We start from the raw sequence: 265689 nt of genomic DNA, 5'->3' as shown, positions 1-265689 counted from the left end.
ATATTAACATATGTTGTATTTTGGACAGTGTTGCAAAATGACAAGAAATACGATATAAATAGGCGGTTTGGTTCGATTTCATATAGACATGGACTTTGGACAATGCAAGGAGTCTACACGAGAAAAATAAGCAGCAGCAGGGCCTAAAAGAAGGTGGGCCAATTGGGCCTTAGCCCATTTTGCTATCCAAATGCGTCCACATTCTCTCGAGTCTTCTTTCCTCTTCACACGATACCACAGAGGCGACCCTAGAGTGGAAATCCGATCCGCCGCCGATTTGACCAGCACCTCGCTTTTGATGCCCTCGCCGGCGTCGGAGGTGGAGGGACTCTAGTCAATCGGCGGCTGGTCGCGTAGATATATTACATAGTTTAGGCAGGTTCTGTAGTTTAGGGTTTTCTAGTGGAGATGAGCTACCCACCAGTTCTTTTGTCCCTCTGAGGTTCTTTTGGTGAAGATGTCGGAGCCATAGTCAAGGACGGCCACCGCGCAATCTCCACCAGTGATTACCTTGTGAGGTATGTCCTATGCAGTCGGGTTGGTGGTTATGGATCCCCTTTCTAGGTAAGCTGTTTGTCGATTGGGGTTGGCCAGTGAAGTGACAGGCGCCAGATCCTAGTTTCTACGACGGAGTGATGGCTTTCAGCCATCTGCTGGAGCGTTTAGCGTCTCAAGCGCATGTCAAGTTTGGCGTGCAACTGATTGGCGTTTCAAACTGTAAGTGCTCTTCGTCGACACGGGTATCGGCCTCGAGCTTCATCCTTGGTATGATTCTTCACTGCAGGCGGTGGAAGAGAACCGGGCTGCGGCGGCAACGGTCGACGGCGGCGGAGACCACTGGGAGTACTTCTTTTGAGCTTCAATGTATTTTTCTTTTACTTTCAGGGGTGCTTGTTTAAGGGGCTCGATGTAATTTTCTTTGTATCTTTTCAATAAAACTTCAACCCGGTACACTTAAAAAGAAAAATGCGTCCACATTCGATGAAACGTTCATTCCAAAAGACTTAGGTGAATCATTTGATGGTTTATCAAGCTAATCTCGTGCTCAAGCCAAAGGAAGCTCAAATTTGGAAGATCAAAGTCTCGCAAGAGCAGCAGATATTGTGTAGGCCATATCTCCCACGTCCCAACTCCAATCAGAGAAACTTTGGTGTCTAAACTGATCATTTCGAAAAGATCTCATACATGGATCAAGTGAGCTAGGAAAATCACGTTCTAGTCCCAACCTAAAGGACTACACTTAAGGAAATACACCTTTTCGACTTGAAACACAGTGCTTGTCATGCATGACAGGTGATTGGAAACACTCAAAGACTTTCAATATAGCCTACTATAACTATAATTAGTGTAGTATATTCAAGGTCTCAATCTCAGATTGCGTGACACCCTATTTTATTCCAAAATCTTTAACATACGATAAAATGTGTTTGACTCTTGAAGTCTTGATACTGATCAGGTATGGCGTCACCCTAGAGTTTCCCTGCCTGCAATTGCATATATCATCATATATCACTAATTTGTTCATACGGCCATCTCTATATTTTTCATAAAGCCTTATACAGTGTTCCCTGTTATGATCTCCTTTTCATCGTCACAACAAAATTATTCTCAAACCAATATGATACAAGATGGGAAAACTGCTTACTTGAAAGACATTGACAAATTACAACGTCGAAGAAGTGCTACTACAATGGCCATACAAGATTGTAAACTCTAGGTGGTGAATGGAAGACTCTGCTCTACTAGACTAACCTAATTTTTCCAAGCCAAGCCATAGAGGTAACAAGTATCCCAATTTCTCTCATCTTAGCCATAGAGATGATTCATGGGGTCATGCTTTTTCCAAGCCAACCTCGCAATTGTAGAATCATGTCCATTTCTCAGTTCTCAAAGTCCCTAAGCAGAATATCAGTAACTCGGTAAGACAGCTTAACATGGAAACAGGTAATACCTATGAACTCTTTCATATTAAAAAAAGTCTTACTATGTCCATTTTTCTCAATAATGAGGAAGTTGCTTCCATGCCAACTAGGGCACACTCACAATCCTGTCCTCCCTGAATGCTGCTAGCTTCAATCTGATGCCGCCTTCCATATTCGGTTATAGACTTCTAGTACTCCGTATCAAACAAATGCAGAAATATCTGGAGTCATGTTACCTTCTCTCTCAATGCATCTGATATGAGCAAAGATAAAATGCGTCATCCAGGAAAATATGCATTGTTCACCTAGTGAATGGAGAAATGGAAACATAAAAGAGAGTAGCAAAAAACATATAGAAAAAGCACTACTGGTGAACTGATCAACAAAAGTCACTTTAATTCATCATACATGTATGTTGCACTCACCAAAAGTCCAAAAGAGATTTTTTTTTCACTATCATGTAAAAATAAAACGGAATCAAAAGGTATGAAAAACAGCTGGGAAAGGTAAAACAACTACACTTAAAAACCAGTGGTTCGAGTTAGACATGAAGGAGCATATCAGACAATTGAAGATTCAAAGGAAGAAAAGGGAGCCAAACATTCAATCAAGTGCAATGGTACTCTTTGTAAATCACATAGCTCCTTTTTATATCTCACTCTAGTTTATCAAAAGAGTCATTTGCTAATTAAATGTATAACTCTTTTTTCCCTCTAATACATGGATTAATTGAAGTAGCGGCATGTTGCAGCTTATTTCCTCCCAATATTCATCAGTATAACATAGCATACTATAATAATAAGTTGATTCAAAACATTTTTATAAAAAATATAACACTTCGCAGAAAACATGAATTAAGAATACGGAAACTATTGAAACATGAAAATACAAAGGCCTAAGAAGAAGAACAGTAATTTAACAATGGCAACTTTGCAGGCATGAACCCTGCTAGGTCAACAAAATACAATGATTATATTTTGCAGCAGCTTAGTTTGAGAAATTTCAAAACATGAGATGAACTGGATTCATATCTTGCCTCCAAAGTCCAAGCTGGACATTCCAGATTTAACAAGGTCAATACTGAATATAAATAATATTTAAAGATATTATTACATTAAAGAACAATAACACGTTTTTTATGTAAATAATAATAAGATTAGAAAGTGCCATACTTATTTTTTCTTGCATGAGAGTAACATAGTCCATACTGTTGTCTCTCCAGATATATGGAAGTACACTTTGATACATATATAGTGTTGGACGGACACCAGCATCTTCCATCCACTGCAACACCTACATAGGCCAAACAAAGGCAAACTATCATCCATCTTTTCCCCCTGTTTCACATATTTCCAATCAAATATTAATCACCCCAATTTTAAAATGCTTATGTTACAGTTGTTGGAGGCAGAATGTTGAATTTGCCACAATTCTAATTTTTACAACAGGACATAATGGATCCAGGTTTCACAACAAAAGACCAAGACAAAAGATGTCAAACAGAAAAAAAATGTATGGAGTTCTTGTCCAAAAGAAAAATGGCAGATCTTTAATACACAATCATCTTATCACAATTTAGCAATTGTAGATGGAATCTAGAGAATGTCGTTCTTTTATCTTTTAAGGGAATCTTTTTTTTGAAGGACCCATCAGCTATTATTCAAATGTAACAATATAGCTGCCTAATGATATGACCTGTATACCTCAATATACTTTCTCCATTTCCCAACAACTAAAAGGTTTCTCAGCAGAACCGTATAAGTAGAAAGGCCCACAGTAGAGCATGAAGTCACCATCTTATAGAACAGCTGCAGGATAGAAAATCATAACAATAAGCTTAGTCTCATCCTTGAAAGAGTTCATGGGGAAGCAGCAACAGGAAATGCACACCCCACAGACAAAGCACCACTACTGAAACTGTTTTCTCTCACAAGTGTACAAAACAAGTCTGTGTGTTCCTCAAGCATCAAATATATTCACAAAAGAAGTGGAGATGAGTTAAAACCAGTATAGATGTTAGTAGTATTCTTAACCCTAGAATCATTTTATTTGGTAGAGACCAGCAATATATATGTGATGCATGGATCTACATGTTGCTGTCGCACATTGGTGGCATTAAAACCACTTCAGTAAAGATTAAGATCATACAAAAGTAGTGATTCCTCTGAAATTAGGAATCTCTCTTTCTGAATTGCTCATGTCAATATTGAACAATACTGTTTTTTTTTAGGATAACATTCGCTTGCACCAGTGCAATTACTGACAGGTATGGACTGCGTACTGAAAATAAATGATACCAAGGTACTTAATTCCATCATATGTCGAAGTTGAAAATTATACAAAGAGGTTATACAACGACACCTATGTTAAAGGGGCCAATTATACCTTCATCATGCTCTCTGTCTTGCCACATTTTCCAAGAAAATTCAAAAGATGGTTTAGTGTGCCAACAGAAATGGATGAGAGGGAGGAATCCAATTGTTCAATTATTTCACTGGCTGTTTTCCATTCCCGTAGCCTGTTGCAGAGCATCAAAGGTCTCCCTAGTTAAACTAGCAGCACTAGTAACCTCTCAAAAGAAATAGAACAAATGAAAAATAGAACATTAAAGATGCATGGAAACAAGACAAAAGCAAGACATGATCCAAATGATAATAGCTAAAGTGCAGACTGCAGGGCTCACTTTCTAAAACTGCAAATGCTCAACTAGTAAAAAAAAAAGAAGATGTCACTGAATTACTGAACTATCATTTGAACAGAGTAAGCAAACAAACAGACCCGGTAGCCTCAAACATCAGTTTGTGAACTAAAAAATTTTGATCTAACAGAAATAAGAGAGATCTCACCCACCCCAAGGTTTTATCCTGCTATCTCAAATGGTATCATAATAAATACAAATCGTAATACAAAAGTTCGTCTGCATAATACTATTTAACATGGCAGAAACCAGAAAGTTACCCACACCTAAATATGTCGTGCAAACTACCAACATTGTGTCACTACATCAACGTATATATGCATTTAACAAGTTAAATAATAATGGACAGTGAATACTATTTCAACAATAATAAAGTAGTTACAGTGCACATGCAACTTAAGACGGTGGATAAACATACATGCTGCATGAAGCTATTATCTCAAAATAAGCCTTTTGGTTCAATGGTATCTGTTTTTGCTTCATAAATTTCATCAACTGAAGGACCCTTTCAGTTTGGCTTCCATTATTCAATGCTTCCATGAGGGATGAACATACAATGGCATCTGGTTGCACATCATTACTTTCCATCTCTTTGAATAGGTCCCACGCTCTCCTCCAGCTCCCTTATGATCCATATGGACACAGGATTAGTTGAAAACTTAAAATTATTGAAACATTTTCTCATCATAAGAGAATCTTACCATCATCGCTATAGGCTTTAATCATTGCAGTATATGTCAAAACATCAGGGAAGCAACCAGATTCTTTCATAGAACTAAAAGTGGATTCTGCTTCGCTTAGTTTTCCCTGAATTAAACGATTGTTAGCATACCAATTCTTTACAGGGAACCAGATAGTTAATGTCAGCAATACTTACTTGTTTGACATATGAACAAATGACGGACGAGTAGACTTCCTTGGTCAAATGAATTTTCAGGTCCATCATGTCTTCAAAAAATTTCAGAGATTCTGCATACCTTCCCAATTTACATGATCCACTAATGAGTACATTGTAAGTTACAGCATCTGGCTTCACATTGCGTGTCCTCATTAATGCGTACAACTCCAAAGCTTTCTCATAATCACCCAAACTTAAATAGCTTCCGATGCCTGAGTTGTAAGCAACTGTATTTAGTTCGATCCCTCGAGACTTAGCTGCTGCAAGAATTGTGTCAATTTTAGTTAGTTGTCTGCAGCGGCCACATGCTGTTAACAGTGTACTTATTGAAACAACATCCAGTTGAATGCCATCTCTCTCCATTTCTTGCAGCAAACTAATAGCTTCCTTCAACATTCCAGTAGATCCATAAGCATCAATAAGTGCATTGTAACTGACTTTGTTTGGCTTGCATGCATTCTTCCTCATCTCATTAAAGACCTCCCTAGCCTTCTCAGGTTGTGCAGATCTACCATAAGCATTAAGTAAGGAGGTATAGGAAACTATATCAGGTCTCAATCCATTTTGCTTCAGTAATTTAAAAGTTTCCAAGGCCTCTTTGTGCATACCATGTGAGGCATAAGCACCCAAAAGTGCATTGTAGGATACAATATTAGGCCTGACACCTTCAGCAACCATCATATCAAAGACTGCCTTGCAATTTTCAGCTTGCCCACAAACAGAATAAGAATACATTATGCTAGTATATGTAACAACATCTGGAGGACATATTGTTCTTTTTTCCCTCATTGGGTTAAACAACTCAATAGCTTCTCCATACTGCCCAACCTTTACAAGGCAATGGATCACAATATTCCAAGTGAATGTATCAGGGGCAACATTAGATGATTTCATAATTTCAAAGTAAGCTATGGCTTTCAAATACTGAGCTCCATTCTTGAAAGCGGACAAAACAATGTTGTGTGTGATCAAATCCGGTCCTACACCATTTTCAGTCATCTTCTTACAAAGCTCTAAAGCTTTCTTCCAGTTACCAGCAGCTCCACATGCATTTATTACATTATTATATGTAGTTCGACTAGGAGGTATCTGCAACAAAAAGGTATCTCTTACAGGAGCAAACTAAACCAACCATGACGTATAATGACTCGGATTATCTATATGATGATGTTTATTATTCAGTAATATTACAGGAGCCTCAAGATGCTAGTTATGTAGAATATCTTTACAAGCATGTAAAGTTCAATTGTTTATTTTTTAAAGCAGTTATCCAGAAAGTCATGCCTTCATAGTAATGTACTTACAGCAGCACGTTGCATATCTTCCATGATGTTGATGGCCCAACGCCACTGGCCAGCTCGAGCATGAGCATGGATCAAAGAGTTGTATGTATCAGCATCAGGTTTGCACCTATGGATATACCATTTAAGTAAAACAAAAAGGCCAAGAGTGATCAGATAATTGTAAGGCTATCATTTAACCAAACTAATGATAAAACAATACAAGAACAAAAGATGCATGTAAATTATATTTTAAGAAGATGTCTTATTGGTGTGACATAATAACAGTACAACACCACAAATTTTCTGAATGGCAGTCTAATATGCTGAAGCAGTAGACCTCCTACAACAAACTTGTTTTTCTTAGTTTAAACAAAAAGCCATTCTAGGAGTGATATGGCTCTATGACTTCTAGTAAGGGTGAAAGAAAATAATAGGTCGATATTGATTAAGGTGTTGAAAGTATGACATATAGCACTCATACCGCCATTCTTGCATCTCAAAAAACAGGCCACGTGCCTGATCAACCTGATTGTGTCTAGCATGTAACCTTATCATCATGCCATAAATGTCATTACGAGCACAATAATTCTCCTGATTTTTCATCCAGCGGAACACATGTACAGCATGTTTCAAGGATCCAGAAATGATACAAACTGTGTGAGTTCATTATCACTGGAACAGGCTAGCTTGTATTTAGTGAATTTATGGAGATTTTTGGTTAGTTATAAATAAGAACAACAACTTGCAAATGAAGTAGCTACTAGGGGATTCTACCATACACTCTAATAAATCAATATTGGGAGCACAAAAATGATGGTGGCAACTGAATCTTGAGAGAATAACTAGATTTTCTGGACTGAATGAGAAAACCATAGGTTTTGAGACATACTGAAAATCGTGAACAAAGTAAATGGAACTAGCGTACACAATTAAGGACTCCGTGGACAACTAAAATATATCAGCAGAGTTGCCTATGCCACCTGCAAATAGATGCAGGACTATTGTAGTTGAGTCCTTAGATAAAGCGCCAAAAGATAGTTGACATAGAATACTTAAAAGTTAAAACTACTATGATAACTTAACTATCATGTTATCAACAAACCAAGAATCCTTGCATATCGAAATTGAACATATGCCCAACCATGAATGACTCGGACGTCAATAACAACTGGAACTCAAGATGAACTAAACAAAATAAATGCTGTACTATAAGTTCAAGCAACATAGTTCAGTGACGTCCTGCTCCCCTCGCACCAATTTAGTGGCACAAAACTAAATGTGGGCGTGGGTGGGTCCATCTGAGTCACTGAATGTGGGCCAGGGTGGCAAATTACATGCCAATCGTACCAATTTAGCGGTAAAAAGAACTATTTTTTTCCGCTCCCCTCGACCCATTTGAATGGCACACCGCACACTACTAGCCAATAGTGGCATCCGCACCAACAGTCATCTCATCGAACACGTAGCAAGCAGGTGGCAAGCAAAGAGAGAACGGGGGGCATACGCGGATGAGGAGCGGGAAATTGCGGCGGGCGAAGCGGCCGGCCCAGCTGTTGAGCACGGCGTCGACGGCGTGCGCGTCGGCGGGGGGCAGCGCGAGCACGCGCGCGGCGGCCTCGGACACCTTCCAGTCCCGCTGCCACCGGGTGCCCTCCACGCGCAGGCGGTGCCGCGCGGGGAGCGACGCGGCGCGGACGCCTTCCACCTCGGCGCGGGCCGCCCGGCGGCCGCGGTCGAGGTCGACGGACACCGCGGGGCGGCGCTCCGCCCAGGGCGGAGGACCGGGCGCGCGGGGTGGGGGACGCCGCGGCGGCGCGCGGACGACGCGCGGGGCCCGTGCGTCGGGGCACGGCGACGGCGACGGCGACGGCGGGGGCGCGGGAGCGGAAGCCATCGGCGGCGCGGCTTTACCGTTGCGGATGCGCGGGGGTTTGGATAGCGCGGGCGTTGGTGAGCTGGCGCGGCCTCCCCGTCTCAGCCATGAGCTTTGCTTCATGTGATTTGATAATGTTATATAAATCTCGGGCCGGGTTGGGCCAGGCTTTTGGGATGGGCTGAGATGGATCGACCTGAAAACCCCAAACCGCCAGTCCAAGCATGAAAACAAAGTAAGTAATTTATTTCTCAATAAGAGCAGCCACAACGTGAGTAGAAGGCGATGCTCCAGTAGAAGAGAGAAATTTCAAACCTCGATTTTGCCATTGCAACTGCCGTTGCTGAGTTGAAAAATGCCAGCACCAATGATAGTACAAGCCCCGATGCTCAATCAGCAGAAAACTATTGTATAGCAAGCCTGTCACGTAGGTGTGCAGAGGAAAGCCGATGAAAAAGAAGAAATGATTGTTTACAATACTATTTCTATCATACTATTTGATTGTGAGATGGATCAGATTTTGGGCATCGATGTCGCACACTGTAATAAAACAAGAGCTAGAGTATCACTTATGTATGTCATGGTGATGAAACCTTCAAGCCTCGTCTACACTGTGGCTGCTTTAAGCGTTACATATTGACCATTAGCCACCCGACCATTATTTTTTCATGAAGATGTTTGGTAGCCTATATAATCTTCTAGTCAGATGCACACAGTGCAATCTATTATATGTTGGTAGTCTGATCGGCTCTACGAATTAGATATATAATGTAACATGAGCACGATATACTATGTATTGCTTTGGTTCCCATGCTCAGCTTGAACATTTCAGGGTCTAAGTAGGGAGAGCATGGAACAATGCAAAAGATGAAAAGAAGCAGCGAGAGGTAAATTTTGGAGTGAGGATGGACGTTAATCTGTTGCCAAAATGTTAACCTTCTTCGAACCCTCGAACGGGCCGGCATCCTGCTCATCAGACCAACGGGCCGGGTCTGGGCCTGCTCTCGCTCACGTCTCTCCCACGGTCCCACCGAACTCGTCTGGCAGGGATCCAGCTGTACCCAACCAACCGAGCCCTCTTCCCCTCCTCTCTCCCCACGGCGGCGGCGACGCGGCGGCGAGGAAAGAACGCGTGCGCCTCTTCCTTCACGACCCACCCCCGCCTCCCCGGCCCGCTCGCGCCCCCCATCGAGCGCGCTCCGCCGGCCAAGGGCGCCTCCGCGCCTCCTTCCGCCGGAGCGGAGCTCGCCGCCTGCCCGGCCCCCCCACCGCGAAGGGGTTCCGTCTCTCGCGCCCGCCGCCGTCTTCGTCGTCCCCCTCCTCCTCGGCGCTAGAGGACCGGCGCGGGGAGGGGATCCATCCGGGCCTGGACAGGCCTCTGCTTCACCTGGTAAGGAACCCTAACCTTGCTTGGCTGCTCGGCCGGATCGCGCCGCGTCCTGTTCGGCGGGATCTTTCATGTGCTGCGACCCGTGAGCCGTGAGCAACCAAATTCAGATTTTTCCTGCTCTACTAGTACGCATTGCTTGTTGCGTGGAGACGTACTGGTAGAAGCTGGCGAAGTTTGCGAAGAAATTGAATTTTGGGGGGTTCCACTCGATCCCCCCGGCTACACGTTGTGCCAGACCATATTTGGAGGAGGTTGGGCAAAGAAGGCTGCTTGTTCTGTGTTTCCTCGTGGTTACGTATCGTTCTTGCGCCGCAGCATTATCTGGTATCTGATAGACTCGCTCTATGGGCGCAGATGTATGTTTGGTACTTATAAAAAATTCCGAAAGAGTCAAGCACTCAAGCCATAGTTCACCGTAAAATATGGCCCAAAGATCTATAATCTTTTCTCTGAAGGTCCTGTGTACGTTCAGTGGGATGTGCATGGTTTTTCCATTCCTGCTGACCTGTTTCGTGGCAAATTTCTTATTTAATTGAACAAATTGTAGTGTTTCTGTTCAACTTATGCAACTTCTTGTGTCATGTGTGACCTTTATGACACTAGTAATTGCTTTGTGTTTAACCTAGGTTTATCCTTAAGAGTGGTTTCTTAAGAAATACTCAATTAAATTTGGTTACTTTTGCCATTCATGACTCCTCATCGGGTCCAGTTTTAGTCTTTTAAAGACATCTTTAGGCTGTTAATGTTATAGTAATTTTTTTGTCGGGATGGATAGCATTTATATGAACCAATTCATGAATTCCATTATTGCAATTGCTCATTATAGAATGTTTTTAGGATATCTATTTTTTAGTGTCTATGTTATGTTTGGATCATTTGTAAAGTAGTACATAGCTTACACCAAGCAACATCCTGCACTGTTCCTTTGCAACCACTGTTACCTTGCGTGCTCCAGATCCATGCATCAACTTTACCACATCACTCTGGTGCATTTCAGCTTTCCTGGGTTGACCTGACAAATTATTAGTTTCAATGAGACTGCTTGAATCTTACAACTTAATTTGATCAAACACTATAGTAATAAGTTCTTTTATTGCCAAAGGCACATTCCCATACGCCCAAGCAAAATAGTGCAGATCAATTATATGATGGAAATTCGGAAAGCCAAGGTTCCTTTTGTTTTTTTGCTCTAAAGAACTTTCATGCTTCATCATAAGTATATCCCTGTAGCAATATGCCAATAATTTATATGTTTATTCTATTAGTAAAGATTTCATTTCTGGACAGCCAGTTGTTGAACTCAGAGTTAGACAATGGATCTGGAGACAGAGAATCGTCTGGCCTCTTTACTACTTGAAGAGGCACGGAGGCACGGAGATTACAGATAGAGGCTGACAGGGAAGGTGTTCATGCATATCTACGAAAGCCTAATGTAAGGCATCGTCCAAACTCACGGTTCCTCACAGCGACTGTTCGTGGAGTTCAGCAAGGTTAGCATTGTGGCATTCCCTTGGTGTTAGTTGCTTGAATGATGCATCTGCATCTTCAATTTATTGAATCATTGCCACTCTTTTTTCTGTATTGTCTATGTTTGCGAAGGAAATCCTGTAGAAACTTACCAAACTAGGGGGAAAAACAGTTGGATTCATGTAATCTTGTAGAAATTCTAACTTGGTTATTTAAAAGTATATTGACCTCACATTCTTAAGGGTCAAAAGTATTATTGGCCCTGTGTCACAATTTTTTTATTGACATCAAATAGATCTTTAGTAAGTCTGAATTGAAATATGTTGTTGTACTGCAGCAAACCGTGTTGTGGAGATCAATGAAATGTGGCGTGCTAGGGAAAAGGAGCTGGAGTTGGAGTCAAAGATGAAAGGCAGAAGTAAAGATTGTGATGATTCTAGAGGCGAGAAGCGCAAAAGTGAAATGAGAAACCATAGCTCCAGCTCAAGGGTTGAACAAGAAGGGACCACTTATAGTACTTCTTACTCAGACCAGGAGGATGGTCTCAAGGAAGACGAAATTGAAAGATTTCTTCATTCAAGGTCAGTTAGAATATCCATTATTTTCTTTAATGCAAGAAATATCCATTATTTTCTTGATGTAACACCTGCATATAACTGATATTATTTTACTCATAATCGTCTATGAAAACCCATGCAATCTATATACATCTTCGATAGTACTCCCTTTGTCCATCAATCAATGATAGGTGTAATTTGTTTTTGTAAAAGTTAAGCTTTTGTAGATTTTGACCAACAATGAGTTAAATTATATGCATGTTCGATATACCAAATTCGTATCAATATATTTCTATATGGAATACCTTTAGGATGATGCTCATTTTTTTAGCAATTGAAAATATAGTTAGTTAGATTATTTTGTATAGCAATATAAGTACCACATTATTCTGTCTATGAATGCTATTATGCTATTATATTATGTATTTAAATTTGTTAATGATGTAAACCTTTCCATGCGTTACCTATTTCCTTGTGTTGCTTAACAAGTGTATTGTTGCTATTTTGTTAGGGTGAAACGAGGACGTGGGGCCATTGGTTCTAGGATGGACGAGCCTGGTCCATACCTTGATTCTTCATCCCGTTGTCATGAAAACGGACCTAGTCCTGATATACGTTTGGAAGAAAAATGGGAACGTCGAGTACAAGGCCCAGAAAAGCCTTTGTTTTTGAGGTCCAAGTCTCCTGATGATCATTGGTGTAAGGAAACGTTGGACGGAAGGGGATCGAGCTCTGAACCACAGAGCAAGAAGGAAAAGAAAAGGAAGTCTGAGAAAAAAAGAGAAGAGGGATAAAAGGAAGGAAAAGGACACAAAGAAATCCAAGCATCGCCATCACCACCATCACAAAAGCCGAAGAAGGGAGTGAATGAGTGGTCTTGCCTGTTAGCAAGATAGAAATGTACACAATGGTTCTGCCCTGAAAGTGGCAGTGACCTGATTGTTGCTGTAACTTGAAACTGTATTGTATAGAGAACTTGGCATTGTGTAGATTGTGGAATGGACTATGCTTCTTATAATACCACGTTGTTGCAATTTCACATTGTCGTTGAGATTTTATCACTTTGCATTAACAGTATTAACACTATGAATTGCTTGACACAACACAGATGACCTAACACTTCTATTATTTCTTCTGGTCTAGGTGCATGAGAAGGTGAGGCAAACGAAGAAGGTGGTTTGTGCAGAGCCAGTTTCTGATAGACATCCTCCATCTCTGGCCTAAACTGAGGAGAAGTTTGCAGGCAAGCAAATGCCAGTTCCACAAGAAGAGCAATTTCTTTCTCTTCTACAATTGTTGGAGATGATTGGCGCTTGTCCAACATATCCTCCATTACAAGCTCCCGATGCTGTTCCCTGGAAGCAAGGTACTGTATCTCTGTGGTGTACATCCCCATCACAATTTCCAGCGCAACGACACCGAAGCTGTAGACATCGCATTTCGTTGTCACCACTGATGTGTAAGAAAAGCTCTGCATCAAAAATCAAATTAAAGAACAAATCAATAATCAAACATGAAACCAAACTGCAGTATATTTGATATTCGCAAATGGTAACAAGAATATATTTGCAATGTAGAAGAAAGTAACTGACTACATACCGGGGGCTACATAACCATATGTTCCTGCTAGTTCGCTCCAATTGGATGAATCGGGTTTTAGCATCCTTGCTATTCCAAAATCTGAAACACAAGCCAGCCTTGAAATCTGCATCTAGCAAGATGTTGTTACTTGTTATCCATGGTGCAAGTAGTAGATAGCTTGAGCCCCGTCTTTTGCAATGGCAACTCGCTTCTGCCAGTCTAGTTCCTTTGCAAGCTCCTCATTTTGCAAGGTAGCATGAAGATTTCCTCTCTCGATGTAATCATATACTAGAAACTTGTACCTTGTATGAGAGCAAAATCCATACAGCTTGCCGATGCTTCTATGCCGTATCTTCGTCAGCACTTCACTTCAATTTCACTAAGGAATCTCTTTTCATCTGTTTGATGAGGAGCCAATCTCCCTCCTTGAAGATGAGCTTTGTAGACAGTGCCATAGCCCCCTGAGCCTACTATACATCTTTCACTGAAGTTTTCTGTAGCTGCGTTAATATCTTCAAATGCTAGTTTTCCATCAAAATTCCACACTGAAAGCACATCTATTCTATCTGTGTACATAGTGTTTTGCTGCATGCTCCTTTTGTGAATAGTCGTAGCAACAGCAAAAAGTGCAAGACTAGTAGCTACACACAGGGGGATATAAATTGCAAGCACCATTGTTTGAATCCCTCCTCTGATATTCCATTTCTGAAGTTGAAGAGCATGTTGGCAGGCCTGAGATATTGCCACACAAGCCTTTGTTGTGCAGGAACCATCCTATTGTGGCATTGTGGAATAGTCGTCCTATTGGAAGAGGCCCTCCCAAGCTGTTGTATGACACATCAAGTGTTGACGGACTTAACCATGCCAGCAATGGATTTCGGAATGCTTCCACTGAACTGATTATGGGAGAGGTTCAAGAGCTCCAACATCGCCAAGTTCCCAAGCTGTGCAGGTAGCTCACCTGTGAGTTTGTTGCCGCTGGCATCCAACACAATGTGCAGGTTCCTCAGGTTACCAATGGACGCTGGCAAATCTCCACTCAACCTGTTATGGTTAACCATCAAGGATTCTAGCTTAGTGCAACTCCCAATCTCTTCCGGCATCGACCCGTTCAACTTATTCACAGATACTGCAGTTCACTCATACGACCGAATTCAGGCGGTATATTTCCCGACAATTGGTGCTAAATTCCGCTGGTATTTCGACGTTCAACTTAGCTGGTATATCTCACTCTTAGCTGGTTTGAGTACAAATCCAGTACGTTCAACTTGGCCAGCAACCCAGTCTCTTGGGGAAGGAAACCTGGCGAGATAAAGTGCATTCAGGTCAGCAAGATTTGGCAGGATACTCAACCTGTTCTGACCGAGGTCAAGTTTCCTAAGGTTGCCTAGTGAAGATGGTACGGGCCCTGATAGGTGGTTTCCGCTGAGGTGGATGTATCTTACTTTGGTCAGGTTGCCAAGGCTTCAGGTCCGTACATGGCCCAGTGCAAGTGGGCCGACGGCATCAGATCCCCAAATTTTTGGGCCGCTACAAGGTACAGGCCCAAATGGCCAGTAACCTAACCTGCCTGTTGATTTCCATCGACCTGTTACGTCCATCTGGCCTGCGTGCCCTTGTGTTTCTCTGCGAAGTCGAACCGACGCTACCGCCTTGGTAGCCGATTCGTCATCGATTCATCGTCAAAACCTTACGCCGCCTCGGAGCACGCCGACTTACCGAGGCGCCGCGCCGCCGCCGTCGCCGGCCGCCGCAATATCGCAGCCTCGCAGAGTCGCAGGGAGCAGGCCTGGGGCTGGCAGGGAAAAGAATCAGTCGGCCTATAGGAGCGCTGCGTGCGTGACCTGCAGGCTGCGGTCCTTCACGGCCTGCATCATGCTCAAACAGCGGGCTCCTCCGCTGGGAGTGGACGTCGTCACTGGAATCGAATGCCGCCGCCGTCTGGAGCGGGCGTCGTCCCCGGGATCGAGCGCCGTAGCCACCTCAGGCGGGCGCTGCATGGAGAGGGTTCCACTCGCGGTCCGCTGGCGCCAGGAGTTGATGCTGCAGGGAAGGTAGAAGAGGTGCCGCCGTCCGCCAAGCGAGGCGCCGGCCGGGCACTGCTCGTCGTGATCTTATTTTTTCCGGTTGCAAAGGAGCCGGCTCGACCTTAGTATCTTTTAGTCCATTCCAATAGCTTTTTATTAAAATTGAATATAATATTCGGTATAGTGTCCCATAGTAAATTACCACAATCTTATAGTATCTTTTGGCAAAGATATCTTTTTTTAGTGTCTTATGGCAAAAAACCACACTTCAAGAGTATACCCCGGCTAATTTTGCCTAGAAAATATGAATGCGGTAATGAAAAGCGCAAGAGGAAAAGAATTGAACAGTTTGCTCAGACTCAAATTTTGAAAGATAACTTATCATGATTGACTCTCAAGCCATTGGCAGCTACTCGTTTGGAGAGTCGTGTTGACAGTGTAAAGGCTATAAGGTTCCAAATGCAGGATAGAAGCTTTACTCGAAGTATCAGATACTGATAATAATACAACAATATTCAATAAAGCTAAATTCTTGGCGAACAATGAGCTTGGTGACTTTGAATTTACGGTGGCAATAATTATCTGGTATGAAATATTATCTGTTGTTAATTTGATCAGCAAACATGTACAAGCAAAGGATATGCTTATTGATGTTGCAATTAAGAGTGGTGATAATTCTGATATTGATGGCAAAGTGTTACATGTGGCGTTGAAGTTTCTCCAAGAATTCATTCCTAAAAGAAGATATGGGGCCTCTTGATATTCTAAAGTTTGTGAAACGGATGGGCTGTTTTCCTAATGCCCAAATTGCATATAGAATTTTATTAACTATTCCGGTGACAGTTGCACCCGCAGAGCGAAGCTTTTCCAAAGTGATGTTGCTAAAGATCTACATGCGTAGTACTATGAAGCAAGAAAGTCTCAATGGATTGGCGACAATTGCACTAGAAAGTGATATTTTGAAGAATATTAAATATGTAGATATAGTTGAAGATTTTTATTTGAAGAATACTAGACGAATGTTGCTTTTTCATAGAAGTTAAAAAGATATCGGTAAGGAACACTTGTTTTTTACTCCTTTTACATGATACTATTACATAAAATCATCTAAATATATTCTAATTATTTATAATTTTCTACATATAAAATTTTCATTTTATATTTCGCTCCGGAGCCTCCCAAACTGAGGTACTGGCCTGCAAGGCTTTCAGGTATTTGGCCGTCCAACAAGTTGCCGCCCAAGTGCAAATCATCTGGACTGGCCAGCTTCCCGAGCTCCTCCGGTATCGCCCCAGCGAGCATGTTGTGTGCGATGATCAGAGTGGCTAGCGTCGTGAGGTTCCCAAAGGATTCAGGGATGCGGCCCGTGAGGTTGTTGAAAGCGAGATTCAGGTCGCTAAGAAGCCCCATATGCTGCCTATCTCACGGGGAAGATGTGTCCATGGAGGAAGTAGCCGACCAGATCGAGGTAGGACAGCCGGCTTGGAGAGGCAATGGCCGGTGGGATCTCGCCGTGAAGGCTGTTCAAGCTGAGGTCCATGTGTGTGAGGAAGGGGAGCGCCGAGAAGTTGAGCTCACCGAGGCGGCCATGGATGCCGGCGTTCGGTAGGGAAATCTCGGTTTTTTCTTTCCGATGGACTGGTGCGACGACCATCACGCGTCTTGGACTGTGCAACAAGGATAGAGGTGCTTTGGCCTCTCAACAAGGGAATGAGGCTCGCCTGCAAGGAGGACGCACGTCTGTGGCGTTGGCGCGTTGCCGTCTGCCACATGCCCTCCAAGGAATCACAGAGGCCTGGTGTCAAGCGTTTTGTTTAAATATGTAGTTCTTCGCTTTCTCCCTGAAAAAGCTTTGTAATCATGGTGGGACCCCCCCCCCCCTCCATCGAAAAAACAAGGGAATGAGGCCATCGAAAGAAAAACAAGGGATTGTGAATTTGTGACGTAGTTTTTCTGTTTGATGGAGTCTTTGTGAAACTGAAATTTGGATGGTTCGGAAATTCATAAATCACAATCAAAATCCTGCAAGTTGCTTCTTGCCCGATTGAATGGGAAACTTTGACATCAACAGTTCAACTTGTTAGGACTTTGCAACTAAGCGTAGTTTACGTCGATTGGGCTCACATTATCAGGTATGTTTGGTTGGACCGTGGCTATGAAAAAAGCTGTTGTGGGCTGTGAGCTATCAAAAAAGTTGTTATAATCCATGAGCTGTGAGAAAACTAAAAACCATTTGGCTAGAACAGCTGCGAAACTGTAGGTTTGCTGTGAAATGTCTGTAACGCCCCTGAAGTGCTGAGGGACCGTTGATATTCAAAGTGATTGTGAATCCCTCATGCAAATTACCGGTTTGGGAAGGAATCTTAAATACAATGATAACAAGTCTACAAAATGACATATGGTTCATATAACAATGTCCTGCCTTAACATAACTATCTCCCTCTCGCACTAACCAAAGCATCAGTTATCCTGTTGCGGATGATATTCATGGTTTTCTCATTCTCTCCATCATCATTGTCATCTCCTTGTGTTTATGCCGTGTCAAATGATTGTCGTAGCAGGTACTCCTCATCAGCATCACATTTATCAAACTCCCTATCTTGCGAGTGGCTATCACGGATAAAATTATACAATATCATACAAGCTAAAATTATATGCTTCTGAGTGCGAGTAGAAAAACTTAGAATGCCCTTAAAAATACACCACTTCTGCTTCAAGACTTTGAAAGACCGCTCAATGATATTTCGAAAAGATGAATGCAAGAAATTGAACACCTCGTACTTTCCTTACAATGCACGCACATTACAAAGTCGAAACTCTAGCATATGATACGTGCTTCCTTTAAAAGGGGCAAGATATCCTAGTTGGTTTGAATAACCAAAATCCACGAGGTAATATTTACCTATAAGACCAAATCAGCAAAGGCAAATAACAATACAAGTATTGGTAGTAGTAATAAAATGTGTATACCTTTCGGAGGCACGGAAAATGAAGAAAAATTTGCTAAAACATGATTTAGGATCCGTGTGTCATGTGCAGAACCTAGCCAACCAGCAACCACAAATATAAATCTCGTATCAAAATCACAAACAACTAGGACATTTTGAGATGTAAACCCATATTGTCATATATGGTTGATCACTTCCTCTGCTGGCACTGTTACTGGAACATGTGAACCATCAATAGCTCCAATTGCGCCTTTGAATAAGGCCAGAAACGGTCCTCTTTGACCTTTTCATGCTCAATAGAGAAATTAGGATCTCTTGGCTTGATATTGTCCTTTGCTAACTTGCGCAAATAATTCAATACTTCATGAAACTTGTTGCGAACTGTCCAAAGTGACAGTGTAAAACAGTCTTAAGCTTGTGAGAAGACTGTGGTCCTCCAACGATCTACAAGAACATCACAAATGACTCATTAATAATACATTGTTAGTTGATGTCAAACCGTAGTTCGAGATAAGCAAGTCATAAAACGCCATGAAAATATCAGAGCTCGTTCGAAACATCTTGTACAAGTGCCTAGAACGACTCATGCATCTCATGACCCATTGAAGTTCAGTTCCTTGTGTTTCCCTGTATTCTCCTTTGTGCAAATACCGATCAGTGTACTGGTACCCCAATTGTCTAATAACATGCTGGGATAGCTCAGCTAGAAGAAGTAGTCCTTGTCTCTTTTTAGCAAAATCCACCATGCTGTCATCCATCTGCATAAGATGTTATTAATATATCAATATATGTGCAGCCAATAAACAACCAAATTATGCCTAACAATAACAACCAAATTATGGACAACAATGACGACCAAATTATAATGGTGCTCAGATAACACAAACAAGTAATCATTTAGATACAAATAACATTATTTCAAAATAGTTGTCACATAGCAGGAACAAATAAATGGTTCTCAGAGAGCAGGAATAAATACTTGGTACTCCCAAATGACACAAGAAATAAATGACTACAAAGTTCTACGACTACCTCATCAACTCCTTTTCATGCTCTCTCTCAAGCAGATCAAACCTTCCTTCATTGATTTCAAGCGAGCTAAAGATCTCCCTAAATTCAGACTTCACGATCAACAAGGTGGTTGTGTGCATTAGACCAGTTTTTTTATTGCACCCCACAGGCTTTCACCATCTGCATTGCCTCTTTGATGCTAGGGACTTGGTTGGTTGGAGGAGCTTACGATGCTTCAACACTTATGGAGATCTTCTCTGTTGCTGTTTCTATCTTCAAACTTTTGTTCTTGTACAGTCGAAAGAATGGGCTCTTCTCATCCTTCTTTTCAGTAGTTGCAGTTGAGCTGTCCTTGCGTTTCCTTTTTCCTGATTTTATTTTCTTCAAAACGGCCAACTTGACATCATCATTATCTGGATTTTTCTGTACCTCAGCCACATCCTCGTCACTAGACTCAGATGAGGAAATATATTCAGGACATGATACACTAGCCCCGCTAACATATGTTTTATCAAACAATATATGCAGATCATTAAGATGCTTCGATCCTTGTTTTCTGAACCTCACATGGTTGCATTTAATACCTTTACCAGGATTATTGCATCTCTAAAAATTAAGTGATACAAGTTAGCAAGTCAACCAATACAAGCATGAACAATGAATAATGAACAATTACACTATAGCTAGGTGTTCATCCCACCATTCCTTAGAGCATTCAACGGTTTGCTTTGTCTCATTCCATCCAAGCCAGTGGCAAAATTCTTGAGCTCCATAAACCAAGTATATTCCTTTTCCATATTGTCCCATTTGTTCTTCAATTATTTCTTGTTTGCTTTAGCCCTATTTTTTCTTCATACTTAGTCCTCAGATTTTTTCCATCCGTCCCTAGTGAACATTCCCGACGGTCTATTCCCAGCTTATATATCAATGAAATGCCTCACATTGGCATCACACCAATCCGCCTTATCGCCCATTCTTGAATCATGCAAAACAATTTACTTCATTCAATACCAGTATCATGATGTACAGTGTATACAAGCTGACAACTTGTCAAAATTAGTATGAAAAATGCAATCAAGGAAGCACAAACAGCAGCAGCAAGAGATCTACTCATTAACCGATGGCAGGCGGGTAAATTTACGAAACGGTGCCCCCCACAGCCGCTGAAAGCACCCTCACACGTGCTGTGAAATCTCTACTGCCAGAAAGCAGCTTTCAAAGAAAGAAGGGAACATGCTATTTGGTTTACTTTTTAGCTTTTCTTGGAAGCCAAACCACTTAGGTGCTGTTCGGATCCATATAGCAAATGGGCAAAAGGGCAAAATTTTTGCCATTTGCTAAAAGTGGCAAAAATTTTGCCGTTCGAGGTGTTCGGATCCTCCCGAAAAAAATTTGCCCTTTTGATGTCTCGGCCTCCGCCCCCGCCGTCCGCCGCCCGGCCTCCGCCCCCCGCCCGCGCCTCGGCCTCCGCCCCCGCCGCCCGCCGCCCGGCCTCCGCCCGCCCCCGCCGCCCGCCGCCCGACCCCGCGCCTCGGCCTCCGGCGCCCGCCGCCCGACCCCGCGCGAGATTGGGGGATTCGGGGGCGGAGGCCGGGGCGCGTTCGGGGGCGGAGGCCGAGGCGCGGCGGGGGCGGAGGCCGAGGCGCGGCGGGGGGCGGAGGCCGGGCGGCGGACGGCGGGGGCGGAGGCCGGGCGGGGAGCGGGGCGGGGGCGGCGGACGGCGGGGGCGGCGGACGGCGGGGGCGGAGGCCGGGCGGCGGACGGCGGAGGCCGAGGCGCGGCGGACGGCGGAGGGGGCGGGGGCGGAGGCCGGGCGGGGGGCGGGGGCCGGGCGGAGGTGGCGGAGGCCGGGCGGGGGGCGGAGGCCGGGCGGGGGGCGGAGGCCGGGCGGCGGACGGCGGAGGCCGAGGCGCGGCGGACGGCGGAGGGGGCGGGGGCGGAGGCCGGGCGGTGGACGGCGGAGGCCGAGGCGCGGCGGACAGCGGAGGGGGCGGGGGCGGAGGGGGCGGAGGCCGAGGCGCGGCGGACGGCGGAGGCCGGGCGGGGGGCGGGCGGAGGCCGGGCGGCGGGGGCGGGGGCCGGGCGGCGGGGGCGGAGGGCGGGCGGCGGGGGCGGACGGCGGGGGCGGAGGCCGGGCGGCGGACGGCGGAGGCCGAGGCGCGGCGGACAGCGGAGGGGGCGGAGGCCGGGCGGCGGGCGGAGGCCGGGCGGCGGGCGGCGAGGGGCGGGCGGCGGCGTCGGAATCTGCTATTTTGCTATCTCCTCTCGCTCTTTCCCTTTCAACGGGTGGTGTTCGGGTGTAAACGCAAAAAAAACAGCAACTATTTTCCCTTTTGCTGTTTTGCGGTTGGATCCGAACAGGGCCTTAGAAAGCCAAACCAAAGGGACACTCACTCTATCGATAGCGCCTTGCCTCACGACTGAAAGAAAAAAAAAAACTTGGCCGCAAATGGCCAGAAGCAGCCCACATCAAGCCCACAAAACTATAAGACACGGTCCAAAACAACAGAACTGGGAAGCACATCACCAGAGCCGTGACGACACCAGGCCCAACCTATCCCACAAAGCCCAAACAACCGCTGGGTCAGCCCGGACAAACATGCAACGATCCTCTAGAAAGCTGCAGCACATGCCTCAATGCCCATGAAATTACAGACATAAAACGCCTTAACGCCCAAGCATAAATCCGGTTGCCAGCAATACATATAGAAGGATCAATTGTTATGCAATTCCGAGTACAAAATACTAAAACTGTCAGCATAAGCTGTAACAAACGGCAAACCACCTCCCAGGTGTTCAAGTCACTGAAACAATAGAGCTTCAAAAAGTTTACAGCTGTCTCTACTGTAACTAATCCTTGGCACCTCAAAACTGTGGATTCCACTAACCTCACCGAGCCGCCTGCTGTGCTGCTTGAGTTGGCTCCACAATGTTCTTTGCTAGCATGTAGGTCCGCATGTTAAGGCCTTTCAGGCTCTCGATAATCTGCTCATGCCTGCAAAAAGATGTATTCCAGTGTAAGCAGAGAAGATAACTATTCTGGCTATAACAAAAGATTATTCAAACTACATCACATTAGTCAAGAGCAAAACGTGTGAAGAAAATATGTTATGAATCTACAATCAACATGGTGTATACATGGACAAAGCAACTTACACATTGACGTGATTGGTCATCATAACAAGGGTTCCGGACACTGAATCGATCCGGGCATCCAGTTTTGAGCTCCTAACCAAGTTCATTATCCACAACTCTGCCTCATCGTAGCTCATGTTCAGCTTCTGTGCAAGCATGCTGTCCATTCCAATAACATAACAGGAACATGTTAGAATGTTAACAGCCAAGTTCCTATATGGTCCATAGAATAGAATGCAAACCAACAGGTTCTAGTCAACAAAACAAATGCTGCCTCCCAAACTGCACAGAACACATTGTTATTTACTATCCCTTAGGACAATACATTTGTGGTTAACAACAGGATCTGATTTCAGCTACCAATATACTACAGAATAATCCAATCAAAAAGTAGGTACAGAACCGGTGGAGTGACAAACAATTCCTAACAGAAAGCATGCCCAGACTTTATGATTGTGTTCCCACTAAATAATTATTGCAAGAGATATTTTCCATGCCATTGTAATGAACTGTCAGAAAAAAGAACATACCCGATATCAATGCACCGATGAATACGGCAGTAAGTCTCAAAAATAAACAGACGAGCACTTTCAAGGAACTCATCTCTCAAAGGGACAGTGACGAAATTTCCTTCTTCAATGCGCTTTCCCAGGAAAGGATCATTCAAAATAATCTAGAAAAGTACACATTTAAACATAAAGAAGGTACATTAGGTTGTTTGACAGCATATCATAAAATGATCATTGCGTATTGTTGGGACAGCAATGCAGACAAGCATATTATAAGCCCTCAGAATCCTAGCTCATTTAAATTATTCAAATAGGATATATTACTATACAGCTTCAGCATGCTGAGATTCCTGGAATGTATGATACATCTAAGATACTAAACTTGGAATGGACAAAACATTTTACCTGGGCGACATACAAAGAATGATGTTTTGCAAAGAAAATGATTCATTGTCTTTAAAGATTTTCTATATCCCGAGAAGCACACATTTAAGTTCAAAAATTTCTGGCGATAAAAATTGAGAAAACCATCCTTGAAGTTACCTGCTCGCACTCCATGAGTTTCTGTTGAGCACCATCAAAATCATAGTTGACATATAAGCATTCCAGAAATTCCGTTATGGGGTCCTTGTAGCTATGCTGCTCCTGCTGAATGACTTTAATCAGCTCTTTAAGCATATTCCTTCTCCTTTTGTTCACAACAACTGCAGTAGCTAGGTATCTCAGGAGATGGTGTGCATTTGTCTGAATAGCATTCAAGTACCTGGGCAAGAAACAAGTGAGTAGGCAAATTGACTCCTGAGAATTTAACCTTAACGCCATATCAAAGAAGAAAATAGTACCAACATCGAACAGGATTGCTGTACCAGTAAAAGTACACAGTAAGAGAATAATTTTGAATCAAGATTAGATTTCCCAAAAACAAGCTATTCAAAGCCTATAAACAACTTAGTTCTATATTTCCGTGCATTGATACATTCAAGAGGTTACTCTCTCAACAGAAAACGATGCCTTCACTGACTATTGAATCAAAAGATTTATGAGCATCTAGACTGCAATGCAGATATTTGGAAGAATTTTCCAATGTTTGTCTCACTGTTGCTACTTTCTAAACTACTATGCCAGAATGCTACCATCTGTAAGTTTGTTGCAACATAAGACAATGGAACTATGTCATTTTAGATTTTAACATACAAACCTGTCCTGGAAGAACAGATCAATGATCCCATTTCTACCATTTTCATGGTTGAAGAAGATGAAGAGAGCCCAATGCATCAGCCATATCCTGTTCTGGAGCTGATTCAGAGGTGATGAGAAGTTCTGCCAAAAAAAAACAGGAACAAAACAAGTTAGTAATATAATGTAGATAAACAACAAAGAACAAAGTATAAAGCGTTAAGAGGAAAACCTTTGAATCAATTATCTCCTTCAAGCGGTTAAGTTCTTCCAAAGCTACATCCCAGTTCTGCATCAGGATTTCTGCTGCCAGCTTTCCCCAAAGGGCACTCACACTCCTCTCACTGTTTGTGCACAAAGCACGATACTGGTACAAGTAGTCAGCAGCCCCTGAGTAATTACCACACTCAAACTGAAATTTGGCATACTGATACAGAGCTTCAATCTGGTCTGGACCAATCTGCATTGTTAACAAGGATTGAATCAGTTGATTAGTATACAACATGCTAGAACAATACAGTTGCACAGCATCGACGTTCCATCTGAGTTCTGATCTTAGTTACTATGCATTTAGCTGCAACAGTTCTTCAGAAAAATTTTGACTCCGGAATTATATGCCAATTTGCAAGCACTAACCAAAAAATACATGGGAACCTCAAATGAAACTAATAAGCACTACATATTCCCAGATTTTAGGACATCTACACTAGAACATATTGAACTATGCAAGCTACCGAATTAAACACATCTCACAATCTAGTGATGTGATCTGTAAAGAAGGAGCATCAGTCTGCATCCAACTAATCAAGATTCCCTCACAACAAAGTACAGAGCTAGGGCCAAATTCCATGCTAATTATATGAATCCACATGTAGAAACAGTACATAAGCTATCCCCAAAGATTTTCTCACTGTAAGAGCAAATCATTTTCAGTTTTCCTAATGACACGGAATCCTACCAGCCCAAAACTATCTCGAAAACGGAGCATCAGTAGAGGTGGGAGGAAAAAAAACCCGAACCTGGTATCGGTCCTGGAGCATGTGGATGTTGTACTGCTTGTCGGGCCTGAGCTCCTGGACGAGCTGCGGATTCTGGAGGAAGGTGACGAGCGGGGCGGCGGCCTCCTCGAGCGACCTGAGCCTGGAGACGACCTCGGCGCGGCGGCGGACCATGTCCTCGGGAACGTCGTCAGTGCCGTGGAGCGACTTGTGGATGTCCATGGCGTAGTCGACCATGTTGGTGCCGCTGAGGAGGCGGATCTTGGCCTCGAGGATCTCCGGCTCCGAGTAGAGCTGCCGCTCCTGCAGGAACTCCAGCAGCGGGAACACAAGGTGGCGATCCATCTGCGCCGCCAGCAGCGCGGTGAGGTCGTGCTCCGCCATGGCCGGTGCCACGAGCTCTCCTCCCCGCCTCCCGGGGAGCGGCTAGGGTTAGGGTTTCGAGGGGGTGGCGGCTCGGGGAGGGAGGAGACGAGGGAGAGGGGAGACGAGATGGGCCGGTGTTGGGTTTTTATGGTTTTATAGATCGGCTGCCGATCGTTAACGCCCCATGTATAAACGGACGGCCAGATGAGGCCGTGCTTCGGATCAGTCGTTTCTATGAAAAAATCCCGATGCGCCTCGTAAAACTGAGGATGTAAGCAGGATCTTGGAAAAAAGCATAGTTTCGGACCATCCACTCATTTTAAGTAACGGCAGGAGAACTTAAAATTAGTTTAAAATATAATAAAATTACAATATTTTGATAAAATAATATATTCACGGTATCTTTATTTGTTTTCGCATCTACACGTCATGAATACATCCATCAAATTTTAGCTGAAAAATATTTAGGGACTCACTCAATCTCTTCAAACTCGCTCCGCGTCATTTGCTCTAAGCTGCGTCTGTGCATATGAAAATAAAATAAATAAAAAACTCCATTGGATAGGTGATTGTAGCCCGTTATTTTTCTTTATTCATTGGTATCCGACTCTCAGTTGGTATTAAACCCTTCTCTCTTCTTGGCAAGGGCAGATATAAGAAAGACGTACGAAGGATACTGTAAGGTCCTTTGCCCCACTTAATTTATATTATTCAGTTTACTTGAATCTATTCTTTTTGAGACTATGAAGGTATAATCGAATTTTGATTTGGATATACGGTTATGGAACTATTGATTTTTTTCTTAGAATTGAGATTGATCATGCAAGGCAACCGTGGGACGAAGTCACGTTCTTTTTTGACACACATGCAGATGTGTGCGGGAGGGGAAGCTGAGTTGTTTCCATTTCAATCTGACGCATGACGCAGTTGGATAAAAATAGAAAGTGTTAGGGTGTGTTTGGTTGGGGAGCGAATTGGAACGGAGCCGCTCCGCTCCTCTTTTTCTGCGTGTTTGGTTGTAACTGAGAAAGAGTGGAGTGGCTCTGCAAGCCAAAAGATGGGAATATTCTCCTAATATCCGGAACGAAACGGCTCCTCCGAAACCACCGCACGCGAGCGCTCCCATTCTTGCTCCCGCACCCAAGGGCTACAGGTACCGCTCACCCCCGACGCCCACCTCCTCCCGCGCCGCCGGTGGATCCCGGCCCCCCCCCCTCCGGCGGCGGTGCCTGCTCTGCCCGAGCCCCTGCCCGCTCCGCCTCGAGCGGCCGGTGGCGCTCGCCGCCGCCGCCCCGGCAGGGCGGGCCGCGGTGCCCGCTCCGCCCCGAGCCCCTGCCCGCTCCGCCTCGAGCGCCCGGCGGCGCCTGCCCCCCTCCCGCAGCGGTGCCCGCTCTGCCCCGAAGCGGCCGGCGGCACCCGCTCCGCCCCGAGCCCCTGCCCGCTCCGCCTCGAGCGCCCGGCGGCGCCTGCCCCCCTCCCGGGCAACGGTGCCCGCTCCGCCCGCCGGTGGTGCCCGCCCCCCCCCCCCCCCCAAGCTGACCGCATCCCAGCTGGCTTGATTTTTGATTTTTTGTTTTAGGTTCCTGCACTGCGATTTTGATTCAGCCACTAATTCTTTGTTTCTCATTGGCAATTGGGATTAATTAAGCCGCTTGTGTCCTTGAACAATATGCACTTTGGATTAATTCTATATATTATGTCATGTTGAAACTCAGTTAATTCTATTGCATAAGTATATGAGCATTTTAACTGAAATATGGTGAAATATGGTGGTAAGTTCACCCCAAGAAGGAGGAGGTAACTGCACTTGCATGCTCTCCAACCAAACACAGAATGGAATGGTTCTGCTCTAGCTCACTCTCCAACCAAACAAAAAATGGAGTGACTCCGTTCTGCTTACCAAACATAAAACGGAGCGGCTCCATTCTTAGAAATTGGAATGAAGTTGTTCCATTCTAATTGCCTCCCCAACCAAACACACCCTTAGGGGCTCTCCAGCTAGGAGAGACCTCTCGTGTAGTTGCCTCAACTCCCTGTTATGGCTCACCTTCTCCGGTGGTGAAGATTTTCTTCAAATATGCCATGTAGGTCCGTGCATTGATCAGAGAAGGCCTTATGCACCTCCTGTCTCCTTAGCCTATATAGAAAAAAAAATATATGTGTAGATAAAGAGTCATATAAAATATGCCTTGTCTAAAGGATGAGCAAATAACTCGGTGACAGCCCACCTTTTCTGTAACAAAATATCAAATAACAAATTAAAGTTTCAGAATTTTAACTAAAGAGCACAACTAAACTCGGTACACAATCGCAAAAGGACAACACATAATCAGATTGTACACAGGATGGTTAGCATCAAAATTTCATTTCTGATTGTAAGAATCAAACTAAGTGCTAGGAACTAGCTGTACCAAGTCATCCATATAGTCTGACGACAACATCTATATTAATTGCTACAGTTGATCTATTCGATGCCAGAATCGATAAAAAATACCATTGTTATCTTAGGCTCTAGACATGACCCGATGTAAAAAGTGACATTATTACTGTAGTTGGAACTGACACCGATAATGAATTGATCTCATTTCTAGCCATGAACCCATCACAATTATGTTTGTAACTTGCTACACAAATTTCTAATGCACTATAAGATATGAGATTTTCCCAACAATTTTATTAAGTGGCCAAAAATTTTAGCGCTTTTAAATTTTTTTTTCCCGAGTGACCGATAGTTTTTCTATTATAATTTGTATTTTTTATACAATTTTATGAAATTTCCAATAACATAATTCTCGACAAACTCATTTCCAGCAGTTATAATAATAGTTGGTTAGCCAAATGCACCTAAACCGCTGATCACTTGCAAAAAGGAACTGTTGAGATAAGTTACTAGTCTTGTAGTGATGATGAGATATGTAATTTAGTAATTGATATTTATTTTAATCTAACTCATCAAGGTACATAAATATGGTTTAAAATCTAATAATTTTTATCATGGCTGAACTGTGACAACCGCATCGGCTAGTCAATAGACACATGCAGAATATAAAAAATATAAAATTTGTAGGTGTCACATTGTAAGGAAGTAAGATGCATGTATTTGAAACCACGGTTTCCAAGTAGTTTTTCTGAAATTTTCCCTTATATATTTAATTTGCTTGGCCTCCATATTTTTAGGAATAATACTTTCTCTATTTTTATTTACATGTCGTATTAGGTTTGTCCTAAGTCAAACTTGGCTAACTTTGATCAAATTTATAGAAAAGAAATAATAATATTTACAATATCAAATTTGTTTCATTGAATCCATCATGAAGTATACGTCGATAGTGCATATGTTGGATAGTATAGTTGTTGCTATATTTTTCTATAGACTTGGTCAAAGTTAGCTAACTTTGACTTAATAAAAACGGAGAGAGTATACAAAGTTTTTTTATGTGCTTTGTAGGGTGCCCGTAAAATGTTCATACACGCAACTTCTTATCTTATTCTTGTAAAGAGTAACATAAATCATGCAATTATCATATCAACATGGATGGATGGACGCCAAACTAGTTTGCTGTTTAGATAAAATGTAGTTTGAAATTTAGATGAAATGTACTTTAAAATTTGCATAAAAAGTAGTTTTGAATTTAGTTGAGATAAAATGCTAAACTCAGCTCCTTCGGATGTACCTTATTTGAGTAGTTTCGGGCGATTTTGGATGTCATAGCTCACCTTTGAAATCTTCCGAAAGTAATACTGCAAAAAAAAGTTATTTTCTTATGTGGATGGATGTCGTTAATAAGGTTAGGATCGGGGGGGTGCAGAGGGCTCAAGCCCCCCTACCACCTTGGTTTCCATGGAAGCCTTCCAAAATCTTCCTACAAATTTTGAGGAGAAAGAAGGAAGAAGAAGGAAGGAGAGGAGGGAGGAGGAAGAAGGAAAGAAAAGTCCCCTAAGCTCTCAATTTTGGCTCCGCCACTAGTTAGGATTGTACCAATGTAGATATAACTTGACTCATCACTACTGCAGAAACCTTTATCAGTATCGGCCCATCTGTGCTGCTATGAATGGACTTGGTGTCGAAAACATATTGTTGCCGCCTCTACATTACACTTAGCCGGGCGTGGGGTATCAACGTATATCCATACCGGTATTCCTACAGCACCGGCACATATGAAGGTGTTGTTGTAGCGACGGCTGTATTTCTATCCTCTGTTTTGGTCTCTAACATTGTTGTCGTTGTAAGTAGAAAAGTGCTACTTCATCGTGCCCATGAAAACTATATAAGGTGTTGTAGTAGTGACGGCACCTGCTTGTGCTTGATCATCCAAATCCAACCTCCGTTGTCCAGGATATAGAACTATACAAGTCATTGGCTCAAATTTTACAAAGGCTGGGAAAGAGGGAAGTGCATGATATGCTGGACTATAAGAATGTAGCAATCATTTATCCAACAAATTAATGATTAAGTCAGGTATTATCTTGATGCAACAAGTCACAACCTACTAAGAGAGGACATCCAAAAATCCATCCAAATATCTTTGGTTATGCTTCTTGCCTGTCACTTCTATCAGTCAATGTATAGTTACGGGCTCCTGCCCTTCATTATAGTTTTTACAAATCAAAGTGATACGTCTCGGGTGATATAGGCGCCATGCATGCATGTCACTATTGGCTATTGCCATTCTTGGCCCATCACTATTGGTCGTTTTTTCAAGTGGTGCTTGCAAGCGACAAGAGAGCCGCAATTGCAACAGTGACTTGTCGTCTTGTGCTACATCCCTTCTTCGTGTACTAGCAACTTGTTCCTTGTTAGTACCACGATGTCGAGTGTGCCCAACTTATCTTTTTTCAAAAAAAAATTGTTCTCACCTAGGATCTATTTAAATCTACCCAACTAAAATTTAGCTAGCTAAAATTTTAAAACTAAATTTTAGCCAGCTAAAAGTTCTCCTAGCTAAATTTTAGCTTGCGATGTTTGGATCCCCCAGCTAATAGACCTAGCTAAAATTTAGCTGGCTTTAGCTGCATTGAAACAACTAAACCATATTTTAAGAGTACATAGATTTAGATGGCACCCCAAGTCTAGGGGCATATCTGCATTTGGGACTACAAGAATCTAAGCGACACGACCAAATAAGTTGAAGGACGAACCATACACTTTAATTTTTACTAAACCTGGAGAAGCATTGGCCGCTGCAATAGATCCTTGCAACGTCACCTATTGCAACGTATAATACATTTTAAAGGGGTGTTTCTGTTGTAGTGTTATAATAACCCTAAAAATGTGTGGATCCATGTTGTGCACGTCTGTACGTAGATGCGCACGAGAGCTGCCATTGCAACAACGACTTGACATTGTCGATCGGTGCGCCATGCAACTTTGTTGATAGGCTGATAGCACGTGCATGCCACCATGTCGAGCGCGCGAGTGCCTCCAATTTCAGCAAGCATGCCATTCATCCCGCCATACTCCGCACGTCAACTTCCACATGAGATAGGTCGTTGGCCCCCCGCGGCAACGCGTCGGGGCGCCAATTTTGGCACTGTAGCAGCACTTCACCGGCTGCCTCTCCTCTTGGCTTCTCTCTGTGCATTGTGGCCAAGGGGAGAGGGGATGGGCAGGGGCGGAGCCAGGGCCCGTGCTGGGCGTGCTGCAGCACGACCCGGATTTAGTTATTTCCATGTAAATCACTCTGGCATTTAGAAACAAAGCAGTAGACTTAGATATAATTTTAGGTAATTTTTACTTGCCCATTGATTTAACCCGGACTGGAGGAAGTTTGTAGCTCCCCCGGGGATGGGGGATGGGGGATGATCGCTTTGAGTTGCAGATCCTGCATACCACTGGAGAAGGATGGGTCGATTTTTGGGTGAATTGATTATACGTGGCTGATTTTCTCTCTCTCTCTCTCTCTCATATACATGGACTCGCTGCTTAATTGGATGGCGACCTGAAGACTAACACTGCCTGAAGAAAATTCTGAAGGAAGGAAATGACAATTGAAAGGGCATTTCAAACCTTTGAATGTGCGTGTTAACTAAAATAAACATGTTACGTTGTATGGCCTGCCTTACTGCATATCATCATGCAACATGATTTTAGTTAACAAATTCGTCAACATGAATCGGCCGGGTTCTCCTACAGTTTCAATGCTCCATATTTTTAAAGCTATACCAGATATACTGCGCTTTTTCAAGCTATCTCTGTCTGTTGCTATTTCCAACTGAACTACTGTGAACAGCTGACATGTAATCTAATCAAAGTTCTGAACTGAGATGAAAAAATGGCGTGCCGAAGGCTCTAGTACAAGCAAAACACGCATGCATCAATTCAAATTGCTAGAGACCTTACATGCTCTCAAGAAGTCGTGAATGAGCGATGCCCATTAAGCGGCGCTTGGCTCAACCCAGCTTCACTATGGATTATTGACCATTCCATATCAGATTCCCATCCGTCCACAAGTGCAAGGTATTTATAGTTTGTCTTAAATCAATCTATCTTATATCTTACTATTATAAACACTATAAAAAACGATTCGTAGGAACGCCCCGTTTTTTAAGGGCGGATTAAAAGGTAACCCGCTCGTACAAATAGAATGCAGTTAGTGTAGCATCCGACCTGCTCTTTGAAAAGTATTTTTAGGGGCGGGTGATGGTGTCGGTGTTTTACCGATTGCCCACCAAGGGGTATGCCCAAGGTGGTAGAATTTAGGTGGGGCAGCACCAAGATCAGGAACTCGAAGGTGCAAGCAACACAAGATTTAGACAGGTTCGGGCCGCAATAAGCGTAATACTCTACGTCCTGTTGGGTTGTATTGCCTTGGATTGTATTGATTCTTATGTTGGTTCTCCGTGGTCTGCCTATCTAGGTATCCCTGCCCTCCTTTATATATCCCAGGGGGCGGGGTTCCTAGTAGAATTACAAGGTAGAGTCCTAGTAGGATTACAAGGTATGATTTCTAGTAGGATTACAATGGAATCCTAGTAGGAATCGGACTCCTTTTTCCTCCAAACTACGCCATGTGAGCAGTCCCGTAGCCCCGGGTCTGACAGATGGCGTCTCCCGCCCTTAAAAATGGCCACCATTTCCAGGACCGGGCACGTTACCCGCCCCTACAAATAGTTATTTTTAGCTGGGGAAGTAGGGACGGGTACCGCACCCGTACCTACAAACTGTCGTAAGATAGTCAGTAATCACATAAGTACATAATAACCTGTCATCAAGGCATCACAGCGTTCAAGTTATCTAGCATAAATTGTTATAAGCTAAACATATATACGTAAAAAAAGTAAAAAGATAAGAGCTTTGCTAATATTCAATCATCGGAAACAAAAATTTATCTTAGAGACCCAAAACCTCTAAAACAACAATTGCCTATGTGGCACTGTGCCTATGTGTATATGATATATGATAGACTGTGTCCGCGTTTCAAAAAAGTAAATTATATTGATCTATAGATTCAAAAAATGTCTTGCAAAAAAAAGCCACAAAAGGTGAATAAAAACTAAAACGAAATAAAAATTTCAGTCATGCATGAAAATTTGGACACTTCCCATTACGCATAAATCCGTACCTTAAATAACACAGCATCAGCCGGAGGGATGAACTCCCTCATGTCGCCTGCAACGAATTCAACCGTGCCATCAGCCGGCATGGTGTCCACCACGCGGGGCAGATCCAGCACCCAGCACTTCACGTGCGGGAAGGCCCTGGCAATGGCCCTCGCCGTCGTCCCGTTGTGGCCTCTGACCGTTCGACGTCCACCAGGGACGCCACCCCGGCCAGCACCTCGCCGTACTCGCCGCTGTCCGAGCCCATCGCCTCGTCGAAGCACACGGCGAACGCCGCGTCGCGGCTGACGACGTCGTAGAAACCCGCGCCGTGCGCCATCGTGAACGGCGTCCGCGCCGCCGCCGCCGCCCTCTTGGAGCCACTCGGCCAAGTTCTGGGACGCCGTGAAGTAGAACGGTGAGCTGCACAGGGTGAAGAGCTGGGAGACGCAATTGCGACCTCCCTTAGCGTCGTCGTTAACCAGGAGGCGGGATGCCGTGGTGAGGTGGTAGCGCGGCTCGGCCGCCGCCGCGCCATCGCCTGGGACGGTCTCCTCTCTAAAGAGACCAGACGCGGCCAAGAGCGCCATGATACGTGACAGGCATGGCCGTTTGCTCGCGGCGACGGGGACGGCGCGCGGCGTGCAGCTCCGACAGGGAGGCCGCGCTGCCGTGGCGGTGGATGGCGTTGGGGACCCCAAGTTTTATTGCGCACCGCACCGCAGTGCCACGGATTTGAGATAGCCGAAATTGTGGCACCAAAGCTCTGCCTCGGCCTGGATGAGCTCAGCACTGGTGGTGGCCATGGCTAGCACCGGCATAGATGGGCTTTGTGCCATGCTCTTTGGTTGCTCCTAGCCTCCTACAAACCTTAGTGGCTCTGATGGTTTGAGAGATCACATCTTCGCCCGGGTATTTATAGACCTGATGGCAGTATTGCTTTAGCCTATTCGTCTCAAGTATTGTGTTTTGAAAAAAAAAGGCTCTTGAATCTTTTGAGTGCAATAATCTTAGTTCACAATTAATGTATTAAAAATATTTTATTCTATCGAAGGACTTCATAAGCAAATATAAATGTAATTCAAAATGAACAATACCGTTAGGTAAAGACTCCTCTATGGATAGCCGTGCGGAAGCACTATAGTACGGCCATCACATGGTTTGCTAATGTCCACATGCTTAGGCACCATGTGCGGAGTATGTATTTTCTCTTATTTTTCTTCCACACTAACATACTAGATAAGTATAACTGTGTTAAAATTCGATTAGAGCACTATGTTCCTCTTAACGATCACTACTACAAAAAATATTCTTAGAGGGCGAGTAAAAACATATTTTTAGGTACGGGTGCGGTACCCGTCCCTACTTCCCCAGCTAAAAATAACTATTTGTAGGGGCGGGTAACGTGCCCGCTCCTGGAAATGGTGGCCATTTTTAAGGGCGGGAGACGCCATCTGTCAGACCCGGGGCTACGGGACTGCTCACATGGCGTAGTTTGGAGGAAAAAGGAGTCCGATTCCTACTAGGATTCCATTGTAATCCTACTAGGAATCATACCTTGTAATCCTACTAGAACTCTACCTTGTAATCCTACTAGGAACCCCGCCCTCTGGGATATATAAAGGAGGGCAGGGTGTCAGACCCGGGGCAACGGGGCTGCTCACGAGGAGTAGTCTAATTAGGATAAGGGATAGGGCATGGCCTATATCTCTATCTCTGTTTGTAAGATGGACTAGCCGATACAGAAGGAAACTACCCGAGTTGTATCCGGGTACGGTTCCTAAGCTAGAATCAGGTTAGGACTCTTAAACCCTGTTCTCCCGGATATATAAGGGAGGGCAGGGATCCCTCCAAAAACAATCTAATCATCATCGATACAAGCCAACAGGACGTAGGGTATTACGCTTATTGCGGCCCGAACCTGTCTAAATCTTGTGTTGCTTGCACCTTCGAGTTCCTGATCTTGGTGCTGCCCCACCTAAATCTTACTACCTTAGGCATACCCCTCGGTGGGCAATCGGTAAAACATCGACAGCTGGCGCGCCAGGTAGGGGAACGCATCGAAGATCCGTCGGAGAACTCGATGGCAGTGTTCAAGTTCGCCTGCGCCGTGCACCCGGAGGGCACGACCTTCATCTTTGGTTCGTGGTCCTGTGTTGCTGATGGCGCGGGCGGTTTTCGCCGATTCTCCACCAACATCGCAACGGTCGCGGAATCCGTCGTCACCACGCATCAGGGTGATCTCATGGCGGGAATCCACGAACAGTCAATTCGGGACTCTTCCAGGGACACGGAGGAGACCGACTTCGCCACGACCTCGGATCGCTTTATCATAACCGATCCTGACCTCTCTTCGGTAACATCTAACTGTTCGATTCCTCTGTCGCAGCGGGCATTGCCTGGAACCACCGTTAGTCGGGAGGTTTCAGGTCTCTTCGATGGAGCCAATCCGGTTATTACATCTATACCGGAGAAGCGTCTTGCGCAATGGGAAGGCTTTGACCTATCAGAGCTACTCGACTACGAGGATCGGCTTGTAGCGCACTTGGGGGCTTTGCCTTATCAGGAGGGCAAGCCCCTCGCTACTATCGAGGAAGAGCCGACCGAGGTAGTCGACGCGAGCTCTGACGAGCTCATGGCCCGTTAGGTTATGATGGCAGAAGGAGATGACGATGCGTGCCTCGATCTCGAGGTGGTCATATCTGAAGATGAAGATACGGCTAATGCCGAGGATGAAGACGATGCTGCCCGTGAGGCTCGGAGGGCCAGGAACAGGGCGCGCAACGCTAGACGTCGGAGGGTTAATGAACGTGGGCGAGCTGCGCGCCGTGATTTAGACCCTGATTTTGCAGCTGCTAGCGAGCGTGGCTTCCGGACTCCCGTGGCTAACATAGCCAGGGTTACCGCCATACTCGAGCGCAGCAATGACCCAGCTCTTCGGCAAGCTCTTCTCTATGCGCAGCGTGCCTGGATTCAGCTTGATCAGCAACACCCGTCATCGGCTGCGGGTGAAGAGCGAGTCGGGGAAAGTCGTAGTCAAGCTCCTAGCCGCACTACGGGAGGGCGCCCTCGCCCTCCGCAGAATAACAATGCTCAGGGGCGTGGGAGCCACGCCACTGGCGGACGGCAGCAGCCACCGCCAGGGGGCAATCCGCACCACCATGCGGAAGACTTACGCCAGAAGATCAACAAAGGACGTGATGCTCGATCAGTGATTATTTCGCGGCGTAAGGACCGGTGCGGCGCCGATCAGGACGGCTTCGACTACAGCGATCGTTTTCCCGCGTTCACAGCACGGTTTAACAACTACAGGTATCCTGAGGGTTTTAAACCTATCGGGATCACTAAATACGACGGTAAGCAGGCCCCTCAACAATGGCTGCGCTGTTACTCTACTGCTATTGAAGTCGCAGTGGGTACAAACACTACCAAGGTCGTCTACTTTCCGATGGCTTTAAGTCCTGCTCCGCTGACGTGGTTGGAGAGCCTCAGCAACGGCTCTATTGACTCCTGGGAGGCGCTTAAGAAGGTTTTTATCTACAATTTCCAGGGCGCCATAACCCGTGCAGGTACTCGACACGACCTAGCTCAATGCAAGCAGCAGCGCAACGAGCTTTTACGATCTTATACACGTCGTTTCTTCGACGTTCGTGCTACCATCGCCAACATATCCGAGGAAGACATCATCGACTGCTTCTACAATGGCATTACGGATCCTGGTATTTACAGAGACTTCGGGCGTAATCGCCCCAAGACCGTGGCAGGCCTCCGTGATATGATGCATGATTGGTCTGAGCAAGAGGAAAAAATGCGGGAGCGGTTCCCCCGGCGTATGGATAACAACTCAAACCGTGCTAATGATAACCGCGTCGACAAGAGCCAGCGGGACTACTCGGGCCCATCCCGAAAGAGAAAGCCAGACGATACTGTCGCGGCTCTCAACCGTCCCCAGCGTGGCAAGAAGTCGACAACTCAGGAGCAGTTCGAGAGGCTCCTCCAGAAGAAGTGCCCTTGGCACCCGGAGGGCGCCCATGCCGCCATTGATTGCTACCACCTCCGTAAAACATTTAGCAATCAGGTGGAGGACAAAAAGAACAAGTCGAAAGGCAAGGAGCCTGAGAACGAGGATCAAGGGGACAAGTCGCAAGGTGCCAAATACCAGGACGCTTCCAAAACCATTAACGTGATCTTTGGGGGCGCGGACGAGATTGGTTCCAAGCGAGACCACAAGTTGCTTCTCCGGGAAATAATGTCTGTCGAGCTGGCGGTACCACGACCATTGCGATGGTCGGAGGTCCCCATATCGTTTTCAAGGGAAGATCAATGGACTAGTTTTTCCGAGCCAGGCAAGTTTCCCTTGGTTCTTGACCCGGTGGTGGCAGAGGTTAGGCTCACCAAAGTCCTTATCGACGGCGGGAGTGGCCTCAACCTTATTTTTGCTAGCACTTTGAAGAAGATGGGCCTTGACCTTATGGATATGCTCACCCCTAGCAAGGCACCTTTCTACGGCATTGTCCCGGGCAATGCAGCTCATCCATTAGGTACAGTCGTACTCCCAGTTACCTTCGGCACACGGGAGAACTACCGTACCGAGTTCATCAAGTTCGAGGTGGCGGACTTCGAGTCTTCGTACCATGCCATCTTGGGTCGTCCGGCGCTCGCCAAGTTTATGGCCGTGCCACATTATGTTTATCTACTTCTCAAGATGCCAGGACGCGGTGGAGTCCTCACCCTCCGCGGCGACTTCAAAAAGTCGTACGACTGCAACCAGGCGGCTATTCAGTACGCCTCGACTTCACGCCGGCCAGAAGCTTCAGCCGAAGTACTCGCGGCCGCGCAGTGCCTTCCCCCAGATGAGTTGGAAATCCCTTCAAGGAAGTCGAGCCAATCAAGCATCAATGCAGCTAACGAAGTAGCTCTGAAGACGATCCAGCTCCAAGAAGGCGATGCATCCAAGACAACCATCATTGGCGCCGGCTTGGGTGACAAATAGGAACTCGCGCTTGTCAGTTTCCTTAGGGCTAACCAAGACATATTTGCATGGAAACCTGCCGATATGCCAGGGGTGCCCAGGGAACTGATCGAGCATAGCCTTAATGTAGATGTGCGTGCCGTTCCAAAACGGCAACGCCTTCGTAGATTCTCTCAGGATAAGAGAGAAGCTATTAAGAAGGAGATCGCTAAACTCCTCGCGGCTGGATTCATTAAAGAAGTGATGCACCCCGAGTGGGTAGCTAATCCTGTACTTGTTTTGAAAAAGAATAAAGAGTGGAGAATGTGTGTCGACTACACCGATCTCAACAAGCATTGTCCCAAGGATCACTTTGGGCTACCTCGTATTGACCAAGTAGTCGATTCAACCGCAGGTTGCGTGCTTTTGTGTTTTCTTGACTGTTATTCAGGGTACCACCAGATTGCTCTCAAGGAAGAGGATCAGATCAAGACTGCGTTCATCACCCCGTTCGGGACGTATGCTTACAAGACCATGTCGTTCGGGTTGAAGAATGCAGGGGCCACTTATCAACGAGCAATCCAGATGTGTTTTGCAAGACAACTCCACCGGAACGTTGAGGCTTACGTGGACGACGTGGTCGTTAAGACCAGAAGTCCTGATGGCCTAATCTCAGATTTAGAGGAAACGTTCAACAGTCTTCGTCAGTTCCAGTGGAAGCTCAACCCCACCAAGTGCATTTTCGGCGTACCTTCAGGAAAGTTACTCGGGTTCATTGTGAGTAACCGCGGTATCGAAGCTAGCCCGGAGAAGATCACAGCCATCACCGACATGCGGGCCCCTGCTACAATCAAAGACGTACAAAAGCTTACAGGGTGCATGGCCGCGCTAAACAGGTTTATCTCCCATCTGGGGGAGAGGGGACTACCTTTCTTCAAGCTTCTAAAGCGCCAAGATAAATTTCGGTGGACGGAAGAAGCCGAGCAAGCTTTGCAGGAACTGAAACAACACCTACAGTCGCCTCCCATCCTCACGGCACCTTTACCAGGCGAGATCCTCCTGTTGTATATTGCGGCAACAACCCATGTTGTCAGCAGCGCCATTGTTGTCGAGCGCAGCGAAGAGGGCCATGCTTTCGGTGTGCAGCGGCCCGTTTACTTCGTCAGCGAAGTTCTCTCTGAGTCAAAGGTACGGTACCCGGCTGTTCAAAAGCTTCTTTACGCTATATTGATTACATCCAGGAAGCTACGCCATTATTTCGACGAGTACAATATTACTGTTGTTACGGATTTCCCGCTGGCGGACATCTTGCATAATCCTGATGCCACGGGCCGTATATCCAAGTGGGCAGTGGAACTGGGGGCTTTGTCACTCGACTTCAAGCTACGCACTGCAGTCAAATCCCAAGCTTTGGTCGACTTCTTGGCAGAGTCGAGAGAAAATCAAATTTCAACTCCAGTCACAAAGCCAGAACACTGGACCATGTATTTTGATGGGTCCCTCAATCTTGAGGGCGGCGGCGCTCGGGTTCTGTTCATCTCACCAAGGGGTGAACAACTGAAATATGTGCTTCAGATCCTTTGGGAGGTACCAAACAATGAAGCCGAGTATGAGGCCTTGCTTCATGGGCTCCGTTTGGCGATTGTAACGCCCCGAAAATTTCAAATCTAAACTACGCGTTCCGACTACAAACTTAACCGTCGAAACCTGACCCTCTCCGCCACACGCGCGCTGTCACGTTTCCGCCCTGTGCACCCGGCCGCGTCACGACAACCGCGCGACCGCTTTCCGCGATCAGCGCCGACGCAACCTTTTTTTCCTCCTCGCGCTGCGCGCCTCCCCGCGCGTGGCCGACCGGCCGCGGTCGCCGCCGCGACCGGCGCCGGCATTTTCCCCTCCCTCTTTTTTCTCCCTCTTCTCTCTATTTTTTTTTCCCTTTCCCTTTTTCTTTTTTTTCCTCCCCTTCCCTTTTCCTTTTTCTTTCTTTCCCTCCCTTTCCTTCCTCCTTTTCTTTCCTGTTCCTCCTCCTCTCCCTGTTTTCCCCTCCTTCCCCTGCTCCCGAGTGCCGCGCGGCCGTGCGCCGGCCCTGGGCGCCGCACGCGCCCTGCCCAGCCTTGCCGCGCGCACACCCTGCCCAGCCTCGCGACGCACACGCCCACCCGTGCCCACGCGCGCGCCCGCGCGTGCCCCGCGTGCCGCACCGACCGCCGCGCCGCTCGCCGTCAGGACGGCCGCGACGTCGCGCCGTCCGCCGCGTCGCCTGCCGCCCGCCACTGCCGCCCCGACGCGCCGCCCGCCGCTAGCATCCCGCGTCCACCGCCGTGCCGCGTCGCGACGGCCGCAAGCGGCCGAGCGCCATTAATGGCGCCCGCACCGCCCGCCGGCCGCCCGCGCCTCGCTCCCCACCGGCCCCGCCTCCTTGCTGCTCCAATCCGCCTATAAGAAGGCCCTCGCGCAGCCCCTCGTTCCCCCACACCTCTCACCGCCGCCTCCTGCCTCTCCCCGCGCCTCCATTGCCGCCCGCCCGTGCCGCACTGCCGCCGCCCGCCGGCCTCCGTCGCCGCGCCTCCTCGCCCCACCTCAGCCCGAGGTGAGGCCGGGGATTAGTCCCCCTTGCTCCCCTGCCCCTTTTCCCCTACCCCGGGCCACCCTTGGGCCCTGGCCGGCCGGCGCCGCCCGCCGCCGCCGCCCCTGCCCCTCCCCTGTTTCCTGTCAACGGGTGAGGAGGAAGAGAGGGGCATTATGCCCATAACCCCCTCCCTTTTTCCTGTAATCCCCAAAAGAAGCCCCCCCCTCTCATTTAATTACTTCTTTTGCTAATGAGACCTCACTATTTTTATTATTTCAAAACAAACCCTCCAATACTTGAACCTAGATACATTTGGCACTCTTTAGCATGCCCCGAGAAATTTTAGGATTTACAAAAAGGTCCCTGCTATTTCCGGATACTTACGAATAAACCCCTAGGGCCCTGTGTGACCACCGAAACCACCTTTAGCGCGTCATTTTATGTGCGAAACGACCTCCGATCGATCCGAAACTTTACCACGCCTTTTATAGTATAGTTTTAGCCATGCCAACAAGAAACCGCCCAGAGATACCACCCCTAACTCCGTAACTAAATTATTTCCGATTCAAGCCCAACGATAAAAGCTTTTAGTTCTTTCGCTTGATTGTGTGTCTGTTTGTTTACGTCGTAGGACACGGAGTGAACGACGAGGTTCCCGACCGCGGCCAAGCAACTGAGGACCAGTTCTGCGACCCCGAACCCGAAGGACAGTGCTTCGACCAGGACTTCCCGCAAGGGTTTGACAATGGCAAGTTCAATTCCGCCCTTTGATGCATATTTTCGTCCTAGTTTTTATAAACGCAACCCAGTGGCCTGTTTTATGAAATTGCATGGTTTTGCGTGCCGTAAACATGGTAGGATAGCCACCCTGGTTGTGATAACCATACCTTGAACACCTGATTTTATAAAGGAAATGTGTGTGTGTGTGGGAAGGGATAAAATGTGGTTTTGAAAAGTAAGTTAGACGGGATGGATGGCATTTCTGTGTGGATTGCCGCTGGTGTGCTCGTACCTGTGTGGTAGGGCAAGGGAGGGAGATGTCCGTCCTGTCACCCCTAAGGACCGAGTTGTTGTGACATCTCACCTAGCTTTCTGTCGTGCAAACCACTTGACCGTTGTATGGGCAACGGCTTGGCCTAACCCCACTAGTTAGTCTGATAGCCATCAGGAGAGCTGGGAGCAACGGGTGATCAAGGAGACGGGATAAGCTCTGTGTGACTTATGCCCCGGTTAAACCTCGGTGTTAGGTCGAATGACCCCTTGATTGATCCCGGGGTGGCTAGTCAGGTCTAGCTACGGTGGGTAAGGGCTTCGATGGGATCTGCACCGGCACCAAGGTGTTCGTGCTGTGGTACCCCACCTGTGGGTAAAGTTGCACACCTCTGCAGAGTTAAAATCTATTCGAGTAGCCGTGCCCACGGTATTGGGCAAGTTACGGTGTGGTCACATAACTAGTGTTTCTCTTTGGGAAAATGGTTGGACTGGTGTGAGTTGTTTGAAAAGTATCCGCCAATGGTGCTGTGTGCTACGACGGACGGGAAGTCCGGTAGCTTCTTGAAACTTGGATCCGTGAGGATCGACATCGTGTGTTCTTAGACACTTGAAAACTTGTTTTGAAAAATGCTTTCAAAACGAACCCTTGCATATAATTGTGTTTCCGCAAAAGAACCGTAACTTTATCCTTAAATTATCCTGTGCATCTAATTCTGTTATAACCCCCCCCGTGGGTGTGATTGGACTTGCTGAGTACGTTTGTACTCACCCCATTCTTACTTTTACAGTGGAAGACCCAGACTACGTCCCCGAAGACAACGAGTAGGGTTTCGTCCTGCACCCAGTCTTGCCTGTGGTTGAGGCCACCGTTGGATTCCGCATGACGCAAGACTCTGATGATCCTTTGTTCGTAGCTAGTGCAGTTGTGTGGGTTCTGGTTGTAATCCTCGCGATAGTGGCGTTTCACTGCCCATTACCGCGTAGAGTTGTACGGTGATGAACCATCTGATGTAATAAAAGTGTTATCAGCCTCCTGGGACTGATAAAGTGACACTTTTAAGTCTTCCCTGATGGGGGGACGCTTCAGCGATATCACTGGGGATTAAGCGTCTACTTGTTTATGGTGATTCCCTTCTGGTAGTTCAACAAGTCAACAAGGAGTGGGATTGCAACAAGGAAACCATGGATGCGTACGTCCAAGAAGTACGCAAATTGGAGAGCAAGTTCCCTGGCCTGGAGATACATCATGTAACACGGGACAACAATGTGGGCGCCGATATACTATCCAAACTTGGTTCCACCCGTGCACAGGTCCCAGCGGGCGTCTTCGTTCAGGAGCTTCGTCATCCATCTATTTGTCCTTCCCCGCAGATCACCACCGACCCTGACCCTTCCGGGACAGGTCGGGAGGTTCTAATGCTGGGAGAGGACTGGAGGGTGGCTTTTATCGACTTCATTCGGGAACATCGACTACCAGCCGGTGTCCACGCTTCCAGTGCAGAGGCTGCTCGAGTCATGCGCCGAAGCAAGGGCTTTGTCTTGGTTAACAATACACTTTACCGGCGGGGTTCTCGTACGGGTGTATTAATGAAGTGTGTCACGACTGCAGACGGGTCCGACATATTTCGAGAGATACATGAAAGAGTTTGCGGTAATCATGCAGCTTCAAGAACGTTAGTGGGCAAGGCCTACCGAGCCGGTTTTTGGTGGCCCACAGCGGTTTCAGATGCCGAGGATCTAGTTCGACGGTGCCAAAAGTGCCAGTTCTTTGGCAAACAGTCACATGTTCCAGCCCACCAGCTCATTACTATACCGCCATCCTGGCCGTTTGCGTGTTGGAGTCTGGACATGATTGGACCGTTTACAACGGCGCCGGGTGGCTTTACACATGTTCTGGTGGCCATCGACAAGTTTACCAAGTGGATCGAGTTCAAGCCGATCACCAAGTTAACACCAGACAGAGTTGTGGATTTCATCTCCGACATATTACACCGCTTCGGGTTCCCAAACACCATTATCACCGATTTAGGTTCAAACTTCACGGCCAACCAGTTTTGGGAATTTTTTGAAAACTCCTGCATTGAGGTCAAGTATGTCTCTGTTGCCCATCCACGGGCCAACGGCCAAGTCGAGCGGGCCAACGGATTGATAATCGACGGCCTCAAGAAACGTCTCTACGACGAGAACAGTAAGAAGGCTGGACGATGGATCCAGGAGTTGCCACATGTCGTCTGGGGGCTACGGACTCAGCCGTCCAAAGCCACAGGGCAAACTCCGTTTTTCTTAGTTTACGGTTCTGAGGCTATTTTACCAGCTGATATTATGTGGAAGTCTCCAAGAGTCGAGATGTACGATGAAGGCGAGGCGGATGAGGCCAGGCAGCTCGAGTTGGATTCTGTTGAAGAGGCTCGTTGCGCAGCTCTCGTTCAGTCAGCACGATACCTACAAGGAATCCGACGTTACCATGATCGCAATGTTAAGGAACGGTCATTTAATGTAGGCGATCTGGTCCTTCGCCGCGTTCAGGACGAAGCTGGGCTACACAAACTCAATACCAGGTGGGAAGGACCATATATTGTCAAGCAAGTCGCAAGGCCAGGGTCATATCGACTACAACACCCTGACGGTCAAGATATTCCTAACTCATGGAACATTCAGAACCTACGACGTTTCTTCCCCTAATGGTTTAGTCCAGGTGGGCACACTCGATGAGTGTTTGTTTTGACTCTGGGGGCTACGTGCCACAGAAGTCGAAGGTGCTATTTGTAATAAGCGAAGGTTTTGGTCATCATTTATAATCCAAGCTTATATTGTTATCTTGATAATGATATTCGTTTTTTCAAACCGATCGGGCCTCGCTGTCCGTTACAAGTTTGACGAGTTCACATAACGAGCCGCAATCGACTACTTGCCGAGCCTCTATACTCGGGGGTAGTCACGACTGCTTGCGTGCAAAAAGATAGTCACCGTGACGATGTTCACAGTACTTGGCTATCACAGCGACTCGATTTGTTCGGGTTCATCGCTGCCTATATGGTGTCCTTCTCTAGCGCATTGGCCCATCCGGACCCAGTCGCTGCACCAGGGAGGATGTTTCTTATCACTACACGAGGCCACTGGCCAAGAAGCCGACATATTTTACAAATTAATAACACTGTTTGTCACAGGACCTACTCTTGTTCCAAACTTTTTACAATTTGCTCAGCTAAAGGGGCGACCTCACGCCGGTACCCCAGGAACTCTTCCTCGGAGCAGTCGCTCGCTTTCCCCTCGGCAAGCACTCCCAGCTGAGCTTCTGGCCAAAAGGACTTGAACAGTCCTAAGGTATGGCTCACGTACTCGACAGCGTTCTCCGTGATGACGCTAAGGATCTTCTGTGGGGCACCACGAAGTCGCTCTATAAGCGTTGCGCCTGCGGTCGTCGGTTCGTCTTGTGGCTCCACCGCGTCGAGTACTTGCTGGGCCGCCGCCTTGAGTTCTTCGTGTTCTTCGCTCAGCGTCTTGACTTGCCGAAGGCAGTCGACGAGTTGCCTGTCGGAATCGTCGATCATCTTCTGCATCCTCTTGACATCATCTGTGCGGCGATACAGCATATTCTTCACGTCAGTAAGTAACTCTTCTTTAAAAGCTAAGAGTTTCTTGAGCTCTGCGGTTTGAAACAGGTTTCAGATCGAAGCTCGGATACAACACGAATAGCGGCTCAAGGAGAAGTCGACATACCTTGATGCGCTTTCTTCTGCTCCTTGAGACGCTCCTGGAGTTCAGCCTTCTCTTTCGCCAGTTGGTCCACCTGGACTTGAAGTTTGGAGTTCTTGGCGGTTTCTTCCTTCAGGCGGTCCTCCGATTTTTTCTCCATACGGAGACGCTTTCGGGCCTCCTCCAGGGCAGCGGATTTCTTCAAGGAAAGCTGGGCCAGGTCCTGTTTCAAAAGGACAGGTCAAAACATATGAATATCGGTGGATCGACTTCATAATTATAAGTCTGGTGCTGAATTCAGACTTACATGGGTGAAATCCCATAGATCATCGAAGGTTTTCGCCAGCCAATGGGCGGTGTCTGTGGTGAGCAGCGGGTCATCGAGCAGCTCGGTCTCCATTTCCCCTTCTGGGCTGATTAGCTGTTCGCGCCTTTGGGAGGGTCCGGCTGCTCCCTTGAGGAGACCTTGTGCTCCTTCGGGTTGTTTCTCGCCGCTTGCCCTTGGGTTGCTCGGCGTGGTCGCAGGAGTCGGGGCAGCGGCAGGAGCTGAGGCTTCTCCAATGATTGGCGCCGGGTTGTCCGCGCTTGCGGGCTGTTCCGCGCTCGTCCCGGGGGCTGCAGCAGTCTCTGCAGATTTTGTGCTGCCTTCCCCCGCAACCGCAAGGGATTTGCCTAACCCGGCGGCAGAGCGGCTCCTGGCACAGGACATGGTGGCCTAAGCGTCGGCTACATGTACTCGAACAACAACAACAAGCAAGCGTGAGTACTTACTGTGATGAGGTCTTCACGGGAAGTTTTTTCCGCAACACCACGGAAGGCCTATCGCCGGTGCGCCCGGATGGCGGGGTCGGTGTCGTGCTTGTAACGGGTGTCGCGGGTTCTGGTGCGACCCCAGGCACGGCAATGGTGACGGCGTCGATGACCGCCGCCGGTTCTGTGGAACCAGGGGCGTCGGCGCTCATCGCCGAAGCGTCACCCTCGGGCGCAGGGGTCTCCCTCGTTCGCTTCTCAGCGGGGGCGGATGTCGATAACCTGCGCCGATTATGTAAGTATTTCTGTATTGATAACTAATCAGAGTCTTATGCATACATACCCAGGGTGGTCCGCAGTCGCGAGTTTGCGTTTCCGCATCGCTTGCTCGATGCGGGGCACGCGAGGGGGCTCTTGCGTCGGCCCTGAGTTCTCGCCTGAAGTGTCGGTATCACCACTTCCCCCGAACTCTTCTTCGAGTTGTGCCTTCTTGGCAGCCACGGCGGCGCTCGGGAGAAGGTGGTAGGGACGTGCCAATTCTGGCTGGGGCGGATAGCTCCGGTACAAGGCCGTCTGATCCTGCCTTCAGTTCTTTCAAGATCTACGCGAGAATATGAAAGGCATTTTTCCACAATTCAAGTACTCGAAGACTTACCGGATTTGGTGGGTTTTGAGCTGAAAACAGCTTGGGCACGTAGGGCACGGCGTCCACGTCCAGTAGAACCCGCTTGACTCGGCCCAGCGCAGCAGCATCAGAAATTTCTTCTGCGCACAGACGAGACGGATCCTCAGTTCCTTGGTACTCGAAGCCAAGTCTGACGCGGTGCTGAATTGGCTGGATCCGGCGCTTGAAGAATGAGTACAGCACGGAGGCTCCGGTCACGCCTTCGGCCTTGAGCACCACGATCAGTGCCAGGAGTTCCTCGACTTGATCCATGTTGGCAGAGGGAGCATCCATGATCCATTCTGCCCGAAGAACGGGAGGATTACCAGATTTTTTCGGGAGCGGAGGAGATTGGTTGACGATGTAGAACCATTGGCTCTTCCATCCGGGAATGTTTGAAGGGAATTTGTAGGCGAGGTACTTATCACCGGCATTCTGCCTGAGTTGAATGCCGGCGCCCCCAATGACAGAAGGATTGTCAGAGGTGGGTTGGGGTTTTACGCGAAAGAGAAAGCGGAAAAGATCAAAGTGTGGCTCGATTCCAAGAAAGGCCTCACAAAGGTGGATGAAAATGGAAATGTGGCAGACGGAATTAGGGTTAAGATGATGGAGTTCAAGGCCGTAAAAATAGAGGAGGCCGCGGAAAAAAGAAGAAGTCGGAAAGGCCAATCCTCTTTCGGCGAAATGCAAAAAAGAAACGATCTCGTTATCATTCTCTTGAGGATGCTGATCCTCAAGAGGGACGCGCCAGTGAATAAGATTTTGACTTTGAAGAAGGCCATCAGACACAAGGCGCAAAAGAGAGGATTCAGAACACTTACTAGGCGACCAATCGTTCGCAGATGACTGCGCCTCTTTCTCCGCCTTCTTGGAAGATCTTTTTTGCCCCATTGTGAGATTTGGGCGTCACAAACAGCACTTTGGATGCGGGTTTGGGGGCGTTGCAAGAGGCAGGACTGGGGTTTTCGGCTAGGGCGGAGAGAGGCGGCGGCGGAAGTGGAACAGATCTGTTCGAGTTTTTTGCCTGAGCGCACAAACGTTACCCCAACTGCTCTCGTGGTTAAATAACCAGTGGGTGGAAAGTAGTACACTGTGTGGCTTTTCGGCTGTTTAACTTCACAGAATATTCGGAAGTTGAGGGGTTTCCAGCAGGTTTTTTCGGGTTTGTTATTCGATTTACCATTTTTTCAGGGATATAAATTCCGAAAGAAGGGGTTTTTTGAATAACACGGTCAAATGCTACTGGCTATATCATCTCTCCTATGCAAGATTGTTGTCCCTGTATGCCACGAGTATTGGATCCTTATCACCTAAGTTGGAGATTAGGGGACAAGGCTCGGGGGCTGTGGGATACGTGGCATCGACTGCATAATTTTTTGCAGGATTATTTTGAAGATCATGCAAGGAGTATTTTTTGTGTGAACCTTGGCCTTGGTTGATGGATCGACTTGAGGCTCGGGGGCTACGCCACATGAAGGCAGGAGTTCGGGGCTAGAGCACATCATAGCTTCGATGCGGCAAAAGAAGAACTCGATACAAAGCTTCAAAGGGGTGTCTTGAAGGAAGTCAACAGTTGCTTCTGGAGTACTCGAGGAGCCTGCAGATCTCAGCTACGAAGAGCTCGGGGGCTTGTCAGACCCGGGGCAACGGGGCTGCTCACGAGGAGTAGTCTAATTAGGATAAGGGATAGGGCATGGCCTATATCTCTATCTCTGTTTGTAAGATGGACTAGCCGATACAGAAGGAAACTACCCGAGTTGTATCCGGGTACGGTTCCTAAGCTAGAATCAGGTTAGGACTCTTAAACCCTGTTCTCCCGGATATATAAGGGAGGGCAGGGATCCCTCCAAAAACAATCTAATCATCATCGATACAAGCCAACAGGACGTAGGGTATTACGCTTATTGCGGCCCGAACCTGTCTAAATCTTGTGTTGCTTGCACCTTCGAGTTCCTGATCTTGGTGCTGACCCACCTAAATCTTACCACCTTGGGCATACCCCTCGGTGGGCAATCGGTAAAACATCGACACAGGGATACCTAGATAGGCAGACCATGGAGAACCAACATAAGAATCAATACAATCCAAGGCAATACAACCCAACAGGACGTAGGGTATTACGCTTATTGCGGCCCGAACCTGTCTAAATCTTGTGTTGCTTGCACCTTCGAGTTACTGATCTTGGTGCTGCCCCACCTAAATTCTACCACCTTGGGCATACCCCTTGGTGGGCAATCGGTAAAACACCGACAGCTGGCGCGCCAGGTAGGGGACCGCATCGAAGATCTACAGGTGAACTCGATGGCTTTTTTCAGCTTTTCTAGCCCTGTGCTCCCTGAGGGCACAACGATGGTTTTCGGCTCATGGGTCTGCGTGGCCGACGGTGCGGGCGGTTTTCGTCGCCATGTCGCCAGCAACGTCGACAAGCCGAGATCATCCGTAACGGAGCTCGATGACTTCGTCGACAATCTCGATGAATTGCCATCTTGCGCTTTGGCCAAGGAGTCTGCAGCAAACTCTGACCATCCTGAATTTTTCTCCGCATTAGAGAAGGATTTGGACTGTCTGCTCCAAGTCAGGGATCCCAATACCACCGCCACCCGGGAGGCTGAGGATCATCTTGTTGCTTGTGGGATGGTGGTAACCCACACCCCTGAAGGACGCATTGTTCACTGGAAGGGGATAGGATTGTCCGATTTACTCAGGCACGAAGATCGCTTGGTGGCCCACCTTGACCGATTGCCCTTTCAGGAGGGCAGGGCGTTGGCCACCATCACAGAAGGATCGACTGAACTAGTCGAGACTTCCTCTGATGAGCTCGCTACCCGTCAAGTGCTGATGGCAGAAGAGGGGGAGGAGGATGCTCTCATCCCCATTGGAGCGCTTGAAGGGATTTCAGAGGATGAAGACACCGCCGATGCGGTGGTTGAAGACGATGCAGAGTGTAATGCGCGGCGTGCTAGGAACAGGGCCCGCGCGATCCGTCGACGGAGGGCTAATGAGCGCATGCGCTCTGCACAGCGCGAACTCGATGCTGAGTTCGCGGCGGCGGATGAACGAGGTTTCAGAACTCCGGTGGCTAACATTGCGCGAGCCACAGCGCTACTTGAACGGAGCAATGATCCCAGTGTTCGACAAGCACTTCGTTATGCCCAACGGGCTTGGATTCAGTTGGACCAGCAGGCTCCGGCATCCCTTGTCGGTGGGGAGCGCGTGGGCGACAGTCGTAGCCAGGCACCAAGCCGGGCTACTGGTGGCCGTCCGCGGCCCCAACGAAGCAACCAGGACGGCGCGGCGGGGAGCCAGGCCACCGGAGGGAGGCGGCAGCCACCTCAGGTGAGCAACCCGAGGCAACCCAACCGTCTGCATCCACAGCCGGACCTTCGCCAGAAGATTAACGAAGGGCGTGACGTTCGGTCCATCATCGACTCGAGACGACGGGAACGCGATGTAGTCGAGCGGGACGATGCTGACTGCAGCGATCGTTTTCCTGTATTTACTACGCGATTTAACAGCTATAAGTACCCGGCGGGTTTCAAGCCGATTGGAATCACTAAGTATGACGGTTGACAGGCCCCTCAACAATGGCTTCGCTGCTATTCCACCGCCGTGGAGGTGGCCGGTGGGTCCAATACCACTAAAGTCGTCTATTTTCCAATGGCTTTGGAGCCTGCGCCGCTTACTTGGCTTGAAAGCCTTCCACGTGACTCCATCGACTCCTGGGAGGGCCTCAAGAAGGTCTTCATCGACAATTTTCAAGGGGCGATCACGCGTGCTGGTACTCGACATGACCTCGCCCAGTGTAAGCAGGAACGGAACGAGCTTCTCCGGTCTTATACTCGCCGTTTTTTCGACGTGCGAGCCACCATTGTAAATATCTCCGAGGATGATATCATCGACTGCTTCTACAACGGAATCACGGATCCAGGGATATATCGTGATTTTGGGCGGAATAGGCCTAAGACGGTCGCTGGACTTCGCGACATGATGCATGACTGGGCCGAACAAGAGGAAAAGATGCGCGAAAGGTTTCCACGACGACCCGATCTTAGCCAGAAGCGTAACAACGACAACCGGGTCGACAAGGGCCAGCGGGATTTTTCGGGTTCTTCTCGAAAACGCAAGCCAGACAATCTCGTCGCGGCTACTGAACGCCCTTTGCGTGGCAAGAAGTCGACCACGCAGGAACAGTTCGAGAAACTCTTGCAAAAGAAGTGCCCATGGTGTGTCAATTCTAAGCATGCGGCAATTGACTGTTTTCAGCTCAAGCGCACCTTTGGCTCTTCTGGCCCCAGTAAACAGAACAAGTCAATGGGCAAGGAACCCGCAGTCGAGGAACAAGAAAACAAATCTGAGACTGCCAAGTTTCAGGATGCCTCCAAGACCATCAACGTTATTTTTGGTGGTGACGGGGATTTTTGCCCCAAACGGACACAGAAACTACTGCTACGAGAGATTTTATCTGTTGAACCGGCGACACCACAACCTCTTCGGTGGTCGGAGGTTCCCATCTCTTTCTCTCGAGATGATCAATGGACCAGTTTCTCTGAGCCCGGGAAGTTCCCATTGGTTTTGGACCCTGTGGTGGCCGAAGTCAAGCTCACTCGAGTTCTTATTGACGGCGGGAGCGGGCTCAACCTTATCTTTGCCAGCACACTAAAGAAGATGGGCCTGGATTTGACTAACATGCTTACCCCAAGCAAGGCTCCATTTTATGGTATTGTCCCTGGCAACGCTGCATATCCGCTTGGCACGGTGGTGCTCCCTGTCACTTTTGGGACACGGGAAAATTACCGAACCGAGTTCATCAAGTTCGAGGTGGCCAACTTCGAGTCTTCCTATCATGCTATTCTGGGACGGCCAGCGCTGGCCAAATTCATGGCAGTGCCACATTATGTCTACTTGCTTCTCAAGATGCCAGGACGCGGTGGCGTCCTCACCCTCCGTGGTGACTTGAAGAAGTCCTATGACTGCACCCAGGAGGCCATCCAGTTTGCATTGACTTCTCATGCACCAGGAAGTTCTGCAGAAGTGCTCGCAACTGCCCAGCAAGTCGAGTTGGACATCCCGTCGAAGAAGCCGAGCCAGTCCAGCGTCAAGCCGACGGGCGACGTGGCTCTCAAGATGATTCAGCTTCAAGAAGGCGATCCCTCCAAAACAACCGTCATCGGCGCAGGCTTAGGCGATAAATAGGAATTCGCGCTCGTCAACTTCCTGCGGGCTAACCGAGACATATTCGCATGGAAACCATCGGATATGCCAGGGTTGCCCAAGGAGTTGATCGAGCATAGTCTTAATGTGTACCCGCATGCTGTGCCCAAAAAACAGCGCCTTCGCCATTTTGCCCCTGATAAACGGGAGGCTATTAAACGGGAAATAGCTAAACTCCTCGCGGCTGGATTCATTAAAGAAGTAATCCACCCAGAGTGGGTAGCTAACCCTGTTCTTGTGTTAAAAAAGAACAAAGAATGGAGGATGTGTGTTGATTATACTGATCTTAACAAGCATTGTCCAAAGGATCACTTTGGGCTCCCTCGTATTGATCAGGTAGTCGATTCGACCGCAGGCTGTGTTTTGCTCTGTTTCCTCGATTGTTATTCAGGGTATCACCAGATCGCTCTCAAGGAAGAAGATCAAATCAAGACCGCATTTATTACCCCATATGGAACTTACGCCTACAAGACCATGTCTTTCGGGTTGAAAAATGCAGGTGCTACTTATCAGCGTGCAATCCAGATGTGCCTCGCTGATCAACTACACCGGAACGTTGAAGCCTACGTGGATGACGTGGTCATAAAAACCAGAACTCCCGAGGGCCTAATCATGGATCTGGAGGAAACCTTTGCCAGCTTAAGAAAATTTCGCTGGAAGCTTAACCCGACCAAGTGCGTTTTTGGCGTCCCCTCGGGTAAATTGCTCGGGTTCATCGTTAGTAACCGACGCATCGAGGCCAACCCTGAGAAGATCACTGCTATTACTGATATGGGGGCTCTAGCCACAATCAAAGATGTGCAGAAACTTACAGGGTGTATGGCAGCTCTTAGCAGGTTCATCTCCCGATTGGGGGAGAGAGGACTTCCTTTTTTCAAGCTCTTAAAGCGCCAGGACAAGTTTTGCTGGACAGAGGAAGCCGATCGGGCCTTGCAGGATCTCAAACAGCACCTCCAGTCACCTCCAATCCTCACAGTGCCATTGCCGGGCGAGACTCTCTTGCTCTACATCGCTGCAACTACTCACGTTATCAGCAGTGCTATTGTTGTCGAGCGCCCGGAGGCAGGCCATGCCCATGGCGTGCAGAGGCCTGTTTACTTTGTCAGCGAAGTTCTCTCAGAATCTAAGGTGCGCTACCCACCGGTCCAGAAATTGCTCTATGGCATATTGGTCACGTCAAGGAAGTTGCGACATTACTTCGAAGAATATCAGATTATTGTGGTCACGGACTTTCCATTGGCTGACATCCTACACAATCAAGATGCCACGGGACGTATTTCAAAATGGGCAGTCGAGCTGGGGGCTTTGTCGATCGACTTCAAGCCACGCACTGCGATCAAGCCCCAAGCACTAGTCGACTTCTTAGCAGAATGGCGGGAAAATCAAATTCCGACCCCAGTCGACAAGCCCGAGCACTGGACCATGTACTTCGCGGTTCCCTTCGACTTGACGGCGGCGGCGCTGGAGTATTATTTATTTCCCCAAGAGGCGAGCAGCTTAAGTATGTACTGCAAATACTCTGGGAGGTATCCAATAATGAAGCTGAGTATGAAGCCTTGCTTCACGGGCTTCGATTGGCAATCTCACTGAGGATCAAACGTTTACTCGTTTATGGTGATTCCCTTTTGGTCGTCCAGCAAGTCAATAAAGAGTGGGATTGTGACAAGGAGACTATGGAGGCTTATGTACAAGAGGTACGAAAACTGGAAAATAAGTTCTCTGGTTTAGAGGTTCATCTTGTGCTACGAGAACACAATATTGCTGCTGATGCCTTGTCCAAGCTGGGTTCTACCCGAGCTCAGGTCCCAGCTGGGGTATTCGTGGATGAGTTGAGGCACCCATCCATCAGTCCTCCACCACAGGTTCCTACTGCTATTGATTCTGTACAAGAACGGGAGGTCATGCTGGCGGAGGAGGACTGGCGGATACCCTTTATCGACTTCATCCGGGATCTTGTCTTACCGACGGGGGTGGACCCCAGAGGTGCCGACGCCGCTCGCATCATGCGACGAAGCAAGGGTTTTGTCCTCGTCGCTGACAAGCTGTATCGCCGAGGCGCAAGAACGGGCGTGCTTATGAAGTGCGTCACCTCAGCCGAGGGTCAAGACATTCTGAGAGAAATTCATGAGGGCATATGTGGCAACCATGCAGCATCACGTACGATAGTTGGCAAGGCATATCGAGCTGGTTTCTGGTGGCCTACTGCCGTATCCGATGCTGAGGACTCGGTACGACGATGTCAAAATTGTCAGTTCTTTGGAAAGCAGTCACACGTCCCGGCTCACAACCTCATCACCATACCGCCTTCTTGGCCGTTTGCCTGCTGGAGCCTTGATATGATTGGGCCCTTTACAACGGCACCTGGGGGTTTTACTCACGTCCTTGTGGCTATTGACAAGTTTACAAAGTGGATCGAGTACAAGCCAATCTCCAAGCTCACTCCAGACAGGGTGGTCGACTTCATTTCTGACATTTTGCATCATTTCGGTTTCCCTAACACAATCATCACAGACCTAGGCTCCAATTTCACGGCCAAACAGTTCTGGGAATTTTGTGACAACTCATCTATCGAGGTCAAGTACGTTTCTGTGGCACACCCAAGGGCTAATGGACAAGTCGAACGAGCTAATGGTCTGATTATCGACGGACTCAAGAAACGGCTTTATGATGCCAATACCAAAAAGGGCGGCAAATGGATACATGAATTACCACATGTCATCTGGGGGCTCAGGACCCAGCCGTCCAAAGCCACAGGACAGACTCCTTTCTTTTTGGTCTACGGCTTCGAAGCAATTCTCCCAGCAGACATTATGTGGAAATCTCCCAGGGTCGAAATGTACAATGAAGGCGAGGCAGATGAAGCGCGGCAGTTAGAGCTCGACTCAGTCGAGGAGGCTCGCTGTTCGGCTCTCGTTCAGTTAGCCCGATACCTACAGGGGGTCCGGAGATATCATGATCGCAATACCAAAGGACGGTCGTTCAATGTCGGAGACCTAGTCCTTCGTTGCATTCAAGATGAGGCTGGACTTCATAAGCTTAATTCCAGATGGGATGGGCCGTTCGTCGTCAAGAAGGTTACAAGACCAGGCTCCTATCGACTACAACTTCCTGACGGTCAAGATGTTCCCAACTCTTGGAACATACAGCATTTACGCCGTTTCTATCCTTAAGGTGACTTGCATGTCGCCTACGGTCCGCGTAGATGTCTCGATTGTTTTTACTTTTTCTTTCGGGTCATTTTGGGGGCTCCTTGAGCCACAGGACTTGAAATGTAATTCTTCACCCACAATACGGGGGCTATGGCCACGATTGTAATGAATAAATCGACTTCTTGCTAAAACGCATCTATGTCGTCATGATGATAATCACGTTTCCTCCGAACCAAGTGGGCTCGACTTGATCGGGTTCTCTTTCCTACTGGTTCAGTTTGTCCCTTTCATTGGGATACATCGACTACTCCTGACGTCAGGGCACTCAGGGTAGTCTCGGGCCATTTGCCGCAGGCATTCCGGTCCTCGCGCTTTAAATGCGCACTCCGGGCAAGACAGACTGGTCCAGTGGGACTCTTTCCTAGTCTACCCGAAGAGCTCGCAGTAAGAGCTATCTTGACTACTTCCTGAGTCGAGGCACTCAGGAGTAGTATGCCCAATTCCAAGAACGGAAGGGTTCAATCTATGCTACTCAAAACATACATAAACAAATATGAACCTTTATATTACACAAGTCATAGATCTCACAGGTTCATGTTCAGACCATGTTCTCCACAATCTTTTCAGCTACGACCCTATTCTCGGCTAAGTACTCGCGGAACTTTTCATCAGTACAATCTGCGGCTACACCTCCCGCGAGTACTTCAAGCTGCGCCTTAGGCCAGAAGGACTTTACAAGACTGAGAGCATGACCTACATATGTAGCGGCGGCCTTGGTAACGAAGTCCAATATCTTTTGCGGCGCCCCACGTAGTCGATCGAGCAATGGTGGCTCGTCTTCTGCGTTATCTTCACGGGGGTCCACCATCTCGACAAGATCTTGGGCTGCCACCTTCAGCTCTTCATACTCTTTTTGGCGCTGCTCCCTTTCTTCGCCCAGCGACTTGATCTATTGGAGACAGTCGACGAACTGTTTCTCCGTATCGGCAATCATCTTTTGCAGTCGCTCGACTTCGTCTGCGCGGCGATTGAGCATGTTCTTCAAGTCAGTAAGTAGTTCTTCTTTATAATTTATGAGTTTTTTAGTTTCTGCGGCGATGAGCAGGTTTCAGAACACATAACCATCGCCAACAAAACAAGTACTCGAGCGGCAGAACTATCGTACCTTGATGGGCTTTTCGTTGATCTCTGAGTTGCCCTCGGAGCTCGGCGTTGGTGCGCTCAAGACTGGTCCGCTCCTGTGTCAGCTCGTCAATGTGCTTCGCGGACTCTTCCAGCTTGGCGGCTTGCTCTTGGGCTTTCCTTTTGGTCTCCTGCATATTTCCGAGGGATTAATTTGAGTAACCTGGTGGCACTCAGCGTCAGCAGGGTTTCAGGTTGTTACCTGGGCGAACTTGCTAATGGCTTGAATGATGCCATCGATTTCTTCTCCGACGGCAGGCTGCGGGTTCCCCTCCTCCATGGTCACCACCGCATTCATGACAGACGGTGGGGCAGTGTAACATCCTAAAAATTTTACCCAGAAATCACGCGCTAAGATTTTCGTTTTCGAGAACCGTTCCACCAAAACCCTAAATTTCCCGGCACCCGAATCCAATCGCAGTCACGCCATCTTTTCCCCCTCGTGCAGCGCGCGAACGCCGCGCGCGCGTGGCCGACCAGCCGCGGTCACCGCCGTGAAATTCGCCGCGCGGTCGCCGCCGCGAATCCCGCCGGCGCGCGTCACTTCTCCCCTTTTTCCATTATTTCTTTCCCCTTTTTCCTTTTCTCTCTTTTCCCTTTTTCCTTTTTCCCATTTTCCTTTTCCCTTTTTCCTTTTTCTTCCCTCCCTTTTTCCTTTCTCCTTCCTATTTCTTCCTCCCTGCTCCTATGCTCCCGAGCGCCACCCCCGCACACCGCTCCGGCCTCTGGCGCCCCTGCCCTTGCGCGCACGCCACCCCGCCCTCGCGCGCACGCCGCCGTACACGCGCGTGCCACCGACCCTCACGCGCACGCGCTTCACGCGCACGCGCACGCGCCGCCCGCACGGCCGCCGCGCCGCCCGCCGCTGCCGCGTCCCGCCTCGCCGCCCGCGCCCTTCCTGTGCCGCACAGCCCGCCGTGCCATCCCTTCGCCCCGGCCTCGCTGCCCGTGCACCGCACGACGACAAGGCCGAGCGCCATTAATGGCGCTCCGCGCCGCTCGCCGGCCCCCACCTACCCCGGCCTCCCCACCGCGGCACCCCGCCTATAAATAGGCCCCCACCCCGCCTCTCTCTCCCCCACGGCCTCCACCGCCACTGCCGCCGCCTCCCCACGCTCCCAGCGCCGCCGCCGCCCGCAGTTCGACCGCCGCCTGCTGCCCGCCGCCCGCCGTGGGCACGCCTCCTCGCGCCACCCCGGCCCAAGGTGAGGGCGGGGATCGAATTCCCTCCTCCTCCTCTCCCTTTTCCCCCAAACCCTAGCCGCAATCGAGCCCCGGGCCGCCGAATTGGGCCGGCGCCGAGCTCCTCTCCCCCTCCCCTGTTTCCCACGGCTAGAGGAAGAAGAAAGGGCTATTTTGCCCTTAGCCCCCTCCCTTCTTCCCTAACTGTTAAACAGCCCCCCCACTCTATTGGCCTTTTTGCAAGAAAGCCCCTGTTTACTATTTTCTTTCAAACTAAGTCCCCCCCCCACAATGCAAACTTATTTCCAAATAGGCCCCCCACACTTTCTACTACACCCTAGCACTTCTGTAATTTACAAATAAGCCCTTCCCTTTTTAGAGAAACTTGCAAATAAGCCCTGGATTCCCTGTTTGACCCCTAGATCTCCTTTTACCTCGTCATTTTATGTGCGAAACGACCTCCGATCAACCTGAAATTTTACCACGCCCTTTCTAGCATAGTTCTAAGCACGCTATACAGAAATCACCCAAAAATATTGCCCCTACCTCCGTAACTAAATTATTTCCGATTCAAGCCTATCGGTAAAAGCTTTTAGTTCGTTCGCTTGATCGTGTGCCTGTTTGTTCGCGTCTTAGGAGACGGAGTGAACGAGGAAGGTCCCGACTGCGATCAAGTGAACGCGGACCAGTTTTGCAACCCCGAACCCGAAGGACAGTGCTCCGAACAGGACCTCCCGCAAGGATTCGAAGACGGCAAGTTCAATTCCGCCCTTTGATGCATGTTTTGCCCTAGTTTTATGAATGCAACCCGTTGGCCTGTTTTATAAAGTGCATGGTTTTATTTTGGAAAACCTAATAGGGGGACCACCCCTGTTTGGTAAAAACCACCTATTATTTTGAGATAACCGCCCCTTTGACCACCCGTTTTTCTGAACAAAAATGTGTGTGTGTGTGGGAGGGAAATGAAAGTGGTTTTACAGGATGAGTTAGACGGGACGGACGGCATTCTTGTGAGAATTGCCGCTGGAGTGCTCGTACCTGTGTGGTTGAGCAAGGAGGGGAGATGTCCGTCCTGTCACCCCTAAGGACCGAGTTGATGTGTCGTCTCACCTAGCTTCCTGTCGTGCAAACCACTTGACCGTTGTATGGGCAACGGCTTAGCATAAACCCCACTAGTTAGTCTGCTAGCCATCAGGAGAGCTGAGAGCAACGGGAGATCAAGGAAAAGGGAATAAGCTCTGTGTGACTTATGCCCCGGTTAAACCTCAGAGACAGGTTGAATAACCCCTTGATGGATTCCGTGGTGGCTAGTTAGGTCTAGCTAAGGTGGGTAATGGCTTTGTTGGGACCTGCACCGGCACTACGGTGGCCGCGCTGCGGTACCCCACCTGTGGGTAAAGTTGCACACCTCTGCAGAGTTAAAAATCTATTCGAATAGCCGTGCCCACGGTATTGGGTAAGTTATGGTGTGGTCACATAACTAGTGTTTTCCATGGGATTGGTTGGGTTGGCGTGAGTTGTTCGGAGGGTGTACAGCAGTGGTGCCGCATGCTACGACGGACGGGGAGTCCGGTAGCCACACCAAACGTGAAGCCTGTGTGAAGCTTAGCAAGTGCTTCTCGATACTTAAACACACATTTATTTTGAAAATGTTTAAAACAAACACCTGCATGAAAATGAGCTTTTCCGCAAATAAACCATAGCCCTATCCTTGTATTATCCTATGCATTGACTTCTGATTTATCCCCCTCCGTGGGTGTGATTGGACTTGCTGAGTACGTTTGTACTCACCCCTCTTTTACTATTTATAGCAGAGGACCCCGACTATTTCCCCGAGGACGTCGAGTAGGGTATCGTCCTGCACCCAGCTTTGCCTGTGGTAGGGCCACCGTTGGATTCCGCATGGCTCAAGACTCTGATGACACCCTTTTCGTAGCCAGTGTAGTGGTGTGGGTTTGTATCATTTTCCTCGCGATAGTGGCGCTGCACTGCCCATTACCGCGTCGAGCTGTACGGTGATGTATCATCTGATGTAATAAAAGTGTTATCAGCCTCCTAGGACTGATAAAGTACCACTTTTTGTCTCCCCTGACGGGGGGGGGGGACGCTTCAGATGGTATCAGAGCCGTAAGCTGGCCGTAGGACGAGACCCTAGGAGCGAAACCCTCTTTCAGGCCAGAGACTTGTTCTGACTTAGCTCTTTTTCCTGCGTAAATGCTCACCTCTATCTTTGCCCTATTCCAGATGGCTGACAACGGTTGGGTTGACGGGATCTGCCACGCTGAGCCCGGCCTCCCCAAGTTATTAATACTTAGCCTGGAACGCATCGGAGTGATGGAACCACCAGAGTATACCTATCGGGAATACACCTCCAAGGGTACCCTTCGGTGCGACATGATGGTTTTTGTAGGAAGAAGCACCCGCTACCCTGACGTAGACCCCTGGTTCATTTCCACCTCAGGCTTCCGCTTCGCCGACACCTACCGAAAGGCCGCCCATAAAGCCCTTCGACGACTGCGAGTGACTTACAAGCATCACCTTCAGCGGACTCCTATGGGATTTTTCCCACCTACTGAGAGAAGAGGACGCACTTGGATTGACCGGATGAGAGGACTCGGAAGAGAAGAAGAAGACCTAGAGGATACGGTCTCCCACCTATCCATCTACCTTACCGGCCTAGATGAACTCTACCGCGTACAGGCGGCACAACTAAAGCGGCTAATCCATAGGGCAGAAAAAGCAACACAGGAATTGGAGGAACAACGGACAAGAGCCGAACGCGCTGAGTATTCCTTAGCTGCCCTCCAAGCCCAGACACAGGATTTCGGAAGCCGCAGAGGATTGGGCGGATGGATAGAGGAAGAGGAAGACCCTGAGGAAACCCATATTGATAGAGGTACTCAGACCGATGGGGAGGATAAACACCTACCAATTAAAAAGCGCTTTATCTGGACCGAGGAAGAATCCCCGTAGTAGGAATAGCACTCCAAGTCAGAACCCCACCCTAACGATCGTGTATCCATGGAGACTGTACCCCCATGTGCAATAATAATGTTACCTGCCCCTTTTATACCTGTGCAAGATGGTTTATCCTGTCCTTGTTTTCAGATGGCTGAGGAAGGGTGGACCCAGGGCAATTGCCAAGCTGCACCTGGCCTTCCTGGCCTTTTGATCGACGCCCTGGAAAGCCTTGGCGTTACGGAACGCCCAAGGTACTACAGCAGGGAGTATGAGCACCATGGCACTCTCCGCTGCACGGTGGTCTTGGTCATCGCCAGGAGCAACCGCTACCCCGACATCGAGCCTTGGCGAGTGACCACCACGGGGTTTAGGCATCAGGACACCTACCCCTTGGCCGTCAGAAAAGCACTCCGCTACTTATGCCGGATTTTTGAAGGACACCTCGCCCCCACACCAGTAAGGTTCTTTCCGCCAGCCGATAGAACTCCGGTTTGGGAAGCGCGCATGAGGAGTCTGGAGCGACGTCGTCACGAAGAAGACCCCTTGTATCAAGTGGCTACCTATTTAGCCGCCTTGGACCAACTTTTCGATGCGCAAGCCAAACTTCTGAGGGAGCAGGTCCATCGAGCCGAGCAAGCCGAGCTCGCGGTAAGACTGCAGCAGATTCGAGCAGCCCAGGCCGAAGCAAGAGCCGCAGCCGCGGTCAGCAACGAAGCAGTCGCCCAAGAGAGCCTCAGGAGGGCCCGCGACCGGCGTATGCAAGAGTGGGCCCGAAGTGGGACGCCAGTCCCAGCAATTGGGGAAGACCATGTTTTACTCGGGACGCCTGTCATCGGATGGGGGACACTCTTTAGAAGCTCGCCGGCCCCGCCCGAGAACCCTGAAAGTACTGCCACCACCGAAGAAAGGGATGGCGCGGCACAACCCTTGGCAGAAGAAAATCCAGAGAGCGGCGAGCAAGGACTATTACTCACACTCTCCGCCCCAGAAGAAGGCACGCCCCGCGAGTGAAGTAACCGGCGCCACCCTAGTATTGTAGCCCCCTCATTCGCGTAAGTCGTGCCCTTAGGCGTGACCCCGAACTAGTAGTGCGCGGTCTTGTGTCACCCCAAACTGTGCCCCCCTTGCAGTAATAAAGTTATTTGTGCTTGTGGTTTGTGTTGATATAAACGAAATTCTTTTGAGAAGAGCTTGCGTTAAATAATTTAAGCATCGCATAAATTGTGACCTCGATCTACCCAATCAACAGATGGCTCCCCGGAGCGTCACGAGGGCCTCCTGTAGCCGTAACCCCGCAACCGCCGACGCTGGAGCTCAAGCCGCCGGGCAAAACCTTTCTCAGGGAGAACAGGAAGTAAGCCAGAACCGAGGAGAAAACCAAGGAGAAGAGCAACTACCACCACCCCCGCCCCTCGGAAACCTGACACAGATAATCCAGAATCAGACCCTTATACTGGAAGCACTGGCCAACGCCCTGATTAACCGACAACCCTGAGCGCACACCATGAACGACAAGCTGACGGCCTTTCTGAGGACCAAGCCGCCCACCTTTGCAGGATCCAGCAACTCTTTGGACGCAGACGATTAGCTACGAGTGATTCAGCGGAAGCTCGAGCCATTTGAATGCCAGGACCGAGACAAAGTCCTTCTGGCAGCTCATCAACTCACCGGGACAGCACTAGCCTGGTGGGAAAACTATTGTGCCGCCGCCGAGGATGCCTCTACCATCACTTGGGCGGAATTCGTGCGGGAGTTCCGCCGTTATCACATTCCTTCGGCCACCATGAAGCGCAAGGCGGATGAGTGCCGTGCCCTGCAACAAGGAAGCATGACGGTGGAGGAGTACACCCATCGGTTCATAGAGCTGGCCCGATATGCACCAGAAGAAGTCAACGACGACGACAAGAAGCAAGACATGTTCAAGAAGGGACTGAGCCCAGAACTCCGGACCTTGCTTACCCCTCAAATCTATCCTGACTTCAACACCCTGATGAACAAAGCTATCCTCACGTAGAGGGCCAAGGCTGAAGAAAGAAGGGATAACAAGCGTAAATTTATGGAAAACAAGGCCCGTCAGCAGGACCGTTCCCAACGGCCGAGGAACTACAACCACCCTGCACCAAGATCTCAGGCCCCAATGCAGTACAGGACTCAGTCTCAAGCAACGGGATCACAAGCCCCTGACCCACAGCCTGGAAGCCAGAATACCACGAGGGCCCCACGGAGCAACACGAGCGTGGTCACCCCCGACAACAACAATGCTAGGGCCTGTTTCAACTGCGGTGAAACGGGTCACTTCATCGCCAATTGCCCTTACGCCAAGAGCAAGCCGGCTGCATCAGCCTTCTCCAACTCAGTGAACGGACCCAGGACAGCCCTGACCGGCGCCAACAGAGTGCCCCTCCGCAACAACGACAACAGTCAGCAGAAGAAGCAGCCTCAGCAATCGTTTGGACGAGCCTGCGTCAACCACATCGACGCGCAGGAGGCTCAGGAAGCTCAAGGCGTAGTGCTCGATGAGTACCTAGTCAACTCAGCTCTGGCGATGGTATTGTTTGATTCCGGAGCATCGCACTCGTTCATATCCTCAAGTTTTGTGGAGAAACACAAAATACCTACAGTACTACTAAAAACACCCCTATTAACCCGGACACCTGGGGGCGACATCAAATGTCAGCTAGGTTGTCCATGGGTAAGGATCATCTTAAGTGGGGTAGAATTCCTAGCAGAATTGGTAGTACTCAAGTCTGGGGGAATAGACGTGATCCTTGGGATGGATTGGTTAAGCCGACACAAAGGCCTTATAAGTTGTACTGACAAAGTGGTGCACCTAACAAACCCCGAAGGAGTGCAAGTGAGCTGCCATACCCGGGAAAGTAAGCTTGATCCGATGGTGTGTTGCATGGAAGCCAATCCACTAGAAGGAGTTCCAGTAGTAAACGAATACCCGGATGTCTTTCCCGAGGAACTTCCTGGAATGCCCCCGGATAGGGATATAGAGTTCGCCATAGACCTCGTCCCTTGAACCTCCCCTTTAGCCAAGAGACCCTATAGAATGGCGGCCCCCCGAGTTGGCGGAACTAAAGAAGCAGCTAGAAGAACTGCAGCGAATCGGCTTCATCAGACCAAGCTCGTCACCTTGGGGAGCTCCGGTCCTGTTCGTCAAGAAGAAAGATGGAAGCATGAGGCTGTGTGTGGATTACCGGGCACTGAACGAAGTCACCATTAAAAACAAATACCCCCTCCCCAGGATTGATGACCTTTTCGATCAGCTGAAGGGAGCCAAGTACTTTTCCAAGATCGATCTAAGGTCAGGATATTTTCAGCTTAAGATTAGAGAAAGTGACATCCCTAAGACAGCCTTTGTTACCCGTTACGGGCAGTTTGAATTCACCGTAATGTCCTTCGGACTAACCAATGCCCCTGCCTATTTTATGAACCTTATGAATAAAGCATTTATGGACGAGCTGGATAAGTTTGTCGTAGTCTTTATTGATGACATACTTATCTACTCTAAGAGCATGCAGGAACACGAGCAACATCTGCGGGTAGTATTGGAGAAGCTGAGAAAACACAGGTTATATGCCAAGTTTAGTAAGTGTGAGTTCTGGCTGGAAAGAGTAGCTTTTCTTGGTCATATTCTGACAGCGGAAGGCATAGCCGTGGACCCAGAGAAAGTCGAGGCAGTTTCCAACTGGCAGCGACCAACCAATGTTAGTGAAATCAGGAGTTTTCTTGGGTTAGCCGGGTACTATCGGAGGTTTATTGAGGGTTTTTCCAAAATAGCCCGACCCATGACGGAGCTCCTTAAGAAGGAAAAGAAGTTCGCCTGGACAGAAGCCTGTGAGAAAAGTTTTCAAGAATTGAAACAAAGGCTGACAACCGCCCCAGTACTAACGTTACCCAACATCCATCGGGATTTTGTCATTTATTGTGACGCATCCCGGCAAGGATTAGGGTGTGTGTTGATGCAAGGCGGGAAAGTCGTTGCCTATACCTCCCGCCAGCTCAGGACTCATGAGCAGAACTACCCGACCCATGATCTGGAGTTTGCAGCCGTAGTGCATGCCCTTAAGGTTTGGAGACATTACTTGATTGGGAATAAGTGTGAGATTTACACCGACCACAAGAGCCTGAAGTATATCTTTACCCAGCCAGATTTGAACTTAAGGCAGAGAAGATGGTTGGAGTTGGTCAAGGACTATAATCTGGAAATCCATTATCACCCCGGAAAAGCAAACGTAGTAGCCGATGCCTTAAGCCGGAAATCCTACGGACCTAGAGACGACCATCTGCGCGAGGAAATGGCACGATTAAATGTGCACATTGTTCCTCGAGGTTCCAACCATGTACTAAACATCCAGTCAACCCTAGAGGATAGAATTAGAAGAGCTCAAAGCTCGGACCAGGAGTTGGTAAAGATCCGTAGACAGACTGGAGAAAACAAAGCACCAGGCTTCAGAGTGGACGATAAGGGCACATTATGGTACGAGAATAGGATTTGTGTACCCCGGAATGGAGACTTTAGGCAGATAATCATGGACGAAGCCCATAACTCGGCCTGCTCCATCCACCCAGGATCCACCAAAATGTACATGGACATAAGGCAAAGGTATTGGTGGTACGGAATGAAGGCGGACATTGCACGATTTGTGGCTCATTGTGATACCTGTCGAAGGATCAAGGCTGAACACCAAAAGCCAGCAGGGTTATTGCAACCCCTACCCATCCCGGTTTGGAAATGGGATGAAGTAGGGATGGACTTCGTAGTGGGTCTACCTAGAATTCAAAAAGGGCACGATTCCATTTGGGTAGTAGTGGATCGACTCACTAAATCGGCTCATTTCATACCAGTACGAACTAATTACGGCGGAGAGAAGCTGGCAAAACTTTATATAGAAAACATAGTAAGGTTACATGGAGTGCCTAGCAGGATTGTCTCAGATAGGGGGACCTAATTCACCTCTAGGTTTCGGAAAAGCTTGCATCGATCCATGGGTACTAAGCTGGACTTCAGCTCGGCGTATCACCCGCAGACGGATGGTCAAACCGAAAGGGTGAATCAGATTCTGGAAGATATGCTGAGAGCATGTGTTCTAACCTACGGAAAGGATTGGGAACAAAGTCTGCCGTATGCAGAATTCTCGTACAACAACAGTTACCAAGCCAGCCTAGGCATGTCCCCGTTCGAAGCTCTCTATGGAAGAAAGTGCAAAACCCCCCTAATGTGGTCGGAAGTGGGAGAACGTGCCCTGGAAGGGCCCGACTTTATAAAAGAAGCGGAAGAAAAGGTAGCGGAGATCCGCGAGAAATTGAAGGCGGCTCAGTCCCGACAAAAGAACTACGCGGACAAGAAGAGGCGAGAAATGAGTTTCAGCCCAGGCGATTTCGTCTATCTCAAGGTCTCGCCTATTCGAGGGACACGAAGATTTCAAGTGCAAGGAAAATTAGCCCCTCGATACATCGGACCGTACCAAGTCTTAAGGAAAGTCGGAGCCGTAGCATATCGCTTGAAACTGCCAGAAGAGATGTCGGATGTACACCCCGTGTTTCACGTCTCGCAGCTAAGAAGGTGTTTAAGGATACCCGAGGTGGAACACGTGCCGGTAGAAGCAATAGATCTGCAGCCGGATCTGCGATACCAGGAAATACCGGTCAAGATTTTGGACACTGTCACCAGAAGGACAAGGAACTCCGAAGTGCGGATTTGCAGAGTTCAGTGGAGCAGGCATGGAGTGGAGGAAGCGACATGGGAACGCGAAGATGCTCTGAAGAAGGAGTTTCCCCATTTGTTTAGGAGCTAGCCGAATCTCGGGGACGAGATTCATTTTAAGTGGGGTAGGTTTGTAACATCCTGAAAATTTTACCCAGAAATCACGCGCTAAGATTTTCGTTTTCGAGAACCATTCCACTGAAACCCTAAATTTCCCGGCACCCGAATCCAATCGCAGTCACGCCATCTTTTCCCCCTCGTGCAGCGCGCGAACGCCGCGCGCGCGTGACCGACCAGCCGTGGTCACCGCCGTGAAATTCGCCGCGCGGTCGCCGCCGCGAATCCCGCCGGCGCGCGTCACTTCTCCCCTTTTTCCATTATTTCTTTCCCCTTTTTCCTTTTCTCTCTTTTCCCTTTTTCCTTTTTCCCATTTTCCTTTTCCCTTTTTCCTTTTTCTTCCCTCCCTTTTTCCTTTCTCCTTCCTGTTTCTTCCTCCCTGCTCCTCTGCTCCCGAGCGCCACCCCCGCACACCGCTCCGGCCTCTGGCGCCCCTGCCCTTGCGCGCACGCCACCCCGCCCTCGCGCGCACGCCGCCGTACGCGCGCGCGCCGCCGACCCTCGCGCGCACGCGCACGGCCGAGCCGCGACGCGCTCGCGCACGCGCCGCCCGCACGGCCGCCGCGCCGCCCGCCGCTGCCGCGTCCCGCCTCGCCGCCCGCGCCCTTCCTGTGCCGCACAGCCCGCCGCGCCGTCCCTTCGCCCCGGCCTCGCTGCCCGCGCACCGCACGACGACAAGGCCGAGCGCCATTAATGGCGCTCCGCGCCGCTCGCCGGCCCCCACCTACCCCGGCCTCCCCACCGCGGCACCCCGCCTATAAATAGGCCCCCACCCCGCCTCTCTCTCCCCCACGGCCTCCACCGCCACTGCCGCCGCCTCCCCACGCTCCCAGCGCCGCCGCCGCCCGCAATTCGGCCGCCGCCCGCCGTGGGCACGCCCCCTCGCGCCACCCCGGCCCAAGGTGAGGGCGGGGATCGAATCCCCTCCTCCTCCTCTCCCTTTTCCCCCAAACCCTAGCCGCAATCGAGCCCCGGGCCGCCGGATTGGGCCGGCGCCGAGCTCCTCTCCCCCTCCCCTGTTTCCCACGGCTAGAGGAAGAAGAAAGGGCTATTTTGCCCTTAGCCCCCTCCCTTCTTCCCTAACTGTTAAATAGCCCCCCCACTCTATTGGCCTTTTTGCAAGAAAGCCCCTGTTTACTATTTTCTTTCAAACTAAGTCCCCCCCCACAATGCAAACTTATTTCCAAATAGGCCCCCCACACTTTCTACTACACCCTAGCACTTCTGTAATTTACAAATAAGCCCTTCCCTTTTTAGAGAAACTTGCAAATAAGCCCTGGATTCCCTGTTTGACCCCTAGATCTCCCTTTACCTCGTCATTTTATGTGCGAAACGACCTCCGATCGACCTGAAATTTTACCACGCCCTTTCTAGCATAGTTCTAAGCACGCTATACAGAAATCACCCAAAAATATTTCCCCTACCTCCGTAACTAAATTATTTCCGATTCAAGCCTATCGGTAAAAGCTTTTAGTTTGTTCGCTTGATCGTGTGCCTGTTTGTTCGCGTCTTAGGAGACGGAGTGAACGAGGAAGGTCCCGACTGCGATCAAGTGAACGCGGACCAGTTTTGCGACCCCGAACCCGAAGGACAGTGCTCCGAACAGGACCTCCCGCAAGGATTCGAAGACGGCAAGTTCAATTCCGCCCTTTGATGCATATTTTGCCCTAGTTTTATGAATGCAACCCGTTGGCCTGTTTTATAAAGTGCATGGTTTTATTTCGGAAAACCTAATAGGGGGACCACCCCTGTTTGGTAAAAACCACCTATTATTTTGAGATAACCGCCCCTTTGACCACCCGTTTTTCTGAACAAAAATGTGTGTGTGTGTGTGTGGGAGGGAAATGAAAGTGGTTTTAAAGGATGAGTTAGACGGGACGGACGGCATTCTTGTGGGAATTGCCGCTGGAGTGCTCGTACCTGTGTGGTTGAGCAAGGAGGGGAGATGTCCGTCCTGTCACCCCTAAGGACCGAGTTGATGTGTCGTCCCACCTAGCTTCCTGTCGTGCAAACCACTTGACCGTTGTATGGGCAACGGCTTAGCATAAACCCCACTAGTTAGTCTGCTAGCCATCAGGAGAGCTGAGAGCAACGGGAGATCAAGGAAAAGGGAATAAGCTCTGTGTGACTTATGCCCCGGTTAAACCTCGGAGACAGGTTGAATAACCCCTTGATGGATTCCGTGGTGGCTAGTTAGGTCTAGCTAAGGTGGGTAATGGCTTTGTTGGGACCTGCACCGGCACTACGGTGGCCGCGCTGCGGTACCCCACCTGTGGGTAAAGTTGCACACCTCTGCAGAGTTAAAAATCTATTCGAATAGCCGTGCCCACGGTATTGGGTAAGTTATGGTGTGGTCACATAACTAGTGTTTTTCATGGGATTGGTTGGGTTGGCGTGAGTTGTTCGGAGGGTGTACGGCAGTGGTGCCGCATGCTACGACGGACGGGGAGTCCGGTAGCCACACCAAACGTGAAGCCTGTGTGAAGCTTAGCAAGTGCTTCTCGATACTTAAACACACATTTATTTTGAAAATGTTTAAAACAAACACCTGCATGAAAATGAGCTTTTCCGCAAATAAACCATAGCCCTATCCTTGTATTATCCTATGCATTGACTTCTGATTTATCCCCCTCCGTGGGTGTGATTGGACTTGCTGAGTACGTTTGTACTCACCCCTCTTTTACTATTTACAGCAGAGGACCCCGACTATTTCCCCGAGGACGTCGAGTAGGGTATCGTCCTGCACCCAGCTTTGCCTGTGGTAGGGCCACCGTTGGATTCCGCATGGCTCAAGACTCTGATGACACCCTTTTCGTAGCCAGTGTAGTGGTGTGGGTTTGTATCATTTTCCTCGCGATAGTGGCGCTGCACTGCCCATTACCGCGTCGAGCTGTACGGTGATGTATCATCTGATGTAATAAAAGTGTTATCAGCCTCCTGGGACTGATAAAGTACCACTTTTTGTCTCCCCTGACGGGGGGGGGGGGACGCTTCAGGCAGCTGTTACATGTAGACAAATGTTGACGCAAGGGACGAATTTGGCAATGGCTCTGATGTGTGTTACCTGCATCGTCGCCGGGTAAGTCGATGGCAGTCTCGCCATGCTCCGCGCCACCGGCTCCGAGTTCTACATGCTGGGGTTCGGGTGGCGGTGAGCTTGGTAACACTGCATCGGGTACCTCGGCGGGCTCTGGTGCGTGGGTTAACTCAGGCACGGGCTCGGGGGCTGGTGGAGCCAACTCGAGCCCTGGGTCGTCCAGCACCACTGCCGCCGCCGGCCTATTCCAGACAATTCACAACACCGTTAGGTTAAGCTTCATGATCAGTCACAATCAAAGGATGGCGATTTACTTACACTTGGGATCGGATTATCGTTGGTTCCCTTAATGCCAGCCGTGGTCGTTTCCTGATTGGGGTAGTTCCGGCTGGCGGGGAAGGTGTGTCACTTGTGGGCGCCAGTAAGCGAGGCGTGGTGCTCGCGGCGACGATGGCCATCGAGCTCGTCACTGGCGGCGGGGTTATCTCGCCTGTGGGTACGCTGGGCCCAGGAATTGTGCCAGCCACAGCGATGGTGACATCGCCTGCGGGAGCTGGTGACGGGTCTGCCCGGACAACCCTTGACGACTCAGCTGCTGAGGTTTCACCCATAGTCAAGTGTGTCTCGACTACCTTCTGCCGCTGGGGGCTGGGTGGAGCTGATGAAGGACTGCAAGATAGATTTATCATCAGTAATCATCAGAACAACTCGACAACTTTTATAGCTAAACAGATGCTTACCCTGCGGGATCCATGCTGCAGGCCTTGCGCTTCCGCATTTCTCGGCGTCGCCGCGGGATAAGAGGCGTGTCGTCGGAGGGCTCCACGGAAGATCCGAAGGAGTTGTCCCTTGGCGCCCGCTCCCCGGCTAGTCGATTACTCTCTGTTGATTCATCGCCAGCCGTCTTCGCCCTTGCTGCCGACACTGCAGCACTGGGCATCAAATGGTATGGCCGTGGCAAGTCTGGTTGGGGCGGGTAGTTACGGTACAGTGCCGTTCGCTCCTGCAAAGACTTGGTCAGTTAATTCTGGTAAATGAAGGGTACATGAACTCGAGGAATCGACTGCTTACCGGTGGTGGCGGATTTCAGGCTGAGAAGAGGGTTGGCATGTAGGGGACGGACTCCACGTCCAACAAAATGCGCCTGACGCGGATGAGCGCCGCGTCATCTTCGACCTCTTCTGCGCACATACGAGATGGGTCTTCGTTACCCGAATACTCAAATCCAGGTGTATGGCGTTGTTGCAGAGGTTGGATCCGACGCTTGAAAAATGAAAACATCACGGACGCCCCGGTAACCCCTGCCTCCTTGTGCGCTGAAATCAACTCGAGAAGTTCCCGCACTTGATCCATCTCCGCCTCAACAGGCTCTAGGGTCCACTCGGTGCGGGGAACGGGAGTTCGGCTTGAGCGAGCAGGGAGTTGAGGGGCATGGTTCGCAATGTAGAACCATTGCTGTTTCCATCTGGGAACATTGGAAGGGAATTTGTAAGATATATATTTTTCGCTCGCATGTTGCCTAAGTTGGATGTCGGCACCTCCAATCAAGGACGGATTTTTTGAGGTGGGCTGGGGTTTCATGCGGAAGAGATAGCGGAAAACAGCCCAATGGGGTTCGATTCCGAGGAATGCTTCACAGAGATGGATAAAAATGAAAATGTGACATATGGAATTAGGGTTAAGGTGTTGAAGCTGGATTCCATAGTAATAAAGAAGGCCACGGAAGAAGGAACAAGTGGGGAGGGCCAATCCCCGTTCGGCAAAAGAACAAAACATGACAATTTCGTCGACACTTTCCATGGGGAAAGGGTCGCGAAAAGGAAGACGCCAATTCACAAGATCTTTCTCTTGAAGAAGACCACCTACAACTAAATGGGTGAGAGTGTTGCGGGAACACTTACTGATGCCCCACTCGCCGGTTGCCGCCTACGCTTCCTTCAAGTCTTTCTGGCTGGATTTTTTCGGCGCCATTTCTGGATTTCTCAGGCCACGGGTCGCGAGTGATGCGCTCGGGGGCTGGAAATTTCGGGTTTTGCGGTGTTTGTGGGAGAGATTGGCGGAGCGCTCGGAGGCTGGAGGCTTTTGGATTGGGGTTTTCTTTTGACGGCGGCTTGCGGCTTGGAAGCGTGGTTAAACCCTAACCAATGGCGGGGTTAAATAACCAGCCTTTGGATGGGGGTTTACTGTGCAGAAGGGGGAGCGTCGCGCAAAGGGAATATTCGGAATACAAAAAGTTTTCTAAAGATTCTTTATCTGTTATTTTTTTCCGGTAAAAGAGCCACGACCTTTGGGGATCCTTTTTCCCAAATTTTGGTAATTTGGATTCAAGGCTCGGGGGCTGTGAGACACGTGGCATCGACTACTTATTTTTTCGAAGGTACCCGAAGGATAAGAAAAGAAGACTCAAGGCTAATTTAACCCTCGGTCCGATCTTATGATCCGACTTAGGCTTCGGGAATGTGATTGGTTGTTGCACTCTATACAAAAGAAATTTGAGGCATGAGCACCTCGTAGCTTCGATGCAGCCATAGGAGTACTCGATGAAGAATTTCATAACAGAGCTTAAGAAAGAAGTCGAAGACTGTCTTGGAAGTACTCGAAGTGCCTGCAGAACTCAGTTACGAAGAGCTCGGGGGCTTGTCAGACCCGGGTCTACGGGGCTGTGCATGTCGAGGAGTACTAATTGGACTAGGAGATAGGATATCTTTTTAATCTTATTTTGTATATGTCTCTACTCGAAAAAGAACTAGAGATAGCTGGTACGAAAGGAAACTACTCGAGTCGTATTTGGGTACGACTCGGGAGTTAGTATCGGCTTAGGATTCTTGTAACCCTGTCCGCCTGTGTATATAAGGGCGGGCAGGGACCCTCTCAAAAACATCTACATCACGAGGTTCGGTCCCTATACCTGTTGGCTTAGGATAGCGTGTGAACCGGGCACGCATCCTGGCGCTTCTGTGCCGCTGCACATGGGCGAGTACGTAGTTGTGCTGCTGTGCCTGCACGAGGTTCGGTGCCCCAAGAGATGGGAATTTTTCAGAAAAAAGAACGACTGGTATAGGGACTAGGGAGGGATATAAGATACGTTGGAAGAAATGTGTTTAATTCTTCAAATTTACCCGTGATCTGTACGATCTATCGGTAAAATCTAAATATAAACACAAATTTCCTCAAATTTACTTTGTATGATTGGCCATTATATTCCTATTGCTTGATTTGTGTAAAAAGATCTATTTTTGTTCTTTTCATTTTATCGGGCCCGGATCTCTCAAATTTCTCGAGTATGTAGGTCGTAGGGTTTACCAGTGTCCATTGCACTTGCTTGGAGCTCCAACGTAGATAGTAGTTGGTCGACATACATTAACATGCAACGGAGCAGTGGCGGACGCAGGACGAGATATTAGGTGGGGCGAAGAAGACAGTAAGACGTGAGGCTGCGAGGAAATAATCTGACCTCGATCGCGGATTGGGATCGACGGACGGCAAGCTGCTGCTGAATTGGGGAGATTCAGCACTCTCCCGTGAGAACTTTGTTTGTGTGTGTGGGTTTTTTTTTTTGTGTGTGTGTGGGGGGGTGGCGCTTGGGGCCTTTGCAGTGGGGCGGCCTCACCGCCAGCTCGCGGGAGGGGGGGGCTGTGGGCCTGCGGGCGGGCGGCTCGCGCCGGGGGTGGGGGGCCTCCTGCGGGGCGGGCGGCGCTGGGGGGGGGCCTACGGGCGGGCGGCGCTCGACGGTGGGGGAGGGGAGGCTCTGCTGGCGGCGGCGCTCGGCGGGGGGCCTCCTGCGGGGCGGGCGGCGCTGGGGTGGGGGGGGGCTGCGGGCGGGTGGCGCTCGACGGCGGGGGGAGGGGGGGCTCTGCTGGCGGCGGCGCTCGGCGGGGGGCCTCCTGCGGGGGCGGGCAGCGCTGGGGGGCCTGTGGGCGGGCGGAACTCGACGGCGAGGCGAGGGAGGGGAGGGGGCTCTGCTGGCGGCGGCGCTCGGGGTGGAGGGGGGCTGCGGCGGCCGTTGGCCTCGGCTGCGGGCGGCGCTCGACGCCAGGGGGAGGCTCTGCCGCGGGCGGTGCTCGGGGGGGGGGCGGGGGGCCTCTGCGGCGTGCGGGCGCGGGCCCTGCGGGTAGGAGGCGGCGCTCGGGCGCGGGGGGGGGGGGGGGGCGGGGGCGCTCTGCGTCGGCCGGCGCTCGGCGGCGGGGCGAGGGGCGGCGGGGAGCGGCCGGCGGCGGAGCGGGGGGGACCTGGCGCCCTGGCGGCGCGGGGGTGGGGGCGCGGAGGTTGGGGGCGGGGGCCAACCGCACGCGCGGGGGCGGGCTGGCTGGGGGTGAGGAAGCGCGCCGGTGGGCCGGATGGTGGGCCGGAGGGTGGGCGGGATACAAGTGGGCCGGTTGGATGGGTGATCTGCTGGACCATTTAGCACCAGAGCCTGTTTCGCCCCACCTAGTGTTTAATTTTTTCCTAATTTTGCAGTGTACTCTATATGTTTCAAAAATTGAGGTGGGGCGATGGCCCACCTTGCCCCCATTGTGGGTCCGCCCCTGCAACGGAGCACCTTAACGGAGTGATAACACACACTTACCTATACAAATACAATTTACACCGTGGACCAAAGCCTGCAGCAACGTACTAGCTAGGTACATACTGCTCTCCTTTTGTCTCAATGGCGTCGATGTCATGCAAATGCATTTCGTTTCTGAATCCATCTTTTATTAGAAACAGATCACTTATAATACAGATCAGACAGTATTTAGTTTATCCGGACAGGGAAGCGAGCGAAAAGCGTTGACAGTACTTTCCCTGTGTCGTTTTACTGTAAAGCAAGCTCCTGTTTTCCGTTCCAGAGTGATTGTCTGGGACTCTGGAACACATACAGTATATATGCGTCGTACTTTGAAAATCAATGAAAACAAGCTACGTACACACTAACTGCTTTGTAATTATGCAGGATAAAACTTACAGCAAATCAAACTGCCATGTGTTCATTTTCCATAACAACCACTGTTATTATTCCAGAAAAAAAAAACCGAGCGCCCATTTCTCAGGGTTCACATGAGGGCCTCCACCTCTCAGCTCAAGGAGAAAAAGAACAGCCTCAATGCATGGGAAATACCACAAGGATCGGAGAATACAAACACAGGCACACGCACAAGCCACACCAATGCGCAATGGAAAGGTCAGGTCAACACTCACCTCGCGTAGCAACCCGAACACATTGAAAGGACGCCGCCTGCACCGCCGGGATGCACGACCTCTCATTTTTGTACGTAGGCGTCGTTGCCATTGTTATCGTATCTGGCGTGATGTCCTGAACAAAACGGGTGGATTTACAAATAATAAAGATGCTACTATATATCTATACTGCAAGAATCAAAAAACAGAGAAGAAGTTGACCAGTTCTTACCTTGCTTTGGTAATGTGTTCCTCATCATCATAGCAGCTGGGGGCAGTGTCTGCTACTGGTGCTGGGGTTGGAGTTGGAGTTGGACTGCATGCACTGGAGCGATCTCGTCGCTTCCGGCACCACCTTGCTTCCGACGCCGGTCGTCGGAGGAGCTGTTCGCTGTGCTCCGGCGGCGAAGGTCGTCGTCGTCAGGCGCGTCCCTAGGGTGATGATGGTCAATTGCGTCGCCAACGATGAGGGGCAGTATGATGAGGTGGTAGACGACGACCCGCAGGAAGATGATGAGGCAGAACGCCTGCCCATGGTAGCTGCCGATGTGTGTGCGCTTGCGTTGTGTGTGGTAGGGTGGAACCGCAGCCAATGTTGAGCCCACTGGTTTGGTACTTGTGTTCTCCAACAATGACTTCTTTTCATCAACAAGGGCTAACTACACCTTTCCCTCTAAAAAATCTCAACTTAGTCTTGTGTACAATAAAAAACTCTAATAAATAAATTTGGATGAAATCAAAACGAAATGCGACCATTATATATGATATTCCCCTTTTTGCAGCCCCACCATCTGTTAGCTAGAAGGTCAGGGTCCCTTTCGTGATTTTCCTTTTACCCCTTTATTAAGAAAAAAATAAGAATACTGTGGCGGTTAGGGGGAAAACGAAAGCATAAGCATGAACCATGAACTACCACTATTCTTATATACGGATCGGAGTTACTAGTTAGGTGCATCATCTGGTAGTGTTCTAATGTTCCAGGGGCAACAGCCCTGATCTAGATGCATTCGACATAGGATCAAAAATGTATATCTCGATCCTATTTCAAGGTCCTAATTCTTATTTCTTCTTTTCTCGACGAACTTTGCCATCTCTCTCTAACCGCACCGCATAGCAGCTTCAGATTCCACGTCAAGATCATCCACCTATTTCTTTGTGTTTGTCTGAGATGTCTGGTGGGAATAAAATATTCATAGATATTTAATTATCAAATCTGGTCATCTGAAAGGCAGGTCAGGGATGGCGTTCAAAGTTTGATGGGTTATGAAACGGTTAAGATCTGATGCCTGATGGTACGTGATTTAGATTAATTTTTCAGAGGATATATAGAATTATTCCACAATCCATATATAGTAATTTGATTCTTAGTTATGGAACAACATAATATATAGTCGATGGCAGAAATGTCAAAGTTTGCTGTTAAGATTATTATAAAGGCCAGGTTCAGTGATGCTTACATCATGCAAACGGTGTTTCACTTCTGAACACATAATACTAGCAAGGTGTCGCGCAAATTGCGCGGATAGCTAGTTCTTTTTCCAATCTTTAAATTTTTTCAGGTGGTGTTATTGTAATTGTTTTTTCAGACAGTCCCAACTAAGGTGTTATTTATATCTCAGAATCCGATCCATGTTGATTTTTTTCCTCTTCTTTCTTTTTTATCTTAGTTGTTCCATGTAACCTATTGCTACTACATTATACATCTCCACGGTCATTCCAATGAAATTATTTTCTAATGTTGTCACGCTCCCTAAATTGCATAGTAATGGTCTATTTTGTACGATTTGGCTCCTTCTAAAATGACTTTAACCTTGACTTTAATAGTGAAATCAATGTTATTTTTGAGCTGAAGCCGTTTTAAAAAATATTTAGCAAATTAAAATAGCTTTCTTAACAATAATCTAGTAATTTTAAAAATACTTTGGAGCTTAAGAAGGAAGAAGAAGCCGGTGAAGCCACTTTTCCGGCTCCTCCTCTCTATTGTAAGATGTTATGGGGCTTTAGTCAGATTATTGCGTGAAGCCATTTTATTTTTACTTATTTAGTAGAACTTCACCAAAAGTTATTGGAGAATTCATTGAAGAAGACCCAGCAAACATACCCTAACAATCTTAAGGGTCACTTGTGGATTCTTAAATGGCATTGGTGTTTGAGATGTTGATAATGTGATGAAGGGCATGTCAAGGCTCAATGAACGCCATGGTAGCCACTACGGAGCTACGCATCCATGAGGATTGATTTCTAATATTTAATATTTGTTTATTTGTTCATAGCTTAACTTGAAGCAGAAGCATGTATTATCTTTCTACAGTTTTTCAACCTAATATTAATTAGTAAAACTAAAGGTCAGAATGGGGCAATTGCCATGACATAGTTGATGCACTCTACAGTGCCAGACAACTGCTCAAGCAAGTCATACACATACGTAATCAAGACAATGGATATCTAGTTATTATAAAAGCAGCAAAGGAGCGAACTGAGCGCAACTCAGCTGGTAAGGTTCCTTATGATGGAACCTGTCCATCCGGGTTCGAGACCTAGACTCAACACCGATGCTCGTATTTTCCTGGATTATTCCAGGATTTAACCGGCGCTATTCTTTCAGTGGTAGGCGATATGCCCATCGACAGCGAGGCGCCTAGGATTAGTCGGCTCAGTCTCTTGGAGGTGCTTATAGGGATAGGATTGCATATGTGTATTCATGGGGATGAGTGGGCGTACGTATTTGTAAGCTTCCGCAATCTGTGTTTCTAAAAAAAATAGCAAATAAAGGTATACCAGTAGTGTCGGTAGGACGAAAAATTTAGGTACCTTGCTCTTTATTTAAATAGTTTGCTTCTAATTATCATTGGAAACTGAAATACCATTTTTCGTTATTTCCTTATAATTACTTATTTATTTATTTGTTATTTGCATGGATATTTTATTTCACCCCAAATTTATCTAGAGTAGTACAATTTTTTTATTGATTTAATATTAAGTTAAAGTATATATTAATAATGTCATCAAATCTTTTTGATTAACCTAAACCATTAGATTATCATAAAGTCGAATTTTTTATTACTTTACTTTTATATTAAAGTATATATCAATCGTATTCAACAAACTTTGTGCGTGCGCACGTGTGTGCGTGTGTGGCTCACTTATCATCGAGCTCATGGCTGAGCTCACGGTAGATGGCACTTAAGAGGCTGCCTAGTTTTCTACTTATTTGTTTGATTCTAAAATTATGTATTTATTGGATGTATTTAATATGAACTCTTTAGGAAAGTTTAGACCGTTGGATCTTCATAAATCCAACGGTATATTTTTTTATTTTTTGATTATCGTGATAATTTCTAGCTACTCTTGGCGAACGTGGTGATTTTTTAACACTATTATATTAAGATAATAATAGATTAAGATGTATTCAGAGTATTTTGCTGGAACATCTTAATACTCTGAGGCGATGAAAGAAGCTGCTTGCAAGTTGATCATGTATTTATTTTCCATAACAACCACTCCAGAATAAAACCTAATGCAGCTCCATACAAGGACACACTGCAGCTCAGTTGAAGGGGGAAAGAGCATAGCCTCGATGGGAAATTTCAGAAAGAGAACACGCACGCACACAAATCTTGGCACGGGCACAACACGTACAAGCCAATGGAATGGTGACGTGGATCATCAACACCTCACCTAGCAACAGAAACACATAAAAGGACGCCGCCGCCGGGATACACCACCCCTTATGTTTGCCCTACTGCCCTGATCAAAATGGCCGCCATTATCTGCAGGTTGCCGCCGTAAAACTTGGTCGGGATGATGATAGCCTGCAAAACAATTTTGGTAGGAGTTGGGGCATACAATACAAAGTTGAGCTAGTTTTCATCTAACTTCTGAGTAATTTGTTTTAATTTTTGTCTACATCGCGTGAGGAGTGAGGACATGCTAGTCCTATATATATAGGAAATTAAACGGTTGGGACATTTTGCTGTGATTGGCTAAAAGCTCCATCTTGAAACATGCCGTAGAATTGCAAAAAGGAAGAAGAAGTCGCCGCTAGGTTTCATTAGCAGCAGGTCATACCTTGGTTTGGTAATGCGTTGTTCGTCGCTTGTGGCAGTTGGTGATGGGGAGTCGAACGGAAGTGGCCATCAGGCGCCCTTGCCACGATGCTGTCATTTCGCTGCACGGCTTCGCCGGACCAATGAGAGGTTGACGACGATGCTACCGCAGCAGCCTGCTGACCTCTTCTGCCATGATCGTTTGCGACCGTGCCTGAGCACGTTTTTTTTCGGAGAAGCAAAGTGATCACAAGAGAAATAACGATGAACCGAAGTTCACGCGACCAAAAGGAAAAGAAAAAGACCGTAGCAAAAAAAAAAACATGTTCTGCCATGATTGTAACTGGTGGAGAAGGAATGCCGAGATGGGATATAACTTGGACGGATGCTGGAACCACGCGAACTTCCTGTACGGGCAGCTGAAAAACCATGCCGAGCGGTTCTTGTCCCGGAGAGGAGGAAGGATGCTCTGGAAGACATGGAGGACGAAGAGCCAGCGCTGTGAGAACCATTACTGCTCATGGCGGACGGCGAGGTGTGTGCTTGTATGGTAGAGAGGGAGGCTATGAAATCTCAAGGCCAGGGTGTTGCTGATATTAACTCGAGACAAATTGGAGAGAGGAATACGCTTGGATCTGATGAATTCTCAAGGCCAGGGTGTTGCGTGATTTGCCCGGTTATTTATGATTTGGATGATGAATTAGTTCGCTGTTGAATCCGTATACGTGGGTCTCCAAGTGTTTAGTTACTTGCGTGCAGAGTTAGACGATGTATACAAAAACCGTTGACCAAATGGTTGCAGATTGTGGCTTGTGACCTGCCTTAACTGTGTATCCCCTATTTATGGACAGCCCAACTTTTGTCCCAAAAAAACAGAGATTGTGCAGCAAACAAAACAATGTTTTTTTCAGATGGTGTGGATCCTGAAAATGAAGATTTCTATGTGATGCTTGTTTAGAATTTCAGCTACCGAGCCCTGTTTGATAAAACTGATATGCCCAGGGGGCCAAGCGTCTCCGCCGATAGCAGCATCCGCAAAGTTCCTTGCCGGTTTCAGAGTCTGATGTGGGGTTTGATACTCTGCTCGCATGACGGCAACCTTCCATTGGTGGAGCAGAACCTCAGTTTCTTTATCAAGCTCAGGTGTCTTCCCTGAATGTCGGACAGAGTCTAAACGCTGTTGGGAGCAAATGTCAGGGGAGCATTCCCCAGTTCCCCTGCCATTGCTTTTACTTTTGTGCTCAAGGTTGGCAAAATATGCTGGGGAACTTCCACTAATACATATGGGGGGATCACCTTCTCAATTAGTAGAATCCGCCGCATGAATTAGTCATCTAGTTTCATCTAATCAGTGTTGCGCCATTTTATGCTATTTGGTTCTGGATCTGTTCAATTGAACATGATTCTTTACCATGCTTGCTTGTTCAACGCAGAAGCATGAGCTCCTACTGGTCCCTCCAAGCATCATCATCAACTTCTCATGCAACACACATATGTATCATGTGTGCGTATGAATTAATGTACGTACTCCTCCGTATCTGAAAAGGAAGTCATTCTGGAGGAATCGTCGTTCGGAAGTGCGCCTGCCTCGATTGCCGTCCGCACCGCTCCGCTCATTTACACGGCCGCTCCGTGCCTCGTTTCCCATCCGCACCGCTCCGCGCTTCCTCGTTTCTCATCCGCGCCGCGCCATCTTAATCGTCGTCCGCTCGCGTCTCTTCGCCGCTTCCTCGCACTCGCCCCTTCCTCGCCTCGCCGCTTCCTCGCGCGCCCATGGATGCGGCGGCGGACTCTGTGACGTCGGAGGAGTTGGCGCCGGACTCCATGGAGATAGCGACGGTGGACAGCCTCGAGCAGGACTCCAAGATCCTTGCTGCTGGCGCCATGGAGACAACGACGGAGGACGGCCTTGAGCAGCAATCCTTGCTGCCGGAGTCCCAACCTGCGCTCTGTGTTCGCTGCGGCACTACCCATGATGACAACGACGTTGAAGGCTGTCGCCTAGCTCGCCGTCTCACTAGTAGGCACCGGCGGAGCCTCTTTAGGGCCACAGTGAGCTCCCCCCGCCCCTCTACGGACCAACAATTTATGTTTGACATATGCATCTGCAGCAGATCATGCAGGAAGGATGGAAGCCTATATTTATTGCGTGCGCACTACTCGTGCATATGTGCATGGCTGCATGCATGTATATTCTCCTATGCATTTTGACTTTCATCAAATAGTTCATTTGCTAGTTTGGATATTATTACTACCAGCGCTAGTCCATATTAGTATCAGTTAGTTAATCATCAGTTTTATCTGCTTACCTACTGTAATTCAGATTTTGCTTCTTTTATCTTTTTTTCTTGCTTCTAAAGTCTAAACCTCAAGAGCTGCTTCCCTAAAAATCATCCATTTCCTAGTTTTTATAACTTTTATTTAGAGCAGGCGCTAATACTAGGCAATAGGCATGATATACTGTAGCAATCGGCCCCCTATGGATTGACTCCCAGCTCCGCCACTGCTAGCGAGTGTGCCTCAACAGCATTTAGTTGTTTTTGTATGATTTAATCTAGGAGCCTCAACAGCATGTTCTAGTTGTAAAAAAAAAACAAACACACTCGATCCAACGATAGAAGATGTGTGTACTATTCAAAAAAAAACACTAGCGTAATTAAAAAAGCAAGCAAGGTTTATCTTACCAGCGAGGTTTTGTACAAAATCAAAATCAACTGCACTATATTCGTCCAATGGCAAGTCCAAATCAAATCCTATCCAAAAAGAAGCATTGAACTAGTAAGAAATGAACTGGCTATGTGAAACAGGAATCTATGAGACATTACCGTTGCCGGTTTCCAACGGAAGCTCGTTGAGGTCGAACCCACCATTACCGTCTTCGTCTTCCAGTACCGGCACGTTTAGATCAAAGCTACCAAATGAAGTGGCCATGCTGTGTGACTCTAAGCTAGCAAATGAACTCGCTCGTTCCTGTCCAGGCGAGTTGCACGGGCGCAACTTAAATAGCAGCGCGCGCCATGCATCCAAACCGGCGCCGACTCGCTGCCCTAACCAATCAAAGCTGTGTGCGTTTGTTGTCTAGGATACACCTGCAACTGCATTAAATAGGGGTAGACAGGGAAAACTCTACCTTTATTAATCACTTCTTGGTATGCTAAATGCTGTCCTAAACGACTTTCTTTACCAGTATGGAGGGAGTATGTATTTATGTGTGCAACACACATATGCATACATGTGTTTATGCCCGTGCGCCTGGTCTATTCATGTGTGACCCCATGCTATTCATTTATCATCGTATGGTACATATAATTTCGGATGACAGGTTGCAACCTCATGTTGCAAAACTCCATGAGCTTAATAGACATTCCCACAACGTCTGACACAAAAAGAAGAAATATCTGGCTCTTTGGATACACCTAGATTAAATCGTACAAAAACAACTAAATAAGAAGCATATATTTATCACTAGAGCATAGGAATCTGATGTTTTACAACATGCCACAACCAAAACTAGTTTGCCAACCTATCACATTGTCAAAACACAGAGACAACATCAATTGTGCAACCTTTATAGTCGCTACAAAACGGGCAAAAACCATCCTGTGGTCACTGGCTTAAATGTTTCTCTTGTATAAACAAAACTTTATGGAGGGGTGTCCAAAAGCTTCTGGAGGTCACCTATTACATCACAAACATAAAGTGGAGACTACACTTCTTGCCCATAGTGACCTTGATTCCTCCATTTTCCGCTAACAGCCCATCGATTATGCTACAAAGATCCTGCATGCACCATGTTACAAAAAGTAAGTAAATATTCCTTTTCGTCTGAGTGATTCTGTTACAAGAAAAAAATATATATACCTCGCAAAAGATTCAGCAAATCTGCCCTCTTATAGTGTTCATTCCTTGCTGCTAGCATGGTGAAATTTATGAATCTAAATGTACTATAATTACGCAGCAGTCTGCCTCAGATATTCTTTTTCCTGTCACTAATTGTAGTAAAATCATTCACACATATCTGTCTTCTTGCCAAACCTGTCCGATGATTGATCCATTTTCTGACTGACATCATAATCTTCTTTTCTGTTCCAGTCAAATGATGCTGTCCCTTTGGCCACTCCAAGTCTATAGCCAGCAGATTGTTTCCCACACACACAGTTCTTAGACAAGTTTGCAATATCCTGCTGCAGCAAGGAACCAAACACACCAACTCTAGGATGAGGTCGGAAAGGTCTACACAAATCCTGCTGGACATTATGCCGTGATAAGTCTTCCAGTGTCAATGGAACCTCTTCAATTAGATGACTTCCGTATGATGCGCTGAGTGATGTTTGGTACTGGCTATGTGCATACTGGGAACCCATCCAGTTTGTATTAGGTACTTCATAGTTTAGAAACCCTAATGCACTTGATGAATCCATCAGTCTTGGAAGATGCATCGCAGGCATGGTTTCCCCTGGATACAAGCCTGACTGTCGAGCCATTCCTCCATCGCACAAGTCATTAGCTCCCATGGTTGGTTCCGTCGGAAAACTTATCCGGGACACTTCAGCAATGTTCTGAGGATGTGAAAATGTGGATGAGCCACATGCAATTGTCACTTCTTGTTCCATGTGTGAATGTGATTGTTCTTCCTGGAGACACTTCAGAAGGTCAGGAATATGTAATGTCGTCGGGTGCACATCGTCGACAGCACCTGTGACGGATGCAGTCTGAACCTGTAATAATGAGCTCTCCATATGTGATGTGGGAGGAGAGCTCTCAGTGGTCTCATCACCATTCTGGGCACTGGCACTTGGCTGTAATTTTCTCTTTATGAAAATAGTTGATTCACCCTTCGACAAGAACATCTGTTTGGAGTTCTCAGTAACATTGTTGTACTGATCATCATCCTTCATATTTTCCTCCAGGTTACTATTCTGCATGTTTTCGTCAGCATGGTTGGCACTATTAGTCGACAACAGTTTTTTCTGGTTCAAATTCCCAAATGAGGATGCAAAATCTTGATGCACATCTTTATCGGCAGGACACTCTACGTGGTCACTCTCTGTAATCTCTGATAATAGCCTCTTCTTTCCTGACCTTCTCTAATAAACCTTGAGATGTGAAATATCATTTCTTTTTGAAGATGCTTCATGTCGAACCCTGTTGTAGACTTGATTGCCACTGTGAACGTTTATTGGTTTAGGGACACCTGACACATTGCATTCACTATTCACATCATGATTACTAGATGAGGCCTGTAAATCTGGAGATATAATTAACATCAAAATATCAAATGATTAGGTTATTGTACACAAATAAAAGTTATGAACATAGAAAATGTAGAAAACACACAACAACTTATGGCTAAAGCAGCTATGCATCTTCTTCTAATCCAGCAAGTTCACAATACCTTTCATGGCGGGATAAACATTTTCCTCAATAACTCCTTTGTTGCTGGAAGAAGGTGAGATGCATTTTAAATCGCTTTCTTGAGAACACTTCGAAGGAGTTGATCGACCAGCACTACTAGTCATAAATGACCGAATAAATGAAATGGAGCAACCATCCTGATTCACAGAAATAGTTCTGGATTTTGTTCCATGATCTGCATTTTGAACTTTCTTCAAACAATTTGGGCAGTTCCATCGTCGAAACTGCCCCCCTGAAATTGGACACAGATATTTGCATTTTTCTTCATCGTGCTTCTGGCCATAAAATATCTGAGACAACTTTGGATCCTTTTGCTGAAGCAAAGCGATAGAACTTCTGTAAGGAGCAGAAATGATCCATGAGACAAGAAAATAATGTTTGCACCAATAATGAGAAGATATTGAAGGGCTTCAAAATCATGAGTAGCTACGCACGTTATACTCACATGAAAAGACAGCGATTGAAGGCTACAAAATCAAGACTATATCAAACCGTTTTCAAATAAGCACACAATTCTAGGTGTATACTAATTAAGGTGCAATACTAATACATAGAGATATTATTTCAGAGATAAAAGCGCTGAGAACTATGCAGATTCTTCACACACACACACACACACATGCACGCACTCACGTGCGCGAGCGCATACACACACAGAGAGAGAGAGAGAGTTTGCGAACTAAGACCGAAACACTAGTTTTATCGTGAAAATGAAAAGACAGCCTTTTGTGAAGAGCAAAATTATGAGCGAAGCAGTAGGAGAATATTAACTGGGCAAAATGTGACATATTAACAATAACGGATTAGACTAATGAAGGAGTTGTTTTAAGAAACAAAATGTGGCAACTAGTTTGCAAAAAAAATGGAAATAGGTATTATCAGAATGGAAGTATTAAAGAAAAAGAAAATCATATAAACATGGAGAGAAAAAACTGTTCCAGTTAACCACCTTCTTATATGTATAGGAAAATGGTAGCTAAATTTTAGGCAATACTATAGATATGAGAAATGCATAAGGAATATATGTTTCTTCCAATACGTGAACGGATATATGGTGTTTTTTTTTTCAGCAAGGAGACCCCTACTGAATTTTTAGAAATTTTAAGATATATATATGTACAAGTTACAAGGCCCTAGGCGAAAAAGACAAAGGCAAAACAGACTTTAATGAAACTTACAAAACCAAAATTCTAAATCTACTTTCAAAGAGGGCTTTGCCCTTTAAAGGATCAAAGAAAATTCCTCTTTGAACCGGGCCTTCCGACCCCTAAGGGAAAGCAAAGCACACCACCATAACAAACAATCTCATTGTTATGTCTCTAGAAATATAGGAGGAAAATAAGCAGATACACCTAACTGAAATAGATATGCATCCATATATATATATATATATATATATATATATATATATATATATCCCTGAAGATTAGGAGTTCTCTAGATGATAACGAATTAAGAGTAAACAAAATTAAAGAAAAAACACATCAAACAAGAAATGAAAAAAATGTCAATTAAGAGAAACATAAGTTAAACAAAACTCATGACTACAACTTCAAATGGATATATAAATTTTTCATACATCCATCTGCACATATAGAAAAGATGTTACCTTATGGAGAAATGATTACACTGCTGCTCTGCTGGTCTGTCATCAGGTTCACTATTTGTACTTGGACATCTTGATTCCTCCTGTGCTCTTGTTCTTCTAGATGCACCCTTTTCCATTGGGACAAACAAAGCAGCAAACAGAATCTCAGACCTCCCTACACACAAGGAATAGATGTTATAACATAGAGTGGATATTGATCTATGCTTTAATTTGCAAGAGACTATAAAGGTTGATTTCACAATCACAGAACAGAAACTTTGCATGGAATTTGACTCCTAGGGGGGTGGGAGTGTGCTTTAGGGGTGTGAAACCGGGCAACTTGGTGCTACTGAAATGGAGTGTGAAGAAAAAAAATTCAAGCATCAATATTCCCAATAGATGTGTCACTCCTTTCAATGGGAGGTTGGCCCAGCATAGAATGAATGAAACCTGCATTTCTACTAAAACTTTTTATATAAAAAATCTTGAGAACTGAAGGATCCCTTTTATTGGGAGGAGACACTACTACAAAAACTACCTCTACTGTGGATACAGAACTATTTTTATCGTCATTAGTCCCCCACACTATCATAGTCGGTTTGGGAGCTAATGGAAAAACTGATTTTCAAAGTTGTTTGTAGCCATGAACCAACTTTCATGTTATTTTGTTTAAAAAAGATTTTTAGTTCAAGAAAAATACAAAAGTTAACTCTATGCACCAGAAGGCTACTAGGTGGCCACCCATCACCACTCACATAGTTAGACCATTTTATGAGTAAAATGGACTGAAATGGTCAAACTCGCAACCTTATGCTTCGCAATGCCCCCCCAAAAAAAGAAACCACATATGCTTTGTATGCATTTCATATGCAACATGTTAATCATCATTTTAATGAAAATAACCCAATAGGTGTAGAATAGAACATCACAAAATGGATTTACACTAAGAATAAACCTCAGTCAAACCAGCTGAGAAAACCCAACCCCAGGCTCACCCTATAAGTCCCGACCCTTACCTAGGCTGACGACCACTGCCACAATACCCTCTTGTAGGACCACAGTGTTACCAAAGGCTGGCAACCTAGCAATAATTTTTGGGGAGGCCCAGTGAGGGATTCATTTGAATTTTTAAAGTATAGCTACAAATTTGGACCAAATCTATCCTAAACCAACAGTTCTTGGGCTAGAATTGATTGTAAAGATAAGTGATTATCAAAGTCGATAGTACCTCGAACATCTTTTGGTCCTCTAGAGATGACTGAATGGCAGGAACTAGTGGATCTGTTGCCAACAGTGGAGTTACATGAAGAAATGGATACATTGAGCTGGGTTCAGGAAAGATTAGAGAATTTTTCTACCACTTCTTAGTATGATAGTAGAATGCTTGGAGTAAGGAAAGCTAAATTACCATTAAATTTAAAGTATTTTGTGGCAAGTATATAAGGATAGGACTCAATGTGCCAAGCACGTGTTGAAGAAAAATTGGCCTTAAACTTTAGAGTGCAAGAAAACAACTGATCATACAATGTTTAGGTGCACCATTGATGTTTTTGAACTATCTAGTGTGTGAATAGAGATATTTTCAAATGGCATCAGTTCCCTATAAACCTTGGAAGGATGTCAAGAGCAACTGAATCTACAATGCAACAAACAAATAAAGCACAATCTTATTTTCATGCAAGCATGTGAATATTGGATCAGAAGAGTATGCATCTGAGCTTATCTTGTAAAGCTGGTGCCCCAGTGGAATATTTTGCTATCTATAAAAGTTGGACCAAAACCCTTTTATCCAACAATAAATGATTTGATGTTCTGGAAGTCCATGCTGTACAGATCAATGTAAATTGGCATCTAAATAATTATTTCCCCACAAGACAATGCTAAGAATAAAAGTGGTTCCAGAAAATCTAGAATTAAAATATACAAATCAGGATATTTCCTAGACCCTTTTGTTTCAATGGTTGGCTAGCTGGCGGCAGCGGCGAAAAAAAGCCAAAATCATGCCAAATGCCATGCATCAGATGCGTGTTTCCACACCGCGTGGTCAGAAAGAAGTAGCAACCTTTGAATGCCGAATCAACGAGACACAAGATGTGAGAGAATCCCCACTTCACCACACTTGTGAGAAATGCTGCCGCCAGCCGCGGAAATAAGCAAGATCCTAGCTAAGGTTGAATATCCTTCTATAGATTCAATTTTGTTCACCCTAAATATACACACGTCGGCATGTAAATTTTTCCCCACACCACAATTATACAAGCCAAGAGTCCCAAACAAAGATGATTCTCCCTCTGTTGATTCAAACTTTTTATCTAGATCTATATATGAATCCATGAATGACTACATACCAGAAACTTTGCGCTTCGAGATGTCTCTACTGTTGACCGCTAGACCATGACGAGGTTAGGCGCCTCCAAAGAGATGTGGCGGCGCTGTCTAGAATTCTAGGGTGGATGGGGGAGTGGAGATGAGGGAAAAGGGCACGTTTTAGGGTTTTGAAAGGGGGAGGTGGGTGGATTGATAGTGGAGGGAGAAATAGGTAGGTGGGTTGCGATGGAAAAAAGGAAATAATATTGGTGGGTCAAGTGCCAAAGTAGGCCACCTACTACAATAGTACCACCGTGTTAGCACCTTCCCACGTCATAGAGTCAAAAAAAATCCCCACCATATATCTGTGATTATATTGTACAACCATGCAAGATTTACCTATGTAAAATATAATCATGTATTGATAAAGTTTGTGTAGTCAGATGGGCAAGGCGACTTATTTTTGACTGAGTCCTACCCAACCAGATAGAACACTCTAAGGAGGTCAAGATGTACTTCCTTGTCTTGGAGATTTAAACCTGAGAATCGGATAGCATGCCATGCATCCTTAGGGTGGAACCTGGGCTGACCAATTAGGTATGCATGGTATGTAAAAGAATTATACCATTTCAGTTTCCATCATATGTCTAGATAGTACCCGTACATTTGTACAACTAACCTTGTTTGAGACATTTTTGACTGGCACAATGCTAAAGCCTTTAGATCCTCCTAGCAATTGTCACGTTTATTTTGACTATGATATGTGTCATATGGATCTCAAAATAGCTTTCCTAATGGAGACATAAGTGAGGAAGTGTACCCATGGCATAACATGATGGTTTTGTTGGCCTGAAAAATGCTGATAAAATATGCAAACTTCATAAATCTATCTATAGATTGAAGTAAGCATCTCAGAGCTGAAATATCTATTTTCCTAAAGTTTTCTATAAAGAGTTTGGTTTCATCAAGATTGATGAAAAGCCTTGCATTTATAAGAAGGCTAGTGGGAGCATCCTTGCAGTTCTAATCTTATATACGGATGACATATTATTGTCATGAATGATATTGCAATGCAAGAAGTTATTCACTCTTCTTCAAGAGACAATTTATCAATCAAAGATTTAGAGGTAGCTTACATGTTGGGCACAATAAAGATGTATAAAAGATAGATCGAAGAGGCTAATTAGATTAAGCTAAAGCTATAGATTGACAAGTGACCAAAATAGCTCAATATTTAGAATTATAAGAATGGTTTCTCAGCATTGTCAGATGATACTAGTCTTAAAGGGATCAATGTCCCTCAACAATTGAAGAGTAGGACAGGATATGAGTGTTCCTCCACACACTTTGGCTATATGAACCATAATGTATGCATGCTTTGTACATTCCCAGAAATCTCTGCTCTAATTTTTATGAGAAGGTACCAATCAAGCCCTGGTGACCCTCGAAGATTGCTTTATAGAACATCCTCAAGTGCTTTACAAGAACTAATGATATGTTTGTTGTTTGAAAAAAGTAAGAAGAAAGCTCATTAATTTGGTCTATTTGGCGGGTTTCCAAAGCATCTCCCAAGCCGAAGGAACTCTGCTCAAAGATATTTAATAGAGAAGTGATTCTCGGCTTGAAATAAAATGAACTAAAGGGCTGAGAACTGAAAAACTAGCTTCTCCTAGTTCATTTTCTGCACAAAATCACTTCTCTGAGATATTCTCTTCCCACAGAGAGAATCAGGAAGAACTCTAACTAATTGGACCTCAGTGGCTACGCTGACACTAGCTTCCAAAACTAATAGAAATTATTGAAGCTTGGTATTGTATTGCCTCAGTAGACACCCAAAGAAATCTCAATTCCAAGATAGAGGCTAATATACATCATAGCATCTGAAGCTGCAAAGTAGGTCGTTTGAATCAAAAAGTTTGTATTTGAGTTTTGTGTGTGTGATCCCTAGGGCATTGGATCATCTTGTGTTTTGGCTTCGCATGTCTAGTCTCACCCTCTATTGACACTCATTAATGGAACCTTTTCAGTACTATTTTAACGGTATTATCGAACTAATTATAAGTAACCCACCACTTGGCATCTAAAATAACCCGATATTAACATATGTTGTATTTTGGACAGTGTTGCAAAATGACAAGAAATACGATATAAATAGGCGGTTTTGGTTCGATTTCATATAGACATGGACTTTGGACAATGCAAGGAGTCTACACGAGAAAAATAAGCAGCAGCAGGGCCTAAAAGAAGGTGGGCCAATTGGGCCTTAGCCCATTTTGCTATCCAAATGCGTCCACATTCTCTCGAGTCTTCTTTCCTCTTCACACGATACACAGAGGCGACCCTAGAGTGGAAATCCGATCCGCCGCCGATTTGACCAGCACCTCGCTTTTGATGCCCTCGCCGGCGTCGGAGGTGGAGGGACTCTAGTCAATCGGCGGCTGGTCGCGTAGATATATTACATAGTTTAGGCAGGTTCTGTAGTTTAGGGTTTCTAGTGGAGATGAGCTACCCACCAGTTCTTTTGTCCCTCTGAGGTTCTTTTGGTGAAGATGTCGGAGCCATAGTCAAGGACGGCCACCGCGCAATCTCCACCAGTGATTACCTTGTGAGGTATGTCCTATGCAGTCGGGTTGGTGGTTATGGATCCCCTTTCTAGGTAAGCTGTTTGTCGATTGGGGTTGGCCAGTGAAGTGACAGGCGCCAGATCCTAGTTTCTACGACGGAGTGATGGCTTTCAGCCATCTGCTGGAGCGTTTAGCGTCTCAAGCGCATGTCAAGTTTGGCGTGCAACTGATTGGCATTTCAAACTGTAAGTGCTCTTCGTCGACACGGGTATCGGCCTCGAGCTTCATCCTTGGTATGATTCTTCACTGCAGGCGGTGGAAGAGAACCGGGCTGCGGCGGCAACGGTCGACGGCGGCGGAGACCACTGGGAGTACTTCTTTTGAGCTTCAATGTATTTTTCTTTTACTTTCAGGGGTGCTTGTTTAAGGGGCTCGATGTAATTTTCTTTGTATCTTTTCAATAAAACTTCAACCCGGTACACTTAAAAAGAAAAATGCGTCCACATTCGATGAAACGTTCATTCCAAAAGACTTAGGTGAATCATTTGATGGTTTATCAAGCTAATCTCGTGCTCAAGCCAAAGGAAGCTCAAATTTGGAAGATCAAAGTCTCGCAAGAGCAGCAGATATTGTGTAGGCCATATCTCCCACGTCCCAACTCCAATCAGAGAAACTTTGGTGTCTAAACTGATCATTTCGAAAAGATCTCATACATGGATCAAGTGAGCTAGGAAAATCACGTTCTAGTCCCAACCTAAAGGACTACACTTAAGGAAATACACCTTTTCGACTTGAAACACAGTGCTTGTCATGCATGACAGGTGATTGGAAACACTCAAAGACTTTTCAATATAGCCTACTATAACTATAATTAGTGTAGTATATTCAAGGTCTCAATCTCAGATTGCGTGACACCCTATTTTATTCCAAAATCTTTAACATACGATAAAATGTGTTTGACTCTTGAAGTCTTGATACTGATCAGGTATGGCGTCACCCTAGAGTTTCCCTGCCTGCAATTGCATATATCATCATATATCACTAATTTGTTCATACGGCCATCTCTATATTTTTCATAAAGCCTTATACAGTGTTCCCTGTTATGATCTCCTTTTCATCGTCACAACAAAATTATTCTCAAACCAATATGATACAAGATGGGAAAACTGCTTACTTGAAAGACATTGACAAATTACAACGTCGAAGAAGTGCTACTACAATGGCCATACAAGATTGTAAACTCTAGGTGGTGAATGGAAGACTCTGCTCTACTAGACTAACCTAATTTTTCCAAGCCAAGCCATAGAGGTAACAAGTATCCCAATTTCTCTCATCTTAGCCATAGAGATGATTCATGGGGTCATGCTTTTTCCAAGCCAACCTCGCAATTGTAGAATCATGTCCATTTCTCAGTTCTCAAAGTCCCTAAGCAGAATATCAGTAACTCGGTAAGACAGCTTAACATGGAAACAGGTAATACCTATGAACTCTTTCATATTAAAAAAAGTCTTACTATGTCCATTTTTCTCAATAATGAGGAAGTTGCTTCCATGCCAACTAGGGCACACTCACAATCCTGTCCTCCCTGAATGCTGCTAGCTTCAATCTGATGCCGCCTTCCATATTCGGTTATAGACTTCTAGTACTCCGTATCAAACAAATGCAGAAATATCTGGAGTCATGTTACCTTCTCTCTCAATGCATCTGATATGAGCAAAGATAAAATGCGTCATCCAGGAAAATATGCATTGTTCACCTAGTGAATGGAGAAATGGAAACATAAAAGAGAGTAGCAAAAAACATATAGAAAAAGCACTACTGGTGAACTGATCAACAAAAGTCACTTTAATTCATCATACATGTATGTTGCACTCACCAAAAGTCCAAAAGAGATTTTTTTTTCACTATCATGTAAAAATAAAACGGAATCAAAAGGTATGAAAAACAGCTGGGAAAGGTAAAACAACTACACTTAAAAACCAGTGGTTCGAGTTAGACATGAAGGAGCATATCAGACAATTGAAGATTCAAAGGAAGAAAAGGGAGCCAAACATTCAATCAAGTGCAATGGTACTCTTTGTAAATCACATAGCTCCTTTTTATATCTCACTCTAGTTTATCAAAAGAGTCATTTGCTAATTAAATGTATAACTCTTTTTTCCCTCTAATACATGGATTAATTGAAGTAGCGGCATGTTGCAGCTTATTTCCTCCCAATATTCATCAGTATAACATAGCATACTATAATAATAAGTTGATTCAAAACATTTTTATAAAAAATATAACACTTCGCAGAAAACATGAATTAAGAATACGGAAACTATTGAAACATGAAAATACAAAGGCCTAAGAAGAAGAACAGTAATTTAACAATGGCAACTTTGCAGGCATGAACCCTGCTAGGTCAACAAAATACAATGATTATATTTTGCAGCAGCTTAGTTTGAGAAATTTCAAAACATGAGATGAACTGGATTCATATCTTGCCTCCAAAGTCCAAGCTGGACATTCCAGATTTAACAAGGTCAATACTGAATATAAATAATATTTAAAGATATTATTACATTAAAGAACAATAACACGTTTTTTATGTAAATAATAATAAGATTAGAAAGTGCCATACTTATTTTTTCTTGCATGAGAGTAACATAGTCCATACTGTTGTCTCTCCAGATATATGGAAGTACACTTTGATACATATATAGTGTTGGACGGACACCAGCATCTTCCATCCACTGCAACACCTACATAGGCCAAACAAAGGCAAACTATCATCCATCTTTTCCCCCTGTTTCACATATTTCCAATCAAATATTAATCACCCCAATTTTAAAATGCTTATGTTACAGTTGTTGGAGGCAGAATGTTGAATTTGCCACAATTCTAATTTTTACAACAGGACATAATGGATCCAGGTTTCACAACAAAAGACCAAGACAAAAGATGTCAAACAGAAAAAAAATGTATGGAGTTCTTGTCCAAAAGAAAAATGGCAGATCTTTAATACACAATCATCTTATCACAATTTAGCAATTGTAGATGGAATCTAGAGAATGTCGTTCTTTTATCTTTTAAGGGAATCTTTTTTTTGAAGGACCCATCAGCTACTATTCAAATGTAACAATATAGCTGCCTAATGATATGACCTGTATACCTCAATATACTTTCTCCATTTCCCAACAACTAAAAGGTTTCTCAGCAGAACCGTATAAGTAGAAAGGCCCACAGTAGAGCATGAAGTCACCATCTTATAGAACAGCTGCAGGATAGAAAATCATAACAATAAGCTTAGTCTCATCCTTGAAAGAGTTCATGGGGAAGCAGCAACAGGAATTGCACACCCCACAGACAAAGCACCACTACTGAAACTGTTTTCTCTCACAAGTGTACAAAACAAGTCTGTGTGTTCCTCAAGCATCAAATATATTCACAAAAGAAGTGGAGATGAGTTAAAACCAGTATAGATGTCAGTAGTATTCTTAACCCTTGAATCATTTTATTTGGTAGAGACCAGCAATATATATGAGATGCATGGATCTACATGTTGCTGTCGCACATTGGTGGCATTAAAACCACTTCAGTAAAGATTAAGATCATACAAAAGTAGTGATTCCTCTGAAATTAGGAATCTCTCTTTCTGAATTGCTCATGTCAATATTGAACAATACTGTTTTTTTTTAGGATAACATTCACTTGCACCAGTGCAATTACTGACAGGTATGGACTGCGTACTGAAAATAAATGATACCAAGGTACTTAATTCCATCATATGTCGAAGTTGAAAATTATACAAAGAGGTTATAGAACGACACCTATGTTAAAGGGGCCAATTATACCTTCATCATGCTCTCTGTCTTGCCACATTTTCCAAGAAAATTCAAAAGATGGTTTAGTGTGCCAACAGAAATGGATGAGAGGGAGGAATCCAATTGTTCAATTATTTCACTGGCTGTTTTCCATTCCCGTAGCCTGTTGCAGAGCATCAAAGGTCTCCCTAGTTAAACTAGCAGCACTAGTAACCTCTCAAAAGAAATAGAACAAATGAAAAATAGAACATTAAAGATGCATGGAAACAAGACAAAAGCAAGACATGATCCAAATGATAATAGCTAAAGTGCAGACTACAGGGGCTCACTTTCTAAAACTGCAAATGCTCAACTAGTAAAAAAAAAAGACGATGTCACTGAATTACTGAACTATCATTTGAACAGAGTAAGCAAACAAACAGACCCGGTAGCCTCAAACATCAGTTTGTGAACTAAAAAATTTTGATCAAACAGAAATAAGAGAGATCTCACCCACCCCAAGGTTTTATCCTGCTATCTCAAATGGTATCATAATAAATACAAATCGTAATACAAAAGTTCGTCTGCATAATACTATTTAACGTGGCAGAAACCAGAAAGTTACCCACACCTAAATATGTCGTGCAAACTACCAACATTGTGTCACTACATCAACGTATATATGCATTTAACAAGTTAAAATAATAATGGACAGTGAATACTATTTCAACAATAATAAACTAGTTACAGTGCACATGCAACTTAAGACGGTGGATAAACATACATGCTGCATGAAGCTATTATCTCAAAATAAGCCTTTTGGTTCAATGGTATCTGTTTTTGCTTCATGAATTTCATCAACTGAAGGACCCTTTCAGGTTGGCTTCCATTATTCAATGCTTCCATGAGGGATGAACATACAATGGCATCTGGTTGCACATCATTACTTTCCATCTCTTTGAATAGGTCCCACGCTCTCCTCCAGCTCCCTTATGATCCATATGGACACAGGATTAGTTGAAAACTTAAAATTATTGAAACATTTTCTCATCATAAGAGAATCTTACCATCATCGCTATAGGCTTTAATCATTGCAGTATATGTCAAAACATCAGGGAAGCAACCAGATTCTTTCATAGAACTAAAAGTGGATTCTGCTTCGCTTAGTTTTCCCTGAATTAAACGATTGTTAGCATACCAATTCTTTACAGGGAACCAGATAGTTAATGTCAGCAATACTTACTTGTTTGACATATGAACAAATGACGGACGAGTAGACTTCCTTGGTCAAATGAATTTTCAGGTCCATCATGTCTTCAAAAAATTTCAGAGATTCTGCATACCTTCCCAATTTACATGATCCACTAATGAGTACATTGTAAGTTACAGCATCTGGCTTCACATTGCGTGTCCTCATTAATGCGTACAACTCCAAAGCTTTCTCATAATCACCCAAACTTAAATAGCTTCCGATGCCTGAGTTGTAAGCAACTGTATTTAGTTCGATCCCTCGAGACTTAGCTGCTGCAAGAATTGTGTCAATTTTAGTTAGTTGTCTGCAGCGGCCACATGCTGTTAACAGTGTACTTATTGAAACAACATCCGGTTGAATGCCATCTCTCTCCATTTCTTGCAGCAAACTAATAGCTTCCTTCAACATTCCAGTAGATCCATAAGCATCAATAAGTGCATTGTAACTGACTTTGTTTGGTTTGCATGCATTCTTCCTCATCTCATTAAAGACCTCCCTAGCCTTCTCAGGTTGTGCAGATCTACCATAAGCATTAAGTAAGGAGGTATAGGAAACTATATCAGGTCTCAATCCATTTTGCTTCAGTAATTTAAAAGTTTCCAAGGCCTCTTTGTGCATACCATGTGAGGCATAAGCACCCAAAAGTGCATTGTAGGATACAATATTAGGCCTGACACCTTCAGCAACCATCATATCAAAGACTGCCTTGCAATTTTCAGCTTGCCCACAAACAGAATAAGAATACATTATGCTAGTATATGTAACAACATCTGGAGGACATATTGTTCTTTTTTCCCTCATTGAGTTAAACAACTCAATAGCTTCTCCATACTGCCCAACCTTTACAAGGCAATGGATCACAATATTCCAAGTGAATGTATCAGGGGCAACATTAGATGATTTCATAATTTCAAAGTAAGCTATGGCTTTCAAATACTGAGCTCCATTCTTGAAAGCGGACAAAACAATGTTGTGTGTGATCAAATCCGGTCCTACACCATTTTCAGTCATCTTCTTACAAAGCTCTAAAGCTTTCTTCCAGTTACCAGCAGCTCCACATGCATTTATTACATTATTATATGTAGTTCGACTAGGAGGTATCTGCAACAAAAAGGTATCTCTTACAGGAGCAAACTAAACCAACCATGACGTATAATGACTCGGATTATCTATATGATGATGTTTATCATTCAGTAATATTACAGGAGCCTCAAGATGCTAGTTATGTAGAATATCTTTACAAGCATGTAAAGTTCAATTGTTTATTTTTTAAAGCAGTTATCCAGAAAGTCATGCCTTCATAGTAATGTACTTACAGCAGCACGTTGCATATCTTCCATGATGTTGATGGCCCAACGCCACTGGCCAGCTCGAGCATGAGCATGGATCAAAGAGTTGTATGTATCAGCATCAGGTTTGCACCTATGGATATACCATTTAAGTAAAACAAAAAGGCCAAGAGTGATCAGATAATTGTAAGGCTATCATTTAACCAAACTAATGATAAAACAATACAAGAACAAAAGATGCATGTAAATTATATTTTAAGAAGATGTCTTATTGATGTGACATAATAACATTACAACACCACAAATTTTCTGAATGGCAGTCTAATATGCTGAAGCAGTAGACCTCCTACAACAAACTTGTTTTCTTAGTTTAAACAAAAAGCCATTCTAGGAGTGATATGGCTCTATGACTTCTAGTAAGGGTGAAAGAAAATAATAGGTCGATATTGATTAAGGTGTTGAAAGTATGACATATAGCACTCATACCGCCATTCTTGCATCTCAAAAAACAGGCCACGTGCCTGATCAACCTGATTGTGTCTAGCATGTAACCTTATCATCATGCCATAAATGTCATTACGAGCACAGTAATTCTCCTGATTTTTCATCCAGCGGAACACATGTACAGCATGTTTCAAGGATCCAGAAATTGTGATTTCCTACAAGTGATACAAACTGTGTGAGTTCATTATCACTGGAACAGGCTAGCTTGTATTTAGTGAATTTATGGAGATTTTTGGTTAGTTATAAATAAGAACAACAACTTGCAAATGAAGTAGCTACTAGGGGATTCTACCATACACTCTAATAAATCAATATTGGGAGCACAAAAATGATGGTGGCAACTGAATCTTGAGAGAATAACTAGATTTTCTGGACTGAATGAGAAAACCATAGGTTTTGAGACATACTGAAAATCGTGAACAAAGTAAATGGAACTAGCGTACACAATTAAGGACTCCGTGGACAACTAAAATATATCAGCAGAGTTGCCTATGCCACCTGCAAATAGATGCAGGACTATTGTAGTTGAGTCCTTAGATAAAGCGCCAAAAGATAGTTGACATAGAATACTTAAAAGTTAAAACTACTATGATAACTTAACTATCATGTTATCAACAAACCAAGAATCCTTGCATATCGAAATTGAACATATGCCCAACCATGAATGACTCGGACGTCAATAACAACTGGAACTCAAGATGAACTAAACAAAATAAATGCTGTACTATAAGTTCAAGCAACATAGTTCAGTGACGTCCTGCTCCCCTCGCACCAATTTAGTGGCACAAAACTAAATGTGGGCGTGGGTGGGTCCATCTGAGTCACTGAATGTGGGCCAGGGTGGCAAATTACATGCCAATCGTACCAATTTAGCGGTAAAAAGAACTATTTTTTCCGCTCCCCTCGACCCATTTGAATGGCACACCGCACACTACTAGCCAATAGTGGCATCCGCACCAACAGTCATCTCATCGAACACGTAGCAAGCAGGTGGCAAGCAAAGAGAGAACGGGGGGCATACGCGGATGAGGAGCGGGAAATTGCGGCGGGCGAAGCGGCCGGCCCAGCTGTTGAGCACGGCGTCGACGGCGTGCGCGTCGGCGGGGGGCAGCGCGAGCACGCGCGCGGCGGCCTCGGACACCTTCCAGTCCCGCTGCCACCGGGTGCCCTCCACGCGCAGGCGGTGCCGCGCGGGGAGCGACGCGGCGCGGACGCCTTCCACCTCGGCGCGGGCCGCCCGGCGGCCGCGGTCGAGGTCGACGGACACCGCGGGGCGGCGCTCCGCCCAGGGCGGAGGACCGGGCGCGCGGGGCGGGGGACGCCGCGGCGGCGCGCGGACGACGCGCGGGGCCCGTGCGTCGGGGCACGGCGACGGCGACGGCGACGGCGGGGGCGCGGGAGCGGAAGCCATCGGCGGCGCGGCTTTACCGTTGCGGATGCGCGGGGGTTTGGATAGCGCGGGCGTTGGTGAGCTGGCGCGGCCTCCCCGTCTCAGCCATGAGCTTTGCTTCATGTGATTTGATAATGTTATATAAATCTCGGGCCGGGTTGGGCCAGGCTTTTGGGATGGGCTGAGATGGATCGACCTGAAAACCCCAAACCGCCAGTCCAAGCATGAAAACAAAGTAAGTAATTTATTTCTCAATAAGAGCAGCCACAACGTGAGTAGAAGGCGATGCTCCAGTAGAAGAGAGAAATTTCAAACCTCGATTTTGCCATTGCAACTGCCGTTGCTGAGTTGAAAAATGCCAGCACCAATGATAGTACAAGCCCCGATGCTCGATCAGCAGAAAACTATTGTATAGCAAGCCTGTCACGTAGGTGTGCAGAGGAAAGCCGATGAAAAAGAAGAAATGATTGTTTACAATACTATTTCTATCATACTATTTGATTGTGAGATGGATCAGATTTTGGGCATCGATGTCGCACACTGTAATAAAACAAGAGCTAGAGTATCACTTATGTATGTCATGGTGATGAAACCTTCAAGCCTCGTCTACACCGTGGCTGCTTTAAGCGTTACATATTGACCATTAGCCACCCGACCATTATTTTTTCATAAAGATGTTTGGTAGCCTATATAATCTTCTAGTCAGATGCACACAGTGCAATCTATTATATGTTGGTAGTCTGATCGGCTCTACGAATTAGATATATAATGTAACATGAGCACGATATACTATGTATTGCTTTGGTTCCCATGCTCAGCTTGAACATTTCAGGGTCTAAGTAGGGAGAGCATGGAACAATGCAAAAGATGAAAAGAAGCAGCGAGAGGTAAATTTTGGAGTGAGGATGGACGTTAATCTGTTGCCAAAATGTTAACCTTCTTCGAACCCTCGAACGGGCCGGCATCCTGCTCATCAGACCAACGGGCCGGGTCTGGGCTTGCTCTCGCTCACCTCTCTCCCACGGTCCCACCGAACTCGTCTGGCAGGGATCCAGCTGTACCCAACCAACCGAGCCCTCCTCCCCTCCTCTCTCCCCACGGCGGCGGCGACGCGGCGGCGAGGAAAGAACGCGTGCGCCTCTTCCTTCACGACCCACCCCCGCCTCCTCGGCCCGCTCGCGCCCCCCATCGAGCGCTCTCCGCCGGCCAAGGGCGCCTCCGCGCCTCCTTCCGCCGGAGCGGAGCTCGCCGCCTGCCCGGCCCCCCCACCGCGAAGGGGTTCCGTCTCTCGCGCCCGCCGCCGTCTTCGTCGTCCCCCTCCTCCTCGGCGCTAGAGGACCGGCGCGGGGAGGGGATCCATCCGGGCCTGGACAGGCCTCTCCTTCACCTGGTAAGGAACCCTAACCTTGCTTGGCTGCTCGGCCGGATCGCGCCGCGTCCTGTTCGGCGGGATCTTTCATGTGCTGCGACCCGTGAGCCGTGAGCAACCAAATTCAGATTTTTCCTGCTCTACTAGTACGCATTGCTTGTTGCGTGGAGAGGTACTGGTAGAAGCTGGCGAAGTTTGCGAAGAAATTGAATTTTGGGGGGTTCCACTCGATCCCCCCGGCTACACGTTGTGCCAGACCATGTTTGGAGGAGGTTGGGCAAAGCAGGCTGCTTGTTCTGTGTTTCCTCGTGGTTACGTATCGTTCTTGCGCCGCAGCATTATCTGGTATCTGATAGACTCGCTCTATGGGCGCAGATGTATGTTTGGTACTTATAAAAAATTCCGAAAGAGTCAAGCACTCAAGCCATAGTTCACCGTAAAATATGGCCCAAAGATCTATAATCTTTTCTCTGAAGGTCCTGTGTACGTTTAGTGGGATGTGCATGGTTTTTCCATTCCTGCTGACCTGTTTCGTGGCAAATTTCTTATTTAATTGAACAAATTGTAGTGTTTCTGTTCAACTTATGCAACTTCTTGTGTCATGTGTGACCTTTATGACACTAGTAATTGCTTTGTGTTTAACCTAGGTTTATCCTTAAGAGTGGTTTCTTAAGAAATACTCAATTAAATTTGGTTACTTTTGCCATTCATGACTCCTCATCGGGTCCAGTTTTAGTCTTTTAAAGACATCTTTAGGCTGTTAATGTTATAGTAATTTTTTTTGTCGGGATGGATAGCATTTATATGAACCAATTCATGAATTCCGTTATTGCAATTGCTCATTATAGAATGTTTTTAGGATATCTATTTTTTAGTGTCCATGTTCTGTTTGGATCATTTGTAAAGTAGTACATAGCTTACACCAAGCAACATCCTGCACTGTTCCTTTGCAACCACTGTTACCTTGCGTGCTCCAGATCCATGCATCAACTTTACCACATCACTCTGGTGCATTTCAGCTTTCCTGGGTTGACCTGACAAATTATTAGTTTCAATGAGACTGCTTGAATCTTACAACTTAATTTGATCAAACACTATAGTAATAAGTTCTTTTATTGCCAAAGGCACATTCCCATACGCCCAAGCAAAATAGTGCAGATCAATTATATGATGGAAATTCAGAAAGCCGAGGTTCCTTTTGTTTTTCGCTCTAAAGAACTTTCATGCTTCATCATAAGTATATCCCTGTAGCAATATGCCAATAATTTATATGTTTATTCTATTAGTAAAGATTTCATTTCTGGACAGCCAGTTGTTGAACTCAGAGTTAGACAATGGATCTGGAGACAGAGAATCGTCTGGCATCTTTACTACTTGAAGAGGCACGGAGATTACAGATAGAGGCTGACAGGGAAGGTGTTCATGCATATCTACGAAAGCCTAATGTAAGGCATCGTCCAAACTCACGGTTCCTCACAGCGACTGTTCGTGGAGTTCAGCAAGGTTAGCATTGTGGCATTCCCTTGGTGTTAGTTGCTTGAATGATGCATCTGCATCTTCAATTTATTGAATCATTGCCACTCTTTTTTCTGTATTGTCTATGTTTGCGAAGGAAATCCTGTAGAAACTTACCAAACTAGGGGGAAAAACAGTTGGATTCATGTAATCTTGTAGAAATTCTAATTTGGTTATTTAAAAGTATATTGACGTCACATTCTTAAGGGTCAAAAGTATTATTGGCCCTGTGTCACAATTTTTTTATTGACATCAAATAGATCTTTAGTAAGTCTGAATTGAAATATGTTGTTGTACTGCAGCAAACCGTGTTGTGGAGATCAATGAAATGTGGCGTGCTAGGGAAAAGGAGCTGGAGTTGGAGTCAAAGATGAAAGGCAGAAGTAAAGATTGTGATGATTCTAGAGGCGAGAAGCGCAAAAGTGAAATGAGAAACCATAGCTCCAGCTCAAGGGTTGAACAAGAAGGGACCACTTATAGTACTTCTTACTCAGACCAGGAGGATGGTCTCAAGGAAGACGAAATTGAAAGATTTCTTCATTCAAGGTCAGTTAGAATATCCATTATTTTCTTTAATGCAAGAAATATCCATTATTTTCTTGATGTAACACCTGCATATAACTGATATTATTTTACTCATAATCGTCTATGAAAAAACATGCAATCTATATACATCTTCGATAGTACTCCCTTTGTCCATCAATCAATGATAGGTGTAATTTGTTTTTGTAAAAGTTAAGCTTTTGTAGATTTTGACCAACAATGAGTTAAATTATATGCATGTTCGATATACAAAATTTGTATCAATATATTTCTATATGGAATACCTTTAGGATGATGTTCATTTTTTTAGCAATTGAAAATATAGTTAGTTAGATTATTTTGTATAGCAATATAAGTACCACATTATTCTGTCTATGAATGCTATTATGCTATTATATTATGTATTTAAATTTGTTAATGATGTAAACCTTTCCATGCGTTACCTATTTCCTTGTGTTGCTTAACAAGTGTATTGTTGCTATTTTGTTAGGGTGAAACGAGGACGTGGGGCCATTGGTTCTAGGATGGACGAGCCTGGTCCATACCTTGATTCTTCATCCCGTTGTCATGAAAACGGACCTAGTCCTGATATACGTTTGGAAGAAAAATGGGAACGTCGAGTACAAGGCCCAGAAAAGCCTTTGTTTTTGAGGTCCAAGTCTCCTGATGATCATTGGTGCAAGGAAACGTTGGACGGAAGGGGATCGAGCTCTGAACCACAGAGCAAGAAGGAAAAGAAAAGGAAGTCTGAGAAAAAAGAGAAGAGGGATAAAAGGAAGGAAAAGGACACGAAGAAATCCAAGCATCGCCATCACCACCATCACAAAAGCCGAAGAAGGGAGTGAATGAGTGGTCTTGCCTGTTAGCGAGATAGAAATGTACACAATGGTTCTGCCCTGAAAGTGGCAGTGACCTGATTGTTGCTGTAACTTGAAACTGTATTGTATAGAGAACTTGGCATTGTGTAGATTGTGGAATGGACTATGCTTCTTATAATACCACGTTGTTGCAATTTCACATTGTCGTTGAGATTTTATCACTTTGCATTAACAGTATTAACACTATGAATTGCTTGACACAACACAGATGACCTAACACTTCTATTATTTCTTCTGGTCTAGGTGCATGAGAAGGTGAGGCAAACGAAGAAGGTGGTTTGTGCAGAGCCAGTTTCAGATAGACATCCTCCATCTCTGGCCTAAACTGAGGAGAAGTTTGCAGGCAAGCAAATGCCAGTTCCACAAGAAGAGCAATTTCGTTCTCTTCTACAATTGTTGGAGATGATTGGCGCTTGTCCAACATATCCTCCATTACAAGCTCCCGATGCTGTTCCCTGGAAGCAAGGTACTGTATCTCTGAGGTGTACATCCCCATCACAATCTCCAGCGCAACGACACCGAAGCTGTAGACATCGCATTTCGTTGTCACCACTGATGTGTAAGAAAAGCTCTGCATCAAAAATCAAATTAAAGAACAAATCAATAATCAAACATGAAACCAAACTGCAGTATATTTGATATTCGTAAATGGTAACAAGAATATATTTGCAATGTAGAAGAAAGTAACTGACTACATACCGGGGGCTATATAACCATATGTTCCTACTAGTTCGCTCCAATTGGATGAATCGGGTTTTAGCATCCTTGCTATTCCAAAATCTGAAACACAAGCCAGCCTTGAAATCTGCATCTAGCAAGATGTTGTTACTTGTTATCCATGGTGCAAGTAGTAGATAGCTTGAGCCCCGTCTTTTGCAATGGCAACTCGCTTCTGCCAGTCTAGTTCCTTTGCAAGCTCCTCATTTTGCAAGGTAGCATGAAGATTTCCTCTCTCGATGTAATCATATACTAGAAACTTGTACCTTGTATGAGAGCAAAATCCATACAGCTTGCCGATGCTTCTATGCCGTATCTTCGTCAGCACTTCACTTCAATTTCACTAAGGAATCTCTTTTCATCAATCGTTTGTTCATCTGTTTGATGAAGTTTTTTCACTGCAGCCAATCTCCCTCCTTGAAGATGAGCTTTGTAGACAGTGCCATAGCCCCCTGAGCCTACTATACATCTTTCACTGAAGTTTTCTGTAGCTGCGTTAATATCTTCAAATGCTAGTTTTCCATCAAAATTCCACACTGAAAGCACATCTATTCTATCTGTGTACATAGTGTTTTGCTGCATGCTCCTTTTGTGAATAGTCGTAGCAACAGCAAAAAGTGCAAGACTAGTAGCTACACACAGGGGGATATAAATTGCAAGCACCATTGTTTGAATCCCTCCTCTGATATTCCATTTCTGAAGTTGAAGAGCATGTTGGCAGGCCTGAGATATTGCCACACAAGCCTTTGTTGTGCAGGAACCATCCTATTGTGGCATTGTGGAATAGTCGTCCTATTGGAAGAGGCCCTCCCAAGCTGTTGTATGACACATCAAGTGTTGACGGACTTAACCATGCCAGCAATGGATTTCGGAATGCTTCCACTGAACTGATTATGGGAGAGGTTCAAGAGCTCCAACATCGCCAAGTTCCCAAGCTGTGCAGGTAGCTCACCTGTGAGTTTGTTGCCGCTGGCATCCAACACAATGTGCAGGTTCCTCAGGTTACCAATGGACGCTGGCAAATCTCCACTCAACCTGTTATGGTTAACCATCAAGGATTCTAGCTTAGTGCAACTCCCAATCTCTTCCGGCATCGACCCGTTCAACTTATTCACAGATACTGCAGTTCACTCATACGACCGAATTCAGGCGGTATATTTCCCGACAATTGGTGCTAAATTCCGCTGGTATTTCGACGTTCAACTTAGCTGGTATATCTCACTCTTAGCTGGTTTGAGTACAAATCCAGTACGTTCAACTTGGCCAGCAACCCAGTCTCTTGGGGAAGGAAACCTGGCGAGATAAAGTGCATTCAGGTCAGCAAGATTTGGCAGGATACTCAACCTGTTCTGACCGAGGTCAAGTTTCCTAAGGTTGCCTAGTGAAGATGGTACGGGCCCTGATAGGTGGTTTCCGCTGAGGTGGATGTATCTTACTTTGGTCAGGTTGCCAAGGCTTCAGGTCCGTACATGGCCCAGTGCAAGTGGGCCGACGGCATCAGATCCCCAAATTTTTGGGCCGCTACAAGGTACAGGCCCAAATGGCCAGTAACCTAACCTGCCTGTTGATTTCCATCGACCTGTTACGTCCATCTGGCCTGCGTGCCCTTGTGTTTCTCTGCGAAGTCGAACCGACGCTACCGCCTTGGTAGCCGATTCGTCATCGATTCATCGTCAAAACCTTACGCCGCCTCGGAGCACGCCGACTTACCGAGGCGCCGCGCCGCCGCCGTCGCCGGCCGCCGCAATATCGCAGCCTCGCAGAGTCGCAGGGAGCAGGCCTGGGGCTGGCAGGGAAAAGAATCAGTCGGCCTATAGGAGCGCTGCGTGCGTGACCTGCAGGCTGCGGTCCTTCACGGCCTGCATCATGCTCAAACAGCGGGCTCCTCCGCTGGGAGTGGACGTCGTCACTGGAATCGAATGCCGCCGCCGTCTGGAGCGGGCGTCGTCCCCGGGATCGAGCGCCGTAGCCACCTCAGGCGGGCGCTGCATGGAGAGGGTTCCACTCGCGGTCCGCTGGCGCCAGGAGTTGATGCTGCAGGGAAGGTAGAAGAGGTGCCGCCGTCCGCCAAGCGAGGCGCCGGCCGGGCACTGCTCGTCGTGATCTTATTTTTTCCGGTTGCAAAGGAGCCGGCTCGACCTTAGTATCTTTTAGTCCATTCCAATAGCTTTTTATTAAAATTGAATATAATATTCGGTATAGTGTCCCATAGTAAATTACCACAATCTTATAGTATCTTTTGGCAAAGATATCTTTTTTTAGTGTCTTATGGCAAAAAACCACACTTCAAGAGTATACCCCGGCTAATTTTGCCTAGAAAATATGAATGCGGTAATGAAAAGCGTAAGAGGAAAAGAATTGAACAGTTTGCTCAGACTCAAATTTTGAAAGATAACTTATCATGATTGACTCTCAAGCCATTGGCAGCTACTCGTTTGGAGAGTCGTGTTGACAGTGTAAAGGCTATAAGGTTCCAAATGCAGGATAGAAGCTTTACTCGAAGTATCAGATACTGATAATAATACAACAATATTCAATAAAGCTAAATTCTTGGCGAACAATGAGCTTGGTGACTTTGAATTTACGGTGGCAATAATTATCTGGTATGAAATATTATCTGTTGTTAATTTGATCAGCAAACATGTACAAGCAAAGGATATGCTTATTGATGTTGCAATTAAGAGTGGTGATAATTCTGATATTGATGGCAAAATGTTACATGTGGCGTTGAAGTTTCTCCAAGAATTTATTCCTAAAAGAAGATATGGGGCCTCTTGATATTCTAAAGTTTGTGAAACGGATGGCTGTTTTCCTAATGCCCAAATTGCATATAGAATTTTATTAACTATTCCGGTGACAGTTGCACCCGCAGAGCGAAGCTTTTCCAAAGTGATGTTGCTAAAGATCTACATGCGTACTACTATGAAGCAAGAAAGTCTCAATGGATTGGCGACAATTGCACTAGAAAGTGATATTTTGAAGAATATTAAATATGTAGATATAGTTAAAGATTTTTATTTGAAGAATACTAGACGAATGTTGCTTTTTCATAGAAGTTAAAAAGATATCGGTAAGGAACACTTGTTTTTTACTCCTTTTACATGATACTATTACATAAAATCATCTAAATATATTCTAATTATTTATAATTTTCTACATATAAAATTTTCATTTTATATTTCGCTCCGGGGCCTCCCAAACTGAGGTACTGGCCTGCAAGGCTTTCAGGTATTTGGCCATCCAACAAGTTGCCGCCCAAGTGCAAATCATCTGGACTGGCCAGCACTTTCAAGCTCTCGATAATCTGCTCATGCCTGCAAAAAGATGTATTCCAGTGTAAGCAGAGAAGATAACTATTCTGGCTATAACAAAAGATTATTCAAACTACATCACATTAGTCAAGAGCAAAACGTGTGAAGAAAATATGTTATGAATCTACAATCAACATGGTGTATACATGGACAAAGCAACTTACACATTGACGTGATTGGTCATCATCATAAGGGTTCCGGACACTGAATCGATCCGGGCATCCAGTTTTGAGCTCCTAACCAAGTTCATTATCCACAACTCTGCCTCATCGTAGCTCATGTTCAGCTTCTGTGCAAGCATGCTGTCCATTCCAATAACATAACAGGAACATGTTAGAATGTTAACAGCCAAGTTCCTATATGGTCCATAGAATAGAATGCAAACCAACAGGTTCTAGTCAACAAAACAAATGCTGCTTCCCAAACTGCACAGAACACATTGTTATTTACTATCCCTTAGGACAATACATTTGTGGTTAACAACAGGATCTGATTTAAGCTACCAATATACTACAGAATAATCCAATCAAAAAGTAGGTACAGAACCGGTGGAGTGACAAACAATTCCTAACAGAAAGCATGCCCAGACTTTATGATTGTGTTCCCACTAAATAATTATTGCAAGAGATATTTTCCATGCCATTGTAATGAACTGTCAGAAAAAAGAACATACCCGATATCAATGCACCGATGAATACGGCAGTAAGTCTCAAAAATAAACAGACGAGCACTTTCAAGGAACTCATCTCTCAAAGGGACAGTGACGAAATTTCCTTCTTCAATGCGCTTTCCCAGGAAAGGATCATTCAAAATAATCTAGAAAAGTACACATTTAAACATAAAGAAGGTACATTAGGTTGTTTGACAGCATATCATAAAATGATCATTGCGTATTGTTGGGACAGCAATGCAGACAAGCATATTATAAGCCCTCAGAATCCTAGCTCATTTAAATTATTCAAATAGGATATATTACTATACAGCTTCAGCATGCTGAGATTCCTGGAATGTATGATACATCTAAGATACTAAACTTGGAATGGACAAAACATTTTACCTGGGCGACATACAAAAGAATGATGTTTTGCAAAGAAAATGATTCATTGTCTTTAAAGATTTTCTATATCCCGAGAAGCACACATTTAAGTTCAAAAATTTCTGGCGATAAAAATTGAGAAAACCATCCTTGAAGTTACCTGCTCGCACTCCATGAGTTTCTGTTGAGCACCATCAAAATCATAGTTGACATATAAGCATTCCAGAAATTCCGTTATGGGGTCCTTGTAGCTATGCTGCTCCTGCTGAATGACTTTAATCAGCTCTTTAAGCATATTCCTTCTCCTTTTGTTCACAACAACTGCAGTAGCTAGGTATCTCAGGAGATGGTGTGCATTTGTCTGAATAGCATTCAAGTACCTGGGCAAGAAACAAGTGAGTAGGCAAATTGACTCCTGAGAATTTAACCTTAACGCCATATCAAAGAAGAAAATAGTACCAACATCGAACAGGATTGCTGTACCAGTAAAAGTACACAGTAAGAGAATAATTTTGAATCAAGATTAGATTTCCCAAAAACAAGCTATTCAAAGCCTATAAACAACTTAGTTCTATATTTCCGTGCATTGATACATTCAAGAGGTTACTCTCTCAACAGAAAACGATGCCTTCACTGACTATTGAATCAAAAGATTTATGAGCATCTAGACTGCAATGCAGATATTTGGAAGAATTTTCCAATGTTTGTCTCACTGTTGCTACTTTCTAAACTACTATGCCAGAATGCTACCATCTGTAAGTTTGTTGCAACATAAGACAATGGAACTATGTCATTTTAGATTTTAACATACAAACCTGTCCTGGAAGAACAGATCAATGATCCCATTTCTACCATTTTCATGGTTGAAGAAGATGAAGAGAGCCCAATGCATCAGCCATATCCTGTTCTGGAGCTGATTCAGAGGTGATGAGAAGTTCTGCCAAAAAAAAACAGGAACAAAACAAGTTAGTAATATAATGTAGATAAACAACAAAGAACAAAGTATAAAGCGTTAAGAGGAAAACCTTTGAATCAATTATCTCCTTCAAGCGGTTAAGTTCTTCCAAAGCTACATCCCAGTTCTGCATCAGGATTTCTGCTGCCAGCTTTCCCCAAAGGGCACTCACACTCCTCTCACTGTTTGTGCACAAAGCACGATACTGGTACAAGTAGTCAGCAGCCCCTGAGTAATTACCACACTCAAACTGAAATTTGGCATACTGATACAGAGCTTCAATCTGGTCTGGACCAATCTGCATTGTTAACAAGGATTGAATCAGTTGATTAGTATACAACATGCTAGAACAATACAGTTGCACAGCATCGACGTTCCATCTGAGTTCTGATCTTAGTTACTATGCATTTAGCTGCAACAGTTCTTCAGAAAAATTTTGACTCCGGAATTATATGCCAATTTGCAAGCACTAACCAAAAAATACATGGGAACCTCAAATGAAACTAATAAGCACTACATATTCCCAGATTTTAGGACATCTACACTAGAACATATTGAACTATGCAAGCTACCGAATTAAACACATCTCACAATCTAGTGATGTGATCTGTAAAGAAGGAGCATCAGTCTGCATCCAACTAATCAAGATTCCCTCACAACAAAGTACAGAGCTAGGGCCAAATTCCATGCTAATTATATGAATCCACATGTAGAAACAGTACATAAGCTATCCCCAAAGATTTTCTCACTGTAAGAGCAAATCATTTTCAGTTTTCCTAATGACACGGAATCCTACCAGCCCAAAACTATCTCGAAAACGGAGCATCAGTAGAGGTGGGAGGAAAAAAAACCCGGACCTGGTATCGGTCCTGGAGCATGTGGATGTTGTACTGCTTGTCGGGCCTGAGCTCCTGCACGAGCTGCGGATTCTGGAGGAAGGTGACGAGCGGGGCGGCGGCCTCCTCGAGCGACCTGAGCCTGGAGACGACCTCGGCGCGGCGGCGGACCATGTCCTCGGGGACGTCGTCGGTGCCGTGGAGCGACTTGTGGATGTCCATGGCGTAGTCGACCATGTTGGTGCCGCTGAGGAGGCGGATCTTGGCCTCGAGGATCTCCGGCTCCGAGTAGAGCTGCCGCTCCTGCAGGAACTCCAGCAGCGGGAACACAAGGTGGCGATCCATCTGCGCCGCCAGCAGCGCGGTGAGGTCGTGCTCCGCCATGGCCGGTGCCACGAGCTCTCCTCCCCGCCTCCCGGGGAGCGGCTAGGGTTAGGGTTTCGAGGGGGTGGCAGCTCGGGGAGGGAGGAGACGAGGGAGAGGGGAGACGAGATGGGCCGGTGTTGGGTTTTTATGGTTTTGTAGATCGGCTGCCGATCGTTAACGCCCCATGTATAAACGGACGGTCAGATGAGGCCGTGCTTCGGATCAGTCGTTCCTATGAAAAAATCCTGATGCGCCCTTTAAAACTGAGGATGTAAGCAGGATCTTGGAAAAAAGCATAGTTCCGAACCATCCACTCATTTTAAGTAACGGCAGGAGAACTTAAAATTAGTTTAAAATATAATAAAATTAAATGTTTAAAATATCAATTACAATATTTTGATAAAATAATATATTCACGGTATCTTTATTTGTTTTCGCATCTACACGTCATGAATACATCCATCAAATTTTAGCTGAAAAATATTTAGGGACTCACTCAATCTCTTCAAACTCGCTCCGCGTCATTTGCTCTAAGCTGCGTCTGTGCATATGAAAATAAAATAAATAAAAAACTCCATTGGATAGGTGATTGTAGCCCGTTATTTTTCTTTATTCATTGGTATCCGACTCTCAGTTGGTATTAAACCCTTCTCTCTTCTTGGCAAGGGCAGATATAAGAAAGACGTACGAAGGATACTGTAAGGTCCTTTGCCCCACTTAATTTATATTATTCAGTTTACTTGAATCTATTCTTTTTGAGACTATGAAGGTATAATCGAATTTTGATTTGGATATACGGTTATGGAACTATTGATTTTTTTTCTTAGAATTGAGATTGATCATGCAAGGCAACTGTGGGACGAAGTCACGTTCTTTTTTGACACACATGCAGATGTGTGCGGGAGGGGAAGCTGAGTTGTTTCCATTTCAATCTGACGCATGACGCAGTTGGATAAAAATAGAAAGTGTTAGGGTGTGTTTGGTTGGGGAGCGAATTGGAACGGAGCCGCTCCGCTCCTCTTTTCTGTGTGTTTGGTTGTAACTGAGAAAGAGTGGAGTGGCTCTGCAAGCCAAAAGATGGGAATATTCTCCTAATATCCGGAACGAAACGGCTCCTCCGAAACCACCGGACGCGAGCGCTCCCATTCTTGCTCCCGCACCCAAGGGCTACGGGTACCGCTCACCCCCGACGCCCACCTCCTCCCGCGCCGCCGGTGGATCCCGCCCCCCCCCCCTCCGGCGGCGGTGCCTGCTCTACCCGAGCCCCTGCCCGCTCCGCCTCGAGCGGCCGGTGGCGCTCGCCGCCGCCGCCCCGGCAGGGCGGGCCGCGGTGCCCGCTCCGCCCCGAGCCCCTGCCCGCTCCGCCTCGAGCGCCCGGCGGCGCCTGCCCCCCCTCCCGCAGCGGTGCCCGCTCTGCCCCGAAGCGGCCGGCGGCACCCGCTCCGCCCCGAGCCCCTGCCCGCTCCGCCTCGAGCGCCCGGCGGCGCCTGCCCCCCCTCCCGGGCAGCGGTGCCCGCTCCGCCCGCCGGTGGTGCCCGCCCCCCCCCCCCAAGCTGACCGCATCCCAGCTGGCTTGATTTTTGATTTTTTGTTTTAGGTTCCTGCACTGCGATTTTGATTCAGCCACTAATTCTTTGTTTCTCATTGGCAATTGGGATTAATTAAGCCGCTTGTGTCCTTGAACAATATGCACTTTGGATTAATTCTATATATTATGTCATGTTGAAACTCAGTTAATTCTATTGCATAAGTATATGAGCATTTTAACTGAAATATGGTGAAATATGGTGGTAAGTTCACCCCAAGAAGGAGGAGGTAACTGCACTTGCATGCTCTCCAACCAAACACAGAATGGAATGGTTCTGCTCTAGCTCACTCTCCAACCAAACAAAAAATGGAGTGACTCCGTTCTGCTTACCAAACATAAAACGGAGCGGCTCCATTCTTAGAAATTGGAATGGAGTTGTTCCATTCTAATTGCCTCCCCAACCAAACACACCCTTAGGGGCTCTCCAGCTAGGAGAGACCTCTCGTGTAGTTGCCTCAACTCCCTGTTATGGCTCACCTTCTCCGGTGGTGAAGATTTTCTTCAAATATGCCATGTAGGTCCGTGCATTGATCAGAGAAGGCCTTATGCACCTCCTGTCTCCTTAGCCTATATAGAAAAAAAAATATATGTGTAGATAAAGAGTCATATAAAATATGCCTTGTCTAAAGGATGAGCAAATAACTCGGTGACAGCCCACCTTTTCTGTAACAAAATATCAAATAACAAATTAAAGTTTCAGAATTTTAACTAAAGAGCACAACTAAACTCGGTACACAATCGCAAAAGGACAACACATAATCAGATTGTACACAGGATGGTTAGCATCAAAATTTCATTTCTGATTGTAAGAATCAAACTAAGTGCTAGGAACTAGCTGTACCAAGTCATCCATATAGTCTGACGACAACATCTATATTAATTGCTACAGTTGATCTATTCGATGCCAGAATCGATAAAAAATACCATTGTTATCTTAGGCTCTAGACATGACCCGATGTAAAAAGTGACATTATTACTGTAGTTGGAACTGACACCGATAATGAATTGATCTCATTTCTAGCCATGAACCCATCACAATTATGTTTGTAACTTGCTACACAAATTTCAAATGCACTATAAGATATGAGATTTTCCCAACAATTTTATTAAGTGGCCAAAAATTTTAGCGCTTTTAAAATTTTTTTTCCCGAGTGACCGATAGTTTTTCTATTATAATTTGTATTTTTTATACAATTTTATGAAATTTCCAACAACATAATTCTCGACAAACTCATTTCCAGCCGTTATAATAATAGTTGGTTAGCCAAATGCACCTAAACCGCTGATCACTTGCAAAAAGGAACTGTTGAGATAAGTTACTAGTCTTGTAGTGATGATGAGATATGTAATTTAGTAATTGATATTTATTTTAATTTAACTCATCAAGGTACATAAATATGGTTTAAAATCTAATAATTTTTATCATGGCTGAACTGTGACAACCGCATCGGCTAGTCAATAGACACATGCAGAATATAAAAAATATAAAATTTGTAGGTGTCACATTGTAAGGAAGTAAGATGCATGTATTTGAAACCACGGTTTCCAAGTAGTTTTTCTGAAATTTTCCCTTATATATTTAATTTGCTTGGCCTCCATATTTTTAGGAATAATACTTTCTCTATTTTTATTTACATGTCGTATTAGGTTTGTCCTAAGTCAAACTTGGCTAACTTTGATCAAATTTATAGAAAAGAAATAATAATATTTACAATACCAAATTTGTTTCATTGAATCCATCATGAAGTATACGTCGATAGTGCATATGTTGGATAGTATAGTTGTTGCTATATTTTTCTATAGACTTGGTCAAAGTTAGCTAACTTTGACTTAATAAAAACGGAGAGAGTATACAAAGTTTTTTTATGTGCTTTGTAGGGTGCCCGTAAAATGTTCATACACGCAACTTCTTATCTTATTCTTGTAAAGAGTAACATAAATCATGCAATTATCATATCAACATGGATGGATGGACGCCAAACTAGTTTGCTGTTTAGATAAAATGTAGTTTGAAATTTAGATGAAATGTACTTTAAAATTTGCATAAAAAGTAGTTTTGAATTTAGTTGAGATAAAATGCTAAACTCAGCTCCTTCGGATGTACCTTATTTGAGTAGTTTCGGGCGATTTTGGATGTCATAGCTCACCTTTGAAATCTTCCGAAAGTAATACTGCAAAGAAAAGTTATTTTCTTATGTGGATGGATGTCGTTAATAAGGTTAGGACCGGGGGGTGCAGAGGGCTCAAGCCCCCCTACCACCTTGGTTTCCATGGAAGCCTTCCAAAATCTTCCTACAAATTTTGAGGAGAAAGAAGGAAGAAGAAAATTTTGAGGAAGAAGAAGGAAGGAGAGGAGGGAGGAGGAAGAAGGAAAGAAAAGTCCCCTAAGCTCTCAATTTTGGCTCTGCCACTGGTTAGGATTGTACCAATGTAGATATAACTTGACTCATCACTACTGCAGAAACCTTTATCAGTATCGGCCCATCTGTGCTGCTATGAATGGACTTGGTGTCGAAAACATATTGTTGCCGCCTCTACATTACACTTAGCCGGGCGCGGGGTATCAACGTATATCCATACCGGTATTCCTACAGCACCGGCACATATGAAGGTGTTGTTGTAGCGACGGCTGTATTTCTATCCTCTGTTTTGGTCTCTAACATTGTTGTCGTTGTAAGTAGAAAAGTACTACTTCATCGTGCCCATGAAAACTATATAAGGTGTTGTAGTAGTGACGGCACCTGCTTGTGCTTGATCATCCAAATCCAACCTCCGTTGTCCAGGATATAGAACTATACAAGTCATTGGCTCAAATTTTACAAAGGCTGGGAAAGAGGGAAGTGCATGATATGCTGGACTATAAGAATGTAGCAATCATTTATCCAACAAATTAATGATTAAGTCAGGTATTATCTTGATGCAACAAGTCACAACCTACTAAGAGAGGACATCCAAAAATCCATCCAAATATCTTTGGTTATGCTTCTTGCCTGTCACTTCTATCAGTCAATGTATAGTTACGGGCTCCTGCCCTTCATTATAGTTTTTACAAATCAAAGTGATACGTCTCGGGTGATATAGGCGCCATGCATGCATGTCACTATTGGCTATTGCCATTCTTGGCCCATCACTATTGGTCGTTTTTTCAAGTGGTGCTTGCAAGCGACAAGAGAGCCGCAATTGCAACAGTGACTTGTCGTCTTGTGCTACATCCCTTCTTCATGTACTAGCAACTTGTTCCTTGTTAGTACCACGATGTCGAGTGTGCCCAACTTATCTTTTTTCAAAAAAAAATTGTTCTCACCTAGGATCTATTTAAATCTACCCAACTAAAATTTAGCTAGCTAAAATTTTAAAACTAAATTTTAGCCAGCTAAAAGTTCTCCTAGCTAAATTTTAGCTTGCGATGTTTGGATCCCCCAGCTAATAGACCTAGCTAAAATTTAGCTGGCTTTAGCTGCATTGAAACAACTAAACCATATTTTAAGAGTACATAGATTTAGATGGCACCCCAAGTCTAGGGGCATATCTGCATTTGGGACTACAAGAATCTAAGCGACACGACCAAATAAGTTGAAGGACAAACCATACACTTTAATTTTTACTAAACCTGGAGAAGCATTGGCCGCTGCAATAGATCCTTGCAACGTCACCTATTGCAACGTATAATACATTTTAAAGGGGTGTTTCTGTTGTAGTGTTATAATAACCCTAAAAATGTGTGGATCCATGTTGTGCACGTCCGTACGTATATGCGCACGAGAGCTGCAATTGCAACAACGACATGACATTGTCGATCGGTGCGCCATGCAACTTTGTTGATAGGCTGATAGCACGTGCACGCCACCATGTCGAGCGCGCGAGTGCCTCCAATTTTAGCAAGCATACCATTCATCCCGCCATACCACGCACGTCAACTTCCACATGAGATAGGTCGTTGGCCCCCGCGGCAACGCGTCGGGGGCCCAATTTTAGCACTGTAGCAGCACTTCACCGGCTGCCTCTCCTCTTGGCTTCTCTCTCTGCATTGTGGCCAAGGGGAGAGGGGATGGGCAGGGGCGGAGCCAGGGCCCGTGCTGGGCGTGCTGCAGCACGACCCGGATTTAGTTATTTTCATGTAAATCACTCTGGCATTTAGAAACAAAGCAGTAGACTTAGATATAATTTTAGCTAATTTTTACTTGTCCATTGATTTAACCCGGGCTGGAGGAAGTTTGTAGCTCCCCCGGGGATGGGGATGGGGGATGGGGGATGATCGCTTTGAGTTGCAGATCCTGCATACCACTGGAGAAGGATGGGTCGATTTTTGGGTGAATTGATTATACGTGGCTGATTTTTTCTCTCTCTCTCTCTCATATACATGGACTCGCTGCTTAATTGGATGGCGACCTGAAGACTAACACTGCCTGAAGAAAATTCTGAAGGAAGGAAATGACAATTGAAAGGGCATTTCAAACCTTTGAATGTGCGTGTTAACTAAAATAATCATGTTACATTGTATGGCCTGCCTTACTGCATATCATCATGCAACATGATTTTAGTTAACAAATTCGTCAACATGAATCGGCCGGGTTCTCCTACAGTTTCAATGCTCCATATTTTTAAAGCTATACCAGATATACTGCGCTTTTTCAAGCTATCTCTGTCTGTTGCTATTTCCAACTGAACTACTGTGAACAGCTGACATGTAATCTAATCAAAGTTCTGAACTGAGATGAAAAAATGGCGTGCCGAAGGCTCTAGTACAAGCAAAACACGCATGCATCAATTCAAATTGCTAGAGACCTTACATGCTCTCAAGAAGTCGTGAATGAGCGATGCCCATTAAGCGGCGCTTGGCTCAACCCAGCTTCACTATGGATTATTGACCATTCCATATCAGATTCCCATCCGTCCACAAGTGCAAGGAATTTATAGTTTGTCCTAAATCAATCTATCTTATATCTTACTATTATAAACACTATAAAAAACGATTCGTAGGAACGCCCCATTTTTTAAGGGTGGATTAAAAGGTAACCCGCTCGTACAAATGGAATGCAGTTAGTGTAGCATCCGACCTGCTCTTTGAAAAGTATTTTTAGGGGGCGGGTGATGGCGTCTCCCGCCCTTAAAAATGGCCACCATTTCCAGGAGCGGGCACGTTACACGCCCCTACAAATAGTTATTTTTAGCTGGGGAAGCAGGGACGGGTACCGCACCCGTACCTAAAAATATGTTTTTACTCGCCCTCTAAGAATATTTTTTGTAGTAGTGATCGTTAAGAGGAACATAGTGCTCTAATCGAATTTTAACACAGTTATACTTATCTAGTATGTTAGTGTGGAAGAAAAATAAGAGAAAATACATACTCCGCACATGGTGCCTAAGCATGTGGACATTAGCAAACCATGTGATGGCCATACTATAGTGCTTCCGCACAGCTATCCATAGAGGAGTCTTTACCTAACGGTATTGTTCATTTTGAATTACATTTATATTTGCTTATGAAGTCCTTCGATAGAATAAAATATTTTTAATACATTAATTGTGAACTAAGATTATTGCACTCAAAAGATTCAAGAGCCTTTTTTTTTCAAAACACAATACTTGAGACGAATAGGCTAAAGCAATACTGCCATCAGGTCTATAAATACCCGGGCGAAGATGTGATCTCTCAAACCATCAGAGCCACTAAGGTTTGTAGGAGGCTAGGAGCAACCAAAGAGCATGGCACAAAGCCCATCTATGCCGGTGCTAGCCATGGCCACCACCAGTGCTGAGCTCATCCAGGCCGAGGCAGAGCTTTGGTGCCACAATTTCGGCTATCTCAAATCCGTGGCACTGCGGTGCGGTGCGCAATAAAACTTGGGGTCCCCAACGCCATCCACCGCCACGGCGGCGCGGCCTCCCTGTCGGAGCTGCACGCCGCGCGCCGTCCCCGTCGCCGCGAGCAAACGGCCATGCCTGTCACGTATCATGGCGCTCTTGGCCGCGTCTGGTCTCTTTAGAGAGGAGACCGTCCCAGGCGATGGCGCGGCGGCGGCCGAGCCGTGCTACCACCTCACCACGGCATCCCGCCTCCTGGTTGACGACGACGCTAAGGGAGGTCGCAATTGCGTCTCCCAGCTCTTCACCCTGTGCTCACCGTTCTACTTCACGGCGTCCCAGAACTTGGCCGAGTGGCTCCAAGAGGGCGGCGGCGGCGGCGCGGACGCCGTTCACGATGGCGCACGGCGCGGGTTTCTACGACGTCGTCAGCCGCGACGCGGCGTTCGCCGTGTGCTTCGACGAGGCGATGGGCTCGGACAGCGGCGAGTACGGCGAGGTGCTGGCCGGGGTGGCGTCCCTGGTGGACGTCGAACGGTCAGAGGCCACAACGGGACGACGGCGAGGGCCATTGCCAGGGCCTTCCCGCACGTGAAGTGCTGGGTGCTGGATCTGCCCCGCGTGGTGGACACCATGCCGGCTGATGGCACGGTTGAATTCGTTGCAGGCGACATGAGGGAGTTCATCCCTCCGGCTGATGCTGTGTTATTTAAGGTACGGATTTATGCGTAATGGGAAGTGTCCAAATTTTCATGCATGACTGAAATTTTTATTTCGTTTTAGTTTTTATTCACCTTTTGTGGCTTTTTTTTGCAAGACATTTTTTGAATCTATAGATCAATATAATTTACTTTTTTGAAACGCGGACACAGGCTATCATATATCATATACACATAGGCACAGTGCCACATAGGCAATTGTTGTTTTAGAGGTTTTGGGTCTCTAAGATAAATTTTTGTTTCCGATGATTGAATATTAGCAAAGCTCTTATCTTTTTACTTTTTTTACGTATATATGTTTAGCTTATAACAATTTATGCTAGATAACTTGAACGCTGTGATGCCTTGATGACAGGTTATTATGTACTTATGTGATTACTGACTATCTTACGACAGTTTGTGCTGCATAACTGGAGTGACGAGGATTGTGTTCAGATCTTAAAACGGTCCAAGGAAGCTATTTCTACTCGAGAACCAAAGGGAAAAGTGGTAATTACAGAAGTAGTCTTAGGATGTCCGTCTAAACCAACACTGGAAGCTCAATTTTTGATGGATCTATGCATGATGGTGGTATTGGAAGGCAAAGAGAGAACGGAGGAGACATGGCACAAGATTTTCCTAGATGCAGGGTTCACTCAATACAGGATTACTCCCATCTCAGGAACGACCCGGTCACTCATTGAGATCTTTCCATAGCTGGTCTTTTGAAATTTTGACAGAAGAAAACGGCAACCGATCGAGATTAGGCAAGTTGTACCTTATTTGTGAGCATCTTGAGCATCTCCAAGAGACGAGAAACAGAGATTTCGGTTAAAAATTATCCTCCAACAGCTTTTCAATTGGATATCTAAATATAGACCTCCTTTATTCTGAATTTCTCGCTAGTCAAAGATGGAGAGCGAGAACTGCTCTCTAGACTATGCACAAGATATAAAAAAGTTGTTGGATATAGAAAACGACTTTTACTCAAATGACTCTCTGCATGATGATTTAGAGAGTAGATTTTAGAAAGACTCTCGGAGATGCTCCTACGCATTTTGAATTAGGGGTGCGTATCAATGTGATGAATTGTCTTTTGAAAATTTGAATTAAATTGTTTGAATTGATGAACCCAAAGGCTGCGTCCTCCAAAATCTTCGCATCCAAGAGCGGGCATGAAAGGTTGCATTTGGCATCATCCTCTTGAACTCCAGGAAGCTGATCGTCCCTTCGTCATCGTTGTCATCAGAGGCAATTATCTGTTGGTCATGCCGCCAAGAATTACCGTGCACACAACAAGCGCTCCGAAATGCAGATCTAGATGCTCGCACATCAACCGTCCACCACACATGATTTTGTGATTGAAAGAGGGAGAGAGCAAGGAATGGGAAGGAGAGAAGGATGAAGGAGAGGGACGAAGTCTAGTCGACTAGAGCCGTAGCCCTCCTACTACCTCCATTTCGCAATACTTGTCACTGGTTAGTTCAATTGAACTAACCAGTGACAAGTATTGCGAAATGGAGATAGTATTATATAGTGACGAGGGATGGCAAGAGCAATAAAATTATCTAAAAACAGAGACATCAGCAATGGAATTATCTAAGAACAGAAAAGAAAATTCTACTCTTTTAAAAAAAAGTCAGCCTGGTCAGTGACTATGATTCTTTTGTAGCATTTGGTCCTTTCCCTCTTGCTCTAAAGCCTTGCCATTGCTAGTCCCTAAAACATACTTTTCCTTTGTTTTATTTTTTTAATTATTATATTCAGCAGAGGTGGGTGTGCTTTTGTTGACAACCAAATCCAATCAAATATTCAAATTTGACCTGCGTTCTCTCTCCACTGACAAAACCTCCTGCTTTCCGGCCAACTCCTGCTCTCATCCCACCCCGCGCCGCCGCCGTCGCTCTTGCACGCCGCATCCATGGCGGAGCACGACCTGACGGCGCGCCTGGCGCCTCACCTGGACCGCCACCTGGTGTTCCCGCTGCTGGAGTTCCTGCAGGAGCGGGGGCTCTACCCGGAGGAGGAGATCGTGGCCGCCAAGCTCCGCCTCCTCGGCGGCACCAACATGGTCGACTACGCCATGGCCATGCACAGGTCGCTCCACGGCACCGACGAGGCCCCGGCCGACATGGTGGCGCGCCGCGCCGAGGTCGTCGACAGGCTCGTGGCGCTCCAGACGGGCCCCGCGCTGCCGCTCTACGCGTTCCTGCGGGACCCGCACCTCGTGCAGCTGCTCAGGCCGGACAAGCAGTACAACGTCCACATGCTCCAGGAGGGCTTCCAGGTACACTACACGACTAGTGGATTGATATATTACTCTTTTATTCTTGACCTTGCTTTACAAAGATAATCTGAATTCAACAACATTTGCAAACTTTCCCCTTTGTTTGGATGTTAATTGAATCTACTTTTTGTTATAGAAAAGTTTGACCAAGTCTTTTTGTGCTACTCAGGCCGTTTCAGGTGATTATGAATGTACTACTCAGCTACTAAGACTCCTTTTGTTCATAATGCAGATTGGCCCTGATCAGATTGAAGCCTTGTATGATGACGCTAAATTTCAGTTTGAGTGTGGGTCCTACTCAGATGCTGCGGCCTACCTCTACCAGTATCGTGTTTTGTCCACGAACAGTGAGAGGAGTGTGAGAGCTTTATGGGGGATGTTGGCATCAGAGATTCTAAATCGAAACTGGGATGCTGCGCTCGAAGAGCTTAATCGCTTAAAAGAGATTATCGATTCAAAGGTTTTCCTCTCATCTTTTGATCTTGCGTGTCTATTGTTCTTAGGTTACATCATATAGTTAACATTGTATTGTATCTGACTTTTTTTTGGCAGAACTTCTCATCACCTCTAAATCAGCTCCAGAGTAGGATATGGCTGATGCACTGGAGCCTCTTTATCTTCTTTAACCATGAAAATGGTCGAAATGGGATCATTGATCTGTTCTTCCAGGACAGGTTTATCTATCCAATGCTCAAAATGATTTAGTTTTCTTTCTTATGCTGTTATACTCTAGCCCAACACCAGTAGAAATATAGCTGCGTAAATGATTTGACATCATTAGTCATCAAGATGTCGTTAATTACTTCGAAGTTTCAAGTTAAACAGTTCTTCTAACTAAACAGTTCATGTCAGTTCATTTTTTTTTCTTCTCCTTTTGGTCCAGATACTTGAATGCTATTCAGACAAATGCACACCATCTTCTTAGATACCTAGCTGTTGCAGTTGTTGTGAATAAAAGGAGAAGGAATATGCTTAAAGAGCTTACTAAAGTCATTCAGCAGGAGCAGCACAGCTACAAGGATCCAATAACTGAATTCCTAGAATGCTTGTATGTGAACTATGATTTTGATGGTGCTCAACAGAAACTGATGGAGTGTGACCAGGTTAGTTTGATGCTATTTGAATCAACCATGACCATTGTGTTCACTGAACTTCACATGTATCTAATGTTGGAATCTTGAAAATCTTGAATGGCAATGTATTACAAATTGTTACTCCTAATGCTTTTATTTTTTTTTATCTATTTGATTGCTAACTATTTTTCACAAGCCATAATTTACTTATTACTCCTAGACACACTGTATCTAAATTGTCAACAGTGAAATATGATGTCACTGGTGCCTCGCCTCAATAATCAACGATAATTATTTATAGGAAATGCTGTCTCATCTGCTGCCTGAAGAATCCGCAACAGTTATATATTCATATATGGAACCTGTTATCTTACCTTTCTTGTGTTCTAATTGCTGTCTTTCTAGGTTATATCGAATGATCCTTTTTTGGGAAAGCGCATTGCAGTAGGAAATTCCATCACTGTTCCTTTGAGAGATGAGTTCTTTGAAAATGCTCGTCTGTTTATTTTCGAGACTGTCTGCCGTATACATCGATGCATTGATATTAGGTGGGTGCTTCTGGCTTTCTACTTACCTGTAGCACCACTGATGGAATTCTATTACAACGATTTTCTGGAAGGCAGCACAATCATAAAGTACCAACACTAAATCCAGACAGCTAAGGCACTTTTTAGACCATTTCTCAGTCTGCCTATTCTGTGTCTACTGTTAGATTTATCCATCAGAAAAAAAAATGCTCTTTGCAATTGAAGTTGCATTCTTCTTCATCTGCTCTGATCAATAATTCAGTTCACAGGCCACCAATCGGTCTGTTGGCTAGACCTTTTAGGAACAATGGCATGTTGTTAAGTAGCATTCTGAGAGTGCAAAACCTGTACTGACCTACTTTCAGTTTAAGAGGCTAAGAGCACATTGTTCATAGGTTTTTATTTCACATTTTGTAGTAACTTTACAATTAGGAAATCTAAGACTAATAAGTTCCCCCCCAATATTTATGGAATAAACAGCGTTCTTGCGGAAAAGCTGAACATGAGGTACAGCGAGGCGGAATTGTGGATTATGAACTTGGTTAAGAGTTTGAAACTGGATGCCAAGATTGATTCAGTGTCAGGAACCCTTATCATGAGGGTCAACCGAGTTGATGTGTAAGTTGCTTATGTCAAATGTTACTACTTCATAGTGCCATTTGTTCGAATAACCATATTTCTGTAGCTGGAGTAGTGATCTTCGTCTCTGAAGTATTTGCCCATTTACGGGGAAATAATTAAATAAACTTTTTGCAGACATGAGGAGATTATCGAGAGCTTAAAGAATCTTAGCACGCGGACCCACATGCTAGCGCAAAGCATTGTAGAGCCAGCTCAGGCAGCACAGCAGGCGGCTCAGGGAGATTAACAGTGTCTTCAATTCTTCATAGTTTTGAGGCGGTAATAATGACAAGTACTTTGTGTAGAGACAGGCTTTGTTTAATTTTTGGAGTTGTAGTAGGGTTCCTAGGAAGGAGTAAAAAAATGATAGGAAAGGGAAATATAGGAAAGCAAATGCTTGGAAAAAGATATAGAAAATTTGTAAGAATGCGTGTGTACTTGTTTAAAAAAAAAAAGAAATGATGAGGGCTTGGAACATAATGATTGTTCATAATCTCATCTACTTGGAGTCTTCTTCTATACACGGAGCAGCATATTTTATTTTCCTATAAATCACCAATGGTTAACACGGAAAGTATGCTAATTGTTTTCGTTCTCCTACTACGCGTTCGAGAAAAAACGTATGCTAATGGTCACTTCTGATTTTTTGTACTCGGAGGGTTTTGGAGAAAAGAGGCCCAGTCTAGGCCCAGCCCAACTCATGTTTCACAGGCTTCTTTCACACTTCAACTAGAAGCCCAGTCTAGGCCCAGCCCAACTCAGTTTGAGCCCGTGTGCCCAACTTATGTTTGAGCCCGTGGATATTTCCCGAAGCTCCGGCGACAGCCGAGGAGGGAGAGCAGAGGACTTATCTGAAGCTCGGCTTGCCGCCCCGACCATGCGCGTTGCCGCCACCCAGCTGCCCCTCCTCGCCATCTCCCCGCCTCGCCGGTGGAGGAGAGCTCAGCACGCGCCGGCCGCAGCCGCGCCGCGGGCACCCCCGGGGGCGCTCGCCGCCATCCTGCGCTCGCGCGTCATCGCGTGCCTCCGCGCGGAAGAGTAAGAACCGTCGATCACGCCCGCTACCTGTTCGGCTGTGTTCCTCTGTGGAGCGGAGACCAGCAAAGGATTTGGCTTTGCCGTCACTTCTCCTGATCCTCCTTGCGGCTCCCTTCCCGTGCAGTGGCGAGGCGGCGCTGCAGGCGGCGCATGCGGCCGTGAGCGGCGGCGTCACTGTGGTGAGTTGGCCGGTCCCGTGTGCCTTGTCTCCTCTGATGCGTGCGTGCTCTCAGCCTCTCAGTGCAATGTTCGCGTCACCGATGTTTCTTCCCGGTTCACCTTTCGGCCTCGGCGTTAATCCGTCCTTGATCCTTGGAGCCTCGGAGCTCCTGTGTTTTAACAGCCATTCATGATTTGCTTACGTTACCATCGTTTCATACCCCATTGCTGCTGCCAACTTATGTGCTGTATTGTTCAGTTGGAGGTCGTGATGTCGACTCCGGGAGTGCTGGAGGTGATGCCCGTTTCACCTTTTTCCTCTGCAAGCTTTCCCTTTTACCATGATCAGTGCTGCTGTGATTGTTCCTGACTGATTGGTATCTTCCTGTTGCAGGTTGTTGAAGATCTTTGCAGGAGTTATCCTTCTTTAACATTTGGGGTAATTCCACGTGGCATTACTTATTAGGTTTCGGCATCAATGTTGGATTTTGTCTAATCATGTGTAATATTTGTGCACTTAATTGCTTAGTGTCCATATTACTCATGAATTTTTTGTGTCTGAACTTGCAAGCTGTATAGTTTATATTCTTGTCCTTGACTACAGTAAACTATACAAACATCACTATATTTGTAGTTCAAGTGATAGTCAGTAGTGTAACTCTGTTACAGCTGTCCTGCACAATCACACTAATTTTAATTCTCAAGCACATATGCAAGCAACTCATAATCCTTGCTACTTTTTCACCTATTGATGTTCTTCTAATTAGGTTGGCACGGTCTTAAATGCGGCTGATGCAAGGAAAGCCATAGGAGCTGGTGCACAGTTTCTGATGAGTCCTGGCACAGTCATGGTAAGTGATCACTCTGTTAGCCATAGGAGCTGGTGCATAGTTTCTGATGAGTCCTGGCATGTTTGTAATATCGTTTCATTTTCTCTTAATCGTGTGCCTGTTTTCCATATTCTTCTCTTTAACATCATTAATCGTGCTGATTGATTCGTGCGCATTGTACTTTTTAAAGGTGGTTTGTTAACATCATGAATTTTTACTAGAGGCTGATTGAATTCACGCACCTACTCTATATTTTAATGCACTTCTTCAACATCATAAACTATAACTAGATGTTGATTATTCATGCACACTGTATTTCTTTAACACATTTCATTAACATCATCAGTTGTAACTTGATTCTGATTAATTCACGCACGCTGTATTCTTAGGAAATACTCCATGATCTTGAAGAAAGTAAGGTTCTATACATCCCTGGAGTGCTCACACCGACTGAAGTATGTATCACATGACACGTTTCAACTTCCATAAGAATTGGAATATAGCATTCCTGCATTGCGTCAAGTTTTTATTTGTTCACTGACATTTTTATCTGGTACAGGTTTTATCTGCCTGCAGTGCTGGTGCAGAAGTTGTTAAGGTTTCATAACTGCACATTTCTTCTCGTAGGCATGTGTACCTTGTAGATTCGAGAGATTTAGCAGAAAATTAACCGAACATGACTGTGCATGAGCCTTTTCATCATATGGTTTACGCAAATCAATTTAATCTGCTATTTGGTTTCCTAATAAAGTAGTAGGTAATTTAATGTTTGTATTTACTGGTCATCTGACATTAGTTAGTTTGTGTTCTAATTTGATAAGGTGTATCCAGTGTCAGTGATGGGTGGTGAGGTGTATATGTCTGCTCTGAAGAAACCATTTCCTCATGTACCGATGATTGCTTCACAAGGAATCCAAATAGGTAAGCAGCCTTGTTTAGCATTTATATCTCCAATGATGCCTAGATAACTTCAAACAATTCTGTTCAGTATCAAATGTCTCATCATCGGCTGAATGTAGTAAATACACATTCCATAGCAACATCTAAGGATGCCATTTGGAAAAAATTATAGTTTAGTTAGCACGAAGGAATTATTTTCCAACATTTTCATTGCACCAAGTGGTTTTGAAACTGAAGTTTGGCCATTCCAATTTGATGATGTTCTGCTTGTCTTAGGTTCAATCAAGGGGTATGTGGAGGCAGGAGCATCCGCAGTGGTGTTGTCTGATGCCATTTTTGACAAAGAATTGATGAGGAAGGGAAAATTCAGCGAAATTTCAGAACTTGCAAGTCTAGCCACTTTTGAGGCGTTGCAGTCCATAAAGTGAGACACATCTGACAATTCTACAGGCATTGCAGATTTGCGGCCTAGAATATGAGGCACATCCTTTGGCTAGCCATTGTGCTATATGATCTTCTCCGGTGGAGCACATATCAAGCCCTAACACTGCCAACTAAACGGAAATCAATGATACCGCCCTTTTTGCAGAAGAAGTGATTCCATGTCCCAAGTACAGCTATACAAGTACTACCGCTGCGCGCTTGTAACAATGCTCCAAAATTGTGCTCTCCGAACAAGGATCTTCACAGCTAGCAGAAGCGTGTTCCTTCTCGGTCCAGATCAGAAGTGTGAAGAGGCTGTTGTGATGTCGAGAAACCAACCACACTTTCAGCTGCAGTGGAATCACCAATTCATGCGAGAACCGACGCGAATGAAAGGGAGATTGCAAGGTTTCTTGTGCTGCCCCGAGATGATCACATGTGGACATCACATGTGGAACAGCTTTGGATTTTTATTATGTAATTATAGAGGTGCAAACAGGAATTTTTTTAGGTGCCAAAACAATGACTTTGAGCCTGCTGAGTTTGGGGTGAGTGAACACCAACCTGTCAGACATGCAGGAAGAAAAATGCCACCCAAAAGCACTACTGCGATTATTTAGAATCGTATTGCAATTAACATGTCTAATGGATTCAACGGAATTTTCTTTTGACATACTTTAAACACGAAACATGGACATTCTTTCGGATATACGCAATTTAAACTTTTTAAATTTGGGTAGAAATGTTAAACAATTTGCATATAAATATTTAATATTTTCGTGTCAGGCTAAGCATAGACTTTGCTTTCATATCCAATTTTTTTTTCAGGTCTTCGTTTTGCCATCTCACATTCCATTGATATTTGGATTATTACATGGCCAAACAAAAAGCACTCATGTTCAGGGGTTTAGAACGCTAAAACCCTAGTGGGGTAAAACCGGAAAAGCAGCAGCATCTCCTCCTTCCTGTTACAATATATGATCAGTTGATCATCAAGAAAAGGATAGGAGAAATCACAGGCGTTGATCGTGGCAGTTACTTCGCCAACGGCCACGATCATTACTGAACAGACATCTCCTCTCTTCTCCACCTCTTCATATATGTATAAATACCAGTGATCAATGAATAAAGACTTCACTTTTCTGCCTCACAATTACTACTGTAATTTAGTTTTAAACACGTTATCAGCACTGTTCTCCACGGAGCCACAAGAAACGGAGCGAGTTTCATCTGTAAGTCCTGATGTACAGAGAACTCTCCCTTGTTCTTCTCCGATTCATCCTTCGCTTCATCATGAACGGTGGCCATCATCACCTGCGTGATGTTGAAATGCCCGGCCGTCGCTTGCTACGCGCTCGCACTGCCCGCCGTCGTCGTCTCGCCCACAGACTTCGACGAAGTGATGCTCGGGTCACTCTTGACCTAGAGCGACTCCGGCGAACTGGCGGTGACCCGGGTGCGGGTCCTAGCGCCGCACCACCGGCGTCTCCTCCACTGGCCATGGCGGACATCGGTCCTCCACCCCCTGCACCGGCGCCACCGCACCGGCCCCCGCTGACCCGTGGGGAGGGGTGGGCTCGCCCGCCTTCACCGTCGCCTGAGCGGGTGGCCGAGCGGTTGCGGGCCTCAGAGACGCAGCAACCGCTCCGCCCCCTCCGCTACTGCCCACGCCATGGGTGGGGGCCGTGCCCAGCCCGGACGCCGGCCGCTCCTCCTGAACCGCCGCCACCTGCATCTGGATCGGGTGACCCCACCGCCGGCGACGACATCCCACAGCGACCCCCGACGCGCCCTTCCGACGAAGCCGAGCCCTCGGGAACATCCTCTCCGCCGCCCTTGCTCAGCCCCAGCGGCAACCGCATGGTCCGCCGCTTGGCGCACCATCTCTCCCCCCGCCCTCGCCAGCCGGGCTCGTGGGCCACGACAGCACATCCACCCGTGGTGGATGCCGGTCGCGAGCGCTCGCGCTCACCTCCTCGTCGCCGCCTCTGACACCCCCCCGGGCGGAACGGCCCCCGGGCGGCGTGGCCCCACACGGCGCGATGGTGCTGCACGCGGCCCTCTGCGCGGCGTGGCCCTGCCCGGTGCGTCCCTGCGCGGCACGGCACCACGCGGCGGGGCGGCGCAGCGCGCCACCCCTGGGCGGCGCGGCACTGACCGGCGCGGCGGCGAGCACACGGCAGCGCGGCAGCTCTGCTGCACCTGATGCGGCGGCTGGTGGCGGATGAATGGGCAGTTAGGGTTTCCCAACCCTAACCGCTCGGCCCTTATACTGCGGTTTTTCACCGCACGGGCCGCCGCTGGCCGCGCTGGCCGCGTGCGCGCCTGCGGGCCGCCGCCCGCGGCGCTGGACCGCGCGGCCAGCGCGCGCTAGCGGGCCGTCGCTCGCGGCGCTGGGCCGCTGGCCACGCTGGCCGCGTGCGCGCCTGCGGGCCGCCGCGCTGGGCCGCGCTGACCGTGCGCGCTGGTGGGCCGCGCAAGCTGCTGGGCTGCCTAGATGGACTTAGTTTCAAATGTTATTTAACTTTTTCTAATTTTCAGAAATTAGAGTTGATGATGTTTAAGGATTTAAATGTTAATTTTAACCCTCAGCTTATGACTTTTCAAGTAGCATATTGTGTTAGGAATTTTCCAAGGTTTTATAACTTGGAAAATATGTCAATGAATATTTTCTTCAATATTCCATATATTGACATTTGTTTTATTTGCATTCCTTCCAATGCATATTCAAAAATTTAATTCATCTTAATTAAATCCAAGTGATTTAATACGAGCAAGAATATAAATTTATTTAGTCCTTACACAATTGATGCCACATTATTCATAAAATTAAGTTATCATGTGTTCTTAATTTTTCTGAATACTATATAAGCTGCATCATTAACCTTGCCATGACGATTTTTGACCTCTTGCATTATTTGCAATTGAGATCTTAAATTATCGTTATTTCATGCAAAATGGCATATTATTCATCTCAATTGGGTTATTTCTTACAACTCAATACGAGCAAGCATACAATATGTTGTGCTACTACACATACTACATCACACCCATGATGATTTCCTAAACAGAAAATCTCTGGTTGCTTGTGTAGGATCAATGGCCAAAGAGTTTGAAGAACTCGCTCTCGATGGACATAACTATCCTACTTGGGCGCTGGATATCAAGATCAGCCTTGCCTCAAAGAACATTCTGAGTGCATTGCTACCTCCTGCAGAGAGGACTGAGCCACTGCATGATGCCTACAAGTACAACGCATTGTACATTCTTAGGCATCACCTCCATCCTGATCTGAAAGCAGAATACGTGATGGAAGAAGAGCCAAATGTACTATGGTTATCCCTTAAAGACAGGTACGAGCAACAGAAGGCTGTAATCTTACCTTAGGCGAATCATGACTGGACTCATATTCGTCTCCAGGACTACAAGTCCATAGGTGATTACAACCATGCTATTCATAAAATCTGTGCTCATTTGCGTTTTTGTGGCAAGGAACCTTCAGATGCGGATAAGATTGAAAAGACACTCCAAACTATGCTCCCATCTGATAGGGTCTTGCAACATCAATACCGTGCTCGCAATTATCAGACTTACTCTGAACTCATACATGATCTGCTTCAGGCAGAAAAGCACGATGAGCTTACGATGAAAAATCATAAGCAACGTCGTGTTGGGGCTGCCCCTATGCCTGAAATACATCATGCTATGAAAGATGAGAAGAAAGGAAATGGCTTCAAAAACCATTCCAAATTTTCTGATAATTCAAAGAAGCGCAAACGCAACAAGCGTAAGGGTAAGAAAAACACAAAGGCTCCAAGGAAAGACACTACTACTTCCAAGGATGAGAAGTGTAAGAAGTGTGGATGCTACAACCATCCCACCAACAAGTGTCGCACTCCTCGCCACTTAGTGGCTCTGTACCAGCAAGCTCTCAAAGGCAAGGCTGCAGAAGGACAGGAATACGAAGCTCACTTCGCCACTCCATCAAACTTGAAGGCTGATATTGGAAATCCAAGCATGAGTCAAAAGGAACCATGCACTTCCAACCTTCCACTCCTGACCTACACTGAGCCAATGGACATAGACAATGTCAGCGTCGACTATAGTTTGGATGACGCTTTTGGAGACCTCAACTAGGATCCATAAGAAATCAGCTCCCTATTGTTCATGTGTGTGTATGGGACATATGTATTGTAATAAGTCTCGAGACATCGACTATAAGTGTGTGTACACTTCATACTCTATTGTATTATTATGTATATAATTCTATGTATAATTAATTGAGTTCTTATAATTCTTTAATTATCTAGATTTGCGGGAGTCAATCCGATGGAGGAAGAATTGTGCCTAGTAGATAGTTGTACCACTAACTCTATACTTAGGGAAACAAAATATTTCCAAACTCTCACTAAGAGAACAGGAAATATTTTGACAATCGCTGGACGCGATGCAACAATAGTTGGTTCTGGACGAGCCACTATTACGCTCCCTATGGGTACGCAAGTTACAATTGAGGATGCTTTATTGTATCCTGATTCAACTCGTACCTTATTGAGTTTCCGAGATATTCGGAAATGTGGTTTACATATTTCTACACATACAGAAAATAATGAGGAATTTCTTCTCTTCTTCTCATTACCAAACCTTCTGAATATGGCTCTAACGTTCTGGAAAGAATACTTTCGTTTCCATCTGGATTGTACTACACATACATAAAACATGTACCTCATGTTACGTACAAGGTGATTTTTCAGAATGTTGACGCATTCAAGACTTGGCATGCACGCCTTGGCCATCCTGGAATAGGGATGTTACGGAAAATCACAGGTAATTGCATTGGTCATGATTTAAAGTCTGCTAAATTTCCTAAACCTTCTGATTTTATATGTACATCTTGTGCAACGGGAAAGCTAATCTTAAAACCATCTCCGCTTAAGATTCATGCTGAGCCACTTAAATTCCTTGAACGCATTCAAGGCGACATTTGTGGCCCCATACAACCATTGTCTGGACCGTTCAGATATTTCATGGTTTTGATTGACGCATCTACACGATGGTCACACGTGTATCTCTTATCCACACGCAACCATGCCTTCGCTAAAATCATGACGCAAGTCATTCGATTGAAAGCATCTTATCCTGAACATCAAATCCAGAAGATCCGCCTTGATAATGCGGCTGAATTTGCTTCTCGAGCATTCAATGATTATTGTATGGCCCAAGGAATACACGTTGAACATTCAGTACCTTATGTACATACTCAAAATGGTTTAGCTGAATCTCTTATTAAGAGAATCAAACTCATTGCAAGACCTTTACTTCATGAATGCAATTTACCTATTTCTTGTTGGGGTCACGCAGTTTTACATGCTGCTGATCTCATTCAACTTCGCCCAACTGCATATCATAGCACTTCACCGTTGCACCTAGTGCGAGGCAACCCCCCAAGTATACCCCTGTTTCACCGCCTCAACGAACAGCTATGGGACCTCATAGGAAATTGGGTATCTATGTGGGATACCAATCTCCATCGATAATCAAATACCTAGAACCCCTAACCGGTGATTTATTCACAGCCCGGTTCGCTGATTGCATCTTTAATGAAGACCATTTCCCGGCATTAGGGGGAGAATTTAAGTATCCTAACGAATGCCAGGAAATCAATTGGGATGACAAATCCATCCTATACTCAGACCCTCGTACTCAGGAAACTGAGCTTCAAGTTCAGAAAATTATAGAATTGCAACACTTTGCTAACAATCTGCCTGATGCGTTTACTGACTATAATGGTGTCACAAAATCCTTGAATCCTACTGTCAATGCGCCCAGCCGAGTGGAGGTACCTCGAAAAACCATTCAACCCCCTTCTCAACCGATTAGGGGGAGGGCTGCTAAGCGGGATAATACTTCTAATAAGCGACAAAGGAAAGGGAGGAACACACGATTCTCTAAATCAGTAAATGAAAGTCAACTTCCGGTTGATGGACACCGAGTGGATATAGTACATCCACAAACCAGCACTATAGTGCACAATTCAGATGTTGCTGGCACATCGGAACACCCTGAACCCATTCTTCCTATGAATCAAGAAGAATTACACGGGGTACAAGAAATTTCCATTAATTATACTAATTCTGGAAAGCTGTATGATCGTAAGAATACGGTCGTCAATGCATGTTTTTCATCAATCATAGCCAATAACCTTCTATCTGATCCAGATCCTAAATCCATGGTAGAGTGTCAACAACGCTCGGACTGGAACAAATGGAAGGAAGCAATTAACTCCGAATTATCCTCACTAGCGAAAAGACAGGTATTCACCTCAGTGATACTTATACCTCATAAAGTTCATCCTGTTGGATTCAAATGGGTTTTCACTCGGAAACGAAATGAAAATAATGAGGTTGTGAGGTATAAAGCGAGATTAGTTGCGCAAGGGTTTACTCAAAGGCCCGGCATTGATTACAATGAGACATACTCTCCTGTTATGAATGGAATAACTTTCCGATATTTAATATCATTGGCAGTACAAAAGCGTCTATTTTTGCAATTGATGGACGTCGTGACCGCGTATCTTTATGGGTCACTAGATTCGGACATCTACATGAAAGTTCCTGATGGAATATCTGTACCGAATAATGGCAAAAATCGTAACTTGTTTTGTGTTAAACTTAACAAATCTCTCTACGGCTTAAAACAGTCTGGGAGAATGTGGTACAATCGACTTAAAGAATTCCTTATGGATAAGGGTTATTCTAACAGTGATGATTGCCCATGTGTATTCATTAGGAAATCTTCTACAGGCTTCTGTATTATATCAGTTTATGTAGATGATTTAAATATCATTGGTCATAAACGTGATATTAATGAAGCATGTAATCTTCTAAAAACAGAATTTGAAATGAAGGATTTGGGTAAAACCAAATTTTGCTTGGGTTTGCAACTTGAGCACCTTCAAACGGGAATTCTCATTCAGCAATCTGCATATGTCCAGAAAGTATTGAGTAAATTCAATATGGTCAATGCATATCCGTCCAAAACTCCAATGATCGTTCGGTCTCTTGAGAAGTATAAAGATCCTTTCCGACCACGTGAAGATGGAGAAGAGGTTTTAGGTCCTGAATACCCATACCTCAGTGCAATTGGAGCACTTATGTATCTAGCAAACAATACCAGACCCGATATTGCATTTGCAGTAAATCTACTTGCTAGACACAGTGCTGCTCCTACTAAACGCCATTGGAATGGGATTAAGAATATTCTCCGATATCTCCAAGGCACGGCAGATCTTGGTCTATTTTACGAAAGAAATCAAGATCCTAGCCTAGTGGGATATACAGATGCAGGATATCTTTCAGATCCTCATAATGCAAGATCACAAACAGGATATGTATTTCTACACGGTGGAACTGCTATGTCATGGAAATCTTCTAAACAGACTCTGGTAGCAACGTCCACAAATCACTCAGAGATCATTGCACTATATGAAGCCTCACGTGAATGCGTATGGCTAAGAAGGGTGATTAATCATATTCAATCATCTTGTGGAATTCAACCCATTGAGTTACCCACCATTATCTACGAAGATAATGCAGCTTGTGTTGCACAGATGCAACAAGGTTATATCAAGAGTGATGCTACGAAGCATATCTCTCCTAAACTATTTTACCCTCACCAACTCCAACAAAGTGGTGAGATAAATGTCATGCAAGCTAAGTCTTGTGATAACCTCGCAGACTTATTCACTAAGTCATTACCTTATTCTACATTTAATAAATGTGTTAAGAGCATTGGTATGCGCCGACTTAGAGATTTGCTTGCATCAGAGGGAGCATCTCTTTGATTTAAATATACCTATACATCACATTGTACTCTTTTTTCCTATATGAGTTTTACTATATAAGTTTTCTCATATTAGGTTTTTAATGAGGCAATGTCAACACAAGTAAAAATCTATCTCTTGTTTTTCCCTTCGGGTTTTCGATAGAGATACCAAGAATATATACTGTTCATTTTCTCCAAATTTTTCCCACTGGGTTTTTCTGGAGTTTTACGCAGTATATATACATATATATTATTGCAAGTCTTATTTCACAGGGTTCCTAAGAGATTATACATGATGAACAACTGCTCAAGGGGGAGTGTTACAATATATGATCAGTTGATCATCAAGAAAAGGATAGGAGAAATCACAGGCGTTGATCGTGGCGGTTACTTCGCCAACGGCCACGATCATTACTGAACAGACATCTCCTCTCTTCTCCATCCCTTCATATATGTATAAATACCAGTGATCAATGAATAAAAACTTCACTTTTCTACCTCACACTACTGTAATTTAGTTTTAAACACTTCCCCTCCCCCGCGCCGGAGCGGCGCTGCCGCTGCGCCCTCTCTTCAACCCCCAGCTTATCCCGCTGCGCCCATCACCGGCCACCTCACCGCCGGCGACGGGAGGACACGACAAACCCCGGATAGCATCGCGCGGCGTCACCTCGACCTCCTCCTCCTCCCCTCTCTCACTGGTGCGTACCGGCGCGGAGGGGCGGCCCTCCCTGGCCGGATTGATTTCGTAACCCTAGCTTGCTCCGGCGGGTTATTCTACGAAATCTCTACTTTGCTGTGATTCTAAGCGTTGATTTAGTTGGGGATTTGATTGTAGCTAACTTAAATCTTCCGTTCCTGCTTCGATTAGGTTCCTCTTCTTGCCATCGCAAGATCATTCTGCGTAAGGTGCCCGCTCCCCCACCCCAGCTATAGGGAATGTAAGATGATTGTATAGCAAGGCCAATTTTGTTATCACAATTTTAGTTTGGGATCCGAGTCTCGAATTTCCGACATTGGTTGCTTTTGTCAGGTTCAAGACTGCTGCTTTGAGATTGTTGCGAGATGGGGGTTTCCGGCAATCGTCTCAAGTACTGCTGGCTGTGAATTCTGAAACGGTTGCCCCTTTGATTCGGAGGTTTTGCTCCATGCCCATTGAGAGCCTCACCAGCTGCAAAGTTGATGGTGATGCCTTGTATCAGGATGCTGGTGATCAGCCTCATGACAACTCTGATTGTGGCAGTGAGCCCAGTCATGGCATCAGTGCAGTGAGGAAACAGGGCAAGAATCATGGACCCAAGAAGAAACATGGACCTTCTAAGAGGGGCCGCCGTGGAAAGAAATTGCCAGGAAGGGATGGACCTTCTCAGGAGGGCCGCCATCATGAAATGAGATTGCCAGGCAGGGATGGTCTGTTTCAGAAAGGCCACCATCATGAAAAGAAATTGCCAGACACACCCGCCCAACCTTTTCTTTTCCAGATCGTACTGGATACTCCTATGAGTACTCTTATGACTGTACTTGACACATGGGTGCAAGCCGGTAACTGTCTGGAAAGAAACGAAGTCTTGATGGTTTTGTTCCATCTGAGGAAGCAGAGACTGTATAGCAAGGCTTTGAAGGTACCTTTTTTGTGTCTGCTGGGTTGGGTTGCATTAAACTTGTTTTCTTAGTGAAATGCATCCAGGTTTACAGCTATTGGTTAGTCCAGTAGTCTGCAGCATTTAGTCTGGCTTACCATTTCCATTAGCCCCCATGTTTAACATCTTTGACCTAATATTCTTGACAAATTTTACTCTTTCCATTTCTCCCTTTGTTTAATATGTTTCACTTAATATCCTTGGCATGGTTTTCCTACTTGGGTGTTTGTCCATTGTGGAGTGTAAAACTATACTTCTCTCTAGTTTCTAAGAATCATATGAAGCTGAAATTTCTCAAGTCTTGTCTGTGCCGCACTTGTTTCTAATCTCTGTATCCTAGCAAAATTATTAAGGCACCCAGTAAAAGCTGAAACAAAGATGGTATTTGTTTATTAACTTGTGAGCATGAATTTCATCGGTAACAGACTTAAATCATCTTATGAAACATTTGTCTTGACTTGCGGAAGTGTCACATTTTCAATTGCACCTGTACTCTGGATTCTTCTTGTGTTCTCATTTTCGACATGCCGTCCACTGAGACCTTGGTACTGAATAGTAGAATTGTTAAGTTTTCCAGAGGCAACTAACATTCAAATTTCTTAGCCTTTTTATGTTTGGGTTCAATTTGAAATTACCCATTTACAGCTTTAGATGGAATGATCCCCTGTGCTTGCTATTTATTCTAGAAAACATGAACTTTCTTTTGAGTACAGAATTACAAGCCATCGTTTGAACAGGCAACCAGTGTTTTTAAATTTTAAGGTGTCCTTAAGGCGTCACCTAGGCGTCGCCTAGGCGACAAGGCGGTGGTGGCTCGCCTCGCCTAAGGAGTCGACTTAGTCCGCCTTATCCCGCCTTAGCCCGCCTAGGCGATAAGGCGGTGGTGGCTCGCCTCGCCTTGCCTTAACGCTTTAAAAACCATGCAGGCAACTTGCCTGAAAGTGTAAAACAATTTTCATATTTCACATAGAGGTATGAAGAAGGGATGAGCATTAAGTCGCCGGACAGCCACTGTCATTGTTTTTACGTAGAATAAAATATAGCCTTGTGTCCTTGCTTTTTGGTGACTGTTTTCTTCAAAGGTAGCAGTTGAACAAGTTGATCAATAATTCAAACATATTCAATTGGTATATTCTTCGGTTATGGCATGTTAAATGAGCCAGACTAGGCTTGTAAAGCCTCTGACAGCCTGTGTTCCTTTTGCTTTTGTATTCTTTTTATATATCATATTGTAGTTGTTTATGTACCTTTTGATGGTAGAGATAATCCTATTAGGACATTTTTTTATTAGAATCATAACACTCCCTTTTTTATGCGAGTGTAGCATTTTTTTTCATGTGGAGATACACTTAACCATTCCTCATAGTATTCTGCGCCAGGAGCACAATGGATCTTCATTTTACTTAAACTACACAATGTTTTGACCTATAGTATTACCTATGTTTAGGGCAATTTTACTACCTTTGCTTTAGTTCATTGATGAATTGTTATGTATGATTTGTGGATCATTGCATGCATGTATGCTATGTTTCTAATCTACACATTCATCTGGCACATGCCTCCTTTGCATATTTTAAATCTATAGATCTAGATAGTAGAAATGCACCTACTTTTTGGTGATTTATTTCTGAATATCTGCAGTTCATGGATTGGATCGAAAGAAGAAAACTACTAAATTTTGAAGATCGCGATTATGCTTGCCATCTTGATTTGATAGCACGGAACCATGGTTTTGAAGCTGCTCAAAAGTACATTGAGAGGGTCCCTACACCCTTCAGGAATGAGGTGCTCTATGAAACTCTACTTGTTAACTGTGTATGTCAGGATGATGTCCGGAAGGCACAGCAAGTCTTCAACGAAATAAGGGAACTCTCTTTACCTTTAACTGTTTCTGCTTGCAACCAAATGATATTGCTGTACAAGAGGGTTGCTCGAAGTAAGGTAGTTGACATTCTCATGTTGATGGAGAAAGAAAATATAAAGTTTTCTCGTTTTACATACAAGCTCCTGATTGACTTGAAAGGGCGGTCAAATGACCCATTAGGCATGGAGTCGGTCTTAAATATTATGAAGGACAATGGTCTTGAGCCAGATTTTGCCACACAGACTATGGTTGCTAAATTCTACATATCCGGGGGCCTCATGGAGAAAGCAGAAGAGGTTATCAGGGCTATGGAAGTATCTGTAAAGGATAGTCGTGATGCCACCAGGTCTCTTCTTGACCTCTATGCTATTCTTGGCAGGCCAGACGATGTAGAGAGAATATGGAACTCATACACCAACCCAAAGTTGGAGGACTTCTTGGCTGCTATTGAGGCATGGAGTAAACTTGGACGTATCAAACAAGTGGAAGAGACCTTTGAAGCGCTGGTAAAGACATCACCAAAACTCACCTCCAAGTACTTCAATGCCATGCTGAACGTGTATGCAAAACACAAACTTCTGGCCAAGGGCAAAGAGTTTCTAGAAAGGATGTATTTGGATAGGTGTCCAATCAACCCTCTAACCTGGGATGCAATTGTTAAGCTCTATGCGAATTCAGGTGAGTTAGCGAAAGCCGACTCATTTCTGGCGAATGTGACAGAAGAGAATCCAGACAGATATCCCCTCTTCGGGTCATACATAACCTTACTGAGGGCCTATGCAAAAAAAGCCGACATACATAACTCCGAGAAAATATTTGATAGGCTAAAGCAGATCAGGTACCCAGGGAGGCAGCCGCCTTATAATTTGTTACTTGCAGCCTATGCCAGTGCCCAGGTTACACCGTACGGGTTCAGAGAAAGGATGAAAGCTGACAATGTGCGCCCGACCAAGACTGATATAGAATGTTTGAGGCGTCTCGGGTTCAGAGAAAGGATGAAAGCTGACAATGTGCGCCCGACCAAGACTGATATAGAATGTTTGAGGCGTCTCGATGGCTTGCAAACGGTAGAGTATTAGAGTGTTTATTTTTCCTTTTCATCCCTTTGCCATGGACCACCCCAGCTCGAAGAAGGTGGCCTGAAGAGAGTGTAGGATAGAAGAATCTACTACCAGGCTGCTGCTGTCTTTCCAGCATGGAATTTGGAATTTTGTTGTCCTGGTATGCTTGGTGTTGCAAGATTATCAAAGTTTTAGGCGAGTTGCTATTTGGAATATAAAAATGGAGATCTTCATTTTGAGATTCTGGATCTTGCCCTTTTGTAACGTGAATCTCAAGGCTTGCGATATAAGCTGTATTTAATTTTTTTTTTGCAAAATACGCTATGCTCACTTCAGCAGCTGTATTTATTTTACCTTGGTTGTTTTCCGAAGAGTAATAAGTGTCACCAGAGTTGAAGCTCAAATTGCTTCAGCGAGCAGGGTCTCTGTTTTTTGCCCAGCTGCTTGTTGACGAAGAATATATATAAATCGGAGCAAGCATTGGAGGCTTGTTGATCGCGGCGGATTGCTCAAGAACTCCATCGGGAACAAAAGATGAATAAGAGGTCGAGATAGAATAGCATGAAGAAACAAGCCCCCCTAGATCTAGGTGCTGATGGTTCAGATGGCCAGCCTGATGCTTACAGGGTCAGGGTCGTCCACGACTGTCCTCAACCACCCAGGATTGAGCCTGCTGCCACTAATAACCATCGATTCGGTACGTTCGTTAGGATTTAATTCAACAAACTCACACATGTCCTTGTTCCTTGAAAACATGTAACTTGTCGTATGAAATGTGTGCCCTTTTGTTCATTTTTTCTTGTGAGAGTTTTGTAACTAAATGGAATTTATTTGTCCTTTCGAGATGCTGTTGACTCGCGCGAGATGTAAATCCTATTACTTCTGCCTAGCTAGTGTTTCCATCCTGAATTATTGATTCCCAATGGTACCATCATGTTCTGCTCCGGTGACTCAGTTTCTGATTTTTCTTTTCTTTTTTTTTGAATAGCTCCGATGTTATGCTCGATTCTGGTATTATATTTAACGACTTGAACTCCATGCAAAGAAAAAAAAAGAAGTGTGAAACTATTAATAGATCTTTAAAGACCCAATCCTGCGCCCAGGCTCGTCCCAATTTCTGAGCCGTTCGTCAGTTAACTTGCCGCGTAAAATCTGACCATCGGTCCACCAGGGGCCAGGGCCTCCTGCCATCAAATGTAGAGGAAACGTCATTGCGTTATCACTGCAGAGTGCACGAGCCCTTGAATTTGATGGAGAATCAGTATTCCCATCATGTAAAGAACATACACTCATACTACCAATAACTAATCATAAGCCCTGCACTAGCCAGCAAACTAAAGTTGGCGCGGCAGCATGGCGCCCCAGGTTTTCTAGTTTCTAGCCTAGATTTAAGATGAGACTAAAACATGCTAGCAGCTCCCTTGTTGGAGTGATTGTTAGCATTATGTGTAGGTACAAGTACGTAAAAGGCTCTCATTTGGAAAAATTATCATTTATAGCAGGAAACTATAAGTATATTATACTATTTATAAGCATGACTGGCCCATCGGTGATCAATTTGCGCCATTTAAATTCGTAAAACAGAAGGGATGAATTGTTAACTTATCATAAAAGTAGTAGGAAATAAATTAATCACTACTTATTATGGAATGTCGTACTAGCCTATCTTTGATCAATAGTTTACCACGTGTAGTGCTAGGTTCCGTTTCTATATATGGGTGTGTGTATCAGGCATCAGGCATCAGGCATCCAGGACAGAAACTCTTCTAATATCACAAAGAATTGCGTTGATAGCCTTCCTACGTCGGGAACACAAAGCGCATTGATGCACTAGTATTGCTTTTGTTTCTTCTCCTTGGATACTATGTAGTACATGCACAGTGTAAGTGAAACCTACAAAAATATTGCTTATGTTTATTTTCCAAATTTCATATATGATACATTTATGTGAATGCTTATGCTAGATAGTAAAAGTTCTCCTTTTATCCTTTAGAAAATATGGCACAGTGCAAGGTTGGTTTGTTGTATGGTCTTTGTGTGTGCGCAAATAGGCAGAGGCATGGATCTTTGTGTGAAAATATATTAATGCTTTATTTTTATCTTTTGCAAATAGGCAGAGGCATGGATGAATTGGCTGGCCACAAGCCTACAATTCCATCGGGGATATGCTACGAACAAAAACATCCATGCATAGGAGGTTTGTGCTGGTGCTGTTTGGGAGATCACTACAATTGCTACTCTACACAGGACGAATGCAAAGGATCCTGCACTGAAACATGAGTTACAATTGTAGAGCATTTTCATATTAGAAAATATTATATAATAAAGAGTGGAAATATGATGATGAATAATGGATCCAGCCTAATAGGAAGATACTCCCTCCGTTCTAATATTATACGGCTCTTGATCTTCAAGTGATTGTAATATGGAAAAGAGAATGTATGCAAGCATGTGCAGCCGACGCACGGTGTAAACACACGATGCATTTCTGTGGGATTTGAAAATAATAGAAACTTAATCTAACAAAATGATATGTAGGTTTTTTCAATCTAGAAACTATTATGCATCTATGCACCCTCAAATTTATTTATACCCTTCTAATTTGAGGAGGGTATCAGGAAGATTATGGAGCAAATTAACATGTTCGAACTCCCATCTCCCAGAAGGAATCGATAAACTTGCATCTGGTTCTGAGTTTCAGACCAACCTGAAGCCCAGATCAGTGAAAGCCCACCCCAACCCGTCGACTCTCTTTGCAGGGGGGACGGCACAGCGCATCGTCAGCTCCTTCGCCCCCTCTCCATCCCGGGCCGAGTCCAATCCGAAGCCACACGGCGAGAGAAATGGCGGCGGCGGCGCTCCGTCCGGCGATCCTCCGCCGCATCCGCCTCTCCCCCTCCCCGCCGCTCGCCCTCGCCGCCGCGGCGTCCCACCCGCACGCCCTGGCGCGGTGGCTCGCGCGGCCCATGTCCTCCCACGACGCGCACCTCACCCGCGAGGAGGTCGTCGACCGCGTCCTCGACGTCCTCAAGAGCCACCCCAAGGTGGATCCCTCCAAGGTAACGCCGCCGCCCTTCCGCCGCATCCGCAAATCAGCGGCGCCGGATCCCCCCCCCCCCCCCCGGCCCCCACCCCAAAAAAAAAAGGTTCCTTAACCCTAGGTCGTGGCAGGTGACTCCCGAGGCGCACTTCGAGAAGGATCTGGGGCTGGACAGCCTGGACACCGTAGAGGTGGTGATGGCCATCGAGGAGGAGTTCAAGCTCGAGATCCCGGACAAGGAGGCCGACAAGATCGACTCGCTCCCGCTCGCCATCGAGTACGTCGCCAACCACCCCATGGCCGGCTGAGCCTCAGCTCGCCGGAGGTGAGGTCTCTTGGTTTTTTGTTTCCGAGGGCAAATAATTGGCCGGAGTGGCGCAGGAAAACGTGTCCCTGGCGCTCCGCATTGCTTCGCGGGCGGACGATAATGTCGAAAGGGAACATTAACATTTTGTTTCTCAGACGAGGCAATGTTAGATTGCTGTTTTCAGTGTGTTATCTATATGTCAAACTAGTTTGGTCGGTTACAATCCTGCCTATTGTTCCATTATCTGATTGTTCAAATTGGGTTCATAAAAGTTTATTACACTTATTTACCAGTTTTCTTCCATGTGTTCATGTGAAACAACTCAGAATTTGTTGTCGGTGCCTTGAGATTCAGTACCAGACTGTTCACATGCCTCGTGCAGGTTTTGGTTGTCGACCTTGGCACTAACCAAACTTTTAGGACATACGACATGAACTCTGTCCTGGCTGTCCTACTTGATTTGGCCCTGACTAATTTGGCACAAATTGGAGTTCCTGACTGAAAATCTATTGTATTCTGCTGAATTTTGATGGAAATATTTGTGCCATGCACATCTTTCATGTCTTCCAAATAGTAACAGAAAGTTTGTAGCATGTTGTCGTTGACTCACTTTGTTTCTGTGTGTGATGTCTTGGTTGTATTGCTTGAGGATAAAGTGTCATATGTTTTTTGGTTTGTACACCCTCCATTGCCCTATGTTTATCCATTTTATTCGCAGTTGTTGCTTCATAGTGCTTGATCATTGAAGTAAACAAGAGTATAGCTATTTTAATATTTTTCACTTTAGAACCCTAAAAGAGTTAAAGGAAAGCTTGGCTGGCAGGATTCCAAAACAAAATATTTTTTTTTGAATTGGAGGGAGTAGTAGTTAACAAGTTTGCCTATAAAACATCAGGTTCTTGCTGAAACCAAATGCTCCCACTCTTTGCCACTTCAAATCAGCCTGGTTTAGGATGAAACTGAGCATATTTCGATGCTACTTGGTGTTGATCCCTAAACTAGCATTTCATGTCTACTGAGAGAGTCACCACTGAGATCCTCGGTACATTTTCTACACAATGTGGTGCCCCTCTTTCATGTATAGCTGACCAAGCAACATCCTTTCTTTCTCTTAGTCCTGCTCACCCTGTCTACATCTATGCGAGGTTTTCACTGAGATTTTGGGGTATTAGTTTTCCCATTATTGAAGGTGTTCTTTTTGTAGCTGAAATTTTCTTTTTGCTGGAAATCTATGTTTCTTGCTGTTACAACCTTCTGATTAGTAGGAATTGATGCAGTCTAGAATTATTTGTTGCAGTTGCCATGGTGCAGGAACATGAAGCACCATGTATGATTTATTCCCATCTGAATGTTTACTCTAAAGTAATGCTTAGTCGCAAGTTATTGTTAGTCACATGCAGGGGAACCGAATGTTGATTCAGTATTTGCAATATTCTGGAACAGTTGCTTGTTTAGTCTCTCTTGTGGCTGTCTGTGTACGTGTATGTGTGATCCTGATGTGATGAGTTTATTTGTATTAACTAAGAAGGAACTGGGTTGCCTGTTTGGGTAGTGTGCTATAGTAGCTGAGAAATAAGATCCAAGTGTTGTGTAGCAGGACCATCAGACATTTATAAGCATGCTGTGTAACTGTGAGTCTAAACCTATGGCAATCATTGACTTCTTGATGGGTGACACTGTCAAACAAACAGATTGAAAAGTAGATGAACAAAAGCTTAATTTGTTAGCTCCAAATGTCAACAAACCTTGTTGAAAAGCTCCCCTGAATGATTTAAGCATTGCATTTCTTCTGTTAGTCTGCTACCTATGCAAACTGCATTGGACATCTTTGTAGTCATAAGAAACTTATATGTTCAAAATGCTTCTCACATCACACCACTATCATCATCGGTGGCATGTAATCATAGCATCAATTGGATGAATCATGGAATTGAGAAACTTTGCCTTGTTCCATTCCATGCGCATCTGTTGTGGTGCTGAGTGTTTTTTGCAGTTCCAATGTGTCATAGCCACAACTAAGGATGTAAAGTTGGTAAATTGGATAAATATCTTATTTATTCTTGTAATTATCCAGTTTCCTCCAGTTGGTCAAAAAACTGTCTGGTTCTGGTTGAAGCTAAATGCCCTTTCCTTCTACTCTGCAAATCACCTTGTTTTAGGACGTAACTGTTTGTTTTTAGTGTGAATTGATGTTCGATACCCAGACTGGCTTTTCTAGTTAACTCAGAGGTCACCACTAAGGCTCTGAGGTCCTGGAACCCTGGCTAAACAATGTTGTGTGACTCGTGCCCCACTTTCGAGCATGGCTGAGCAGGCAACGTCTGTACTTTCTGTGAGTGGTGCTCTTTCTATCTACATCTGGATAAGGTTTTGATTGAGATCTTGTGGTAGCTGCCTAGATGGGCACATTATATTGCAATGCCACTTCACAGGAATCCCTTTAGGCTTTTGTTTTTTTAACCCCCGTCACGTAACTATGTTGGTTTTATGAATCTGAATTGTCGCAATTGAAACATATTAGATATGCATTGTTTAGTTATCCAAAACATTACCGAACAAAGCTACTACATATGGTGCCGCATCTTTTTTATCTGCGATATATTTTGCAACTGTTGAAGGGGAGCTTTGGGAAGGTGAGTTTTTTTGGCTAACAGTCTAGTTTGTCTGCTGTTGTAACCTCCAGATTATATATAACTGATACAGCCTAGAATTGTGATGTTGCGAAATCTGTGATAATTTCTGCATGTTGCCATAGGACATACAACATGCATACACACTTATAGCAGTATAAAACCTCATGATCTGAATGTGTGTTGTAATGCAACTGGTCGTACTTCTTATTGCAGTCGGTGAATCCTTGTATCACACCAGTTTATGCTATGGCGGTTTTTTCACACTGCATTCTAAATGGCTTTCCATGTGTTTGCAAGCTGTTCTATTGCAGCAGACAAATTAAGTGGCGCTGGCGATGACAGTTTCATACAATATTTTGGGATCGTTGCTTGTTTCTGTGGTTGCGTTTGTTTGGGTAGTAGGCTGTAGTAGCTGGGAAATGAGACCCCATTTTGTTGTGTGGCTTGGATCTTCAGGCATTTTATAAGAATGCGGTGTTGCAGTCAGTCATTGGCATGTTGAGCGAAACTGGCAAAGTTCAGAATATATAGAAGTTGATGTTCCAAGGTTCAATTTTATTTGCTCATGATCACGAGGGACCATCTTGAAAGCTCTCATTGAGCATGGTAGCATAGCATCGTATTAAGTGTGTTACTACGTGCAAACCGCATGTGGGCGACACTACTCACCCAGTCCTTGTCGAAAATTTTGCGTTCTTACCTTTCGATGTACATCATGCCACTACCATGATTAGTACCATGTGATGAACTGATGATAGGATGAACTGGGATGCATCTTGGAGCTGAGAATTTGCCTTGCCCCATGAGAATCGGTTGTGGTGCCAAGTGCTGATGCTACCTGATATGGTGGCTGTGGAGGTTTCCGAGTTGCCCACCAAACGAGCACGCAGATCTCAATACGGTGGACGCATAGTATCCCACCACCTCCATCATCATCCAATAGCAAGTGAACCCGGGTTCCCATGCTGCTGCCACAGGTGTCTTTATCATCAGAATTCAGACATCATTTGTTACACGCACACTTATCAGAACACGTATACGAAACAGTATTTAGTTCAAATGTTGAATTACAGAGTTTCAACCAGCAGCACTCGTGGTAAATACCTTGCTCCACCACATTGCGTTGCTGATCATTTTGGAACATGGTTAACATTATACGCTTTAGGATTCCACCTAAATAATCAAAGTTGCCAAACGTATTCTCTAGAAGAAAAAAAAGAACACTTTATGAAGGGACCCAACTGATCATGTTCCTCTAGCGCGCGGATGAGCGGTGGTGGTGGCATCACTCGAGAAGAAGCAGCGGGGATGGAACTCGATTTGGTCGTATCCAGCTCACGGCGGCCACACCACGAATTAGAGGTGGCCCATGGCGGACAAGGGCAACTTGGAGGCGGAAGTGGATCGACCAACCTTGCCATGGATCCTCGATGGTTCCTCCTCATCGCTTTGGAGAGCGGTGGCGCCCTTGTGAGCTCCTCCTTGGCTTTGCGCCCTGCGGTGGGGTGGAACAGGGTGGGGCGCACGTGCGTCGGAGCACGGCCGGGTGCGATGGTGGCAGAAATAACTATGTGCAAAAAATAATATTGATCGAGCAAACGATGGAATTGGTAGTCTATTGGAGTTTATCCGTCATCGAAATGGTATGTTTTTTATGTTGATCCTAAATACAAATAATCTATTGGAGATGTTTTCACTGGAACTTCGTGAAAGGCTTTAAAACATAAGCAAAGGTATGAGGAGGTTTTATAGATGCTAGGCGCTGCTAGAAGGTGTAGCCCTTTCGACAAGCAATATAGAAATGTGAATATAAATACAAATGGTGGAGGGAGAAATGGGCAAACCAAGGAGTTTCTCGATAATTACCCGAAGAGCTTGAACAAGATGGTAATTAGCAAGGAGCAAAACAGTCGGTAAATCCCATCCTCGAGGAGCCAACTAGTCCACTATTTTTTAAAAAGGAGCCAATGCCAACAATTCGGACGATGTTCTTATTAAAAAGAATAATTTGGACGATGAATCAGGCTGTCGCATTCTCGACGAACAAAATTCGGTCGGTGCTGCGGTCCCACACGCCGCGAAAAAGAACCGAATTAGACCGGTCGGTGGTTCAACGTAGAATTTTATTTCGAAAAATAAAAGAAAAATCAGCGTGGAACATCGCTTGGACCAATCCCAGCCATCCGTTGCAGATCCGGCAGCAACCAGGAAGCACCCCCCCTCTTCCTCCCCACTACGCCCCGTCGCCCCCACCCCCGCCAGCCGGCACGAAGCGCGGCGTTAATATCTCCACCCCTCCCGTCTCCTCCCCCCATCCTCCTCCTCCTCAGGTCTCCCCCTCCTCCCCCTATCCCCAAATCCTCCTCCGGATTTCGCACTCAGCCGCGGCGCAGGTGAGCCTCCCGATCCCCCGCCTCCCCCTCTCCCTCCCCGGCGGATCCAGATCTGAGACCGTCGCGCCCTCAGATCTCCCTCCCCCCGATCTCCTTTCTCCGGCGGCCGTGCGCGGCCGGGGGTCCCCGTAGATCTCCGCTCGCCGCAGCGTGATCCGCCCGCGCGCGCGATCGGGGCCGGGTCGGTCTGGATCCGCGGCCTGGACGCGCCCGCGGGATCGCGATCCGTTTGCTCGTTAGGGTTTGTTCGAGATCTGACACCCGGGAATGGCCATGCGCGCAGGTTAAGGGGGGCCGAGAGGGGAAGATGGGGCTCGCGTTCGGGAAGCTCTTCAGCCGGCTCTTCGCCAAGAAGGAGATGCGGATCCTCATGGTCGGCCTCGATGCCGCCGGTAAAACCACCATCCTCTACAAGCTCAAGCTCGGCGAGATCGTCACCACCATCCCCACCATCGGTGAGCCACTCGCGCAAGCCTCCTCTCCCCTCCCTTGTGCAAACGTTTTATCGGTGTTCGGATCGTGTCGTTCAATTCGGCTCTTAAGGGAATGCCCAGTTAGCGTTTCTATCCGGACGACGAATCCATTCCATGCGTCAGTGATGGATCTGTTGGATCCGTATTTGACGCGGAGTTGATTGGATCCGTATTTGACGCGGAGTTGATTGGATCCGTATTTGTCGCATGTGTTACACCTGGTTGTTTATTGGTCACGGTCTCTCGACAGGTTTAGGAGGACCGTTCGGCACATTGTTCCCAATATGTTGGAATTGAATCCCAGCATATGCATATCTGATTTTACCTGTACATGCTGCCGCCCTGATTTGGTGTAACACATGCGATTTACGTTTTCCTATTTGACTGCAAGATCCATTTGTTTCTGATTCCTTTTTTTCTTTAATGTCACCATCAAGGATTCATGATTTTTTTTCGTATTAAAATTGTTTCCTGTCTCCACGACCTCGCATCTCCTTTCAAAATGTTGAAATGCATGTGAAGTGGGCACTTGTTGACCTCTAGTAGAGTCCTATTGATTAAAATAGCAATTAAATGCTTATTTTGTTGATTGATCCATTGTTATCCACTTGAAAATTGTACTGTCTTCTTATAGCAGACTGATGAGGATGTTTACACTTGTTTACACTTTATTTTCTGTCTGTTCTTGAGAAGTACGATTTTGATCTTTTTTGGACTTAATTTGTGCTCATCTAGACATTTATTCCACTGAAGAAGCCAAAATGAACCCCCCAAATAACTTGGTAAGCTTGATGGAAACAACAACAATGGCCTCCGCGCTTGTTATTCAATTTCTTGATTTAGGGAATTTTTTGTGTTCATTGAAGAGTTTTATACAATATTTTGTAGGTTAACATGCATGCTGTTGTCTATTGCAATTTTTCTTGTGCTTATTCTGTGATGACATAACTGTGATGTTTAATTCTTCTGTCTTGTATCTTACAACCGAGTTGGCTTTTAAAATGCAGGTTTCAATGTTGAAACCGTTGAGTACAAGAACATTAGCTTCACTGTCTGGGATGTGGGGGGTCAGGACAAGGTATTATTATGTCCAGCATTATTTTTTGCTGTACTATATTTCTTTTCTTGAATATGCAAGAGAGCTGTGTATCATTTCATTAAAGAAGGATTAAAAAGGTACATAAAAGAACAGCCAGAGCATGTCGCAAGCTCAGAGAACAGTACACCAGGACACACACAACCAAAGCAAAATTCGTACTTGTCCTTTATTTTACTTGTTTTGCCTGGCTAGCATTATTTTTCATTATGGCATTAATTTCCTAGTTTGTGATATGTCGTTTATGACCTTACACAGAAGTATGTAGATGTTGTTCTCACATTTTGACTGTACGCATTTTTCTGTAAACAGATCAGACCCCTCTGGAGGCATTACTTCCAGAACACACAGGGTCTTATCTTTGTTGTGGACAGCAATGACCGTGACCGTGTTGTTGAAGCCAGAGATGAGCTCCACAGGATGCTGAACGAGGTAAACCTTTCTCCCAGGCCTGTCTAAGATCTGATGTGGTGTGACATTTGATTAACAACAGAATTCTTTACTGATGAGTAACTATCATTTTTTAACAAATTATTCTGAGAAGTGGAATACTAGTTGCTTTGCTTTATCATATATTTGTTTTAGTCCTTATTTTAACTTCCAAGCTACATTTCTCTGCAAAATAAGCCAGAAAAGATTTGTGCCAATCTGATAACAAAAAATGGTTATATATTTATTTTCTTAATTGATTAGAGAAATCCCTAATTTCCTCTTTAACATTCTGTGTGGAAAATTTATTAGAAGTTAGTTCCACTTTGCAAAATGCAACAGTTTTGTGGCTGTATTAATTGAAATCCATTTGGTATTCTGATGGTAGGATGAGCTGCGTGATGCTGTGCTACTTGTTTTTGCCAACAAGCAAGATCTTCCCAACGCAATGAATGCTGCTGAGATCACTGACAAGCTTGGATTACACTCCCTGCGCCAGCGACACTGGTAAGTAATCAATGATTATCTGCTTCAGTACATTTGCACCTAGGGAAGCTACTACTCTGAATTTATATTGAGATGCAATCAGGTTTAGGTGTGAATCCTTTAGTTCTTACCTTGTTCCTGCTAACAGGTACATCCAGAGCACTTGTGCCACAACTGGTGAGGGTCTGTACGAGGGCCTGGACTGGCTGTCTAGCAACATTGCTAGCAAGGTATATATTGATACATTCAGTTACAATTGTACTACTTTGTGATCAATCTGGAGATAATTCATATATTTGGCCATTTTTTTATGCTACCAATAAGTCAATAGCCTGTCTGAAATTCCAGCTCTGGCTCTATCGACTTAATACATTTCCTCTTGTTTTCTTATCTGTAGGCTTGAGGCCTGGCTTTGGATATCAACTGCGAACTGACTAGGAGCTCCGGATGTATCATGGGAACTTAGGACAGAATCGCCTCTGCAACCTGTTAGGTGCCTTCTGCCGGCACGATATTTTTTTTGTTTGGAATATGTAATGATGTCACTATCAGATGTTTGTTCTACCCTACTCTACTGTTGGATGTTCTTTGGACCTGTTCATTTTGCACAAGGATTGGAGTTCCAATATCATGATACTTTGGGAAGTTATTATATACTACATGTTACATGTGTAGATCTGGCGGGAATCGAGATCTGAGATCTGGTTCAACAGTCAAAATTATCCCGGAGTGCAGGAGGTGTGCTCTTAGAAACATGTATCTCTGTTCCAGATGGAAAATTTATGGTCGCCGATTCAAGCACTTTGCTTTCTAGGATTACTTTTGGTACCTGTATAGTTGGATTCGAAGGCCCCACGAAACCTTTGCTCTGTAGCGGTAAAATGTTGGTAAAAGCAAGATCACGTGGCAGCAGTAAAATGGGGACAAAGTAGACTAAAAGAGCATTGCAGATTGGAAGAGAATGAAACGTAATGATTATGATCAGATAAACCATGATGATGACGACAGAAAGGCCAAAATTCGAGTTCACCATTTAGGGAACTCCAAATGCTGTTCCAACAAATTTAGGGACCAGTTCACCATTTGCATAATCAGAATTCAGTTTCGCAAGACTCCATTTACATAAGGACTCCATTCAGCAATGTACATCCAGCGAGCCAAAGCTCCACCATCAGTGGCAGTCCAAAATCAAGAATAATGGCGCCCATCAGCCGCCGTCTCCTCCCGTCCGCCGTCCTGCTCGCCGCCGCCGCCAGCGCCCCGCGCTACTGCGTGCCGGGGCAGGCCATCCCGCTGAGCCCGCTCCCGGGCTGCCGATGCTCCTCCTCCCGCTCCCGCTGCCGGGAGCTGGCGGGCCATGGCGGAGGAGACGCCGGCGGCCGTGGTGGGCCTGGTCTGCTGGCTCGCTCAGGCCCGGTTCGCGCCCACCGACATGGCGGAGACCGACTGCGGCCTGCGCACCGTCCACGGCGTCCGCTTCTGCTACGCGCGCGGCGGCGAGGAGGACGACGATTGATTCTCGTGAACGAACAACAAGCTTTAATTTGCAAGGAGGCCTCAGTGAGATGACTCGCAAACAATTCCGTTCCAACTTCCAAACAAGACATCAAATGAGATGACTTGCGTCCACCAAATTTTTGTTTCACAAGACTCCATTCGACCACCATTGGCACTGTCTTCGCGTCTAGACAAAGCTGCACCAAGAAATCAAGCAAGAGTAACCAAGAATGGCGTCTAGCTAATGCGGTAAAATGCCAGATATAGATGTCATAGATGAAAAAGAGGCATACAAAAGTGACATGGTTTAGGAAGTGGGCCTAGCGCAACTGATTGGGGGTGGAAGCTTTCTTTACACATCTCAACCACCTAGGTTCGAGTTTTGGTGCTTCAAAAGGAAGAATCACGGTTCCTTCTAGGTTCTGATCTTGTTCTTTATTACCATAATTCGTTGGACCTCAAAGCTATAGTACAAGGGATAGATGTTGGGGATGTCACTCGCAATTGTTTCGCCGTTGGCTTATTGGATTGAAGTCAAATAAAAGTAAATGTCAAGGGGTAGGCTGATCACTATATCAGAGGATCTAGAAATAAACATAGGCACGTATAGGCGGAGTGAAACATTGGTGAAAAAGAGAAGAAGTGCGGAGATCAGTTGCATGACGATGCAAAGAGCCATGTGAATATGGTTACCGTAAAGTTTACAGTTTTAACTTTACTATCTGTATAGTATATACTATTCGCATGACGCTAAGCAAAATAAATACAGCTTGGTTGGAGAGCTAGTATACCCCAAAATTCAATTCCAACTTCTAACAAGTCACCAAGCCCACCGATTTTGGTATCACAGGATTCTATTTAGAGTGAAACACACACACACACACACACACATCATCACTTGGCAGCCTGTCCCTTAACCTTTCTCTCATTACATATATATGGCACTGTCTACGTGTCTCGACAAAGCTGCACCAAGAAATGAAGTAAAACATACTAAGAACGGCGTCCAGCTAATGTGATGGAATACAACAAAGATGAAAAAAATCACATGAAAGTGACATAGTTTAGGAAATGGGGCCAAACTTAACTGATTGGGGTGAAAGGTGTGTTTACGCATCTCAATCAACCATCCAGGTTCGAGTCCTGCGCAAATTTCAAGACTTCTTTTTCAAAGAAATACTTATAGCTGTATCTAGGTTTTGGTCTCATTTTTTTTCTGACGCAATTTGTAGTTGCTCAAAGCTATACACAAGTCAAGTGCAGTAAAGATCAGAGGAGGTTGAAAGAAACTGTTGGCACTAACATTGCCTCGATGAAACATATATAGGTGGTCGAGAAGAATGGCATAAATATGAATGTGATTACTGAAAAGTTAATACTTCAGTAGCTGTAAAGTCTTCACATGATGCCAAGCAAAACACAGCCAGATTGCAGAGCATACCTCCAAACTCTATTCCAACTTCCAACTAGTCGTCTTCAATTCGATGACAAGCTTGCATCCACCAAACTAGTTTCGGTTTCGTTTCATCACAGGACTCACTCCATTCAGAGAAAAGCAGAGCAGATACGTCCAACAGCGGTAGTAATCACTTGGAACGAAGCTTCCTCTCACTCTTCTCTTGCTCGCTGTATATATACACCGTACCCCTGCTGCCTACGCGTCTAGCCATAGATCGAGCTCCGCCAAGAAACCCGGCAGGAGAGCAACCAAGCATGACGTCCACCACCAGCCTCCTCCTCCTCTCTGCCGCCGCGCTGCTCGCCGTCCTCCTCCTCGCCGGGGCAGCCACCGCAGCCGCGACCACCAGCGTTCCGAGCTACTGTGCATCGGGGCAGGCCATCCCGCGCAGCCCGCTCCCGGGGTGCCGCTGGTACATCGCCAGCCGGATCTGCGACATGATGGTGCTCATGTACCCGCCGGCGGTGTTCCGGGAGCTGTGCTGCCAGCAGCTGCGGGCCGTGCCGGCGGAGTGACGGTGCCGGGCGCTGCGGGTGATGATGGAGGAGACGGCCCTGACGATCGGCGGCGACCGCGGGAGCCCCATCTGCAGCCAGGTCCCGCAGGCCCGGTTCGCCCCCGCCGTCGTCACCAAGTAGAGTAGAGGTAGAGCTAACGAGAGGATCCATCCATCCATGCAGTAGCTATGGTGGAATAACAAGGGTGGCATGGATGGATTGATGGGTATTGGGTACGCATGTTGATGATGTCTGTGCGTTTGAATTTGAAAAACGAAAGGGAACAAGATGCTGTGTTCTTGTGAATTTCATTGAATTTGATTGAATCCTGTCAGCCGGCGGATTTGGCCCAGGCCGTGGTCATTGAGCAGCTCGTAGAACTTGTTTCATAACCTCTAGTTATTTTTGTGGCATATTCTATGTACCAAAATAATATCTCCAAGTTTTTTCTCAAGATGTAAAAGAAATTAAATCAAAATTTATTTTAGCTTTTCTAGATACATATATTTTGCTATGCACCTAGATATACACTGTATCCAGATATATAGAAAAAATATGTATCTACCAAAGTCAAAATACGAATTGTAATTTAGGACGGAGGGAGTAGTGTCTAAGATTTTGGATGACATATAAATGAATTATTCTTTGATCTATGTATTGTTCGAACAATGACATATTTGCAGCTTTCTACATAAACTAGATTTCAACTAATTTTTAGAGGGAAGAATATATTTGTTCAGGTTGGGGGGTAATATGATTTCAGCTGCTTTATTTGTACAAGTTAAATAAAGTAAACAGATATCTAATGGCTATATATATACTATCTTCTTTCTAAAATATAACAACTTTTTAACTTGGTCAAAGTCAAACATTTTCATCTTTGACCAATAATATCTCCAAAATAGTTAATTTTAAATAGAAAAGTTACATATTACTATAATTAATTTTATTATGAATAAATTAATATTATTTTTATGTTATCAATCTATATGGGTTTTTTTATTATCTATGGTTAAAGTTTAAAAGGTTTGACTTGGAAAAAATATAAAAATAGCTATATTCTGAAACATAGGTAGTAGTTCTGGTGTGAACAATTGAAACCATTAGCAATTCAGCATATATATATATATATATATATATATATATATATATATATATATATAGTGTTTCAACTATTTATCCGAATGTTCGTGAAGTAGAAGGAACATAGGAACAACCTATTCATCCATGTTCAAGTCCCTGACTTAGTATGTTTTCATCAAATTACTATTTTAATTAGTGATAAGCAACGCGCACGTTGAACCGCAAAAAGAATCACAAAGACCAAATCAGGATCCCCTTTATTGCGCCGCACCAGAGATCTGACGCATACATTCACGACGCAAATATATGCATCTCCAATTCTCCATGCGGTGCTTATTCAGCCATGAGCTACAGCTACTTGACGAGAAGGTTACTTGGAGGGCATCGTTTCCTCGCCGAGAATCCAGGGGCACTCGGGGGCGCCGACGATGGTGGTCAGGTTGCACTCGGCCTCCGTGACGAGGGTGGCGGCGAAGCGCCTCTGCGCCTCCCGCGGGCAGCCCGGCAGGTCCGGCAGGCGGCCCTCCAGCTGCCCGCCTGGCGGGATCACGCCGTCCATCAGGACGCTCAGCGCCGCGCACCGGCAGTAGGCGGCGATCTCCTCCAGCTCCCAGCAGCACCGCCGCCGCATCACCGGCAGCGGTAGCCGCGGCCCGAAGCCGCAGGTCCGGCTGGTCACGTAGGCCCGGCAGCTCGGCAGCGGGTTGTGCGGGATGGCCAGCCCCGGCACGCAGTAGGTCGCGGCGCTGGCGGCGGCGGCGGCGAGGAGGGAGAGCAGGGCGGCGGCGGAGAGGAGGAGGTGGCTGCTCGACGGCGCCATCCTTGTTGGCTGCTTCGATTTGTTGGTGCAGCTACAGCTTGTATGTGCTAGCAGCAACAAGGCTGCATACGTGCTATATCAGAGAAAGGTAGAGAGGCAAGCTGGAATTTGGAGTCTTGTGAAACTGAAATTTGGATGTTTTATGCATGCAAATGATGAGTGAAAAGATTGGAATTTGTTGGAACAGAATTTGGGGGTGTATGTATCTGCCACTCAACGCTTTGCTTGTCACAATGGGAAGACTTTTGGAACAGACATCGGAGTTCAACTTTTGGGTCGCCATTTGTCTGATCATGGTCATATCATACACGCGCAGTGGTCTTTAATCAGCTGCATCCATGGGCTGATGTGCTGCTTTTGGCTCTTCTTTTTCTAGAGTATCTTTGTTCTAATCTTTTAATTGCTGGAGAGGAAATGCCGGTGCGAGGCGCTGAGGATCGTGATGGAGGCCTAGAGGATTTGCCAAGCTGCCTGAGAGAGCCATGGAGAGGCTTAGCTGCTACCCCACAGAGCAAAGGCGGATTTAGGCCTTCCATAGCCACGGTCCTATGACCCATGAAAAAAATAATCTCATCGCGCCCCTTAAATTTTTCACCAAAAGACCCCTGCTACTTTTATGTTTTGAACCCGCTGCTCCCTTTCCTCATCGGTTTGGAGAAAGCAGTAGTTGCCCTTGATCATTTTGTTTCTATGAACATTTTGCATCTTGTCTCCAGGATGATGGAACTCAATGTTAGAATTAGAGACAAGGTCACATTCTTTCGTGTCATGTGGTTGTAACACTTTTGTCTAGTAACTTTTTCATGTATAAGCGAGTACGTACTTGAGTAGAAGAAATATGATAAGCTAAAAGTTTTAGGATTTCCTAGCAAAAGTGTAGAGATCCATCAAGCGCGATGAAAAAATAATGGCAGAAATACAAGTGTACGAGTTTAACAAGAAAAGAACGTAATTAGTATTTCACTGTGGCAACATACAGTCAAATTTGAATATTTTCCTGAATTTCACAGAAAAGAATCAAATTTGTCTTCTCATATTTTTCTGGTTATCGTCGGTGATATATCATGCTATTGACCATATCAACCAGCGCCGGCTGAAAGAGTTAGCTTTCTCCTAGTCACTACCAGAAACCAGATTTACCTTGGCAGTCCAAACCTGCCAAGGAATATAGGTAAACCGCCAAGTAAAAATCCACGCCGCCAAGGTAAATCCGGATTGGTGTAGTGAGTGCGCCAAATAGGCTGACTTGGCAGCCTCCTCTTCAGCCATATGAACATCCGTGGCAAATATTACCGTTGTAGCACTAGATGTAGCATATCAATTGTCAATTAATATATATGCCAGTCATTCTCATCTATAAATGCAGCTATATGAGATATCACACTAAGAGAATGGACTAAATCTTAGAAATTCACTCATTGAATACCTTCCACCAAAATAAGGTTGGGCTGGCAATGGCACTTTATCCGCCGATTTTACCACTCACGGTGTCCACCAATTTTACCGCTCTACGGTGTTCAATGCTGCTCCACCAAAATGAGGTTGGACTGGCACTGGCAAAAGGAGACGAGGTGCTAGATCATCTGCCTAGACATGCGGCGCAAATTAGGGGCCAGGCTGCACTGAGGGCGCTTTGCATCCCTCCTGCACCGATTTTTTGATCTCCTTCAGTGTATCCCACATATACCATCTGAACAACAGAATTCATATTATGCATCTGCCTCTTCTTATCCTCACTGATAATGAGCAGTCATCTATTTCTGTGTACAGTACACACTTTTGCTTCTTTTTCCTGTTTGTCTAAAAAATGTTCTATGAACTAGAGTTTGGACATGTCCCATTGGAAGTATTGATCTATTGCTAACTGAACCATGTCTTTGTGCAGGAAGCAATGGGCAGTCCAGAAACCTCGAGGCGTCTTCCAGCACGGACCACGGGCAAGAGGAAGGAGAAGGGCAAGGGCAAGCAGAGTGCCACAAGTAGGCTTGCAAGTGGGAGTTAGTTTTGGGGCAACCAGTGTCAACCCACTCAGCTCAATATGAGGAGTCCAAAGCAATGACTTAGCCCAAAAACAATCACAGGGACAAGGTTACCCGAAAACCACTGAGTTACCCAAACAACACTATTCGACTGTGCTGCTACTGCAATTCCGCTTCAAAAACAGGCTCTACTTCAGACCTGGCAGTACGGGCAGGGGAAAGTGTGTGAATCACTGAATGTTTCATGCATTTTCATCGTAAATTACTTGACGTTTTTGTGCGAACTAAATTCTAAAGATACAAGTCTGCAACTTAACTGGGATCTTCCTAGATGTGGTTGGAGACGATGAAGCTGCCTTTCTCCCCGTGGGACATGTCAAAGCGGAGGCGGAGCTTCTCCTCGGGCGGCATCGCCTTACCAATCCCTCTTCAAGTATTGTGGTCATTGCAGTATACTAGATCTCAACCATCGTTGGAGTACAAACAGAACTTTTCTGGTCATGAGAAACATGCACGACAAGCATAATAAATAAAAAGTAGAAGGGCCAACTTTGTTGTGAAATACTGAAATCAGCCAGAGCTCAGAGGATCAGCTGGCCTTCCGTTGTTTGCTTTTCATAGCCTGTTAATAACATTCACTTACCAACTCAAGCAGTGAGGCCAGGGTGAGGGTGCATCACCCCATACAGATGCCCTCTAGCTCAAGCAGAAGCCAACTCACCATGTCAACTGCACCCACATCTGGAATCCGGACCAAAACAATAGATTTACCTAGTAGACACTCCATTTGGTGCCTGAACTTGCACCATTTCTAACTTGCTTCCCAAAACACAAAGGTGCGAGTAAAGAAATTGACATAGTGAATTCCTCATACCTTTTGTCCTTCATTTGCACATTGTATCTATAACAGGTAACAGCTCGCCATAGACGCCAAGGTTATCCCATATGTCAAAGGCCAATTTTTGTTAATTTGTAACATGGATATTTCAAGGCTTGCTTTTTGGAAATCACCATTACTTGCGGGGTGTTTTATTCAGAAGCATCCCCTTCATTGATAATGTGATGCTTCCTTAAAAGTATCTTCTTGTAAAATAAATTTCACAGAATACTTTAAAAATAAACCCTTCAGTTTGTTTTCAAACTTAAACCTTTTGCATGCCTTTAGTTGAGGTGGCTTAGGAACATGCTCATATGTTTGACATACCAAGATATGGTGCGCCACATACCTTTGGGAAGTTTATTTAATACATAAATAAGTGCCCCATAATTGTATCTGTTTTTAAAGTATAGACACTAAAAGACCAAACAGTATCTAGAGTACTAATGTTAGAACTTGCTATGCATGTGGAGTAGAAGAAAGAATTGGCATTCAAGCACCAAAAGTTATATATTTTTCTTGAGAGTTACACTATTAAGTGGTCGCGGTGTAGTGCATTTGTATGAGCTTTTCTTATTGGGAATTCATTGTCAATAATTTTAGATTTCTAGGTGAATATTATTTTGTTGGTTTTTTTCATTGTTAGGAAATGCTCAAATTACACTAGAAGTAGCGTGGATATTTGATAAAACTCTAAGAAAAATAATCCACCAACCACCTGCAACTAACCCTCAGAAAAGACAAGTTTTCCCAAGCCTGTGGTGATTTTATTAGTCGTGGTCATTGTTCATTTTATTAGCAACATATCACCGATTATCGGCTACTATAGGTCATATTGACGAGCTCTAATTAGATAGCCATAATACCCTGTGAAGTTTAATCAAATTTGGGTCAAATTTAATTCTCCCCCCCCCCAATTTCAGTCCAATTTCACAAATATATCATATTTGACCGCTGATATTATTCTGGTTAACCGTGATATATTGTGCTACTGACCTTATCGACCTGTGGAGATAAATTTTCATGGCTGATAGAGTTAGCCGCTCCTCATACACCAAATCGGCTGACTTGGCAGCCTCCTCTTTGGTCATATTAACATGCCGTGGAAAATATTACCGTTGTGATTCTGGATATAGCGTATCAATTGTAAATTATTATATATGCCAGTCATTTCCGGGTGGGCTGTTTACAGATTGTGTCTATAAATGCAGCTATGAGATATTGAGAATGGACTAAATCTTTGAGATTCAGTCATTGAATAGCTTCCAGCAAAATAAGATTGGATTCGTTGTCCGTTTCCGATTTTATCCCTCCACGCCTTCCTATATATATTTGTCTTGCGGCATTTTGTTCTCAGCAAGGGCTTTGTTCTTCAAGGTCAACGGTGTAAGCTTGATTGGTCCACTTTGAACGTATGCAATCTCATGGCCATATGCTCATAGCTTTTTCTTATAATGACGCCAATGGTGTTAAACTGGAGTTGAACTCAAGTAGACATGCGAGCAATTATTTTGTGATGATTGTGCCATTGTAGACTTGCTTGGTTTGGATCTACACTCATGGCCTCATTTCATTTCGAGCCTTCATAGATGCATCAAGGGTTTTTTGCTTTTGAAAAAAAAAATCGGTGCAGGAGGGCTACAAAGCGCCCTCCGTGCAGCCCTGCCCTTGATGTGCGCCGTTTGTCTACGCAGACGATCCAGCTCCTCCGATCCACGGCTCGGCACCGGCCTCGTTTTCTGGTTCAAACGCCGGTGCCGCGGATCGGAGGAGCCGAGCAAGCGGGGCAAAATCACTTGCATGCACTTGTTTTAGAGTCCAAGAAATAATTCAGACATCAAATTTTGATTTGCACTTTGGAATTTGGACATGTTCAAGTCACTTGCATGCACTTTTCTTCCAAATCGAAGTATAGAATATAGATCCATTGCTAACTGAACCATCGTGTCTCTATGCAGGAAGCAATGGCCGGCCAGTCCAGCAACCTCGGGGCGTCTTCCAGCATGAGGAAGAAGGAGGGGAAGCGCAAGGAGAGTGCTACCAGGGCCGAGAAAGCCAAGAAGCCCAACGTCACAGCGCGTCTCAGTGGCTCCTCCGTCCCCGTTGTGCCGTCGAACCGCCCCACGAGCCACGCCATGGTGGTGGCGTTCCCCATGGCCGGCGTCAACGGCGCCGCGCTGCTCTGGAGCACTGCAGCCGCACTGGGTGCGGCGAGCGGAGCCGCGGCGTTGGCACTGCCAGCTGCGACCGGAGCCAATGGGCCCGCCGCGACCGCGACCGCGCCCGGCGCAGCAAGCATCGTCACGGCGGCGGCGGCACCGCCGGCGTCCAGGTTCGATAATGGCGTCACGGTGCCCCTGGAGTTGTTGCGAGCAGCTGGCGGTCGGGACGTGCCCTTGCCGATCCGGTTCGTTGGCTACGAAGTAGAATTACCCAGCGTCGGAGGCGCGCCGGCGCCGGCCGTTGGCATACCGCTCGCGGCGGCCCTGGACAAGATCAACGGAGCTTGCTCTGGGCGCTGATGCCGGCCTGCCTGCCGCCGCTGCAGCCGGGCCAGGGCATGGCCGGCGCTCCGCCGCCATGGTGGCCGACGGCGTCGGTGGACTGGTGGGTCCCGGAGCTGGTCGCGCACCTGGCCACGATGCCGCTGCACACGCAGGTGCCGTTCGTGCCTCTCTACAGGCTCAAGAAGGCGCAGAAGGTGGCGGTGCTGGTCGCCGTCGTGAAGCACCTCACGCCGGACTTCACCCGAATACTCAGCGAGGCGAGCCTCAAGGCCAAGTTGTCCGTCTGTGAGAACATCCTGTGGAACAGTGCCCTCGTCAGTGAGTGGGCGAAGTGCCTGAGGCCAAGGTTCGTCGTGCACGGAGACGACGACGGCCATCGTCAGGCGCGGAGCTCCACCACTAGCTCTGCCATTGTCGTGCACGGAGGCGTTGCAGCCGCTGATGGCTGCGAGCAGGTTGCCAACATCCTTCCTGGTAATTCCGTGACCACACCTGCTGACGATACCGGTCAGGTGGTCACAGCAGCCGAGCCAGAGCAGCACGGCGACGGTGTCCTGCACGGTGCGTCGTTGCTGCTGCTGATGCTCTGGCTGGTGATGGGCGTGATCAGCCTGTGACCGAGCCAGAACAGCACGGTGACAAGCTTGCCATTGACGTCGCCGAAGCTGAGCTGAAGCAGCAGTTTGAGGACATGCTTGCGTCGCCATTGCAGCTGCAGCAGGGTGAAGAAGTCCATCAGGTCGTTGACGCGGAAATCCCCGGTGCGGATGCAGCAATTGGGGATGAGCAGATAAGCAGCATTTCCCCTGACTTTGACGTGCCTATGGCCACACCCAAGGAGGTCTCTGGTCCGTACTATCATGTTGTTGATCATGCTGCTCCTTGAGGCTTGAAGTGGCAGGATGTCTCTGGGTCGTCCAACAAAGAGCGGACGGTATGGATCATGCTAAAATTCTAGCATATGACCGATCGATACACTCTCGTCTAGAATCAATGGCTCAGAGACCCCTTCTCCTGATTCTAGACAGGAAGGGTAATCTCTACATTTAGGTTTACTTCGTTCGCTTGCTTTTAGTTTAATTTGAATATTTGATCTAGTTGAAAGTTTGGCTAAAACTCTAGAAGGTTTTAGTTGGAATTGATATTTAATTTCGTTGTTTAGGAACTGGCGTATTCTCTCCTTTGGCAATTTTTGTGTTTTGAAATTATATCTACGTTGTTATCGCTTTGTTTATCATAGAACGTTGCCCGCATGCTCCTCAACATAAGTTAACACAATGCAATCTTTTACCAAAAAAAAATGAAGTTCACAATGGTATGGCTGATGATGGCCGTGAGCAGGGCAATCTGAATATTATTTGTACATCTAAGCTGGTTGAGAATTTGGTTGATAGTTTCCAGGATGAGGCCGGAAAACTCCGGAGCGAACTGTTTCTGGTCAAGTTTTTCGCTTGGGTCAGAATGTTCCACTCTATCTTGGATATTCCAACACTTAACTGACCCATGTAGTAACAGCTAGTTTTGGGATCTTGGGTGTACCCCTTCACCCCCTTCATTCATGGTTGTTGAACCACCATGGGACAAACATCCTCTTGACCATTTACTCCTCCCAGTCATCCCTCTAGAGCTAATCCTTTTGAGATTTGAGAAGGGGCATGAGAGAGAACTTAGCTTTGGGTGTGCAAGGAACATCTCCGACTCTTGAGCACTTGAAGCATCATCGAGTCATGATTCATGTTCGTTACTCTTGGAGCACCAAGATGGCTAGGCATCATCGTTGAGCACCAAACTTGTATGGATAGCCTCAGTAAGTTTGGATTGCCCATCCTCAAGGATGATCTGATAGTAAGTGACCTTAGCTCGATCCATTTGATCTCTAAGGTGAGGAAAGGGCTAGTCAACAACCCAACTCTTCATGGGCATCTCAATGGAGACATAGCTTCATTTGTGGGAGCGATCTTCTGGAATACTGTGTTCACATGTCACTTGTGCTTACTCGTGTTCTTCGTTTGTTCTTGATTGACTCTGGTGGTTTTGTCGCAATCTAATCGTGTTTGAAGTTTGGTGTGTAGGTATTTGGTGACAAAGGTTCTCTAGATCATTTTCCATCTTTCTATTCACGTGGATTCAGCTATACCTCTAAACTTCAGATCTTGTGCTTACTCTTTTCTATCATCGGAAATTCCGATAACCCCCCCCCCCAACACCCAACCGGCCACGGTACATTTTGATCCTTCAGTGGTATGGACCTCTGCTAGCACACTTAAATATATTGCAGACTTAGATCTTCAATCTGAAAGTTGATTGAAGCAGAAAGTTGAAGGACCCTAGCATATGTCTCTGAACTAATATTCTAGCACTTTTGATACGCCGATCCTGCCAGATAGGCCGAGTTGGAAGCCTCATATTCGGCCATGAATGAACCATCTAGCAGATAGTACCGTTTTGGCATATCAGTTGCCATTTGATACGCCAGCTATATTCCAGGGCGAGCCATCTGCTCATCATTGGTAAATGCTGCTAAGAGATATCTTATTGACATAATGGAACGAATAATAGGAAATCTACTGTTATTGAATACCTTCCACCAAAGGAAGGCGGAAATGTCATTGGCGTGGTAACTATTTCTAATGTCTACCGCACCACGCTGTCTTATATATAGTCGTCTTGAGCCATCTTCATCTCTACTGGAGCTAAGTTTCTTCAAGGTCTACGGCGCGACAACATAGCTTGAGCAGTCCACTGTAAAGGTATGCAACTTCTTTTCTGTATGCTAAGATTTTTGTTATAAGCTAGACCTTATAGAATATGAAATAGTGTGTGGTTAGAGCTAAGTTGCGTAGACATATGAGTAAATATGTTTCTCTTGTGATGAATGTTTCTAGTATACAGATCCACCGCTCGTCTCTGGTTAGCTTTCCATCTGGTCAGAGAGATCCTTATTTCATCCACTCCTCCCGCAGATCGGCCTGTTCTTATTTGACACACGTGTAGGTCGAGTGAGCTATGCATAGTTAAGGTTTTGTTCAATCATTTACCTTTTACTTTGGTCTGGTAGTCTGATGAGGATGAGTGAACATGACTAGAACTTTCTTGGCTTGAATCAGCAAGCTAGTCCTTCTACCTGCAGTCATTAGGTCATCTCCTCAGTGTTGCACCCAACACCACGGTGCAGGCCCAAGCCAAGGACTTGGAGGATGGAGGGGCAAAATTTTGTACCTCTGACGGCAAAAGGTCGCATTTGTCAAGGAAAATTAAACAGTGGTATTCACAGGAATCACACACTACACATGGGGCAATTCAGTTCTGTACAAGAAGCATTTTCTTATAAGTCTGATTCATTTTTAGTTAGCTCAAACGGCCGGTCGTAAATACGTCGAACTTTGTTTTTGTTTTATCAATGATGAATGATAGATCTTGGCAGTTACTTTTATGACAGGGTATTATTCAATAACTCACTTGATTTAATATACTGTTTGTCATGGATTTTCATATATACTAGTTTTTGTCAAGTAAGGCTGTTGTGTCCCATATGGAATTTGCATTCCCTCTGCTCATGTTGAAATATGATCCTATGTGTTTGCAATGAACAGTCAGTTAGCTGACGAATAGCAGACATCTCTGCTAGTCTGGTACTGCTCTGGTTACATATAAACCAGTAGTAGTTGCTGCAGGCTTGGAACTTTTTGAGGGATAAAATTCAGCAACTTTTGAAACATGGACCAGTATGAATACCAAGATTAGCAAACAATTGCAAGCATCATCTTTTTATTGTGGTGAAAATCAGAACATGTTTTAGCATTGCTTATGTTCATTCTGTACAATGATAATTTGAATCATGACTCCGTGCAGGAAGCAGTCGAAGCACCTACCAAGCAATGGCTGGCCAGTTCAGACACCTCGGGGCGTCATCCAGCACGCGCGCGAGGCAGCAGGAGGAGATCAAGCGCAAGCAGGAGGACGCCGCCAGGGAAGAGGAAGCCAAGAGGCAGCGCCACTCCCAGCTCAACGTCGCGGCGCGTCCCACTGGCGGCGCCGCTGTCCGCGTCGTGCCGCTCCACCACGCGGCTGGCGATGCCATGGCGATGGCATTCCCCGTGGCCGGCGTCAACGGCGCCGCGCTACGCTGGAGTACTGCAGCCACGCTGGTCGCGGCGAGCAGAGCCGCGGCGTTGCCACTGCCGGCAATGACCAGCGTTAGTGCCGGGCCCGCGCCGCCGCCCTTTGTGCTCGCGCCGCCCGTGCCGCTCCAGGTCATCGGCTACGGGGCGATGGCCGGCGCCATTGCACCGCCGGCGCCGGCATTCGGCATGCCGCTCACGGCGGCCCTGGACAAGCTCAAGAACGACGCCCTGGGGAGCATGCTCTCGGCGCTGATGCCGGCCTGCGACCCGCCTGTGGAGCAGCGCCTGGGCTGGGCCCGCCCTCCGCCACCGTGGTGGCCGACGGCGTCGGAGGACTGGTGGGTCCCGGAGATGGTCGCACACCTTTTCACGATGCCGGCGCACACGCCGGTGCCGTTCGCCCCCGCTTACAAACTCAAGAAGGCGCAGAAGGTGGCGGTGCTGGTCGCCATCGTGAAGCACCACTCGCCGGACTTGGACAGGATGTCGAGCAAGGCGATGTGCGACAAGGCCAACCTGACCGTTCCGGAGGCCAACCTGTGGAAGAGCGCCCTCTGGAACGAGGCCGCGAGGTGCAAGGTCAACCTGTCCGTTCCCAGGCCACCGGCGGTGTTCAACTTCGTCCTACTGCAGCCGCCGCACGGCGACGGCCATTGTCAGGCCGCGAGCTGCGCCACTGCCACCACCGAGAACGCCGTGCGCGGCGGCGGCGGCATCGCAGCCGCCACGGATGGCGGCTGCGAGCACGGTGCCAACCTCGTTGGGGCTTCCGTCGCCGCGCCTGCTGCCGGTGTCGGTCAGGTGGTCGCGGCAGCCGAGCCAGAGCAGCGGCAAGAACAGCACAGCGACGGCGTCGTCCACGGTGGCGTCGTGGCCACTGATGGTCTGCCTGACGGTGGCCCTCGGCAGCCTGTCAACTTCCCTGGTGACGACGGCGCACCCCTCGGCGACGACGTCCACCAGGTGGCAGGCGAGCTAGACCTGCATCCAGGCCCTGAGCAACGCAGTGGCATGTCTGTCGATGACCTCGCCGCCACAGCTGACATGGATCAGCTGCTCGAGGACATGCTGGCGCCATTTCAGATGCAGCAAGGCGAAGAAGTCCATCAGGCCATTGACACGGAAGTTCCTGGTGCAGAAGCAGCAGTTGAGGCGCCGGAAGGGCGTCCCTGGTACGTGGAAGATGACGTGAGCAGCTTCTTTGAAGATTTTGAGGTGCCTGTGGGTACACACCCCACTCGTACTATTAGTACTGAGGCTGCTGCTAGAAGCGCCGCGGGGAGATATCTTGGCCGTCCGATCAAGAGTGGACGGCAGTGGTCAAGCTAAAATACTCGCAAATGCGAGACACTCTCGTCTAGATAGGGCGGCTCAGAAACCCTTTCTGGTGATTCTATACAGAGGCAGCGAAATCCGAACATTTAGGTTTACTTCATTGCTTTTAAGGTTTACTTTGAATTTTTAAGCTGGTTGACAGTTTGGTTCACAACTTGAGATATAAGGGTTAATTTCAGTATCTAGGCTGGTTGACAATTTGGTTCAGAACTTGAGATGGTTTTAGATTGAACTCTTACTTCTCATTGTTTTAAAAACTTGTGCTATGATTCTTTTGAAATTTTTGCTTTGTGAAACTACATTTATGTTGTTTTTTGAGAATTTTTTCATTGCACATTGCCTGCATGCTCCTCAGCATAAGTTCACAGTGGAGTCTTTGTATGCGAAAATAACTGCTGGAAGGAGAAGATAGACCAGGAATTTAATAACTTCTAAATGGTAAAGTACCAACAAAATCAGGTGCTTCTTGTGGTTGATCAGCAGGAATTCAGAATCCTCTTCATACTAGAGATAAGTGGTTCAGGTGAGATAACAGCAGTCACGTTTGTGATTTCAGTTTGTAATCCTTTTCAGTAACCAGCGAAAACACAGAATTTAGCAAAATTCCAGTTGAAATTTGGACAAAAATACATTTTATGACCAATAGTTGTATTTAACCAAAATTTCCAAGACCGAAAAGTCTGCTATTGAAAAAATTCTGCCAAAATCAGCACCTTAGTATTTATAGGACGGTACAACTCAACAACTCTATTTGAAGAATATTTAAGGTCAGTGATCTCATTACACCTTCACGTTCAGACTGCTTTACACGTGATGAAATCCACTGCCTCCACGTGTGATTGCATCTTCGCATTCACATGTGACTCCCCCTTTGTTTGCAGCCCACCGGAGTCCTTTCATCGTCCCATTTCTTCGCCAGCCCGCTTCTTGATGCCGTCCTTTAAAAGAAAAACCTCAACGCCCTCCTGCCGGCTTGACTTTGCTGGTGTCTGAATCACGCAGTACGTCATCACTTGATACGTTCCAGGCTTGGCGTCACGACTTCGTAGTGCACTCGCCTTAGCTGGTGAAGCCAGATCGTCACCTCTGTTGCACTGCAATGGTGATCATCACTTGATACCGTTCCTCCAGGCTTCGCTTCACGACTTCGCAGTGCACCTGCCTTTTAGCTGGTGAAGCGAGATCGTCACCTCTGTTGCACTGCAATGGCAATCATCACTTGATATGTTCCAGGCTTGGCTTCACGTCTTCATAGTGCACTCGCCTTAGCTGGTCAAGCCAGATCGTCACCTCTGTTGCACTGCAATGGCGAAGACCCTGCATGAACAAGAAACAGAGCAAGCATGTCTTAGTAAGCAACTTTTTGAGCTATAAGACAGTGAGTGAAATGATCAACCGAAGTACCAATCCCCAACAGTAACTCAGGATCTGTTGACAAAATTTTGGGAAAATAAGTACTGTCTGCACCTGCTGTTCACAAATGTGTGTTCCACGACTACCAGGGAACTAGACTAAATGGAACTAGACTTGATTGAATCTACCAGAGGCAAAGACAATTCTGCTAAAACATCTAATTGCCATTCCAGATCTGAATAACTCTAGTTACTCTAGAGGGCCTAAAATATTTTGGACTGAGACAGCCTTTTCAGTCCAACGTATTCTCCCAACTAGTATAATTGACATGTAGAGTTCAACATATCTGCTATAAGTCCAATCAATTACAGGAGATGTATTGCATATGAAAACCTAGTACAGTATTTGTGCAATTAAGAAGAACAAAATCATAACTCGAGCAGATAAGGGAAGTGCACATACCTGGAACAAAGGAGACAAAATCTGCAGTAAGCATAAACTTCAAACATGGGTTAGAAAAACAATGGCTAGCAAAGTATGATAATCATGACTACTGTTTCATGCCTGTGCAATGAATTATGACAAGAATGTATTCCACAAAAAATAAAGATAATCATAATTGCTATCTGTCAACGAGAACTGAGCAAGTAAGCATTAAGAAATCAAATATAGTGAGCTGGTCCACATTATTGTTAGTTGTAACTTTCCACAGTATGACACCACACCCATGCCACAGCGCGACCCAAGATGTTATTTTACCAATAGATGAATTTAACAGTTTAGTAAGGCAATTTGAAAAAGAAAATTTTCTCGTGTAGAGGGTGGTTTGCTAGCTAACATTTTGTTAAAACTATTTTCTTCTGAAAACTAAGAATGATTTCAGCTTTTTGCCAACAGGTTTTGATTACGGTAATTCAGCATCTTTTGACCAAAAAAAACTTGCACGAATAAAAACAGAATACCCCTACAGCCCAAAACAGCACACTAAATGGAAACAAACCCATGCATTCTACCATAGGCAAAGCAATCCGTGCCAGACCATCTAATAATCGCCATCTACAACGCAGATATCTATATGTGGAACCTAAAATCCAGGTCTTTTCTGCTTGAAAGTTGAAAACTCAACATTTCAGATCTCAGTTAGAGAAAACGCAATGCACATCAAGAGCTAACGCCAGTAGCAGCACAATCAAGCAATACGACAATCGAAGACTCTGTGCAGTAACAAATGTCGAATCAAAGACAGGACAAGGGGACAGCACGTACCTCGAGCAAGGAAAGCAGCACCTGCAATCGGGTTAGAGAACACAATTCAGGCCAGGAAACACATACCGTACGGGGCCAGACCAACCCTAGCAGTCTAGCACATGTCCATCGCCGGAGGAGGCGGAGACGGGGGCTGCTCCGCCTCCGCGGCCGCACGCTCCGCCAGCAGCTGCGGCGGCGGATCGAACTCGACGACGTAGACCCCGTCGACGGCCATGTACCAGCGGATGAAGGCGCAGGCGACGAGCGCCGTGGCGGCGTAGCAGAGGCACTGGAGCGCGGCGTGGACGGGGGACCAGAACGCGGCCCGCTCGGCGACCGGTGAGAGGGCGAGGGCCCTAGCCGCGTAGAGCGCGAAGTGGAGCGCGACGTAGGCGCAGCCGAGCTTCTCCCCGGCCGGGCCCGCGCCGAACACGCGGTACATGGCGTAGGGCGCCAGCTTCATCCGCATCGGCGGCGGCCACGGCCGCTCCTCCTCCACCTCCTCCTCCACCTCCGCCGCCGCCGACGCCATCGCGGCGGGAGTGGAAGGAGCCAGATCGAGGAGCATGGATCGGGCGGGAGGGCGAGCAGGAGCCGAATCGATCGAGATCGCGGAACGCGCGCGGAGCTGTGGTGGTGGGCTAGGGCTGGGGAGTGGGGATCGAGATCGGGATGGATGCCAGAATCGAAAGCTCGCGGGGGATTTGATTTGGTGGGAGGGAGGAAGGGGGAGGCGGCGCGCTTGGGGTTTTTGTTCGCGCGCTCTGGCAGGTCGGTTCGGTTGCGTCGCGTAGACCCCACGCGCGCGCGCCAGCCAGGAGCCAGGTGGACGAGTTCGACTTGATGACCAATAGAAATTTTCCTAGTTTGTGGGTCGCCGCAGAGGAATTTTGATATTTGACAGTGAATTGGCACGGATCGTATCTTTTAACCCTCAACTCGTAAACTTTTTAAAATATAACCTTCCGCCTGCGATTTTTTTTCCGACTCGAGAGATTTCTTCTCCTCCCGTAAATTTCTCTCCTTTTATTTTCGGTTCCATTTTACAAGTCAAGGGAATGGACCAGTTTGGCCAAGCAAGCATTCATGGGTAGGAGACTGAAATAGCGTTGGCAAATAACAATGGGTAAAGGGATCCTACATCACCAAAATTTGGCGAACATGGATAAGGATCGGCTGCAAAACATACAGCAAAAGACGCAAAGAAAAAACATGTGAAGTAAGGCCATGTTCGAATCCATGCAGATTATTGCCAGTCTACATTGTTATAATATGGTATAAGCTGTTGGTGAGAAGATAGACTGGATTGCAACATGAACGATCTGGAGGAGCAGACCGTGCGTTCCGAGAGGGATCCAAACAAAAGCTATTTCTTTTCATCATCGACCTGGTGCCCCAGACCAGCCAACCACAAATTCACAGCTCGAAACTCACGCGCAACTCACATTATCAAAACCCGGTTCAATCAGGTAGAGGCAACAGGACCACACGATGTTTGGCTAAAGTTCATGTTAAAGTTTCAGACCACAAAAGAACAAACAGTGGAAGAGAAAGTCTAACAGATTCAGTCATTGCAGGACCTCACAACCACACTGTCAAATCCTGTAACCGAGGCCCTGGAGCATTATTTCTAGTATTGCCCTGGAGCATTAGTTAACAAGACGCCAAGCTAGACACATCACCAAAATGATCCATCGGTCATTTATCAAGTTAAGCTCTTGCGACGCAGCTCAGCCAAGACACTCTGAAACTGCAGTTCAGCACCGGCACATGCTTCCTCAACGCTGCTGTCAGCTGCATTCAGTCTTGAGAGCTCTCCATCTTCACGCTCTTTCTCCTCGAACATCTTCCGCGCTTCCCAGCGAGCACGCCCAAGTTCCTCCTCAAGCCTAGCTATAGTTTGTTCCTTCTTGTCAAGTCGCTCATCAAATCGGGACAGGCAAGCTGCCTTCTCCAGCAACTGTGCTTTCAGTTGGTCTTTTTCTGTGAGGTAACTAGTATGATCAGATTTGATTTGGATCAGTTTGACCAGGCCACACCGCAAAAACTCAACATCAAATCCATTTTCCTCCAGATGGCGAAGCGTAGTGATCTTCTCTTCGAATGACGCAATGCTGTCTGCTATGCTTGATTTACTTATACCTTCCACTGAGCTGGCAAATGTCGCCATCAGACCTAAAGCCATTCCTTCACGCAATGCAGGCAAAAATTTTGTAACTGGACGGAAATGTGGTTGCTGCGGTACCTTCTTAAACACATCCCACGCATCAATTAGAGGCCATAAAGGAGAGCTCTTGACAAATGGAACCTGATTACCAGAGATTGGAGAGGAAGACAAGTGTGAAGGCATAGAGCTCCCAGAAAAGGAGCATGTCCTCAATAGGATGTGGTCAGTGGTAAACTCTGAGTTCCTGGCATTCTGTAAAGGTAGCACGATTGACCTCTCATCCACTTTGCTCCCATCCTGTTGAACTAGATGATCAAGAGATAGGATAGGTATCTCTGTAAGAGGGTTGCTTTTTGTCACTTGTGTAGCAGCAGTGTCTGTGCACACATCTGCATTTCTGTTCACTTGACAATCCCTGTTGATCGTAGCAGACAGCTCTTTGTCCAACAGACCAGAACCTTCCTTTCTAGCCACTGCAGATTATACAGCAGTTGTCAAATTTAATGAACCATCACAATGATGAATCAATGTAAGAGGAGCTACTTACATTTCTTAAAGTTAACACCCTCAGTATCTGAACCGCTACTTGTCCCTCCTGACACCTTCACATTGATTGACAAAAGAAAATCCGCATGAATATAAATATAGAAAGGAGAGGGTTAAATAGTCACAAAACTTTTCAATCAGAACAATGTACCTGTCGAGTCCAAGCTGAAGTTTTCTGACATTCTGCAGAGGCACTCAAAGCACAAATAATTTCTTTACCGGAGGAATTCTTGTTTTCCTTTAACTGAATTTGCACCTGCAAAAATATTAACATGGACAAGCGCTGTAAGTAGCCTGAATGTAACTTACTTTAATTCATTAGACCATGAAGGGAACTCACATGATCAGAGGCATCAATTTTCCCCTGATGTGCTTGTGCTTTAGGGTGTGTTGCCCCCTTTTTGTTCTTGGAAATGCCTTTCTTCACACTGAGTTCTTTGACAAAGAATGTTCTTTCCTGTATCAGCTGGTCTCTGAGAGATGAAGCGATGTTCTGTTTTCTTACTTCTGGAATGGAAAGCATATCACAGGCCACATCAACATTTCTTTCACAGACAGGTGTATTAAGCTGACCATTGGAAGGCACAACCTCAGATATGGCATCTCGACTACACTCTATTTCGCCAATAAGACCTGGTACAGATTCCTCTGGAGGTGCTGGATTTCCTGAGGAAGCACAAAGAAGCCCATTCTTTGACATTGAACAGATACTCACTATCTTGTGTGCAAGCATGGAAAGACGGTTCTTTTCAGACAGCAGAGGACACGAATCCATAGGATGATTGCTTGCCACTGGAGGTGCTGTGTGTCCTGTCGAAGCACAATGAAGCCCATTCTTTGACACTGAACTGGTACTAACTATCTTGTGTGGAAGTACGGAAAGACCGTTCTTTCCAGATAGCGGAGGGCACAAATTTGGGAAATGATCGCTTGCTTCTGGAGGCGCTGAATGTCCTGAGGAAGCACAAAGAAGCCCATCCTTTGACACTGAACAGGTACTCACTATCTCGTGCGGAAGCACAGAAAGACCATTCTTTTCGGACAGCAGAGGACACGGACTTGGGGAATGATTACTTGCCTCTGGAGGCTCTGAATGTCCTGAGGAAGCACAAAGAATTCCATTCTTTGACACTGAACAGGTAGTCATTGCCTTGTGTGGAAACACGGAAAGACCATTCTTTTCAGATAACAGAAGGCATGAATTCGGACAACGATCACTTGCCAGAGACTTGCACGATGCACAAAGAGAAGCATCCATCTCAGATACTGGAGCATGTTCTGAGCCTTCATCTAATAAGAGGTCTTGCTGCTGTGGTTCTTTCCTTGACTTTTTGACTGTTGGAGATTCAGGAACACTACTATGTTTGTCATCACTAGATGTGCCATCAACAGGTGAGCTTGGACGTTTCCCAGATGCAGATTGCTGCCTCAAGTTAGCCTGTCCCTGCATAATTCAAGAAATACGTTAGAATGGATCATGCAAATTCAGTCGTAGAATAAGATGAAAAGTTGAAAATTTCAGAGGAACCAATGCATTGTACCATATGCATCCAAGTTCCTACGGGTACTAGTTGAATGCCCTTTGCATTAACTCTTACAGTATGGGCATCATCCTCATGTGAATTGCCAACGAACAATGTGAATTGCAAATCTAGGAAGCACAGCTACTAAACGTATGTACTGTATTACCTTATCACCCGGATTCGTCCAATGCTTGCCGTTCCACATGTACAGTGGCCTCAGCTGGTACACCGCCTTGGTTAGCAGCTGCTCCGCCTCCTCACCATCGATACTGACCTCATACTCACAACCCTCCCTGACAACCCTGCGCACCACTCCCTGCGACCATGCCCCGTCGCAGTACACCTCCACCGCGGTGCCAGGACAAAGAACCACCTTGCTCTCCCGCGGGCGATGGTACTTGGCCGGCCTGATGTACGCCGAATGCCGGTACACCGCCGCCTTCCCCCCGCCCACCTGATCATCCAGGTACTCCACAATGTAGCTCAGCCTGTCGACCGCCTTGGCCACCGTTGCGGGGAACCAGGAGTCGCCGTACGCCTCCCGTTCCCTCAGCAATTCGACCTTCTCCCCAGCCTTGTAGACCCTGACGGCGCGCCTCGGCTGGACGGAGATCACGGCCCGCGACGGGGCCCACTCGCCGCCGACGTAGTCGCGGCGGGGGCGGACGAGGTGTGCGGGGAAAAGGAGGACCTCGCGGGTGATGGGGAACGCGACGGTGACGGGGGAGCCGGGGTCTGCGGGCGCGGGCGCGAAGACGATGCCCGACCACCAGCCTTCGCAGTCGAAGGCCTCGACGAAGTCATGTAGGAGGAAGCGCGGCGGCGACGGGGTCGATGGCGGTGATCCCGGGCCCGGTGGAGGCGGGGGCCGCGGGCGGACGTGCGAGGGGGCGACGGAGTCGGGCCCGTCTTGGGCTTCGAGGTGTGAGTAGGTGACGGTGTACTTCGCCGGGGACCCGCGGCCGGCGGCGGGGTCGAAGCCGACGACGGTGGCCTCGTACCAGGAGCCGTAGAAGCCCTCGTCGTCGATGCGGACCTCGACCTCGGTGCCGGGCGGCAGCGGGTTCGGCTCCTGGGCGGGGGGAGGCGGGGAGGGTGTCGGCTGGCCTTTCTTGCGGCTCCGGCGCCGGCCCGAGAGCGCCGGCGAGCGGCCGGCGGGCATGGGGATGGGGTTTTCTGACGCGGGGGTTCTGGAAGGTTGAGCGGCCGACTCGGAACAGAACGAGCGTGAACGAGCGTGTGCAGTGGCAGTGGCAGTGGTAGCGAATGAATGCTGCTGACAAACAAATATCACAAAAGCACTCTTGTAGAAAAGTAAAATTACATTTCAGTCCTTGTAAGGTTAATCCCTAGCAAATTTGTTTTTTTCTAAAGGGCAATTTACTGGTGTAATAGGGGAAAGAATTAGGGGATCTTAATTTCAACTTTGAGTTTTCTCTCGCGATCAGTGGTTATAATTTAGAATTGGGTAAGGTGAGGATCAACGGCAGCGGCGGAACTGGAGCTAAAATAAGCGGAGGCCAGTTGAGCTCACTTTCGTGAATTTATACTCGTAGAATCATCTGAACAAGCACAGACGTAGACCTATAGCGGGGCAACGCGTGGAGGAAGCAGAGATCAATGTCCAATTTCGCCTCCATAACTGTCCACTCCTTATCAACGGAGAAGCGAGAACAATATGGCTGATGAACCCGATCCAACGCACGATCCGACTCAATCACATATCAAGTCATGCTCGGACTGAGATCTGCGGATTTGCGGCCTGCTAACAATACTGGGCTTGGTACGGGCTTTTTTTACATAAAACTTGAAAAATTTTCTAAAGCATGCAATGATTTCTTGATCCGTCAATCAGAATTCTAAACAGAACCCGGACAAATTAATTGGAATCATAATCAGAACACGAACAAATCAATCGAAATCTCAATCGGAACTCGGACAACCAATGCCTCACGCGGCCACGGCACGGCTTGTACACAGAGTGAAAAAGTACAAATTTGGTGATATTATATAGGTTCGTGGTAAAATTTATATCACCTATAGCAACACACAGATACTATGCGTAAAACTTGAAAAAATGATCTAATCTGAAAAGATGTGCATAAAAAATTGGATTTAGTCAATCCGACCCGACTATGTGTAACAAACTTCCAATCCTAAGTATAAAGCGGGGGAGCTAGATTTTATCATGCATATATACATGCAAACATACATGCAGGTTCGTGCTAAATCCACGGATGCGTGTTAGTTAGAATACCCGGTCTATTTCTGTTTTTTTCGTTAGTTAATTATTTTTCTCTCTCTTAATACTTAAGGGTTCAGATTTATTTGAACTCTTACCTCCTCGGAGGTAATTCGAGTACCGTAGCAAAGCTCATGAATATCAGTCATTTGGTGGAAGCTTGATGGTGGGGATTGGATTGAGGAGTAGAACAATTGTTGGGAGGAAGAAGCTTGCTTGCCCATCATATCAAAGTCTAGCTCTTCAAAATCAGTAGTTTGTTCATCGAGATCACATTAGTTTTCGAAGAACCTTTTTTTTCTCTTCGAAGAACCTCTGATCATATTAGGTTTAGGTTTGTACAAGCAGGTTCTCACCAGCTTCTGTAGATTAGCGGGAAAAATAATATTGGCAAGCTATCAAAGAAGTTCTTCTCTGTCGTTACGAAAATGGGTAATCTGGAGGTAGATATTAACAGTCCATGTGCATCCGACCGCTGGATATTGATCCACGGCTTCTGAATTCCAGATTTTTGCCAGAGTTTCCCTCCTGCTAAGTGCTAACAGAAGGTTTCTCGATTGATGGTAAATGGGAAAATCTTGTGTTCCAGCGAGCGTAGTGTTTTGCTAACAGAAGGTTTCTTTTTCTTTTCTTTTTTTTTTGAGTGTTCCAGTGTACTATACGATAGACCTGTTCCTTTTTGGCACGCAGCGAATTCGTTGCTACACAGGAGAAAACAGCAAGCAGCAATGGCGTCCTCCGCGGCCCCCATTGGGCCATGGGCATGTTAGCCCAGTAATCTCGCGGACCCAATCACGAAACAGGTTGTTTGGTTTTTAGTTTTCACCCTTCTTCATGGGCCTTGGATCAGGCCACTTATTGGGCCTTGAAACACAGGCATGCCTTCAAAGTCATGGAGATCAATGCTAGCACAAGCTATCACTCTCAGGTGTCCGTTCCCCTTGGGTACCGTCGCTTTCACACACACACACACACACACACACACACACACACACACACATATGCTGGTGGCGGACCGGTGGTTAACGTTGTCTCTTTTGCTGTCCTAGGAGTGCAGGACTCGATGGATTCTGCAGTCATTTTTTCTATGTGACTTCAACAATAAACAGGGAGAAAATAGAGTAACTGACCGTGATCAAGAAATGTTTATTAGCAGATTTGAAGGTTGCGTGCTTTGCAATCTTGCAGGTCCATCATTAATTAATTCAGACTGCATGAACTTGCATTGCTTGCAAATTTTTCTATTCGTAAATTCATGCGTTCAGAAGAAAAAAAAGGTCATCCGTTCAATGCGTTGTCCCGGCCCCTAGCTTCTGCTCGCGTGTACTACATGCAACACACGTGGGAGCACGCGAGTGGCGCTTCACCGGTTGACGGTGGCCGTGGCCTCCCTCACACGTGTTAAAAGCCGCGAGCGAATCCTCCTCCTCCCTCGTAGCTTTGCCCCGCTGCCTGCTGCACGAGTCGGGACAAAACCGTCCGTTCTCCAGTGGCCGGCAGTTGAGCAGTTGGCAGGTCTCTCCCTCTATCGGGGTCGCCGGACCCCATAAAATTTGTCAAATTCAGTAAAAAGTTACAGTTTAACATTGTTTATTTACGTCTTAACCACCAAACATAAATCTGACCCTAACTTATTAGAAGACTTGCACGTAGCTAAAGCTAAGCTAAAAAGCACTAAAGATTCGTGAGTAGAAATGCCCGAGTAGCATTCCGCTCTTTACTCACAAAGTTTAAAGCTCTTCTTCCCTCTCAACATAGTTTAGTGCTGGTAGTGATACCCAAATCAAAATGCTAATTTGGTTGGGTTCAAACCTCTGACTCATAATAGTGCCCATATTTTTTGCTAATTGTCTTTTTAAAGAAGCATGGTCGTGTGCTCGTGTTGCGGTGAAATCATTTTTTCGCTATTTTAATTACTTTTGTCTTTATTTTTAAAAAATAAAGTAAAGACAAAGATTTTTCCGAAACAAATCAGACAAGCCTCGAGGCAGCGCCCATCTCGGCCCGTTCACCGGCGCCCGGAGGGCAGATTTCTCTCTCCTCCTCCCCCGCCCCGCCCCGCCCGCGCGACGCGAATCCGCGGCGAGATTCCTCCTCGCCTCCCCGCCGCCGCCCAGCGAGTGGCCACCCGACCAGGCTCCGGCGCGCGCCCCCCGCCCGGGCTCGCCGGGGGGTCGGGATGCCCTGCTGCCCGCCGCCGCTGCTCGGAGTCGGGCCGCGGCTGCGCTCCTTCCTCCGCGACTACGACGCGCTCCAGTCCCTCGCCCTCGCGCTCATCTACCTCCAGGTGCGCATTCCCCTGCCCACCTTGTCGCCTCCGGGCGGTCGGATCGGCCTGGCCCCGCTCGGTTGCCTGCCCTGTCCGCCACGAGATCGGCTGGCTTCTCGCTCGTGTTCACGCCGCTGCTGCTAGTATCCGTGATGTGAAACCTGATGATGGTGTCGGATTTGAGCGTGCCGCAAATTTTCCAACCATTAGTGGTGATTCCGCGCTGTGGGGCGTGATTTTGGCTAACCAAAGTTTTGTCTAGTGATTTTAATTGCAGAATGCGGTGGGGAATTGCAGTGTTGGTTGAATGCGGTTCAGATGGGGTTCCCTTTAGTTTCTGGTTTAGGCGTGGAATGAGAGGAAGGGACATAGCTTGATGCTTGGGTTTTGACCTAGTATTCTTCTGGATGAAGCTTCAACGCTCAGTTACCTTTAGAGATAACTCAGCTTGCAGTTTAACAATTCGTTTTTTTCTCTGAATTTGGGCAGTTCCTGTTGTTGCCTTTGTGATCCTTACATTGGTAGAAACAATCAAACAAGTTAGCTGTTTTTGGATGCGACTTAGTGCATCTCATAAACATGGTTATGTTCAATCAGCTATCGAGCTGGTGAAACAATGAGAGGAATCTGGTAGGCTTACAATTGGGTGATGGTTGGCATGGGTTAGCATCCTACATAGTTAGCTCTGCTGGCACTTAGCTTTACGTTTGGTTCTCTTGATGATTATGTGATTTCAATGCTTAAAATGTTGAAATGGACTGTCATTCAGCAGAAGTTGAATTTAATGAAGCTGTGGTATTCATGTCATAAATACTTCATCAATTTTCGTTTTAGATTGGCTGTGCACTGATCGGATCACTTGGGGCATTGTTCAATGGGGTTCTTGTCATCAACCTGGTGATTGGTCTATTTGCTGTTGTTGCGATCGAGAGCAGTAGCCAGAGACTTGGCCGGACATATGCTGTCCTTCTCTTCTTCGCTGTCGTCCTTGATGTTGCTTGGTTTATACTCTTCTCACATGCTATCTGGTATGTCTTCTGCAACCAGCATCTTTCAGTTTAGTTGCCTTTTCTTTTTCATCTCCTGTAGTGTGAATCTATGCATGGAGAAAGGAATACGATATTCTGTACAATCAATATACTTGTGACTTTGGATGGTGTTGTTTTGTGTTGGTACTTTTTGTATGTTTAAATGAATGGAATACCGTGCAAAATAGCTTATTATCCTCCCTGTTCATGGATATATTAGATTTTCCTGAAACCATGCATTGAAAGTTTGAAACAAGTAACAACCAGTCTGCAAGTTTTACTGCCATTTGTTGGAGCCTAACATACTGAATTGCCGTGTCAAACTGTTTCCCATGCTAGTTTCCCTGTTCTTCCTCTATACTGCACATGGTATTGAATTTTGTTGGAGGCTTAGGCATACCCTTATTTCTTGAATCTTGTTAAAGAGTTATGACCCTCAACTTATGCCTAATTGACTGAAAATTGTTTGAGACAATTATCTAAAGTTAATTACTTAAAAATTCCACTGGATGCTGCATTTTCAACACTGTATAAGAATTGATTTGCCAATGACTTTTCTTGCAACGAATACCTATATGGGTTTTGGCCCTGTTATCTCATTGGTTATTACTATGATTATTAAAATTTAGAACTTAGGAGCATAAGTTATTTTGTACTCCCTAGCAAAGATACTATGCATGTAGTCATATTTTCTAAACTTTTGCGGCAATATATTTAGGGACATTTAGATTGAACCTGTAGAACGATATGTGTAGATTCTTCTCAATGTTTATTTCTGTAACATTTTAATTTTACAAAGTTTTGTAAAGATGTCACAATGAGGTTACTGGTTGTGTTTGGCACAATGTGTCAATATTCAAAGCTACTTATTTGTGACCGGGAAGAACATATGTGTCTATTTGATGAATGCATACATATTTGCTTCTGCAACAATGACTATGTTCTAGTATCATACTTTTTATTTCCTTAATTCTGTCATCTACTTGTACAGGACTATTACTCCTGATGAGAAGTATGGCCAACTTTTTGTTTTCTCACTGAGACTAGCATTGTGGATGCAAATCATTGGGTTTTCAGTCAGGTTTTTGTCTTCGTTCATATGGATCCAGATGTATAGGTTAGGGGCCTCGTCCAGCTCGCCAACATATTTTGACGCAAATCATGAAGTAAGAAATAGTTTCTTAAGCCCTAGATCTGATTCAGTTAGACGGAGTTCCATGGCAGACGATATACTGGGAGGTTCAATTTATGATCCTTCTTACTACTCGTCACTCTTCGAGGATTTCCGGAACAATCCGTGCAATCATCAGGTACCTTCTAGTCTATGTTACTCCCTCTGTTCTTTCTTCATTGGATGTTTTAGACTTACTGACCGAAGCATAGGTGACCAAGTACCTCTGCCAAATTTGTGTATGTTGCTACCTCAATAAATCTGTCTTCTCTAGCTGCCTGCTTTTAATCTTAGCATCAAATAAACTAAGAAATTGAGTCTTGAAGAATGCAGTATACACTGAATATGCTATAGGCACTTCAGAAAAATGCAGATCTATATCTTGTTGGAATCCTGGAAAATCAAGTCAAAATAAATACTTCCCCCCTTTTCACTCCTAAACTATCGTTGTATCACATAACACAAACTTGGGAGTACATCTTTCCATGTGTTTGTTTGTCTGAAGAAAGATAGTTGCAGAGTATAGAGTACTATCTTTTTAATTGTTCCATTAACTTTGACCCACTTAATTGCACAGTTTTTCATGCTAGTGGCACTTTTCTTTGGTAAGACATTCGAATAAAAGTTAAGAATAGACAAATACATGTTTGAGCTATACTTTTGGATTGCTTCTACCATTTAGAGCTTTTCAGCTGTCGTGATGGGACTTGAAGTTTATGTAGTCATCAGGTCTGGAACAATTAATTACATATTGTTCACTAATTTTCTAAATACAGTTGATATCTGGTAAGATGCAAAAACTATATTGATTACTCCTCGAGTCAAATTGTTCTCCCATGGGATAGATGGGCTTCCATGTGGCCACTGAAAAACTGGTCAGGATTTTTTTCTCTGGTGCAGAAACAATACAAAAAGAAAAAAAACACTCCATGGTTTATCTAAGTCACGTCATTGCATGGTTACATTTATCATTATGTTATGATTATGCGGTAAACTGTAGATAACAAGGTTTACCTTGACTGGATCTATCATGAGACTATCACAAATCCCATGACATTAAATAGACTGCACAGTTTCTCATGTTATAATGCTGTATTCTCATTGCCACAAAGATTTTGGTTGCATTTTTATAGTAAGTACAAGGACAATGCTGATTTTTAGTGTTTTCCTGTAATACATCTGCCCGGGTTGAAAGTTGTTACTTCCTGAATCCCTCAGTTGTCAATGTACTGTATGTCTGTATGCATTTTTCATGAGAGTAGTTTTGTAGTCTTCTCAATCAAATTGGGCAAAAGTATTGTCTAGGGTACAACACTCTTTAAGTCATTTATCAATGCTGCAACTCTTGTCAACATTGCTACGATTACAAGTTTGGAGTGTGTTAGTTTACAAAAAACCTATCTGTTTGCAGGGTGATAAACAAAGTGGTAGTAATGACAGTGGTTCAACATCTGCGGGCCAATCTCCACGACTAAAATCTTTTGCTTGTAGATCTCTTCTGGCTAATGATGTAAGTGATACTGCGACAATGTCTATATATATCCCAATCGTGGCCTTCTAAAGTCCTTAGCAAATTGCTAGGACCTTATGGAAATTTAAGCTTCAGTTGCCTCTATGAATGCACTTAGGTTCTGCAAAATTTTGAACGCAATTAATCTTGAATTCTGAATAAAAGCATTGGTAGTATGAGAACTTATTTGTACTAGTAACCTATGATGCTAATATGCTATTGCTATGGGTCCCTGATTCTCTGATGCTCTCTTGAATTGGTTTCATTAGTTTATGGATATCCAGTGCTAAATATCATGTAGTGCTTGATAATCAGATTGCAGAAACTAATTTCTGCCTTGACATATTACAAAGCGTGGATGTAGGTGTTTTCTTTTTTCTTTTTCTTTTTTGCTCATCAACATTTGCTATTGCCTATCTCTGTCATCTTAGTATTCTTTGTAAGTCTGCTTGGAAAAGTAAGCAACACTCTGCAGTGAGCCACTGCTCACTAATATAATCTGAATCATCTATTCGTGTGCTCTCTGATTTTCAAGTCATCTTCTGTATGGTACCTGCCCATTGGCTGAGAGTTCTGATGAGAATGCACCTATTTTCTGCTGCCCACTATGACAGAAAAAAAATATGTTTTTACCACTGAGGGTGAACCAGTTGTCCATTTTGCGTCTGGAATTTTCCTAATTTTGTTTTTGCCACTCTATCTTTATTTGCTCCTTTTGTTTTCAGCACCTTTTCACCATTTTAGGCTGAATTCCATCAGTTTAGGTGGCATAAGAAGACTATTTTGAACATACAGAAGATCGTTCCATTGGTTATGAATGGCAACAATACATACGTTAGTTGATTCTTTTGTCAATTATGGAGGGTATTTTGGTTGTAAAACTTGCAATGATCAAAAGTTTTGCATGCTTTTCAATCAAACACAGTAAAACTGACAGTGAAAAATAACAAAATAGCGCAAAACAGACAATTCTTTTGCTTAGGTGCTAGGTTCTGGTCTGCCTCTAGATTAGTACCTAGCTCTTACAGGAGCAGGGGGTTACTCTTGAGAAGGGGCATAATGATGAATGGATCCAGCTTAGTGGCAAAAGCAAATTTTTCGCTAACAGGAGGCATCTTGGGCACTAAAATTTTTAGGGTGCTACTGCTATAATACTCCATAATTACCATATTCCATTTTCAGATTTTTTTATTTGATATACACCATAAAACCAGACTGCACCTGATGCGTTGCCTTTACGTAGATGCTCGGTTTCATTTGCTCAGACATGTATTTTCGGACATGGTTCTGACTCTTTTTCTTTAATAGGTGGAAAGTGGACTAAGAAGACCCCTGAACTCCTAGAGCTCACGTTGGAGTTGGAGCTTATTTTGCGAACCTAAGTCCTGTAGCTATCGTTCTTTTTGAAGCATAGAGATTTGTACAGTGCAAGTTCATTTCTGAGACCAGGTGGTGTTCCAATGAAAAGTGATCGGCAAATACTGTAACAGTGACACACCTGTATTGATGGCCGATGGGTATCCACAAGTCTTGGTGCTATTGTGGAGCGCCATTTCTGTTCGGCATACTTGAGCCGGATGGTTTGGGAAAGAGCAGTCGAGTGTTGATGTTGCACATCGGTTTATGCTGTGTGACTTGTTTTACTGCTCAATATGGTCCATTTTTCAGACCTCTGTCCTGGTGTTTCTCTGAACTATCACGGAAAATGAAGCTGGTAGTTCATTAGTTCATTAGTCACTTTGGTTCTATTCTAGCCGTAGGCTGGCAGTTACTTCTTCCCTAGTATTTTGGTTGTTCATACTTCATAGTGTTATCTTGACAAGTTGCACATCTCTGGATCAGTAAAGGAAAAGAAATGTAAATTTCATTTGGTTCTTTAAAGAATTCTGTTCCGGGACCCATTTAAATTCTGATTGGATGCATGAATTCTGTAAGAAATGCCGCAAATTTTTCACATGATATATGCAGGAGACTACCACCGTGACAGGTAATGTGTGATATCAGATCAGACGTAAGTGGTTGTGGTAGCTATTAGTAGGCATGAAAACACATTTTAATCTTCACGCTATTTGTGTCTGTCGTTACTTTTTTGAATGTTTGTTAATGCTGAAATGACAAGGATGTAAACAAGATTAGAACACGAGGCTTCCTGCAAGATCCATTCACGTACTATTATTCGGAGCGGGAGAGGCTATTCCTGTTTTTTTCAGTAAACTGCGGTTTTTCTTTGTTTTTAAATGATATGTTTTCTAATAAAAACTTCAAAAATAAGTGGCTAAATGTATAGATTGTGTAAGCGGGCCCCAATTGGCCCATGGAGAGCCGGCTGGGCATGCTGACAGGCCCAAATTCCTAGCAAGACAGCAAATGTTAAATGGGTGGGCCTCTTGAGCCAGCCCATATCCAACTGGCCTGTCGGGCCATAAATGAGGTGGGCTCAGTCGTATTTTGGGCTGGCCGACTTGTTGTGTTGATGGCAGCCCAATTTATGACAAGGACCTAGTCGGCCTCCACGGGCCCATAGAAGCCCATTTATACAATTGAGCGATTTTGCCATCTAATTTCAGCACATTTTTTCAAAAAACCCTATATAAAGTCCACCAACAATTGTACCTTGTCACATACTTAGATATTGTTTGGTTCAAGAGCGAGTTGGAATGGAGCCACTCCGTCCTGTATTTGTTCAAGGGTGTGGAGATGGAGCCATACTTGAGAGGGAATATTCTCCCCAGATTCAGGATGGCTCGATCCCGCAAACTCGGACGGACCGAGCCGTCCCACTTTGACAGCGTTTTTCGCAATGAGCTCTAACAGCATGAGGCAAAAGCTTGGGTGGTGCGGCTTGGAGCGGCGTAGGGGGGAGCTCAAAGTGGCGCGAGGCGGAGCTTGGCCTCGGGCGGGGCGGCGCGGAGCTTAGAGCGGCGCGCGCGGGGTGGAGTGTGGAGCGGTGACGCAGGGTGGAGCCTGGAGCAGCGACACCGAGACGGAGCGCGGAGTGGCGATGCTGGGGCGGAGTGCAGAGTGGCGGCGAGGGGGTGGCGCGATGGAGGAGCCAGGCGGTGTGAGGGAGGCATCCCACCAGCGCAGGTGAGGGGCCAGTGGCACAGGTGAGGAAGGTAGATGGAGCGAGGAAGGGAAGTCGGCAGCGCGAGGAGGCCAGACTTGGCCTGCCATGGCCGATGGAGCTCAGGCTGTTGCGGTGGAAGAGGAGGGAGGAGATGAGTGACCAGACATGCAGGCTCCATGTAATGGTGGTTAACGGTGTAAGGATAGTTCCATACTTATATTTCCGACCGAATAAGAGATGGAACTACTCCATCCCTCTAACCAAACATATAGTATAGAATGATCTCATCCCAAAAATCATGGATGGAACCATTCTATCCTATCTTAATCTCCAACCAAACACTACCTTAGGTACCCTCGACGACTCGAGCCCCTGGACAGGTTACCTTTTCAATCCCTGTCCTTTGAACAGATCAGCCGCCAACCACGCTCCACTTCCATCCGTGCTTGCTCCCCCCCCCCCCCCCGCCCCGCCCTCCACCGGGGCGTAGCGTGGCGCGTCATCCACCTTGAGGGAGTTCCGCTTCTCCTGTACTTGCCCTCGTGGCTGCGTTCTTCCTCGCCCTCAGTCATGCTGTCCTGGAGTGAAGATCGGCCTAGATTTCACTGATATCCTTTCTGCTGGTAAGCATCCCTAATCTACCTGGACGGTGTGGTCTTCTGCCACCCTGGCTGACGGCACAATTGCCATCCACCTCCACCGTCGGGCTGGCCGTTCCTCGGAACCCCCTCAAGATCCAGGAGCATGTAGGTAACCTCCAATCTCAAACCCTAACTTGTTGGAGCGCCGCCCATGGTTGGAATTTCTTTGTTACTTTTTCCCGCGGTGGAGTTACTTTCTCCCGTATTTTTTCAAAAGTAACAAAAGGCTCTCGATGGAGCTTTTAGGTAAGGCTAAATGTCTAGATATACTTCTCTTTTCAGTTTCTTTTTCGGAAAAAGTCTATTTTACTTCTTTCAACAATTCACTTTGTCCGCTTAACCCCCTGAGCAAAATTTAGGCTTAATTTACTCCCCCAACAATTCCAGTTAGTCCAATCTACCCTCTAATGATATTTCTCTTTTTTTTCTCCGCGTACGAATTAAATTTTAAGTTTAAAATTTTGTGAGTGGATAGAGAACGTGATGTTATATGTTAAAAAATACAATAAGAATTTTCATGATTATTTTCGTAATTTGGAAACATTTAACATGAAATTTATCACAAAAATATAATTCTACATAAAAAATATTCATGAAAAAGATTATAATGTATTTTTCTAGCATAGGGCATTAATTATAAATTACATTGCAATTTTAAAGTTCAACTTTCACTTGTAAATGGAGAAATAAAAAAAAGAAATCTTATTAGGGGTAGATTGGACCAATTGAAGTAGTTTGGGCTAGTAGTTTGAGCCTAAATTTTATTTAAAAGATTAAGTAGACAAAATGAATTGTTGAAGGGAGTAAAATTGACTTTCTCCTTCTTTTTCCACTCATTTATCGAACGTATCTCCTTATCTAATATCTATCGTTAATGCTGCCGCTGCGGAGACGCCAAAAACTTACATCCAAGCTCAGATCGATCTCGGCTCGCGATACTCCAGCTTGAGGTGGCAGGCTCGCTCGAGCTCGGCTCATTGACAGCCCTCCCGCTCAGGGCTCGGGCTCAGGCTCGGGGCCCCAGGTTCATCTCCTCCCTCTGTTTCTTGGGTACCCTGTTTCTCAAGAGAACCTTTCCCTTCTCTCGGACTCACTCCTCCGCTCTTCCTTCCCTGGCGACGACGACTGGGCGAGCGGCGGCGCCATTTGTCACGTCTCCTCCCAGCCCTTTGCCGGCGACGAGCATCCACTAGGTATGCCCGCCACTTTTCTTTCCTTCTGCTGTGCGAGACGGAGCACCCCATACCCTAACATAACTATTTGTATTCGGATCTGAAACCAGTCACAATATATTACCTACTAACTTCGATTTCGTTTGCAAAAATTATCGGTGAACATCTGTACACCCATGTCCTATGCTAGGTCCGCCCCTGTCTCCAGTACCAACTATAGCCCAACCCCTGTTAGGTGCTGATTAAAAGGGAAGGAAATTTCAGTACGAGCATGGAGTGGATGTTCTTCACTTCTTCCATTCCTGAATCTTTGTTGTAGGGCTCAAGCAGGAGGCACTGGCAGTTAGTGGTGACTAGGCCATATGTGCCCGCACAGATCGGTCAAATTCTTGTGAGGATTTAGGCGCCCGGCAACGAACCGTTATATTTCTGTGAAGTTTTAAACAAAAGATATGTTACCAGGCGAAAGGCGGAAACTAGGAAACTTTTAGCCAGGGGTGGAGCCAGAAATAAGTCAAGCCCCTTGCTGAATAGCTAACCAATGCCTAATTTCATACTAGCTTTAACATGTTACCTATTTTTTTAATCTAATGTACCATTGTATTTGAAGCCTAGCACCCGGGCTGCAGCACAGGCAGCACGGGCCTGGCTCCGCCACTGCTTTTAGCCCGTAGTGCTAGAGGGAAGGGAAAAACCTTTTGGGTTTTTACATAAAGTTGCACAAACTTGTCGGTATGCACCTGTAATTACTCCAGGAATTAATCATATAACTCATTTAGTTGTCTAACATTATTTCTATTTATGCTCCTATTGGCTGCACCCGGATTCATAGCCACCCATTATTGCACTACTCCAGCTTCAGGAAACACACCATTTTTGTGTACTGGATGCATAATGCTTCCCACTGTCCCGTATGACATATGAAGAATGCTGCAGAGCATTGTGGAACCATTGCATGCCAAATATGGAGGCAGCAAAACTTATCACCTACTCACGCTTTTTGCAAATTTAACAAAACTAGCTGTCACCCCTCTGTTACTACTGACTACTAAGCACCTTTTACCTTTATCTATTGTCTCAAACAATCTTCAGTCTTTTTTTATATTGCTGCTTATCGCAGTTTGTTATTCTTGTTTCATATGCTGCTACAAAAAAAGGGAAATTTTTGTAACCTTGGATCTCAGTTCATAGTTGGTAGTTTCGTTGCTATAAATTAGGAAAGATATATAAATTTATTAATGATAATGAAATACTTTTGATGATATTATACCTATGCCAGTTTCAGTTTACATGCAAATAGATCAACTGACTGAGGTAAAATAGTTTGACAAACGCATGCACAAAGCAACATTTTTATTCTGGCCTGCCCTACTTTCTTATGGAAATCTATGTTCTGTGAAACTCTTGGTTCTTGAAACTGACTCATCTGGCAAGCATATCTTGTGACATTTGGATATCTTCTTGCTTTAGATAATCTTTCGGTGATATTTATTTTAAGTTTATGCGTACAATTGAAATTGCATCTTTAACTCGCTTATGCTATTGGTGTTGCTATGTCCTTTTCCCTACTTAGTAAGCTAGAAACCTATAAAATAGTTGGTTTAGTGTTTCCTAATCCGATATTTCTTCTTGGACAGTATAATATTTTTTTTTTCCAAAAATGATGCATTGAGCAATAAGAAATTATATGTTTAAATTCTTGTCCATTTTTATACCACAGTACTGACGGATCTTCCCCCCTTCCCCTTTTGTCTGATTTCTCCAAAGCATGAGATGTGAACTAGTATTACAGGAAGTTACAAGGGAAATAGTGACATAAAACTTGATTTGTCAAAGATCAATTGGTGGCTTGAAATGGCTCAGCAGACGGCTTCAGTTCCATTGGGTGACACAGCAGTTGTTGATGCCAAACCCTTGCGTACATTGACTCCCATGTTCCCTGCACCACTAGGGCTCCACACTTTCACTCCTCAAAACTCACCTTCATTTATCTGTGTGACCCCATTTGGACCATATACTGGAGGCACTGAATTGGGCACAGCTGCTGTTCCATCAATGTTTGCAGCATCAACACCTGCTGCAGAATCCAGCCAGACACAGCTGCATACGGCTAATATGAATGGAGCTGCCCAAGTTAATGGTACTGCAGTCAACAGTTTGGTCACTCCTTTGCAAACTCTGTCAGCTGGTGTGCATGAATCTGGTAAGAGGAAGAGGGGCAGGCCAAAGCGTGTCCCAGATGCTACTGTTCCTTCAGCTCCTCTGGCTCCTACAGTTCCTCCAGTTACTTCATTGCCTTTGGTTCCTTCAGTTCCTTCAGCTCCTAAGGAAGGTGATAATATTGTTTCTGTGATGCCTTCTTCAGCCACCCCACAGGAATCTGGCAAAAGGAAGAGGGGACGGCCCAAACGTGTACAAGATGTTCCTGAACTGGGTCCTCCAGCTTCTCAAGTAGACAGTACACCTGTTCTTCAGACACTTCCTGGGCCCACTGTACATGAATCTGGTACGAGGAAAAGAGGACGACCCAAACGTTTGCAGGATAGTTCAGATATTTCAACTCCAATTCACTCAAAGGATAGTGAGCCCCCTCCCCAGCTACCTTCTGCAGCCACCTCACCTGAAAGTGGTAAGAGGAAGAGGGGACGTCCAAAGCGCATACTTGATGGTTCAGCGACTTCATCAAGTCATTCAGGTTATTCAATAGATGATGAAGCTGTTGACACAGCAAAACGTGGACGACCTAGGAAAATCGACACCAATCTGTTGCAGCTTCCATCTTTGTCTTCACATGATCCTAGGGAATCTGCAGATAATGTACTAATGATGTTTGACGCACTGCGGCGGAGACTTATGCAGCTGGATGACGTGAAGCAAGTTGTAAAGCAGCAGCATAACTTGAAGGCTGGGAGCATCATGACTAATGCTGAACTTCGTGTCAACAAGAACAAGAGGATTGGAGAGATTCCAGGTGTTGAGGTTGGTGATATGTTCTACTTTAGAATTGAGATGTGCCTAGTGGGTCTGAATAGTCAGAGCATGGCAGGGATAGATTACATGTCAGCCAAGTTCGGTAATGAGGAGGACCCTGTGGCTATTAGTGTTGTGTCAGCTGGTGTGTATGATAACACTGAAGACGATCCAGATGTTCTAGTTTACACTGGGCAGGGCATGTCTGGCAAGGATGACCAAAAACTTGAGAGGGGTAATCTTGCACTGGAGAGGAGTTTGCATAGAGGTAATCCGATTAGAGTCATTCGTAGTGTAAAAGATTTGACTTGTCCAACTGGCAAGATATACATATATGATGGTCTTTACAAGATCAAAGAAGCCTGGATGGAGAAAGGGAAATCTGGTTTCAATGTGTTTAAACACAAGTTGCTCAGAGAACCTGGCCAACCCGATGGCATTGCAGTGTGGAAAAAGACTGAAAAATGGAGGGAAAATCCATCTTCTAGAGACCATGTTATATTGCTTGACATATCATATGGTGTGGAAAGTAAGCCTATTTGCCTTGTAAATGAGGTTGACGATGAGAAGGGTCCTACCCACTTCACCTATACCACTAAATTGACCTATGGGTATCCAAGCTCCATGAGAAAAACACAAGGCTGCAAATGCGCAAGTGTATGCCTCCCTGGTGATAACAACTGCTCCTGTATGCATCAAAATGCTGGTGACCTTCCTTACAGTGCTTCAGGCATACTTGTTAGCCGCATGCCTATGTTATATGAGTGTAATGATTCCTGCACTTGTTCACAAAATTGCCGGAACCGAGTAGTACAGAAAGGTACCCAGATCCGTTTTGAAGTGTTCAAGACAGGAGATCGTGGTTGGGGCCTCCGTAGTTGGGATCCGATTCGAGCAGGCACATTTGTCTGTGAATATGCAGGTGAAATCATTGACAGAAATAGCGTGAATGGTGAAGATGACTACATCTTTGAGACCCCTCCTTCGGAGCAGAAATTAAGATGGAACTATGCACCAGAATTGCTGGGTGAACCTAGTCTTTCTGACTCAAATGAGACACCCAAGCAACTGCCAATCATCATCAGTGCAAAACGAACAGGGAATGTGGCTCGCTTTCTGAACCACAGTTGCTCTCCTAATGTTTTTTGGCAACCAGTTTTGTATGATCATGGTGATGAGAGATATCCACATATTGCATTTTTTGCAATTAAGCATATTCCCCCAATGACAGAGCTTACATATGATTATGGCCAGAGCCAAGGTAATATTCAACAGGGATCCAACTCTGGTTGTCGGAAGTCTAAGAGTTGCTATTGTTGGTCCCGTAAGTGCAGAGGTTCCTTTGGCTAAACAACCAACCCATAATGAAAGTATTGGATCATAATTCTGCAGTTACAAGGTTCGCGATTTCTATTTCCTTCATCTGCATTACTTTCCCAAAACATGTCTGATTTCCTGCAGTCTGACTTCAGAGTTCATTGCTAGTAAATCTGTGCCACCTTTTCATTGGGGGTTGGGGGGGGGGGTGTTGGATATGTTACATTCTAATTGGGAGATAATATTTAGTGCCTATGGATAAATTGGGATCTGGTACTGCATGGTCTTGACACTCTTCTAGGAAACTGAGACTCTTGGGACGTTGGTGTTTGTTGCTTTTTTTTTTATGTTCCCTATGTGTTTTCATTTCTGAAATGTGATTTGACCTGTGTGGTCATATTCATGGGCGGATAGGGAAACTCTAGGAGTTGGAAGAATATAGATGCTTATAATATTAGGTTTTTAATATATAAACTTGAAACATGGAATAATTCTCTGTTCAGCACTACTATCAGGCACCAGGATCTCCAGCAAATGTAGCCAATTAGCACAAGTTCTTAATTGGCCTTTTTGCAAAGATTTGTGAACTGCTGGCTTGATGATCTATGTTGTTTGTATCTGTAGTTGTGTAAAATCCGAAACAAATACGTAGATTATATATATTTTTAGAAGGGACTGGTTTACTTATAACTGGCAGAGAGACCAGGAGTAAATACGCGATCCAGTGCATAAATTGTTTTTTGTAGCATCGTTTATAAATAATATGACCAAAGGTGCACCAGATGTGATGAAGTGTTGTTTTGTACTCACTCATGGACTATCTTCACGACCTTTCTTAAATTCTGCCCTTATAAGAGCATTTTATTTAGTGAGCTTATTTGCCAAACGTGTCTTTCTATTTTATTGCAATATGATCAACACAATTAGAGCTGTATAGGTTCTTTCACATACACCTTTGCATCTCTGCTGGCAACAAATTTTTCTCGGAGTTCCATTTCAGATGAACTGAATTGCCGTTACCCGCAGAAACAGGTCATCGTCATGGCGTGTTTGAAGGAGCAGAAGGCTTCCTAGGTGTTCCTTGGATGATCAAATAATAAGTCTGCCCCTCTTCGCCATAGAATGCAAAAATGGGGTGGACTTTATGTCACAATGCAGTGTCATTGTATTAGACTATTGTATTAACTAGTTTTTAGGCATCATCTAAGGAGGGAGAATGAATCTTATGCTCTTTGAAGTGTACTAGTGGTGATCTGCACCCCTGTTATGACCAACCGTCGCAGTTTTAGTGATTGCAGAATGCCTTTTTTTTTCTTTTTTAAAAAAAGTGTTGATTTTTCTTGATTTTAAATTCTTTTCCCCATCTTCTATGTTGAATGGTTGGTTCGAAGACTTACTTGAGTGCATATATGCTTTGACTACAAAGCCACCCCAAATGTTTAGGACTTAGGATGTTAGCTCCATTTATATTTGGTATGTGCTTGACAATTCTACTGCTATTCTTCAAGCTTGATAGCGTCATAGGATCATTAAAATTCAGATTTGTCGACCGGCAGTAATACTCTGTTTGGACTTTGGGAGGATCATACCACAGAACGGTACTTTGAAACATGATAGGAAATCCGCTTGAAATTTGTGGGATCACGAACCAAATAAGGAAGAACTCCGAATTTCCCGACTTTTGAGTTTTGACGCCGTGTGCGTATCATATAGTAGGACGTAACCTCTTCACTGAAGTCTTCTCCAGAATCAACACCCAAAGGAACAAGAGCAATGTAGGACACATCCATCCTGAGTTTCTCCGAAATGCCGGAACCTTTTCTAACTGTTCATACCATGCGTATCAGTCGGCAGAGGCTATCGACAACCCCGGGGAGGGGTGGGGGGGTGGTTTGGATCGGGAGCTGGAGGAGGCGTTTTTCGTGTTCGACCGTGGCGAGGCGGGTTCATCTGTGGCGGTGGAAGCTGTGAGCTGCCATGCGGAGGCTCAGGTTCGCGGAGGGTGCGCGCTAGGAGTTCAAGAGGATGATGCAGAATGCTCTATCTAACTAATAATTAGACGTGTAGCACAACATATCGCAAAACTTGATCTAACTTACAGTAAGGCGCTGTAATCATATCATCTTATTTTTCTTCTTGTTAATATAAAGATGCACAAATAACTTACATTTACATTAAATTATGGAAAAAGTCCGGTTTACACTCTCAAACTATCATAAAATCTGATTTTCAACCTTCAACTATAAAATCGGATAACATAGACCATTGCACTGCCAAAATCGGGTAAATTTAACATTTGGGTGGTTTTGAAGGTGGTTTTCCATTTTGTGAAAATTAAAAATATTCAATTTTAAACTAAAAAATTTATAATTAATTTATTTTAAATAAAAAAATACGAAATGGGTATCAAAAGTTTTCTAAAAATATAACCTTTCTATTGGCACTATACTTGTCAGTTATTTAGATTCAATTTTTTTATGTTTATAATATTTGGTTGCTCGTAGTTATGTCTATTATTTTTTAATAAATAAGATTCAAATAGACCAATAATAGAGAGGTTACAATTTTAGAAAAATTTTGGTACTAATTTCATATATTTTTGATTTAAAATGAATTAGTTTTGATTTTTTAAGATCTAATTGGATTTTTTAATTTTTTTAAAAATACAAAACAACCTTCGAAACCACTCTAAGGGCTAAATTTGCCCGGTTTCGACAGTTGGATGTCCTCTCTTATCCGATTTTGTAGTTGAAGGTGGAAATCAGACTTGTACGATAGTTTGAGAGTGTAAACCGAACTTTTTCTTAAATTACCAATAAATACACTTTGAAACTAATGATACAAACCCTTTACAATGCAAATCTAAGATCATAAAACATGATTTAAAAGGGGTGCAATCTGTAATAATCTATGGCCTGCGGTCTTGGGTATAGGCCATATATGTTCATCTGCCGGCCAGCTATGGAAAGACCTCAATGAGCGATCGAGATCCTAAGACAGGGCTAATCTTGTATCGAGTAAACCCTGCTTCTAGGAACATCTTGTGCCAGACCTGCTCTCCTCTCTGTTTACCTGGAAATAGCATCATCATGCATAGATCCAGCGAAAGCTGAGCTTCCCGTATCTGTTTACACGATGACGATCCTAACACGACATCAATTATTATGACCTTTCCCTTTGGTTCTCGAGTCGAGATAGCTTCTTTTGTTTGTTTCAAGATTCGGACACAATCTTCATCACTCCAGTTGTGTAGCACAAACTGTCATAAGGTAGTTCAATAATTAGACACATAAGTAAAACAACCTATGATTACAAGACAGTACATCCATCTAAGCATGCATGTGGCGCCAATTGTCTTAAAATAAATATGTGTGTAGTAAAACAAAAAATATTTAAATAAACCAGATAATGACTAGCTTTACTAATTTGAATAGCCTGTTTGGCATAGCTCTAGATCGGGTTGGATCTGCAGTTTGTAGGCTAAATTGAAGTGGTTTAGAATTTATATTTAGTGTAAAATTTAAATGACATGATTCATCTAAATGTGCTGGATGTACGGCTCCAGCTTTAGATTCATGATTTCTTGGAGCTACAAATATACCTGGCTATAAGAATTTCATAGATTTTGGAAAACTGGAGCTTTGCCAAAAAGGACCAATAGCCCCACATTACTTATGTCTCCATCTAAAAACTGCAAATAGATAGATGCTTACCTCAAAAGATGACGGAAAAGGGAAAAAAGAGCCACTTGAAATATTAGACCCAAGTATTCCATCCGTCATAAAAAGGAAATTGCTTTCTAGTTATATGTTCAATCAAATTATTTTAAGTTTGCCTATTGATATTTGTAGCACCAAATTAGTATGTAAAATATATTTTTAAAGTATATATGTATACTTATTTTATTTGGTATCTAAGATATTGGTTTACTATTTCTCTATGAAGTTAGTAACTTACGATAGTTTGACTTGAGATGAACCTACGCTTAAAAAACGGTTTTAAGGACAGTTGAAAATGCGTTTGCAGTGCCGGATGCCGAATCTTCTTCTGCTTTTCATAGCTATAAATAGCTGTTTGTAAGAGCGGGTAATACGGCCGCCAATGCAAATCTATTTCCAGGAGCGGGTCATGGGCTCACCCACCCCGCCACTAGAAATGGATATTTTTAAGGGTGGATTAGGGCATCAATTTTCAGAAAATAAATAAATAAATAAAATAAAATAAAAATCCTAGCCAACCGACCACCACCACTGCAGAGGTATAATTTTTTGATGAAATATACCGATATGCGTTAACTGGAGTTCGAACCGCTTACATCAAGCCTCATATGTACCCTTCTCTCCACAACTCTACACAGTCACCTGTGACTTTATTAGGTATGCTATTTTTCTATTAACTTTAAAATCGATTTGTAGAAGTGGGTGACACCATCACCCGCCCCTAGAAATCCATTTCTAGGGGCGGCTGACACCACCACCCACCCCTAATTTATTTTCTTTTTATTCCAAAAAATTATTTAAATCTTAGAATATAGCAAAACAAATAGAAAAATTGAAACTTCCACACTATGGTTATTGTGAACTATAGATATAGAAAAATATATGCCAAGCATATTTCAATTAATAAAAAAGTTAAGAAATTGAAAACCTTAAAGTATGGCTTGAGTTGTATAAGATACTAGTGTGGGGAGTCGATGAGTTTATGGTACATCGAACTCTATGTATAATATTTTGAATCTTCTATGGTGATGAAAATTCATCTAAAGTATGACATCATGCTAATTAACAGAAGATTTGGACCTCTTTTAGGTATTACTATTAATTTTTCCTTTTTTTGCCGAAACTCATTTAAATCGTAGAATATAGCAAAATACATCAAAAATATAAAATTTCTACACTAAGGTTATGGTAACTATAAGTCTAGAAAAAAGTAATCCAAAAATATTTCAGTATATATAAATGTTAAGATGGTTGAAAATTTGAGTCTTATGGAAAACATTTTTAGCGCCGGTGGGGATGTGACCCGCCCATGCAAATACATTTTAGGGGTGGGTGACGCTATCACCTACCCCTTGAAACAGCTACGGGTGATGACGTCACCTGTCTCTAGAAATGCCATTCGTCTCTAAAAATATATTTTTAGATGTTTCTCGGAAACTACAGTAACAGTCTCGTATTTGTGAAAGCGGTTCTAGAAAAAAGAATTCTTGACTACTAGATGTGAGGGTACTACATGTGTGACTATATGCACACCCTAACTAAATGTGGGCATGTTACAAATGAGGATTTAAAGTCCGTACAAATCATTCGTAAATTTATTTCTAGTTATGTTGACGTGATGAATAATTAATATATCCAACTTTATTTTTACAAAATGATATATGATGCAAATTAAGGATGAAATTCTCGACGTGGATAGGATCAGAATCGTGTCGGAGCAGCTTGTATGATTCATTATTTATGAGGTTGTGAATTCTAAAGTCGAGTTCTACCACGACGGACATATCAATAGAGAATCCATATCGACATTGTAATATTTTTAGTAATTATAATCAAGTCAAAAATAATAGTCATGACATTTTTAGTATTTGTAATCGTGAAGTTTGTATATTTGTAAATATTATTATATTTAAATAATTTATATTATGTTTTATATTTATTTATATATATTATTTCAACTCGATCGCGTCTAATGAATGTACAGTACAGTATAGTTTGGGTACGTGTAACAATTGTAAAAAAATAGATAAAATAAATAAATGAAATAAATTGAATTTGCGAAAAAAGAAAATCCTTTACTACCGGTTACAAAAACCAACCTGCTGAAGGGGCTAACTTGCGTCAACATGGCTAGCCAGTTTGTGTCAGCATGGTAATCTCTCTACCGGCTGATCTTAGCAACCGCTGGTACTACAGAATCTTAGCCTCTTTTAGTCTCAGTTCAATACCGGTCGAAAAACCGGAACTAAAGCCGATTTGTACCCTTACGAACCGTTTCTGTAGAAGTGCTAGATATCAATTAATCTTGCATTGTTTAGCGATCATACCTTGAGTAACACAGCATCAGCTGGAGGAATGAACTCCAACATGTCACCTACAATGAACTCAACGGTGCCATCAGCCGGCGCGGCGTCCACCACATGGGGCAGCTCCAGCACCGAGCACCTCACGTGAGGGAATGCCCTGGTGATGGCCCTCGCCGTCGTCCCGTCGCCGCCTCCGGCGTCCACCAGGGACGTCAACCCCGCGAACACCGGGCCGCACTCGCGGACCATGGTCTCCGCCACGAAGCGGCTGTCGGAACCCATTGCCTCGTTGAAGCACGCGCCGAACTCCGCGTCGCGGCTTGCGAAACCATAGAAACTCGCTCCGTGCGCCGCCATGAACGGCGTCTCCGCCGCCGCGGCGTCGTCCTCGTCCTTGAGCCAGTCAGCCAAGCTTTGGGATGCCCTGAAATGGATCGGTGTCATGATCAGGAGGACGAGCTGCGACAGGCATGCGTGGCCACCACTGCCGCTCTCGTCCTCGACGAGGAGGCGAGATGCTGCGGTGAGGTGGTAGCGCACGCCGGTGACCTCGCCGTCTTCCGGCGTCTCCACTCCGAAGATCCCCGATGCGGCCAGGAACGTCATGATGCGAGACAGGCATGGCCGTTTGCTTGCGGCGACGGGGAGGGCGGCGTGCAGCTCGGGCAGCGACGCAGCGCCGCCGCAGCGGTGGATGGCGTTGGGGATCCCAAGCTTGATCGCGCACTGCAGCGCCATGGATTTGAGGTAGCCGAAAGCATGGCACCAGAGCTCTGCCTCGGCTTGCAAGAGCTCTCCAGCACCGGTGCTCGTCATGCTGGAATAGTGGAATTGATGGGAAAAAAAGACGCACCACCCAAAAGAGTACTACAATCGGAGTAGTTAGATAGTATGCAGGAGACTTCACTTCTTTATGGCCTTGCTCGTGGAATAGAAACCACTCCAATCCCAAACTTTCATTTTCAAGTTATATGCAAGAGAACATATCTTTGTCAATAGTTTTTCATTATCAATTATTATTTCAGTTGATGAAAGGCCTGTTAAGAAGAATTTTTCCTTTGTGATTTTAAACTAGGAGGATTTAGATCTCAAAATTAAAGAGCTACATGGATAAGTTTTACCGACAGAAATACGGGTTGTGCGCGAGACCTTACGGGACGCGTTACATATACGTTAGTGAAGTAAAATACGCTTGCTAGAAGTAAAGCATCTAAGTTACTTAGACATACATCCTCTTTCAAAACCAAACTCTTTGTATATTTAAATATTTAACGGTTCTCTAAATAAAACACAGTGGCATGAATACAAACACACACAGACACCACGGTTCTTTAATAAGCACCTCTAAGGGACAGTGCTGATATATATATATATATATATATATATATATATATTGCGATTGACAAGTCACCATATGCATCTCGCGTTGCTAATGGGCATGCCGTATACTAATGAAAGAATAATTACCTGTAAATGTAAGTCGTTGTTTAAGGCAAAGAAAAAACAATTCCCTCCTGTCGGATTATCTTTGTAGGTGTAATAATGTGGTGGAAAGTTTGCCAACAAGTCTTGTAGCACTTGCCAAACTCGTACATGGCTAAAACAATATGTTAGGCCAAAAGTCTTGCAGTTTTTCTATTTGGCGAGTACTAGCCAAACTCTTGCCTGGCTAAAACTTATATTTCGAATGTGATGTTTCGTCTTGCCTTTGGATGGACCAACTTGAAGAGATTTTTTGTTTCATGCAGAGCAAGACAAATGTGCTACTGGCCGCGGTCAATTTTAGACAATTCAAAATAGGAAGTGAGACATCCTGTAGAAAAATTGCAGACGCTTTTTTTTAGATAATGGAGAAAATTCTGGCTTCAACCTCCTCAAAGAGGAGGAAACAGTCCACACTTATTACAAGTAGTAGCCAACCGCTACACCATCTCAAAAAAAAATTTCTTATGAAAATAAAGGTCCAACTCAAGAACAAATTCGCAATCTAAATGACCATCCATGAGAAGCAAAGAAGTGTAATGCCGCCATCTCGAGTGTGCGACACGCATGGATTTTGATCACCCAACACTAATGGTGATTCCTTCTCTTGCTCCTGCAGTCCTGTTCTTGCGTAAGGGGATTTCTCTTGGTTTCTCAGGTTGACACATGTGGTAGGAACGTGTTTCATTTGTTAATCCACCAATAATTCAGTGACATCATGAACCACCCGATCGTTTACAAGGCTTGCGAGATGACAAATAAAGGTACGACATAGACATATGGCAACTCAATAAAGGCACTACATAGACGATAAGGAAAGATAAGATAGGAACTCAATATTTTTCCATTTTACATCTAGATGTTTTTCTTCAGTTTATTGTCTCTAATTAATATGGCAATTTTCTGAGAGCATGCAATGAGTTCATTGATTGATAGGATGACATCTCATACATCGATAGTTATCTATTCCTTTCATCCAAAAATATAAGTACCCGTCGCGTTTATCTTCAGTACTGTATATGCCATCGATATATTCACTTTCTCTTAAAATTAACTTTCCCTACATGTAAAAAGGACCAACTTGAATATCAATATTTTTTATTCAGTTGAGGACAAATGTGTTACTTTTGAAATATAAGTATCCTTGCACCATTGATTGGTATGCTCATCAATCACCATAAGTCATGCAACTACCCAATTGGAAGTTGGAATATATGAAGGGTACAACCTCAGGCCGAAAACAACCTTTGATGGGTGAAAGGAAATATCAACAACCTCCCGACTTTGGCTTTTCTGACCAACATTTGGGCACTAGCAACACAACCCGCTCCAAACTAATTAGTCTAGCGAACCATAATGTTTGTGTTGCTTCAGATGCACAATTTATAATAATATCTAGCTAATTAATATACACTACAAGATTCAGATGCACAAAGTTGGCAACAAGCACATGTACTGTGTTCCCAATATTTTAAAAGACTTGAGTCTAAAATAAAATTAAAATACTTTGGATAGCAAATGTATGTGCCTTCTCCTCTAGGGCCCAAGCCTAACAGACACTACACATGACCATCTGCACTCTAAATCCTCAACCTTAAGACATACTCTTTCTAACTTTAGCATAGAATCATGTTCAAGGAAAAAAACTTTGGCATAGAATATTACTCTGATGACAATTGCATTTAAGTATATATGCAGAGTATAATTTCTTGAGTTCAGTGCTTTGTCAGAATTAGTGTTGATGCACTCTTCCCGTATGTAAGATTTTGTGGAACATAACACATTTTCTCGTGGCTGCAGGTGCTACATGTCTACTTGGTTCATGCTAATCGACACATCATGTCACGCATTTAGCCTACCTCTGGCGGTCTTTCTCTTGACATTTCCAAGCTGTCTTTGGAGACAGACCTGCCTTGGACCCAGGTAGGTCCTTTGTTTCATCCTTTTTCTGTAATAGCTTTCACAGATACCCTTACAGCTCTCATTCTTGTCCAAGGTGAGGTGGTTGTAATTGGATCACTCTTTTCCTCTCTTAATACAAAGATACACATCTCTCCTGTGTGTTCGAAAAAAATAAATTCCAAGCTGTCCATTGCTGGTGTTTGATATACATGTTATTTTGTGATTTGGTCATGTGTTTAGAATGCTAGGAATCAGAATGTAAATGAAACGGAAAAACAGGGAAAAACACACACCAATCCAGAGAAAAACATCCCGGCTCCAAAAGATTTTTTTCCTGGTTATTGTGCATGTGCAAGTCAATGCTGGCCGTCCATATAGCTATCTGATGTCCACCACAACCCTTGGTAAGGTAATCTCCTTATCACGCTTAGCTAACTGCCTAACTTGAAATTTATTAATTTAGCCCGGCCATTATTTCGTGAGTACCTGGCCATATGTCCGTTAGTACACACAGAAGTTTTTTCTTTGGTACTCACAGAATTTGGCCAGGTACCTGGCCCATGATGTGTCCGTTTTAGTTCGTGAGTACCTGGCCAAATTACTTGCGGATTCATTTACTAACTTCATACCTGGCCAACAATTTTTCCATGCATCATGCCCTAAAAAAATACTTTTGATCTTTTATTGATCACTTTATTTCCAAACTTAACATTTTTACATACCTTTGGAATCAATGAATGGTATAAAAAGGGACTTCCAACTTGTGGTATCGTAACCCTGCTATTTCAACCAACAAACTCGATTGATTTTTCGATGAGTATACCCAAGTGGCACAATAGAAAGTACACAGCGACGACCATAGCCATCTTAATTACTATTAACAATTGGTGGTTGGAGCATCCATATCACTTCTCATGAGACACCCTAGAAAAACGACGAATCCTTGAAATTCAAACAAAATCCAGAAACATTTGGCTATCAATTATATAGAATTTAATAGTCAATGGTGATAATAGTTATTGGATCATTTTTTTTTGAAAACCACTCACCTATACCATTATGAAAATACTCCAAGGTAACCTTATAAATCTATATCTAAGTCACCATTATGAAAAAAATCTAATATAAGTCCCTTATCTTTCATTCTAAATTAACCACATATGCCATTATGAAAGATAATCCAAAGTACCGATAGCCATCATATACCGTACAAGAGCCACATTAGGGATATTTGGTGCCAACATATTTCCTGATGCTTCTCAATCCTAACACTCATTATATACAAGCAGCTAGTCAATGGTGATTGAATTGGCGAAATTGCGTTAACCCGAATTACAACTAGGTTGGAAGTTCTAGAGAGAGTTCATCATGGTTGGAATATATAAGTAACACTGTTGGTATGTGGTACACATGGTACTGTCTTTTTGGTACTACATAATTAATCTTCACTAAATGTGTTCATGTGCAATCAGTTGGCACACATAGGCTGCAGGTCCATATATAAGTCCCTTAGTACACACAAAAATAGTCCACACAATATTATTCTTCTAGAAAATAGAATTACTAGAAAAGTGATTTGCTTGATTCCACTGGCCACTGTGGTGGTCGATCCGTGAGACAGCAACTAGCAATGTTAATTTTCATTTCTGACACCATGAGAGTCGAGTAGCCTGATTTCTTTTCCATTAGGTCCGTTTTGTATTTACTCTGGGCTGTCTACTTTGTGTCTAGTGCAGCAGGCTTTCCCATTAATTTTCTGTGGGTTTGTGCTAAAATAAGCGCCACGTGAAAGGCTTTGGTCTGGCCTGTTTTATCCTGACTACACAAATATCAGCCCGCAATCCAAAAGAAGGCTTTGCCCCTTCCTATGAAACAGCTGGAGCTGCTAAAACAAAAACCAATTTTGTTGGATCAATAGTACGTCTTATAAATAAGTCTCCTTATCTAGTTACACGACTTTCCACAAAGAACTAATTATCATTTGAAGTCATATCCAATAAATTTCAATCAATTTTCTTAAATATGTTATGTGTGAATGTTTCAGGATCCGACTCTTTACATGGAGACTATATGTGGGCCTAGCCACACGACTTCACATAAAAGAACTGATGAGTGTAATACTAAGTCACATCCAACAAATTCTAGTCAATTTTATTAAAATTTTAAGGGATCCGACTCTTGATGCAGGGGCCACATGTGGGTGTAGCCACATGACTTTGTACAAAAGAGCTGACATATTGAGTCATCCCAACAGATATTAGAATTTCGATAAAAATTTTAAGATATGAATGTGGGGTTAATATCAGTCAACTTCGATAAAAAATTTAAGATATGAATCTGAGGTTAATATCAGTCAACTTTGATAAAAATTTTAAGATAGGTTAATATCAGTCAATTTTGATAAAAGTAAAAGATATGAATGTGAGGTTTTAGTTTCAGGATCCATGTATTTTTTTCTAGTATGCTTATGAAGCAACTCACATTAATTGGAGACTTGATATTCCTTCATTTCCAATCTTTATGATAAACACACTACTCCCTCCTCCCCAAATGTAAGGGATTCTAGGATTTTTATGGCAATTCCAAAGATGGCAAAACTCGCATATGCTCATTAATCATTATTAAAGCCTTGTGCATGGACTTTGGTCAGCGCAAGTCGCGAGATTATTTGGCTCTTTACCCATGCCATCAGTGCATATTGTTACGGGAAACAGAGTCGAAATCCTTGCTCACAACAAACCAGATCCCATATCCGCTGGTTTCGGGCAGCCTTGGAATTCCTTGTGAGCCACATGTTTTTCCGTATACTGAAAATTGAAGCCTGGTTGGCACAGGTGAAATTGATGTGCATGTTCTCCGGCTCATCCTGTCACCAAAGTTACCTGTAGAAATGCCTCCCTGCTTCCTGATTATGGTAAAAAGCCATTTTGGTTCTTTGGATGAACCTGCTAAAGATTGAAAAATAGGAACAGAATGGCCCATGAAAAATATATTCGTGACATTGATCCTTGATAAAAAAAGCTGAGAGCCGGAGAACATTTCTATATATGCAATCATCAGTGCATTTTAGTACTATTGCCAAGTGTGTATTTGAGAGAAAAACTACCTAATATTGTTGTCATATTGAGCAAATGAGAAAAGATGTTTTAAAAAAATCTTAATCACCTGGCGTCATTCTTTTTAAAAAGAAGAAATAGCAGTGGGTGTCTGTGAGTAGTTTCTTCTATACAAGTTAACTGTGCATGCTTTGTCACCTTTTCCAGATCAGTTCAATATGTGGAATAGTGTCAAATGTTTTTTTTTCTACACAAGTTGGTTGGTAATTCAGATGTTCAAAACCATCATCGCATAGGTATTCCATTTAGGTGTGAAAAAAAACCATAAATTGCATTTTCTTGGTTGCCTTGTTGTTGAAAGTGTAATTTCTTCCCCAGAGTTTAGGAAACTCAGCTAGATCTCTTTCTGATATCTTTTTGAACATAGTTCGGATTGCAACTGTATACATCAGATCAGAAGAAGCAAGTTTTCTTGTCCTCCTGCTGCATTTGTAAAATATACCTTTTGCATTTTATTTGAAAGAAAGATTGCATATTTTAATCAGGGGAGAGGTGGAAAGAAATATTAAACAGAAATGTGAAAACATTGCACTCTGGGTCTCGAGCGCCATGTGAAGCAAGCTGAGAAAAGGCCATGAAGAATCAATACGGAGGATGGGCTGTTGCTCTCTGCCCCAAGTCCAAACTGAAGGCCAAAGCAAGCACTACTAGGACTACGAGGAAGGGAGATAAAGCATGAGGAGGGAAAAAGGATTCACCTGCAGCCACACAAGACAAAGCAAAAGAAGATGCAAAGGAAGGCACGCAAAAGCACGGCTCCTCAGCCACACCAAGCAAAGGATAAGAGAAAGCAGGATGATGCCTGCAGAATCTCCTCTGATGGCACGCAGCATTGTCCTGCAGCCATGGCTCAGTCCCTGCAGGCTATTCACCACCAAGTGGCGTTCAACTGCCCAGCCCAGCCTAACAGTCGTCGTGCGCGTGGTTGACCGCAATTCGTGTGTTTTGGCCTGGATGGAGATCGATGCAAATTAAACCAGATAAATCATCAAATGATCGATAAGCTACGAGTGATGTCTTCATCCATGGCCATTCAACCATTCATTAAATATAGTATAGGTCTTTGCATTGGGGTCCTTGTTTCATCCTCTCTCTGCTCTCTCTCTTTGTGTTTTGTTTTTGTTTGAAAAGATGGGCTTTCTTGTGTGGCTGTACATGGGCATCAGACCACTTTAGCTCTCTTGCTACTAGTGTGCTACTGTCTGGAAGATGCAGTTTGCACAGATGGATGGATGGAGAGATGCATGCATGGTAGGGTACCCCGAATATACATCTGGATTGTGGTTGGCTCTTTATAGGTACACCTTTGTGGCCACAAAGTATGGGGGAAGGTGGAGCACAAATAATAGGAGGAGGCATAATTATTCCTTTGCTTTTTTACCGCTCCTCCTTCCCTTTCCCTCGACTCGATCAGTCGAGGAAGAAAAGAAAAGAAACGACAAAAGATACTGTTATTTTACTGAATGGAGCATTATCTCTTATCTTTTATTCGTGATTACTCGCTGTTATCCACAACAACGTTGATTTTCCAAAACCAGTATGATCAAAAGAGACCTTTCGTTTAGGTACTATATGGACACACACGTATAATAGAATTTGCTAGTAAATGAAAAAAAATACTGACCGGTTACTAGCGGATACGAGCTAAATCATTTTCCACGGAGGGTTGAAGGAATGGCCATGTATAGGCACTCAATCAGTCACAACGCTCCTTTTTTTCCTTCTGCTTTCTCGCCGCTGCCCAGCGGGATGGGATGGCTTGGCCCAGCGGCAGGCCGAGCTGGACGGAGCGGTGTGGCCGGAAGGCGGGCCTAGGAGGCCACTTGGGGTGATCTGCTCGCGGATCTCAGGGAGGCGCGCGGATTTTGATTTCGTCGGATCTCGGGGTGGGCCACCACCGCTGCTGCCCACCTCCGGTTGCTCCACGTCATCGCCCCACTCCCAATATCTATCTCTTCTGCTCCGCCTCCCAACGACACGACCCCCTTCTCCTCCTCCGCCACCACCTCCGCCTCCGGCCGCCATGCTACTGCCTTCTCCTCCGCCCTCCGTTTCCTGACTCAGCCGCTGCCCCTACGACACCTCCTCTCCTCTAATCGAGGTACACTACAAAGGTATGCTGGCTGCTCCGTCCGTGTTCAATTCTTGGAGATCGTTGTAGCTAGGACTAGGAGCTAGGGCAAATCTGTATCCCACTCTGCACGAGCTGAGCATGCATTGCCTTGTCACTTGCAGCAACATATTTTTTTTAGAACGTGTCTGTAGCAAAATATATCACACTAGCAGATGGCTCATGGATCATGCTTGCTCGTTCAATTCTCTGAACTAACCTATCTTCTTCTCATGATCCGTCTCCTCAACATAGGATTTCTTGTTTGCGCGCAGTGGATTTCTCAGCTGTTGGATGCAAGCGTAACATGTGCCCAACGATCAATTCATTAACCCAAGACCTGCCTCGGATCAATCCCGCCGCTTTCGTCTACCTCTTCGAGTCTGGCTGATGGGAGGTGCCCGTCAGCAACCGGGCGTGGACGGACCTTCCCTCAGAGATGCCAGACTGCTTGGGAACGGCGCCGTGGGTGTGGCTGGAGGCTATGGGGAGGACGACTTGAGGAGCAGTGACCGGCCGGATGGCCTGCTCAGCGGGCCAACCGCTGGTCCGCAGCAGGGAAGTGACATGGAAAACCACCAGCAGCAGGTCTGCTGGGAGCGCTTCCTCCAGAAGAAGACTATCAGAGTCTTGCTCGTGGAGAGTGATGATTCAACTAGGCAGGTGGTCAGTGCCCTGCTTCGTCACTGCATGTATGAAGGTTTGTTTGTTTCATCCCAATTATTCATCCTTCGTTCTGGCCCCCTCTATCAGTTACTTGAAAAGCTCTGCTTTTACTTAAAGTAGGGACTAATCCCAACAATGGCCTAGTGGCCGATCCATCGCAAGCATTGGCTTAATAATCTGGGATAATGGAGGGGGTACGATCTAGAGTATTCTCAATTCGAGGTCAATTTAGTTAGTCCCAACCAGACATCATGAAAAGATTTATTACGATTGCACATCTTTTCTTACTAGATAGTTATGGCCTTTTGATTGGCATGGACCCTTCAAAATATAACATGAGGATCATTGCTAGCAGCTCGGGCCATCTCATGGAGTCCTAGTGTTTGGATCCATTTTCTCGGTTGGTACGCATAGATTAGGAGCAGCAACAATGTCAGTATAACATGAGGATCATTGCTAGCAGCTTCTTGGTTTCGACGCGAGTAAAGCCGATGAGTGCCTCTTGGTGGGCTGCGAAGAGTGACAGAAGGTTGTACTGGGCCACACAGCTCGGGCCATCACATGGAGAAACTACTTGCTTGGGCCATGAAAAATTAAAGGGGCCATAAGAGGGATTTTGGGCCACGCCTAGGGCCGTGGCTCTATGCCTAAATCCGCCCCTCGTTTTTGGGATGTGAATATTCCATCTTTTTGCACCAATATCCCATTCCATATTTCATTATAAATTTAAATTTTTTTATTTTTACACAAAGGAAGTTTATGTTGAAATCAAGCCAACCGCATCAAGGTGATACAACCATTTGAAATCGCCCCGGCCTTTGCATAACTAGGATACACAATCCATGAAACACGTGCACCAAAAGTTTTAAGTAGATACAAAAGAAATTGCTAGGGATCATCAATTTGAAGACTAGGTCGCTACCTATGCTCCTGGATTAAACTCTCCCTAACCACCTGCTCCAAGTGCTGACATGCTGCTATAACAAAATCTTGTGAACCAGGATTATTGTAAAGGATAGCTTAGACATGGAGCCAGTGGGTAAGCAAGTAAATAGTCAAGAGAATTTTTTTTTTCTTGTCAAAAACAACATCAGTCCTACATAGCCATAGTGACCAACTCGTAGCAGCCACCCCCCAACTGACTAGTTGTTTCAAGTCCTTTCTAATTCCCCATAGCCAACTAACAAACAAATGTGAGAGTCCAGAAGCCATATGAATTATAAAAAGAACTGCTTTTATAACTACCCAATTATGGAGTAGCACTTGGTATCTCCAAAGTGCACCATCACACACAGTGAGAAACAGTTTAGGTATACAAGAGCTAGCTCTTGATGGCACATATTAGATAACGGTCTCAACAAAGTCTTGAAGAGGGTCAAGTCCAACACCATGTTCCAAGCATCTTTCAACACTGTTGTTAAGGTTTAGGGTTTAAGCACCATCACCCTAAACCCTTGATATCTCCATATATATATATGATCCATGAAACATGACCATAATTCAATACATGCGCTGGTTTATTATTGCTAACAAATAGTCACTCACTTGCTAACCAATTGCCTGGCATGCATGCACGTGGTCCAACAAGCATCTGGACTTTCTTTTTTTCCCCCATGATGATGTGGGGTTGCATGTGGCATATTAATTGCTTTCCCATATTCTCTTCGTACATTTCTTTCACATTTAGTGTATATAGCTGCTGGGGAGCACTAGCATGTTTAGGAGGTGTTTGGATCCAAGTGCTTATGTCTAAAAGTACTAAAATTTAGCACTAGTCTATCAAAATAGGAGTGCTAATTGGGTGGACTAAACTTTAGCTAAAACTCAAAAACTTTAGCAAAGATAAGAGTGTTAATATGTGCTAAAGTTTAGCATCCAACTTTAGCACATCCAAACAAGCCCTTAGTCAAAGGTAGTGGAACGGTACAGTAGTGTTAGGCATCGCCTTGTTTCTGGATGTTTGTGAATAAGAAACTGGACCGACAACATAGTAGAACTCCTTACTTTATTTATTTTTTCCTAGTACATTCATACTTCCTTCATTTTACAGTATACATTTACTATTGTGCATAGACTAAGGAAACTCAACGTTGATAAAAAAAGTAATGAATCAACCTATTGTTAGGTGTCTATCCCTTGAAACACACAAACAATGCTCTACATGGGTTGTTTATCCTCCAAAAGCAAGACTTGTGAAAGATGCTATCAAGGCTATGGACATATATAAATTGTGATACAAAGGAGTATTTCTTACTGACCGAATCTATGAATATACTATGATGTATTGTTACTACATATAGAATTATTGTACTTTTAAGTAATGGCTTAATAATTTTCTTCAATTTCAATTGTTGGAAGGAGGAAGGTGATGTAAAAGAAGAGAGTCTACAGCTTCTCTTACAAAAAGCACCAGCTGACAAGCAGCAGATGGCTAGCAGTGTGGACACTTGTTGTTGTGCAATAAAATCCATCATTTCGACTAGGATGAGTGCCCTATATACTCTACACTTGACCTTCTAGCCCGGAGTAGTTTGGTAGGAGAAATCCTTCTTTATGAAAACCTAACTTCATAATTCCAAAATTGTTAAAGTTGGATTGTTGAACAAGGCGGCTATCTAGTTGGTCTATCGTTCGAACCAACAATTCTCAAAATAATGATGTTATAATATAGACTTAAATGGATAAAGTTGATTGTAATCATGGAAACAAATTATTCAGTATGTACAGTTGATGTTTGCATAAATTAAATCATTTCTTTGTGCAACATTACATACCACATCCACAGTTCTCTTGCACCTTCTTAAAAGGAAAAACCTTGCAAACAATTTTAGTTCATTTGGTCACTTAGGATACCAAGATGGTCGTTTCAAGCTTGAATTTTTTAAAGTTCTAATCTTGGTTGATCACTTAAGGCATTGCAATAGTCTTCATTAGAGGTGAGATTGATTATCCTTGGTCTACCTGAGTTCAGCTGTGCTCACGAACCACTAAACTACTATTTCAACTGCATGTAGAGAAATAATATAAGTGTATAAGGCGATATGGAAACAAGATCTAAGCATCAACCTATAAGCCATGTTGGTGATTGTTATGTTTGTTTGACTTTGTTGTTTTGAGTTTGGAGCTAATTGCACCTAAGTGATGTTTTGCACATATAATATCTTTTAGTTGTGGTCATTGACCGACTGTTGATGTTCTTCAAAAATTGAGTTATTCTATTCAATTTTTCAGTTATCCCCGCCGAAAATGGCCAGCAAGCATGGAGTTATCTTGAAGACATGCAAAACAACATAGATTTTGTTTTGGCTGAGGTTTTTATGCCTGGTATATCTGGAATATCTCTGCTGAGTAGGATCATGAGCCACAGTATTTGCAAGAATATTCCAGTGATTAGTGAGTAACTCTCCTCAACTCTATAGTGCAATTGTTATAATGAACAGAACGTTGCTTTCAGCATTTATTTAGTTCCAATGTTTTTAGCTGCTACACTGATGTGGTTTGTGTGCAGTGATGTCTTCGAATGATGCCATGGATACTGTCTTTAAATGTTTGTCAAAAGGTGCCGTTGACTTTTTAGTCAAGCCTATACGTAAGAATGAACTTAAGAACCTTTGGCAGCATGTGTGGAGACGGTGCCAGAGTGTAAGTCATTAGCGGTCTGGTTTACATATTACATTTTCTAGAAAATCAATCAATATTTACATATTATATTTTCTTGAAAGTCCATCAAGTACTAATTTGCTACTTCAGTTTCAAGTTTTATTCTAATGCTTCGACTTTATTTCTGGTTCTCTGATGTATGGTTACTCTAAGCTAGAATTACCTGTTTTGGAACTCAGTCCAGTGGCAGTGGAAGCGAAAGTGGCATTCAGACACAGAAGTGTGCCAAATCAAAAGGCGGTGATGAATCCGATAACAACATTGGTAGCAACGAAAACGATCACGATGATGATGCAAGCATGGGACTTAATGCAAGGGATGGCAGTGATAATGGCAGTGGCACTCAAGTATGAGATTTGATGCTTTTTCTCTTCTCTATAAATCTTATTACTAGCTGATGTTATCATGTTATCCAAAGTATGAACAGAGTATAACTTAGAATACAAGAAACTTTTTTGACTGAACTTGTCTATAATCACCAAATGAAATGTATTTGAGGTCATTTCACGTAGTAGCTACATTTAATTACCATTTAGAACCACAGAATTAGACGATGTATTCCTGCCACTGCTAAGCATTGATTTCACCCGGATCTGCATGCAGTTCTAAAAGTTTGCACACAAACTAGAGAATCCTTGTGATTTGGTTTAATTGCACCTACCACACTTAAGTTCATCTTGCATGTATTCTATTTTTAGGCCAAAAAAGTATGATGACTGTAAGTGCCCCTTGTATGCTATACATGTATATGTTAGTCTAGTTTGTTTAGATAGTAACAATCACTCAATATAACCAGTTCTTGGTCCAGAATTCATTTAGAAATATGTGGCCATGCAAAACTTGAAAATAAATTGTTAGTTCAGAAACATATGATTTTTTCCATATGTACAGCCAATCAGTTTTGATATCCATTAGAAAACATGGCTGTGCAAAACTTGAAAATGAATTGTTTGGTTCAGAAACAAATGATTTTTATCGTATGTACAGCCAGTGATTTTGATATCCATTTAGAAATATGTTGCTGTGCAAAACTTCAAAATGAATTGTTTAGTTCAGAAACAAATGATTTTATCATATTCACAGCCAATGATTTTGACATCACAAGTTTGTACATGCAGCAGCCATGTTTGAAATTTTCACCCTTGCTACTTTGGTTTTCAGTGCCATGTGTTTCCAGATTCGCATGACAATATTTTGTAACTTGGGAGTGATATATACAGTAACTTCTAAACACAATGGAAAAATTTGTATTTTTAGAACTTGGATCCGTTAACTGAACTTTAACTCTTGTTAAACTTGTAATTCCCAATTGGCTGGGTTAACCTCTTTCCCTTCCCCCTTTTGCTTCTATATATGGAATTTCTTTTGCACCGCTGTTGCTTTTTAATATAAATGTTTATAGTATTCTCATATGTACAACACAGTTATTACTGACTAACAGTGTTAGGGGATTGGTACTGTATTTACAAAATGAACTAAGGTCAACATCGAATATTTCTCTGATCTGGTTGTCCAACAAATCAAATTTCATTATGTGTCAATCAAAAGCATAATAACTCTATGCTGGGCACTGGATAAACCAAAGGTTCTCTGACAGAATTTACATGAAGCTTCATATAGTTTCTGTTAGTTATTTGTGACCTTGAATTAGAGTTGGAAAACTCTAGATTTACTGAAACACGTCATATGAAGAATCAAATTCACCTTTGAATAATACAGATGGCTTTGCTGTTTGTGTTTAACTGGCACTTAGAATTTGAGATTAGGCCGATCTAGATTCAGTTACAACGCCAGATAGAGAATAAGAATCAAAGCTTGTGTCCAAAACTGCATCTATAAGGTCTATTTGAATATCCTACCATCGGACCACAATCATAACCTGATATGATAAGGAGATAAGGGGTTTTATTACAAATAATAATCAGGACACGATAAACAATCATTGGACAAACCTTTAATAATTGGATACCTCATAAGCAGGAAAACAAATCTACAGAGCTTTGGTTGTGAAAAACAATAGCGTTGTGGTGTGTGGGTCTTTTATGAGGTGAAAGAAGTGTATACTTTCAAATTTATAGTTCTTGGAAATTTAAAGCTACACGGCTGTTTGTTAAATCTTGCAAGAACATATGTGTATTAGGATAAACTATGATGTTTTCATGTTGACAGGATTTAAATGATCTGATGGGGTTGGGTGGCAATCAGAGAATGGTAAGTACATATAGTGAAGCATTTGAGATGCTAGACTCTTGGGAAAAGCGGTAGGTCGGTATGCAAATGTCTGCATGATAACTAGATCCAGAAAGTATTTGGATAACAACTCAACAAAGTGTGTAACTAAAATCCTAGGAAGTAAATATTGGGCCTGAATTGTTTAACATGCATGGACTGTTGTATGATAGCACTAATGTATTTCATGATTTGATATCGTACTATTTTCATTTTAACTGATTACGAATAGGAGTGATCTACTCCTCTTTCTATAATTGTTGATGAACCGATTTTTCCCCTTTTGTGACTAAGCCTATGTATGTATTACTCTCGTTTATTTTGCACAAAGCTAACCCTATTTTGTTTCTTTACTAAGCTACCTCACTGATTGGTGGGGTCTAAGCCTATGTATCAGTGAAAGATCCCAGCGGTAAACTGGCAATTAAACACAATTTTCCTGACTAAATTGTTCAACAACAGCAGCACTAGGTGGAGTAGCTATATCAACAGCATGGGCACATTTTAACTCGTTTCCTTGTCAATTTGTTAAAAGGCGCAGAGCTCGTGGACTAAGCGTGCTGTGGAGATTGACAGTCCACAGGATATGTCTCCAGATCAGTTAGCTGATCCACCTGATAGCACTTGTGCACAAGTGATCCACCCAAAATCGGAGATATGTAGCAACAGATTGCTACCAGGTACAGCCAACAGAAACTTCAAGAAGCAAAAAGACACTAATGGTATGGTATGCTCAACTGATTCACCATGCAATTTTGCAAAATAAACTTCTTGACCATTGTTGATTAAAGTTGCCAATTGCTTTCAGACGAGGGGAAGAACTTGGAGATAGGTGCCCCTAGAAATTTAAATATGGATCATCAATCTTCCCCAAACGAGAGACCCATCAAACCAGCAGATGGACGTTGTGAGTACCCACCAGAAAACAATTCAAAGGAATCAATGATAGAAAATTTAGAGGAGCCAACTGTTCAAGCTGCTGATCTAATTGGTTCAATGGCCAAAAACATGGATGCCCACCAGGCAACAAGAGCTGCAGATGCCCCTAATTGCTCTTCCAAAGTGCCAGAAGGGAAAGATATGAACCGTGACAATGTTTTGCCATTACTTGAGTTGAGTTTGAAGAGGTCGAGATCATCTGTAGGTTGTGCCAATACAGGCCAAGATGAACAACGGAATATATTAAGACGATCAGATCTCTCAGCATTCACAAGGTGCAAAACATAATATCAGTGTCATTATTGAGTTATGAAAGCAGCAGTACGTTGCGTCCTAACTGTTGCTTTTGTTGCAAGGTACCATACATCTGTAGCTTCCAATCAAGGAGGGACAGGATTTGTCGGGAGTTCTTCGCCGCATGATAACAGCTCTGAGGCTATGAAAACGGACTCTACTTACAACATGAAGTCAAATTCAGATGCTGCTCCGATAAAACAAGGCTCCAATGGCAGTAGCAATAACAATGACATGGGTTCCACTACAAAGCCTACTACAAATAAGGAGAGAGTGATGTCCCACTCAGCTGTTAAGGCTAATGCACACACATCAGCGTTTCATCCTGTGCAGCACTGGACGGTTCCAGCTAATGCAGCAGGAAAAGCGAAGGCTGATGAAATGGCCAACAATGCAACTAAGAATGGTCACCCTGGTGAAGTGCAGAGCAACCTCGTGCAACACCCTCGTCCAATCCTTTATGTCCATTTTGATGTGCCACGGGAGAATGGTGGGTCAGGAGCTCAGCAATGTGGTTCCTCCAGCGTATTTGATCCTCCACTTGAAGGTCAAGCTGCCAACTATGGTGTGAATGGGAGCAACTCAGGCAGTAACAATGGAACCAATGGGCAGAATGGAAGCAACGCTGGCACAAGTACGGCTGCTGCAAATGATGAAAGGACAAACACGGAGATTGATAATGGTGCCATTGACAAAAGTGGACCTGGAGGTGGCAATGGGAGTGGAAGTGGCAGCGGCAATGACACATATGTGAAACGCTTCGCCCCAGCCATTACACCACGAGAAGCACGACTGATGAAATATTGGGAGAAAAAGAAAGATCGAGACTTTGGGAAAAAGGTAGCCTGTTTTCAATTGATGTTTCTTTAGGCAGTGATTTAGGACCTTCTCATTTCCAACACACCTGAACCAGCAAATAGTGTATCATAAAAAGTTCGCTTCAAAGGTTGACTAAGTAGAATCTCGTACGTACATCATGTTGTTTCAAAGGAATTATAAACATTATGTTTTCTACAGCTAGCAAATAGGTAAGTATAATTAAAATATACTATGCTCAGAGACATTACGTACGAGCCTAAGTTCCCTAGCTGAAACTTCTTTTACTTGGTACGGCTGTGTTGTGGATCTGTCTTTTTAGAAATTTGATCAAATGTTACTCTCAAGATTTTATGTATGGAGTACCTGAAATAGGCTACGAAAAAAGGATTCTGTATTTTTGTTTCTTTGTTTGTGTATGATGTGTTTGAGAAAGCTTTGGTTAGGACCGGTTTCTTTCTGATGGCTGTCTGCCATTTTCAGGTGCGATACCAGAGTAGAAAGAGGTTGGCTGATCAGCGGCCGCGGGTCCGTGGGCAGTTCGTGAAGCAAGCTGTGCAAGATCAGGGTGGACGGGAAGGAGCTGGAGATAGATGACCCCCCTGGTGTGGCTCCCGCTTGACAATTAGACAGTTGATTCTTCCATCGCTTATGATCTGATATGGTCGACTACACCCCATCCTTCATTTCCATCATTGGTTTCTCCACATTCAGAGTCTATTACCTATGCTAGAAAGAATAAACAACGAACTCCGATCCTATCAATCAATCCCCGTAAGCATGTAGAGGAGCAAGTGCATGTCTTGACTCCAGATGGACTGTAATTCTACGCGGAGTCATGCTCGCTCCTATGTAGCTAAGCATGTACAAGTGTACTCGTAATGTCTGAACGCCAGTACTGGTGCGTATTGTCATGGTTTCTGAATGCACGGCACAACAGTTGGCTTGCTGCTGGTGCGGTGCGTCAGTTTCAGTCAATATATATCATCGTTGCGTTCTGTCTTGTTCCTTTTCGTTGTTAACAGGTTTTACGTGCAAAGATCACGCACACTTTTGTTCCCTGGTTGTGCTGGTATGTTTGTTCCCTGCCGAATAAAGTAGTGCACCTGACTGACTTTACTGAACACAATAGAAACAGAGCATTATGTTTTTTCCCTGCATGTATGCAAACTAGGTAGCCGAATATACATGATTACAGGAGGAAACATGCAACTACAGATACCAATACTTACTCATGCTCTTATATAAAGATCAGTCGCGTTTCAAGATCTTTGTATCCATTCGATATAACAAACTTGAAATCAATAAAACTAACGCAACAGGGGGCTGTGATGAGCTGTTCGCTGCTTTTAAGGGTATACACATTTGTTTGGTTTTTATCATGGAGGTTTAGTCACGCAACTGCTGAAACCTTAGCGGGCTACTGATTTGTCACGGAATCCCGGAATGCTCGAAAAGGCTTCCTTGTGAATTCTTGCCACTCACCTTGAAAGTGTTTAGTACTTGCAAACCTGGACATCAAGGAAAACACGACTTGTGGCTAAAGTGTACCACCTCAGCAGAGTGTAAAATTGATATATCAGCCGTGCTCACGGTCAAGAGCGACCTGGAGAAGTGCCGAATCCCGGTCGCACTTCTCCTAACTCAGTGATACACATTGCATTTTTTATCCAAATATGACACGCTCATTTGGAGGGATAGCTGGAGGGGCACGCGCTAGGGTAGATGTTGTGCGGCATTGTGCAGGGCTTGCGCCGGAGGTGCCTTAGCTTCATGCCTGGGAGAGCATACGGCTTGGGCATGAAGGGCCACGACGGCAAGGTTAAATGCGGCAAGAAACAACGGCAAGAAACAGTAGCGAGCTAGTAAATCAAACTGTGTAAAGTCACACGTTTAAAGTAGTGCGAACGAAAAGATGTAATGACCCTAATGCCTCAGATATGCAAATGTTTTTCTATTTTACTTTCGTCTGTCTTACTTCGCATGCCTTATCTTTCAAGCTTTAGACCAAGTTTAGTTTAGGCTTCCAGCTTAGGTTAGCCTAAGCTCTATTGTTTGGGTACTTTGTTTAGCCAAATCCTATTGCGCCAGTACAGGAGTGCAACAGTCAAGGATAGTGCCATTGACTCAAGATGTGCTTCCGCATGCTTCTCCTAGGATAATCTTCTATACGCAACACCATTGATCTACCAACCTCCAACAGTTCAACGACTGTCACACACACTTCCTGGACGAAGCATCATACCAGTGGAAAGAGGAGCCATCGCGGTAGAGCGGTGCCTACCATGCCGATGGGGTGAATTTTTTCTTGCCCCTCACTTGCAGCTAAGTTATGAAAGAACCTTGTTTGCATGACATAGTCATGTGAATGCAGTTAAGTAATTCTCACACTAGTTTCCGCTATTGTTAGTTTATTAATTTTCTGATTAAATCGGAACCAACAGGAAGATTTAATCTGAAAATGAAGTATAAGCGAATGTTTTTTATCGTTATGACTAAGTTTTTTGCAATAAGTCTGATGCATGTCTAATTTGACCAATGTTGAATTAAACGTGTGTGTTGTCCTGAGAGCTAATTCCTGCATTTTATCCTTTATAGAAAATTATCCTGCATGGTGGGAGAAGTTTGGCATAGTACTTAAGCTATTGATATCCTGCATGGCAGGAGAAGTTTTTGATGACCCATGTGCTATTTGTGTATCCTGTGACCCATGTGCTATTTGTGTATCCTGCACAGCAAGAGAAGTTTGGGGTAGCTCTTATGCTATTCTAGAATCGACTGTACACTTCTATTGTGTGATGGTCATTAAGTTATCAAAGGGTTGAGGGCATATGGGGAGCAATCCCAAATAACACCATTGCCAAATCTTAAGAAGGTGGAGAGTCAGGTGACTGACTCTTCACATATGCACGCGGGCACTCAAATTGAGTAGCTCGCTGCGGAATAATCAAGTAATGGTGGAACGTACATTTCTGAATGTATAATATGGCCACTAAGATGGAGTCATTAGACATGGATCAAAAAGAGAGGGAAAATTAAGGCTTGACAGGTTGAATCTATCAGCCGAGCTGAGCAAATCAATAAGAAAATGAATTATTTGAATAATAATTCAAACCCTCCCTTGTATTATCATATTGACATGGAATAAGTTTCAGGATAAAAGGAAGTTGTATACAAAACATCAGATAAGAAAAATATGCGAGCATGACTTGTAGAAGTATTGCTAATATAGGACTTTGTTAAGTTCTTGAGGTGAAATGAGGAGAGAATGTGAATGAAGTGAGTGATAAATGTCTCCTCGTTCACGAGATTTCTGAACAATTTTCGAAATCATGGCAGTAAAGTTTATGCCATATTTCGAAGGGGGATTGTGAGATTAGTTAAGGAAGACACTCCATTGTAAGATCAGTTAAGGAGGACACTCTCCATTCCCCTGTACCTTAGCTTAAATGCAATGTGTATAGTATGCATTGAAGGCAAGAATGATCTATTAACAATAACTATGACCGTCGGGGGAGTACAACGGTCATGGAAATGATACCCCTATGCAAAGAAATAGCTAAATTCCTGGATCTTTTACGGTCTCAATAGAAAGATAGTGTAGTTGGCTAGTATTCAAGCTGGAAGAGCCTCAGTAGAATGGAGTAGCTGAAAGATGTAACCATACATCAATGGATAAGTCGAAAGGTTATTGTTTCATGGTTCATAGAGACGAGACACACTATCTTCTTGGAGGATAGAAAGATCAGGGGGAGCATAGTACCCTGAGAAAAATTCGGGAGTTGTTTTTTCGATACCTGTTGCCGCTGCACCGACAGTGTAGGATATTATGGTAACAACACTTGTTGTTAGTTCTCCTGTGGCAACAACGAATGAAAATGAAGAGCCTATCATTTAGGAGCCAATAGAAACTGTTGTCGCATATAAGGAAGAGCTGCAACAGCCCCCATATGAGAGATGCGCCAAATGTTGAGGCCCTAGAAGGTCTCAAAGAGTTAGAAAATTAACCATCCATGATGACTACGAAGTCTATGTTAGCGAGGAAATTCAAATGAAAGGTGATCCCACCTCAATTTGAAAAAGCCATGAGAAGCGCTCACTCGCATAAATGGCTGAAAGCCATGCGAGATGAAATGAGATCCATGAGTACCAACAAAGTTTGGAACTTAGAAGATATTTCTAAATGATCCAAGATAGTCGGCTGCAAATGGATCTACAAAATAAAATGTGACTCCAAAGGGAATGTGGAAAGATGAAAGCGTAACTTGTGGCGAAAGGCTTCACATAAAGAGAAGGAATAGATGATAATAAGACTTTTTCTCTAGTCTCATGCAAGGATTCTTTTAGAATTATAATGGCGTTGGTGATGCATTACGATTCAGAATTGCATCAGATGGATGTAAAGACGGCATTCCTCAGTGGGGATTTGTATGAAAAGTTTACATGGCACATGTGACACCCTAGGTGTCAAAGTTGTAAAATATTAAGAGGGATGTGAAATGTATATACATTGAATTAAATGAAATTGGATGAATGTGTGAAATTTGAGTGCATATGTGAAAATAAGGACTTATGTGTAATTAGTTCAAAAATATGAGCCCTTTTATGTAAAATGTTTAAATTACTAAGGTAACTCTTAAGTTTCACTAGGGGTCAAAGTGTAAAAAAATGTTTGCCATCATTACATTACCTGAACTTGCAAATAAGTCCAACATTACATGAAATTTATCTAACTTAGGATAAAAACTTTGAAAAGTTTAAGTTGAGTCCAAAGTTTTAAAATAAAGCTCCATTCCTTGAGTTTTGAAGTTGAATCCTAAATAAAAGTTATACGGTTTGAAAAGTTCTACAACTTTCATGTTGACCATCTCTTCATTTGAGCTTTAGAACAGTGGGGAAATTTTGATTTATAGAGAGGTCCCTGGAACTTTTAATTTTGCAAATCAGCCCTAGCATCCCCCTGTTCCTCTTCCTCCTCTGTCTCCTCTGCCGCGCGACAGCGCTGCAGCCCGCTGCTGTTGCCACGGTGCCCGAGGCTGACCACTGCTCCAGCGCCGCTCCACGCGTTGTCCCCGAGCTCGCCTGCCGCCCTAGCCCCTCTCTGCTGGCCCTCCCCGAGCACGCCACGATCACCCTGCCGACCGCCCGAGCTGCCTCTCCTCTGCCGCCGCAGGCCGCAGCTGCTCGCCGTTGCTGCCGTGCTGCCAGCGCCACCTCCTATTCTGATAGCCCCTATGCATCGCCTCTAGGCCGGCCGCCGCTCTAGCTCCTTCCCTCTGGCTCTTTCCCGCGCGCGCCATGCCGCCCCGCCTCTGCCCGAGCTCCGCCCGGTCACCACGATGCGCCGCCGGCCGCCAGCAGCAGCTACTGCTCATCGTGCCCTCTCTTAGTCTTGAAGCATGACCTCTGGATGCTCCTCGACTTCTTCTATCCCTTCACACGCCCGCTACTGCCCCCTTCTTTCTCTGCTCGACTACTTCACAGGATCTCCGCCGCCTGACCGAGCCGCCACCTTGCCGTCGCCGTGGTCAGCACTCAGCAGCCTATAAAACCCTCTCTTTTCTTGCCCCGGCGCTTCCTGAGCTTACTGTCATGCTATTCCACCACTTCTTGAGCACAGATCAAGATCGCAGCCCCAAACCCGCCATTGCCGCCCATCCTTCGTCCCCCGCGAGCTCTACTCCCCTTGGGCAGCCGTCGTCAGCCTGCCCCTGCTCAAGTTGACCCTTGAGCAAGCTTCCTCATCGCCCATCGGTGTTTCCCGAACATACCCTGACGCCAATTCCCCACCAGATTGCTCTACCAACGCTCGCCGTCGCGGTTCTTCTCCGCCGCCGCTCGGCTCACCGTCGACCAGCCGCTCCCGTTGTTCTCCGCCCTCGACAAGCATACCACCTGAACCACATCACCCCGGCGCAACTGCTAGACCACACCCCTACCCATCTCCAAGCTCCAGTACGCCAGAACACCGCCGCCGTGATCAGGCTCCACCACCGCCGCTTCGGGTCGCCGCTGTTCCGCCCCCTCCGGTCACCCCCGATTTGCACATCACCCTAGCAAGGTTCGCCCTAGTTCCTAGAACCTTCCTGGCCGGTTCCCCCTCGCCGCCAGCGACCGCCGTCGCCGGAATTTGACCGACATCTCTCGGCTTCTCTGTCCCGATGAGCAAGGACCCAATTGCGATGCTTTAAATCTTCCCGAGGGCCTGGCTGCAAGATTCCAGTCCCTCCCCTCTTTTCAAATTAGTAAATTTCAAAAATGTGTAGAAATTCATAGAAAAATCCAAAAATTGTCAAACTAGTTTTGTTATACTCTAGAAGTTGAACTTGACTACTTTTGTTACTAAAGTTTGATTTGAAACTAAATACTTTTTGACTTATTTTAAACTCTAGCAAAAAAGGTATCATGTGCATAACTTTTGTATGCTAGCTCTTTTTCCTATGATTTTTGGTGTGTATACTATTTAAGGTGAGTACAATCTTTTCTAAAAATTTCAACACCAGTACTACACCCTAGCTTCAGCTAATTCAATTTTGTGCAAAACAAGCTTGAAAGGATTCAAATTTTATTCAAACAGGTTCCTAAGCTTTTCCTATTTAGATCTTTTTACCATATGTTGATATGTTGATAATAAGTCCCTAATTAATTTTCAAGAATTTATAATACTGTGTACCTAAGATTTGAATTTAAACCTAACCCTTGAACTAAATTCAAATACCCTAGTGTCTATTTTCAGAAAATTATGAAAAATTCATAGTAAGCTTATCCACTAGGAATAAGCTTATCCACAGAAATTTAAGGCCATAGCCTTTATGAATTTCAAATTAAAAATCAAACTCGTTAACCTAATTCAATTAATTCAACTAATTAAGATAATTGAATTAGGATATCAATAATAAGTTTATATTTAAACCTCTTGCTTTATGGATGTATGTGTATGACTCTGTTGGATTGCAACTTTCTCGTGAAATAAAAATCTTAACTCAAGAACCATCTAAATCAAATCCTTGCATATCATGTAGAGTCAGCTACACTCGACGACGGAGACTACGAGCTAGTTCCGGAACACGAGCAAGGATTTTCTGAAGATCCTGCGAACGTCGCCGAGGTTATAACTGAAGCTCCGAACCAAAGTTCAGAAGTCTCTGACACCACTGACCCTAGCCCCACTCAAGAAGGCAAGCCCCGGTGCATAACACAGTATTTTAAATTACTACATTATGCAATATTATACTTATATATTATATCTTGCATTAAGTCTAGGAGATGAAATGGAACCCTAGATGCATTGCATCCTAGGAACCTATGTATTGTGCCTGAATCCTTATTGCATAGATGCTCTGCTAATAGGACCGGTAGAAGTCGGGTGATTTCCTGTCACTCGCGCGATATAGGAGTTGCAATGTTTACATCCCTGCAATCACTATAAGGATGACGGATGGGATTTATGTGAAGTATCATGGTTGAGATGATACCCCATCTGTGTTGATGAATTTGGCTAAGGTCGCAGTGTGTGGTAGCGGTGGTTAAGCGTTTGAAAGTACTAGCCACATGCCGCGAAATATGGTAAGCGGTAAGCCTAGTAACCAATCGGCCCGAGGAGTGGACATATCCCCCACCACTCGCAATTTGGTTTTTCACACGCACCGACGTGCGGGAGTACGTTCCGCACAGCGGATAGGAGTATGGTCATGTAGTCGCGCTACAGACATACGTCCTGCACATTGGATGTGCGTATGGTCTTACAGTCGCTTGTGGTGGCCCTGATCCACGAGTCGGAATGAAAGGCAAACGGTTGCTTCGGAATCATCATTGGATGTTCTAAGCGTGTAAGTTAGATTTACCCTTGCAAGGTTGTGAAATTCGATTCAGAATCGTCCGTTTCTCGCGGAGATTGAGAGTGCTTAATCCCTTTGCCACATAGAGTAATAAGAGCAACCTGATGATGATCAAAGATGATGTCTGCTGAAAAAGTTCTACCATGGTTGAATAGCTATAGTTGCTTACCTAGAATGGATAATCAACTAGAATCTGAAAGCTAAAATTTGAAAAGTAAGGATCTACTCTTTGTTGCTTTTCAGCTGAAATTACACCCAAAACCATTACCAGCCTTCATAGTCTAGCTATATGGCTAAGTATACCATGAAACGGGTAAGCCTTGCTGAGTATTAGGATACTCAGTCTTGCGATATAACTTTTGTTCCAGGTAATCCCCCTGAGGCCTCTGCTCTGCCTGCATCATGGCCCTATGCACTTCCCGATGGTTGGACCGTGGAATGGGATCCGTCCCCGGCCAACACAGGTCCCTCCGAATGATGTTGAGCTTGGGCTTAGCTCAACATCCGTTGCGCGACATCTGGTAGTGTCGCGATTTAACTTTCCGCTGCAGATATTTAAAACCTAATGGTTTTGTATAAATTCATACTAGTTAGGTTTGTTACTACTATGTTTGAATACTGATATGCCTGTGATGTAAAAATGGTTGGTGTTTGTATCTCTGGACTCGTCTCCGTGCGAGGTACCTTGTTTGATCCTGCATTCGGTGGTTTATCGGGACGTTACCCGATAGGCTAAGGGGTTACACTGTTTGAAGTACGTTGGAGCCCTTGAGAGTGGACTTGCATATTTGAGCCGGTGTAATTCAGGTTGGTTCCGCCATAGCACAATCCAAAGGTTTGTCATGGAAGGAAAAGAACATATGAGATGCCACCTGAAGAAATCCATTTATGGATTAAAACAAGCCTCCAGACAGTGGAATTTAAAGTTTGATAAAACGATAAGGAAACTGGGTTTAAAGAGAATTTGGAGGACAATTGCGTTTATGCAAAGTTCGAGAATGGAAGATTTAATTTCTGCATCCTGTACGTAGATGACATCTTACTCGCTAATAGTGATGTTGATCTGCTATTAGAGATGAAAGAAGGTTTTGTCCTCAAGTTTTGATATGAATGATCTCGGTGAAGTGTCAATCGTTCTAGGAATTGAAGTTCACCGAGATAGAAGAAAAAAGAGTATTAGGAATATCACAAAAGATATACTCAGAAGAGGTTCTAAAGAAATATAGTATGCATGCGAGTAAACCTACGTCTGCTTTTATAGTCAAGGGTGATATTTTGGGAAATTATAAAGTCCTAGAAACCAAGAAAAGATCGATCAAATGAAAGCGGATCCATGTGCTTCAGCCGTCGAAGCTTGAAAGTGTTAAAGTAAGAATTCACCCTGACGTAGCTCACGTATCCGGGAATATTTTGGCAAAAGTCCGGTCCAAAAATAGATCACTAGAACGGAGTTAAGAATATCTTGCAATTTTGCAAAGTATGACAGGCCTCAAATAGTTGTGGGTAAAAAGATAGAACTTCTACGAGACATGTAGTAAAATCCACAGTAGTTACTAAGATTCGCAGTTTTATCGTGGAAAAGCTCCAAACAAAAATAAACAGATAGTTGTGGTATCATCAGTGATGCATACCTATAGTATAACATGATACGAGGCCACCAAGCAGGCACTTAAAGTTGATGCCCGGAATTGAGAATTTCACTCTTATGACAACAAGTCAAGTGTGTTGTCAAACACATTGACATCAAAAAATACATTGTAAAGGAAAAAATCCAGAATCATACTGAAAGTATTGAATGTATAAGGACCTAGCAAGTGCTTGCGAATCCGCTCACAAAAGGCTTAATACCCAATGTGTTCAGAGAACACTCAATCGACATGGGTCCATGGTACAGCCTATGCTTCTTGGATAACAAAGGGGGCCTATTGTCTATTCCAAGATGGAAAGGTGTATTATAGTCATTGCGTCAGATGGTACATAAGTAACTGTCATGATGCAGCATGCTCTATATACTGATTCATTGAGTAGACGTGAAGTACAAGTAATAAGTATGAAAGTATAAGATGAGATAAGGGGGAGAATGTTAGGATTGATCTCATCCGACACGGTCCAACGACCGTGTTGGACTCCTTGATCGCGCCCCAATCGGGGACGCTCAACCCAACACGGTTGGTGGGCCCCTATCGCGCAGTGTTGTAAAATTTTTTTTTTGAAAAAGGGATAAAAAAATTAAATTTGAAAAGGGGTGCCGTTTAGAAAATTTTCGAAAAATAGGTACCTCCGGCCGATGAACGGGCGGGAGGCGTGGGGCCGGACACCTCCCACCCATCCAACGGGCGGGAGGTGCCAAATCTTTTCCCGAGGCCCTTGGGAGGGTCTCTTCGCGAATAAGAAACTTTTCTTATTCGCGAAGAGGCCCCTAAGGCATCTTGCCTGCCCAACGGGCGGGAGGTGCCCCCTCCTTATTTTTTGTTATTTTTTTTCGAATTTATGTTTTATAAACTATTTAAAATTCATACTTTTTAAAATACAAGATTTATTCGCCATACTCTTTTGTATACATAAAAATTTTAGTTCAATTTTACGAAGAAGATTAAGGTATCTAAAACTCGTATGAAGATGGTTAAGCGATAACATTTTGCAACGTAGAATCCAAATATTACGATAGTACGATACATCAAGCCATTAAAAATAAAATAGTATGATACAAAAAACAGTTTAAATATACAGAGTCCACCGAATCAGGAGTATCTACTCCGCCTGTCCTGGTCCTCGCGCTCTCTTGGTCCTCCGTCCTAGTCCTAGGCCGTCGGCGTATGTGCCCCTCCGAGTACGTGAGTGCATCTGGAGCACGGTGAGGACGAGGCAGAGGAGGCACCTGCGTGAACGGGTCATCCTGGGACCGTGGAGGTGGAGCGTCATACGTCTGGGAGGGGCCAATGATGTCTGGCCCGGCGCCGCCACCCTCCAACTCCGACAAACTAACGAAGCCGCCGTCCGAGTCCGGCACACCGAACAGACCACCGTGTGCAGGAGCTCCCATCGACCACGCATGCTGACTATAGCCCTGAGAATACGGAACAGCTGGCATCAAACCCAACGGGAGAGACGTACCTAGAGCATGGGCGCTAAACGTCTGAGGCTCCATTCATTGCAGGAGGAGGCCCCATTGCCGTCGAGTGCATGACTATAAAAATAAACGAAATTAGTCGTGTAAATCAAAGTTGATCGAAATAGCAATTATAAAGGACTTACAGCTCGAACTGGCGGCAGTACCGCTAGACGCTGCGTGCGGTGCTGCAAAGGTCGATGGGCCAGCTGTGTACACATGGGCGGACGCTTGAGATGAACTGGAGGCCCCCACGTCATCTCTGCTGCAACATGTCAGTGCACGTAACGCTCGCGTCAAGTTGTCATGAATCCGACGAAAGCTCTCTTTGTACCGTGCCATCGGTACACGTACGCCTCAGTCAAACAACGTGATCTGAGATGCAGCTTTGACCTCCGCGCAGTGGATCAGATCGATCTGCACAAGTAATGGGAAGCAGAGTAATATTATTATCGATGTTTTTTAAAAAAATTTAATAATTGAAGTTGCGAAAGACGTACCGCGCCATGCTGCCCCTAATCATGGTACAAGGGATACATGTTCAAGATGGTCGGCGGATGCTGATGCTCCGCGTCATCAATACATGAAAGAGTGACGTACGGACACGTGCGAGTGAGGTACCAGCGGAGGTATGCGCCGTAAGACGCCTCTGTGTGTGGCTGCGGCTCGTCCCACACATCGTCAGGTGCGTCTAGCCACCCTCCTACGTACGCCTGCAGCTTGACAACCTAGTTGACTTCGTTGGCATGATATCCCCTGCGCGAATATCTGTTGCAAACATGTGGAAGATAATATTAATTTATGATAACGGTTATATAATTAATAGAAAATGAGTTATTACAAACTTACTCGTGTAAGCTGCGCGGCACGGCCTGGAACGCTCGGGGTAGGAGAGGGAAGTGCTATCGTCGCCCGAACTATCTCATGACTCGCTTGACGCAGTACGGCTCCACGACAATATCGAACACTAGGTTCGCCTTTGTGAGCTAGTACTCCTCGTCACGCGTGCACAGGGAGGACAACCAGTACGGCGCACGTGTCTGGACAACCGCAGCGGTGTACGGGGTCCAGATGACATCCTGTGGCCGCAACCGATCAAATTCGGACATGAACTGCGGGTATGCTATTCGGACCTGCCGATGTGCCCAGCTCATCTGCAAAATTACACAACTGCATCGGTACTTTGCATATACAGAAATGTATAACAGTAAATTAAAGAGCTTACCCGTCGATCGGTCCAAATCGAACCCATCGTGGGGCTGTCCTCGTGCCACAGCCCATACATCTCGGGCGGATAAGGCTCCTCGCTGATTAGGGGCGTGCTATGGCGAATCGCTCGTACGACCATAGGTGCAGCAGAAGTGGATAGCCTATGATGACGGCGGTCCTCTCCGTCTTGAAACAGGCCTGACAAAGGCCTCGGTATGTGGCAGCAAGCACTGCCGATACCCAGCTCCACCTAGGTACCTGGCTCGGCTCCGCATCCGCAATCGCACGCGCGTACTGGATGAGAACCTTGTCCACATAGTTGCCGCTAGAGTTGCAGAATAGAGCCCAGCCGAACAACCACAACAGATACTACATCGTACTTACGAGACTTACACTCGACTGTTTTGAAGTCTTGTATAAGAAAGAGAGACCAACACTTAACAGATTCCTTCACCTCATCAATTGACTGGTACCTGGCACCCTGGACAACTTCATTCTCACTGCATTCCCAAGGCACGCTGGGTCCCTCATCTATGACAAGATGACTGAAGTCGCTGCTCACCCATTCTTCAGGCACATCCTCATCATCATCAGACGAATCCGCATTTATTGCTTCATCGAACTCACGATCTTCGTCTCGCAGCTGTTCAACAATACGGGGTATTTTCTCCCCCTCATCAGCCACGCATTGAGGTGCTGCGGTGCCACCTGCCTTAATGTTTGGCTCCTCAACTTCTTCATCAACATCTTCATCCCCCACAGCAGCTTCGATATTTATCAAAGGCTTCTGGTACACACTGACAAGGAGTACCAGTGGCCATTGCTAATGACTTGCATTTTGCAGATAACTTAACCAGTCATCGTTGCTTGCAAGTGGCATCAGCTCCCAGATCAAAGCGTGAGCGGTACGATTTATGACGCATTGAACACTCACAGTGTGTGTCTCCTGATTAATCCTTAATCCGCTCATTAACCAGTTGCATAGGGATTCAAATGTCCTCTCGTGCGGTCTGGTAATTCCTCTGACCGCACAGTTGAATTCACTTAAATCTACCCCATTGGGCCCATAAATCATATTTCCTTCTCCGTAATATATACTAAAAATACCCTTCTCGGAAGACATATCTGTCAATTATTAATAAACTAGTTATACTACATATTAATACACAACGATCCTAAGTTTCAGCGATTTCCAGATTATATTTTTCAGATTCTAAACTATTCAGAACATAAATTATACTAAAAACAATTGAAAATACTAAAAACTATTCAAAATATAACTACCCTAAGAAATATTTCTAAAAACAATTGAAAATACTAAAAACTATTCAAAATATAACTACCCTAAGAAATATTTCTAAAAACAATTGAAAATACTAAAAACTATTCAAAATATAACTAATCTAAGAAATATTTCTAAAAACAATTGAAAATACTACAAACTATTCAAAATATAACTACCCTAAGAAATATTTCCTATAGTTATTTTCAAGTAATTATACGATTATAACGAGAATATACCTCCAAATCGACGTGTGAACAGGGCTTCGCCGCTTCCTCTCATTTCTTCCTCTCCTCCCTTTCGTTTTTTGCTGATTTTTGCTGAATAAAATGACAATTTGGGGGTAGGTGGGGCTTATATAGGGGTTGCGGAACCTCCCACCCGCCCAACGGGCGGAATGCCCCTCCGCAGTCTACGGGCCCCGGACCTCCCGTCCGTTTGGCGGGCGGGATGCCCCCGCGCCCGCGTTGATCAGGTGGGAGGTACCCATTTTTCGAAAATTTTCTAAACGGCACCCGTTTTTTGAATTTATTTTTTTATTCCTTTTTCAAAAAAATTCGTGTTGTAAAGGGGAAAGGGGGCACACGGCCCAAGGTTAACCTGAACAGCACAACCCTAGATCCCGATCGATCCAGCGCTGAAGCGACAGGAAGTCCACCGCCCACTGCATCGCACCGTCATCATTGCTACATCATCTCCAACCTCGTCACCACCTCGCCATCGGCCACCCCATCGACCTTGACCTCGACTTCACCGCCAGCTCCTCTACAACGAAAACCGATGGTCCTCTATCTCTTGGTTTCATCTCTCAGATGTAAAACATGATGTAAACCATGTTCTTATATCAAAGTTAATGATGTTTACCCACTTGATCTACTCCTAGTGGTCTTGAGAACTCTAACAAGACACACTTCCTGAACGAAGCATCATACCAGTGGAAAGAGGAGCCATCGCGATAGAGCGGTGCCTACCATGCCGATGGGCTGAATTTTTTCTTGCCCCTCACTCGCAGCTCCTCAATCTCCCTTTCTCCATTTTCCATTGCTGTACGTGGTGGCAAACTGAAGGGTCGTTGGTGAGGCACAATAGGTACCAAATATATATGTAGTGCCATAGTGGCACGCGTGATTTTGGACATCAATGGTGACTAGGCTTGTGCTAAAATAAGCTCCACATGAAGGCTTTGTTCTAGCCTGTTTTATCCTGACAACACAAATATTCAGCCCGTAATCCAAAAGCAGGCTTTTGCCTTCCCATGAAGCAGCTCGAACTGCTAAAACAAAAACTAATTTTGTTGGATCAACATATGTTGGACAAATAGTCTTACAAAAAAAGTCGACCCAACATTTTTGTAAATATTAGGTCAATTAGAGAGGCTGTATCAAATAGTCTTACAAGAAAAGTCGTGCCAACATTTTGAGGCAATAAAAATTGTTGGATCGAATCAACAAGTATCATAAAAATGTTGAGCTAATACTTTGTTAAACACAATAATTCAATTATAAATGTTGGATCAAATAGTTTTATTAAAAAGTTGGGGGGACCATTTTTTAGAAATCCTAAGCCAATCAGAAATGTCAGGTACTAAAAATAAATTTGGGCCAATTTTTTTTAAAGAATGTTGAGCTAATATGAAATGTTGGGTTAACAAGTTCCATATAAAGAGATAAACTGTTTTTTAATAAAAAATCGAGCCAACATTTTTGAGAAATGTTGATCAACTCGTCCCACAAAAAAGTTATGCCAACATTTTAAAAAAATAGCATTGGCTCTGTCAGTTAATGTCGAATAGACTTGTCTTATAAAGATGTTGAATCAATTAAGAGATAAACAATTGATGCAAAAGAAGATGATAGGCCAACCACAAAAGAAGTAGGTTGCTTTTTTAGCAAGAGATGTAGGTTGCTTTTGACACAACGGGACCCTCCTTATTAAGTGGACTACTAATACATGTGCACGGACATTTTTCAGCCTATTAAGTGACATGGCTCAACCAAGCCCATGAAGGACGGCGATACACTAATACATGTTATATAAAAAAAGAAACTGACCATCACATTGTCATCAAGTGGTTCACCACCGTGTAAGAAATCCCATAAAAAATGTACCCTTTCTCACGGGACATATACGTGGAAACAAATTGATGAATGGTAGGCGACGTTCAAAGCTTATATAATGTAGTTTCATGTCACTCATAAGTCATAACAACACACAAAACCATTTGTGAAACCTTTCTATTTGCTTCGGTTTTGCTTGTTGGAAAATGGCTGCTAAGTAGTATTGAAAATCAAGGAAGCGAATATAAATAAAAAAGCAAAGGTGATAAATTCAGATTTCTCTAAAAAATATATTGTGTTCAATTATATTGATCAGTGCCAACTACAGTATAAAAATGTTCTATTTCTAAGCAACTGCTTTCCCCATGTTTTATTGGAGCCAATACACTTATGACCATTATATCCTCCGTACCCCAATTCACTACTAGAAAACGCATATTCCCCTACAGTTCTAAATCCTCGGGAAAGAACGAATAACCGTAGGGAAACGTTTTCCCTAGGGGTTCTCGTAGGGAAAGCTTCCTAGGGATCATTTCGACGGGAAAGAAATTGCGCCATACGGTTTCCTGATGAAAACCCTAGGGAAAGACATTTGAGTTGTAGGGAACCTGCTCACGTGACAAGATTTGTCTTGCGTGGAAAGTTTATTTCCCTACTAAATTGTAAGCCTAGGGAACATTTTCATGTCACTTTTGACTTTTGAGTCAGGGAGCAAGAGTTCTCCTTGTACTGATAATGATGATGGTATAAAGCTTGTTGTATTTGCAATGACAGATTTGAGGAGACCCTGAAATAACTTGTTAATTCGTTTTCGAACATAGCTTTGCCAACAACTAACTGTTACTTCAAAGGTCAATAAAAGAAATTTACGTTTTAGGGATGCCAAGGCAAGGTACAGACACACTCAGACAGCCAATTCATGCATGCCGATGTAGCCATGATCCATTCAATAAAGGAAAGATATCGCAAAAGGACACAACCACCCACCGGCACCAGCACCCTGAGACGATGACAGAGTATAGCGCAGCACCAGGTGGAGCCTGGAGAACACCACCTGGCATGAGTGAGAGCAGCCAGCAGGGGACGCCACTAAGGCAAGTAACACACGATGCCCAAGCCTCCAGATCAGGCCAGCAAGCCCTTTACTCTGTTCATTCTATCTCACACACGCACGCGCACTACACATTATTTGTGGAGACGAGCTACAAAATGGTTTGGTATAGCCGGGTTAACAAATACAGGAACTGAAACAGAAAAAATGGTACCATATTCTGATGTTTGGAGCTAAATCATGTAGTTGATGATCGACAAGAGTACATTTCTTTCTGTTAAAAGTGTAGGCTGAGCTAGCTTGGTTGTAGAAGATCTGGGTGGTGATCATGGCGTCTGCGTTGTCGAGTTACTAGGCACCCTGTTCAAGTAGAATGAAACATTGACGCCACTGATGCCACAATTAGATGAGCGGCATTCATTTTCACCCCCTAGATGATTGCAAGAGTTTGGAAGCATGGCACCGTTGGATCGAGTAAAGCCGCCATTAAATGTCGTAGAATGACTAAGGAAATATTTTTACGCGCGCACACACACACCCCAAAAATGAACTGTTTGTCTCAAAAAAACAAAAATGAACTGCAGATGCACCTCCATCCAGCTCTCCAGCAATCGCGGTGGATATAGATGATTATGAATAATTTCATATTACGAAATCTTCCATGCGGTCCTAAGTGGCGGATTCGTTGTACTTGGTGAATTGGTGTTCCCCTGCCATATGTACGACAGGGACCATCAGTGAGCTAGACTGAGCACAAATTTCGTGATGCTTCTCCATCCTAGCTACTACTTGATTGGAAGCTAGTGGGGAACTGACAGAATTCCTTTCTCGTGGGCATTTCACATGCTGTCTGAATTTCAGGAGAGTTCACGATAGGTATATATAACACTGCTGGTATCAGTTATATACCTATGGTCCTCTATCTTCTGACACTTTATTTATTTGGGAAAATGTGGCAAACACAGCTATATATAGGCTCTAGCTCTCAGTGGTCTATGCAAGCCAATGATCAAACTAGGCACTGAAGCTCAGGGAAAGGTGCTCTCCTCTCCTTCATCATGCTACTGCAGGTACACCGATCAAGATGATTCTGGAGTTCTGAAGACAAAACTTGTAAAGAGGCTAGTGAGTATGAATTATGATGGCATGCAACTTCTAGAAAACAAAGACGAAAATCATCCATGCACTTGTTCTGCGATTTGTACAGAGTAATCTTTACGAACAGCCTTTGCTGCTGTTCCTGTAGTGAGTCTTAACTATCGCGGTATATGTATCATAACTGCAGAGATAAATTGTAAGAGCTAGCAGTTTTATGCTGCAGACATTTTCATGACATTGAAGCCAAATAACAGAAGTTCATGTAACACGGTTATGTCCAAGGACTAATTTTTTGCAAGCTTACAGCTGAATTTTATTTAAAAGAGGACTAATATTTTGCAAGCTTACAGTCTTATAGTTGAGTTTTTCATGTAAGCTGCTCACTGCCAATTGCCAAATCAACATCATCGCCCGTGCTTAGCCTTTGAGTCTACAGTATACTTCCGATAGATCCTCATCCCAACTAGCAATAGATGAATAAAAAACAAATGTATGACCTAGAATTTTTCATGACTAATCTTTTGCAAGCTTATAGTTGAATTTTTCATTCTAAAAAAGACACTCGGAAGTTTTTCATGTAAGCTGCTCACTGCCCAATCAACATCCGTGCTTAGCCTTTGAGTCTATAGTATACATTGATCCTCATCCCAACTAGCAATAGATGAATAAAAATCAAATGCATGACCTTGAAAAATTCTCATATGTGGCAGAGGCTTTGTCTCTCATTGCAACAAGATCCAATATGTCACCAGTGGACAACACCCAGAAGACTAACGGGTTTTGCGCCTTCTGCAGCCGACAGGAAAATGGGTAGCTCGAGGTACGCGGAGAATGCAACTGCACACAGGACGTAAATAGAGTGTCCGGTCTCCCTAATGCATCCGAATCCAATGAGCCAAGGTCTGTTCTCAAGGTGATGAGTTGACCATAGAGTATTTTTCACGAGTGACGCCGTATCTGAAACATCGTTTCTGACCATGAGATCGACCATCAATCGTGTTCACTGTGCAGTAGGCAAGAATGCTTAGAACAAGAGTATGCAATGCAACCACGCTGCAGCATGTAGGTTACTGAGCGCCTACATATATACTACCTACAACAAAGAGGCAAAAAGTGGGGAGTCGTAGATTACTGTATGGTTGCTGTTGTACAGTTGATATGTTGCTTGCTTTAGAGCACCTCAAGTCCTCAACAATACTAAATCAGCTAGCTATATATTTGGAGGAGAGGAAGAAAGGAAGAAAGGAGAGATAGATAAAAGCTAACATAGCTACTCCCTCTTTTCAAAATGTTAGGTCGTTTCTAGGTTTATAATTTTTGCTATGCACTAGACATATGTTATATCTAGGTGCATAGCAAATATTATGAATCTACAAAAGCCAAAACGACCTACGTTTTAGAACGGAGGGAATACTAACTAGTAGATATTCTATAAAAACAAATAAAACACATGCAAACTTTATTACAATATTACAATGTGGGTTCCTATTAATTTTAAGAAACGTGATAACTATACTGGAGAGGTTGGATGTAGTGATATATACTAATGACACTCTTAAGATATATTATTGATGACACTCTTATGATGAGTAAAAAATTATATTACACGACCCCCATGCTTGTATTAAGCAGTAGCATAAGCATGTAAATATTAATCTAATATTTAAAATATAAGATATAGAATAAGAATAACAGCAGACATTTAAATTGCTGCCGCATATATACTAGCAGTACATGAAGTAGTATGAGTGAAATCGATCCGTTTGAATTACGCTGGTTTCGATCTGGCAACCATGCTAATGCGTACAACCTTGAACCTAAATTACAATTTGGAAGCGACAAGAAATCAATGATGATAGTGGTGAGTAGCTATGGAATATTGTTACTGTGTTTTTAAAGTAAGGTAAAATAGTCAAATGCATCCCTAAACTTTGTTGCAAGGATCAATTTGGTCCTTGAACTATATCCAATAGGCCACTTAAGTCCCTAGAGTTTCTTTTTTGGATCAAATTATTGGTCCCTACTGACTTGGCATGCCATATGCTTTTGGCATGTCAGCGGTGGACATCCTTTATGGAGGAGTCAGTATGATAGAATGGTCTATTTTGCCCCTTTGATTCATGAGGAAATTCCCTCATTGCCACTAGAATTTACATAGATCCCTTTATTGCCGCTGTTCTAAATTTGCATTCCCTCGGTTGCCATTTCCATTAAAAACAGTTAAACTTGCCGTTAAGTTTGCACTAGGCGTGGTCCTGGAGCAGATGAGTGATGACCATGGGCAGGGCAGCATTCCATGGCGTCCTCGTTAACGACCTGCATGCCTCAGGCTGGATCCTTGCTTCCATGCATGGTGACGCGCACGCCCGACGGCCGTGTGCGTCCAGGCGCCCGGAGGGCCGACTCCCACGTACGGCGTGCCGGTGCCGCCTCTGTAGCCATCGCTATCGCTATCGTCTGTGCCACCCTCACCCTCACCCCGATCTCAGCCAAATCCGTTCTCTCACCACTCACGCAGAGGACGCGCCGTGGAGCCACAGCCTGGGCTCGTGCCCCGAGCTGAGAAATCTCATCGGTTGAGATGGGCAAGCCACTCGGCACCGAACCAAGCTCCAATTGAGCTCAGCACGGAGAAGAGAAGAGAGGATCAGTAAGCTGCTACCCCTAACTAATAGCGCGCAGATAGATAGAGAGGTCAAGCACAGACGACATGCAAGTGGGGGAAAAAACTGCATGGGTGAAGAATCCATTGGTAGTCTAAAAACAAGTACCAGTGACAGAAGCAGGTAGCTATTATCGATTAATTGAGTTGAGGTGCGGTCGCACCGCAGCCTCCAATGCTGGGTGGGGAGGAACGAACGTTTGATTGGCCTCCTTGCAAGTTAGCACACGAAACGGCACGGAGGGCTGTTCAGCCAGGCCTCGGCTCGACAGGCGCCCAGGACGCCGCGGCCACTGCGTGTGCGCCCAGGCTGCACGCTCGCTAAGGGCGCCGGCGCTCGCCAAGAGACGCTTCTCCGGCCGTGGCCGGTCCGTCGCCAAAATCGGATGGGTTTGTCCTGTAGCCGGGAAACGATAACGGAGGGGGAAGTTGCGGGCCCAAGCTGTTGGCGGAAATAGCAATCAAAGGAATGTAAATTTAGAATAGTGGCAATGAAGGAAAGCGAGAAATTTCAATGGCAATAAGAGGATCCATATAAATTCTAGTGGTAACGAGGGAATTTACTCTTAATTCATCATGCCTGTTACAAAGGTTGTGTACTAGCTTGTTAACTGATGATGCCACAAAATCCTTATATCATTTTTTGTCCTACGTAGATGCACCTAGCTTTAGTTTTCACTGAACCTTAGGCATGATGCCTAACATATGACAATTTTCTTGTAGTATGTCAAACCACATAATGAATTATTAATAATTGGAAGAAACAAGGGGCAAATGAGACAGTTATTATAACATGCTAACTCATCCAAGGACAACCAAATCTGACGTGGCATGAACACATGGTATGCCACCTCTTCCCAAGGACTATTTTGATCCAAGATGAGAAGTTTAAGGACTTAGATGAACTATTGGACACTTCATGGACTAAAGCGACACTTGAACCAAAGTTGAGGGATGTGTTTGGCTATTTCGCCTTCTTTAACGTGAGCCCGCATAACTTAACTGAATGAAATCTCATTTAGTATTTTTGCAGCCTCATAAAGTTTATAGCTAAAACTGTCCCGTCAAATAAACATTAATTTTGTTGATCAACAGAGCCATGTGAGCCACTGCTTGTAGAGTCCACAATACTTTTGGCCAAAGCTAAAGTATAATTTCTTGCATTTTAAAAATTGGTCCTTGCACGTGGAATATCTTTGACCTAAGTGTATCTTCTACGTTTGGAATGAATTATATATATAATTCTTCTGAAACTAAATGAAGCAATCTATTGTACGCTGATGATACGTTAATTCCTTGTAGAGCAAACTGATGAATATATTTTTAATACTCATACAAGTACGAGATTATTTCCAAATTGGGGCATCAGTTCCAAAATTTAGAACTAGTCAGCAGCTCCCATTTTGACCGGACGTGTTCCTGTTACCTCGGCAGGCTTCTTGCGACCATGCTAACATGCGTAGTACACTAATCTGGCCCGATACAAGACTGAGGCGGACAGCCTTGCACGATTCCGTCAGAGCACAAATGTAGTGCCATGGTGGTGAGTATGGTCCACTCTCTCTTCTCTAGCATGTCTCTCTTCTCTAGCATGTGTATGGACGCGCACGCGTGTGTATTGGTGTGGTGTGAGTGTGATTATGTGCGTGCTATGTATGTACCTTTTAAAAATAAAAATAGTATGGTCCACTCGGATTTCTTGTGGCTCAAGATTGGGATGTGATGGTTGTATTAGCCTCTTTCCTGGAACCTTTCATGCCTAATTCTACGGTGATTTGTACATGCCTTTTTGCCTTTTTTTCCCCTCTCTTCTTCTTCTTCCTTCATTTCTGCATCTTATTGCCCACTCTTCTATGCCACTGTATATATGATGCTGTTGGTGTCCGGGTACGGTGGTGACGAACTTGAGGGCTGGAAATGCTCTTTCTCCTAAATTTATATATTGCTCTTGCTCCGGGCGACTGGGCATGAGGGACCAAGTACGATGTTGGTGCTCTCGTACTAAGTGTATAATGGCACTACACCCTCCAAAAATCATAGGGCACAACATATTATTATAGGACACAACGATATTATTGTTGCCTTTATTCTGTCGCACTAAATTATGATGATATGCATCTGTAATACATACAGTTTTCTTCACATGTTCTTATTTTCAGCAAAGAAACAATGCTCACTCTTTTTTCTATAAGTAAATTGCACCCCATATCGCCAAACTTATCCTGCGGTTTCACCTAGGTCCCTAAACTCTCAAATCATCCATTTGGATCTCTAAACCATGTTAAGTGGTCGATCCGAGATCCCAAACGCACAATGTGAGCTTTCAACAACGACGTGGCATGCCACGTGGTGCCACGCTATCAAATATTTACAAAAAAGATCATGCATAGTCTCACCTTCTTCCATTTGCTCCCCTCTCTCCCTCACCAATCTCTCTCTCGCTCTTCCTCACGGCCCGCGGAGCCTTCTTGATGACAATTTGGCCAGGAGCGGTAGGCTACGCCGGCCGGATCCATCATGGTGGCGGCAGGTTGGCTGCGGCAGCACGAGAGGCTGGCCTTGGTCCGCCTCCGCCGCCAGCTCCTCATCCTCCTTCACGACGCTCAAGCTTGACTTGCTCACCCTCGGCTCCTTGCCCTATTCCCGCGCCGGATCCGCTGAAGTGCGCCGCCGCCTGCGTCTTCTCGTCCGCAGCAGTGGTGGGGAGGTCCGGCTCCCTCGGGCGGGTGCTGCTCAAGCACTATGGTGAAGATGAGGATGTGGGCTCCTGCCCCGCCGCTGATGCCAAATGCTGGCAGCCTCCCGTAGCTCCACCGACCATCCCGTCGTCGTCTCCCTCCGCCTCGCGGCGCCATCGATGCTCTCGTCCATGCGCCTTGGCGCCGGCCGCGCGGGCTCCCTCGGGGAGCATGGCTCCCGTATGGCCAGCCAGGGCAGTTGCGCCAGCCTTGGCGCCGGCTGCATGGGTTCCCTCAGGGAGCGTGGCTCCCGCCATGGCCGGCAGGGGCGGCTACGGCTTTGTCCTCTAGGCCGAGGAGCAGGCAGGTGCCTCCCGCCTCGGCGGCAGCCACGCGGCGAGGATGCGCCGTTTCAATAGCCCGACAGCCTCCTTCGGTGCCCTCCCATGGGCCCCCTCATCCTTCTTGCCCCTCATGGACCGTTGCCGCATGCAGTCCCTCCACTTCAGCACCAACAACCTCCCGGTCGCACGCCGCCTCGGTCTCCTCCAAACGCCTCCTAGCGGGGGAGGACCAATGGGAGGAGAGATCTGCTCCTGGCTAGGAAGCAGCGGCGACAACGGTGACGGGAGATGAGCATCCTCCCCTCCTTCACCTCTTCGAGGTCCTCTCGCCCTAGGAGACCACGGCATGCGGGTCCGCTCCGACAGGGACGAGCGGCGCGAGCAGGGAGATCGTGGAGGCGAGCGGATGACCGAGGCTGCCGGCCATCCCTGGCGGCGGGCGGAGGACCGATGGGAGGAGAGGAGAGAGATTAGAGGGAAGGAGAGGGGTTGGGCGGGTGGTAGGCGGTGGGCGGAGCACCGAGGCCGCCGGTCATCCGTGGCGGCCGGCGGAGGACCGAGGGGAGGAGAGGAGAGGAGAGGAGATAGATAGGAGAGGAGGAAAAGAGAAAGAAACTAGAGGGTCTTTTTTTTTTAATATTTGATAGCGTGGTACCACGTGGCATGTCACGTTGACATCGAAAGCTCGTGTAGCGCGTTTGGGACCCCGGATGTACCACTTAACACGGTTTAGGGACCGAAATGGACGATTTGAGAGTTTGGGGATCTAGGTGAAACCGCGGGACAAGTTTAGGGATCTGGGGGTTGCAATTTACTCTTTTTTTATATACTTGGTATTTTGGATAACTAATTAGCTCCTCCAAAATGTCATATATTTAAATCAGAGCTAAGGCAGCTAGCTAGCTAGCTAATATCTTTAGTTCATATATTAAGTTTCGAGTCCAACAACTCACCAATGCGTTCCCTACTACATGGTCATTATCTTCGTGTCACAGCGTGTAGCACTCTGAAGTTACTCAAACGTGGATGACGAATTTCTCGTTGGCCTGCCTGGGCATGTAGCAGGAGCGACGAACAAATTAAGTGCAAAGCTTTCGTGCCCTTTGTTGATGCGCGGATGTCAACAGCCACAAACACCTGGAGCTAAGTGTGCAAAACGTCCCAATCGCTGTAGCTGATGGAATTGTGATTGACGCATGCTCGATAGAATCTGGACTGGATCACAATAGAGTTGAAGGCTACCGGCTAGCTATACGCACACGCAGTTTCTTCCTATCCCGATGTCTCCTGTTACTACCGGCTCATCAGCCGTCACATCCTATTCCATTTAAACTCCTATAATCCTATATGTTCTTGTGGCCGTCATGAAGAAAAAACTGAAAAAACTGCTACACTACCTAGCTGCTATACATAAAATTGTTGTTCAGATTCGTATGACGGAAAGAATTTCTCAAGCAATCCGGTCCATGTTGCACGGTCAGGTGGCGTGCTTGGGCCACCAGTGTGGCACGGCGTGCCGGCCCTGGCACGGCCCGTTAAGGAGTTGCCCGGTTGAGGAGTTGTTTTTATTGTAATGATCTAATGATCTGTTTGCACTGGATTATCGACAAGTAAACTCTTGTTTCAGGATTACAACTCTGGTTACACTGCTAATGAATTGTGAAAATCCATATTTTGGTTTGATAGTTTTAGTGGTTAGTAGTGCTGACTTTTCACAAATGAGTGGCCCTGCACAAATTCTAGTTAGATATAAAAAATCAAAACTAATTCATTTTAAATCAGAAAAAAATAAAACTAGTACTGAAAGTTTTCTAAAATATAATATCTCTATTGTCGCTCTATTTGAATCTTATTTATTAAAATTTAATAGGCACAACTACAAGCAAAGAAATACTAGGAACATGAAAAAATTGGATCCGAATAATTGACAAATAGAGTGCCAATAGATATATTACATTTTTAGAAAAATGATGGCACCCGTTTCGTATTTATTTTATTTAAAATTAATTACTTATAATTTTTTTAGTTTAAACTTGAATATTTTTATTTTTTACAAAATAAAAATCGCTTTTGAAACCACCCAAAGGGCTAAATTTATCCGGTTTTGACAGTTGGATGACCTCTTTTATCTGGTTTTACAGTTGAAGTTTGAAAATTAGACTTTTGCGATAATTCAAGAGTGTAAACTAAATTTTTTCCTTTTTATTTTATGGACACACTTGATATACACTCTGGATAGAAGCACGGTAGAGTGAAGCTATTGCCTAGCTGTATGCACATGCAATTTTAATTTTTTTTCCAGTTCCATTCTTGTTCCTGTAATCCTTCACCATGTGTCTGGATCATGTCAAAATAAATAAAGTTTTTGGTTTCAAGGATAAATGAAAGTGGGGTTTACTATAATAGACAACTTTGAGAAGAGAGAAGGCATTTTATTTATTAGTAGCAGAACTTGCTCAGCTTTTCTCAACTGGCTGTACTTGTCCTGCTGATCACTAGCTTTGTGTGTGTGGTGTCGATGAAAAATAGAAACACAAAGGTTATGTCAAATAAACTGGAAGTTGTTTCACCGAAATGATGGATGCTTAATTGGCTTAGAGCTAACTGTCCGGGTTCAGCATGACTAATCCATAATTCTATATACATACGGAGAATCCTTCATCTGAGAGTTCTAATTCGTGCATGGCTTCTCTGTCTAGTTAGTTTCTGACTCCAAGACCGTACTATATCAGCCGCATATGTACAACGCGTCCTAGAAATTTTGAGGTTGATGCCATGGTGCCGGATCATCTAGAAGATTGAGCCTAGTCCATTTCGTCCCGAGGTCAACAACAGACTCTGCCTATTGACTCTCTCAGTGGTCGTGGTTGCAACCAAAGGATGCTCCGGCATGCTGATGAGAATCCAGGCACTTCTGTTTTCCTGCTTGTAATCCCTGCGACGAACCATCGTTCTTGCACTCACGGCTCACCATCCAGTGAGATGTCCACGACGAAGCGTCATGCTGAAAGGAGAAGGTTTGTGTTTGTTTTTTCCTCCTAAAAGGTCTCCTCACAGTAGCCTATTTCCTAGCGCCTACCATTCCAAAAGGAGAAGGTTTGTGTTTGTTTTTTCCTCCTCCGCTTGGGCACCTTGCCCTCTCTTTCGATTCTCATCCATTACCTGCTGCTCTGTTGGGGGCGCACCCTTGGTGATGGGCTGATATATATCTGAGAACAATTTCATGACGGGGTGGATGACGTCACTAGTGAAATTACTGAGACTGACTGCATGGTGGGTGACAATGTGCCAGATATCTGAATGATGCATTTCTGTCAGGTTCAATCATATGCATACATATACACAGCACTCCAGCAACTGTATGCTGCAGCACCTCATCTCATCTATGAAGACTACGATATTTTAGTTTGTGTCCCGGTTTAAGTGTAAATTTACTGCCACTAATTATTAAGTAGTCCTTCAAAATCAAAGTACTGCTGCATGCGCCATCTATACATCACTCATAAACAATGTGTGTGTGTGTATATATATATTACGTTCACGTTCCAATTCCAGTCATATATGCCACTAATGGGTTCCCTATATCCATGTATCGCTTGTCATTTTAGCACGCTGAGGCTAGCTGTACTCAAAAGTGGACATCAAATTCTCATGCGGCATATCTACGACATGAACAACAAACAATATAATTAAGTGGAATTAGTATAAATGCTTTCGTGGCCAATAAAGGTGAAATGCTTTACCTTGACTGAACAAGATCAAAGTTGGGGCTCCTCATAGGTTTGGAGGTGCTTAGAAACGAACCTTCTTTTTTTTTATCCAGATCATATATGGGATTAGTATTTAAAGAGAGGAAGATTTACCTAAATTTGCTTTTGGGATTTAAAGCCGTGCTAAAAGACGATTGATCGCGCACTTTCTAATGACAAGGATTTGGGATAGGAGAATTTTTCTATAAGTACTTAACGACATGGCAACACAACTACTTTCTTCAAGAACTTGGCTTGTTCATGTCCTAAGATGAGGCAATTAAGCTCTATCTAGTTTGAAGCCACATTGCGGCAAAGCTCACTGCACAGTTTCGCCTGTTGTTTGGTTGCTCACAGAGTTGCGGTGGCACCACAGCTCGCTAACGCACCGCAAGCCATTTTTCAGGCCGCAGCATGCTGACAGTGTGGCGGACGACGGCCACATTCTTGATGCGGCACCCCACCGGATCCACACATAACTCCTAGTCTGCAGCCTTTATGTTTTCTTCAGCTTTCCTTGTTGTTGGGAAATGGCTTCTTAAAAGTATTGAAAATCGGAGATGGACAATAAACCCAAAAAATGTTGAGGGGATACATTTAGATTTCTCCTAAAATATAGTGTAGCATTCAATGTTCCTTTGGTATGCTAGTTGTTTTTGCTTCGTGTTGATATTGTGAAATATGTTGTGTATTTCTGTTCCATTCAGTTATACTCATCTATGACAATTACAATATAAAATTTCCCATTTCTAAGCAAATATATGTTCCATGCTTTATTGAACCAGTATGCTAAAGACCATTATATCCTAGTGACCCTAATCTTGAATGTAAGGGGTTTGGCTAATTAACCACGAACCTTTTCTGTGTCATAATAGTTCCCGGTGTGCAGTGTTATTTGGATGTATTCTTTTCTCATTTCCGTGGTAGTGAACAAGGAAGTTTCTTATCTTACTATACTCTGATATCAACATGATAATAATAAGCTTCAAAAAGAATACACCACGTGTCTGCATACTTAAAAAAGGACATATTTTCCTTAGCTCTGAGGCAGAGAGGACCTTATGGCGGCTGCATCACAATCAAAGATCAAACCGTCATCCATTTAGGTCACCTCTACCACACTCCTGTTTTATGAGGATGTCAAGGTTAGTGCTTGGAGCAAATAATGCTGGTGTCTTCTGCTACATGCTGTTCTGATTTCCGCAACTCCATTCCCTGTGTTCCATCCATCCCTCATCCTTGACTTGCTCCTCCTTCGAGCGAAGACACTCCCAGTACGAAGCATCATACGGATGAAACAGCAACAGAGTTGATTCGCTGTAGCCCTATTCCTGGTGCCTACCGTTCCTACATGAGAAGATTTCTGTATTTCCTTTCCTTACTGCTGCGTTATCCCTTTGTCCTCCTCCAATTTCAATTGGGTTCGCTCTTCATGGTGAGAAGCCGAAGGGAGTAATGGAGATGTGAAAAGGTGCCCTTTCTCATGGGATGAGAACAAATTGATGATATGGTGGGTATGTTAGAAGCCTATAATGTACTTTCAAGCCACTCAGAACCACACACATAACATTTCTGGAGTCTTTCTATTTTCTTCGGTTTCGCTTATTGGGAAATGGCTTATGAATAGTATTGGTAAAAAGTACAGGGGATAGGACAAATTCAGATTTCTCCCTTAAATATATAGAGTTGCGCTTGAATATTGCAATGGCATGGTAGTTATTGTTGTTTGGCATTTGAAATTGTGACATATGGTTGTGTATTTCAAAATTATTCAATTGAATCATGTCAACTACAATATAAGAATGTTCTGTTTTTAAGCAACTAGATCTTCCTGCTACTTGGTTCGGCTAGGCTAGAACAGTCACCAGCTAGACAGCAGCCTGCTACTGCTACGCGACTGTTCAAAAGATAACAACTATATCGTTGAACCTGGAAGCCAATATAGCCACTACAACAATGCGCCTCTTTAAGCTAATGAACAACTGCTTGTGTGTGAAAGTTTCGAGTGAGCGACTGAAGAACAAGTGACACTATAACTCGCCACGGCAGGGTATTCCCTAATGCCTTCCACTCCTATAAACTACTTAAACATTTTAATAAATATTATTCTTTTACATGTTTCAGCCTTGTTATTGCTCCTCTTCCACTCGTTATTTCTAATTATTGCTCCTGGTTGTGGCGAACTCACGATAGAAAAAAATATTGTGATAATGCTTGACACGGAATATACATGGGGGAGCATGTGGCTTGGGCATAAAGGGCCACGACGGCAAGGTTAAGTGCCGCAAGAAATAGCAGCGAGCCATCAGTAAATTAAACTGTGTAAAAAAGAATATCGAATGATTGCAATTAGTGTGGTGTAAAGTCACACGTTTAAAGTAGTGTGAACGAAAAGATGTAATAATGACCCTAATGCCTCAGATATGCAAATGTTTTTCTCTTTTACTTTCGTCTGTCTTACTTCGCATGCCTTATTTTTCGAGCTTTAGCCCAAGTTTAGTTTAGGTTTGCAGCTTAGGTTAGCCTAAGCTCTATTGTTTGGGTACTTTGTATAGCCACACCCTACTGCGCCATACAGGGACGCAACGGTCATAGATAGTGCCTTTGACTCAGGATGTGCTTCCGCATGCTTCTCCTAGGATAATCTTCTATACGCAACACCATTGATTTACCAACCTCCAACAGTTCAACGACTGTCACACACACTTCCTGGACGAAGCATCATACCAGTGGAAAGAGGAGCCATCGCGGTAGAGTATTTTCCGGTGCCTACCATGCATGCCGATGGGGTGAATTTTTTCTTGCCCCTCACTTGCAGCGCCTCAACCTCTCTTTCTCCATTTTCCATTGTTGTACGTGGTGGCAAACTGAATGAAGGGTCGTTGGTGAGGCACAATAGGTACCAAATATATGTAGTGCCATAGTGGCACGCGTGATTTAGGACATCAATGGTGACTAGGACACACAAATTAAACCTTCGGCGCAGAAGCATCTCTCATGTTTGGGAATATATGCGGTGTCATAGCATGGGAGGGCAGGCCATCAAGCTCACTTTACTAAGTCATTTAAAACTCCTCGTTATGCACTAGCTCACATCCCAGCGAATATGAATCACTACTAATAAGTTGGCAACAGTAAGTGGTTACTAATTCTCTTTAGTAAGTGCTAAAGTACATCTCCTTACGTACAATTCCACCAATACTTTATTGCTGATGCAATAGAAATTAAGTTTTATTTCTTTAACTCTTATTCAAAACTTCAGTCTACTATATGTCTAAACGACTTCAAGTCAATAAAAAATTCAACCAGAAAGTTGTACATCTCACCAAACACGTTTTAATTTGAATGTGAACTTGTTTTGGAGGACAACAATTTTGTACATATTCAGATCTACAAATAAGACATGCTCACTTGGAAGCACGGCCAGAGGGTGTCCTCTTCTGACTGAATATGTGGAGCAGTACTCATCTGCTCGCGGCCAGCACACTCCACTGTGTGAGGCTGTCTTGCAGGCAAAGATCCTCACAATGAAACATCATACAAGTGGAAAGAGGGACCGAAAGGTCACTTCGCGGTACACTATTTCCTTTTGCCTTCCACTCCTATATGGGAGAAAATTTTGGGATTCCCCTCGCTCTTTCATACTTTACGTTACTCTGTAGTGGCAAACTGATGAAGGACCCTTGGTGAGAGAGGCATAATAGGTAGCAAATATGTATAGTGCCACAGTGGTACGCGTAATTTAGGACATCAATGGTGAACAATTAGGGCTCATTCTCCTCAAAAAAAATTAGGGCTCATCAGCTTTTGAAAAGATAATTAGAGCACACGTCTGTGTGCACTACTTGTGAATCTGGATGACTACTAATAATGTGCAAAATTAAGTGGTTGATAACTTGCTTTAGCAAGCGTTACTACCAGTACCTACACCCCTCGTTGTTTCCGGACAGAAGTGAGTAAATTGTTGGATAGAGATGAGAAACATTTTCTTCAACCCAAAGAGATGGGCACACAAGCATAAAAAATGGCCGGATGTTTGTGGAGGAACAAGGACTACAGATCCAAACGCGATAGGCTATCCTCCGATGGTGGCTTCCATTCAATAGATAACAGGAACGACTGAAGCAACCTTTCCATATTACTCTTTATTTCTAGTCCAATTTGAATTTGCGTGTAGGAGGTGGTACGGTGGTGCTAAATATCAAATATTTAGTGCCTACTCCCAAAGAATTTCGGTATTAGTTTTCGCTACTCATCAGTGAAAGTGCATGCGAGAGCATTTGCAGCACTCGACCACACAATGGTATATACAATTTATAAGCCCAAGAGATCGTGTAACTCCGATCATTATCTAACCAAAAGTTTTCCCCGTAGTATACAGAAGGACATTAATTTAAATTCCTCTCAAACATATAAGACACATTCTGTGCCATGCAACCCTATTTAATAAGGTTTTAAACTAATTAAGGCCCTCCACAGCGTAGCAGCAGCAGCAGCAGTAGTGCTTGAATTTTTTTCAGGCCCACGTAGATTTGTTGAAATTTGGCATCATACCTTGCAGTAGTGTGCAAGCACCACTAGCAGGTCCCACAAATGAAATAAAGAAATCATGTCTGTCATCTGCATGCTAGCTGGTCTGACAGCAGAACCAATCCGAGGTCCGGCTGCTGCTTTTCCCATCTTTTTAGTCCACAGGAATCGGCGCAACTACATGCTCCGCTCCCAAAATTTCTGGCATCGGCATGGGCGGCCACAGCGTAGAGGGCGGCGCTTCAATCCTGTCTCATCTCCGGGCATCACTTAAGATACACATTGCAGAGGGCCTAAAAGATAAAGAGATTGTAGATTGCTATCCCCTATAGCAAAGGCTTCAGAGGTTGCCATTACGACAAGATATATCATAGCAAACAATTTCAATATATAATTTATCACCAAAGTTTGTAGGAAATAAAATATTCTGAAAAATTTCACTAAAATTAAAAATGTCGAAAAAGTTTCTATGCCAGATCAAAATTAGAACTAACCGGTTCGGATAATAAGCATCCGTGCTGGCTCGTAATATGAGACAGCGTGGATGCCATAGAGACTATCCCGTGCCTAATCTCGTTAGGAGACGGTACGGTATAGATACTTATTATCCGTGCTGACTGGTAACAGGGCCAGCACGGATCACTTATACATACCTAGTCTAATCGCACCAGCACAGATTAGCTAACACAGATGAGTAGTTTTTTGTGCATAAAAAAATTATCGTAAGGGAAGTTTTAGTTGCCACTGAAAATGTTGTGCTGCTGGCTGTTGATTTTCTCCATATGTAGAAAACCTCCCACCGCTCCGCTTCCAACACCCTGCATTGTAATCCTTTATTTTGCAACACTCCCAAGGTTCAGTTGGAAGGGAAGGATGGCAGCAGGGTGCCCTCTCTTCCGACTCAAAATGGATATTTCCAGCTGCCCGACTTGTAGGAGAACACGCTAAGAATGAAGGCCAAGAGGGGCCGTAGGATCTGGTCATGGCATACTATTTCCTGTTGCCTACCATTCCGGCCCCTCGCTCACTCGCTGCTGCGCCTGGCCCTCTCTTCATTCCTTCTATCCTTTCTGTTGGTCGACGTAGTGGTAAACTGATGCAGGGCCCTTGCATTGTCGAGGCATATATAGTAGGCAGCAAACTAGCAGTAATATATAGTGCCATAGTGGTACGTAAGATTTAGGACATCAATGATGAGAAATTAGAACTCGCTGTGTACGTGTGCACTGCGTTCATCACGTACTTGCGGCAAAATTAAGTGGTTACTAATTCTCTTTCGCAAGCATTACATATGCCCATTGTTGTGTCCAGCCTGAATCGAGTAAAATGTTGGATGAGGATGTGGAGCATTTCGTTGAAATACAAAAGGTGGGCACACATGCATAAAAAAAGGCCGGCTGATTGTAGAGCAACAAGGGCTACCAGGACCAAACGCGGTAGGCTATTTCCTTAGGCCTTCCATTTCAATGGACTAAGCAGGAATAACATGAAGTATTCTTTTCCATAATACACCTACTTCTTTATTATTTACAGTCCATTTGTGAAACAGTAATACAAATCATTGACTTATATTATTGTTGTATAAATGGGATGCCAACTTGCAATTATTGACGTTGCAGTAGGATCCATATATAGTGTAATAATTCTTATCTTTCCATATGTGGATTTTTTTTCTAGTTTAATTACATTAGTACTGCAATGATCCATATATATATATATATATGTACTTTATACTCTCTGCATCCCCCTCCTTAATATTTGACGTTGATTCGGTCAATTTCGAACTAATCAGTTTCAAATAATTAGGACGGAGCGAGGTAAAATCAAGTCTAGTTTCTTGAACAGGTAGGAATGATTGGAAGGGCATCGGCTAGCAACGAACATGGAATATACCGCTTGCACACTTAACTTTACGCACAGCCAAGAAGCCAAGTACTTCAGCATGATCGATGTATACGATGTGTGACTTCTCCAATTAGTCTCACCGTATCCGAACTCTACTTTCAGCTAGCTCCAGGGCTTTCTCTCGCTCTACATGAGGTAGCGCCATAATACAATATAGTCAAGATTGTAAAGACAAGTGGACGATACAGTACTGGAGGACGTGGGAGGCAGCTGAAACGTCTTGCAAATCGCTAGATGCCAGCACAAGCCACAGCCAGCCACAGCCGCCACGGTGCATCACAGTGCTTACCAATGTGCATGCACACGGACAACCTGTTTTAGAAATTAAAATGACCGGTAGCCTAATGCTAATGCCGCTCCTTACCAAGCGCTACAACACCCACTTCCGTTGAACTTCATCTTCAGAATGCGGTCATGAATACCTATGTGATAGCGAGCATCATCGGATTTCCTTCCAAGCCCCGGGATGCCCAAACAAGGACTGTACGGTACATCCTGGAGGCCATTCCCAGGTGCCTTCCACTCAAATAGACTTAGGGCCTGTTTAGTTCCACCAAAACGCAAAAACGCAAAATGCAAACTTTAACTGTAGCAAAGAAATCTTGCTAATTTGAAGTACTAAATGAAGTCTACTTGCAAAACTTTTTGCATGGATGGGTTGTAAATCACGAGACGAATCTAATGATGCTAATTAATCCATAATTAAGCAATAATTAGCGGATGGTTACTATAGCATCACTGTTGCAAAACATGGATTAAGTAGGCTCATTAGATTCGTCTCACGATTTACAACCCATCCATGCAAAAAGTTTTGCAAATAGACTTCATTTAGTACTTCAAATTAGCAAGATTCCTTTGCTACAGTAAAAGTTTGCATTTTGCGTTCTTGCGTTTTGGTGGAACTAAACAGGCCCTTACTAAAAATATATGAACGGAACATATAGCTTACTTTTTCTTTCTCTTCCAATTTATATTTGTGTGTAACTCTCTGAGTAGTAGCTAGCGGAGTGTGGTGGAGCTATACATCACATGTATAGTGCTAACTCAAGTCATCCGCGGTATTATTACCGGGTCGGTGAGCGTCTATTACCGGTACTAACTATGTCAAGTATTATGACCTGTACTGACTGTGAACCTTCCACTATGATATTTCGGAGACAAAGCATGTGAGTTGAACCAGGATATACACGTATTATTGTTAGCCTGCAGTTTTCTGGTGTATATATTTTGTTCCTATACAAAGATTTATGCATAAGAAGTATGGAGCAAGAAAAAGAAACAGAGGAACTCGGGCGATCCCACTCTCTAAACCAAAGCAAAATGAAGTGTTCATTTTTCTTGTCCGCACTGCTGCTATTTCTTTGTCAACTTATACATCTACTAAATCATAGATCAATTGGATTAGAAAAAAAAGAGGTTGGCAACCAACCCCAAATGCTTAATTACACACGGGATTGATCGATGGGTGCTGTTGTCTGACAGCATCCTCGTAGTCCTGAAGACCATGGGCTGCGGCCATACTGCTAAAACACGGCTTGTAGCTTTCAGTTGCAAAATCATTATTCAGTACCTAAATAAATTCATTAAACACTATCTTTGGCATATCATGTTACACTTTATTTTGCTTAAAAAGGAATTTTTAGGTTACGAATAATCAATAAATTATTTGGAGTTTTCAACCCATTTACAGATTTTCAAAACTCATGTAGTTTATGCAGATTTGCTCAGTTACCACATTGACACCACATCACCTAAGAGCGCTCTAAATTTCATCCATGGTTGAAAATAGAATTGTCAAGATACATGAAGGTTGGAAATAAATCTGTAGTTTAAGATGGAACACTGACTTGGTTGAGGGCTGTAAAACCTATATATCTCTTAGATTGATCAAAACAAGAGATAGACCTACATTAATTTGTGAATGACTTATATCCTAAAATGTCCTAAATATTTATTTCTTGGTGCTTCTCGTTGTACGACCCAATTGGAGGCATTGATCCTTTATGGGCATGTATGGTTTGAGAAATGCATAGCAACATTAAGAGTTATAAAAGGAGTATCCATACGTATCCTTTTCTGTTTCCAGAATCGAATAAGTTGGTAAATGAAATTAGGACCTGTTCATCAGATTTCAGCATGCAACGAACATGGGAATAAGAGCAAACTTTAATCAGTCAATGAATGGTCACTGGTGCAACAGTTAGTTTACATGATTCTAATGCCCATATATATTAGACAAAAGTAAGACATTTTCATCGCTGGCTCCATACTAGCAGCACAAAATGTAATATAAGTGAAATCGATCCATTAGTGTGGAAGAGCATTCTTCCTTTCATCTATCCTATTTTATTTATGATTATATATATTGCACCGGTTACGGGGTCAGTTCGGACCTTTTCTTCTGTCGTCCGGGTATCTTCCCATCGTGGCAGTACGTCTTTCCCAGTTTCCAGTCACCATTATCAAGCTCCGATCCGTCGTGCATATATCCTTGCCTCCACCCGTAACGCTTTTCGGCTCTGCTGGCAGCGCTGGTTTGCATAGAGCCTAGCACATCCGTGATTCCTTCAGGTCATGAGGCCTTAAAGCTGTATTAACAGGACGTGGAGGCAACAACAAAACAAGGATGGTCACGCAGCAATGAACAGTCCATTCTTTTGTTGCGAAAGGTGTGAATCTTCTCCCAGCCAGTTGTACTTCTGGTACCGATTAAGCCCTCATCCTCCACCTCCTCACCATCAACTAAGATATTTCTATGATAAAGGTCAGTCGTTCATTGGAAGGTACATGTATTGGCCTATTTAATTTCCTGGAACCTTTCATTCCTATATGGTGATTGTGCATGACTTTTTTTTCCCTCTTCTTCCTCCATTATTTCTGAGTATTTTCCACTCTTTCTCTTTCTCCTCCAGTATATATATCCTATGCTTTCTGGCCGGGTGGTGATGAAATGGATGGCTGCTCTTTCTCCTCCGTTTTATAGTTGTTCCTCGTCATAGTGAACTAAAGGCATGAGCCTCCTCTAATTTAGTTTCCCCAACATGGTCACTGATATGTGGGCCCACTGACCACGTCAAAGGAAGTTACCAGAGAAAGTGGTTCATAAATCACAACAAAAGGGCAGGGGCAAGAATAAGTAAGGTGGTGATTGTACTAAATGTATAATGGAACCTCTTTGCTCTATTTCCTAAGAACCCTAATTCGTTTCCTAGTCTAATCTCTAGTTTACTGCCACACCTCTTCATCATGACTAGTGCTGCAAAACCAAAGTTGCATTCATGCAAGAGCTTGCGGAATGCCTACTACCTCCGGCTACTATGTTTGCTGTTCAGTTCACTAGCTACTATGTTCCCTACTACATACTCTTTGTGTCGCACAGTGACTGGTGTCACAGCACAAATGTACCATACTGAGGCTAGCTGCATTCAAACATGATGATGGTTGAAGTACAAGCAAATTGCCCACCTTTCGCTATCATCTCAAGCTTTTGAATCATGCGTTGAATCATGCGTTGAATCATGCAACTCCATGATGATGAATTTCTCACAGGGGCCGGGCCATGTTCGACACAAACAGTTTGCAAAGCTTTTATTTGTTCCTTTGTCTCTATGCTGCTGATAGCAGTCTTTATGATTTTTATGGACACCTGCTCCGCAGAATCTGGATAGAATCACGGTAGTGCTGAAGGATATTATTGGCTATTCGCACGGGCAAATTTTTCCTTTCCTGGTATCCCCTGTTGCCATCAACTCCTCTCGTATCCTATATATTCCGTCCAAATTCCTATAATGCATTCCTATGCTCCTGAGGGCCATGCCCAAACAAGAAAAACTTCTTGAGTATATGAGGACAAATGTAATAGTGGAGCTTGTTATATTCCACTTGAGAAGATGGAAAAGATTGCGTGATTACTTTTAAAAAAAACACAAGTTACTATAGTTTGAGAGTGATTCATTTGACGTTTTACTACCATCTTGCACAAAGGTTTAGCAATTACTCCACTGTCCAAGACGAATGTTCCACCTTATTGTAAAGGACCGAAAACAGTTCTTACTGCACCCAATTTTTTTTAACTGTGGCTGGAAAGTTTAGCGTTGATTAATTTAATATTTTGGCGGCTAAGGAAAACAGAAGCCCAAAGCTAAGTCAAAAGTACAAGTATACTAATATATATGGTCTATTAGTTCATCGAGATCAAGCATGCTTCCTAAATTTAGTCAGCTAGCTGACCGAGTACAGCACGAAGGATGGAGGAGCTAGCATTGGTGTGGGTATGTCTTGTCCGTGAAGTTTGTTCTCTAGCTGTACATGTGTGGGTACATGTACATCACCTCCCGGTCTCCCGGATGCTATGAGATGACACCGAGCCGTAGCGCATTTCACTCGCCTCTTGCACATTCTTCTCCAGGAGGCCACCGAAGAAATAGCATTCAACCATTATGGATGCTCATGCCGGCGGCTGGAGGCACCTCAGCTTTCTCCTGGCCGGTTGCACCTACGCCGATCATAGATCAATCATGGTTCCGATGGAATAGCACACAGCTCATGGTCTCCTGGTAGTAGCTCATTTTCTAGTGCCTACCATTCCAAGCTCTTGCTCTTCGTGGTGACAAGCTGAGGGTGCATCAGGGTGAAGTAATAAAGACGGGTGCTCTTCACCCTTTTAAACGGGATGGGATGATCCATATATATATTTGAGATCGATTTAATCGTAGGGCTTGATGACGAACTAATAATAAAGTTGTAACCATGACTAGTTACCAATGATATTAATTTCTATGTAACTAACGATTCATGAAAAATAGGACGGAATAATTTAAATTTTAGTATGACAAGTGATATTACTCTTATTTAATATGACTAATAACTTATAATTTAATATTTAAATGCACTGGATATTTTCATTACAACCACACTAAGCAAGAACATGTCAAAGACAAGTTGAACTTTGAATTGCAAATTAGTGACTTGAAAATATAAATCAGAAGAGCACCAGCAGACGGATACTCAGATTTATGGTGTCAGTTACTTTCCTTTAATCTGGGTGAGCCGTGGAGCCTTTTTAAAGTAAATTGGCTTGTTTAAATGAAGGACAAAATTCATTGACAACCAGTTTAGTTCACGAAGAACTAACAATTTCTTGTGTTCGGTTAAATTAAACCACTGAAGCATTATAAGGTTCTTTATGATAATTTGTTTATTTATAAGACTGTACATGTATGCTATAAGTGAGTGCTGGACGCAAAAAAAAGTAGGCATGATACCCTTCTGGCAGGTGATGACCTGTCTGGAACATTGTCCAAGACTGCCAAGATAAGTAGCAGAATTTGCCATGTGAGGTTGTTAAGAACTGCTCTTGTAACCTGGGATGCTCTGATCTGCCGGCCCATGCACATCGTGTAAAACCAGCATGTGCTCATTTCCATCAATTTGAAACTCAGTGGAATCATGAACAATTTCTGTCGGTTTCTGAAATATTGCTCTTGGTGTCAGGACTAAATCCTCCCTTTGTAATCTAAACCGTACCCTAGATTCAGATACTATTTTGCTAAAATAAATTCTCCACGTATAAATTGTTACCTTGCTTCCAGCCATACCCAGCGGCGGACCGCAGTGGTGGCGAAGCTGGGCGCCTCCTTGCCCCACGCGCTGCTGCATGCATATGTGCTTGTCAGCTATTGTCTGCCCTGTGCTGCAGCAACCAACGATGAGGTGCGCAGTGTGCACGACTAGTTCCAGTTCAACTGGCCCCCTATTGTTTGGCTCCTCGTTCCGCCACTAGCCATACCCATCACGGATCGCCTGAATCCATCATGTTGAGGCCTCCTGTCTTCGTAGGGCTGTATCTGTTGGCCAAAACCTAAAAGTGCCTGGAGCTGCTGTCCCCACAGGATCGAACACAACCAAGATGTCTTCTTGCCGCCGGTTGGGACTCTCCCCTTCGATTGGACTCCATGAATCAGGCTTTGGAGAAGTTAGACACCCAGTGGCATCTGCATCCATCTCCATCTGTAGCCTATTGCCCTCTTCGAGCTTCCCTCCGGCTTGCCACCTTAGTACCTCTACTCCAACTTCTCATCAATCCCTTTCCACCCTTCTTCATTTTATTTCGAACAGCAACCTGTGTACATTTTCAGTTTTGCACTCGAGCTCTTGGAACTTGGAACACAGCCTAGATAACGCTTGGACCCAAACGCTGTTCATGCGGACGTATAATTCGCACCAATCATGACAGTGAGAAATGTTCCTATGGCTACGATAGGCCTTGGGGTCACAAGGGCGGGCCACGTCCCGCATCCTTGTCCATCTATCAACATTCAGTCGCTCAACTTGCAGTTAGAGCCCCAGGATGAAGCATCACAGTAAACACTAAAGGAAAGAGGTGCCATGCAACTATTTCGCAGCAGACTCTCTCCTGGTGCCTAACAATCCTACGGGACAAGGTTTGTTTTCTCCCCTCACTACTGGCTCACCGCAGCACCTTATCCTCTGTTTCTCCATCTGGGTGGTGACAAACTGAAGGGCCCGTAGACTAGTGAGGCAGCACACTAGTAGGAAAATATACTGCCATTATTGTACTAAGATTTTGAGAAATCAATACTGAGTTTTTGGGAATGTGGAACCGTGAAATATGTCGTGATAGCGGATTTTACATGGTAAGGGGGTGGTAAAGGGCTCTAGATTTTAGCATAGATAATCTAAGGGCCGGGCTCTAATCTTATTCAATTTTGAGCTAAATATTATTCAATTTTGAGCTAAATATACATAAGGACCAAGTTGGATTGTGAGGAGAGTACTAGGGCCATGATCCGTTACCACCTTGGTGTAGATTAAATGATGATTAACTCGCTTTAGCAAGCGCAGTACATGCTCCTAGAGGTGGGAATGGACCGTGAAAATCAATCTGTGAAAACGGTAGGCTCTTCCCAGATGTCTTCCATTCCAATAGACTAAACAAGATACAACAGCTGCTTTTTCTTTCTCCTCCATTATGGATTTTCGTGTAGCTCCCAGTAGAGAAGATGGTGGTGCTGTACATGACAAATATGTACTGCTACCCTAGAAACATTGGGTTTTATTGTTCATCAAGTGAGCGTGCATTTGAGCATTATTTATGCCACCAAACCACATCGTATATGGATTGTCCAATTGTATGCCCTTGTTGAGCCAAAGCACAACAATGAGCACGACTCATGGTGTTCAATCCGTTATACATCCTTTTCGGCATATTGGAAGTATCAGGACTGTGCAAGCCCCGCATCATTTAACAGGTCCACACTTGCAAAAAAACAGTTTTGTTAGAATTTATATTATCTATTTATCCTCTACTTTTAATAATATAAAAAACTAGCATTTAATTTGGATCTTTTCTAAAAAAAATAGCAAGATGAAGCTGGTCTGCTAGGCCGGTCATGCTAAAACTCTCGTCTACACTATTTATCAAACCGACCCAATGGAGGCAACACACGGACTCTCGCGTGAATAATCCATGCTTGTTGTCTGTGCCGGCATGGATGTGAGTGCATGAACACTTTTAATCTCTATGTTGTTGGAGATGCTTTTAAGATTAGTAAAAATTATTTGACATGATTGTCATGCTTATATTAAGCCGCGGAATATAGTATAGGAAAGTCGTTGTAAGAGGTAAAATATAAGAATAGAGAACAAGAATGACTGAGGGCATTTACATTTGCTCCACACTAGCTGTACAATCGATCCACTTGTGTGGCCTCACTCTGTCCTATTAAAAATTACATCGACTAAGCATCTCGTTCTCGGCTCGGACCTTTTTCTCTCTGTTATTTTGTCCTTGGGGTCACAACTCCAATCTGGACAGCCTTCCCAGTCTCCAGTCACCATAGTGAAGCTCCTTGATGCCATGCTGGTTTAATTTCAGGCGCCCTGGTCGTTAGCTATCTCCCAGAGGCTCATCTAACGCACTATGTGCTCTGCGTATCCTTTGAAGCTATAGTATGGCGTGAACACAAAGATGTTTCTCTACAAGACTATCGTGTAAAATACTTTTCTTCGGGTCAGCCATGCAGTTTTTTTAAAGTAAATTGGCTTGTTTAAATGAAGGACACAATTCGTAGACAACTAGTTTAGGGTGTGTTTGGTTTAGCTGTGAGCTGTGAAAAAGCTGCTGTGAACTTTCTGCTGTATAAAAGCTGCTGTGAGCTGATAGCTGTGAAAAAGCTGAAAGTCGTTTGGTTCGCCCTGCTTTGATAAAGCTGCTGTAATAGCTCTGAAACCCTGATATACTATATTTATACTCAAAATAATCGCAGTACATAGATTGTTCGGTTTACATGACTTGTCAGTGACTAATTTAAAGTTCAAATAAAATAACTAAAATATAAGACATATCTCTATGCTACTATTGACTAACCAAACCATCAGCTATCATCTCACGGATACTGTTCATGGTAACCTCGTTATGCCCCTCTACCTCGTCACCTTGTTGTGCTGCTGCTGCTGCTGCTGCATGTGCCGCTCGAGGCATGTAATCCTCATTTGCATCACATCTATCAAACTCTTTATCGCTCAAATGGCTATCACGAATGAAATTGTGCAATGCAATACAAGCCATGATGATTTTTGCTTGTTTTCGAGTTGAGAAACGTGGCATAGCTTTTAATATACGCCATTTTTGCTTTAGAACTCCAAATGATCGCTCAATTACATTACGAAGGGACGAGTGTAAGTAGTTGAATATCTCGTACTTTCCTTGCGGTGGACGACCACGACGATGATGAAATTCCGGTAGATGGTACGTGCTCCCCTTGAACGGAGCAAGATATCCAATTTTGTTGGGATATCCAGAGTCCACAAGATAATACTTATCTGTAAAAAATAAAATTAGTATGAATACAGAAAGTATTATGTACGGAAGAAAATTTTCTCACATTTGTACCTTTTGGTGGGACAGGAAAGGAATCAAAATTTGACAATGCATGATTAAGGATTCTTGTGTCATGTGCTGAACCCGGCCATCCGGCAACCGCAAATGTGAATCTCATATCAAAGTCACATATTGCAAGTATGTTCTGTGATGTATATCCATGTCGACATGTGTGGTTAACAACCTCATCATTGGGAACTACGACCTGGACATGAGAACCATCTATAGCACCAATAGCACCTTTGAAATGAGGCCAAAAACGATCTTCTCTGAGCTTTTCATGTTCCGTGCTAAATGTTGGATCCTTAGGTTTGATGTTTTCTTTCCCCAACTTACACAAACATTTGAGAACCTCACTGAACTTCATATGAACGGTCCATGTTGATCGTACAAACTTGTTCTCAGCTTGTGAAAATGATTGGGGACCTCCAACAATCCATAGAAACATTGCCAATGACTCTATTGATGTAACATTATGACTGGATTTCAGATCATATGAAGAGACCAATAAATCATGAAGTGCCATAAAAATATCAGGACTCATCCGAAACATCTTATAAAAATATCTTGGGCGGTCGAAGCACCTCATAACCCATTGATATCCACTTTCTGGAGCATCTTTATCTCTGTATTCACCTTTGTGCAAATATCGCTCATGGTACAGACTGCCCAAGTTTCCAAGAACTGCAGCATGATGTGATAGTTCAGATAGTTGAGATACAAGTAGTAGAGACTGCTGCTCTTTTTTTGCTAAATCTTCCATGCTTGCATCCATCTAAACAGAAATTGAAAAATATATAAGCGACATATATTCTTTCACATGAAAACAGTGGTTCAAAGCAAATAGTCGTACAAATCGTAATGGTTCATAGCAAATAGTGGTACAAAACGTAATGGTTCAAATCAACTAATGGTTCAAAGCATAGAATAGCTCACAACATAATTATTATAAGAAAATAATAGTTCAGATGCCTTCACGCAGCCTTCTTCATCTCCTTCTCATGCTCTCTCTCAATAAAGTCATATCTGCCTTCTTTTGTTTCAAGTAAGAAAAGGATGTGCCTAAATTCTGGCTTCATGATCAACAACGCAGCTGTGTGCATCATAGCAGTTTTTTCCTGCACACCACACTCCTTGACCAACTTCATAGCATCTGGAAGAGAAGGGACATTGCTGGATGGCTGAACTGATGATGCTTCAACACTTGATCCAATCTTGTCAGCTACACTATCAATTTTCAGGCACGTGTTCTTATACATTCTAAAAAAAGGACTTCTCTCCTCCTTATCTTCAGCTGCTCCGCATGTCTGCTTGCGCTTCTTCCCGGTTGCTTTTGGTTTCTTCAAAGCTTTAAGCTTGATTGCAGAACTGTCATCCTCTTTCTGTGCAACCTCTAACACATCGTCACTTGAGGATTCACCAGAGGAAATATCTCCCGGACAGAATGCAGTAGCTCCAGTGACATGCACCTTATCAAACAAGAAATGCAAATCATCAAGGTATTTTGGACCACGTTTCCGGAATCTGACATGATTGCACTTCACACCTCTCTCACTGTTGTTGCATCTCTGAAAAAAATGAAAAAAATGAAAGATTCAGTCAGACATATTACATTAGGAGTGCAGTTTGTATTAAATTGAAATAACATCGTATTTTACCTCAAGGTGTTCGTTCCACCATATGTCCGAGCAGTCAACCGTTTGATTTGCCTCATTCCATCCAAGACCAGTCGCAGCATTCTTCAATTCCATGAACTGTGTGTAATCTTTTTTCAAATTGTCCAATTTATTCTTCAACTGTGTCTTTACTAATTTCACCCCACACCTTGCCAAAAACTTGTCCTCCATATTCTTCCAACCATTTCTAGTGAAACAACCTCCAGGCCTATTCCCAGCTAAAATCTCCTCCTTGCATATGTCAATCAAGTGCTTCACATTTGTATTGTCCCAAACTGCCTTCTCAGCCATACTTTTGTAAAGATAAACAATAGTTGCATTAGAAGGTCCTCTATCCGAACCGGAATCTCACCACCAACAGCATACACCAACAGCATGCAGTAACGAACTTCCAAAGAATACATGCATAAGACGTATACTGAACAGTTATGTGAAACTGAACCTAGAATTACCATCTCTTATATAACCAAGAAAAGTAGAATTAATAATGTTCAGAATCTATTCTTTACATGTAACACTAGAAGCTTTACTAGAAAAACACTCAAATTTTCACCAATCAGCTTTACCACTTGCTTCTTAAGCCCAAAGTGCTTCACAGAACTATGGGAATCTAATGGAGGACAGAGCCCAAAGTGGGATGTCAAAATGACCAGTGCAACTACTCATCGTTCACGAACAGATAAAGGAAAATCATCTACTACAATGATCTAACACAGAGGACAGCCTCCACAAATCAGATTACTGAATTCCTTCATTGCAACGTAGTGCAATTATGAATTGGCTGCACTTCTACTGAAGAGTTCACATCTAAAACACATGCATTCGATGATCACCAATTTCACATCTAAAACACATGCACTCCAGGCTACGGTTTTCTATGGGAATTGGCAAAACGGGTACCCAGCAGACAAAGATCTCATCTCATATATCAAGGATCACCAATTTCTCTTGACAAGTACCAAGATCAAAAGAATAATTCATAAAAACATATACCTTGCCGGGGGAGGGCAGCAGGGGCAGTGGCGGCGCCGGGGGCGGGGAACGCGCCGGGGGGGGGGGGCGCGTCGGGGGCGGGGAACGCGCCGGGGAGGGCGCGGGGGAGAGGGCGCCGCCTTGGGGGGGGCCGCGTCGGGGGCGGGGCCGCGCCGGGGGGGGCCGCGCCGGGGGGGGGCGCGTCGGGGGCGGGGAACGCGCCGGGGGGGGCGCGGGGGAGAGGGCGCCGCCTTGGGGGGGAGCCGCGCGGGGGCGGGGCCGCGCCGGGGGGGCCGCGCGGGGGCGGGGCGGCGCCGGGAGGGAGGGCGGCGCCGGGGGGGAGCCGCGCGGGGGCGGGGCCGCGCCGGGGGGGGCCGCGCGGGGGCGGGTCGGCGCCGGGAGGGGAGCCGCGCGGGGCCGGGGCCGCGCCGGGGGGAGCCGCGCGGGGGCGGGGCCGCGCCGGGGGGGGCCGCGCGGGGCGGGGCGGCGCCGGGAGGGAGGGCGGCGCCGGGGGGGAGCCGCGCGGGGGCGGGGCCGCGCCGGGGGGGGGGGCCGCGCGGGGCGGGTCGGCGCCGGGAGGGGAGCCGCGCGGGGCCGGGGCCGCGCCGGGGGGGAGCCGCGCGGGGGCGGGGCCGCGCCGGAGGGGGGCCGCGCCGGGGGGGGGACCGCGCGGGGGCGGGGCCGCGCCGGGGGCGGGGCGGCGCCGGGAGGGAGGGCGGCGCCGTGGGGGGGGGAGCCGGGGGGCCGCGCCGGGGGGGAGGGCGGCGCCGGGGGGAGGGCGGCGGCGGGGGGGAGGGCAGCAGGGGCAGTGGCGGCGTCGGGTTGGAGAAGGGAAAAGAACGAACGGAGGAGGAAAAAGAAACGAATCGGTATGCGTAACGAGTGGCAGTGGGTAATTTTACCGACTTTGGATTGCCTCCAACGCAGCAGAAGCAGCTCGCCGCCTGCTTCGTGATTTCCATCTGCGGAAGTAGGTTGCGGTGGGAGAAGTTGAGCGCGAAAGCAGGTTGTTTGGTTTAGGTTCTGTTTTTTCACAGCAGAAGCAGGCTGCAAAAGCAGAACCAAACAGACCCTTAGTTTGCTTGGTTAGATAGGTAACAAAGCAATAACAACTTCTTGGGTTTCAGTTAATTTAAACCACTGAAGCAATGTTAGATTCTTTATCATAATGGGTTTCTCTACAAGACTGTACATGCAAGCTATAAGTGAGTGAAGAACTGCCTGGAACAGAGTCTAAGATTGCCCAAACCAATAGCAGAATCTGCCATGTGAGGCCATCAAGAAAGGCTCTTGTAACATGGGATGCTCTGGTCTGCCGTCGCAGTCACTTCGTGTTTCTTCCAAGCCTCTTGCACGCATCTCCGTCCATCCATTGTTGACATTCAACCGCTCAACTTGCAGTCAGAGCCCCACCTGGCTATGTGCTCGCCTGAATCTCACCTCCAGTCACCGCTCCGGCTCAAGCACAGCGAGCTCGAGTCCATGGCCAATCACCACATCACAGCCGACGCTCCGAGCGCATCGCCGCCGCTGCCTGCTGACGACCCCTCCGCCAGTCATTGACCTCTGCCATGACGATATCCAGCTCCTCAATTCTGTAGTGACGATTAGTGACCTCTGTGTGTGTGTGTGTGTTTTCCCTCTCTCTCTCTCTCTCTCTCTCTCTCTCTCTCTCTCTCTCTCTCTCTCCCTCTCTCTCTCTCCCTCTCTCTCTCTCTCTCAATTTCAGGTTGCAGGAGCTTGATTTTGCGCAGGGCCGAGATAAGTAGTTTGATTTGCACGAGGAAGCTCAATTTAGTTTACGAACAAAGACACAAAAGGGAAGCTCGCCATCAGCAAGCTGCAATGGAGTAGGTCCATCATCGACACATGTTCAATATATCTCCTTGCGGTTAGGGATATGTCCTCAGTCTCAGCAGTAACAACAAAATCAGCAAGTTCCACCACAATCTCCAAGGCTTGTGCTTCACGAATCAACTTCAAATCTCTTCAATTTCATTCCTTCCTAGCTTTTCATCTCGTGGTGTTCACGTTCATGCAATCCTTTTTATTCTGCCTGGTGAAGGCGGGTGATGGCACTTGAACTCACCGTAGCATGGAAGAGGTGATGCCACCCACACAAACCAGGCAACCAAACATACATGAAGTTGGCCAATCTAAACTCTTCTCAGGCAACCAAACAAGAGCTGCCTGTATTGTATAAAGCTCTAATTAGGAAGCACAGCCATAGCAAATATTAAAGGAAAGAGGTGCCATTGGCCTTTTTCGTAGCAGACTCTCTCCTGGTGCCTAACAATCCTAGGGGACAAGGTTTGTTTTCTCCCCTCACTACTGGCTGACTGCAGCGCCTTATCCTCTGTTTCTCCATGCGAGTGGTGACAAACTGAAGGGCCCGTAGACTAGTGTGTGTGTGTAATACTGCCATTATTTCTCTCCCTCAAATCGCCAACATGGCCGTGCTAGCATATAAGGTGGTAGGAGTCCTAGTGAAGCTTGCTGACACGATAGGCTATTGCCAGATGTCTTTCATTCCAATAGAGTATTTTTTCTTTTTTTTTGTGAAACTTTCATTCCATTAGACTAAACAAGATGCAACTACCACTTTTTCTTTCTATTCCATTATGGATTTTCATGTACCTCCGAGTTGAGATGGTGGTGGTGGTAGATACCAAGTACGTAGTGCTACCCTATTAGAGGCATTGGGTGTTGTTCCTCATTGAGTGAGCGTGCATTTAAGCAATATTTATGCCATTGAACCACATGGTTTTATACAATTTGCAACAAACATGACCACCCCAGCACAAAACCATTCCTACATACGGATAATTAAAAACACTTTTTTACATGCACAATTATTTACAAATGCCTGCACGCAAGTAATTGAACGCAAGTAACTATTATTCACTGTTGAGTTATTGTTGAAGAAAAATACTTTAATGCAAACACAGGCACCTCTACCAAGCTTTTAACACAGGCACCATTCCTCTCCGGTGTTTAGTTAGGGTGCTAGCACAAAAAGTTCCTTATGTTGCGTAAGGTGTGATTGTGTGCATCTTCTCCTAACTAGCATGCAAACTTTGCATTGGGATATTCATATTATACGAGGATTTGTACATGATATTTTTTTCTTCCTCCATTTCTGCTCCTTATTACCCTCTCTTTGTCCGCCTTTGTATGTTGCTCTCTGGGAGGTGAGGAGCTAAATTTTTGCTCATTCTCCGCCGTCTTATATTGCTCTTGGTCCTCGTGGGGGTTAGCTTCAATGCTTACTGACACGTGGGCGCACTAGCGACGTGAGAGGAATCTGTTCCGAACTAAAGGGGCAGGGGCGCAGTATTACAGTCCCTGAACTGAATGTTTATTGTCAAACTCAAAGACTCGTTGGACACAAGGATATTACTGTTGCATTTCAGTCACACAAAATCATTTCTCTCTCCATGTATAGAAAGGATTTTGTTTCCAGTTCTATTTTTCAGCAGAAAAATAATATTTTTAGTTAAAAATGAAAATTTTGGCGACTGATCATTATTTGAAGCTTACTATTGTCTTGCACCAAACAAAGACTTAGTTACTCTACTGTTCAATCTGACTGTTCCAATTTATTTATTGTAAAGGAACAATTATTTGGAACATGTTTGCTGGAAGCGTATATACAGTTCCAAAAAAAATATGCCCGTGGCTGCAAAAAAATTAGCGTTGATTAGTATTTGAACTACAATTTCGCCATCAACTTCATCGGCTTATCTCAGGTGTATATCCGCTGCTTTTCTGATCCAGGAAGCTCCAGTGGCGGAGCTGCAGGGTGGTCCAGGTGGGCCACAGCATACCCTAAGGCCCAGCCCACCAAGGACCACCCCAGCCATTCTAGCCCAGGCGGACAGGCCACTGGCCAGGCCCAGGCGCCCCATCCTCTGTTTTTCTTGAGCCCGCAGCCGTGCGACGCAAGAAGCAGAGGAGAAGGCGACCGCGACGCCGCGATGGTGCTGCTCCGCCTCCGCGGCTCCGCCCTTGGGCTCCGGCCTCCGTCGTCCGTCCTCTACTCCACTCCACCGCCGGCGCCGAAGCTCCGCCGGTAAGCCCCCTCTTCCTCTTCCCTTCCTACTGCCTTCCTCTTCCGATTTCCCTTTCTCTTCTGATCTAAAATTTTCCCCTTGTTAGGGTTAGACGAGTAGGAGGAATTGATAAGAATTGATGGTTATTTTCTTGATGCGCTCAGCTAGGGGAGGTGGATCTTTATTGTGACAGGAGTGAGGACCACGCTGCGCCCCAATTCCAAGTTCCCAAGGTTTGTACTGTGAGTGCTAAACCCTAACTTCGATTCCAATAGTTTGATTGCTTAATTTATAACATGATGTGGCCTTTTTTAATTAGTATAACGGCTTGATGGCTGATGCACTATGAATTTTGACATTTGATTGTAGAGTGATTGAATTATGAAGAGAGATGGAGATATTGCATCTCTTTTTCGAAAGCATGCAGCAAAGAGGCAAAATGTGAATCCTATGCCACCTCCGGAAGCAACTCAAGAATAAGAGAGAGTAATTGAAGAAAATGTGAATCCTATGCCACCTCCACCGCCACCACCTCCGGAGGCAACTCAAGAGCAAGAGGAAGAGAGAGTAATTGAAGAAATTGTGAATCCTACGCCACCTCCACCGCCACCAACGCTATCACCATTGGCTCCACCAACTTATGATGTGAGTCGTCTTCCAAATGATCCAGGTGAAAGACAACCCATTGCAAGTTACCATGCTAATAATCATGATGCAATTAGAAGAGCATATATTCTTAGAGGTCCATTTCAGCCATATGCACATGAGTTCCCGAAAAGGTGGATTAGAGATAGAGAACGTCATTTCAATTTTGTGTGGTTTCACAATTTTCCTTGGGTTGAATATAGTGTCAAGAAAGATGTTGTGTTTTGCTTTGCATGCTACTTGTTCAAAAATAAAGAAAGTAAGGGAAAGGGGACTGCTGCATTTACTGTGAAAGGTTGGAAAAACTGGAATATAGGAGAGAATGCACTTTTGAAACATGCACATTCTAAGGCACATAAGGCAGCCCAAGAGAAATACCTTGATTTTCTGAATCCTGATGCAACAATTGATGATAAAATTGAGAAGTGGAGTGCTGAGGATCGTCATCTCTATAAGAAAAGGCTGACTTATTCACTTCGATGTTTGAAGTTTCTTTTGCATCAAGGATTAGCATTCCATGGACATGATGAAAGTGCAGAGTCTAGCAATAGAGGTAACTTCATTGAACTTTTGAAATTTGTTGCTGCACATAGTGAAGAGGTGAACAAGTATGTTCTAAACAATGCTCCAAGTAATTGCACTTTGACTAGCCCAATGATACAAAAGCAGATTATTCAGTGTTGTGCCATAGAAACTAGAAAGAAAATAATTGGAGAACTTGGTGAAGAGCCCTTTGCAATTTTAGTAGATAAGTGTAGTGACATATCACATAAAGAACAACTAGCTCTTTGCTTGCGTTATGTTGATGCATTGGGAAGGCCATGTGAGAACTTTCTTGGAGTTGTTCATATAGATGATACTACCTCTTTGTCACTTAAAGATGCAATTGAAGCTTTACTTGTTAGTCATGGCTTGACATTGACACGAATTCGTGGTCAAGGTTATGATGGGGCTAGCAACATGAGAGGAGATATTAAAGGGCTGAAAACATTGATTATGCAAGAGTCACCTTCTGCTTATTATATCCATTGCTTTGCACATCAACTCCAACCAGTTCTTGTTGCTGTTGCCAAGGGAAATAATGAGTGTGTTTGGTTTTTTGATCAAGTGTCTCTCTTGCTGAATATTGTTGGAGTCTCTTGTATGCGTCATGGCATGCTTCGAGATGCTAGGATTGAGAATCTCATGAGAGCACTTGATTGTGGTGAACTTGAAACTGGAAGTGGATTAAATCAAGAGATGGGGTTGGCTAGGCCCGGTGACACTCGGTGGAGCTCTCATTACAAGGCTGTATGCAACATCATTGCTATGTATCCTATAATCCGTGAAGTTCTTTTCACTCTTGGAGAGAATACTACTGTTAGAGCTGATTGGACAAAGATACATACCATGCTTGGTGCATTTGAGTCATTTGACTTTATTTTTTGTTTACACTTAATGTTTACTATTCTTGGATACACAAATGATTTGTCAGAGTGTTTGCAAAGAAGGGAGCAAGATATTCTTAATGCAATCACACTTGTTAAAGAGGCAAAGAAAAGAATGGAACACTTAAGCAATCATGGTTGGGATCAATTTCTTGATAGGGTCACTTTATTTTGCAACAAGCATGGTGTCCAAGTTCCTGCTATGGAGGGTAATTATGTGCCTTTTGGAAGATCTGTTCGGTTTGTTCATGACGAAAATAATGATGACCACTTTAGAAGAGCAATATATATTGGGTCATTGATCAAATTAGCATAGAGCTTGCTAGTCGGTTTGATGAAGTTAATATGGAGTTGCTTTCTTGTATGGCAGCCTTTGATCCTTCCAACTCATTTGTTTCATTTGATGCACAGAAGCTACGTAGACTAGCTGAGTTCTATCCTAATGAAATATCAAGCACTGAATTGCTAAAACTGGACTTGCAACTTGACAATTTTATTGATGTCCTAAGAGAAGATGATGACTTCAAAGACCTATACAATCTTGTTGATCTCTCAGTTAAGCTTGTTGAAAAAAAAGACATAAGGTGTATGATGTTGTGTACTTGCTTCTCAAATTGGTATTGCTTTTACCGGTGCCAACAGCAAGTGTTGAAAGAGCATTCTCTGCAATGACTTTTGTCAAATCTAAATTGAGAAACAAGATGGGTGATAGTCTTTTGGATGATTGTCTTGTCACATACATTGAGAAGGACTTTTTCTTTGAAGTGGATGAAGAAGACATAATTCAAACTTTTATGGACTTGAGGAAGCGTAGGCCAAATAAGAAAACATAGTCTTTTGGTATGTGTAAGCTTGTTTATGCATCTTTCGCACTTTCCTAGACCATATTTTGTTCTAATGTATGCAACTTTCGCACGTATTGTTGAATGCAAGACTTTATATGCTATTTACCGAATTTTTACCGAATTATTTACAAAACTATATATGCATTTTACTGAATTCATATGAAAATTTTGTTCCAGCATACCCTATGCAAAAATCCTGACTCCGCCACTGGGAAGCTCGTTAGCAAGCTTCTGCCTCCGAGAGCAGCGGCACATATACAGCACATCCCGATGAGATGACGGGGCTGGATGGCTGGATCAGCTTCAAAGATCAAGCCGTATCGCATTTCGTCTGCCTCCAGCACATTCAGCTCAGGGACGCTGCCAACGAGATATTGAATTCGAGTAAGAATGACCCGGCACATCTGTAACGACGAAGCACCTCACTTTTCTCCTGGTTTTCAGTT

The 265689-nt window shown here is 44.8% G+C and overlaps 19 protein-coding genes and 4 pseudogenes across 33 annotated transcripts; 15 read left to right on the top strand and 8 right to left on the bottom strand.

The window, feature by feature from the left end:
- Positions 1-1507: 1507 nt before the first annotated feature.
- Positions 1508-8837, bottom strand: LOC112881979 (pentatricopeptide repeat-containing protein At2g41720-like). Of its 2 annotated transcripts, XM_025946915.1 has the most exons (11): positions 8302-8837; positions 7283-7454; positions 6823-6928; positions 5498-6607; positions 5322-5427; positions 5039-5243; positions 4308-4440; positions 3626-3730; positions 3095-3215; positions 1985-2175; positions 1508-1896 (listed from the first exon to the last, which is right to left on the bottom strand). In XM_025946915.1, exons 1-10 carry the CDS (start codon positions 8795-8797, stop codon positions 2150-2152), a joined length of 2580 nt encoding a protein of 859 aa, XP_025802700.1. In that variant the 5' UTR covers positions 8798-8837; the 3' UTR covers positions 1508-1896; positions 1985-2149. The 2 variants fall into 2 exon arrangements, with proteins under 2 accessions (XP_025802700.1, XP_025802699.1); XM_025946914.1 differs by lacking the exon at positions 8302-8837 and having other exon boundaries at positions 1985-2227; positions 7283-8276.
- A 2540-nt stretch (positions 8838-11377) lies between these two features.
- On the top strand, positions 11378-13122 carry LOC112881981 (annotated as a pseudogene).
- Positions 13123-13257: 135 nt separating this feature from the next.
- Positions 13258-14651, bottom strand: LOC112881983 (annotated as a pseudogene).
- Positions 14652-22315: 7664 nt separating this feature from the next.
- Positions 22316-110499, bottom strand: LOC112881980 (eukaryotic translation initiation factor 3 subunit E-like). Of its 4 annotated transcripts, none has more exons than XM_025946920.1 (8): positions 110032-110499; positions 109245-109472; positions 109035-109156; positions 108380-108599; positions 107857-107999; positions 107348-107485; positions 22544-22650; positions 22316-22459 (listed from the first exon to the last, which is right to left on the bottom strand). In XM_025946920.1, exons 1-7 carry the CDS (start codon positions 110392-110394, stop codon positions 22545-22547), a joined length of 1320 nt encoding a protein of 439 aa, XP_025802705.1. In that variant the 5' UTR covers positions 110395-110499; the 3' UTR covers positions 22316-22459; position 22544. The 4 variants fall into 4 exon arrangements, with proteins under 4 accessions (XP_025802705.1, XP_025802704.1, XP_025802702.1 ...); XM_025946919.1 differs by lacking the exons at positions 107348-107485; positions 107857-107999; positions 108380-108599; ... (1 more) ...; positions 109245-109472; positions 110032-110499 and adding exons at positions 22812-22949; positions 23321-23463; positions 23843-24062; ... (1 more) ...; positions 24708-24935; positions 25495-25977; XM_025946917.1 differs by lacking the exons at positions 107348-107485; positions 107857-107999; positions 108380-108599; ... (1 more) ...; positions 109245-109472; positions 110032-110499 and adding exons at positions 22812-22949; positions 23321-23463; positions 23843-24062; ... (1 more) ...; positions 24708-24935; positions 25495-25977 and having other exon boundaries at positions 22316-22650.
- LOC112881978 (pentatricopeptide repeat-containing protein At2g41720-like) lies at positions 91667-99004 on the bottom strand. Of its 2 annotated transcripts, none has more exons than XM_025946912.1 (11): positions 98482-99004; positions 97443-97615; positions 96984-97089; positions 95659-96768; positions 95483-95588; positions 95200-95404; positions 94467-94599; positions 93785-93889; positions 93254-93374; positions 92144-92386; positions 91667-92055 (listed from the first exon to the last, which is right to left on the bottom strand). In XM_025946912.1, exons 1-10 carry the CDS (start codon positions 98971-98973, stop codon positions 92283-92285), a joined length of 2655 nt encoding a protein of 884 aa, XP_025802697.1. In that variant the 5' UTR covers positions 98974-99004; the 3' UTR covers positions 91667-92055; positions 92144-92282. The 2 variants fall into 2 exon arrangements, with proteins under 2 accessions (XP_025802697.1, XP_025802698.1); XM_025946913.1 differs by having other exon boundaries at positions 92144-92334; positions 98482-98998.
- On the top strand, positions 99889-103294 carry LOC112881982 (protein FAM133-like). Of its 2 annotated transcripts, none has more exons than XM_025946922.1 (4): positions 99889-100240; positions 101532-101722; positions 102037-102280; positions 102768-103294. In XM_025946922.1, exons 2-4 carry the CDS (start codon positions 101554-101556, stop codon positions 103120-103122), a joined length of 768 nt encoding a protein of 255 aa, XP_025802707.1. In that variant the 5' UTR covers positions 99889-100240; positions 101532-101553; the 3' UTR covers positions 103123-103294. The 2 variants fall into 2 exon arrangements, with proteins under 2 accessions (XP_025802707.1, XP_025802706.1); XM_025946921.1 differs by having other exon boundaries at positions 101528-101722.
- Positions 110500-118166: 7667 nt separating the features above from the next.
- LOC112880826 lies at positions 118167-119184 on the top strand (annotated as a pseudogene).
- A 1067-nt stretch (positions 119185-120251) lies between these two features.
- On the top strand, positions 120252-123445 carry LOC112882349 (eukaryotic translation initiation factor 3 subunit E-like). The gene is made up of 7 exons (XM_025947379.1): positions 120252-120754; positions 120987-121214; positions 121307-121428; positions 121638-121857; positions 122233-122375; positions 122835-122972; positions 123111-123445. Exons 1-7 carry the CDS (start codon positions 120389-120391, stop codon positions 123220-123222), a joined length of 1329 nt encoding a protein of 442 aa, XP_025803164.1. The 5' UTR covers positions 120252-120388; the 3' UTR covers positions 123223-123445.
- A 354-nt stretch (positions 123446-123799) lies between these two features.
- Positions 123800-126985, top strand: LOC112879418 (KHG/KDPG aldolase-like). Of its 2 annotated transcripts, none has more exons than XM_025943663.1 (9): positions 123800-124013; positions 124138-124192; positions 124432-124467; positions 124567-124611; positions 124940-125023; positions 125392-125457; positions 125562-125600; positions 125824-125923; positions 126179-126985. In XM_025943663.1, the coding sequence occupies exons 1-9, from the start codon at positions 123853-123855 to the stop codon at positions 126328-126330; spliced, it is 738 nt and encodes a 245-aa protein (XP_025799448.1). In that variant the 5' UTR covers positions 123800-123852; the 3' UTR covers positions 126331-126985. The 2 variants fall into 2 exon arrangements, with proteins under 2 accessions (XP_025799448.1, XP_025799446.1); XM_025943661.1 differs by having other exon boundaries at positions 124357-124467.
- Positions 126986-127825: 840 nt separating this feature from the next.
- LOC112880824 (basic proline-rich protein-like) lies at positions 127826-128317 on the top strand. Its single transcript, XM_025945573.1, has one exon. The coding sequence runs from the start codon at positions 127826-127828 to the stop codon at positions 128315-128317; it is 492 nt and encodes a 163-aa protein (XP_025801358.1).
- Positions 128318-129424: 1107 nt separating this feature from the next.
- LOC112880823 lies at positions 129425-130462 on the top strand. The gene is made up of 3 exons (XM_025945572.1): positions 129425-129697; positions 129818-129877; positions 129947-130462. Exons 1-3 carry the CDS (start codon positions 129425-129427, stop codon positions 130460-130462), a joined length of 849 nt encoding a protein of 282 aa, XP_025801357.1.
- Positions 130463-134677: 4215 nt separating this feature from the next.
- LOC112883414 (pentatricopeptide repeat-containing protein At1g80270, mitochondrial-like) lies at positions 134678-139085 on the top strand. The gene is made up of 4 exons (XM_025948710.1): positions 134678-134850; positions 135021-135090; positions 135183-135771; positions 137431-139085. Coding segments are annotated over exons 2-4 (1893 nt in total). The 5' UTR covers positions 134678-134850; positions 135021-135088; the 3' UTR covers positions 138733-139085.
- A 2342-nt stretch (positions 139086-141427) lies between these two features.
- On the top strand, positions 141428-142364 carry LOC112879364 (acyl carrier protein 1, mitochondrial). Its single transcript, XM_025943603.1, has 2 exons — positions 141428-141773; positions 141886-142364. Exons 1-2 carry the CDS (start codon positions 141558-141560, stop codon positions 142060-142062), a joined length of 393 nt encoding a protein of 130 aa, XP_025799388.1. The 5' UTR covers positions 141428-141557; the 3' UTR covers positions 142063-142364.
- Positions 142365-146926: 4562 nt separating this feature from the next.
- LOC112881688 (ADP-ribosylation factor 1-like) lies at positions 146927-150240 on the top strand. Its single transcript, XM_025946500.1, has 7 exons — positions 146927-147087; positions 147371-147542; positions 148568-148638; positions 148969-149088; positions 149474-149592; positions 149720-149801; positions 149969-150240. The coding sequence occupies exons 2-7, from the start codon at positions 147395-147397 to the stop codon at positions 149972-149974; spliced, it is 546 nt and encodes a 181-aa protein (XP_025802285.1). The 5' UTR covers positions 146927-147087; positions 147371-147394; the 3' UTR covers positions 149975-150240.
- Positions 150241-152773: 2533 nt separating this feature from the next.
- On the top strand, positions 152774-153165 carry LOC112880822 (annotated as a pseudogene).
- A 1312-nt stretch (positions 153166-154477) lies between these two features.
- On the bottom strand, positions 154478-154963 carry LOC112883013 (trypsin/factor XIIA inhibitor-like). The gene has a single exon (XM_025948224.1). The coding sequence runs from the start codon at positions 154925-154927 to the stop codon at positions 154478-154480; it is 450 nt and encodes a 149-aa protein (XP_025804009.1). The 5' UTR covers positions 154928-154963.
- An 11506-nt stretch (positions 154964-166469) lies between these two features.
- LOC112879467 lies at positions 166470-169140 on the bottom strand. The gene is made up of 2 exons (XM_025943723.1): positions 167565-169140; positions 166470-167066 (listed from the first exon to the last, which is right to left on the bottom strand). The coding sequence occupies exon 1, from the start codon at positions 168916-168918 to the stop codon at positions 168463-168465; it is 456 nt and encodes a 151-aa protein (XP_025799508.1). The 5' UTR covers positions 168919-169140; the 3' UTR covers positions 166470-167066; positions 167565-168462.
- A 328-nt stretch (positions 169141-169468) lies between these two features.
- LOC112879778 lies at positions 169469-173824 on the bottom strand. Its single transcript, XM_025944179.1, has 5 exons — positions 172753-173824; positions 171404-172507; positions 171215-171319; positions 171065-171119; positions 169469-170990 (listed from the first exon to the last, which is right to left on the bottom strand). Exons 1-5 carry the CDS (start codon positions 173746-173748, stop codon positions 170056-170058), a joined length of 3195 nt encoding a protein of 1064 aa, XP_025799964.1. The 5' UTR covers positions 173749-173824; the 3' UTR covers positions 169469-170055.
- Positions 173825-176815: 2991 nt separating this feature from the next.
- On the top strand, positions 176816-182707 carry LOC112882890. The gene is made up of 5 exons (XM_025948083.1): positions 176816-177115; positions 177932-178125; positions 179117-179435; positions 180708-180806; positions 182115-182707. The coding sequence occupies exons 1-5, from the start codon at positions 177008-177010 to the stop codon at positions 182148-182150; spliced, it is 756 nt and encodes a 251-aa protein (XP_025803868.1). The 5' UTR covers positions 176816-177007; the 3' UTR covers positions 182151-182707.
- A 2806-nt stretch (positions 182708-185513) lies between these two features.
- On the top strand, positions 185514-191341 carry LOC112880342 (histone-lysine N-methyltransferase, H3 lysine-9 specific SUVH1-like). Of its 4 annotated transcripts, none has more exons than XM_025944912.1 (3): positions 185514-185707; positions 187442-190055; positions 191006-191341. In XM_025944912.1, the coding sequence occupies exon 2, from the start codon at positions 187541-187543 to the stop codon at positions 190004-190006; it is 2466 nt and encodes an 821-aa protein (XP_025800697.1). In that variant the 5' UTR covers positions 185514-185707; positions 187442-187540; the 3' UTR covers positions 190007-190055; positions 191006-191341. The 4 variants fall into 4 exon arrangements, with proteins under 4 accessions (XP_025800697.1, XP_025800695.1, XP_025800694.1 ...); XM_025944910.1 differs by having other exon boundaries at positions 190974-191341; XM_025944909.1 differs by having other exon boundaries at positions 185516-185707; positions 187454-190055; positions 191000-191341.
- An 827-nt stretch (positions 191342-192168) lies between these two features.
- On the bottom strand, positions 192169-196878 carry LOC112882301 (trans-resveratrol di-O-methyltransferase-like). Its single transcript, XM_025947326.1, has 2 exons — positions 196020-196878; positions 192169-193232 (listed from the first exon to the last, which is right to left on the bottom strand). The coding sequence occupies exons 1-2, from the start codon at positions 196812-196814 to the stop codon at positions 192933-192935; spliced, it is 1095 nt and encodes a 364-aa protein (XP_025803111.1). The 5' UTR covers positions 196815-196878; the 3' UTR covers positions 192169-192932.
- Positions 196879-204453: 7575 nt separating this feature from the next.
- On the top strand, positions 204454-214094 carry LOC112880422 (two-component response regulator-like PRR37). Of its 5 annotated transcripts, none has more exons than XM_025945035.1 (10): positions 204454-204612; positions 204864-205308; positions 208506-208667; positions 208783-208916; positions 209114-209281; positions 211104-211145; positions 211699-211885; positions 211972-212377; positions 212459-213236; positions 213696-214094. In XM_025945035.1, exons 2-10 carry the CDS (start codon positions 204999-205001, stop codon positions 213807-213809), a joined length of 2301 nt encoding a protein of 766 aa, XP_025800820.1. In that variant the 5' UTR covers positions 204454-204612; positions 204864-204998; the 3' UTR covers positions 213810-214094. The 5 variants fall into 5 exon arrangements, with proteins under 5 accessions (XP_025800820.1, XP_025800822.1, XP_025800821.1 ...); XM_025945036.1 differs by having other exon boundaries at positions 204456-204612; positions 204884-205308; XM_025945037.1 differs by lacking the exon at positions 211104-211145.
- Positions 214095-262251: 48157 nt separating this feature from the next.
- On the top strand, positions 262252-265231 carry LOC112880821 (zinc finger MYM-type protein 1-like). Its single transcript, XM_025945571.1, has 4 exons — positions 262252-262346; positions 263175-264607; positions 264769-264984; positions 265041-265231. Exons 1-4 carry the CDS (start codon positions 262252-262254, stop codon positions 265229-265231), a joined length of 1935 nt encoding a protein of 644 aa, XP_025801356.1.
- The last annotated feature ends 458 nt before the right edge of the window (positions 265232-265689 follow it).

This window comes from Panicum hallii, chromosome 2 (assembly GCF_002211085.1).
Source record: "Panicum hallii strain FIL2 chromosome 2, PHallii_v3.1, whole genome shotgun sequence".
NCBI classification, from domain to species: Eukaryota; Viridiplantae; Streptophyta; class Magnoliopsida; order Poales; family Poaceae; genus Panicum; species Panicum hallii.
This window is presented reverse-complemented; position numbering and strand designations above follow the sequence as displayed.

Bases quoted from the DNA above. Each gene is read 5' to 3' on its own strand.
- LOC112879418 (XM_025943661.1), top strand. From the start codon at position 123,853: ATGCGCGTTGCCGCCACCCAGCTGCCCCTCCTCGCCATCTCCCCGCCT. The intron at 124,014-124,137 runs GTAAGAACCGTC...CTTCCCGTGCAG, and splicing joins GCGTGCCTCCGCGCGGAAGA to TGGCGAGGCGGCGCTGCAGG. The intron at 124,193-124,356 runs GTGAGTTGGCCG...GTGTTTTAACAG, and splicing joins TGAGCGGCGGCGTCACTGTG to CCATTCATGATTTGCTTACG.
- LOC112880823 (XM_025945572.1), top strand. From the start codon at position 129,425: ATGGCCAAAGAGTTTGAAGAACTCGCTCTCGATGGACATAACTATCCT. The intron at 129,698-129,817 runs GTAATCTTACCT...TTTTGTGGCAAG, and splicing joins GGTACGAGCAACAGAAGGCT to GAACCTTCAGATGCGGATAA. The intron at 129,878-129,946 runs GTCTTGCAACAT...GATCTGCTTCAG, and splicing joins CTATGCTCCCATCTGATAGG to GCAGAAAAGCACGATGAGCT.
- LOC112882349 (XM_025947379.1), top strand. From the start codon at position 120,389: ATGGCGGAGCACGACCTGACGGCGCGCCTGGCGCCTCACCTGGACCGC. The intron at 121,429-121,637 runs GTTTATCTATCC...CTTTTGGTCCAG, and splicing joins GATCTGTTCTTCCAGGACAG to ATACTTGAATGCTATTCAGA. The intron at 121,858-122,232 runs GTTAGTTTGATG...CTGTCTTTCTAG, and splicing joins AACTGATGGAGTGTGACCAG to GTTATATCGAATGATCCTTT.
- LOC112881978 (XM_025946912.1), bottom strand. From the start codon at position 98,973: ATGAAGCAAAGCTCATGGCTGAGACGGGGAGGCCGCGCCAGCTCACCA. The intron at 97,616-98,481 runs GTATGCCCCCCG...TATCACTTGTAG, and splicing joins ATTTCCCGCTCCTCATCCGC to GAAATCACAATTTCTGGATC. The intron at 93,890-94,466 runs GTATAATTGGCC...TCTATCCTGCAG, and splicing joins AGACAGAGAGCATGATGAAG to CTGTTCTATAAGATGGTGAC.
- LOC112880422 (XM_025945035.1), top strand. From the start codon at position 204,999: ATGGGAGGTGCCCGTCAGCAACCGGGCGTGGACGGACCTTCCCTCAGA. The intron at 211,146-211,698 runs GTAAGTACATAT...ATTTGTTAAAAG, and splicing joins TGGGTGGCAATCAGAGAATG to GCGCAGAGCTCGTGGACTAA. The intron at 212,378-212,458 runs GTGCAAAACATA...TTTTGTTGCAAG, and splicing joins GATCTCTCAGCATTCACAAG to GTACCATACATCTGTAGCTT.
- LOC112882301 (XM_025947326.1), bottom strand. From the start codon at position 196,814: ATGACGAGCACCGGTGCTGGAGAGCTCTTGCAAGCCGAGGCAGAGCTC. The intron at 193,233-196,019 runs GTATGATCGCTA...ACCTTATGACAG, and splicing joins CTGATGCTGTGTTACTCAAG to TTTGTGCTACACAACTGGAG.
- LOC112883013 (XM_025948224.1), bottom strand. From the start codon at position 154,927: ATGGCGCCGTCGAGCAGCCACCTCCTCCTCTCCGCCGCCGCCCTGCTC.
- LOC112880342 (XM_025944912.1), top strand. From the start codon at position 187,541: ATGGCTCAGCAGACGGCTTCAGTTCCATTGGGTGACACAGCAGTTGTT.
- LOC112883414 (XM_025948710.1), top strand. The intron at 135,772-137,430 runs GTACCTTTTTTG...GAATATCTGCAG, and splicing joins TGTATAGCAAGGCTTTGAAG to TTCATGGATTGGATCGAAAG.
- LOC112880821 (XM_025945571.1), top strand. From the start codon at position 262,252: ATGGTGCTGCTCCGCCTCCGCGGCTCCGCCCTTGGGCTCCGGCCTCCG. The intron at 262,347-263,174 runs GTAAGCCCCCTC...GGTTGAATATAG, and splicing joins CCGGCGCCGAAGCTCCGCCG to TGTCAAGAAAGATGTTGTGT. The intron at 264,608-264,768 runs GTAATTATGTGC...CTTGTATGGCAG, and splicing joins CCAAGTTCCTGCTATGGAGG to CCTTTGATCCTTCCAACTCA.
- LOC112881688 (XM_025946500.1), top strand. From the start codon at position 147,395: ATGGGGCTCGCGTTCGGGAAGCTCTTCAGCCGGCTCTTCGCCAAGAAG. The intron at 147,543-148,567 runs GTGAGCCACTCG...TTTAAAATGCAG, and splicing joins CACCACCATCCCCACCATCG to GTTTCAATGTTGAAACCGTT. The intron at 149,089-149,473 runs GTAAACCTTTCT...TTCTGATGGTAG, and splicing joins TCCACAGGATGCTGAACGAG to GATGAGCTGCGTGATGCTGT.
- LOC112879467 (XM_025943723.1), bottom strand. From the start codon at position 168,918: ATGCTCCTCGATCTGGCTCCTTCCACTCCCGCCGCGATGGCGTCGGCG.
- LOC112880824 (XM_025945573.1), top strand. From the start codon at position 127,826: ATGGCGGACATCGGTCCTCCACCCCCTGCACCGGCGCCACCGCACCGG.
- LOC112881982 (XM_025946922.1), top strand. From the start codon at position 101,554: ATGGATCTGGAGACAGAGAATCGTCTGGCATCTTTACTACTTGAAGAG. The intron at 101,723-102,036 runs GTTAGCATTGTG...GTTGTACTGCAG, and splicing joins TGTTCGTGGAGTTCAGCAAG to CAAACCGTGTTGTGGAGATC. The intron at 102,281-102,767 runs GTCAGTTAGAAT...CTATTTTGTTAG, and splicing joins GAAAGATTTCTTCATTCAAG to GGTGAAACGAGGACGTGGGG.
- LOC112882890 (XM_025948083.1), top strand. From the start codon at position 177,008: ATGCCCTGCTGCCCGCCGCCGCTGCTCGGAGTCGGGCCGCGGCTGCGC. The intron at 177,116-177,931 runs GTGCGCATTCCC...TTTTCGTTTTAG, and splicing joins TCGCGCTCATCTACCTCCAG to ATTGGCTGTGCACTGATCGG. The intron at 178,126-179,116 runs GTATGTCTTCTG...CTACTTGTACAG, and splicing joins CTCTTCTCACATGCTATCTG to GACTATTACTCCTGATGAGA.
- LOC112881980 (XM_025946916.1), bottom strand. From the start codon at position 110,394: ATGGCGGAGCACGACCTCACCGCGCTGCTGGCGGCGCAGATGGATCGC. The intron at 108,600-109,034 runs GTTTGTATGTTA...TTTCTTGCCCAG, and splicing joins GATCTGTTCTTCCAGGACAG to GTACTTGAATGCTATTCAGA. The intron at 107,187-107,347 runs GTAAGTTGCTTT...ATCTTTTTGCAG, and splicing joins ATGACCAATCACGTCAATGT to GCATGAGCAGATTATCGAGA.
- LOC112879778 (XM_025944179.1), bottom strand. From the start codon at position 173,748: ATGCCCGCCGGCCGCTCGCCGGCGCTCTCGGGCCGGCGCCGGAGCCGC. The intron at 171,320-171,403 runs GTGAGTTCCCTT...ATATTTTTGCAG, and splicing joins AAATTGATGCCTCTGATCAT to GTGCAAATTCAGTTAAAGGA. The intron at 171,120-171,214 runs GTACATTGTTCT...ATCAATGTGAAG, and splicing joins CTTCAGCTTGGACTCGACAG to GTGTCAGGAGGGACAAGTAG.
- LOC112879364 (XM_025943603.1), top strand. From the start codon at position 141,558: ATGGCGGCGGCGGCGCTCCGTCCGGCGATCCTCCGCCGCATCCGCCTC. The intron at 141,774-141,885 runs GTAACGCCGCCG...AGGTCGTGGCAG, and splicing joins CCAAGGTGGATCCCTCCAAG to GTGACTCCCGAGGCGCACTT.
- LOC112881979 (XM_025946915.1), bottom strand. From the start codon at position 8,797: ATGAAGCAAAGCTCATGGCTGAGACGGGGAGGCCGCGCCAGCTCACCA. The intron at 5,428-5,497 runs GTAAGTATTGCT...CGTTTAATTCAG, and splicing joins TTTGTTCATATGTCAAACAA to GGAAAACTAAGCGAAGCAGA. The intron at 3,216-3,625 runs GTATACAGGTCA...TGGCCTATGTAG, and splicing joins AATGGAGAAAGTATATTGAG to GTGTTGCAGTGGATGGAAGA.